A 288,358-nucleotide genomic window follows, 5' to 3' on the forward strand; every position below is an offset into this window, starting at 1 on the left:
CCCGTTTTCATCAACCAACGTACCCCCCCGTGATAATAAGGTTCCCACCCCTTCTTGCTTCATTTTTTTACTATTCACATAATTAAAAAATAATTTTGGATTCTTTTTACTCCTAGCTGCAATATCCCTTTCCATCTCTAGTTTAGCTTGCCTGATAGCTTTTTTGCATGCTTTATGATGAGGGTATAAGACTGCTCAACCAAGCTATACTCAGTTCTTGCTGGACTACAAATCCCAGAATAATGTAACATATAATGAAGGTAATGGCATGCTGGGAGCTGTAGTCCAGCAACATCAGGGTTGTATTCCTAAAGCAATATTGCGCAGTAAAACATTTCTTTAGCTCACCAGGGCTTGTGGATGCTTGCTTGGCTAAGGGGAGGCTGGCATTGTTTGGCGAGCAGATTTGTAGCTGCAAATGTCTGCTTCTAACTGGGGTTTGTGCCAATGGTATAATTTGGAAAGCAATAAAGCAGAATCAGACTCAAATGCCCTTTCTCTCACATTCCGTAATGTGACCAGAGTGCAGCTCAGGGATTCTGTGAGGAAAAGAAACAGAATAGGGTGTATCAGGCCGCTGCCGGCAAAGAGACCCTGCAATGTTACCAAGAGAGAGGCATGGAATCAGCAATGGCTGCAAACCTATTTATGTTTAAATGGGACCCATACTGTCAAGACTCTATTCTTTGTCAGTTATATGTTTGTGTGTCTTCAATATAATTATCCCCAAAATCTTGCTAATAACAGTTCAACTGCTATCTGGCTACTTGCAGTTTGCATTATAGGGAGTCAGCTAATACCATACTCATGGGTAGGCAGGTAGCAAGTAAGTGACCTTTCCTTGTGTCCAGGCAGATTGTGATTGGCTATCCACATCCTACTGTGCTCAGCCAAACACTGTGCTTTAATGGGAAAGAGAGATAGTCTGGGTGTCTCATCTGTAAGGGGGGAAGAAATGCTCTCGGTGGAAAGAGGTTCAAGATGCCCTTGGTGTCTCATCTCCAAAAGGGTATGTAGATGCCCTTAGTGTCTCGTCAGATGTGTCTGGCCAGATTGTTGACCTTGGGGTTTCATCTCTAAGGGACAGAAAGTTGCTCATGATGTCTCAACTCTAAGGGGGGAGAAAGATGCCCTTAGTGTTTTATCTGTAAGTGGAGCCACTGTGGCCAGGGTGGGTGAATTCAAGTGATTTGATGCTGCCCCTAAGCTGCTAAAAATTGCAGGCAACAAATCACCCTCGGTGCGTTACTTTAATTGAAAAAAGATGCCCTCTGTGTTTCAGACATTTGGGTAGAAGACTCAATTCTACAGTGGGAAGAGATGGGGTAGGAGAGATGGAGATAAAGTAGATGACATTCCACTGTATAATAAATAAACGTAAAGCAAATGAGTTTTTTGTAAAATTTTGAAATCATAAGTGAGTCATATCCAAACTCCTCACCATAATGTGAAGAAGCACATATACATTTTTTTCATTTCATCTTCTGTTATTATTTTTGCTTTAATTTCATATTATTTGCTTTTACAAAATCTCTTCTATAGGCAGTGGTAGGTTTAGTACGTAACTAGAGCTGCATAGCACATGAAGAGTTAACAATGACCTTGGCGCAGGGCACATTCCCAGTAGGGAGTGAGTGATTCATTTAAGGTAGGAGTGCATTTCACTAACAGTATTTGGACAAATTACTTGTCCTTCCCATACTGCCCAGTGATCTTTCTCCTGCTCCCAAGAATTGCAAATGCAATCACAAAGCAGCAACCTTGCATCTGCTGGGGCCTATTAGGGCCTGGACGTGTGCCAGCCATCAATACATAAATGAAAAGAGGCGGAGGGCTCTGCAGAGCGCGTGGAGCAGCAGAGTCATTGCAAACACTCAGATTCCCTTGGCAGAACTGGGAGAGAACTGAGGCCAGTGGATTCTCCCAGCATGGGAGTTACTTACATTTCTTTGGATATTCTCTCTTTCCTAATGGATCCTGCAGCCAGCAGCTATTTCATTTCTTAACGGTTGGCAATGTTTGATACATTTACCTGAGATCTGCTTATCTTCATCTTCTTTCCTTGCCAGCAGTGCCATAAACTAGCCACAGATTAGAGCAGTCAATAAGCCATAACTCACTGCCATTAGCATAATTGAATGGATCTGTGGGGAACTGCACAATCACTTTATATAATGACTCCTGGGAAATGCTGTCACTAGCTGCGCTTCTTTACTCAGAGAAAAAACAGTCGGCCTTGCACTGGGGCTGGTTGCAATGTCTCTGGAATGTCAGAGCAGTAACATCACCTTACAGGCAGATTCAGGTTTGGGGACGTGGGGTGCTGCTTAGTGTATAAAAGATAGGTTACACTCCTATTGGGCCCCCTACACTGCAAGGCTCCCTAGAAGTCACAGGGTCTGACAGTCAGGAAAGGGTTTAATTAAGATAAACGCAAGATGCCTGACAGTGCTGAGAATTTGTATTCTCATTGGTCAGTTATTTGGCATTTATAATGAAATTCTCATTGTTCAATTTTTTCTTGCATCTAGAATAACGTTTTTCTGCAACTTTTACAGTATACTGGGGGACAGCTGAGTTTACAACCCCTTTAGGGCTTGTTTGCACTTGGGATGTTTTGTCCCCTGCTGCCATTCAGCAGAAAACAGCAGCATCCATTGGCCAACAAAACTGGCTGTTGGTCTGCTGTTTGGTATTTTGCTGACCACAGAAACTTTAAGCTTTGCTGGCTTGCTCATTTGCAGCAGGCTGCGAGCGAACTAGAGGTGGGCCCCTTCCAAAGATTTTTGCAGGGGAGCCTAGATAAGTCAAGTTCTGCTACTGTCCAGCATATTGCTGATAATGTTCCTACGTGCCTGGCTAGATTTGCTTAATCTTGTATATATTTTGAATAAAACTGCATTGCAATGCACTAAACTGCAAGATGACATAATCTATACAGTGTAAAACACATTAATATCCTCTGGCAAAGTGTTTTCTTATTAATATATTGCAAATAGAATAGCCAGTGTAATGAAGCAGAGTGCACTCCCTAATCATAGAACAATCTGCCAATTACCATAATGTGATTAATAAATAACCCCACTTTATGCAGCGAGTCAGGACATTACAGAAAGTTATAGAATTGTTGGCAGCTTATGTTCCTGCTTGCTCAGCTGTTGTTCCAACTTTGGCTGCTGGTGGGTACAAGGCCTTTTGTGTTACTGATTCCATCTTGCCCTACCATTGCCATCTTGCCCCCCCCTCGCTGCCTCATTCATTTGTATGTGCTTTTTCGTTTGTGGTGCACAAACAAGTGCTGTCACAAGGGCCTTGGATAGAGGTAGGTGACAAAAGAGGTACGTGCCTAGCTCCCCCCACACACATTTACCACCGTTGTGCTCTAATTTGTTCAGTGAAAAAGATTTGCAAAAGGCAAAGTACCAGAATATTATATGTGTTTTCCCTGTGTTTTGTGGTGTATGAATGCTACATGGTGATGTCCAGGCAACACATCCAGGGAACCAAGTCACTGTGGGAAAGCAATTAAATAGACTGGGTGAGACTTCTATATACACTAAACTCTTTATAGCACTAGCCACTGAGCCACATTTTCAGTTTTTCTCCCTTAGGCATGATAACTATGTTTTGCTTGGATACTGGGCACTAAATTATTAGTATAATAATGACTGAGCTTGGACATGATGGTGGAGACATGGTGTGGCAGGATATTGAATATCCCACTATTCTATATATCCCAAGTCAACAGAAAATTCAAGGGTACATATATTCGATATATCCCAAGTCAAGGGTACATATATTCTGTTCTCAGGTTCTTCCTGCAGCCAATGCCGGATTTCTAATTATGGTGCCCAGAGGCAACCTTACTTCTCTCTCAAGCTCATATCACTGTAATGACTTTATTGACGGAAAGGAAAACTATACAAGTGAGGAAGCCTTTGGTGAACACCAAATATAAAAGTAAACACATTATGAGTTTTGTTTAGCACCTCCAGGCCCGGATTTGTGCCACCCAGGCTCACCTAAACTTTACTCACATACGGAGCACTGGGGACTGGATGTGCAGAAAATTTCAAAGTGTCCTGTGCCCGATGCTCTGTATGTGAGCTTAATGGAGGTGTGCGATCCTGGGGGAGGGGGCAGGGAATGGGGGCGACCTCTGGGTGCTGTCATTAGAAATCTGGCATTGAGTACCTCCTGGGGAAAATGGAATGTGTATGTAAGAATATGAAGTGTATAAAACTATGAATCATGCCTTACTCTGTATGCATCACTGCCTGCATTTGGTACAACTGGGTGGGCTAAAGGTGGGCAGCAAAGGGATCAGTCAAGCGAACTCTGTTTCAGAAATGATGTGACAGTGAGAAGTAGGCTAGAAGTGTTGTACATTATGTTTTAGGCTTCTGTACCAGCCCAAGGCAACCACAGCCCTTTAGCTGGGAAGATCTGTGCCCCCCAAAGATGCCCCAGTACCCCACCATCTACTTTTCTGCTGATTCCCTGCACATGCTCTGTGCTGCTGTCACTTACTGAGCTTAGGGACCCACTCACAATATATACTGTATATATACAATAAATGCCACAATATATGGCATCTTAGTAATTTATTCAGATTCACATTATATGGCAGCTCAGAAACCAGAGCAGAATTTAATAATAAGCCCTGTAGCATCAGCTTAAATTACAGGCCAACCTCATTGTCTGCTTGATAATTTGCCACGACCCCTAACTTAGCTTCTCAACAGCTGCTCAGAGCTCACTGAGTATGTGAGTGTTGCAGACACTTTCTAAGATGGGGAGCTACTGTGACAAGTTTAAAGACCTGGATCATTGCTGCTATAGAGATGCTGAAACTTTAGGCTGATGCAGTAAGTTCTGTATATCAAGTATGGCATTTTTAGCCTTATTCATTTTTAGGGTTTAGTTCTCCTTTAAGGAATAACATCTGGTTGCTTCGGGATAAAAAAAGGAATGTTATTTTTATTTCCTTGTAAACACAATAGTATTTAGAAGAACTCCAATAACAGTCTAAAAATACTATTTATTATGTTGTAATTTTCCTTCAGTATTTCTTGCCGGGAACTAAGGTTAAAAATAAACCCAAAACAACTGTGTAGGTGGCTGTGGGCTGTCCCTTCTAGTTAGCTGGTTTGCAGTTATAGTACTTTTGTGAAACCAAATAGCGCCTGACCTTCTTTGGTTGCTGAGCGCCATGCTGACTGCATAACCATGAATATGATCCGCCCTTTCTATACTCACCGCCAAGGCCAGGTGCCTCTACTCACAGCCTGACAATGCTGATCACTGCACCAAGGTTCTGAGCGTTTACCTGTTGCTTCCTAGCTAGGCAGCTCACACAGATTTTCTTCAGAAGCTAGACCCCCACATTCAGTGCAGGGGGCTGCTATTAAAAGTATTCTGCAGAAAACTTTATCATACCTGAGTAAACAGCCCTAGAAGCTCCCTCTGTTTGTTTTAGACAGCAGCTGCCATTTTAGCTTGGTCTCAGTAGCTTCTGTGATTTAGCTTGAGCTGGTATCTCAGATCACACATTCTAATGAGAGGGGGAAGGAGAGCAGGAAATGGGAGAGAAGAGGGAGTTGTGCAGACTCTTGCCTCAGGGAATAAAGGATTTTCTGAGAGAGGAAGTCTGATACTGAAGAACATGTTTACACAAAAGAAGACAAGAAATCCTGTGTTTCTTTTGACAGAGGACAGAGTGCAGTGTTTCTGGGAGTGCTTGGCTGTATTTACATAGACCTTTCTGATAAAGTTTACTTAGTTTTTACCTTTCCTTCTCCTTTAATTCACTTCCATTTTTTTCCCATAGACTTAAAAAGAGGTTTTACATGATAAACAGTGAGATAGGTTTCTCTGAATAGTTTGGAAATTTCTGTTAACTGTACTAAAATATCACAATGTGAAGCCATTCCTAAAGATCCCAGACCACTGAAAATATTATCCAATCTATATGCAGTTCAAAACGCGTGAGGGAAGCTGTAAATGAGCCAGTAAAAGCCAAGTGCAAATAAACTGTGTGGAAAACATATTGCCTTTTCAAGGTAACACAGATTGATTTATACATTACCTCTGGATGGTTGGAGCAAATAAATCACAACCTGACTTATTCAGGAGGCCGATGCTAAAAGGGAATATTGGTTTCGGTTGTAGGAATTACACATGCCCAGAGTCCTTGGCTTTTTGCATTAGGAATGAGGTTTCCTTAGTGGTTTGAACAGCGGTTGTATTTTACCCTAAAGACACACCCAAGGTTTGCATATTAGCAATTAGCCTTTTACGCTAATGAGGAATCCTAATGGAATGGAAGGCATCTATAAACCTCATTATCTTTGTTAATCTGCTAAAGGGATAGTGAAAGTTTCCCAAACAGAAGAAGCAGGCAGAGACTGTACCAACTCCTTTTTATTATCTTCTGTGAATTCCAGGGTCAAGACCATGCAGAAACAGAGAGTTTCATATTATAACATTCATACATACATACACATACATATACATCTAATCACTTTGACAGAAACGTGTTTGACTTGATGCACATACTCTTAAATTTTGCAAGCACCGTGGCACTGTCAACCAAATGGGAAATGCATGCATGTAACATGTGAATCAGGGATTATTAAGAAACAAGCCCCAAACTTATTTATTATGTTATAGCCTATGTTATAGCCTAGATCTCTGAATACTTATCAACACATACTGCATGGTATATCATCTACAAATCTGCTGCAAAAAATAAAGATATTCTTTTCCAACATGTAATATGCATAATAGTCTATACAGCCCAGGTGATTCTCGTCTTTAATAAATAAACCTAAGTACACCGAGTAAATAGCATAGATACCATAGTTACTATGTTAGAGGACAAGCAGATCTGCAGCACCGCTCAACACATGCAAGATCTGCTCCTTTTCTCAAAATGAAAAGTGGTATGTTCTCATAAAGGCTGTGCAGAATACAGATTTAACAACAACCTCATAGGGAGACATGGAAACAAGAATACACTCATCACAGGGGTCACCAGGCTAGAATTCAGCATTGGTTAAGAATGCATTAATAGAAATAGAAGGGAAACAAGAGCATCGGACAGTTGACCAATAATGAAAAAAGGTGTAATTATAAAATAATTATCATCAAAAGTATAGCAATAATGTGTTTGCCTGCTTGGTTATATATTGTAATCAGAAAATCTACAGCAGCAGTGCAAGCTACGTTTTCCTAACAATAATTATTTTTATTTATATTTTAGTTTAAGACTTGGGCTGATTTTAAAACATAGGCGATAATACGAATCAGCAATTCATTTTTAAAAGTCTACAATGAATAAGAAGTTGGAAAAATGAAAGACCTGATTGGCTGTTACAAGTAAATTCACTTTGGTAAGTTAGTACTTATGTTAGTAAATGAAGCTCTTTAGTCAGAAAGAAATGACAAGGCGAGACACCCTGTCTCTTAAAGAGAAAGTACATTTTCAATGTCTCCATACCCATGATTACACATTCTGCAAATGTTGCAAAGGCCATCTTACTTACTGGTATGCTGTATCTTGTTACTACACTTGTAGCACTGGACTTAATGGCTCCTGTCTCATCATAAGCACAAGCCAGACATATCTGATTTGGCACTGCAGATTTAAATCCAAAAGGAAACCTTCCTCAGGCAACTTGTCAGCTTGTATGTAGTGGCTCCTACATCATGATGCTGTATCTAGATATAACTTTTAAAAATAGCTCTTGTACTGCTGCTTATGTAGATTAAAGTCTATAAATACTTTACAATGGCATGCCATTAGATGTGTGATATAGTTAAGGAAACATTCACATAGGCACAAAATATGTACTTTCGTTCCATACTCCACAGTATCTTTGGTCTGCAACCCCATCCTTATCCACCTTGGCCGTCTGTATATTAGGGCTTCCTGCATTCCTTCATCCATACTGGAGCCTTCACAAGTCTTTGAACCTGGTTCCTTTGGTCAAACCGTCAGTCTGGTGCCCAGATTCAATAGAATTCATAAGAGGAGCTGCTTTGCCGAGTTACCTTAATCTTGTTGATACAATAATGAACGCAGGTACATGAACATTCAATATTCACATTGTATTAAGAGGTTTAATGTTCTTCACAAAACACCACGACTCATGTTATGCTTGGTGCTTAGTAAATAACAGTCCAGAGAAACAAAAAAATACAAAAGAAAACCTGAATAAGTGTAAATTACATCTATAACAGTGCTAAGTCGAGGTAATGTTGTTTTGTTAAATAGAATATTCCTGATGAGTGAGATTCGATTTTTCCCAGCAGCCTTTGTGTGTCTCTTAAGCTTACCTTGCATAAACATTAAAAAACCAGTTGCTGGAAAGTACTGTTTGGCATGTTGTGTTAAGACAGGATGCAGTGGTCCTAGTTCTTCCAGTCAGGCATAAGTAAAACAATTCTCAAAAAGCCATCAGCAGCAATACATTCCCAATGCTTTGAAGTATTTTGCCCAGTCTTGTTGATTTTTCTTTTACGATAGCACCTGATGTATCTGTGACATCGCCTTTTCACTCTTCAGTGTTCACTCCCTTTTCATGTGAAATATCGACACTGTGTGGAGTCAATGTAGCAGTAGGTAGTGCATCGTAAGTGGCCATATGACCTGTTGGAATGAGGGGTACAGGATTGTCTATTAAGGCCCATGGAAATAAAAAAGTGTAAGTGAAAGTGTAGTTACTATTATATAGTGAAAGAATTACCTCAGGCAATGGGGTGCTGCAATAAGCTAGTAACATATAATAAGGAAAAATAACTTTTTATACTATCAAACAGTTTTAAGGTTTGTACTTTGGCCCATTATTAAAGGAGAACTATATCCACAAACAATGTAGGTCTCTATAAAAATATATTTCCTAAAGCAGCTTATATGTAAAGCCCTGCTTCATGTAAATAAACCATTTTCATAAAAATATACTTTTTAGTAGAATGTACATTTACTAAGGGCCGCCCCCTTGGATCATACGATTCACAGTGCACACAAACAAACCAAGGGCAAATATACATGTTAGGTCACATCAGCCAATGAATGAACAGAGCTGTGTCTTTTACTCCTGTTACAGTTAGAGCTGCATTATTTCCTGTCATGTGATCTCTGAGGGAGCACACAGCCCATCACTAAATGGTGGCTCATAGGAAAAGATGTAAAAAGGCAATATTTACTGATATGTATATTCCAGCATGATGCCATCACCATACTTTACTGTAAGTATCGCTCAACCACAAAGTCTCTGGCACAAAGGAAGCCATTACTGAGAACTATGTTATATAGTATGTCTGCAATGCGGTTAAAGGTTTTCTAATAAAAACACAAGACACAGTTTTTTTGGACAAAGTTTAAAGCAGCATACATGGTGAAAACCTAATTCTGCCACAATGGAAGTTCAGCAGGACAATGATGCCACACACAGGGCCACAATAACAGTGGAGGGCCTCAAGAATAAAAAGCTGATACGATAGCCTAGTCCAAATAAGAATCTGTGGAATGATTTCATGAGAGATGTGTAACTTACCAGAATAACTAGAAGCAATGGAGTATAATTGGCCGTTATGACTTATTTTAACATAAAAGAATGTCACATTGAAAAAATAATTTTAAGTTTCAGTGTTGTAAAATACAAGTATAACAGAGCAAATAGAGAGCACTGGTTATGTGCTGGAGAATTTGTAAATACTTTTGCACCTTTGGCTCCATATGTGATATGTAAAAGGCAGAAGGGGCAGGAGCAAAGTTCCAATGGGGTAGACAAGTGCAAATTTTGGAAGACTTGTCAACAGAGGTTCTCCCTATGTAATAGTTAGTGGAGAGCTCATAGCTCAGTCACAATATTGTCTCGAGGCATTTGAAATGCTTAATAGTGCAAACAACCATGTGGGTGAATGTGCTAAATGTACTGGTATCATACATAGCTGTCAAACCGGATGTCCATGGGCTTCATGTAACCTTAAAAGGGTATTTTTATGGGTCCTGGAATACCAAAAACTATGCAGATGTCACTGACACCCTCATTTACCAAACATCAAACCAATAAACGTGTGATACACTCTGCCCACTACATTCTATAGGGAATGGAAGAGTTGCAGCAGAGCTCAATCAGGGCACTGAATTAGTTATATAAATGTGTTTTGATGTTATAGTTTGGTCCGGTTTCCAAGAGTAGGGTGGCCCCTATGCCCAACACTAAAGCAACCTGTACATACCCTGGTAGATAAGTTCCACATGAATGAAATCCAAAGTCTTGCCCATCACATTCTTCAACTCCTTCCTGCCGATAGCCATCTCCACAAAAGGCACGCTTACATCCTAAGGAGGAGTTTGAACAAAATCATGATATATGGACAGCAGTGCAAAGAGAGAATGTCATAATAAATTCTAACAATATTCCCAAAATTTACCATAATATCTGAATACAACCTGGGGGCATTGAACTAAATGGCAAAAAGTGTAAATATTTGCAAATGTATTTGCCTCCATTTCTGAATCTAGTTCTTGCCTTATACTGACACCATTTAGATAAGTATAAGGACATCTAAATGTGTGCAAATGGTTTGCTTTCCCTTTGTTCATAATTCACTCTTCATTTAAGTGCCTTGGTTCCTAACACAGGAACTAAGATACAGGGGCACCCACACCCCTGTTTTATTTACATTATTGTTATGTCCCTAAATCCATTCAGTCTCATTTTATTTTACTTTACTGTACAACCAGTATATAATTGTTAGAAAAGTTACACACCGTGCCCATGTATATTGATAACTAATGCCTTGCCAGCATATGCAAATAATCTATTTCTAATTGCAGCAGATTTATAACTAAATCTGCATTTAGTAAAGGCCCTTAGTATCTAATAATGTATTGCCAATCAGTCTTTACTCTTTGCTCTTTCGAGTCTTTACTTGAGAATTGCTCAGGGGCTAGGGGCAAAGTGAAAAAAGGTCAGGCTTTGCACTTCTGCAGTGTGCCCCACAATAATACACTGGGTCATATGTATGGTAAGTACGTATGGGTGCTGGGGAATTTGCAACATGTGCAAGAGAGAAAATCGATAAAACACTGAATTTCTGTGACACTTATGTGTAAACAACCTTGCTTTTAACATACACCACATAATACATAGCATTCGAATTGATTTGCAGTTTATCAGTTTTCGACAGTTCAATTACCTTCTTTTTTAACAGTGTATTTATTTTGATTAAAGTTAAAAGCCTGTCGTAAATTTTGCCGTGTTGTAAAGCAGGTTAGACATGCAGAAGGATAGTGGATGGCTATTTTTCAGAGAGTTGACATCTCATCAGTCAGTGTCTCAGAGAGCTCACTGCTTATCAGTCCCATCAGTAAATGCACAGAGGCCACTTAGGTACAGTTTGCAGCAGATACAGTTTTCACACATAATAATAAAAAAATGAACTTCTCCTGACACTCACATGCATTCTGCCCAATTTGCAGATGTCATCACTAGCCAATTGGAAAGATTACAAGCCAAACACTGAGTGCTGACCCATCGGTGATGACATTCAAAATGGGAACAGTATGTAAAGCAAGGAAAGCCATGTGTGGAATCCCTTTTTCCTTTACCAAGTGAAAAGGCCGACCTATACATACTTTGGGGACTGGTGAAAGAACATTTCATTGGACCATATATGTCAGAATTATTAAGTCAGGGAAGGTTGTATATCCTGCAATACCACCCCTTCTGAGCTTCCCAGCACCTATCCTATAACAGGAACTTAGAATGGAGCAAATGTTTTAAAAGGTTGAAGCAGGTCATATTTTAGGAAGGTATTTAAAAACGAGGTTTCAAAACCACCAAACATCTCCACTTTAACACAGTGTAAAAAAGCAAGCTCTGAATGAGTAGCTTAGTGTAAAACCCAAAAAATGACAGATTGGTGATCTGTACGCTAAATAAAGCAATTCTACATATCTAACTTCCCTACTGTTGCTCTGTGCTGCTACAAAGCTTGGTCAGCAAATCCAAAAGAATAGGAAGAAGAACCCCAGCAGGTTAACTGCAAACATTTATTCAGGGTAGTAAACTTGATAAAGGGTGAAGTAAGCACTCTACCTTGTATCTAGTTCTTCCTACTCTATAAGATGTGTAAGTGTAAAATCTAAACAGAGGGCTATGAGGAGGGAAAATTTCATGAATAAATGCAGGAGAATTGTAGACCCAGGTATAGTGAGGTTAAGCACAGCAAGTTGATAGTAACATGCCAGACTTACGTATACAGCTATCTGTGACAATTTTATTGCCATCATCGCATTCCTCTCCTGGCTGGCTGATTCCGTCCCCACAGGTATTGCCATAATCAATGCCACTTCGAAAAGGAGTGAGCTATGATAAACAAGAAGGTTTTCAGTTTATTTTGATTCATTGATGATGTGTGCAATGCATAGAAATGCAGTATATGTTTATATGTTCCCACAGACACTTGTCATATGCCTTAAAAAATTCATACATGTCATGGTACATTTTGGATTCTTTATTGCATTTAAATGGAGATAAATACATATATATATATATATATATATATATATATATATATATATATATATAAATAAAAGACTGCTTATTTAACAAGGTTGTAAACAAAATGTGATCCATATTTTTGGCCAAGTAGATGAGAGCCCCCAGTTTTTGTTAATGTAATGCCGGGAGTTGCAGCACAACCAAAGCTGGAGAGGCAAAGACCGTGCACCCATAATGTAAATACAGGTATGGGATCTATTATCTACAATGCTTGGGACTTAGTTTTTATGAGCTGTTTTAAAGAATCTGCATCATACTGGCATGTAAGAGGATCAACCTAGGGTCACTAACATAGAAAAACTGCCAACCTAGAAAAATCAATCTTCTGATTTCCACCATAGGCAAATACTATAAATATCTAAGAGCTAATTTGCAAATGTAGTGTATGGTGCTAAGAGCACCTTTTGGTCAAACATTACCATGTATTTTTACCCACAATGCAGCTTTTTCCACAGCATTCTTGCAACTACATTTCAACAATTACCACAGTTACCTGAATAGGAAGCCATCCATTTGTGTCCTTAAAATAGAGTGCCCTCATATCTTTCCGAAATGCGAAGGCATTGTCAGTATTCAGACGATCCAGTTCCTCCTGACTGTTAACCACAAATATCTTGGAAGCATAGAACAGTATTATTGTAAATACAGTATTTGCTGGAAGCATCTACATTTCTACTTTATCGAATACCACTTGATAAACATACAGCAGATATGATTACATTGAGCATTGTTTCAGATCCTCTCTAGATTCAATGACCTCAGAACAATAGTTTGTTTCTTTATGCCCAGAGTGCTGTAATAGCATGTTATATAACCAGCATTGCCATCTACATCATATATATAAAGCAGTAAAGACTACAGGAAATATGGTTTTCCATACTGAATACTTAATTTTTAGATTAAAACCTTTATTTTAAAGGAATAGGTAGTTCACAATTAAATGTAATTTTTATATGATGTAGACAGTAATATTCTGACACAATTTGCAATTGGTCATCATTTTTGTGGTTTTTAATTATTTAGCTTTTCTTTCAAAAGTTCTCCAGTTTGAAATTTCAGCAGACATCTGCCAATTCACCCTAGAAACTAGGCAGTGGTTTTAATGAAAGCTTGGAAAATAAAGACTAAGGGCTAAAAAGAAAGATTAGTAATAAACAGTAACAAAATGAATAGCACTGTAACCTCACATTTGAGGTTTGAAAACTGGAAAACAGGAAAGGCACAAAGGAAGAAGAATAAAGAAAGTTGCTAAGATTAAGAAATTTTATAACCTACAAAAAGTAAACTACTCCTTTAGGAATGTCTTTTAGTTTGTAGTAGCGGTAATCCATTCTAAATGGTTTCTGCACCGAAGCTGTGGGCTGAGACAGGTTGCTCTCTAGGAGTAAAAAAAATATTGTGACTGACAACAGTGAGACAAGGCGGGTGTATTTCTGGCATCATTGCCAGTCACGGTGCCCCAGTATGTGCAGACACTATAGGCCCCACACCTGCACCAGTGTTGTGGTTGTTATAATATGGCTGGAGAGCTAGGACGCTGGTGTGAAGACATTTGCTATGGTGAGTAATTGGTATCCAAAGGCAATGGGGTGGTTCAATTTACCTTTAACCCTATTCTTAGCAACTTTTCAATTGGTCTTTTTCATAGTTTTTTAATTATTTTAATTAGTCTTCTGACCCTTTCCAGCTTTGGGGATCACTGACCCCAGCAGCCAAAAACTATTGCTCTGTGTGGTTTTATTGACTTTCCACTTTCCTATTCATATTCCAGGCTCTCAGCTAAATAAACTAAATAATAAAAAAACTACAAATAAAAAATGAAGACCAATTGCAAATTATTTTAGAAGAGAAGTCTCTTCATCATGCATCAAGTTAACTTAAAGGTGAACTACCCCTATAAAGAGTATCCGCTAATGGCCAACTTGTGGCTTATCATTAGGAACAGTAGAATTCTATGTTGGTGTTAAAAGCAATAGCTTTTTAACAGAGGCACTTTTTAAAGTTTTCAACTTAGGTACTGTACAGTGCAATGTCTAAATGAACACTGGCCAGTTCAGTGTAAGCTCAGTAATTTCAAACATGTTGACATGCCCTGAAAATGAAGCTGTAAATGTGGCCCACAAATGAAGCAGAGTGAAACAGTATCTGTACAGAAGCACATATGTCAGAAGACAATGCAGTGCACATTGCATTCATTAACTTGCGCTCTGCTTGTTATCCAGCACTTCAAGAACATTTCTATCAGCACACAAATGGATCTCGGGCACATTAACAGTTCCATTCTGATTAAGCTGTTACCTTCGCAGAGTTGAAAGGTTCATAGTCTGAGTTAGTCACAGATTGTGGGTGTTTGCAGAGACATCTTCCTGGTGGCCCAGGAATTCCTCGGTCTCCTTTTGGTCCAACCATTAGATGCCCTGGCAAAAGAAACATGTCAGGTCAAATAAACCCCTTTATGTAATAAAAGGCACTAAGTTGCCTATGTGGAGTAACCTATAGAACCAACAGGTGACCAGTAAAAGCTGCCTGCTGATTGGATATTATGGGTTACTGCACTTGGCAACTTTATATTACAGGAAGTTTACCCACATTTAGCTCTGCAACTCAATGCTTTTCTCTGAACTGCATTAAACGGCAAGATGTTGATTTACTTACCTGGTCCTGGAGGTCCAGGAGGTCCAGAGGAACCTGGTCTACCAGGAGGGCCCATAATCCCTGTGGATCCAGTCGCACCTTTATCCCCCTAAAGGAAAGCAGCAATGTTATCAGTAGATTCCTCATGGTATGGTCAATAAAGTATAAGAAAGTAGTGTAGAAAAACCTACAGGAAAGTTGCAGTTACCATAAGGTGGTGCACAAGGTTTGCTCAAGTCTAGAAATCTATAGCAACAAACCACAAGGCAGCATTTACTGGTCCTCTATCTCCAATTAACATTTGATCAATTGCTATTGTTTTATAAGACCTGGTGCAAATTTTGCAGCTTTTATTATATTATCTAATAAGGCTTATTGGGTGGATGTGTTGTGCACTGGTATTTGGGGTGCATTTAAACAATAAGGGTATATAATCTTTCTGCTATTTTGTACTTATTGTCAGGATCTTTATGTTGATTAATAATGTATCTTAGTGGCTACACCACGATTTACCCCCTATGCAAAAGCAAACTAGACTCTACACTCTTTCCTTTACAGAAAATAAATGTTGTTCAGTAGAGTTCTCTGGGGTAAATTTATATTGCCCCTCATTCCTAAATAACTTGAACCCATGCCAAGGAAATGTGTAACATATCTGTCTGTGCCACTAAGCAGCTATAAGAAGGCTAAAAGTTCCTGAAGAAGGTTCTTAAAATGGAACTGGAAGTAGCACCTTCTTTTTTTAGATGCTGTTATTAATATGTGGCTATGTGCATGACTGTACACAGAAAACAGTAATGTGCCCAGCATGACATAATCCTCCCAGGTTATCCTGTCTATCAACTGCTTTATTCATTTTATATGCAAACATTGCTATATAGTCTCTGAAGGTGCATGCTTGCCGTTAAGAAAATAATTACAAAACATAGTGCAGGAGGGGGTTAACCAAGAGTAATGCAAAGTAACTGGAGAGGTGAATGCAGGAGACATTAAAGGGCATATAGGAGTTCTATTATTTATGCAGCGCTTTTCAGTGTATCATGCTCCAAGCCCCCCTCTAGTAGATATACACAAAGATAGAGGCTCTTTATACTTGTCTATATTGTTTTACAGGCACAAAAATTATCTTTTGTGGTCATGTCTTTTTAAAACTGCACTTTTAAAGATGCAATGTACAGAGTGCATAAAGCAAGCAATCCTAAAAGATCTGGTGCTCCAGGATTTCCTTAGGGTGTTGTGCCTACACGTGCCACTGCTCTTAGTGAATCACATGCTAATCCTGTTTTTCATGCCCGGTGCCAGAAGTAGCCCTTTAAAGGAGAAGGAACGCAGTTTATTACCAATATATTAGCCAGAATAGGGCCAGATTGCTATATTTATTCTGTAGTAAGCTTTATCATTCCTGAGTAAACAGCCCTAGAAGCTCTCTCTGTGTTATTTAAAATAGCAGCTGCCATTTTAACTTGGTCTGACTTCACTTTTCTGCCTGCATCTCTGTGGTCTGGGCTCAGTTTACAGCAGAGGGGAGGGGAGAGAAGCTAGCTGAGCATGCTTAAGCCTGTGCCCTGGAGGTTTTAGCTGAAAGAAGGAAGTCTGATACTGAAGAACATGTGTACAGTATAGAAGGAAGGAAATGTGTTTCCTTTGACAGAGGACTGAGAGCAGCATTACTGTGAGTGTTCATGGTTGTATTTACATAAACCTTTCTGATAAAGCTTACTTGGTTTTAACATTTTCTTCTGCTTTAAACAGGCACTTTAGTCATTAAAACTGACAGGACAACTTGCAAAGCTGTTGCTAGTTTGAGTCTGCACTGATAAACAGCATGCAAGTTGTGGCACTGGGTTTTTAGTGAGTGCCCGCAATAATGTGGTGGAAAACAAAGAATATGTTTTTAAATAATGCGCTCCAAGGTTTTTGTGCTCATGCGCATTCTGGAGATAGATACAGTTAGATGGCCAGAAAAAAATACTTTGCTGTTAAGTCAGTTGTAGAATATGCTTAATTCACTATTGCTAAGGAATATGGCTGATGAGACAAGCTTCCCAGATCATCTGCAGGGGGAGCTGCTATCTCTATAAATAGAAACTTCCCTTAAAGTGATATTGACTTCCTGTAATTCAGGGTATTGGGTCACAATCACTTGTAATGCAGGTAGTGGTTTTGAATTTGCCCCCAGCCTAGCTGTACTTACAACACAGGACACACTCAACTGTAAGCAGGAGGCTAATGGTCATGTTTACAGAATATAGTCACACACGCTGAGCCTTTACCTACATTCACTCTTCCATACAACTGTGCCAATTTCCTGGCTGTGCCAGCCCACAGTACTGATATTTATTACAGTCCATATAAGCAGCCTTTCATACTCAGCTCACAAACCGCAAGAAGAAATACTCATCTACAAATCACACATCTCAGAGCTGGCGTGCCTGGCATTATTCCCATGACGTGACGACAAGTGCAGCGTACCATAGCTCTTGTAATGGAATTTAAAGTTATATTATTTTATTACAAACAGCAACCAAAATTCTATCTGCTTTACATAAATACTTCAGTTCTAAAAACTAACCTTGAGGAATGCTTGTCTGAGCAGCTGCCTAGAGAGTTGCTTTAATATACTTTGTTTTGAAGGAGATCATTGGATGATGATATTTGCCATTATTATTTTACCTTCAGGAACACTCTGCTCAGCACAGCGTGTTATCCACCACCACTTCTCAATCCTGAGACAAAGCCTTGACCTTGACATCCCTTGCATTTCCACCATTTACTAAAACCATTCTTGGAACTAAAACACCATGCTTTAATTAACTTATGCAATTAGTTTATGACACTCATTGCCTTAAAACAACAGCCCCTACTAAACCCCTAAGAAAATGTCCTCACAAAGAAAAATAGCCTTAAACTATTTTCTAATGCCCTTGCCCTTAATTTAAAAAAGTGAATTACAGATTATCAAGGACCAACACTCAATTTCCATGATAAATTAAACATTTCATTTGACATCATGTATCAAGGTTAAGTTCTGGATTCAATACGCAAGAAAATTCCACAATATTAGCCAAAATACTTACTGCTAATTTAATAGTTTTATACCAACAGTGCCATCTGCTGGCCAGTTTTTAAAGACTTTTAAGTTTTGACTGTGATCCAGTCAGTGGAGTTTCTCAGAAAGAAAGAAAACTGTTGTTGCTCTGTTTAGGAAACGCCTTTTTAGCAACAGCAAGTAATTCCATTTCCTGTCAGCTGCTTTCTCAGGCTGTTCAGGGCAGCTGATGGCACTGCAGGGTACCAGGCAATACCCATCATTTAGAAGCATTTTTTTCTAGTTTTGAAGGAAGAGCTGTGATTGGCTAGCCACACCTTACTATGCTTCTGGGATAGGATAAACAGTAACAGACCAGGGTGATTTTATGGGAGTTTCAAATGCTGGTATAATTTTTAAAATGAACAATCCTTTTTTTAGCCCATATTTAAATCAGGCATCATATATTATTTAATCATTTCCTACATGATTTTCAAACGCTATATGGTCTCTTTTAGTGAAAAAGCCCAATCTTGGTAATTTCAGCAGTTTTGAAACTAGAATGAAACTTATCTGCCATTCTATTATCTGCTATTTATATGAGAAGTGCATTTTCCTATTCTCCACAGAGATTAATATCACATGTCAAGTGCTTGCCATGCCTAACCAATGAATTCAGTTAAAAAAAGGCACACATAGACTTTTCTGATATTTATTACTGGATCAACAAATGACAGAGTCCCAAATCCAATATTACATAGAGGAGAAAACAGAGATGCTAAATTGCTCCAATTAGTTTGTACCTGTTTTCCTCGTTTGCCCGGTCGTCCAGTTGGCCCTCTGTTTCCAGGAACACCAGGCTCTCCTTTTGGGCCCATCTCTCCCTAATGAAGAGAACAATATAAATTACTGTTCAATCATGTATTTTAATGACATTGCAGTCAGCAGCAGTAAATGGAAGCTATGTCTCTACTACAACCCCCTTTACAACTTGGGGAATGTTTTTAATGATCATCCATTTTTTTTTTATCTTGGTCTGTTCATTATTTAATTATTTATCTAGACAGTTTTAAAATTCAAATTTTTACTTCTGTGCTTTTACTTTTTACTTCTGTAATGATTATTTTATCTAAGCCAACAAGCATGCAATGTTATTTCTGGTTATAAACTCAATTAGATTTTGTTAGTGATGTTCTATTGTAGGGTTCAGCTACAAGAAATTCAAAATATAACTACTATCTTTATTCAGAAAGTACAACATTGCTCCTGATGAGCACTGCTATACTTAGAAGGATTATTAAGAATGACAGTATAACTAATAGAAATATACTGTAGCCTATTCTCAGGAGCCTGCCAAAAGCCTATAAACTGCAGGCTGGGAGTAACATGCTGTGAGAGTGTATAGCAATGGGATTCTGTGTAATATGATAATGGTAACCTTTCAAAACATCGCTGCCTATCAGCAGTGCCTGCACACACAAGGGTCATGGCACATGTGTTTATGGGGGGACCCAGATAATGAAATTGTATGTGACCCCAAAACTCCTCCTTTACCAAAGTGCCATTCTCTCCTTTTTCATCCTTTCCCTATATGCCATTCTAAACATTGCCTATATACTAATCATTACTTCTTTTCCATCTCTCATTTTTCGATTCTTTTATGTGCTATTCTTTTCTCTGCCCTGCTCACTATTTTCTATTCAGCATGTCTTCTCTTCAGTCTTCCATGTGTTAAACTATCTCTTCTCCCATGTTGTCCCAGTGTCTTCTTTTCTCCATCTCTTCAAGTGCTAATTAATTATCCTCTCCAAATCTACCACTGTCCAATCTCTTCTTCTTTACACCTAATTTCTGTTCTTGTGCCTCATTTTTTAACCTTCTCTCCCAAAATACACCCTGTCTCCTTCCCTCCACAGCTAGCCCATATCTGCCTGCTGGACAGGAACACTAAATCACTTGCCTGCATAGCGAGTTCCAGACAGCCAGCACTCACCACCAAAAGCACTCTTGCACTGAACTTCTATCTCTTTCCCCATGTGATGTGCAGCTAAGCACCCCATTAGCCAAGTGCACCATCAGCAGTGTCTTTAATATATTTAATGATGACTAGGTTACCAGGTTTGTGAATTGGCAGGAGCAATTCTATCTCCCCTTGCCCCCCCCTCTAGTGCTAACCTTGTCAGCGCCAGAGCACTTGCACTCTCTGCACTAGAAGAGCTGAAGAGCAGACTCCTAAGAGCAAAGCAGCCCATTTTAACTGAAAACAGAGCGGCCCCTGTTATTAGATCTATATGAGTGTTGTTAACTGAATTGGCGTGCTTGCATACTCAATGTAATATGTACTTTCATAAACATTTTGAACATTTAGCTACTATTATCAAGCAATAGTACTTACTTTTTGTCCCAGCATTCCCGGAAGGCCCATAATTCCCTGAAAAAAAAAGAGAATTACAAGACATAAGGAGACTATACAGCTAGTAAGTCATTTATTGGCAATTGAAATATGCTGCTGTAATGATGCATGTTATATTTGTCTTTTATTCCTCCATAACCTCTTCCCCAATCACTGAAAAATATTTTGGAGGTCATTTAACAATGTCCTGGAAGGCAACAAATAGTGTGAGAACTGCATCCAGGGCACAGGTAAGATCTACACTCCGTACTAAATTAAAAATCCGGGTTGAGGTGCAGAGCGAAAAGCTGGTGGGTGCAAGGGAGCCCTGTACTTACTGCCTGCAATAGGGTATCTCTGGGTAAGTGTCCCCACAGGCAAGTTTCCAAGCTTGTCTAGTGGTGGAGCCAGAATTACAATACAATGCCCAACGCTAAATAGTATCTGGCAAGTCCTCCTCGCTTAAGCAACTGCCACTGTACCTGCTGTCAAGGTAAATTTTGATCCCAGTTGCAACATCCATGCTAAATTAACTACACTGCCGCAAACTGTACCGTACTATTAATGCTTTGACATATTTTAACTACATGTTGCACTCGTCACTGGAGAATGCATTAAGTGTATGTTTGAAGGTCATACTTTTTATTTCTGTATGAGTATACACTGTATAACAGTTGCCATGGGTTACTGCTCAGGCGTATATTTGCCCAATGTTGATAAATGACCCCCACTATGCCAGTAAGTATAGTAAGGAGTCCCTGTGCTAGTATGAGGGTCACTGTGCTAATATGGTCGTAGGGGTCAGTGTTCCCAGTATGACCTTGCTCTATAAAGACTTAGTTTACCATAAAATTAACATTTATTATGATGTAGACAATGGTATTATAAAATGGTTTGCAAGTAGCTGAGACTTTAAAAATGTAATTATTATTTTATTTTTTTCGTTACAGTTTTTTCTGCAGCTCTTCTCTTTGAAATTACAGTGATTATTTGGTTGCTAAGGTCTTGCTTAACCTAGCAAAGAATCAGCAGTTTGGACATCTGAATGGCAAATTAATAAGAGAGGGCCACTATAAAGAGATAAGCAATAAAAAGTATCAATAGCAATACAACCATAGCTTCATAAAGACTCAGGGTAGGGTTACCAGATTGCTGGAAAATCCAGCTAGCAGGGCTGAACTGATTGCAATATAATTTAAGCCTTGCGACATGCATTTTTAAGAACTGTCCTTAATTTTCAAGTGATCTGGTAACCCTATCTCAGGGTCTCATTAACAAATTGTTGGTCAGGACACAATGCAAAAAAACAAGCAGATTTTTCTTTTTTGCACTTGGTGCAGGTCCTTTTTATGTGGAGCCTGTTTATGACAAGATTTTCTAAGCACCATACATGGATAATGATGATACTTCTTCTGTAAACCATCAAGCATAATATTAGTTTTAACAAAACTGAACTGCCTAACTGAACAAGATACTCCCTGTTATACAAATAAACACAGAATCCAGATACAAACACTTACCCGTTTTGCACTGATAATACTTTGGTTCTTATGCCCCACCCTAACCTGACATACACCCAGCACTAGACCATAGGGTATTTAGAAGGCAGACTCCAAAAATACAACCCAAAGATTTTCAGAGTTTTTTTGAAAAACATGGAAAATTTACTTTCTGAACTGATTAATCCTTAATATATATGCATAATCCATACACTGGGTATCTTAGTGGTGCAATCACAATATATCACAGGTAATAGTGTTAATATTGACTTCAGGAAATCAAGTTAAGATCTACAACAGAACCCTCTATTTATGTTACGTACTTATCCAACATTTGCTGTATAAACTAAGGCCTGTTGGTCTTGGGAATGGGTACATGAACACAGAATGAGCAGAAAGATTTAGTTGAAGTCAGTGTATTCTCTATAACTAGACTAAAGTTATCCAAGCTGTATCTCTTTATTAAAGGAAATATGAAGTGGCATAATTATACAGGGAGTCTTTAGTCTCCCCAAACAAAAAAGTCACCCTCCAGCTATGGGGGTGGTGAGCAACATGTTGCTCAAGAGCCGCTAGTTGGAGATAACTCAGTTGAGACATAGTACAACATATGAAAATTATAAATATATAACAAGATACTGGACGGTTACAAATGTCTTACATGTCAATATTACTTAATTCACAAACACCATTATGGAGTTTACATTTCATAAAGGAGTTTGCATTTCATAAAAATAATGCATGGATGAGATTTTACAGATAGATTTTTACTGCATCATTTGCTGCTATTATATAAATGACATTTTTACATTGCCTCTGCCTTCCTGGAAAGGCTAAGCACCGTAACAATATTTCCCAGAACATGTTCACATCACTGCTGTTTCCATGTGACAAGGTAGCAAACCTTTTGCTCTTTATTAAATTGATCTCCCAGCATCACCCACAAGAAAAATGTTTATTAGCCAGCTTTTAGAATTGAGCAGATTTCTCCTTTTGTTGACAGATACATTTTTGAAACAGAGCATTTTTAAATCAATACATCTCGCCTAGCCATGAAATACTATCTTTATATCATGTTTAAAATCCTGCAGCAATGGTAGCCTCCAGTGCAAATAAGGCAGGTGACTATCGGCACCACAGCCTGGTAAATGTTGGATACAACTCTGCAAAATCTTTCCATGAACTGTAGATAACAATGGCTAAGCACAAAACACTGCGACTGCGCACTATGGGGCACATTTACTAATCCACGAACGTCCGAAAAGCGTACGAAAAGCGTCCAAATGCGTTTTTTTCGTTATGATCGCGACTTTTTTGTTGCTGCCGCGACTTTTTCATGAATTGTCGCGAAATAATCGTACTGTCGCGCCGGGTACGAAAGTTTCGGATTCATTCAAGCTTCAGTATCGTGACTTTCCTTGGGCCAGGTTGGAGCTGCACAGTGCCATTGAGTCCTATGGGAGGCTTCCAAAATCATGCAAAGTCGCAAAGGTTTGCCCGCAGTTTACGAGCGCTCAATACGAAAAAGTCACAACAATTCGCGAAAAAGTCGTAACGGCGACAAAAAAGTCTCGACAATTCACGAAAAAGTCATAACGGCGACTAAAAAGTCGCAACAATTCGCGGAAAAGTCGCAACGGCGACGAAAAAATCACAAAATATTTGTTTCCAATCCGATTTTTTCCCATTCGGGATTTGGATTCGTGGATTAGTAAATATGCCCCTATGTGTTTCTACAGCAGCTGAGCTCTGGCACAGGAACATTTCCATTTAAAAAATACAAAGCTTAATAGGAATACGTAACTACTGTACAGTAAATGAGTGCTACATACCCGTTCACCTTTGGGGCCCATTTCACCGTTATCTCCTTTCATTCCCTAGGAAGAGCAAATAGTTATATAATTAGTTGAGCTGATACATATATAAGCATTGTCATGGGTATTAGGGACACAATGATGGTCTATTAAGGATTACATTGTGCTACAAGCACCAGCAGTTGAGGAGTTCTCAACTGGAATGAGGGACCCTGAGGTGGCAGCCCATTCCAACACTGAGAATAAGTACTTAAATATACTGACACATTTGGGGCAATTTATCAGTGGGTCTTTTAACACTTTTAACACTTCTATCACTACTAACTTGCCAAAAGCATATGGGCAAAAATTTTCCCCAGAATTCTAGCATAATATTGGCCACCTGATAGGTATCATCTACAGCTACTTACACATGAGCATCTTGTTTTGCGTATCATGTGCACAAAGTAGTGCCTGTTTTCCTAGCAGTGTCACTAATGGCATTAGCATCAGATTCCCTTGGTGCAAGCCATTTGCTTTCACGGGTGCAAACTGCTAGAAACTCTGGAATTATCACCAGGTCCAATGCTGATTATTCCAGGGTTCCATAGAATCCATGTGTGGAGTTCATTAACAAGTTCTGCATTTAACACCCTGTGTCCCTTTAAAAGAGAAACCCCTTCAAGTTCTATATGAAAAAGAACTGTACAGTTAGGATTTTTATTATTCACCTTCTTATGATACAGAATAGGGTATATAAATATATATAATGAAGGCTTCCCTTTTAATATGCCCAGTGCTAGTAATTTAGCTACTGACGCGTGGGTCACTCAGGAGGAAATTCAAAAGAGACTTGAACATGTAAAGGTAAACAAAGGTCCAGGGCCGGATGGGATTCATCCCAGGGTATTAAATGAGCTGAGCGCTGTGATTGCCAAGCCTCTTCACATAATTTTTCAGGATTCGTTGAGGTTTGGCATGGTGCCGAGAGACTGGCGGATTGCTAATGTGGTGCCGTTATTTAAAAAGGGATCTCGTTCTCAGCCTGAAAACTATAGGCCTGTTAGTCTGACATCAGTAGTAGGAAAGCTTCTGGAAGGGGTAATAAGGGATAGGATAGTTGAATACATTGCAGTTCACAATACTATTAGTTTGTGCCAGCATGGTTTTATGCGTAACAGATCTTGCCAGACTAATTTAGTCGCCTTTTATGAGGAGGTGAGCAGGAACCTTGATGCTGGAATGGCAGTTGATGTCATCTACTTAGATTTTGCTAAAGCGTTTGATACAGTACCTCACAGAAGGTTAATGATCAAATTGAGGAATATTGGCCTAGAACATAATATTTGTAATTGGATAGAAAACTGGCTGAAGGATAGAGTACAAAGAGTGGTGGTAAATGGAACATTTTCTAATTGGGCCAGTGTGGTTAGTGGAGTACCGCAGGGGTCAGTCCTTGGTCCTTTGCTTTTTAACTTGTTTATTAATGACCTGGAGGTGGGCATAGAGAGTACTGTTTCTATTTTTGCTGATGACACTAAATTGTGCAAAACTATAAGTTCCATGCAGGATGCTGCCGCTTTGCAGAGCGATTTGACAAAATTGGAAAACTGGGCAGCAAACTGGAAAATGAGGTTCAATGTTGACAAGTGCAAAGTTATGCACTTTGGTAGGAATAATATAAACGCAAACTATCTACTGAATGGTAGTGTGTTGGGGGCATCCTTAATGGAGAAGGATCTAGGGGTTTTTGTAGATCATAAGTTGTCTAATTCCAGGCAGTGTCATTCTGTAGCTACTACAGCAAATAAAGTGCTGTCTTGTATAAAAAAGGGCATTGACTCAAGGGATGAGGACATATTTTTGCCGCTTTATAGGTCCCTGGTAAGGCCTCACCTTGAGTATGCGGTGCAGTTTTGGGCTCCAGTCCTTAAGAAGGATATTAATGAGCTGGAGAGAGTGCAGAGACGTGCAACTAAACTGGTAAAGGGGATGGAAGATTTAAGCTATGAGGTTAGACTGTCGAGGTTGGGGTTGTTTTCTCTGGAAAAGAGGCGCTTGCGAGGGGACATGATTACTCTGTACAAGTACATTAGAGGGGATTATAGGCAGTTGGGGGATGTTCTTTTTTCCCATAAAAACAATCAGCGCACCAGAGGTCACCCCTATAGATTAGAGGAACAGAGCTTCCATTTGAAGCAGCGTAGGTGGTTTTTCACGGTGAGAGCAGTGAGGCTGTGGAATGCCCTTCCTAGTGATGTGGTAATGGCAGACTCTGTTAATGCCTTTAAGAGGGGCCTGGATGAGTTTTTGAACAAGCAGAATATCCAAGGCTATTGTGATACTAATATCTACAGTTAGTATTACTGGTTGTATATATATAGTTTATGTATGTGAGTGTATAGATTGGTTAGTATAGGTTGTGTGCTGGGTTTACTCGGATGGGTTGAACTTGATGGACAATGGTCTTTTTTCAACCCTATGTAACTATGTATGTAACTATGTAACTATGTAACTATGTATAAACCATTGTTTCCTTTTATTGATACCAGGTTTTAGAAATATATATGTCTAATGAAATGTCAGTATAAAAATATGATTAATGAAAAGGCATGATAAATGAATATGAGAGGAATAAGAGAGGAATATGGGCATGGAAACAGTCATTGATAGTTAAAACTAATGTTTCCAATAGTTAAAACTGAGGGGAAAAAAAAAAGACGAGTAATTCACATCAACTTGTGTTGTTACATAACAGAGACAGGTAGCTGATTAGTCTCCCACACCCAGTGCCAATATCTGCTTGTCAATGTACCACTACTCTATAAGGAACTGGTTTGTTAGAGTACTGCAGTGAAAAAAAACTGCATGTTCTGGTTACATGTTCACTTTTTTAGAATATTACTTTATTTTTCGTTGGCAAATAGATTATTTTTCAGACTTATTGTATAAAAGTGTCCAAATTACTTTTTGGCTTTATAACCTGGAATAGATTGCTTTGCTGAGAACTACACATCAATATTTGGAGAGTAGAAAATGAATTCAGTATTGTTATGTACAAGCAATATGTTTGATGCTTAGGGCAGATGAGCTTTGAATAGCTAAAAGCTCTATAGATTATGTCTGTTGAAGCAACAGTTATTCTGAAGCAGGGTTGGTTATACATACATACACCCTGGGGAGCTTTTCTACTTTAATGCAGCAGGTTATGATTAGCAATTAATAGGCTCAAGCACTAACCTCTTCTCCTTTAGCGCCAGGAAAACCCTTAAAGAAATGGCAGACATATTACCTAAATTTGCAACTTGGACAATATTTCAAGTAGTGTTTAATATCTTTGATGCCATGGCATGGGAAGAAGGCAATAAACCATCAAAAGCTATTGCTGTATGTACTAGATGCCATTCACATGCAAAATACATTGATATAAAGATTTTACCATAGTTGTCTTAACCGATCTTCTTGATGTTGCTAATAGGAGTTTAATTATCCTATTTTTTTTATCAACATAACTCAATGGACTTTCACCCCAATAATTAGGAGTGAATAAATAACTTTAAACTACTGAACTAGTATAGGTTGCAGATTTGAATTACTGTTTAAAATTCAATCTGTGCTATCAATTATATTAGGGTACTCATTTTAAAAGCTATTACGGCACCAACAAATGGGTGGGCTTCATTCATTGTGCCTGAAAAAGCTTCCCTAAATTAATCTGTTTGGATAGTCTTGTCCCTTTACAACAGTATAATTATGCACCAGGAGAAACTATAAATAACATGTAAGGTTCTGTATTTAAAAGACCATTTTTTAAAATACCATTAATATGTGTGTGTGTGTGTGTGTTTTTATTGCCATAAATCTTGAAATCTGTACTATTGGCCATGGATGATGCCAGAAGCTAAGGTGTCACATAAATGAGCAGAAGGTTAAGATATACAGTATGAGCTCATATGTGCTGTCTCTTAGGCAGGAGACAGTAATGTCTTAAGGAAGCAAATGCTCTTTTTATGGTTTTCACTCATTGCAGAACACAGGGCTGCTTCTCGACTATTTTTAAAGTATTTAGAGATCCCCCTGTATAGGTGGTAGTGGTTCAGTTATGCAAGGGCATAATAATTATATTAGAGCACATTATAGACAGATAGCAGGAGATCTTTTACCCATAGAAAAGACCAATGCACCATAGACCACCCCGTTAGATTAGAGGAACAGAACTTTCATTTGAAGCAGTGTAGGTGGTTTTTCATGGCGAAGGAAGTGAGGTTGAGAAGTGATCATGTGATGGCAGATTCTATTAATGTCTTTAAGGCATTGGTATATATAGTTTTATATGTGAATGTATTGATAGATCTTTATGTGTCTATATGTGCACTTGGGTTCATTTGCATTGGTTGAACTTTTTTCAACCCAACTTAACTATGTAAGATTAAAATTGATATTCACATAGGAGAAACAAGAAATTTTAGGTTTTTTAATTAAGGAAATGTTATTGATTATTACATAATTAGAGATTATATTTAATCAAGTAGAATTTTTTGTAAGACTTTCCTACCAGCACATTAGTTATAGGCACTATTCCATGTTTATTTAGGTAAAGCTAAAGATGTGGCTTTGCTTTGCCACTGTGCATCTGTGGGAGCTTTGTTATAACAATAATACCACATGTCAGCGGCAAAGATGAGAAACTAAAATGACATGACAATGGAATGGCATCTAACAATGGCAATGTAGCTATGAAATCAAAACCATGACTTTGTTATCTGTTAAAAGAAAATCCTAGCAAATGGTTAATTTAAAGGGACACTATCACAAAATGATGTTTAAAATTGTATATTCTGTCTTCTCTGTTAATGTCTTAGTGCTTCCAACCTACCATACACTCTGTATTTTGGTGGCTCACATGTGTAATAGGAAGCTAGATAATAAGTCACAGAATTTTCGGCCACATTTCTTTTATAAGATATTCCACATGTAGCACCATTATATGGTCTCAGAATGGTAGTGTATTCTGTTTGCAAACACCACTTCTAGTACAACAGCCCTTATGCAACACTTTGCATGTTTCTTAAAACCTTTTGATTTTGATGATATTGTCCCTTTAGATAAGCATTTAGTACTTATATAACGATATTAACATGCAGAAAAGGGCTATTAGACAATATTCAATATGCATATCATATAATATTATTAGATATAATGGCATTCCAACTAACACACACTTATATTTGCCTAGTGTATTGCTATGTTGCACCTAACAAACAGTTTATAGAAAAATAGCAACAGTGCGAGGAATGGGGAAAAATATGGAAGACAAAGGAGGAAAGGACATGGTGGATGATAAAATGGTGAGGATCATTTGGCATAAGGGAGAAGCTGGCATAAAATATTAGATGGTAGTAAGAAAAAAATATTTAAAAAAGAGAGTGGGTGTAATTGGAGAGTATGGTAATGGAGAGGACCTAAAATAAAATATGTGGCAAATTTTAAAATTGGAAAAATTGTGCAAGTAAAAAATGGGTAAAAATTAGGCTGCAAGAGTGACAGACAAAAACTGGGGACAAGGTAGTCATGGCATGATAAAATAAAAGAAGGAAAATCTTGTTAAGGAGAGAGAGTTAAAACAACAAAAGTATAGCAGTTGCTAGAACTCAGAAAGTTTATAACCACTTTTTGTGTTTGCAAGAGTATATGCAGTCAGCAGTATTCCTGTGATGGTCTATGGATTTATTGCCAGACTGCCTTTAACAAATAGCTATAAAAATGTCTGATGGCTGTGGGCTGGCCTGAAATACAGCAGGGGCTGCCAAGAAAAGATGCCATGTAAACGGAGAAACTGATTTAACAAACCTTAGGGCCCATTGGTCCTCTGGAGCCCGGCACTCCCAGTATTGCTGAATCACCCTTTTCTCCCTGCAGGCAAGTAACAAAAAATTTCACCAAATAAATTATGAAAAAAACTGAAGTATCATTACGTCCCAACAGTAACTCTAGAGCACTAGCAAGTCAGTGAGTACAATTCCATAATTTGTCTCCACGATGGAACCCTTAACAACCAGAAACTCATTGTTTTCCTACTCAGGCCTAACTGGGTGTGTTAAATGATGTCCATTACAGGAGCAAATTTTATAAAATGCAAATATTAAAATTTTAATTTCGTAAAAGAGACCTTTAATGCTTCAGATAAATGATTTAAGCTGAAAGCACTGCTTACCTTCTGACCCATTGGTCCTGCAGGGCCTATAGGCCCAGGCATTCCAGGAACACCAGGCGGGCCAGTCCTACCCTGAGCATAAAAACAATAAGTAGCATATTAAGCAATATATAAGACATAACATATAAGACACCCCTATGTGGTTAATCTAAAGTTACAGTAAGATTCTTTCCAATCAGGGTGTTGCTGCATGCATGGCTGATACATTAATCTCCTTATAACAAGCAGAAAAAAAGACCAGCAAGATATATAGTTTAAAAGGCCACTCAGTAGGCTGCAAGCCATTAGGTTATTTGGTATTCCAATGGGGCTTTACAAAGGGATTGATGTAGGGTCAGGGGTTATGGAAGCCACACATTCAGGAACATTCTCCTTTTGGGATAGCTAATAATAGTCTGTCAATATGAAGTGACCAGGTGATATTGCCCTGGAATATCATAATATAGAAAACATTAAAGAGTCAAATACTTCTGTGACCACATTTACAGAAACTGTCCTGCAGGCATATAAATAACATTATGTTTCCTATGTTCCACTTCCGAGAGGATGTGTATGACGTGTCAGTGTGCTCTCCCTTGGGATTAAATGCACAGCATGTGAAGGACCTGTTCTATTTGTAGATGGCTGGAATGGGGTTTACCATGTGAACGCCTAGACTTCAGACAAACTTGCAGAGCTTGCATAAAGTATTTTTATGAAAGCCTAAAGCACAACGTGTCTTGTTTAGTGGTGCCACACTGTCTTGTGTGCAGTATGAGCACAAATGCACGCGAGGAGGCAATAAACCCAATCAAAGCACAGACCAGGTCACACTTACAGTACCTTACATGATTATGATTTAGAAGCAAACGGTATATAACCACAAATGCAACCATGGCTTTGGGGCAGCATACTTAATTACCCCAAAACGCAAAATGAAAATTAATAAAATATCACCTCTACAACACTAAAGTGAATGAGAGCCACATGCTCTTATGGAGGGTTTCTACAAATTACAAGCCTTAAGGAGCAATACACGGGCAGATTAAAGATGCCAATTTGAGTCCTTTAGACCAATTTGACAGCTTGTCTGCCCATGTATGTGGCCGCCCAACTTGCTTCCCTGATCAGCAGCTGGCCGTAAATTGACCAGGTGTTTGATTTTCCAGTTGGATTGGGGACTGCAACTGCGTTCCTCAGTCCAATGGCCCCTATACCCTAGGGCCAAAGGATCAAAATAGCCTGATATTGCCCACCTTATGGTTGTTTTGGTGACCTTGCCAAATAAGCGGATTTTAATGTGTATGTGCCACCTTTAGTCAAAGCATTTTTAGAACTATTCAGTTGAAATCGACAACTTTAATGGACCAGATTGTTGCCCTCCAAGGAAAACAATCACTTACATGCCACAAAAGCATTTCTTACCACAGGCATTGAAACCACAGTGCATAATATGAGTGGGTAAAAGGAACATTTATTAACATTTAATTACTATGACTGTACCTTTCTTCCTGGCCTGCCAATTTCACCCTGTGGAAGAAGGTAAAACTTAGTACCATCGCAATGAAGACAGATTTAATGTGACTATTTAGTCTTAGATGAGTCTTTATATTGTGCGACAGGATGAGAGGCTGCTGTAGCTGGACAATTCAAAAATGATATCATCTTTGTGTTGATTAAATTCAAACCAGTGCAGCCAGATATATGCAGGAGTATAAATCAAGACTGTGGATGAGATCACCTGCCAAGAGGTTCATAAATAATGGAATATGTGTACTGCATTGCTTGGCTCTCCACTGGATACTCCTGAGCTGTAGCAAACCAAAGTACAAATCCTGTCGTACAAAGCAAAGCTTCACTAAAAACATGTGGCAATGTATTAGAAAATATAACAATTAACCATTTAAAATACTGTGTAAAGTACAAAGGGTTGACCTACTTTCTCTCCCTTTGGTCCAGATAACCCAGGAACGCCATGAGGGCCCTAGTAACAAAACAAGATATAAACAAAGTTAATGATGTTAAGAACACAATAACAAAGGCACAGGAAATCTTAAAGAAATGTTTGAAAGGTTTATGCTTGCCCCATATACTCAAGGATTTACAAAGTCCTAATATTGTTTTATGGGTCACTAATATTAGATTCCTACATCACCATAACACTGTGTAAAACAAACTGCAGGTATAGAATACCCTGTTCTGTTTCATAAAGCAGTCCTTGCAAACAAACCTATGAATACTATGTAGGTGGTTTAGCAAAATCTGAACCCTGTAGTCCAATATGGGCATACAGATTATGAGATTTACGCCCTTTGTTTAAATTATAATATTTGCATTTCATAATAAATAACCTTGAAATAGTGTGGGAGGAAACTTCTTGCAGATAGTGCCCAGGACAGAACTGAACAAACCAATAAGAAGTATTCACTACAGAATCGCTGTGCTGCCTAAATATTCTTATTATAAACTCAGGTAAAGCATTTGTTCCTAACAGTTAAAGATATACTCTATGATGAGTTTATCTTCCCACTTTGTGTTGATCTGATGCGAGAGTTCAAGAGGCCATTGTGTTTACTAAACTGGTGAGGGCAGGTAAAGAGCAGTACTTTATAATGAATGATAGTCCAATGCTCCTTACATAGTATTGCAAAACTAATTCTGTACTGTACCTTGGGAGCAGTTGACAGCATGTTTGATTTCCCTGAATCTGAAGAACATGGACTACTTTTACTCATATATTCAAATGAATGTTAACTGGTACATATGTGCTTTAATCTGCACTATGGTCTTAATATTTTGCTAGTCATGTATTACTTAAGAAGCACTATAGGCTTGAAGGACAAGTAGGGATACACTGAATTCAGCAAATGCACAATTTCTCTGGCAACCTACCTATACCCTTGTAGCAGACAGCCTGAGCATACATTTAATTTTAACATACTATAGTTAAGGCTATTTCTGACAGTTTTCTTGTTTTTTTCTACATTATACGTTAATAGATTTATTCTACGTTAATAGATTAGTTGCATGCAGAATAAAGGGATAAGAGTTAATGAAGGCAAAAGACAAGAAAGGGTGCCCTAAAGAAGGCTGACGGAAAGTAAGGTATATAAATAAAATTACCACAGTGAATTCCTGGGATGGTAAATGAAGAAGAAAGTTCTGAGTCTTGAGTAAAGGCGACTGATTTGGCAGCATATCTGCCATGTATATCTGGCCTAAAATTGGTTGGGCTGGCTTGATTTTACTGTCAGATCTGGGACTGTATTGGCTCATTGATGCGGAATTTACTCAGACACCTCCTATTCCCGTTCCGCCTAAATGATCATATTAGCCTTATATTAGCCACTTAAGCGGGCATATCGGGAGACAGACCCACTCATTTGGCGACCTCGCTAAATGAGTAAATCTTACCATGTATGCCCACCTTAACTCAGGTATGAATAGTTTAGAAAATGTACCCTGGCAACCAATTTAAAAATTAAATGCATTCTGGAGTACATCAGAGCAATAAACATGTTTTTACAATTAGTGCAACACTCATATTAGCAATAACATACAAACCTGTGGACCAGGAGGTCCCTCTGGTCCTTGTGGGCCTGACACACATAATGGAACTGTGGGATTAGTCACCACTGGAGGCCCCTCAAACTTAAAAAACAAGAAAATATAGTAAATTAATATACTCATTAGACACTGTTCTAATATTGTTATCTTATCAACAAGTTTAAAGAAGTTGTAGCAAGAGTTACTACTTAGAACCTGGGGCACAAAGCATCAGGGCAATGGCACGCATATTCTGCATTTGGCCGCTGTGACACAAAACATCAGAAAATTCTTAGCCACAGTGGGTGCTAAGAATAGAGGTAGTGATCCAAAACACCCACAGTAGCAAGAAATTTTCTTGGAAGACAAAACACCTTGTATGTCACTGCCCAACAAGGTCACAAACTTGTTTCTTAGTTAAAGCATCTTAGTGCAACAATAAAGATATTTTATTATTTTATTTCACAGCCCAGTGGCATGCAGTCTATCAAAAAATATATCACCTAATACAGAAATAAGTAAAACTTTGCAGCAAAAAAGCTGTGCTGATTTACACAACATGCGTCCATTTCTGTGGCACAAACTCCAACACGAAGAATGAGATATGCGCCTATGTAAGGCCCCTGTGACTGTGTCAAAGCAGATATATACCCCTTTTAATAGCAAATCTGAGTTAAAAACTAACTGTTACAGTATACTATGGACAACACATAAGAAATAAATTGAAAATTAAATATAAGTAACTTTTGCCATTCTTCTTAAAAAACTTAACTACTGGCTTTTCCCATAAAAATTCAGTTGCATTCAGCACAGTACCTCTCAATATCATGTAGCTTACAGTGCTAGAAATGAGCAGTCTATGCACATACATTTAATGGAATGCAGCAACATCTATTAGCTGGATTGGAGCTAACCTTCAGTGGCAAGCTCCCACTAAGTAATTGCTTTGAGGTACAGATTGTTTCCAGTGAAGAGTTACTGACTCCACAAGTGATGCTTAGAATGTCTATAGAGATAGATATATTATTGTACAATATTTTGAATATTTACATGTAATTATAAGTAAAATGTGTTATTAAGACTATGGCTCAATTAAACAAATCTAATAAACTAATAAATTCCGGAAAAAATCATTTGCCCCCCTTGCTACAGTACATCTTGTCATACTGACCTTCCAGATTACAGCCTCATATATGTGAATGCCTTGAGGAGAGCATTTGTCCTTTGCTCAACCTCAGTTGTGCTAGCAGACAGCGAGCAGATAAACAAATGTGCCCATTGTTTGTCACTTGAGCATACAGAGGGTGGCAGAGCACATTGCCAGATACTGAGTACAGAAATAAAGATGTGATGGCTTCCATTAAACAAAAACAAACAAAACAAAATTCTGTCACGTTCAGGTTACAAAATGATTGGGTTCTAAAAATGGCTATTACAATCTATAGAAAGCTCAAGCTATAGAAACCCTGCCATTCTATTCAAGTAGGCTCTGAAGGATGTTACAACATCTTGCATGCAGCCCATAACTTTCTTGCATGGACCGAGATCAGTTAATTACCTGAAACCACAATAGGACTTGGAGATTGCATTATTATTTCTACAACATATTGCTCCCCACCCCATTGATGCTGCTCAGTGGCCTCAAAGAAGGTGCCCAGGATTTAAGTTTTGGACCACAGAGACACCAAGTTTCTTCTTCTTTGCCTCTACAGATGGGTTTTGATAAAGAATGAAAACATTTCCCACACTAAAGTACAATGATTTTATTGTTGCTAATAGTAGAATGAGTTTATTCTTCTGGTTAGAAGGGCCTTACTTCCAAAATGAAAGCCTATCATATATCTTATGGTTCCTTCAGCGAGACCTCCCTTTTCAGCTTTTTTTTCTGTTGGTCAACATATCTGTTGGGAGGGTTGGTGAACTCCAAGCTTTCATATTCCTTTACTGGCAAGTTATTTCTGTCATGGATTCCAGAATTTTTTTCCTATAACTGTGTCAGCTAAATTTTATTCAGAGCAAGATGGGTGAATCTATGTGCAACTTGATGCTTGAAGACATATAAGAACTCATTTATGTTCATAGCTACAACTGAAGTTACACAAAAATGGATGCAAAGATTCAGTAAAGTTGCCTAGTTCTACACAGAAGTTGACAAAAATATTAGAAAAAAAAATTGAAAACAATTCACCATTCAATTCATTCAATTAGAGATTTAAGAGAATTCACCACTGAGGATGCTAGTTGCTAGCACTATATTAGGCATCTAAGTGATGTATACAGATCAGGTGGCATTCTCACTGGAGGTTTGGGGGGAGGAATGCTATATTGTATGCAAAAAACATCACAAACTGCACCCAAAATTGTGCTTTGCACACTGTAGTCTTAAATGAGCCCTTTTATTTGTCTTTGGGTTACTTATGGACATTACAGAAACACTTTGCCATTTGAAAGTACAGAAGAGTCTGCATCCACCCTGTTGGCCAAATCTAATGAGCAAGAGGCATATGAGGATCTTGGTTGGTCTTTAAAAGAAACCTGCAGACTGATTTCTTTTTATTCTAGAATGTTCTATGATGCCATGTGATATTAATGCAATATTCTCTTTTTCTGCAAGCCTAGAAGGTAGTGAAGTACATGAAAGAACATATCTTAGGTGCAGGGGGAAGCAGACTCTGTGGCTGCAGGGGGGCCCAGGAGGTACAGGGGGCCCCACGAGGTCCTACTTAATAAGCTATTAAATTATTATTAGTAAAACAGGTCAACCTCTGGACAGTTTTGGGGACTAATAATGAATTTGCTGCCGGGCCCAGTAATATCTACCAAAAGGTTATCACAATGAACACTTTTTCACTCATTAAACAATGCAAGTTAAAATGTGTCATGTAGGTTATTGACTTATAAACTCACCCAGTTCTGTTCTCTGAAGAAAGGAAGGGGAGGGAATAATGGTGGTGGAGGCGGAGACAGGATACAGCATAATTTGCTATTGCTTCGTTTCTTCTGCTCAAAGGAAGCCAATGCTGCCAAGACAAAAGCTCAGATGTGGTTTGGTGCAAAATGTGCACATTATGCAAAGACATAAATCAACATTAAAGGGGATGTTCACCTTCAGACAACAGTCTGAATTTGAACAGCCCCAGTGAAAAAAAACATTTTTGTAAAGCATCTTTATTATTTAAAGGGTGGAGACACATGGAGCTACTTAGTAGCAGGTACTTAATGCCAAAAATACCCTGCCATAGACAATACTGAGAACTGCCTCTGCTAAAAACGCATAGAGACAATTATCAGTAAATGATCAACATTGTCTATTTTTGTAGCTGTGGCAAGTAGCTGTTACTAGTATCTCTGTGTTTCTTCACCCTGAAATGTGCAGTTTTGAAGCTACAGACCAGTGTTAGTGCTGCTATAACAATCTCACTTTTAAGTAAGTAAGTAGACTTTTATTGTCATCCCAACAATATACTTACAAGTACACAGTGGGATGAAATATCGTCCTCCTGAATCGAAAAAAGGTGCAATACATAAGTATAAGCTTAACCCAAAGCTTAACCCAAAGAGCTATCTACAAATTGGCTTAATATTACCCTAAAAAGATACAAAGTAGTAGTATGAAACATTCTTGTAAGCGCTAATGTCCAACAAGAAGGCCTTTACATTTAGTTAAACTGTAGCTCTTAGTAACCTACCAATAGCTGGCCAGTGGGCTGGGAGATGTAGTGCAATTACACATGGAGGAGCACAGTGTGCCCTTTCCATTGCCAGAGATATCCAACCCTTGACAGCTCTGCTTGAAGCCACAGTAGTCTAATAAACCTCTAGATGTTTTTGCTATTCAACATTAGCATGTAACACCTGTTGTGTCTCACAGCAAGGATCGGACATGTGAAATAAGGAAAAAATGTAGAAACTCTGATAGCAAATACTAAGTCTGTAATACCAGAGAACGTCTGCTGATAAACTGAGACGTTTATAGTATGAAATATGAAAATAATATCTGTGCTGAAACCCTTGCCATAGAAATAGGGATAACATCCTACATGAACTACAAAAATGCATTCATGAAATGACAGAGTATCATCACTGTAGAATTCAAACCCTTAGCAGAAAATTCAGCAGAAAACAAAACTGAAATGACATAAAAATGAATGAATGGGGCTGTCACAGCCATTTTATATTAATCTTTCCTAATTATGGGGCTGTTCTCCTTGAAATTAATATTTAATATGAAGAAATGTTATTTTAGCACAAACTAAAATGTTTTTTTAATTCTCGGTGGTTATATATTTATTAAAATCCGCAGGCGACAGGGGAAGGGTTGCTGTTGCTGTGTGCGCCTGGCCCCTCTGTAGATTTTTTGATGGGGGTCCCAGGATAGGGCAGTTACGCCTCTGTCTGTTAATCGTCTGGCTTATGCTGCATTGTTTCAGCAGGCAGAAGCAGTAGTGCAAAGAAAATAAACAGCCAGAAAAATACTGATTTCAAGAGCAATTACATTTACAAATAACTTTGAAACCACTTTTGTTAACAAATGTATATTGGAAAGCTGTATTAATAATTATGCAAAAAATTGTGATAAGTGTAAAAAAAAACAATAAAATGTAGCCTTATTTTTAAAGGAGATGTAAATGTTAAAAAAACAAATCATATATTTAGCCTTAGATTACTATTCTCTACACTTTACACTACCTTCATTTTTAATATAAGACTACCTTAATCCACCATGTCCAGCACTTCCCCCTGGTGTTTTGCAGTCACTTGTGCTGAGCCCCCACCCTCCTGGGAAAAAAAAGCCTGCTCATGCACAGGCTGGCTCCTACTGCCTCCAGGCATGCGCAGAAGGGCTCTCCACTTCCACAAGACTTAGGGGGAGATTTACTAATCCACGAACGCTCCGAAGGCGTCCAAATGCGTTTTTTCGTAATGATCAGTATTTTTGAGACTTTTTCGTATGTCCCACGATTTCTTCATCGCCGTCGCAACTTTTTCATATATTTTCCGCGACTTTTTCGTCGCCGTCGCGAAAATATCGGATTGGTTTTTCCGCCATTTACTATCGCTCTGTCGCGACGGTGATGAAAAAGGCGCGACAAATACGAAAAATTGCAGCGGCGACGAAAAAGTCCCCAAATTTTCGTTTCCAATACGATTTTTGCCCTTTCGGGATTCGGATTCGTGGATTAGTAAATCTGCCCCTTAGTGTGAGAGACCTGAACAGGAAGTGAACAGGAAGTGACCTGAACAAGAGCTTCACGCTGAAGGAAGGAGAGGACTCCAGTAGCTTGTAACTCAGCAACCAGGTCAGAAAGTACAGAGGGACAAAGGTAGGCAATCTGGGAAGCTGTTTAGAGTAATTTTAATAATAGAAAAAAAAAGGTTTACTTATTCTTTAAGCTGGCCATACATTCACAGATTTAGGACTGTGTGTGGGCTCCAAACTATCCCAAACTACTATAATTTTTGTATCATGGCTATTGGTCGTTTAGTCGATCAGCCAGGTTAGGAAATTTTGGTCGCATAACAATAAAATCTGTGCATGTATTGTGTATCTGACTATATCCCTGGGGGACCTATAATGCATTTCCAGGAAGTCACTTTCGTACAATGTGTCTGCCAACTATTTCATGTTCAGAACATCCTCCGGTTTAGTCTACAATTTCTGAATTGAGTGTTAGTTAGTGATATCCGAAAGTTCGTCAGAAGACTAAAATCCAAGTGTGTATGGTCACCATTATCCGGAAACCCCTTATCCAGAAAGCTCCAAATAACAGGAAGGCCATCTCCCTTAGACTCCATTTTAATCAAATTATTTAAATTTTTAAAATTGATTTTCATAATAAAGCAGCACATTGTACTTCATATGAACTAAGCTGTATGGATCCATATTTTTGGCAAAACAATCCTATTGGGTTTATGTAATGTTTAAATGATTTTTAGTAAACTTAAGGTATGGAGATTCAAATTTTGAAAATACCCCTTATCTAGAAAACTCCATGTCCCAAGCATTCTGGATAACGGGTCCCATACCTGTTTATATTTATTACATTGTCAATGGTTTTAATGTTAGTTGTAAATGTAATTCCTATTAAAAGCAGTGTCTTTCTTTCCCTTGCTATTCACTGCCTACATCCTACTAATGGTTAATTGGAGAGTAGTATAGTTAAGGTTTCGGTAAAACCTGAATAAAAGTTGCCATATATTTCTGCATCCTGAAAGAAGCTGTACAGCAACAACCAAACATAAGAGTACAGCAGCGATTATTCATCATCTGTAAAATGTCTAAATGGTTGGCCAATTGACAATCACCTGAATAAAATGTGAAATGTGTAACATGATTATAAATTCAATATACAACTGCAACTTCAATTTATATTTCAGTATAAAATAACTCATAAATATAACATGAACTCTATAAGCCAGTTGGCTAAAAGTCAAGCTAGTGGCTCCACTGATAATGAATTGACATACATTATTAGACACTGCTCCAAAACAATATAAACATACTTGTACACCTGGAGCATTGCCCAGTAAGTGATATTATCTGTTATGTACAACTGCAGAGAAGCATTATATTTATTGCACTCACTGCACATAATTCACTTGTTATGCACACACTACATTAAAGCTGTATAGAGTATTCTTACAAACTTAAACTTAAAATAAATCTATTGTGCATAATGAAACAGAAAGCGAAGTCCCAGAGGCCAGAGCCAAGATATATTGTATTTTGCTATTTTATTTCCCAAATTTTCATCTTTCCATTTGGGAACTTAAATAGCATCAGTAGGGACCAAAATAGAAAGCCACACATTGTAAATGACACTTGCTCTGTGTCATTTAAGTTCAGAGAGACTGAAACCTTTATCAAGTACTTTGTAACTCCCACCCCCAGAGACATCCTGGCCATAAGTGCACACACACAATATCTATTATTCACACCAGTTGATATTCAGCTTCAAATAGCCACTTTGCTGTTCAAGTGGGATACAAATAGAGACTGCAGCCAAAGACTACAACTCAAAGTTATGTTCTTGACCTTTTCCTAAACACATTTAACTTAGTTTATACGTTTCATTTATTTACACAGTAATTGTAGAAGGGCAATAGTGCTAGGTCTCATGCCTAGTCTAGTTTTTTTCATTTATTTTCTGTTGTACAGTATACCCCTTTCTATATAGTATCTGTATCCTTTCTATCAGTGTCTTTCTATACAGTATACTCCTCAATATTAATTCAAGTAGGACTTGTGCTGAACATACTTTCTGAAGACTCTGAAACAAGAATTATTGGAACCTACACCAATTTCAAGCAAATCTAAGAAAAGATGAAAATAAATGTGCATGTACCATTCTGCATTCAGAATACTAGTATGCAGGTTGGTTCACAGAAGGTAGTTAAGGCACCAAAGCAAGGAAACTATCTACAAATGAGATGAAAAGGTGCATATTCACTAAACAAACAAAAGGAAAGGTTTTTAATATGTTGTTGCTTAAAAAGGCCATCGGTTCAGGGAAATGTATATACCAGCATACAAAGGTAGCCATACTGAATAATGTTCTTTGTACAGTATAAGCAACTTTAGTTTTTAAAAATCTACAGACTGGTGTGTTGCAAACACAAAGTATCATTAATGTCCAACCAATCCATCAATTATCAGTCCATCCAAATTTGTCAAGGCCTCTCACAGGTAATGTTTTACCTACCCCGGCCTTCAGAGTCATAACAGGCCAGGGAAGAAAATCCTAATATATTGCCTGTCAATTTCCTGAAGAGTGCCTTGCATTTCAATATCCATATTTTAAACAGTGTAAAAACCTTACACTGAGCTTAGAATGCTTTGTGCAGCTACAGGCATTTATAATATTATTTTTAATAATATATAATCAACAATTTGCAAACTATCATTCTCTACATTCTGCATTCTCTCAACATCATCCTCAAAGGCAATTCCCCTTTAAGGAAAACAATACTTAAAAAGACTTGTGTTATTAGCAAATCATCTTGATATAAAATGTATATAAATATTTTAAATAATGCCTGACTAGAGGAAGCAATAACATGTTTTCTCAAAACAGAACAGTATGACTAGATTTGTAAATTCTATAAAATATTCCACCAAAAGAGGTAAAAGAGGCACATACACATCATTGCTTCTGCAACTGGATGCAAGAATCCCATTTGTTTATCTGGAATTTTATTGACAGATATATATGCCTTTACCCAGGACTGCCTAGCTTTCTACTGCCATGTTCCTCCCACACATTCACTTATCTCAACTAAATCAATTTCCATTACAAGATGAAACATTTTCATTTGTTTGATTAGATCTTCCGGAACACAGGGAAAATTAGTTGTAGTTTATGCCTAGGGGACATAAACATTTGACATTACATTCTGCACTGCAAAAAGAAAACCGAACATATTCCTAATGCACTTTTTTATTTTTGGCTTTTAAAATTTATGGTAGTGCTGCATCTTAAACATAAATGGCTCATTACGCTGAATATTACATTTGAGCTCTGTAGTATAAAACAGAAAGTTACATATTGGGATTGATTTACTGACATTGTAATATAATCTAAGTATTTTTTCTACAAGCATGAAGTATATCATGCTGTGTAATTGTGGTCTCAACTGTGCTTTACAATATCATATGCCAAAGTGGTTTTCTTTAATTAGATCTTTTCTAGTTTTGATAGGTCTTCCTTTGTGTGTAATGTGCTAATGATAAAGGTCAAGTATACAGTTCTTAGCTTGGGCAGTGCATAGCCTTAGCACATTACAAAAGGTAGAAGGATTTGGCTAAATTAACTGGGTTACTCCTTTTAATTTGAGTTCTGTATAAAAGCCAACAGTAGGCAAAATACATTTTGCATATATTGATAGGTACTGCATCTGATATATTAACTATGTGAAATAATGCAAATATTTGTAATAACATGTTCTGTGAAGTGACAGTTGTTTATGCATAATAGAACTACATTACATATGGCAATACACACACAAGGACGATATGCAAAATGTGACAACTGACCCTATAAATGAATCTTCCCAGTACCATGTATTTAATCTGTAAACCTCATCCTGGTTTTTGCAACTATAAACTATAAGGTGGGACGTAAATTTGGGGTTCTACTGTATATCCAAAAAAAACTTTTGTATGTGTAGGGGAGCTGTGTACACTAGTCTCTCATCTGTGTTGTTACTGTGCAAGGAGGAGGAGCCCCCACCCTATGTGTGACAGGAAGGAAGTGAGAGAGGGGGAGTGCTGGAACAAGGAAGCAGAGAGACAAGCAAGGTGTTGGTAGCTTTCACAGGGTTCTGTATAAGAAAGTAGTTGGGAACCCCCCAGTGGCAGAAAGCGCGCTCTTTTTGGGGAGTGGAAGGAAAGGGCGCTCTTGTCAGGGCTCTAAAGAGCAAAGCGTGTTCTTCTCAAGGCACGGAAAGCCAAAGGGAGTCCATCTCAGGACTTTGAAGCACTTGCCACATAAGTGGGGATTCCCCTCAGCAGTTCAGAAAGTACCAGCTGTGTTATGTGAGTGAAGTTGCCCCTGGCTGGCAGGTTGTATCTATCTCTACAAATTTTAAGGTATAGTGTCCTGCCAATAAATCCATCAACCTTTCCTGTGTTTGTTGTTGATCCGAGAAGATTCCCAGGGAGGGGTACCGCAGTTCAACCTGTTCTGACCGTGGGTGGAGGCACGCCATTTAATAGAGTACCTGCTCTTTCATATAGCGCAGGCACAGGACTCTTGTAGGGCCACATGCAAGTAAATGCGTGCTAGCAGAAGAGGGCTATATATGAGATGCATAATCCAAACAGGACCAGAGCTAGAGGAATGACTTGAGATGCAACATAAAGGACCAGAGTCTACTGAACCCAAGAGTGTACTATACAAAACAGATACATATACCAGTATCACTAACAAATGACAGCTACATTTACTGTATGTTCTTTTAAAAATTTCCCACTAATCCAGTGTTATTTGAGACACTGACAGTCTGACACTATGAAGCAAGCCATGTAGAGCAAGATCTGACAGACAGGATGGAGGTAAATATACTATAGCCTAGAGGAGGATTGCACTGCCCAAAACACAGCATAACCGAAAGATCTGGTCCTTTGTGGCTTGCACAGTTTACTGTGTCAGAGTGGGAGAAAGTCCTGGTACTACTGGCTGGTGATCGGTTTGAGAGCAATTAAAAATGAAGCTGTAACTTAGAAGTGATTCTGACATTGTTATCATTGATAGCAATCTTGCCAGTATCGGTTTAAAAGAACAAACCAGGCAGGCAAAATTTGTATTTGTACAAGTACTTCATCGCAGCCAGTTGCATCTGCTATATTTTTTGAACAGTCAGAACCAGGAAACAGAAAAAGATAAACAAACATTAGCACACACATTAACAAATAACTTTAAAACCACTAAACAATTAGTGGCAGATTTAAGAATGCTCAAGCCTTCGGATACTAAAAACTTGAGTAGTTTCTTTTTAGGTGACAAACTCTTTATTTTTTGGTTGAGGAAAAGAAAAATACGATTTGCATAACCTGTGCTGTTCAGATGAACCACGCGAGAGTTTGGGAACTCTTGCTTGGTTTTAGTCTTTGAATGCTTTTCATAAATCTGCATTTTACATAAATCTACATTATCTTTCACTTTGCAAAAAAACTGTTTTTGCATTGACATTCCCTGTAACAAATTCATTTAGTATTTAATGTTAAAAATTGTCTTTAGATTTGTTTTTGAACACACAATTGGAATATCCCTAAATTTTACGATACACCCCAAATGATGACATAAAGGCTATTCTTTTGCAGTTATTACAGCTTATGAGCTTTGCTATGGTAACTGTATGCCATGCAGTTGATTTTTTGTTTTAACCATTGAATGGCATGCAGGAGAAGGCTTCCCCTACCAAATGCTACCATGCTCACAAGTATTGAGGGGACTATCAAGGTGACCCTTTTGCATAGTCCATAAAATCATGTATGGGTGATGGAAAGGAGACAGTGGTCACAACAGCCCAAGGGGGTGCAGGATTTCTCGAGAGCAGAAGAGACGTCTGAGTGGCACAAGCCAAGCCTCTCCTTAAAATCACAGTTTCTACACTAGATCTGCTTTATGCTGGCTGGAAGTTTAAAGATATTGCTTAACATATACTGCTGTACTGTATGCTTTATGTCAATTTACAGTAGATTAACCACTCCTGTACAATGTGCTAGTTGTTAGGCAAGAAAATTTTAATGCTTAGAATATAATCTCCTGATCTCTTGCCTGTATGCATTGTATTTTGTATGTGGTGTTTATGTGGTGTACAGTATATGAGAGTCATTATATGTCTCTGTATATTCATCTGTGAACACAGTAAATATAATTGTGTTTTTAAGGGATACTGACACTATTTGAAAAATTGGTATATCAACCCAAAGCCTCATTTACTAGGCATCAGTATAGTCCCAATATCCAAGGCCAATCAAGAAGGCAGGTTGCTGTATGCTTTCCATTTCAGAAATGGTGCCTCTTACCCAGCTGCTGGCATGTTTGTTTATACTGAACAGCTAATACTTTTAACAGACAATCACATAAAAGCCTCATTCATGCTGTTATACCATCTGCCCTAAAGTCTTGGCGTGTATTCTGTTCCCTCATTGGCTCAGCTGAATTTTTAATGACTTGCCAAAGCATGCAGAACTGGCCGCTGACATACCATCACAGGTGTCCTTCCTAGTTGGTAGAAGATCAAAACTAATAATAAACAAGCTGGGCAGTAAAGATATGCATTACGTATGTAACACTAGCCCTGTCGTCAGTGCCTCCATTCATTATTTCTCACACTCACTGGGCCTAAATCACACAGTCTGCACAGTACTTCAATAACATTTCTTATAGATATACATGTATAGCACCTGTTATCCAGAATGCTCAGGACCTGAAGTTTTCTGAATAAGGGTTCTTTCTGTAATTTGGATCTTCATACTTTAAGCCTGCTAAAAAATAATTTAAATCACTTAAACCCAATAAGATTATTTTGCCTCCAATAAGAATTAATTATATCCTAGGTGGGATCAAGTACAAGGTTATATTTTATTATTACAGAGAAAAAGGAAATCATTTTTAATTGTTTTATTAAAATGGAGTTTCTGAGAGACAGCCTTCCAATAATTCTGAGCTTTCTTGATAATGGGCTTCTGGATAGTGGATTACATACCTGTACTTCAATCTGCAGTAAGCACAAGCTATTGCCCTTTTGTCTCAGAAAGGGGGTGTGTCCATGACATGTGGGGGTGAGACATGATGTAGCGGCCTGTGATTGGCTGTATTTGTGTCAATCCATAGACAGTCCTGCCCCGTTTTCAGACATCTAAAAAACAGGCAGGCAGTTTTGAACCAGCAGCCCATTTAAAAACCTGGGCTCTCTGGTTTAAACCAGACAGGTGGCAACCCTACTTCCATGGCAGTCACAACTTGTAGCTTTCAGAGCAGTATTCATGGTCAGACACAAATTGAACCCTGTATTGGAGATGCAAATAGTTCTGCCTGATAGGCACAGGCACTGGGCATACATAAGGGTGATTAGGGTGCATATTGGACAAAACAAACAAGGGGCTTTGGGGCATCTTTCTGCTTTTTTTAGCACTTGCTTCTCCAGTCACAAAAGAGTCCTTGTGTTTTCAAGCTGGTCAAAAGCAAATATGACTACCGTATATACTCGAGTATAAGCCGATCCGAGTATAAGCCGAGGTACCTAATTTTACCTAAGAAAACTGGAAAAACGTATTGACTCGAGTATAAGCCTAGGGTGGGAAATGCAGCCGCTACTGCTAAGTTTCAATAATCAAATTATTTAATAAAAGGACACTCACAAAAATTTAATTTTACATACATATTGAAATTTTGATGTGTAAATTTGTTATTTAATTCTTATATAGTTCTGTATACTTTTTGGGGTGAGTGATGTAGAATCAGAAGTTTAAGTTTATCTAGAAACTCCGGCTCTATTGCTACAGCTTGAAAGGGAAACAAAATGTAGGGAAATATATATATATATATATACACATTCACATGTATAGTTGTTATTCTAAAATTGTATGTGCAGTATTCTGAATGTCTCTAATGTGGCAGTAAAAGACATAGCACATAAAAGGATTAAACTGAACCTGTACTGGGCTCTGAAATGGCAGTGAAAGGGAAGGTGATAGGTTAAGATTGTAAGCTCCTTCCAACATGCATCATAACAATATAGCAACTGGAGCCCACTGTGCCTCAGGAGTCTATGAAAGAGAATAATAGTATGACAGCTCCCTTAACCATAAATAAACACAAACCTACAGACAAACAGATTTCTACAATTTAATAAATATAAGAGGGACCAGTAACCCCACCCCTAAGCAGTGATATCCAAATGCGAGCCAAAACAGCAACCATAGCACAACAACGAGCTCCTTATAGTTATTATGCTACCAATGTGTAACTTACTGTTTTCCTCTCCTGTGTCTTCGCCCAAAAAGGCACTTCCAGCTCGCTGCTTGACAGCTCCTTCGCTTCCTGCTCCCTGACACGCTAGACCCCATGTGCGCCGTAAGTTAAAGCGTCGCGTTACTATGGTTACCGCTGGCTCTAGTGTGTTACGCTGCTGAAAGCGCTCCCTGCGCTTTAGATTAGACAAAATGCACACGGGGCGGCGGAGGGGGTTGGCGCGCGTCTTCCAGAGTGAACGTCCACACACGTCCAGGAGCGCAGAACGTAAACTACCGTATATACTCGAGTATAAGTCGAGGGGCCCTTTTTCAGCACATTATTGGTACTGAAAATCTCGGCTTATACTCGAGTATATACGGTATATCTTTCACATGATGAAATACAGAATAAAAAAAATGATGGCTGGAATGTAAAAGTCACAAAGTGTAAACCACGTATAGGAACCCATATAACCAATGGCTGGGGTGCTTACAGTGTTCTAGATCTGTGCTGTACACAAGGCTAACATTTAAATAATGCAAATTCCACCTGTTCACTATATTTACAGGGGGCTGTAATTAACTTTGCTATCTCCACTATAAATATTAATAACTAGAGTCCTTTATTTAACCCACTGTATAAATATGTTGTGCCAGTAGTTCCATAAACAAAAGCTAAACTGTGTAGGTGTCTAATGACAGTAACATGTTTATGATTATTCCATTCTAAAAATAGGATCCTATTTTTGCTCTCTTTAGAGCTGCAGTGCCTAAATATAATAAAACAGTACATATCATCTAATTATCACAGACCAGACGCCCTTCTCATACCGGCCTCTTGACACATCTTACTGTGCCATTTTTAGCATTTATTCCATTGCTCCACAGTATTCTCGCTCTCGCAAGCACAGCTCCCACAGTTCCGGTATTTGTATCTGTTTGACAACGTAAGGCTCATTAACAAAGCAAAAGCAAAGTGCACTAATCTGATGCAAAGTAGCATGTTTTTTACCCCCAATGCAGTGCTTTTCCTCACATTTCTATAATAGTTGCTGAAAGCACCATGTTGTATGCAATGCACAAATAATGGTGCATTTTTCTTTAAGAAATCCTTGTTTACAGCAGTACAGCTGTTCCAATATTAGGCCGCAGTATCATTTAGCAGTCATTGAAGCTGGACTGCTAGCAGTAAGTATTAGGAAAATGAGCCAGCGGCCAGACTTCTACAGCTTGCTGAGGCAGTACTGAAATTTGGAGACTGTACCACTGCAAACCTAATTAATTAAATAAAAAAGTGCCCTACCCAGGATGCTGGGGTCCTGTAGAGGACAATGGCATAGTGACCAGTTCCCCTTTAACACAGGAATTACTAATTTGGGGGTCTGGAACAGTGTCTGGGGGTGGGGTAGCCTGAAGGCCATTTAGGATTAGATTTAAGAAGAATGTCTATATTCTCTCCTAGATACTAATACAAAACTATCACAAAGTTAGATTAGGGTAACATTTGTGGAATCAATTCTAATAAAAGAAAAAATGGCATAATTTAAGTTTTGCTACTTTCCACAAGCAAACGCAATATTAATTACTTAAACATGCAAGTCATTTACAGATTATCCCTATAATGCTGACTTAAGTCAGTTTGGCCTTTCTCAAGATTTATTACCTATCCATTTATAATGAATGCAAGTCAGGTTTACTTCAGCTGCCAGCACAACTATAAACCATCATGAGTAAATACAAGTCTGTGTGCAATTTATTTACTTATTACTTACTGTATAGTGCAACACGGGGTGTCTGATTATCTTACCATAATAACTTGATCATGCTTTGGGGGGGGGCAGTTTGAGGTGGACATGGAGGAGGCCAATAGAGTGGTACCACTAATAAAAGACAGGTAAGGAGCATTACCACTGATTTTTTGCCAGACTGTTGGCCTCTGGTCTGGTATTATATCTGGCTCCTGCATGTCACACTGTTCTGTCTGCATCTTACAAGTCCTAGTCTCATAGGTTCCCTTGGAGTAACCCCACACATTTTTAGTCTCCTTTAGCATTTAAAACTTTGATGGAAAGTTTCTCAGTGGGATTAAAGCCATTATAACATTATAATACACAAAAACCATTAATATCCTGTAAGTTATATGCTTTATTTATAATTGGTGCTTAGTGATATATAATTTTTCACCTAAAGGGATTGTTCACCTTTGAGTTAACGTTTAGTATGATGTAGAGAGTAATATTCTGAGACAATTTGCAATTGGTCTTCTTTTTGTATTACTTGTAGTTTTTTAATTATTTCCATTTTCTCCCCTTTAGAGTTGCAGCGGCTGTTTGATTTCTGGGATCCAAATTACCTTAGCAACCAGGGTGTGGTTTGAATGAAAGACTGATATATGAAGAGGAGATGACTTAATTAGAAAAATAAGTACCAAAAAGTAGCAATAACAATTAAACTATAGTTTCACAAAGCAATCGTTTTCTGGCTGTCGGGGTCAGTGACCCCCCGTTTGAAAGCTGCAAAGAGTTAGTAGAAAAAGGCAAATAATTCAAAAACTGTAAAAATAAATAATGGAGACCAATTGAAAAGTTGTTTAGTATTGGCCATACTATAACATACTAACAGTTAACTTTAAGGTGAACAACTTTAAACTTAGAAAAGTTGTAGTAAAATATGAGAATATAAGAAGTCATCTTGGAGTTCCATGATTTTTATAAGAGCAAGTCATGGAACTTCTCAGTAAATTATAATATCCTTACATATATAAGGATACTTCCTATATCCTCATAGACTATCTAATAAACATTACGGGGCCTATTTATCAAAAGTACAATCGGCTCCAAATACAAAAATTTTGTATTTTTTTCTACGTTTTCGTACCTTGTGTATTTTCGCCATTTTTTCCGTTAATTTGCGCCACTTTTTCATACTGTGCATCAAAAATTACACAACATAATCGTATTGTTGCAACGAGTATGAAAGTTTCGGATTCATTCAGGCTTCAGTATCGTGACTTTCCTTGGGCCAGGTTGGAGCTGCAGAGTGCCATTGAGTCCTATGGAAACTTTCCTTGGGCCAGGTTGGAGCTGCAGAGTGCCATTGAGCCCTATGGGAGACTTTCCTTGGGCCGGGTTGGAGCTGCAGAGTGCCATTGAGCCCTATGGGAGACTTTCCTTGGGCCAGGTTGGAGCTGCAGAGTGCCATTGAGCCCTATGGGAGACTTTCCTTGGGTCAGGTTGGAGCTGCAGAGTGCCATTGAGCCCTATGGGAGACTTTCCTTGGGCCAGGTTGGAGCTGCAGAGTGCCATTGAGCCCTATGGGAGACTTTCCTTGGGCCAGGTTGGAGCTGCAGAGTGCCATTGAGCCCTATGGGAGACTTTCCTTGGGCCAGGTTGGAGCTGCAGAGTGCCATTGAGCCCTATGGGAGACTTTCCTTGGGCCAGGTTGGAGCTGCAGAGTGACATTGAGCCCTATGGGAGACTTTCCTTGGGCCAGGTTGGAGCTGCAGAGTGCCATTGAGCCCTATGGGAGACTTTCCTTGGGCCAGGTTGGAGCTGCAGAGTGACATTGAGCCCTATGGGAGACTTTCCTTGGGCCAGGTTGGAACTGAAGAGTGCCATTGAGTCCTATGGGAGGCTTCCAAAATCATGCACTGAAGGATCAAAGTCAGAAAGGTTTTCCCGCCGTTTACAATCGTTCGGATACGAAAATTTTGTGACTTTTGGATCGCCAATACAATATTATCGTGACTATTCCGTTGTTTTGTAAGTATTTTCGTGACATTTGCAATCATCAGAAATTATCATATCTATTCCAAATTTTACCCATTTCGGGATTCAAACTCGTACTTTGATGAATCAGCCCCTACCTGTTACACACAAAGTAGCTCAATCAGCATATGGTTTTAGCCACCAAAAGGCTAATCCCACTTAAAATACATTTTAATTTTGACTATAAATAGGTTCTTTATTAATGGGAATGTCATTTAAATACATTTATTGTAAATAAATTTGATTTGAATTCCAAGCAATATTCACACATCTCTACCTCGTCCAACTACATAATTGTACATTACATGAAAATATAACAATAACAATGAATATATTATATAAACAACCTCATGAGTAAGATTTAATAGAAAACTAAACATATTAAACTTTCTTCAATAACTGTTTTTTGAGGTAGAAGTGTTGGTATTACATTGCATTTGCATTGACTGCAGATATCAGTTTAGCTCCCTTCCTCATCTAATGCAGAATATGATGTACTGATCAGCATTTCTTGGGAGTGCTGGAAAAAAACACTATAGCTATTACCCCAACTTTCATTTTAAACATGGTCTGGAACATCACAATACTGTTTGTTTGTTTTAAATTGTATTGGTGCATTTGTACTTCTAGATAAGTGAAATAATTTATACTACCATATATTACTACTACAATATTTCTAAGCCCCAAATATTTTTACACTGATTTAAATAAAGTATCATTCAAGAAATAAATGGTCTATTGGAGGTCATTTCGGAGCTACAAGTTCTCTGTACAAACGAAGCCATTGCTTTCAAATTTAGTAACACAAAAAATCGCACAAGATTCTTATCTAAATGGAGATTCCTCATGAAAACCCTATCTCCCAATGATAGTTCTCATTTGGACTCATTTCTTTACTATCCATAGTTCCATTAATATTTACAAACTCTACTAGCCTGTTTAATTGTAACAATAAGAATTGTTTAATGTAGTATTAATCTTATTCAATTGTATTACAATAATCCATGTTTTTCCGTCATTACCTTTTCATTCATAGTCAATTGTAAAATTGTTTGAATTGCTCATTTTATTGATCTACTTATGTACCTTATTAATCCCGTTTGGGATTTAATTGTTTCTCAATGATTATTGTACTTGTCTAATCTAATAAAATTAAAAATTAAAAAAAAAAGAAATAAATGGTAACATATAGAGATCTTAGAAATATCACTTTCTCTTATAACCTTCGAGTATATAAACTGTTTAAAAAAAAAAAGCTTAATTTCAGCACCACTTTTCAGCAGTCACTTTTTTAAACCAGAAATTCAAAATGTTGAGTTTTTCGAAAATAACTCCAATAATTTGTGATTTATTATTTCAGTGATGTCACTGTAGGCTTCACACTGCTGTAGGCTGCCAGCACCATATCTCAGAGAAGCAAGCAGGGATCTGGGAATTTAGATATGCAGTAAGTACTTAAAAAGAATGCCTTTAGACTTACTTTTAATTTATATTAACCTTTCATTGTCCTTTAAGCTGGCCATACACGCAGCGATACTATCGTACGAAACCTCGTTTCGTACGATATTCGGTGCGTGTGTGGCATGTCGGCGAGTTGACCGATATCGCAGGAGGCTGCTGATATTGGTCGACTCGCCGATCGGCCAGGTTAGAAAACTTTGATCGGGCGCCATAGAAGGCGCCTGACCAAAATCTGCCGTCAGGGCTGAATCGGCAAAAGGAGGTAGAAATCCTATTGTTTCTACCTCCTTACCTGCTGTTTCAGAGCTGACGGTGTGTGGCGGATCTGACGATGTTTCGTGCGACCATCTGGCCAGTTTAAAACCCAACTAAGATATAATTAATCCTTATTGGAGGCAAAACAAGCCTATTGGGTTTATTCAATATTTAAATGATTTTTAGCAGACTTAAAGGACAATGAAAGGTTAATATAAATTAAAAGTAAGTCTAAAGGCATTCTTTTTAAGTACTTACTGCATATCTAAATTCCCAGATCCCTGCTTGCTTCTCTGAGATATGGTACAACAGTATGAAGCAAGGAGGGAAAGGAAGGGAGAATACCTTTTTAGAGATGGCTGCCTGTTCTAGAAAATGTGAAGTAAAGGTCCCCATACACGGGCCGACTATAGCTGCCGATATCGGTCCCTTGGACCGATTCGGCAGCTAATCGGCCCGTGTATGGGGAGAGCAGAGCGGCCTGGCCGACCGATATCTGGCCTGAAATTGGCCAGATCTCGATCGGCCAGGTTAGAAAATCCGGTCGGATCGGGGACCGCATCGGCTCGTTGATGCGGTCCCCGATCCGACTGCCCCATTGCCGCCAAGGGCCAAACGATCGGATTATGTTTTTACTAAACTATAGGGGCAGTATGCTTTTTAAATTTCGACTTGCATTCTCCTTTAAGTAATGGAGATCCAAATTACAGAAAGATCTCTTATCCAGAAAACCCCCAGGTCCCAAGCATTCTGGATAACAGGTCCCATACTTTTTTTTTATCTCCTCTTGCACCCTAACCTTGAATTGTATCATATAAATAATAAAAGCATGTTAAAGGGCAGTTGTAACTGAAAACTTAATGGGTATATCCACCCAAATATTATTTTGCAAAGAGAAAGAAAAAGTAATTCTAAACAATATTTTATTGATTTCCAAGTTATTTGTAAATGTCATTCCAATTAAAAGCATTATCTGTTTATTCATTTCTGTTCTGTACTCCCTTCTGGTTCTCACTCTTCAAACAAAGTAGATGTCAGTTCTCCTCAGGATCTGTTAATCAGCCGGGTCCTGCTGCATGGTTTCAGCAGTCAGAATAAGCAAGCGTAGGCATGTGCTAGGTAGAGACTGCTTATAGCAGCAAATACATTTCCCAATAACACTGAACATTTTTTGAATATATATTGGAAAGTTGCATATTTTATATGATGTTTTTGGATGAACATTCACTTTATATTATGTTTTTCTGAGCAGATGTCTTCTAATTATATTTTTATTTGTAACATGTTTATGCAGTTACAATATACACACATTTATAGTACCACCCATACTAGTTACCTTGGCACATACATATCAATAACATCAACCTAAAACACAGAACAGGAAAACACTGCAACTTACGTATTTATATAAATTGTTCATAAATCAATGTAATTTCACTCGGTCTTTATGTAATATTCATGCCACTGATCACACCATGCAAATGTAGTCCAATGTAACATCTTTTCTTATGTGGATTTGATGCAATATATACATGTTATATGTTTATGTACTTTAGGACAATGGACATGAACAAAGTGCTAGATGTGCCATTGCCTAATGGCACGCTGTTCTGATTTTTTACTTCCATTGCTGTGTATATACTAGTAGTAAAAAACGACCTGTGTGCACTTAGCCTTGGGAACTGGGGGGGAGGGTGGATTTCTTAACATTTGGATTTTTGTACAGGTATGGGATCCCTTGTCCGGAAACCCGTTATCCAGAAAGCTCCGAATTACGGGAAAGCCATCTCCCATAGACTCCATTATAAGCAAATATTTCTAATTTTTAAAAATAATTTCCTTTTCCTCTGTAATAATAAAACAGTACCTTGTATTTGATCCCAACTAAGATATAATTAATCTTTCTTGGAGGCAAAACAAGCCTATTGGGTTTTTTCAATATTTGAATGATTTTTAGCAGACTTAAGTTATGGAGATCCAAATTACGGAAAGATCCTTTATCTGGAAAACCCCAGGTCCCGAGCATTCTGGATAACAGGTCCCATACCTGTACTTTTATTTTATTTTTTTTAAAACTCTGCCTTTAACATGATCTCAACAAGTTTTAGCATGTGTATTTTTGCATTTGGAATTGTTGTGGTTTTGCTAAATAAATCACAACAAAATTTACATTTGAAGCAATAGTAAATGCCCCCTGAAGTTCTTTGACATAATAATTGTACACACTTTAATAATTAGCTTATTCTTTTCAACAATTCTATCTGTCTTTGTGTAATCCTAGAATGTTCAAGTCACAGTACCACTGTCTGTGATACAGCTGGTCTGCTTTTATCTTTAGTAGTTCTAGCCAAGTTAAATTATTTTGTGTAAACATTCATCTTGGACTATTCAGACTAAAGATCATCATTTGCTACTCTTGAATCTTTTACCCTATTTGAGCCTTGATGAACAAAACAATTTCACATGCTAGGGAAAGAATATGTGTTTAAAAACATGTTTCCACTTAATTCTCAAAACAGTAATACCATAGTAATTGTTTCCAACAATATTTGTTCCTTACAAAATTAAACATTTTATTTTACCCTTAAAAACAGAGAAAATACACATACATAAATGTTTATTTATGTGTGTGTATATATAAATATATACACATGTATGTAATAAGTTATATTAGTTATAGATTTGAAATATATATTACTATTGCTTCCTTACTTATGTTGTGTTCCTAGTAACAGTCCTGGGACCCGTAGCACCTATACAACTTTATATACATATGCTGACATGGAAAGACATGTGATGACATGAATAAAAGGTGCCTTAAGGTCACAGATTTTCAAGTGGCATTGGAAATAATCCAAAATGTATATTTATAACTCTTGGAAAAAATGCAGTCACCACTGAAGAAGGATCTCACTATTAAATCAGTTTAATGCTTTGCCTGATCAGTTCTTAGGATTTTCCTTTCACAAAAATGTTGCTTCGTTTGTAGATACTAAAACTAACAATACACTGCATGCTCATAGGGATTGTATGTTGATAAATTTACCACTTAAAACCTAATCAACTGACAGTGCCTCCCTTTCTTTATATGGTGTGGATATTAGATGTTTTCAGATCAAATTTCCTAATTAAAAATCTGAAATATCTGATTATATAATCTTGCTTAAAAATGTATTTTTAAATATATTAAATATATTTTAAGCTTACTTTTAAGCTTTGAGGGTGATTTCTCCCGCTGCACCCCCTGACCCCCCACAGGGGCCCCCACCCGACGTCCTCCCCTGAGCACATGTAAGTTTAAGACGTCAGGGGAGAAACACCAGCGGCTAGGGGAGTGCCAGCAAGGGTTGGGTCTGGCCTGCCAGGGCCCACGAGGTGTTTACCCGGTGGCCCAGTTTGACCCTGTGAATAAGGGCACAAAACCTAGGTTTATTTGGTAAATCTGGGCCAGTAGAAGCCCCTATAGGTGCAATACGTACAATACAATACGCAGCTACTGCCTGATCAAGCTCCTTTACTTCAGTGTGCACTACTTATTACACCGAATTGTGCACAATTTTCACTATTGTAGCTAGAAGAAGTGCAGGAACCTTATCAATAATATATGTTGTTTGCAAAATTATAGCATGAGAGACATAAGTGTCCCTTATAATAGCCCTTAGAGTGATACTGACACAAAAAACTACTTTTTAAATTATAAATCTACATAAAAAGTTACCTATAGGTCATGTTGATCTTTTTTTTTTGAAGTTCTTAAACCTGACTGTTTTGTCAACCTGACTGTCCCTTCTCAGCCTGTCAGTTATAGCTTCTAATGCTAACGGACTCCTGCTGCACAAATATGGCAGCCCCCTAATAGAGGAACATGGGGGATCAGATAGGGAATGTAAAAGAATCAGGAAATACTTTTATGGCAAAAGCTCATGCAAAGACAATGGTGCCTATTCATTAAAGTACGATTGAGTCCAAATGGAAAAAAAAAATATTTTTTCTAACTTTTAGAACTGTACGTATTTTCTGCGTTTTTTTCGTTAATTTCTCGTTTAAATTATTAATTTTCTCCTGCTTTGCGACAATTTGTGCGACAAAATCGTATTGTCGCAACGAGAGGTTGGAGCAGCAGAGTGCCTATGGGAGGCTTCCAAAAACATGCACCGAAGGTTCAAAGTCAGAAAGTTTTTCGCACCGTTTATGATCGTTAGGATACGAAAATTTCAGAACTTTCGGATCGTACCACAATATTTTCGGACGCCCACAATGCAATCCGAAATTTTCATATTTAATACAAATTTTTCCAACTTGTAGTTTTTAAAGTCCGAAATCTGGACTTTGATAAATCAATCCCTACGTTATGATAGATGTAAAAAAGTTTTCATTTCGGGTGTCAGTATCTCTTTAAAGTCAGAATCATAACAATAGATATAACGGAATCCATATCGCCTTGGGTAATTTATAAGTAGAAATGCTCTACATGGGGGTCTTGAATAATGCTAAATTCAACATAATCAGCATTAATCACAACAGAGGGCTTAAAGCTGGGAGTGTCATAGAAAGCACAAATTCGGTAGAGGTGAATAAAAAAAAGATGTTAGAAAGCCTTTTTTTGCATAGGTTATGGTATGCAACAGCAGGTATGGCATATAGTCCTATAAGCAAGTTGATTGGAAACCATGAACAGCTTGGTTCAGCAGATTTCTTTAGTACAACATAAGCAAGCAAATCTATCCCTACAGTGTTTAGAAGGAGAAAATCTTTAATATATTTCACAGCTATTTTATTCAGCCACTAGCAGTCTTCTATACCTTTAGTTTAATTACAAATTGATTGGCAAGGGCAGTTTATGGCAGCAATGCTCCCAATGAGGTACCAAGATATTTACAGCTACTATCATCCTTCCAGCATCCTTGATTACTTGCTTGAACCCCAGGCTGTTAATAACTAAATCCAGTGATACAAAGACCCATCATTTTTGGAAGGTTCTCAGTTCTTTAGATCTGCACAGTGGAGATAAAATGCTCACATGATCATTAGGCTAATAGTATAACATATACTGTAAATGTGCATGTACTCATCTATACTAGGGATGTGAGCCAATTTGCAATATGGCCCAGCACAGGTTCAGTCTCCCCAGTAATTAGTATCAGATCTGAAAACATTTGGTTAGCATGATAACAGATGATGGAGTGCTGACTGCTCTGTATTTACAAAGCCAACGTCTGGATAATAAGGAACACTTTCACAAACACTATCACACTAAACACACTAAACACTATCACAATTGCCTAGTGTAAAGTAATTAAATCGATACTGTAAATAAAAGCCCACTCTCGCCATCAATGTATTTAATTGAAATCTCTTACATTTTCTCTTAAAAGAATTGGCTTAAGGTCCCCATACACGGGCAGATCCGCTCGCTTGGCAATGTCGCCAAGCGAGCGGATCTTCTCCTGATATCCCCCACCTACAGGTGGGGGATATCAGGAGAACTCAGGATAATTTGATCGTTTGGCCCTGGGGAAAAGTCGGTTCGGGGAACGTATCAAAGAGCCGATGCGGCCCCCAATCCGACTAGATTTTCTAACCTGCCCGATCAAGATCTGCCCAATTTCAGGCCAGATATCGGTCGGGCAGGCCCGTCGGGAGTGCCCATACATGGGTCGATTAGCTGTCACATCGGTCCAAGGGACCAATATCGGCAGCTACTATTGGCCCGTGTAAGGGGACCTTTAGATTGTTTTGGTCTGTTTCCTGGCAAAAATCACTGAATCTGGGGAGATGTGGGGTATCTTTGCTTGAATTAATACAGTAATTACTGCTACTGAATATAATATATTATGTAATATACAGGTATAGGATCTGTTATCCAGAAATGTCCAGTATCCAAAAAGCACAGAATTATGGAAAGGCGATCTCCCATAGACTCCATTATAATTAAATAATTGGAAATTTTAAAAATTATTTCCCTTTTCTCTGTAATAATACATCAGTACGGGAACTGGACCAGTTATCCAGATTGCTCAGAACCTGGGGTTTTCCATAATTTGGATCTGCATACCTTAAGTCTGCTAAAAATAATTTAAACATTAAACATTAAAGAAAATGAATATGGTTAAAAAGAATATGGTTAAAATTCTATTTTTTATATACTGGACTCATTGTACCAGCCTAGAGTTTCAGCATTTCAATAGCAGCAATGATCCTGGACTTCAGACTGGTCACAGGAGCTCCCCATCATGGAAAGTGTCGGGGACACTCACATGCTCAGTGAGCTCTGGGCAGAAGCTAAGTTGAGACACTAAGTTTAGGGGTTGTCACAAATTATTGAGCCGATAATGAGGTTGGCCTGTCGTATAAACTTATGCTACAGGGCTGATTATTAAATTCTGATGCTAATTGCTCTGGTTTAAGAGCTGCCATGTACTAATAATGTGTATAAATTACTAACCAGCCTTATATTGTGACATTTATATTCTATATATACAGTATATTGTGAGTGGGCCCCTAAGCTCAGTAAGTGACAGCAGCACAGAGCATGTGCAGGGAATCAGCAGAAAAGAAGATGGGGGGCTACTGGGGCATCTTTGGAAATGTACAACATTTCTACCCTACTTCTTTAGTTCTCCTTTAAATACAAATTATATTGAAGTTGGGATTAAGTACAAGGTACTATTTTATTATTACAGAGAAAAAGAAAACATTTTTGTAAAAACTGAATTATTTGATTAAAATGGAGTCTATGGTAAATGGCCTTCCTGTAATTCAGAGCTTTCTGGATAAGGGATCCCATACCTGTACTTACTGGAGGCAGACCATTCCTATTGAGTTTATTTACTGTTAAAATAGTTTTTTAGTAGACAAAGTATGTTGATCTAAATAACGCACAGACCCCTTATCCGGAAAACCCTAGGTCCCAAGCATTCTTGATAATAGGTCTGTAGTTGCACTTAACTGACCTAAACATTCTCTATGGTTCGTAGCATTTAACATAAAATAATAATGTGCTAAATTATCTGAACAACCTTCAATGCCATTTGTATTTTTGTTTCCTAAAATTACAATTCATCTGTCCAGTCCAGTAAAATTTGTATTTATAAAAGAATCAACAAATAAAATCTGAATTTTAAAAAGGTCTGATAGAAATGACAAACAGAAATACACATTGTATATTAAACATGATTTATGGAGAATGTAACTTTTCATTAAAATGCTAATGTAAACGGATGGATAAGGCATGTAAACTTTTGCATTATATTTCCAGCAAATTAATTTTCATTTACATTTTCCAAATATCATCAAAATCCACAACATATATGATGTGACAGGATGATGCCATTGCAGAGAAAATGCCAGCTGTGATAATAGCTTAAGTACATTGTACTAGAAATGATAAAATTCAGCTGTAAAGCAATGAAAAATTACAGGGACATTTAAACAGATGTCACAAACAAAATACCACGTGTTTAGCAATGGGTGGGTAGGCCTGAATTCCACCCTAGCGTGGGGTGGGTTTGATTCACTGGTAGGTTGTGGGCAATATTCACCTCCAGCCCATCCCCTTCCCACCCTATGGGTATAATGCTTGTAAGCTCTGGGTGGCAGTTGTTGCAATTAGGAACATTAACCTTATAAGCCCCTCCTTCACTGCCAAGATTTTAAATGATAAAGGAAGAGGACTGTTTTGCAGATGCATTTTAGCCTATAAAAGGGCATTTATTCAAAACATTTGCAAGAACCAGTGCTATGGAAAGCTATATTAGGGGTTTTTGTACTGTGTAAGGTGGTCTAGCAGACTTTAGTACAAAGGGTAGACATCCCCTTTAAGGTATGCTGCAACAAATTACGTAAAGATCCCTTATCCAGAAACAAGTCCCAAGCATTCTTTACTATAGGTCCTTCTATGTGTCTGTTCATGATGCATCTCTTCCAAGAGTCAGTTTATAACATAGGAGAGGGTGCAGATATGAAATGTTCTAGACTTTCTCCCAAACACCCTAATATTGCTAGTAAAAAGAATGAACAGCTGGATCTGCTAATAGTTTTTTGAAGAGTGGGTTGCATGTTTGCACACTGCCACAAAATGACTTCCAGTCCCAATACTAGCTAATCCCAATATTTGGGAAAATATCAAATAACTAGCAGAATGCAGAATCACTATCAACTATCAGGGTCTGTGTCCATGACTCACATTGTTCAATTAAAAACTTTTAATGAGCAGAAATTGTAATTATTAAGGATTTTGCAAAACACACATTGTTACGCACATAAAGGATGTTGTATACAGCACCTGATAACTTGAATTGTAAGTTAACCTTTTATCTGCCTCTACAGTACACAGGCATTGCTTCCAACCCCCCAAGAGCCCCCTATAATACATTCCTTGCCTACAGTAAGTACATTACAGCTAAGCCACCCAGTGTCCCAGTACTTTACATAGGAAAGCTTTCCTGCAGTTCAGCTACAGGCATAGATAGGGCTACAGGCTGGAAACACTACTCATTCTGTAATTGTGTTTTTGTCTCTTTTATCTTTGTTACTCCCTGGATATCACTAGCCCAAAACAGACAAGCAACTCTGCTGTCATATATCCCAGAGAAAGGTGCCGGCTGTAGATGAATGAAAGATCATGGAACTGTCAGTTTGTAGCTGTCAGTGTCAGAACTAAGCTGAGGTGCCAGGGTAGCCATACACACACAGGGTAGGGAGCAGAAGAGTAAAAAGATTACCTGCAGGGATTGGGAAGACACTGTCCATGAAGGAAGTCTGAGAAAGGACAAAACAGAAGAAAAGCTGCAGATAAAATCCCATACCGATCAGGCTAAACACAATCATGCTGCTGCCTGCAAAGTGGGAAGCCCCAGGATGGAAGTTGAGCTCAGGCTACACTGGGGAATCCGTGTGTGTATGTGTGTGTGTGTGTATGTGTGTGCTACTGGGCGCTCTCCCACTGCCTCCACCCAGAATGTGGGTGTGTATCCGACTGCCGACTAATGTGTGCCACCTTGATTGTGCGGGCTTGTGTGTGTGTGCTCAGCCCTACTCCAACCCTGCTGCTTCCTACCAATGAAATGTTTCTGCCTGTGTGGAGATTTGTGTCTTTTATTTTGCACTTCAGAACATTAGTAATATTACACAGTTGTGTATATGACCCTTGCTGGACCCTGTCAGGGGGTGTCCTTAGGCAAGGAGGAATGGCAGCCGCTTTCATTAACTGGTATCCCTGCTGCAGCCCTAGGTTATATTTATCTAACTGCTCTCCTTGCTGCAGCCGTGGGTTATATTTAACTCTGTCTGTTGTCCTGCGGATACACAGTTATGGAATGGAGTTAGGGGCTTCTTTAGATATTAGCTATTAGCTATAAGGAGGTACCGGTGACACAGCCAAGAAAATAGAGAAAAAGAAGAAAAATCAATTGATTCTCCCTCTCAGAATCATCAGGTTACTGGTTACCTCACACTAGTGGCTGTGTGTACTGTAGATCTATATACTATATTTAACCCCTTCATCTTCAGTTCATTCCCTGCTGTCCCAAGGAGTAGTGAAAAGAGAATGTGGTCACTTGATAGAGTTGCCTATTAATTTATGAAAATCTGTGAGGAATTTAAAGGGTTTAAAGCTGTCAGTGTCAGAACTAAGTTGAGGGGCCATTGTTCTGTAGCACTTTACAGAGATTATCCATTATTCACATCAGTTTCTGGCCAGAGGAGCTTGCAATCTAAGGTCCCTCTCACATTTACACACACTGTGATCAGTTTAGTCAGGTGCCTGTATGTTTTTGGAGTGTGGGAGAAAATTGAAGAATCCAGAGGAAACCCACCCAGACAAAGGGAGATTCTGGCTGGTATTGAACTCATGACCCACTGAGCCAAAAAAAATATCCTTTCTGCTTTCCCCATGATAATTCCCTTCCTGGAAATTCCCCTGAAGCGCAGATCACTTAGAATCAACGATCAATTTAACTGCAAAGAGACTGCTAGCTTTTTCAGACTTTTCCTAATAACTGCAATATCCCTGAGACAGTTGGCCATTTAATTTCTTTACTTAACTTTGAGCTATTCTAATATTACATGTAGATGTACAAGTGTCTGCAAATACTACTATTATATACATTTTATTTTCCTTTTAAAACTATATAGCCCTGGACATCTTAAAGGAGAAGGAAAGGTAAATACTAAGTAAGCTTTATGGGAAAGGTCTATGTAAATACAGCTATAAGCACTCACAGAAACGCTGCACTGCACAAGTCAAAAGAAACATGATTTGGTGTCTCTTTGTTTTCCTGTGCCAGAGACATGCAGCTCTCTTCCCTCTCCTGCTCCCCCTCCCTCAAGAATGCTAAGAACTCACCCCCCCTTAGGAATGTGGATCTGAGCCAATCAGCAGGAAACTTCCTCATAGTCTTACTAACTGAGCATGTTCACTGGTCTTGGTGAAGGAGCATGGCATTATTTACAGAGCTCAGCATTTTTTTTTCCTATGAGGCTTCTGATCATCTGAATTGGAGAAATATGGGGAGACTTAAGGGCACTATTGAGAGAACTGAAGGTATGCCTGCAGCTTGAGATTAACTCTTTACTAGCCCTTTTTTTCTCCTTTAAATATATTGTGTAATCTTGCCATTGTAGTAAAAGTGTCAGAATTCAAAATATGAAAAATACTGTTTTAGGGTATAATATAATCTTTGGCCTAACCAGAACCAATGGTTTTAGAAAAAACACACCTCGATGCTTCTATAAAGATTTAAACACAAACATCAAATAAGATGTTCTTCTTGATTTATGTTTATTTGTTAAAAAATTATTAAAAAATGTATTTGTAAAAATGTTATGTAGGGACCCATAGAGTTAATAGGGCCCTATGGCTTTAAACCCTACCATTTCCTTCTTCCTGTTACTGGGCACAGGCCCATGTATCAGTGTGCCATAAGCATATGTGCCTTATTGGTTTATAGGTAGACCACTCCCTTTGCACTCTAATATAGTGTTGGAAAAAGGGGTGGGTCTTTCTCTTTGGCTGCATGTGTTGACCCAGGTGGAAGTTCCACTGAGCCTGGGATCAACAGGGCCCCAGTAAAGCCTTCTACCCTAGAGTCTACATCTAGCTCTAGTGAAGTAACAGGGACCCTGTGAATCAGGAGTAGTAAGTATCAGGATAATTTATAAGAACACTTTTTAGGAAAGTGAGATAGTGACATTAGTTAGAAAGAGCCAGGCCCGGATTTGTGGCGAGGCCACAAAGGCCCGGGCCTAGGGCGGCATAAACATAGGGGCGGCATGCCGCCCCGCCGCACGCAAATTTAAAAATTTTGCTCCCATACGGAGCAATGGGGACCTCTCCCCACTGCTCCGTATGGGAGTTTTAACTTTGGCGCATGCGCATGCACGTTGGCGCATGCGCATGCACGTTAGCGCGGCGGCAGGGGTGGAGGAGGTGGTTTGCGCATGCGCGCTCGCACGGCGGGTGGGGGCGGTAGGGGGCGCTGAATGGGGGCGGCCTCGGGGCGCATCATTTAGAAATCCGGCGCTGGAAAGAGCAGTTTCTAGCTCCAACCAGGAGAGATTAGCTAGAAGTACCCTTCCCTACAGGCACTGTTGCCTTAGAGCAGGTCACGATTAAGACGCAGGTATCAGGTCAGTTTCTATCCCTGATCCATAGTTGGCTGTGAGGGATCCTTGGCTGCTAAGAGACACCCTGAGGATAACAGGCTACACTCCGCAGGGAGGCCATGCTGGTTGATGGTCCTTACCTTCTCCACCCTCGGCTGAGGTGGGCTATATGGGAAGGACACCTTCTGTGCAATTATCTGATATCTCCTCTGTGCAAGTATTGCTGTAACCCTGTGGATCATTTGTCTTGGACAAGTTACGCTTTGGTTTACCAAAAAGAACCTTCTGGCGCCCATTCTTTCACTTGCTTTGCACACAGCCCACATGAATTGTAGTTGCACTACACCCCAAAGATATTTTCACATAGCGAAAGCCCATCTGGTGTGTAGAGTCCTATGTACCCCATGCTCTAAAGCCAATCTAGCTGGTGCTGCCTGGTTTCACTGCCAAATAGGGATTACAGTTATAATAACTAGCAATACTTCTTTTCAGAATTTGAACCCTTAAAGTCATATGACCTAACAGCTGCAGACAAGGAAATGCAAAATATTTTTTTCTCTTCCTTTTATATAGAAGACAACTTGTGCCCCATCCACCCAATCCCCTGCTTAGCCTGCCCGTTTCCCCACCCCAAATGATGTTACTGCCCACCGCCCTAACCAAAAGGCCAGTAGTAAAAGAAAAATAAAGGTGGCAACCCTATATTCAGTTTGGCTCTTATTAAGCTAAATATTTTGGTGGAGAATTTGGTATTTATTTGAATCCAAAACTGATGGATTTGGTTGTCAACATATATCTTGCTGAAATTGGGTTCCTCTGGTAACAGCATATCTGCACATGCATGCCTGCCAGGCCCGTCTGAAGAGTCAGTCATAGTTACGCCACTGTTAGTAAGGCCCTCCTTTGTAATGGAAAAGACACACAACATGAAGACATCTACAAAATGAGAAGGATTTACCACTAGTGGCAGTGGGATTAGGCTCATGGTTCAGAACCTAAAGCATAAGTGGATTAACATGCGTATAATGCAAATTAAATCAGTGACAGGTTACATCTGCACAGGCTTGTACTCTTCTCCTCTGTGAATGCCAGCTACATAGCACAGTGACACCAAGTGATCAAAAAGGATTAATGCATGGTAAGGAAAATGAATATGAAGTCTGCTGGAAATGGAAAATGATTATACATGAAATTTGAGTGGTTCAGTTAACATGCCATATGAATGCAGTTCCCATAAAAAGAGATGCAAAATAAAGGGTTTGTGGTGGTTAATATAGAGGAACTGGAATTAATAGAATGAACAAAAATAGATATTAGAGTGACACCTAGGGACCAAAAAAGTATAACTGCATAAAGAGAAGGAATGCAATGTCTCTAGAACAGGAAAGAGCATAAAAAAAGAAAAACAATGTTCTATTATTCTATCCAAGGCCGCATAAGGTTTCCATTCCATTCTTTAACACAACCTATGGGTTTATGGAATATCTCCCTTATAAACTAACTAGAGCTATAATATATCTGGACATCTGCCATTGCAAAATAAAGAGTATTGGCAAAAACTTGATCCCTGACACAGGGAACTACAATACAGCAAACTCAGTGGTCTGGGCCCTGCTATCCCCCAGACTCCCTTGGGGGTCTTCTGTATTGAAGTTATGCCACTGTTCAACGGCTCTGTCTTTGTTAAAAAATAATTTAGGATTCTTTTTACTCCTAGCTGCAATATCCCTTTCCATTTCTATTTTAGCTTGCCTGATAGCCTTTTTGCATGCTTTATTTGCTTCCTTGTACCTGATGAAAGTTTATGCTGTCCCAGGCAACTTGAATGCTTTAAAAGCACGTTTTTTCTTACCAACCTCGACATTAACACTTTTTATTCAGCCATAAAGGTTTTGCTTTTTGATGCCTCTCCTTGCTTACAAGGGGAATATAGTGTTGTGTATACCTGCAAAGCAATGTTTTAAAGATGTTCCATTTTCCTTCTGTGTCTAACCCCATGAAAAGCCTTTCCCAGTTGACACATTGCAGAGATGCCCTTATACTGGCAAAGTCTGCACGTCTAAAATTGAGTGTTTTAGTTACTCCCTTATAGAGCTGTCTCTGCAGCATTATCTCAAAGGAGACCATGTTGTGATCACTGGTCCCTAAATGCTCACCCACACAAATGTTAGAGATGAGTTCAGTATTATTTGATATTACCAGGTCCAAAATGGAGTCATTCCTAGTAGGTTCATGAACAGGCGGAGTCATTTTTCTTATTTACTTCTATTTGGAATTCTTATTTAAAGTTTATACTCAGCGTGGCTGTGTTTTTATGGTTGTTATATAGCTTACTTTGTATGCTATACTACCTGATTTATGTGAATTGGTTTGCACAGATCAAATTCACAACGTATTCTGTTTAAAAGTATTTTATACTCACATTTTAAATATTTAATGAAAATACTTGTTCTGAACACTAGTAATTTGTCCAGTGCTTTTGTCCACTGATCAATGATTCGATTTTGAGTTTGGGTCTTTTTCTGACAATTTTATGTTATATATTTCATAGTTAGTTATCTTTCGATTATGAAAGATGAGCGTATTAATTATGAAAAATGTTTATTTTAGGTGACCAGCTTCGTGACTTTATAAGAACAAGTAAAGAATGTAAGTAAAAGTTTATTTTTCATTAAAAGAAACAAATATTTAATTGTCTGTTTAGTTGTAAACTTTAACAACAGCACCATAAGTTTAAAATCATTATACACCAATAGCACAAGCTTATATTCTGACCCTAGAAAACTTAGGCACCCACCATCTATAACATAATTTAGTATATTTTGAGATTTATGGATGTGACAAGACAATTTGTACATTTGTTTCAAATTTTCTCCTCCATTTCTTTGATCCTAAATCTCACTGGAACAATTTTTGTAATACAGTAAAAATATAATATACAATTTTAAAAGTTCATTATACTAAAATATTCTAACTTAAATGTTGCCCCCATTACTCAGAGCCATGTGAAACGGACTTGGCACCTAGGGATCCAGGACTAATATAGTAATAAATGTCCTGGCTTAAATATATGGGCAACTTGTGTGATGATATCACAATAAAAACTGTGATATCACCATTTTCTAATTGTTTGATATAACAAGGAATATATCGGTACAGAGTGCAATGGTGCATATTGCTCATTATGAGTGTAAGTATAATGAACAACATAGGTGGTGAACATAGGAGAACATTATTAAAATTGTTAGGATATACATGTATATTTATATATTCATATCTTGTATATTCATTTTATAATCTGTAATTATTGTTTTAAACAGAAGACAAAAAGATTTCTGATTCAAAAGAAAGTGAAGGTAAGAGTCTAAATTCACACCATAAAGAAGGTTGTCTTTTATAGCAGTGGTGCTTTTATTTAACTTTCCCATTAATAAAATGAAAATACAAGTGATTATTTAGAAAAAAATATAACATCACTCTTTTGTACTTCAACTATTGTACAGAACAATGATGCATTTGTTTAAACTGTAAATTCTGTGGGGGTTTTTCAGCAGTAATGAATGAATTTGCCCACAATAGTAAGTTGAATTTAATTTCCTCATTTCACTAAAAAATATACTTAAGAGCTGCTCAGCCTTTTCATTCTTTTAACGACTAGGATCTAGCAAGGAGACAGACCCCACACTCATGTTTATACTAGATTTTAATGCTTGTTTAACTAGAATTTTTCTGGAAAAGGAAATAACTAGGAGGCAGGATATCACTACCCTATCAGCCTGTCTTAACTAAATGAACCATTTACCGTTATACCACAAAATACATAAAATCATAATCTGCCTTACTAGTTCCATTTAAAGTTTGTTGTGTAATATACAATATCATTTTTTATTGAGAGTAAACATGAGAATAAGAAGAATTTTTGCAGAGAAATCATATTTTCAACGTAAGTAGAAAAGGTGTCTCTGGCATTGTGCTAAAATAAATTGTTTATTCATTAGGAAAAATAAAGTTACAGTAACATTAAAGTACAGGTATGAGACCTGTTACCCAAAATGCTTGGGACCTGGGGGTTTTCAGAAGGTTTTTCCGTAACTTGGATCTCCAATAAATCTAATTTGAATTAATTCAAATGGAGCCTATGGTAGATGGCCTTCCCATAATTCAGAGCTTTCTGGAAAATGGGTTTCCAGATAATGGAAGCAACTCTAATGTATAGCCATTAGATGCAGAGCATTTATCCAATGACCCCCTCTATTGGCAATGTAGGTTCCTTCCTTCCTCCTCCTTCTTCTAATCAACTTATAATACAAGAATGTTTATTTTATTGCAGTTCTAGACAGAATACAAACTCCCCTGAAGGAAAAACTGACAGAAAAAGACTGTAAGTACCAGAAAAAGGGATTTCTTAACTTACCGTAAAATCCTTTTCTCTCTAGTCCTATGGGGGACACAGGAACCATGGGGTTAAATCCCCTCCCATCAGGAGGCAGGACACTTCACAAACTAAAACCTTCCCCCCTATATAACCGCCTTCCACCAACAGGCATTCCAGTTGTTTCAAAGAACCGAGCAAACTATTCCAACTGGTAACTTAACTAATAACATAACTGGCTGAGTAGAAGGAGATACCTCCCTTTGTTTTCCGGGAGGGAGGTCCTGTGTCCCCCATAGGACTAGAGAGAAAAGAATTTTACGGTAAGTTAAAAAATCCCTTTTTCTCATACATCCTGGGGGACACAGGAACCATGGGGACATACCAAAGCCGTCCCCTCATAGTGTGAGGAAGAAAACAGATTAACTAGTATCACCATATTAACTATTACAATACAACAGATTGTAAAACTTTGCAACCAAATGCCGCTTCTGCAGATGCAAAGGTATCAAACCGGTAATGCTTTGTGAAAGTGTGAACGGAAGCCCATGTTGCTGCTCTGCATAACTGTTCCGCAGAAGCCATGTTTCTGCAAGACTGAATCTTCAATCTTAAAGGAACTGTAACACATTTTTTTTACATTCAAAATATCCCTTCTATACACTTTCATTATCAAATATATCATACAAAAATTTCAACAGCAGTAGCGTTTTTTCTTAGAAATCTTACTTTAGCACTGATTTATGGTGAGCAGGCAGCAGTTCACTCCCAAGTCTCGCACCACGCTTCCGTTCCGCTCCCCCCTCCACCCCCCTTCCTCTTCATGCAGGCACACACATCGCTCCTTCAAACAGCTCCTTCAAACAGCGATGCAGACTTATCTGGAAAGAAGAAACGGTACGTCTCTAATCCCCTCTCCTCTCCCTCTCCTCGCCCCAACTGCTAATAGCCCATAAATCACACAAAACTGACTTTGAAGAATGCAGCATTTAACTTCCGGATTAAACCGGAAGTCGCCGTATCGCCTTTTCAAGCTCTGCACAGTGCATTGGTAATGTAATTTATTTTGAAACCATGTAGAATATTGAATTTTTTTAAATGCTACATATCTTAATAAAGTATTTAGAAGGGATATGTCAAAAGTTATTTTTTTGTGTTACTGTTCCTTTAAGTACCTCTAGTACTGCTGTAATTAATTCCTCCACCCTTCTAGAGTGATCAGATGGGCAAGAGGATTCTTCCCCTTCAGATCCAGATGGGGACAGTTCCCCTTCACTGAGAGGATCATCCTCTGAATCTGAAGGCGACGCGATTGGGATTGCAGGTTCTGTGGGTGTACTTGACCTGCGTTTCACTGATTTCCTAGTTTCAGGTGGGGAACCCAGTCTTTCTAGTATTTTGTCAAAAGATGAGGCCAGCATTGGTACTCCCTGAAGGGAATTTGACAGGGACACAGCCCATGCTGGTACTGCAGAGATTCCGGGAACCAGTGCTGGAGTGATGGGGTCTGTGGCAGTTGCTGCAGAGCATGTTAAACAAAGTGGTTCCTTTGATTTGCATTGTGTGCAAGAGAAAAAGGTAACCTTGGAGGTCTGTTCCCCCCCCCCCCCGGTAAAGAGTGAGTCGCTCGTTCCCTCAGCCATTTTATTATTGTCCCGGGTTATGTGCTGCTTCCCCTCCCTGTACCTGGTGGTGGAAGAAGTACTTAATAGAGAGAAAGGCTTAGCCAGTCAAGAGGAGTGGTATCCGTGTGGCGCGACAGTCACAGTATTGCGTTGCATCTGTGAGTCGCGAGAGAAGGAAGCGGAACAGGGGAGTTAGCACCAAGTCGCAGGAGTGGCATCACTGGCAGTTCACGGGCTCGGCGTACTGTTCGCGTCTTTGGCTGGCGGGCCGAGGTGCTGGCACCCCGCTTACTGTGTTAGTGTGTATGTGCTGTCACTCCCGGTTCCGGTATATCCGGAGGGGTGTTCCCGGTTAGGTCCTAGTCTGCCCTGGGTATACCATCTGGACCCATGTCCTGTGGGCTGGTGGCTGTGGATAGTGTTTGGAGGGAGGCTGGAGCATAGCTTACGCTCACCTCCACAGGTCTGTTTGACCGAGTGTTTGGTCTGGTATGGTGTTACTTCCCAAAGGGATGCCACCCCAGACCATATCACGATTTCCGCAATGGGGGTTGACTCATTGAGTCCAGCACGCTGGCTCAGGTACCACCCCGGTTGCTGGATCTATTCTCCAGCCGTTGAAGTATTGGTTAGCGTAGGGCCTTCCTGGAGGCCTTGATTGTCCACCTCCTGAGTTTGCGAGGACACATTAAAAACTGGAATGCCTGTTGGTGGAAGGGGGTTATATAGGGGGGAAGGTTTTAGTTTGTGAAGTGTCCTGCCTCCTGATGGGAGGGGATTTAACCCCATGGTTCCTGTGTCCCCTAGGACGTATGAGAAAATGATTTTCTTTGATAAAAAAATGTAAAACTGTTTCGGAAAAAAAGTCAGTGGATTTTTAGAAAAGTTTCATCAACTCTCTAAATCAGAAGATTTTACATTTCAGTGACCGAAAGACTGAAAGAGTTAAAGCTCTGTATATTCATTTCTTGTGAGATATGGCTGCAGGTAAGTCTTTTTTTATTATAATATTGAAAAGAATTTAAATGGTACAAAACCTGTATTTCTTTTTAATTATTCCAATGTTGTTAACATAGCCTAAAATAATTTACATTGTTTGGTTTGATAACATAATAAGTTATTTTATATATAAAAGGCCTAAACTTACAGTAAAATAATGAAGTCACTAAAAGACCTCTATGGGTCCCATGGGCATGGCAGGACTTCATCCAGCTCATAGGTACTTAGCTGGACAGCTTTGGTATGGGATAAAGAAAATGGGACAGTTTAAATATTGTTTTTATAATGCTAATGAACAGCAAGGCGCTAATGAACTGCTCCCTACATAAAATCAAGGATATAGGGGGTGAGATGCTTAAAGGAGACATATACCATTGTTTTTAACTTTATTCTAAAATGTAGCTAGTACTATAAAATTGAATAAAATAACATTTATTTCTCACCTACTATTCAAGAACACTGTGCAATTATTGTAAGACTGCTGAAGCCCCTCCCATTTGCAGGGCTTCCGGCTATCAGAAACAGACTGACTACAGCTGGGGCCGCTGGCCCTGGCTTCTTTCTATAGAGGAGCCGCATCCACTAGGAGAAAGCCTGGGCATGGAGACGTGGGCGCAGATTTTGATGCCCACCCAGCCCTCCCAACTAGCATTTTTGTGCATTCTGCCAGATTCACTGCGTCAGTGTTTCTGCCATCAGTATTATGTTCTACAATCACTATGAGCGATTACACGCAATTCCCTGTAACTTGTACTTTGACACCTAAGCTTGATTTTTTTGGTATTTTCTCCTGCAACAACTCCCTGCATCCAATCCTACAGTATCCCTGCCCACCAACTCCCTATAACTATGAGCGATTACACGCAATTCCCTGTAACTTGTACTTTTACACCTAAACTGCTTGGTTTTTTGGTATTTTCTCCTGCAACAACTCCCTGCATAGGGCAGGCAGAACATGGCACACACAGCATAGGGCAGGCAGAGTATGGCACACACAGGCAGCATAGGGCAGGCAGAGTATGGCACACAGAGGCAGCATAGGGCAGGCAGAGTAAGGCACACACAGGCAGCATAGGGCAGGCAGAGTATGGCACACACAGGCAGCATAGGACAGGCAGAGTTTGGCACACACAGGCAGCATAGGGTAGGCTGAGTTTGGCACGCACAGGCAGCATAGGGCAGGCACAGTATGGCACACACAGGCAGCGTAGTGTAGGGCAGGCAGAGTATGGCACACACAGGCAGGGTAAAGCAGGCAAAGTATGGCACACAAAGGCAGCATAGGGCTGGCAAAATATGGCACACACAGGCAGCATAGGGCAGGCAGAATATGGCACACAGAGGCAGCATAGGGAAGGCAAAGTATGGAACACAGGCAGGGTAGGGCAGGCAAAATATGACACACACATGCAGGGTAGAGCAGGGCAGGCAGAGTAGGGAAGGATACAGGGAAACCTATCAGGACTATGCAAGAAACTGACCATGATCAATCCAAAATTTACTCACGTACTGCGGTACATACAGTGACACAATACCAGCACTGCTCCTGCAGTCTGAGGTGTGAACAATGTTGGTCTTACAGTCTGACCCTGAGGTGTGAACAATGCAGGGATTTAAAGGTGTGAACAATGTATGGGATTACAGGTGTAAACAATGCAAGAGTTTACAGCCTGAATCTGAGGTGTGAACAATGCAAATTAATCTCGGTAGTGATACCGTTTAAAGGTACAGTATCAGTAGCCAGACAGGTGAGGTGGGCAGTCATAGCAGCCAGAAAGATCGGGGGCCATGGGCTGCCAGTTGGACAGCACTGTTTTAGCCCATATTGCATGTAGATACATAGAGAATTTCGGGTGTGGGAGAAATGCCAAAAGCTGAGAATCTTTGAAATATTAAGAAACATGTTGCTACGTTTCCAATTCCAGTATTCCAGTTTGGCTGACTCCTTTGGACAGGCTATTGCTCCTGTGCTCCTGCTGTAGCACTAATTGTACATAAACATCATTTAGAATAAAGGAGGAAACCTGACACTGCAGAACTTTGCTGCAATTAGTATTTATTGGTGCATTGTTACATGTTTCGGGCAAAGCCCTTTTTCAAGTTCAAGTTAACTGCCCTAGTGAAGGAATAATTATCTTATAAGAAAACAAATAAATGAGCACTAAATTTAGTGAAACATTATGTCTTTATTTTGCACCCAAACGCTGTATTAGGCTCGAAATTTATTAGGTGAAATCATTTAAAAAAATATTTTTGGTTTGTTAATTTATACTACTATTTACACAGAAGTGTTCTATTTTCTGTTTGGAAGCATTCTTTTCTATTATAAAAATACTTTTTAGTATTTTCATTTATCGGTAATTAATAGAATGTACTACCTTCAAATAAAACAAAAAGGCATGAATACTAAGTGCAATTTCATAAAAGGAAAGCAATCACAGGTTGGACCGGGTCAGCCAGTGGAACTCCTGCAAAGGAGATATAAGATTTATTTTACACAAAATATATTATAAAATTAAGCACACTGCAGGGTTTAATGGAAATATAATTAGAGGTACAAATGCCTTTCTTAAAACTACAAAACCTAAATAACACAGAAAAAAACTTGCTTTTCAGTAAAAAAAAAATTCTCTATAGTCACCAGCAAAGCATTGGGTATTTAGTGCAGAAACTCAAAGCAAGCAATCAGAATCTTTTTTTAATGGATCTTCTGAAGCATGGGGGCCCTTTGCCCTCATAACCCATGGGAGTGTGCTCGCCTCACAGAGTAACGCAGTAGATGTGTTTAATATGTCACATGATACAATAGCTGGTGTCTGAAGTTTAAAGTTATTGGTTAGAAGGGTTAGAAAAGGCCATATAGCTATTGGCTAGCAACAGCAATGACAAAAATCCTAACAGTATATAAAGGGTTGTCCTGGTAATTTAACCACTGAGACAGGAGCGTTACCATGGCTTCCCACCGTTATCTCCCACCACCCAAATCTTTAAAGTTTACAGAGCTTATATTGCATCAAATAAAGCAGCTCATGAACAACATGTTGCTCACCAACCCCTTGGATGTTGCTTTCCCCAAAGCAGTTCGTTATTTTTGAATTCCTGACTGGTTGAATAAAAACAAGATTTCCTACCAAATAAAGCCCCCTTGTAAGCTGATAGTGTGCATAGAGGCTGCCTAATAGCCAATCTCAGCCCTTATTTGGCATCTCCATTAACTTTTATGATGCTTGTGCTGCTCTCCAAGTCGTTTTACATTTGACTGTGGCTCACGTGTAAGAAAGGTTGGGGATCCCTGAAATAAAGTAACCTAAACCTACATCTGGTCTGTAAGGCTGCATTTGCACAGCCATGATATGGAAGAAAGCTGCACGTGTCCAGGGATCTGAGGCCAACTGTATACATGGTATATTGACATTCATCTTGTATAGCTGGTGGGGCCTAAAGGGTAGGATAATCAGTGTGCATGTGATGTCTTTGCTTGAACTGTGAAAAACATCACAGACTTATCAGTGCAAGTTTTACCTGTTTTTTCCTGTCTGAAACTGGATCTATCATAACATTGATCAATGAAGGAACAGCCTTTTCTGCAAAGCTGGATTTCAAAGCATTCTGCAACTCTTCAGGGGTACGAGCAAAGTATCCTTTGCCACCAAAGGCCTTCATAACCTGTTCATAGTGAGCATTTGGCATTAGTGCCACAGGAGGGGCCCTAGAAATAAACCAGTATATTACAAATTCAGTGATTATAAGGGAAAGGTTTCATAACAATGGCCCGAAGGTTGGTAATATCCTTCTTAAAGGAGAAGGAAAGGCTACGTCACTGGGGGTGCCAAAATGTTAGGCACCCCCCAGTGACTTTAATCGCTTACCTGAAACCACCGGCCGGGGTGTATGTGGGCAAGAGTTCCTTCTTGCTTCAGTAGAGTGAAAACGCCACTTCAACAAAAAAGCTGGCTTTTTCGCTCAACTGTGTATGCGTCGGCCCTGGGATTCTGAAGAAGGCAAGTAATTACAATCACTGGGGGGTGCCTAACATTTAGCTCCCCCCCCCAGTGATTTAGCCTTTTCTTCTCCTTTAAATCATACAATTATATAAAGATTTAACATACACAGAGTTATAAAAAGTTTATAGTTTAACTTTTAGTATGTTACAGAATGGCCAATCCTAAGCAGCTTTTCAATGATTTCATTATAGTTTTTGAATTATTTGCCGCCTTTTTTTCAAATTCTTTGTAGCTTTCAAATGGCCCAACTGACCCAAGCAGACAAAAACGATTGTTCTTTAAGGCTACAGTTTTATAACTTTCAATTCAGGTCCTCACCTATTCATATAGCAGTCTCTCATTCAAACCACTCTCTGGTTGCTAAGGTAATTTGGACCCTAGCAACCAGAAAGCTGTTGAAACTCCAGACCAGAGAAATGCTGAACTTAAACTGAAATAATTAAAAAACTGCAGATAATAAAAAAAATGAAGACCAATTGCAAATTGTCTAAAGATATTACTCTCTACATCATACTAAAAATTAACTCTAAGTTGTAAAACCCCTTTAAACAGCATACAGAATAAAACTCAATACAAAAAGAAAATAGTTATGCACTATAAGGGACCCTATTGTAAATAATTTGTAGAGCCCACACTCCCCTAGAAGAAAACAATAGTTAAAAAAAACACTAAGCCACCTGCACCAGAGTGCTCGGTGTATGCGGTCATTTTGGCGCACTGCACAGTGTCATAATTTTCGCTTGTTATGTGCATACTTGTGACGTCACACACATGTGTAATGAGCTCCCTCTCGGTGCAGGTGGCTAGAGCTGCAGAGTGCTGGCTCTATTAGCCAAAACATCCAGAGGGGGAAACAAATTATTGACGATAGGTGCCCTTTAAGGTATGGCAGTTTCACCCAAGGTGATAGTTACACACCAGCACAGATGTTTAGGGCTGTCGCCCACGACAATTCTCCCTTGTGGAAGTTGCCTTGAGAGGAAACTTCTGCGATCTCAGGGAACCACGTATGCCATCCCACCAGCGATTTACATACTCGCCGGTGGGATGGTCTTTCGGGGAGATTAGTCGCCCGCGACAATGGAGATTTGATGCGGGCGACTAGTCTCCCAGTCTGCCACAGCCCTTACCATGCAGAAAATAAAACAGTATGGAGATTATTATATTGTGACCCCTAATGATTAATAGTATTGGCATAATTAGCAGAACAATTGAATGGCTGTTTTTATTGCAATCATTGCATAAATGGCAGCAGGCTTGTTTTAGCCAACTCCTCTATCAATGTTGGACTGGCCCACCAGGATACCAGGAAAACTCCCGGTGGGCCCAGGTGTCAGTGGGCCGTCTTGCTGCTAAATATTTGCTGGAGTTGGGCTGGTCCATAAGGATACAAGGAAAACTCCAGGTGGCCTGCTTCATGGGCATTCCCTATTCCTGTATGAGAATGGGATAATAAAGAGATTAAATGAGCAAAGGAAGAATAATAGTTTAGAGAGTGGGCCCATGGTCCAAGGTTTTCTGGTGGGCCCCTGGCATTTCAGTCTGACACTGTCCTCCATACCCCACCAACTTGAAAGTTGGTTACACGACGACAAGAAGTGAAGCATAAAGCTATTTGTTTGAAGTATGTGGTCTTGGCCCAAGAAATGCAGTTAAACACAACTTAATCCAGCGAGTATCTGGTGTAACATCCATGACTGCCAATGTATACCTGTTGCATAAGTATAAGCAAACTCTTCACTAATAGCATGCTTAGTGCCATGCATAGACTGCACTTAGTCAGACAAATACAGGATGTTATGCATTATGCAGACATTATAATACATTACTAATTTTCTGATGTGTTGATACTCACATGGTTGCAGGGTCCCCAGACTCCATCATTTCATTCCATGTGCCCTCATCAAATCCATTGTAAATGCCATTGTTATTAACAACAATGATTATAATTGGTAGTTTATACCTGTAAAGATTTAACATTTCTCAGCAAGGGGATATATTTAGTTGTAAACTTGTTACAGATTAGATTTAGAAATGCCTGTTCTACTAAGATAAACAGACCTTATGGTCAAGGCATTATTTTACATAGTAACATAGTAAGTTGGGTTGAAAAAAGACATACGTTCATCACGTTCAACCATAATGCCTATATATAACCTGCCTAACTTCTAATTTTCTTTTACAAGACCAGTTTTTAATGCCCTGTTGTGCTGGGGGCCTTAAGTTGGATTCCAGAGAGGGCACTATCTGTAAGCAGATTTTATGTTCTAGCTGTGCTTGGGTGGATTTCCTCAAGGTACTCTGGTTTCCCACCTATCACTACAAAACCAATCAGGCAGGTTAATTGGATCCTGATACGACTGACCATAGTGTTTGTAAAGGTGATAGAATCTCTCAGTTGTAAATTCCAAAGGGGCTACAACTGATGTTAATGATATATGAGCTATGTAATATGCTACAGAATATGTCCGCGCTATATATAAAAAAAAAAAATGTAGAGTTTAAGCTTTTTGGGCAAGAAACCTCAACCCTGCTATGTTGGGACTGAAACACTTACGCACTTAAGAATAGATTTATTTATTCTCACTGTACTTCACATATGGTTATTAAACCATACCCCTGTTTGCACTTAGGTTATGTGAAGTACTGCGTATATCTGTGGGGCTATATTAATACATACATACAATATGGATGACAGAAACACAGCAAGGCAAATGATTATGATTTACCCTTATTTCGACTTCCTAGATATGGCAGTGTTAGTTTAAGGTAATTAAGAGCTCAATATAATATGCCTTTGCTGTTCCCAGATTGCTGCCTGTGTTTCAGTTTTACAGATAGGGAGGCGTTTAATATGCAGGGGCTTTAATTAGGAGAAAAATCTTCTCACAACTGAAGAACTATGGAGATGGGAATAAGTAAAAACTAAAAGTTTCACTTGTACTGTTTAGTACAAAGTGCATCACCCATTTAGTACAAGTGCACTCCACCCAAACACAACTTAAGCTTTTTAAAAAGTAAACATTGTTTCAAGCACCTTTGCTATATATAAATAAATTAATGTAATAATATGGTTTGGAACAGTTACCTAAGCCTAGCACCCTGTTTTCCTGCTGACCTGGCTAACTACTTTGAGATTTGAAAAAAAAAAAATGTAACAGTAGTCGACTGTCCTCAGCTTGCCTAACATCACAGTGCAATGCATTGTGGGTTATATAGTTCCTGCATGCTGTAAGCTGTGGAGAAGGTGTTACAATTTGCAGTATCAGTGTTTTAGTCCCTCATCCCCTGCCAAGATTTCAAATGATGCCGAAACTGGTTTGCAGCTGGATTTCAGCATATATGGAATTTATTCATACTTTTTGAAGGAAAAGATGATAGGTATATGAGGGGTTTCTGTGTGGCTCTTAATCATATTTTGGTTCGGAAGAAGATACATTGGAGTACTACCTGCACATTGTTTCAGCTTCCATGCCAGAGAAACCAAAAGCACTGTCTCCCTCAATACAAACCACACGCTGTTCAGGACATTCATCTTTGGTTATCATCGCTGCTGCTATGGCAAATCCTAGTCCAACTCCCATGGTTCCAAATGTGCCAGCATCTAACCTAAGAAGAAAGAAAAGTGATAAGAGAAAAGATAGGCAAACTGAATTTAAAGATATTACAATGTATCATGGGTAGTTGAGAACCAACAATGAAGAACAAGGTTACCAAATACACTCATTTAGATTCACTTTTTATAAAGAGCAGAAACTTTTTTTTTTATATACCCCAAAGGCCCATTTGCCTTCACCTCTGCCCTCTAGAATGTCACATCTGTTTGCAAAACCTGACCACAAATTATTTGTCTCCACCTTCCAAAACTGCTTTTTACTACTCAAATGTGGATAATCCAGACACTGCTTTAAGTCAATGCCCTAGCCTAAGATACTAAAAGAGCTCAGCTTTGTGATTGCCAAACCAACCACTTTACTTAATTTTCCAGAATCCTGTACTCCTGGATAGAGAACTGGCTGATGGATAGATTACAAACATTATTATTTTATTAATATATATAAATATATTATTACATTGGTGGTAAATAGAACATTTTCTAATTGGACAAGTGTTAGCAAAGTGCTACAAGGGTCTGTCTTTGGCCCTTTGCTTTTTCATGACCTTGAGGTGGGTATTGTAAAAGGCTCTATTTTTGATACAAAATTGTTCAAATATATAAATTCCATGCAGAATGTTGCCAATTTAAAGAGCCATTTAACTAAACTAGTGAGCCAAGCAGCAGAATTGCAACTGGGCTTTAATGCTAATACATGCAAGGTTATGTACTTGGTTAGAAATACAATGAGAGTTATACACTATATGGTATATGGTGTTCCTTAGGGATCCTTAACTGAGAAGTATTTGGGTATTTTTGTGGATAATTAACTGCAACTGTATACGATTTCAGTCAGTGGCTATTAAAGAATATAAAGTACTGTCTTACATAATAAAGAGAAAAGGGATTACAGGACAGTGGGGTGGACTTTACGTTCACACAAAAAAGATCAAAACACCAGGGGCCACCCCTTTAAATTAGAGGAAAGGAACTTTCCTTTTAAGCAGCGTAGCTTGTGTTTTTATGGTTAGGGCAGTGAGGTTATGGAATTCCCTGCCAGGTGATGGCAGATTAATGGCTTTAAGAGGGGCTTTGAAACATCTTCTATGATTACTTAACAAGTCCAGTTGCTTTAGATTTATTTATACTAGATATCCAAGGCTATAATGATCTTAAGATCTGCAGTTAGTTTAGTATAGGTCTGTATAGGTATGTGTATACATGTGCACTGGGAATCATTTGGAGTGGTTGAACTTGATGGACTTTTCTCAAACCAGATTAACTATATAACTATTTATAGCTTGTGCTGTTTAAAATGAATTTGCAAATGCAGTTGTAGAAATAAGGTTCTTACAAGACCGTTACCTGTGTCGTGGATGGTAGTTCGGCAGTACAGTGCGGCCAATGTCCATTGTATTGGCTCCTTCACTCACAATGATACAGTTACTAGGAAGTGCGTCCTTCACATACTTAAACACAGTGTAATAGTTCATAGGAAGTGATGTCTGTGATGCCAAAACCTTTAGAGATTCAAATAAAATCTAAATATATTCAAAGGCGCAACAAACAAATGTACACAATACAGTAGTGTTCTCCCCATAATTTTTTTTGCCAGGGGGAATAAAAATCTAAATAATTATGCACCTCAAAGAATGCCCCCCCCCCATCTCACTCACCATTATAAAACACTTTTAGCAGAAGCCAACAGACTGTGCACTTCTGCAAATACACTGCGAAGGCACACTGGCGTCTTTAAAAATTGTTCTATTATGGTGAGTGAGATGGGGGACAAATCTTTGAGGCAGGAGCAGAGCTAGAACGGCGAAAAAAAAAATGCCAAGTGATGCGCCCAGCTGGAACGGGCTTGGGAGAACACTGAGAACATATGTCAAGTAAAAAATAGTCTGCAAGTTTACTAATATGGTTCACAACTGTACCTGTGCTATAAAACCAGAGATTTTGAATGCATTGTTAACCATAGGGATAAATTAATCTCTATTGGTATGTGACAAGGCCTTAGTACTGTAGCAAATCTTTAAGATTTTCTGTTCATATAACAATAACGTTATGATAACATTCTTTTCTTTCACAGACTCAAGAATAAACTACTAATTTGCATTGTTTAAATAAGTCAGTAGTGTTGATATGGAGCCCTCCATTTATAGTGCCAGAGCTGATGGGATTCCTTTTCTGTAAGACTGCATACTAAACACTGCAGATGTAAAAAAAAAAAAGGAAATCACCTTAGAGTTTTCCTCATTGGATCTTATTTTTGCCCGAAGGATTTTCCACCACTCAGCACTGGCTGGATACTTCCAAGATGTTTCACTGAGGTTCTCTAAAAGCTAAAGAATAAAAAGTAATCTGCCTTATCCACATTACTAGAATGGAAACTGCGAAAGGTGATATTTATGTTATTAAAACAACAGAAATGGCCAAACCTTCACTCGAACCAGAAAAAGAAGTATATTAACATAATTCAACTGAAATGAATTAATGGTTGAGTAATAGAGCTATGCACAGCCATAGAAAAAGGTCAGACATATAATTAAACAAGGTATTATGTGTTCTTCTACCCATCTAGTTATACCAGAACAGAAGGTAAACACCTTCTGTTTTTTAAACAATGTAGCACATAAGAACTGGTAAAAGAGAAAATGAGCATAAGTAGGCCTGTATTTATGTTCGCTGCCACCCTAGGCACCGGACCTAATCATGCCCCCCAGGTTACATTGGAAGTGATGTGACATTCGTCCTCCATCACCCCTCTGCACTCTCACCAACCCAACTCTGCCGCCAGAATTGCATGGGTATAATCTGGTGGCTTGGGAGGTTTTTTATTTATTTATTGTATACATTATGTGGGCAACTGAGGACCAGCTACCCAACAGCTGCCTCCCTAGGCGCTGTCCTTCAGTAATTATATATACATAGGGTCCTGGGAAAAAGTGTGACACCCCAGAACATTTTTGGGTGGTATAATGAGTTAAGGTGGCCACACACATGGCGATTTTCGATCTTTCGTGCGACCATCTGCCACTAACATTCATGGCTGAAACGGCAGATAAGGAGGTAGAAACAATAGGATTTCTACCTCCTTCTGCCGATTCAGCGCTGAAGGCAGATTTTGCTCCTTCTATGGCGCCCGATCAAAATCTTTTAACCTGCCCGATCGGCGAGTCGACCGATATCAGCAGCCTCCTGCGATATCGGTTGACTCGCCGACGTGCCATACACGCACTGAATATCGTACGAAATGAGGTTTCGTACGATATTATCGGTGCGTATATAGCCAGCTTTAACCCTTTTGTGTTAATTTAATAATTCTCTCTTTTTTCAATCTAACACAGCCAATCTTTTGATATTATTGATTCCTTCTGCCTACTGGACTGGTTCATTATCTCATCTGATTATAAAATTCCTATTTACAATTCCAGTCACTAATGAAGTATTAACTCTGCATTACATGTGACACAGAATGAGTTATAACCACTGAAATGAAACTAACCTAAATAATAAATAAAACTGCTCTTGGATTCATCTCTATGTGTTTGGGAAAGAGCACAAATATTAACATTAATAACTATCCATTACATTTCTCCAGGAAAAGACTGTTATCTGTTTCTTCCTCAGAAAATAAGAGTAAAAACCCTTATTTTTCTCTTGCTTATTAATGCACAGTACAGAGGAATACTATGCTACATATCATTCCATGGTATGTCTCCGTATAACTGTGAGCAATTGCTTGGTCTTTGCAATGATTGCCAAACTAAAGCTGATCATGTGCCCCATATAAATCAGACTTTGTCCCCTGCTGGTTTTTAGTAAGGCACCATAGGGCTCATTTACAAGCAATCAAGCAATGTTTGCCACAGTTGTTGTGTAACAAAATGACATTCATTTGTACTTGTGTCTAAAGGCGATCCTTGCAATGCCGTATTGCTTTTTTTGTCCTACCTCTTCTTACGAATTATGCACTGTGCTGGGGGAACCCTGAAGCTGCCATCCTTGAAGGTGGCAGCAGTTCTAGGATTCTCATAGTGGTCTGCATGCCTAAAGAATCAGATGCACACATCTTTTTGATACCATGCACTACTATTTTTCAGCTCACTTGCATCTAATTCGTATATCTGTGCAGTTGAGTCGGCCACATCTTCACCTAACTAATGCAATTACACTGGAATTGTAAGAATGAAACGCTACATTGTGGTTAAAGAACATGGTGATTTGCTCCTGAAATAACCCATCCTATATATTTGAATGCAGTGTCAGAAAACTTGGAAATTTAAAAAAAAAAAAAAAAAAAAATAGCGTACATTTCTGATTTGTTTTTATTATCTAACAAAAAAAGAATAATTGGTTTTGTTGGAGCCCCATTAAGCCAGGATATCCACTTACCTGCTGTGTCACAGCATCAATATCTCCCAAAAGGCTTGCAGCTGGTTTCACATTATTGCCAAGCTCTTCTGCACATATATCAATCTTTTTCGACAAATACCAAAAAAATGATTAAACACAATCCTGGCAGGAAATTCATAACACGTGTTTTCTCATTTAACATGAATGATACCACATTCAGTTTAAAGAGGTGGTTCACCTTTAAGTTAACTTTTAGTATGTTATAGAAAGGCCAATTCTAAGCAACTTTTCAATTAATCTTCATTATTTGTTTTGCATAGTTTTTGAATTATTTGGCTTCTTCTTCTCTTAAAAAACTACAAATAATAAAAAAATCAAGAGTAATAGCAAATTGTCTCAGAATATTACACTCTACATGATACTAAAAGTTAACTCAAGTTAACCCCTTTAAGAATATACTAAATAATCCAACTTGCACATTGCATGCTTGGTGCCGCTGATCAACATAGTATAAGCAGATATCCTTGAGCACAGTATAAGAATCAGTCCTTGATTAACTATACATTTATTAGCTGCCTGTATCTATCCTGTCTCAAAGCTGTTTAATATGTTTATGGCCCTAATTAACAAAGTCAAGATCGTAACCATAGGTGTCTGTGTGTCTGAGTTATATAGTATATTAATGAACACAACTGAATATGCACCATTATCCTAGTGCAAAGGTTTAATATTCATGTATCTAAATTCATAAGGGACTAAACCAATGCTGCAAAGATCTTAAACTCAATGTAAAAGACACACAGTTATTTTTACAGACCTGAATTATCTTAACATCTGGTCGAAACCTTGGTGGAAGTCCAAAGTGCAAAATCCAGTTGAGTCTGGCTCCCAGCAGCAGTATAACATCAGCATTCTGTAGTGCACTTGTAATGCAAAGCACCAGAATTACTTAGGTGGCAAGGTTTATGGAGGCCATTATACAAGAAAAATAAAATGTCTTCTGTAGACATGTAATTGATCAGATATAACAAATTAGCATACCCCAACAATATGAACTATTTTCTGGCCCTAACTTTTGACCAAATGCAAAATATCATACCTTTCAAATTTCATCTTTGTGATCCTCTCCCTTTAGAGCAATGGCACACTGCACTACCCACATGCGACAAAATCTCAAGAAAATTCCTTTCCCCTTAGGAACATGTGGACCCCAGGTAATCTCGCAAAAATGCCTCCTTACACATTTACAGGATATAACCATCAAATGGTTTGATGGCTTTCTTTTAATCTACAGATCTTTTTGTCCATTGAATAAATGTGGCTCTACTGAACAGAAAAAGTTTGACAATGATTTAGTAAGGTGAAACAATGTTCATAAGGATTATGCCACATGTGATGGATTCTCGGCCTGTGTTAAATTCATCTCTTCGGCCAAGCAGTGTTGGTTGTTGCAGCAGATTATAAAGAGCATAGGCATGGCTGGTTTTAAGAATTGCAAGCAACATCTCATTTCTCTTACAGTTTTAGGACTGCAGTGTTGTACACTAAAATAAGGATCATAAAACCCCCTTACTCAACCTCCAATCTCAAGGTCCCTGCACCAGTTTTTAATAAATTAATAAATAAATCATAAATGTGATAATATTTAATTTCCAGCAGAAAACCCCATAATTTGGCATAGGGAATGGTTGGGGGTCTTCTAACAATGTACAAAAAGTGCATTTGAATGCTTGTTGCCTGACATACAAATAATATTGCTGAACAATTTAAAAAAAATTGAGCAGATCTAACTTTGAGAACAGAACATTCATTTATTTGTTTGTAGCCATTCTGACTCTAGCAAAGCTATCATGGAGCCCAACTTGACCTGATTTAATGCTTTTTTTGGTATCAGTCGAGTGCAGCAGCATCTGGTAGATAATTAATTAATCCTATTAATTTTGTCTTTGGCCTCTCTTCCTAGTACAAAGCACATCTGGTCTAAAAGTCTATTAGGTCTTGTAAGTAACAATGTATATATAAAGTAATTTTGGAACACAGTGTTGCAACTTTATTTATGAGAAACATCAACAGTCGCTTGGGGTCTTCCCTTTCTTATATTACTGATATATGAGCTGCTAAGAATAATTTTTTTTAATTGGTTCCCCATTTAGTAAGTAATTAAAGCATTAAAATGAGGCAAGAGTTGGTTCTTTAAAACATTTACAGTATATGGTAGAAAGCCCATCTGGGTATTTAGCCACTGAGGTATTTTTTTAGAGCATTTGTGCTATTCTTTAGTTATTTCTACTTCTGACAGGTCTTTCTCTACTCTATCCAGTTTCTTAAGTTTAGTTGTATTTAAATACTGCCTCATTGCCTCTAGACCAGCTACCTGAAGGTATTAACGGATTAGCGACAATGACAACAACGAAACATTTGTAAAGCGATTTTCTCCCGTGGGACCCAAAGTGCATAAGCTTGTCTCAGATCGGTACATATCTATGTGTGCAGAGGTAAAGTTATGTGGACATAAATGCCAGACTAAACAGGTGGCTTCTCAGTTTTGATTTAAACGTGTTGGAGCTGTCTTGATCCCGTTTGGCAAGGCGTTCCACAGGGTAGGGGCAGCATGACAGAAAGCTCTGGATCCAAAGGTTTTCAGTTGAACTCTGGGGGTGGTCAGATTATTGGATCCATTTGATCTAAGATTGTGGGAGGTGTGACGTAGTTGCAACAAGTCCTTCAGGTATCCAGGGCCTAGGCCATGTAGGGATTTGAATGTTAGCATGTCAATTTTGAAAAGGATTCTCCATTTTATGGGTAGCCAGTGCAGATAACAAAAGCCTTGAATAGTATGACCATGTCAGTGAAGGAAAGGAAAAATCACCAGGGGGTTCCAATTGTACCCTGGGCTGGTGCTCCTGTTAGTTGAAAACTGCAATGGCCCAAGGTGCTTCTGTAGAGCACCCTGTCTTTATCTTATTCTCTTCCTTTAGTTGGGTGCAGTAGAGTGAAAAGCTGAAAGTTAAGCTGGCATTTTCACTCTACTGATCATATGCTTTCTCAGGGCCATAGAAAAAGAAATAAGAAGATTGTTGCATGGTGCTCGTAGAAGAGTACCCAGTGCTGTTTTAAGAAAACAGGCATACCAAGTAAACTATTGTGTCAAATATTTAGCAGCCCCCAGTGATTTGAACTTTTTTGTCCTTTAAAAATACCTGGATCTGGCTGCTGCCACGCAGTTTGGGTGGTTATCTGGCACAACTCCCTTGCCCATTGGAGTAGGTAAGAATGGTAGCCCACAATCTTGCACCAATTTACTTATGCTTCTTTCTGCACGTGAAAAGGCAGCACCTTCAAACCAAAAACACAAATACCCATGTGAATTCAAATGTGCACTTCTGAGATATAAAATAAAGTGGATACCAAGGTTTTCAATCTACAAAGGGATAATCTACTAGGGTTTGGTTCGGTTAGTTTGGTTGGTTACATTATTGCCTATGTGAAAGCAATGAACTGCAGATAATTGTTAGGCAATTAGGTAATTTAGGTAAGCACCAGAAAATCTAAAGGAATGGAGTGATTTTTATTAACACAAAAATTCTCTTTTTGGCAACACAGGCTATTGTGAAACAAGTTCCCAAAAAGTTAAAATTCCCCTTTAACTACCTGTTCCTCTAAGACACATCATATACCTTTTCCTACTATGACAAGAGGCTGTTGCGCATTCTTTAGCTCCAGCACTGCTTTGTGTACAGCGGTGGGATCTGCTAGGCTGGTGGGGGGTGGCAAACAGCATTCAGTGTACCTAAAGGTAGAAAATCTATTATTCATGGATAAAATACATTTTCAGCTATAGAAATGTACACTTTATATATTTCAGTACTCAGAATAAGCTAAGCTGAATGTATTGGTTTTTTTTCATACAAAACATCTGTATAAAGGCATTAACACCTTGAAAAGGCCACCAGTAAGTTAACTTTAGTATAATATACAGTGGCCTATTCTCAGCGACCTTTCTCCTTTCAAATTCCAAACAAAAGAACTGCTGAACAAACAGCTAAATAATGCATAAACCGCCCCTCAAAAAATGACCAACTGCATGTAGAATATCACGGTCTACACTGTATAGGGATGGGCGATATACCGTTTAATACCGAATACCGGTGTTTTTTTTTTTTTAAAACTATATTCATTTTTCAGATACCGCAATACCGGGGTGTCAGGGTACTCACCCGTGCAGCCCAGTCTCGTGCGCGCGTCCCGTTGTCTGCGGGACATTGCGCACGCGCGTCCAGGTGGGCGTGCGTCAAAGCGCATATACATGTCAAAGCGTGCACATCCGTGATGCGCTGACGGCGCCGGTTCTGCGCATGCGTCCCCCACGCATGCACAGGAGGAGGCGTTTGATAGCTTTAAATATCCCCCGTATTTAAAGCTATCAAACGCCTCCTCCTGTGCTATGTTGTCTGCGGCCTTGCCTGGGAAACTAAGCCTGCCTGATTTACCTTACGACTTCTGTTGCCGATCCTTCGCTTGCCTGACTCTGATTTTCAATACTGCAGTAATTATTCTCTTAATTTATTAGGAAATGGGGTTAACACCTAATCATGCATGGAAAAAAAAAATACCGTCAAATACCGTGACACCGATATAATTTTGAAAAATACTGTGATATAAATTTTTGGTCATACCGCCCAGCTCTAACACTGTAGTAAAGGTTTATTTTAAAGGTAAACTGCCCATTTAACAATGAAATCCACACCATACCCAGTCTGCTGATCCATGCCATAGGCCAGCTGTATTTATTATTACTAACGTTTCCCTATCAATATTGCATATTGTTATATGAGCAAAGCTCAGTTTGGGTGATACTGCATATAAAACAGCTGCCAGCCAAACAACAATAAGCAAGATTTATCTATAACTGTCATGTTACATTTTATTAAATGCAAATCTTTATAATATTCCTATATTATATATGACACTGTGCACATATCAACACACCTCACATCACTCCTGTTAACCATTTTGTTTACAAAGTCTCCTGGAATATCCACGTAGCAGGAACCAGGTCGGCCATAGATGCTGCTTCTTACAGCCTAGATTATAAAACCAGCAATATATAACATTAACTAAACCTTATACTAAACCATATAATATGAGCAAATAAACTGTCCACAGCAACTTCCCATCTTTGAAAATGTTACACCATGTTGTGCCAGCCCGTTGAACTGCACATACTCAGTGTATTCTGAGCTGCTGTTGAGAAGCTAAGCTTAAGGTATGCCAGAAATTATCAAAACATTAACATAAGTGCAGCTAAATCTGACAAATGCTAAATTCAATACATTGTCATGTCATATCAAGTAAATCAGATTAAATTACTAGTGAGCAGCTTTATACTGTACACACTGTGAGCCAGTTCCTAAGGTCAAGTAAGTGACAGCAGCTCCATCTACGTGTTGTCAATCAGCAGAAAAGAAGATGGGGGGCTACTGGGAGCATCTGCAGACTAATGGGCTATGGTAATACAAAACATATGGTGTACTATGACTAAACTAAAAATTTCTCGAGTTTTAGTTCTCCTTTAAATATGCTATTGTTGCAAAAGAGGGAGTTACAAAATATTAAAGGCACTGAACACTTAAGCACCCAGCAGAAAGAATAATTTTTAGTTACATTTCTTTAAAATAAAAATATAATAAGATAATTTGACTATAGAATTGTTTTCTTGCCTTAGGGCTTGGTATTCCACATTACAAAAACACTTCCTATATGGAAAACCCCAAGTTCCCAGCATTCTGGATAAGAGATCCTATACACATAGATAAAAGATTCTTATATCTTATTTTTAAAAACAAAGGTTGTCAGTAGACTAGTTCAGTAAAATATTTGAAACTTTGTGTATTACCTTTTCAATGACAACTGGAATAGCCTCCAAACTACTGGGTCTTGCAGAAAACTTGCTGTATAGCCGGCTTGTTTCAACCTAAATATTTGAACAAAGGAAAAAAAAAATTAACTATAACGTTATACCCACTGAATTCTGCAGAAAGATAAAGTATTTATCTTGAGTAAACCTAGCTGACTTGATCCTCTTAAATCTATTCAATCATGCAAGGACTGCCAAGCACATCAGGACTAGAATGCTAATATGAAAGTAAAAAAATACAGTGTTGGTCATTGTTGCAGATCCACTGTAAATGAAAACAATGGCATTGCAACTTTAATATTAATGAATATTAAAATATTTTATATAAGCAAAATATGTACTTTAACACCTGGAGAGACTGCAGCCCAGAAAATATAACAATTTCTAAAAAGGTAGCATCATCAGGATTTTAGGTGCCAGCAATAGCACTGCAGAAATACCGAAATCCTTTTAAATCAATTAAAGCAAAACAAAACTAAAGGTGGCCATACACGGGCCGACTATAGCTGCCGATATCGGTCCCTTGGACCGATTCGGCAGCTAATCGGCCCGTGTATGGGGAGAGCAGATCGGCCTGGCCGACCGATATCTGGCCTGAAATTGGCCAGATCTCGATCGGCCAGGTTAGAAAATCTGGTCGGATCGGGGACCGCATCGGCTCGTTGATGCGGTCCCCGATCCGACTGCCCCATTGCCGCCCACATAATCCGATCGTCTGGCCCCAGGGCCAAACGATCGGATTATTATTTTTTTTACCTAAATGGTCCCCGATATCGCCCACCCGTAGGTGGGGATATCGGGGGAAGATCCGCTCGCTTGGCGACATCGCCAAGCGAGCGGATCTGCTGGTGTATGGCCAGCTTAATGTAGTGTACCTGTGGGAATTCCTGAAAAGCTCCCATTGTCTCCTGATTGGTATCGGATGATCCTGCCAACACAATGAGTGGCCTAAAAAAAAAGATAAGACTGTAATATCATTTTTGTGTGGCTATACCCCCATAAAAGCCACAACAGAATACAAAAATGTATACCTTCTCCTGCTAAAAATTGTTATAGTGACTTGGGAGGAATTTACCCAAATATTAAAGGTCAAAGTATTAGAGAACAATGCAGAACAAAAGACTGTAAGGAAATTAAAAAACTGTATCTATATATTAACAATGCTGTAGTAACTTAAAGGGATGAACTATGGCTTTACAATCCTAGCAATGTCTTTAAGATGGTACTTTCTAATAAGTCTATGAAGATTTTCATTCATCCAGGTCATGGTATATCTAGTATAAATAAATCTAAAGCAACTGGACTTGTTTGGTAATCATTGAAGACGTTTCACTACTCATCCATTCATGCAACTCTAACAAGTAACACCTGTTTGAAGAGTTGCATGATACTTGGGTAATCCTTTCAAAGTAACTTCACAGCATTCACACCTCTGTGAGTTTCAGATGTCACCTTTCTGAAGAGTTACATAGTGCCATTGTGATTGGATTAGTGGAAGAGTATATATGCTGAGGACTTCCCATACCAGTCAGTTGAACTGAAGAAGCTGCTCAGATGAGTAGTGAAACGTCTTCAATGATTACCAAACAAGTCCAGTTGCTTTAGATTTATTTATACTAGATACTTTCTAATAACCAATACCCAATCACCAGCTTCCAGGCTGTCTGCTTATAGCTTATAAATAGCAACAGTGCCAAGAAGGCCAGTACAAACAAAGGGATATCTTACTGGAATAAATACAGACCTAAAGTATTAGTTACCTTTTCCAGTGAACTATGGAACTTATAGTGGAAAAGGGCAATTATCCAGCAAAAAGCAATAATACGCAATTGTAGGCCTTTAGTGCATGCACAGACACTATACACTGGTATACAATTCCTGTCTTCCAAGGGTAAATGTAGCCATACATCAGAAGATTCGCTCGTTTGGTGAGGTTGCCAAGCGAGTGGATCTTCTCCCGATATGCCCACATAAAAGTGGGTGATATTGGGCTAATTCAATCATTTGGCCTTAAGGCCTTATGCAGTGCCTGGGTAGCACATAACTCATACTGGCAGACCATAGCTAAATAATATATAGATAAGAAACAAATTATAAAAAATACTTAAATACCAGCAGTTCATGTTAGAATTTGCCATTCCACTTAATGCATTGATGAGGCCTGGTCCAGAGACAACAAGACATACTCCTGGCCTGAAAAAAATATTTTCAGATGAATCAGATTCATAAAATAATTTATTAAGCAATTCCGGAAGTAACTTGTCAGGGTTTAGCAAACACAAGGTTTAACAGAGACAGGCATAATAAATAGTAAAGATCATTTATCTGGTAAAAATATGTACACGTGTTTAATTACATTCTGAAATTGCACAGAGAACCAGTTCCATGGCTAACATTCCATATAAATGTTATCCTTATAATTGGCTTCTTCTGAAATCTCAAGTAGAGAATTATAAGGTTAGAAATGACAGGAAAGTAGTTTATTATTTTTAATAATTACAAATGTGATTGATACATCAACTTACCTCCCAGTTAGATAGCCCACAGCAGAGGCTGCATAGCAAGCCTGCAACAGACATTTAGAAGGACAGAATTAAAAAAAGAGAACATAAGCAAAATGAATTAAAGGAACAATGGTCATACTGACCAGATAGACAGATAGATAGACAACAGCTTTCTTCCCGACCTTGCCTACCAGTGCAGTGCAGTTCCCCTAAACCCATGCTAAACCCGTGCCCGCAGAAAGGTATGATGCTCAGTGACAGACAGGATTGAGAGAGATCACAATAGCAAGTAATATTGCTAATAAATACAGCAGAAGCCATATAGTCTTCATGTTTTGCAGCCACAAACAGCGCTGTTATCTGTGAGAAAAATGTATTTGTCTGCTTTAACCCTTTTAGTGCCAGCAGAATTTGACATTTCGGTTCCCCTCATTGCCAGACGTTTTGTAAACATTCTGTGCTCTCTCAATTTATGGGCTTTTACTGGGGGAAGGGTTAGGTTTAGGTAGGCAAACTATATATTGTTTTTTTTCAGGAGAACCTGAGCTTTCCAAATCTGCCTGAGTTTTTGTGTATTTCCACTTCTGGAACAAGATTTAGAGCTTGAAATACAAAAAAAAAAAAAAAAAGAAAAAATGCTATTTTTCATGATATAGGGATTTTTACCAGAAACATATTTTATTTTATGGACAAAAATTCAACTGATTTGGAAAGCCTCATGTCTCCCGAACATGCCAATACCTGATATTTATAGTTTTATGGAGATTTCTGACTTCTATAGATCAAAAACTCCCAGCAGTAAATTACCAAATTTTCAAAGCATTACAGCAGAATACGGCATACTTTAGATTCCAAAGCCAAAAATTGGCTGTGAGTGCTGTAAGTGCTGTGAATGTGTGAAAACCCCCAACCCCCCCAAAAAATGTGTGTGTAAGTGTAAGTATAAGTGTGTACTAATGTAATAAGTGTGTGATTGTGTGTGTATTTGGCACCTACCTGGGCTGAAGATTGAAGACAGACCAGGAGAGACATCACACAGCAGCTGCAGACGATCGTGAGAGTAGGTGGTGCAGAGAGGGGGGGCAGAGAGCAGAGGGGAAGTGGAGGAAGGGGAGAGGGACTGCGGGGAAAGCCTGGCACGTAGAATGAACGTGCCAGGCTTTTGCTATGTGGCCCCTGGGCGATCGCGCCCCAGGGGCCACTCGTTCCCCCCCTCTGACTGTTGTCTAGAGGCTGGGGAATGAGCGGGGAGCGAAGGAGCGGCTTGTAAAGCTGCTCCTCCGCTCCCAAAACCGGAAGTGCAGCAGGACGTAGAATCTATGTCCTGTGGCAGTTAAAGGGTTAAAGAAGAAGGAGAAGGAAAGGTAAAAACTAAGTAAGCTTTATCAGAAAGGTCTATGTAAATACAGCCATAAGCACTTACAGAAACACTGCACTGAGGAAACAAAGGAAACACAATATTTCTTTTCTCTTTTTTTGTAAACATGATGTTCCAGTTCTCTCCTCTCTCCTACTCCCCACTCTCACAAGAATGCTAAGAACTCCCTCCCCCATCCCTTAGGAATGTGTGATCTCCGCTATAAGGGCTAGAAACTGCAGGAAGGAAGCTTCTTAAAATGGCAGCTGCTATCTTAAGCAAATGGAGAAAGCTTCTAAAGCTGTTTACTCAGGTATGGTAATGGTTTCTGCAGAATAAATATATTGTTCTAGGTGGCGCTAATGTGGCAAATCTATTGGCAGTAAAATGCCAAAATGACTTTCCTTCTCCTTCAAAGTAAACTGACCCTGCAATCATCACAAGGCTACATTTGCAGGCCACTGGTTCCCCCAGAGGTTTGCAAAATTATTAGGCCACCCCTGCAGCCACGCAAAATGCTTGTTTTTGTAAGACTCTTAGGGGTAACTTCACAGTCATAACTGGAAGGATGAGAGTAAAATAGTACAGTGAAGTGATGGAGTGGAAGAGGAAGCTTCCCTGTAGATAAATGTGTTACTGTCCTACTCACCGCTTGTTCATTTCTCATCCCCACATACTTAATACCAGCAGCCTGTGCAGCCACAGCTATTTCAATGACAGGGATTCCGACAATGCCAAACATATACTTTACATTCTGAAAGCAGAAATGAACACACTGCTATATACAAGTAATAGCTATATATCATCACATAATTATTCCTATGCCATTAGAAGAAGGCAACCCAGACTCTCTGCAACCACCCTGCTGTGTGTGCCAGCAGGATATTCCAGGGCTTTCTAGGGACAATTCAGTCTTTATGGCCATGGACTTCTAATATTCCCATATTGTACACTAAAGCCCCCGGGTACAGAATCCCTTGTATAAGAATTTATGTATATATCATACATACCTCCCAACATTTGAAAAATGAAAAGAGGGACAAAAAGATTTGGCGCGCGCAGGGGGGCAATTGTTTTGACCATGCCCACTTTTGTGGCCACGCCTCAATTACCACACCCCATTTTTTTTAAAAAATACTCCTTTTATATAGATGAAATGCCAGGATCAGACGCAAATGTGCTATACCCTCATACTGTACTACCTAAGGAAAACCAATATAGCAACTCCTACATATAAAATACAAATATAGAGAAAAGGCAGTCAGTTATAAGTGAGTTATAACTATGTATAAGCTTTGCCACCCATACACAGTGCCCCCATACACAGTAGCCCCCCCATACACAGGTGCCCCCCCATACACAGTAACCCCCCAATACACAGTAACGCCCCCATACACAGTAGCCCCCATGCACAGTATCCCCCCAATACACAGAGCCTCCATACATGCTGCTGCTTCTTCTTCTGCAGCGGCTCCTCTCTATATGCGGCTCCTTGTCGGTGGAGCCTGGCCCTTTTATAAGGTTGCGCCTGCGCATGCGTGCGTGTGACGTCAATACGCACGGGCGCAACCTTATAAAAGGGCCTGGCTTCGCCGACAAGGAGCCGCATATAGAGAGGAGCCACTGAAGAAGAGGAACGCCTGACTGCAGCCAGCGCATCCCGCTGTCAGGGATAGTTCCATTACGGAAATGCGAGACATTCATGGTACTATCCGGGACAGCGGGATGCGCTATCAAAACCGGGACTGTCCCGTGGAAAGCGGGCCAGTTGGGCGGTATGATTTCTAGCCATGTTAACAAGGCCTAAGGTTCCCAGACTTATAAGGGCCCTTTTTAAATGTCTGCTATATTTTATGAATGAGTGATACTTCCCCTGCATGCTGTGCTCTGCCAGAGATTCCCAGGAGTGAGAGATATATGTTAGGGGTGGGAAGGTGAAACTGCCCAGCACACAAATAAAAGCAGCAGCCTCTTCTGCCTGATAAAAGACAGAGCCCCCTCAGCCCCTGACCCACTGAGCAGGAGAGGAATGCAGCCAAAGACAAGAGTTAACCCTTGCCTGTCACAAATGCTCCTCCCAGGACAATGAAACATCAAGGTAAACCTGTGAGCTTGAGTGTAGCAGGGGAGATTGAAGAGTTAAGGGGGCGGGGCTTTGGAGCAGAGCAGGCACAGCAATCAATTAAATGGCAAACCTGAAAAGCGGGACATCTAACAGTGAATCCGGGACAGGGGGAAGTGCCATAAATATTGGGCGACCTTACTAGGAATGCTTGGAATGGGCAAAAGAAGCAGCCTTACTTGTGCGACTAGAGCCTCTGCAATGATTTGTGCCCCTGTTACAGGCTCCTGCTCCTCACTGCCTCCGTGAGCTGCCATCTCTCCCAGCTGAACTTTGCCCCTGACTCTGCCCCTATCCCTGCCCCTATCCCTGCCTCTCCGAGCTCACAGACAACCTGCCATTCGACTAAAGAAAAGTGTTGGTCAGGGCTTCGGATCAACCTAGCTGCTGGTGCCAGTGTCAAAAATGGCCGCTGGGCTGCTTCCTCAACCTCCCATCACATGGACGCAGGTGGCGTCTCCGATTGGCTGGCCCTGGGATCGCTGGTGTCAGAGTGCGCCTCAGTGGAATCTGGATGAGAAGAGAGTTGGGCAGTATCGTGCAAGGACGCGGGTAGAGACTACTTTACACTAATTAGAACTTTAGATCCACTGTAATATTTTCCAATTTATGCAATTTAACTTACAGATCAATATATTATGTGGCACTTCCTAAAATGTATGTATAACACCACCACTGTCATAACTACTTTCCTTTCTCTCAAACATATTCTGTCTGATTGTTGAAGGGTCTTATTATAAGTTTAGCACAATCAATACACTGAATGTGTTTGTCTTGGTCTCTTGTGTCCCTCTTTTACTTCAAAAACACTGGGATCCCTGAACTTCAGCCCTGCAAAGAAAACATTCAGCTGACTGTATCCTTGCCCAGAAGCCTTTCTATTTAAAAATCTGGCATGACTGTGGGTATCAGTGCTGTGTAACACCAGGAGATTTATAAATGTCCGAATTTCGGACTTGTGACTGATGTGTGTTAATTGTACAAAAATTTAGTGTCGCGGACGTATGAAAATATTGTGGTACGACCCTAAAAGTTACGAAATTTCTGAACGATCGTAAACGGTGTGAAAACCTTTCTGACTTTCAACCTTAGGTGTATGATTTTTGAAGCCTCCCATAGGACTCAATGGCACTCTGCAGCTCCAACCTGGCCCAAGGAAAGCCTCCCGTAGGGCTCAATGGCACTCTGCAGCTCCAACCTGGCCCAAGGAAAGTCTCCCATAGGGCTCAATGGCACTCTGCACCTCCAACCCGGCCCAAGGAAAGTCTCCCATAGGGCTCAATGGCACTCTGCAGCTCCAACCTGGCCCAAGGAAAGTCTCCCATAGGGCTCAATGGCACTCTGCAGCTCCAACCTGCCCCAAGGAAAGTCATGATAACGAAGCTTGAATGAATCCGAAACTTCCGTACTCATTGCGACAAATACAATTGTCGCACAAATTGTCACAAAGCACGAAAAAGTCGCATAAGTTAACAAAAATATTGTAGAAAATACGCAAAAGTTCTAATCTTTAGAAAAAATACAATTTTTTTGTAATTGGACCTGTCGTACTTTAATGAATAGGCCCCTAAGTGATAAACGCAGGCTGAAAAACTTCAAGGGCAGTGGCAAGCAGGAATCACTTGGGAACCCCAAGTTCTGTAGTTCTTAGCTGGATTCTGCTACTTAAAGTAAGGAGTAAACGCTTGCTTTGTATTGCACCACTGCATATGTATACATACAGAGAAATTCACCACTGTTAAAATAACCACTGCAACAATGCATTCAAACATTCTTGACTTCATTTTTTTATTTACTACTAGACTAATCAAAGTTATTTGTCACTTTGCCCTGGTGAGAATTAAACATTCAGTGTGCAAGTGAATGTCTTTATATCCATTCAAGCCATGTGTATAACATCAGCTCTAGTGGTTTAACCATTTTATGGCTGCAGATCTTAAAGGTGGCCATACACGGGAAGAATTCAGCTGCCGATTCGGGTCCTTCAGACCAGTTTGGCAGGTTATCTGCCCGTATATGGGCACCCCGATAGGTCTACCTGGTCGATATCTGGCCTAAAATTGGCCAGATCTCAATCGGGCAGGTTTATTTTTTCGTCGGATTGGGGACCGCTTTGGCTCTTTGATGAGGCCCTCAATCTGACGGCACCTATGCCTGCTGTTGTAAGTCAACATTATGGGCCTAGGACCAAACAATCGTATTAGCCCGATATCACCCACTGATTTCTTTATATTTCTGGATGGCTGATGCAATACACAGCATGCCAATTTAGAGATCTGCTGGGACTCCAAAGGTTAGAGAAAAGTTGTGTGAGCACCAGGAATTAAATAACGATTATAGTTAAAGGATTTATGGGGTCTATACCATTGGAGCAAATATGTTTTGGTAACCATTTTTAAAACTGCAGTGGGACACCATGTATATGTACAGTTTTTATTAGTAGGTCCAATCAAAAGTACTTGTATAGCATTGAATATCTGTTTCTACCCAAGACTGAACAAAACAGCAAAAATTGTCTTTCAGAAGTATGCATTTTTGGTGCTGATGCTGCTCCCTTACATTTACAGTTGTTAAAACATGAAGGATTGGCAGATCTCAGGGTTTAGGTATCGGCTATTTCATTGTTGTCCAGAATTCTCTGTAGGTTGCCATATTTTGAGTCTGCATTGCTCTGCAAGTCATTCACAGCTTTATCCTTTGCCCCTGGGTTCATCATGTGACTTCCCCTCCCAATAATATAGGATTTCAAGAACTTGAAGAACTAAACCAAAAGAAGAAAACAGAAGGACAATATTAGCAAAAGATAGAAACCACTCCTAGGCATCCTGCATCCCAGTGTTTTGTATATCTACAGCTTCCTGCCCCCCTCGGTTGGATCTGGTAGTTCTACATCATCTAGAGGGCCCAGGCTGCCCATACAAACTGGTTCATCAGAGAAGGCAGACACACATGCAGCTGCAAAGGACATGCAGAAAGGTTTGGCTGATGCAGGTGTCGTGTTGCACTGTGTGTCATCAGAACGAATCCTTACCTGCATCTCATCACAAACATCAACATCTAAGGTATGCAAGAAAGTATCTAGACAAACCAGGGGCATTTTGGAAGCCAATGCTGTGGGACTTATGAATTAAAAACTAAACTCTTAGTGCACAATCACCAGAGGTTTGTTTGGAGAAAAAAAAGAACAGCATTTAATAATAAAAACGCATTGCCAACTACTAAACATGGGTGTGGATCCATTTTGCTTTGGGGATGTGTGGCAGTCAGTAGCACAGGAAACGTGTAGAGAGAAGACTTGATTCCAGCAAATTCTGAGTGTCAATGTGAAACAGCCAAGAAGCTGAAGCTGAAAAGGGGAATTGGGTTCATACAACAAGACAATGATCCTAAACATACCTCAATAACAACCATTTGCTACAGTACTTGAAAGCAAGCTGAAGGTTTTGGATTGGCCCTCACAGTCCCCTGGCATAAACTTTATTGAAAATCTGTTCAAGATTTAAAACCTTGACGTACAACCCAAGAGGATCTTGGGAGTAGAAGTGATCTGCAAGGAAGTGTGGGCAAAAATCTCTACAACAAGAACCAAGTGAGTCATAGCTGGATACAAAAGGCACTTACAAACTGTGCAGAGGTGTCAACGCCAAAGAATATGGCCATTGTCTCGTGACGTCACTGCACATGCGCACGCGCTCTTTGAAAGTCTCTTATTGCTCATGCGCATCCTGAGGGAATGATTTATGGTCAAATGAGACTGGGGGTCCAAGGAATACAGTGGCTGTCAAAGGCTGTGTTACGAAATACTGACTTACTTGGATGTCCAAACTTTTACAAGTTTCACAATTACTAGTTTCTTTGTTCATGTGTTTTAAAATGTGTCAAATAAAAATGTAATAATGCATTAAAATTAGCAAATATTCTTGCAGTAGTTAATACTTAAGTGCAAGGTACTGTTTTATTAATACATAGAAAAAGGAAATGCGTTTTCAAATTCTGAATTGATTACTATGGAGTCTATGGGAGATGGTGTTTCCATAATTTGGAGTGTTCTAGATAACAGGTTTGCTGATAACGAATCCCATACCTGTATGTAATTTGGCAAAGGGGACCCAAAATTTCACTTTCAATATATCTTAAAACGTCAGTGGTATAGTTTGCATGTTTTCATTTGTTATGTGCATGTATCTATGCATTTAAATCAAAGGTGCAGCTCTGCAGTCATGGGTTTGATTTCAACCTGGGCACTGTATGAAAGGAGTTTCAATGGGTTTCTCCAGTACTACATTTGCCTGCCACACTCCCAATACATACATGCAGGTTATTTGGTTCCTGAAAAATTGGGCATAGTGTGAATGTTGTGAATGTTCAGATATGTAGGTGTTGTACGAATAATAATAATGCTGTTGTTCAGGCAGCAAACTCTGTTGGACTATGTACACTATCTGCCATGGAATTAATAGTTTGACCAGCATCAAAATGATATCATGAGAGACACAGAAAGGTACCAGAGCAGCTGAAATATAAAATAAAGAAATATAGCAGCCAGAAGGGGGGAAAGCACTGAGAATTGTAAGGAAAGGACAGTAATGAGTGAGGGATATCACAGTGATAGAAAGAGAATGCAGGAAGGGGAAAAGAAAAACAACTAAATATAACAAAAATGAGAACAGAAGGTGAATAAATAATGTGGACATAAAAGTGGAAGGGGAAGCAGAAGGCAGGGCACAGGGTGATGGCAGAAGAGCAGGGAGCAGTACATTAAAGACCAGAACCTAAAATTGAAAAGAGAAGTTAAACATACAAGGGGTAAAAGTTTTGGTATTTAAAAAAAAAAAAAAAAAGTTTGTAAATGCTAAAATAATCTCTGCTAAACAAATAGTTACATGATGACCTTCAGGTCCTAACATATCACAAAGCAGGAATAGTCAATACAGGGCTAACTGTGATACCCTCTTCCCCGCCTCTGTCGCAGCTGCAGTTGTGCAACAAGCAGACAGTTCCTGCTGTATAGGAAGTATATTGCAGTTCTACAGCTCTGTGCATATGGATGGGGTTAACCACCTTTACCTTTTAGTATGATGTAGACACTGATATTCTGAGAAGTTGCAATTTATGTTAATTTTGTATTTTTTCTGTTTTATTAATTATTTGACATTTTGTTCAGCAGCTCTGCAGTTTAAAATTTCGGCATCTTGCTGGTTGCTTTGGTCCAGTTTACCCTAGCAACCTTCAATGATTTGAATAAAAGACAAGAAGCTAAATATTAGAGAGCCTGAATAAAAATATGGGTAATAAAAAGTAACAATAACAGTGACCCCTATTTAAAAGCTGGAGAGTTTAAGAAACTAGTTAAATCAAAAACTAAAAAAAAAAAATGTATAATAACATTATAACATTATTACATAATGTTATAAATAACATTTATACATCTATAAAAAATGAAAAAGGTGAACAACTAAAAGGTAAAACTTGCATGTGAGCTACTTTGATCATCGCTAAATACCACAATAACTTGAAGAAACTTTTTAAGGCACTCCACCTAAAAAACTGTTGTATTGCATATTGAAAGAAAATGTAATTCTAAGGAACGTTCCATTATACACTAATTAAACATTTTGAATGACTTTAAAGTTATTTACAAATGTAATTGCTATTGGATACTGGCAGTTTATATGCCAGAGAAAAGAAATGGAGAAACAGTTACGGCTTTGATATGGAATTATATTTACAAATGAGTTTAAAACTAATGAAGACGTTTAATACATGTAAATAGGAATGTTGCTTTACAATAACATTTTCTTTCATTATCCAACAAAAAAAATGAAATAAAAAAACAGTTTTTGAGAGAAGTGCACTTTTAATTTCCCATTATTCCCATTACAGAATATCTGAATCCATTCCAGAAGGCATGTGTATGACACCTAATAAAGAACTGTGTGTGTGGAGTAACTGAGTAATAATGTACAGGCACATAGCAATAATTCCTAATGAATGTATTCAGAATGTTAGTGGGATGAATTGCCGACTGCCTATAAAAGATATGTGGGCTAGAGAATGTTATGACATAAACTCATTCTTCTGCCAGAATAATCAGTCAGTTTAGTAGTTTACATTTTACCATATAATAATTAGAAAAATAATTTGATGATTTTCAAAATAAATATTTAAGTAAAATTTTAGAAGTTCCAAAATGCTTATATTTTGCCTGCCTTGATCCTAAGCAGCAAACTTGATGCCTGAGCTGAGATTCCATCATTTCTAGCTGAAGTACGAATCACATAGCAAGCAATAAGAGAGGCATGTTACCAGGTCTCTGTTGTATGGGTTTTCCAGTGACTTCCATTCACCTTCCCTGGAAGACTGAGCCGTCACGCATGCAATAACTAAAGATATCATAGTGACAAATACCAAATGCGAGTCTTTCATCCTGGCAAAAAGCAAATGTGAATAAAGTCAACAGCCAATACTCACAGATAAAGCTCTGCGCTTCTAAGCATCTAGGGGAACTGTCTCCTTACCTTATGAATCAGAGTGTTCCCTTTGCAGCTCTGTCCCACTCCTGTCTTAGCATCCAGCACAATGCGTCGCTGCCAAATTCCCAGCTCCAATTTATACATCTTAATGACAATACTCTTCCCACACTGGGTTTGTGTGCAGATGAGCATTCTAAATTGACCTGTTTTGTTCCCCCCACAATTGGAGCGGCAATTAGTGCCCTTTGAGTGTATTTGTCATGAGTAAGAGGGTTGCGGCGTTCGCTCAGCAAAGGCTGCGCATGAAAAGGAGATTTATGAAATTTCTTGTTTGATGAAACTTCAAGAGACTCTTGTGTTTGGAGAGATGCTCTACTCCTACGTCAGAGACGCTCAGCTCCTGAGATCCTCGCTCCTTTTTTAGACTCTTGGTATTATCTGTAGTTATAATTTCAGCAATTTTCCTGTAAAGGCAATGTGTGTTTATGCACTTAACCCTTGTTGTGCAGTGAATGAGTTTTTGAGCTAGAGAATGTAAGAGCAAAATTCTTATGGAGGTCCTAGGTTAGGTTGGCATGCCCTTGAGTCTGTGCTGCAGCAAAAAGGAGCTAGCTGTTGTTATGTGCTATAGCTGGCTGGCACTGTTATTAGATTAGTTATTTTCTTTAGGTATGGCAGGCGTAAAAATGTCCCTAGCAGAGCAGTTTTTAAAGATGTCTGTAGTAAAGCCCACTGGTTTTCCTGTAAAATGTGCACCCACCCCACTGGGCCCACATCCTCCTTACTGGAAATGCTTATAACATTGGGTCCCACAGGGGTGCAGGGCCAGGTGCAGCTGCACCCTATTTTATTGTGATCATCATGAATCACCATATATAGTGAGGCTTTTATACATATCATTTAGGGTCTTGTCTGCAAAACGCAGTTGCCCATAAAATTGCCTTGATTTCTATTACAAAACTGTATTTACAGGAAAAGGCAATGCATATTATTATATAGACATTATACTGCCCTTGTCATTCCCTCCCAAATCAATTAGGTTCCACTGTATAGAAAGTCACTGATGACCTATGTGACAACTCTCTTTTATGACACCATCTTGGCAGTGTAATTTGTGTAAGTGAAGCTGTCAACATGGCAGTGCTGCCAGTCCCTGCATTCCATGCCTGTTGTGCAGGGTATAAATCAGTTTTTTATGCAACTCTGGCGACTAAGTTAGTCTGGCAAGATCTGTTACGCATAAACCCATGCTGGCACAAACTTATAGTATTGTGAACTGCAATGTATTCAAGTACCCTATCCCTTATTACCCCTTCCAAAAGTTTTCCTACTACTGATGTCAGACTAACAGGCCTATAGTTTTCAGGCTGAGAACGGGATCCCTTTTTAAATAACGGCACCACATTAGCAATCCGCCAGTCTCTCGGCACCATGCCAGACCTCAACAAATCCTGAAAAATTATGTGAAGAGGCTTGGCAATCACAGCGCTCAGCTCATTTAATACCCTGGGATGAATCCCATCCGGTCCTGGACCTTTGTTTACCTTTACATGTTCAAGTATCTTTTGAATTTCCTCCCGAGTGACCCATGCGTCAGTAGCTAAATTACTAGAACTGGGCATATTAAAAGGGAAGCCTTCATTAGCTGGCTCCTCAGATGTATAGACAGATGAAAAATAAGAGTTCAAAATTTCTGCGTTTTCCCCGTTCTCATCAACCAACTTACCCCCCCCGTGATAATAAGGTTCCCACCCCTTCTTGCTTCATTTTTTTACTATTCACATAATTAAAAAATAATTTTGGATTCTTTTTACTCCTAGCTGCAATATCCCTTTCCATCTCTATTTTAGCTTGCCTGATACCTTTTTTGCTGCTTTATTTGCTTCCTTGTACCTGATGAAAGTTTCTGCTGTCCCAGCTAACTTGAATGCTTTAAAAGCACATCTTTTCTTACCAACCTCGACACTAACACTTTTATTCAGCCATAAAGGTTTTGCTTTGCGATGCCTCTCCTTGCTTACAAGGGGAATATACTGTTGTGTATACCTGCAAAGCAATGTTTTAAAGATGTTCCATTTTCCTTTTGTGTCTAACCCTATGAGAAGCCTTTCCCAGTTGACACATTGCAGAGATGCCCTTATACTGGCAAAGTCTGCACGTCTAAAATTGAGTGTTTTAGTTACTCCCTTATAGAGCTGTCTCTGCAGCATTATCTCAAAGGAGACCATGTTGTGATCACTGTTCCCCAAATGCTCACCCACACAAATGTTAGAGATGAGTTCAGTATTATTAGATATCACCAGGTCCAAAATAGTCATTCCTAGTAGGTTCTTGAACCGCCTGAAATAAAAAGTTGTCATTTAGCATATTTACAAACCTACTAGCTTTTTCTGACTTTTAATATGTATTAAACGGCACTAGGTTTGCCCAGGAGCATTAACATTTAGCAACCAATAGATGTTTGCTTTTAAACAGGTGATCAGTAAATGCTACCTTCTGATTGGTTGTTATGGGTTAATGCTCCTGGGCAAACTTAGTGCCTTTTATTACATAACTTCCTTAGTATCTTAATTGCAGGATATTAAATTGCCCAAAGGGTAATTGTTCCACCTGTAACGCTTTCAATTTGCCTACTTTGACCATTAGTAAGTTAATTACTTCTTGCTCATATACATTATTATTACATAACGCAGTGATCTTTATATTGCAGTTCTAATTATGTTGGCCAGAAAGGATGCCGTTTACCTTCTGAAAATAAAAAGTCACTTGCAAGCAGAAACCCCTACATTGTATATAGAGCTACAGTGTGTCCTTTTCAGACCGTGGTGACCCAATATGAGGAATGTACTTTTGATTGTAACTAGATTACAGAAGATAAGGGGAAGTAATACAATAATGGGAAAAATGCTATTTCACCTTGTCCTGTTAGGAAAATCCATTTTTGAAGTTGCAGTCTTTGAGGACAGAGAGAGCTACTGGCATAACGCTCTGAACCAAAAGCTTGTGTGGATTGGGAAGAAGTTGCATTGCTTGATTTTAGCTCTTCCTTTTGTAAAATACAACCACCGTACCTAACAATGTAATAGTAATTATCTTACAGGCCAGGACCATCAAATAGGTTACCCATGGCGTCCAGTTGGCAATACTTCCCAATTATACAAGGAGATTTAAATAATAAAAATACAAAAATACAGAATAATTTTAGGGCATAGAGGTTGCCAACATGTAACACACCCTCCCAGTAAAATTAATTACACTCTTTTTAACTGGCTGGTGTTCCTCTTCAGAAAAGATTGCACTGGTTCAGGATTCCGATAATATATGGACTGCAGTTCCAACAAACCCTTTTCTTCCAGGGATCCAATTCACCTCTAGTTAGTTTCCTAGACTTACATATGCACAGTATAGTGAATCTCCTCACTTTACAGAAAAAGTTAAAGCTTAGCCCCTATATGTAAAAAAAAAAGGCATATGTTTGCCTAGTAGTAGTAACCCATAGCAACCAATAAGATATTAATTTTAAGAGGTGACCAGTAAATTCTTCCCACTGATTGGTTGCTATGGGTTACTGCCTCTGAGCAAACTTAGTGCTCTTTATTACATAACCCCCTATTTAATTCACTGAGTGAGTGCCTAACACCCTGGCACCACTACTGTAATAGACTGTCCTTGTCCTTTTAAGCTTAAGTAATGAAAACCTAACACTAATAGCGCAATCAGCAAAAGAGCACCAGTGCTGAAAATGGCATTACTGCCCGCTTCAACCCCGTTGGCTAAAACTGCAAAAATGTGCATTTTTGTATTCCACCCTGTGTGTTGAGTGACAGGTAGATGCTGTTTATGTCTCTGCCTACATAGAAAAATGACTCCATAAACCTTAGTATTACCTCTTTTTAATTATTTATGGCTTAAAAATATTGTATTTGTGTAACTGTAACTTTCTTAAAGGGATTCATTGTGCCATTAGCCAAAAGCGAGTCTGGGTTCCATCCCTAGGTTTTAGTAACAAATATAATTTTCAGTTGGCTAGCTCCTCAACTTGAGATTGAAAAAAAGAAATGGACCTACCATGGGCGTCCACAGAAGGGGGCAAGAGGGGGCACTTGCCCCCCCCTGGAAAAGTAGCAAAAAAAACAAAAACCTTACTCCGTTTCTGCACTGTGCCCTCAAGCCCGTTTTTGCTGTGCTCCGATTGGATCTTTCTTCTTGTGGATTCTCCAATCAGAGCACAGCTTCCTTGACAGACAGTAAAATTGACCAATCAGAGCAGAGATGCACACAGGGATCGGGAGATTTTGCAAACTGGAAACAGAAATAAAGACTGAAAAGAAGAATCTGCCCCTGTAACTTTACCTAAGAACCAACTCTCAACAGTTTTCATCCCACAGGTACTATACAGTTCTAAAGAATCACTAGCTGACATTAAATTGTTTTTTGCCTGACATCTATAATAATTTATAATCTATCCCCTACCCTAACACATGGAGGGTAAGTTAACTCTTTCCCTCTGAAAAAGCTCATTGTGTGTTTATATATGTGTAGCCCACTTTATGAACAGTTGTGGCACTACCTGCTGATCTTTCACTATACTTGGCGCTTTCAGAGATCCTGAGCCCCGCTTACTTTGGGGAACAGCTGTTACTTTATACTTTGGCGTGCCTCCACCCAGAATAGGGATAGAATGAACTATAACTCCCCTCCTGGGACCTAATACTGTACTGCAGTGTGAGGACTCCCAGCACTCCTGGTACCTTGCCCTCTCCCTGGGGTAGTTGCTTACCAGGCAGGTGGATCCTCCAGATATGCAGAGACAGGACACTGGATTGATGTTTAACCAGTGGAACTTATTTATTGTACAGATGTGTTAGACAGGCAGGTTACACACAGGAGCAATGAGACAGTCAGGGTATACTCCCTCTTCCTTAAGAGACCCTCTCTCCACGAGATATTAGCAGTACTACACGCCAGATGATTCCCTTTAGGGGTTCCCTCCGGTACTTCTCGCCAGAAGCCCCTCTCTAGGGCACTTCCCGGTACTCCCGCCAAGCGGACACCCCCTCAGCAGACCTCACCCCGGTACTTCCACTTAGATACCCCTGGATTAGGCTAATCTCCTATACTTAGCACTTTATACCCTGACTCCAGCTATGAGTGCTGGTGGATCTTAATCCATTACACCTCCTGTCGGGGCCACGCTGCCCAGCTAGCTTGCCTGTCTCCCACTCCTAGAGTGGTCTATAACAAATCTCTAACTGTCTAACTCTAACCTGTTGTTCACCTCTTATCCAAGAGGGGTCCCAGGCTGAAAGACCTGAAGGCACATGGCTGCACAGCCTTATATACTGTGTGCACCCTGTGGCCTAACTATTGAACTGCAGGGAAGCTAAATCCCTGTTAACCCTTATAGTGCCAAACCACCCAAGGTGTCCCACTACTAAAGTGTTACCCTCCCTTGGGGTCTGTCCTGGGGGCAACCAACCTAGGGGACCCAATTTTGGGGATCCCTACATTCTCCCCCTTGACGGAAAATGTCACCTCCCGGCTGACATACCTTTAACCAAAACATATACATTTTACCCACACATTGCTTATACCAAACACTTTTTCCACGGTCCCTCACGATGTCTGCGTAGAAACCTAAATTACCGGGGAAAGAAACAATAAACACACTTTTACCTCTCCCCCAACTCCCAAAGTCTTGGTATAAGTCCCAAAGTCCTTTTTCCTGAAAGAAATTGCACACATACTCAGAAATACACGGGACAATTATCTCTAAGGCAGACTTTAAAACTTTATTAAACAGATCCTTCCGGAATCCTCCTCCCCCCTCCTCCTTGAGGGAGTCCTACTCCCCAGGCGATCAGCACCTGCAGGGAGTCTTCCACCAACGGGTGGGTATATGCACACAACTGAGCAGCGCCAGCCGGCAGCTGCATTACCCTCATTTAGGGCCAGAACTTCGGGGCCTTTACCCCACAACAGCAGACTCTCCCCCTATTTGGGAGGGATGGCTGAGCAGTCCGTCACTCACCATCAACTTTTTAAACTTAAAGGGATTCACCCTTGGCTGTGGCCTCCTCACACGAGGTATGTGAAGCGTTGCTGTACGTCCTCATAGGAGGTGTAGTACCGTGGATGTGGCTTCTCCACCATCCGGCCATCTTCCAGATATGCCTCAGTGCTAAACAACCGGGGCCCTGGGTTCCGTTTACCACAACTGTGCACGGCGTGCTTCATGATAGTGCGACCCCACCACCATTCTTTCTCAGTCTTACGGATATACTGCCAAGCCTGCATCCGCCTGGCCCTCTCGGGGTGACTGAGGATATTGAGGGGCATCTTCTCCCTACGTTTTATGTCTTCCACCACCCACTCCTCCAGCATGCTTTCCACTCTTTCAAAGACCCAGAGGGGGGCGTAGGGCATATAGTATCCCCACATGCGGTACACCCGGAAATTTATGGTGCGCTGTACTCGAGACACCGACTTGAATACATCAGGGTTAGCTTCCCCGGGGAGTACCCAGAAAAACTTCTCCTCCTCCTTGCTTATCTTAGGAGGGGCTAGGAAACCTGTGGGGCCCCCCATCGGCGGGCTAAGAGCACGCTCTCCGTCTCCTTCCCCTTGATCGCTCCAACTTGGAGGGGTCTCACTAGAAGACTGGTTGGGACTGTCCCCGTAATGGCGACGGGTCTCTATGCTGGCCATTGCCCCTTTAAGAGTCTGTAGGTAGGACTTGGGGGGTAACACTTCTTCCCGTCCCGACTCATCAAAAGCAGGGGATGGGGGACCCATAAACTCCTCCCAATCTAGGTCGCGGGACCCCGAATAGCACCGGTGAAACTTTGCTTTACCCCCCCACTTTGGCCAGGGTTTACGGAGACTCACCCGGGCCTCTTTTACGATTAGTGGCCTTGGTTCCTCCTGACCTTCCATGTCCCCGGCCGCTGCCACCGCCAGCACTGGAATGGCGGGAGCGCCTATCTCCTCATCCGCCGCCGCTTCCACCACTGCAAGTGGTTCAGTGGGAGCGCAGGCGTCCTCTGGGGGATCTTGTGTGGGGCTCGGGTCCCCGGTCCCACGATCGCTGATACCCTCGGGGTCATCAGTCTCCTTGTCAGGCTCGTCCACTTCCAAGGACATTTCCTCTAATACTTCAGAGAGGGTCTCCCCCTCTTCGGTTCTCTCCACCGGGGGATCCATATCCGCCGGCCCATACCAGTAGGTTCGATCACACTGTGGGCACCTCGCCCCGGGTTGCATCATACCCCCGACCACCTCACCATCGCATCCCCCACACAGGGGTATCATCTGGGGAATGTTTCCGTTCACCCTCTTCTCGTAGAAGGTTCCGGACCACATGAACCGTCGGCCAGTGTCCCTCAGCATTAACCCCGGCTCCCCAGTTCCCACTGGGTCGGGAGATGGTGTGGGGCAAAGAGACCTTTCCTCACTGGTGGCCATTTTCTTTCCCTCTTGTGGATGCTTTGCTGGTCTCACAGTTGTTAGTCAGCAACTCCTCACGCTAGCTTAGCCAAACTCACTCTGGCCAAGTTCCAAAATGGCCGCGGTGACGTCACCGCCCAAGTCACGCCCAATCAGTTTGGCGCACTTATCCAGCCACACGGTTGGCTAGTCGCTCTAGGGGGTGGCTCCAACAATCAGGAATGTTCTGCCTCCTCCCCCTCACGGGGCCTCCCTGGGAATTTCCCGGATCTGTTTGGCGCCACAATCCTGCAATCTGGTTGGCCCAGAACAACTCCTCAGCTCTTTTGGCGCCAATTATCCCTCACTGGATACAGATACAGGGTGCCCAAACTTTAATCCAATCGGGGGTCAGGCTTCCCAATTCACACTAGGCCCAAATGCTGTACTGTACTTGCTGTTCTTTTGCTGCTGTTTCGAAATCTCAGCAGTGCCTCCAAATGTAGCCCACTTTATGAACAGTTGTGGCACTACCTGCTGATCTTTCACTATACTTGGCGCTTTCAGAGATCCTGAGCCCCGCTTACTTTGGGGAACAGCTGTTACTTTATACTTTGGCGTGCCTCCACCCAGAATAGGGATAGAATGAACTATAACTCCCCTCCTGGGACCTAATACTGTACTGCAGTGTGAGGACTCCCAGCACTCCTGGTACCTTGCCCTCTCCCTGGGGTAGTTGCTTACCAGGCAGGTGGATCCTCCAGATATGCAGAGACAGGACACTGGATTGATGTTTAACCAGTGGAACTTATTTATTGTACAGATGTGTTAGACAGGCAGGTTACACACAGGAGCAATGAGACAGTCAGGGTATACTCCCTCTTCCTTAAGAGACCCTCTCTCCACGAGATATTAGCAGTACTACACGCCAGATGATTCCCTTTAGGGGTTCCCTCCGGTACTTCTCGCCAGAAGCCCCTCTCTAGGGCACTTCCCGGTACTCCCGCCAAGCGGACACCCCCTCAGCAGACCTCACCCCGGTACTTCCACTTAGATACCCCTGGATTAGGCTAATCTCCTATACTTAGCACTTTATACCCTGACTCCAGCTATGAGTGCTGGTGGATCTTAATCCATTACACCTCCTGTCGGGGCCACGCTGCCCAGCTAGCTTGCCTGTCTCCCACTCCTAGAGTGGTCTATAACAAATCTCTAACTGTCTAACTCTAACCTGTTGTTCACCTCTTATCCAAGAGGGGTCCCAGGCTGAAAGACCTGAAGGCACATGGCTGCACAGCCTTATATACTGTGTGCACCCTGTGGCCTAACTATTGAACTGCAGGGAAGCTAAATCCCTGTTAACCCTTATAGTGCCAAACCACCCAAGGTGTCCCACTACTAAAGTGTTACCCTCCCTTGGGGTCTGTCCTGGGGGCAACCAACCTAGGGGACCCAATTTTGGGGATCCCTACATATGTGTTGTTGTTTTTTGCACTTACTATTTTTTTTTTTTTTTGTCATTGTTTTGTTCATTTATAGTAAGTTACAGTGGGGCCAATGTTGTGTATCAGTGCCAGTGTTATAGTGCCAGGGCCTGAATATCTGCCCTCAGTACCCACTGCTCCTCATGGCATATAATGTGCTGGGTTTGTAAATACGGACTGCATCTCACTGTATATAATGGGGAGTCAGTATCCACTGCCTTTCTTGCTATAAAACTAACATAAACACATCTAAAGGGGTGGTTCACTTTTAAGTTAACCTTTAGTATGTTATAAAATGGCCTATTCCTAGCAACTTTGCAATTGGTCTTCCTAATTAATTTTTTTGAATAATTTGCCTTTCTCTTCTGCCTCTATACAGATTTCAAATGGGGGCCAAAAAATATTGCTCTGTGAGGCTACAATTTTATTATTATTATAATTTTGTATTACTTATTTTTCCAAGTAGGCCCCTTAACTATTCATATTCCCATCTCTTGTTTAAATCACTACCTGGTTGCTAGGGTAAATAAGACCCTAGCAACCAGATAGCTGCTGAAATACCAAATGGAGAGCTGCTGAACAAAAAGCTAAATAACTGAAAAACCATTAAAAATAAAAGTGAATTCGAATGCGAACTACCCCTTTAAGCTAACTGATCACAAACACAAATGTTTGCAGATCCCCTAACAGAAGTGCGCGTATGAATACTTTTACTACTAATACTAAACATTTTAGGGTAAAAAAAAAAGCACCCCCACCCGCACTTTTGTACAGTATCCCTGGGAGTCAGTGGGAACGGCAAGAGGTAGTTGGGAGGTTAACTTTTTACGTCAGCAGCGAATCCACTAAGTGTCACATTAGCTGTAGGTCAGTCTGTGTATGGGCCATATTTAGCCTCCCCTAGTATCATCCTGCAAAAAAAAAAAAATATATATATTTATATATATATATATATATATATATATATTTATCTGTTGCAGGATGATGCTAGCTTACTTGCCCCCCCTTGGAAAATTTTCTGCGGACGCCCATGGGACCTACCCCCTTCACTTTCAGATTCTTTAAAGGACAAGTAGGCTTCCAAACTACATTTCTTAGAATAATCTACAATCGTTTCCACTTCCCAAATGCTATATTTATTACTCCAGACCTTAAAAAAGATTTACCGTATATACTCGAGTATAAGCCGAGTTTTCCAGCACTCAAAATGTGCTAAAAAAGGAATCCTCGGCTTATACTCGAGTGCAAACGAACTGCCTTACATCGCACCCCCTACCTACACCTCCGTCGGCCCTAGGATGAACCATCCATGGTTGCGCGGTGCCCGCCCCCCTTCCGTGTGTGTGCAACAGTTTACTTGTCCTACCTGCACCGTATCCATAAACATTCGCATGAGCTAAGGTCACGCTGCACCTAGCAAACTGCAGATCCATACGAGGAATCCTCGTCCCCCGTGCTGTGCCCGGGCGCTGTACTTGTCCTACCTGCACATCCATACACATTCGCATGAGCCCCTCCCCTGTGCGCGCAGGTAGGACAAGTACCGCGCCCGGGCACAGCACGGGGGACGAGGATTCCTCGTATGGATCTGCAGTTTGCTAGGCGCAGCGTGACCTTAGCTCATGCGAATGTTTATGGATACGGTGCAGGTAGGACAAGTAAACTGTTGCACACACACGGAAGGGGGGCGGGCACCGCGCAACCATGGATGGTTCATCCTAGGGCCGACGGAGGTGCAGGTAGGGGGTGCGATGTAAGGCAGTTCGTTTGCACTCGAGTTTGGCTGACTCATATGGAAATTATGTGCTGTCTTTTTCTAGGCTTTTCTCTGTCCTTGAACTGCATTAATATATCAATTAAAGTATTTTGACTGGAAGCAATGGGGATTGCAAATGTTTCATGCAGCTGGGACAACTGCAACAACAGAAGCCTAACTTTAGACACACATCACTGGGCACCTTGGGTAAACAAACACATTCAGACATTTTAAAAAGCATCATAATGCTTCATATAGAAAATACATGTGAAAATGATTGGAGAATGATGTCCATTAATATTAATCCCATATTATTATTTAAATGTATTCAGGCAGACTAAAATCCCCGGTAATATTTAATATGGTATATTATAAGGGGCCAATCATTTGCATGGGTGGCAAACAACCTATGTTTTTTTTTCAATATGTTTCTTTCCCATTTTGTACAAAGAAACGTAGTGCAGACTTATCCTGCAAAATATTGCAGTGGAGACCAAAACATTGGTTATGCGCTGTTATGCATTCTGCAGCATTATTAATCCAGCGGGTATGGCATAACATACAGTTACGGCAACATATCCTAACAGGGCAAAACTGTGCAGGACTATCATTACCTAGGACACTACAAAAATTAAATGAGATATTAACCTGTACAACCTTGCATGTGGTTATCTTATGTTGGATGCGCCTCATTTTCCAGCCCATACCTTGTGTTTATTAATATGGTAGTCATGTAAGTGTCCTTTTATTAAATAATTTGATTATTGTATAGGCTTATACTCGGGTCAATACGTTTTTCCAGTTTTCTTAGGTAAAATTAGGTAACTCGGCTTATACTCGGATCGGCTTATACTCGAGTATATACGGTACCAAGCATTCTTTCTGACTGATGCTTTTTTTAAAGGCATTTAGTGGACTAATTTGCACCTTGGCAGTTACCCATAGCAGCCTATCATTGAATAGGTTAGTTCAGCCAGTTGCAGCTTGAACAATTTAAGCAAAATATTGATTGGTTGCCTAGATTTACTGCCCAGGTTCAGATTTACCGAGTGTTATCAAATGGGCCTTTGAGTCATTGCCTAACAAGTATACTGGAGAGAATAAATATATCTTACAATTCTGATTCTGTTTGTCTGCTTTGTGTATTGAACAGAAAATATGTTTAGACAATGTTTATCTTAAATATTTCAAGTGTAAGAATATTAGAAATCACCCAGTGTGCATGCAGGGGCCATTGCATTCCCATTCGTTCATACTGTAGTTGCACTGAAGCATACCATATTTAATGAGTCTTGCATGGGATAAACCATTCACATATGGGGAAAACTGAAACTGGTTTCTATATAGCTGACAGGATCTAGTTGCTGCCCATTGCATGATGAAGCTACCAGTTACAATTATAACCATTCTGTATATGGTTCTTTAGCCTGGTTCCTACAGCGGCAGTGACTATGGTCATCGCATTATTTCCCCTTCTTGCATATTTTCCTTTTTTCCATGAGAAATTGGGGGCAAATAGGGTAGTGATGCAGTTTGTTTCAGCGTTTTGCTTTTTCTTGCCTAAAAAGGTGTTGGAAAACCCTCCATAAAACTCCAATAAGAATTCCGCTGAAAAAAAATGTAATTATACATACAAAAACATTCACCAGTGAGAATGCTGCTTGCAAGTTGTAGATCTTGCAGATTTCTAGGCAAAACTAAGTATTGTTTTAATTATCTAGTCCTGGTGAACTGGAGAAAAGTTACTTAGCTATGGATTTATATTAACCAGATCCAACTGATTGGCTAATTGACTGTTGAGAGATACGGTTTAATCTATATGATATGATACAATTATAATATTTATATGGGATTCAGTTTTGTACATGTATATTCTTTAATGTGGAATTGAGACCCCCTCCAGTATTGGCTGCTGTTTTTGGATTTATGGGTTAGGACTTTTTAATCATACTGGCAGAATTGGGCAATAAAACATATTTTTTTTTATTTCATGTCTTTCTATGTGTTGTTTTTGCTTAGAGGTGAACAAGTCCCTTATGTAATTGATATTGAGTATTTGTATGTTATAAAATAGACAATTCATAGCAGGTTTGCAACTGATCTTCATTATTTCTCCTCCTCTGCCTCTTTCTAACTGTCAAATTGGGGCCATTGACTCTGGCAGCCAAAAACTAGCTATTTTTATTGTTACCACTGCTACATTACTAGGGTAATATAAACCTAGGCAACCAGGTATCTGTTAAAATTCTAAACCAGAAAGCTGCTGAACAAAATGCAGAATAATTCAAAAGCAGATAATAAAAAATAAGGCCCAACTGCAATTTGTCTCAGAATATCACTGTCTACGTCATGCTAAGGGCTCTGGCACACGGGCAAATCACCGAAAAAGCCTCGCGAGTTATTTTCGCCGATTTCCCGAAATCGCACCGCCGCGTGTGCCATCCCGCCGGCGACTTACATGTTCGCCCGTGGGATGGCAGGGGAAGGCAACTCTGGGAGATTAGTCGCCCGCGAACAGGGAGTTTTGCCGCGGGCGACTAATCTCCTTGTGTGCCAGAGCCCTAAAAGTTATTTTTATAGATAAGCAGCCACTTTAAATGTTAGTAAATGATGTCCAGTGAAATGTAAGTAAGGTTTGGTTGAGCAGACATTGATTACAGACCCTTTAGGGTGAAGACACACAGAGATACATAGTAGCAGCTACTTGCCACAGCTACTAAAAGCCAGAAAATACCCTGCCATAGACATTGCTGAGAAATACCTCAAACACACAGCTAAAACACACTGAGACAATTATCAGTAAATGATCAGCATTGTCTATTTTAGTAGCCGTGACAAGTAGCTGCTTGTGTCTAGACACTTAAAACTCGATTGACTACTTTTCTGTGGTTGCTAGCTTATTTAAGAAAACTGTGATTTCTTTAAATCATTGAAAAAGTCACAAACAAAATCACATTGTTCATTAATTTTTAATGAGGTTCTAAAATATCTGCTGTCTTTAAACTTGAAAAAAATAGCTTTTTATACATTTTTAATAGACTTCACCCTATGTTACTGCTAGCACTATTCTTTATATCTGTATGTTAATTTACTGCCCATAGGCATGAAACACACATCATCAGCTTTAACCTTTTGCAAACAAAATTCTGTTTAAAGGGCAACTACCATAGCAAAATTTGTTTGGAAAACAATACAATTTTGGTCAGAAAATGTCCCTAGTAATTGATATGCCTCCTGGTGCAGGCAACCTCGATATATACTAATTTATTACCCCCCCCCCCATTTGTTTTATTTTCTTTCAGCTGAAATGTTACAGATATCTTGCACAATTTGTATCTACATCTTCTGCTGCCTTGTTCCGTTACTGAATGGTGACAGTGTGGCTTATTACACTGCTGCCGTGTATGAACACCATGCCATACTTAACCAGAATTCCTCCACTCTGACTGACCGCAAATCTGCACTGGAGTTTATGTTCCAAAATCTTGATATCTATGAAATACAAGTGGCCACCGCAGCAGAAAGGGTAAGGGGAAGATTATTGGCAGACACCATTCTTGATCGATTTAATAGTTTGTCTCTGTAAGGGGCTGAAATTTGGAACACATAAAACATAAAATGTTTTCATAATTTCTTATTTTGATGATGCAGTGTAGTTTCCTTATAGATGTGAACTGCACTGGGCTCTGAGCTTGGTCCTGCCCTACCATGTATGTGTGGGACTCCAAGTCATGGAGATCTCTTCCTATAAATACTACAGGATGATGGGATGAGCCACACTAAACTTTTCCTGCATCCGCTCAGCATAAAAATTTAGAACCAAGGTTAAAATCCTGGAGTTCTGCAGCCCTCCTGCTCCCCATCCCTTCAGTTCTAATGCCTTATTTATTCAGACACACCTGTTCTGTTAGATTCTCCATTTTTTGTATAAAGGAGATGATTAATACAGGGAAATGTTTTATTTAATTCAGTGGTCCAGCCCTGTGTATAGGCGCCATATAAGTAGCTTGTAGTACTGTAAGGCTGATGTCTCTTGGAGAGATTTAGTCAACCGCTACCATGGGCAACAATACGAACCGCTGGTTGAAAGACCTACACATCGCTTTGGTTTTCCAAAGTCACGCAAAGTTACCTGCAGGAGGAAACTTAGCATGACTATGGAGAACTGAAGCGATGCGTAGGTCTTTCCACCATCGTTTTGTATTGTTGTTGGTGGACAGGCATTTTGGAGAGATTTTAGTCACCCACAGTAGCACAAGCGACTAAATCAGCCTAAGACCTACAACACTAATCAGAGAGATACCCAGTAATGGGAGGGTGGGAAAGTGTTAAGAGAAAACTTTGGCTGCCAATGTTTGAGACACACATTAGCAATTTTGGATGTATTGCTGGCATCTCCCTTTGTTTTCAGTTATTTTTCTTGGATCTTGCCTGCATACATATTGCACCAGATGAACATAGTCCCAAAACTGAAATGTTAAGGATTCGTCATGGGCAGCATAATCTCAGCAATAGCCCAAGTCACAACATTTGAGGAAACTCTGCTAAAAAAAAAAAAACATATACAATCTGTTCACTAAAGGACAACTCCCTGTGTGTTATAACCGGTGAGGGTTGCTTGTTGCTCAATGCTATGCCATTGCTATTTTATTCCAAGTCACTGAGTTTAATTATAGTTTGTCCTAATGCTCACTACTCACTACAGATCAAATGAATAAAGCTGCCCTAAACCCTACAAACCCTTTTCCATTTTGTTATAGTAAGAAAATAACATCATTATTTATTATTAAGAGTTAATTGCAGACATACTAAAGGGTAAATAACACACTCATATAGGAAATACCTCTTTTTTTCCCTGTTATCTTATATTAGGGAGCCCAGATCATTGTGTTTCCTGAGGATGGAATTCATGGATTTAACTATACTAGGCAGTCCATTTACCCATATTTGGATTTTCTTCCCCCTTCTCACCTGCTTCCTTGGAATCCATGCCAAGAGCCTGACCGATTTAGTGATACAGAGGTAAGCATGTATAAAGTATTCTGTTATTCAAAAAATGTGGGTTTGCCTTAACTGTGCATTAGACTCAGGCAAAGAGGAACAAGTGCTCAACAATTGCTGCTTGTTGACCACCCAGACCATGGCCCCGCCATCTGTGACTGACGAGAAGGCTTGCCTGAAACTTTACATGGTTTGCACTAACTGAACATGCAGGGTTTATCCCGCTCGCAAGTGCCTTGTTGTGCCAGTGCTGTTTGTTCCCACTATCTCCCCCATCATTGCTGCCAGCCTCACTCCATGTTGTACAGCACTGCTTCTGGGTAAAATACCCGACAGGAATGACGAAGAGTGGATTTGTCTCTCCAAAATCCTGAATTCACTGTACAGATGAACAGATCAGTAGCATGGCCAAATTGTTCCAATATATCATCTTAAAATATTGGGAGTTATGAATATATTGCAAACCCACTTCTGGCAGAGTTTGGATCTGGAAAGTGCCATGGAGCACTTTGTATTTAATGGCCTAATGTATTATTAAGTAATGTGACCAGCAGGGAATAAGCTAGCGGTGATAAAGCCTAATTTAGTACAATGTATTTTATTCCCTCTGAACATGACCCTCACCCATAAGTGTTATTTGACCACCTCAAAGCTACAGATCAGTAGTCAAGACCACTACTTTCCATCTGGTTCCTTCATAAGAGAGACAAATCTGGTACAAGAAGGTACAAACATTAAAGTGTAAAAGTAAAGATACAAGGAAGAGAACCCAAGAGGGTAAATATTAAGATTCTTGTCAGCATGCTAACCCAGTATCATTGCCAACATCAAAGCAAAAGGGCACTTCTCATGCACAGTTGGTTATGTTCTTTCTCTGTTGATAGAAGTATAGATAAAAATAGCACAGACAAGCACTTGCATTGAAGTGAAATATGTACTTTGTGTGGTCGCCTGCTAATTGCTAAAAAAAACAGTGCAAGCTCCCCCCATTGTCCTTTTTATGGTTTATATCATTATTCCGTTATTTTTTCTAAAAAGTAGGTTTTCATTGCCTGCTACATGCAACCTAAATTACACTGTTTATAACTAGTGATTATCTTCCATTACCCTAAGATGGTAAAGTAGAAGTAATCGCTTATAGTCTGCACTGCACATATTCCTGTTTGCATTGATAAATATGAGTGGGAAGCTCTATAATATTGTTTCCAGAGAATGCATTAGAGTAGAGGTAATCACGTGGCTGTTCTCATTCATACTATCATTTATTTATATAGTGCCAATAAGTTGCTCAGTGCTTTCCAAACAGGGGTATTGGAATAATTTAACAGAGAGCTTACAGAATAAAAATAGGATCTGAGGGCCTATATATACAAATATGCAGATAAATGTTTGTTCACAGTAATCAATGCCTTTATACTGCTTTCTTTAGGGAAATATGGAAGATAACATAAAGATCACCTTTGAATAAGTGGTGATAAACATCACTGAAAGATGGTCCAACATCATTTATTCACTCATAGGCACTTACATTTAATGTCCCTAAGATGGCAAAATAATGGGACATAAAAAGGCAGTTGCATTGAGTGAATAAAATACATCACCCTTAAATTCCCATCCCAATTAAGTTTCTGGGCTGCTTGGTGCTCTGTAGGCTTAGGCAGGCCAAGATTATTGCCTCAGCCTGCAGCTTCAGACTTGTGTAAGTCTCCATTCTACACAGACTATTAGCGCTTGACAGTATCTATTGTTGTAATGCCCTTACAAGGGATAATTGTCTGTTAGACCCTGATAGGGTTGGGTTCCATGCATATTCATTTTCATATATTATTTTTCGCACTCTTTTGACAGGTGCTCCAGAGGCTTAGCTGCATGGCAGTGAAGGGCAGGATGTATTTGGTTGCAAATCTAGGAACTAAAGTACCTTGTGAGCATCATCATTTTCGGTGCCCAGATGGTAGATACCAGTTCAATACAAACGTTGTATTTAGTTCCAATGGTACACTTGTTGCCAGCTACTTTAAGCAAAACTTGTACTTTGAATATGGCTTTGATATACCTCCTAAGGCACAGCACGTGGTTTTCAACACACCCTTTGCCAGCAAATTTGGACTTATAACATGCTTTGATATACTATTTTACAAGCCTGCAGTTAGCCTTGTCGAAAGTCATATGGTGAAACATATCTTGTATCCAACAGCTTGGATGAACCAGCTTCCACTGTTGTCAGCCATTCAAATCCAGAGGGCCTTTGCTTCTGCTTTTGGCATTAATTTATTGGCAGCAAACATTCACCATACAAAACTGGGCATGACTGGCAGTGGCATATATAGTCCATCCCAGTCCTACTTTTACTTTGATATGACAAGTGACAATGGTAAGTTGCTTATAGGTAAAGTTCCGGTGGATCCATTGCCAGCAGGTCACAATGCGCAGGTTTCTTTTGGGAGCCAGAATATAAATAGATTACACTGGCTACATGGTGATGTCTGTGAATTAGACAGAGCAGAGCACTGTAGGGCATCACTACTCAGACACCAGCTGCCACCATCAGAGTTCCAGGCAGAAATGATGTATGATAATTTCACTTTTATCCCCCTGGCAGCAGTTGAAGGGGCAGTAAAAGTTTGTTCTTCCTTCTGCTGCTATCTGAATTACACGAAAACCTTGGAATCAGATGAATTCTATGCTCTGGGTATTTTTGATGGTCTCCACACAGTACATGGCACATATTACCTACAGATATGCGCATTGGTGAAGTGCGGTGGCCTGGAGCCTGAAACATGTGGACAGGAGGTCACTGAGGCCGGTACCATAATAAACTTTCAGCTGTGGGGAAATTTCACTACCAAACACATCTTTCCTATGTTGCTTACCTCCGGGGTGACTTTACACCTCCCTGACTCCTGGGGATGGAAGGACTCTCACTGCTACATGAAAAACGAAAATATGTCTTCTGGTTTAGTGACGGCTGCATTGTATGGAAGATTGTATAATCTAGATTAAAGTGTCATATACCTCATTGGCAACAAAGGGGGATATTAGCAAGTGGCATAGGAGCACTTTTATCAAAAAATGGGCCTCAAGTTCCTGCCTATTGTTGCTTGCACCACTAGTCAATGCTAGGACATGTGCTCATAAATGGTACAGAAATATGTATGAGTCAGCTCATACATATTTTTCAGGATTTACCCTCTCCCACCCTGGCACTCACAGCCACACACTGGCAGTATTTGTACCTAATTTTATTTCTATCCTCCATTGAAAAACACTGAAACAGCACTCAAACTCCTCAAAACAGATGCACCTGGAATTAAACCAGTCTAAGTTGGTCTCTTTGTTTCTAAATCTTTGTATTGAACAAGTAATATTCTATCACCATGGTTACACACCCTTTAATTGTGTGTGTGGTCTCAGGGGCAAATATAAAAAGAGTGCACAATTAACAAGGGAGTCCAAAAGCAGGTGTAAACTAGAGTGCTGCACCTTGCCTCAGTGGCATTTAGGGTGCCAGTGGGCCCAGGGCAAAGACCTCACTGCGCCCTCTATTGCCACCCCAATACATTTGTAATAGTGATACCCTCAAGCAGGGGGGCAAAAACAGATGGTCTGTGTTTACCAAAGCAGAATTGAGGTCCAGATGCACCTCCCTGAACTAAAAGCCAGTATTACAAAATGGGAGAAAAAGTGAAAACATTTAGAGGTTGTATAACTATTGTGCTCTCCCACTGGATCAAAACAAGTGGACTGCCATTTTAGATGGTCTCTTTAGTCAAAGTTAAAACAGATGAAAGGTTTGATAGTGTGCCCCTGTGCAATTGCCCCTTTTGCCCATTTAGTAAAACAGTCCTGTTGGCATTAATAGGTGTGGTTTAACATGCAAAAGGTCATGTGTTTTTGAACTAGCCCTGTGCCAACTGCTACAGAATTCAAATATCCTGTCTCTCAATCATGGATTAGGCATGGGATGGTACATAAAACTACAAAGTATTACATGTAATATCAGTCACCATGCCACATTCACAAGCACTATAGGCATGGTGATTTGTTTTAGATAAAATGCTTAATAAGCTAAGGTTTTGTACTGTTTCACAAGTAACCTGTGGTTGAAGAACGTCACTTAACTTTACTTCTGTATTGTAACTTCACTAACTAATGGAACCAGCACCAGAAGGGAACTAGACTTTGCCACAAATAGAGCAATTAGATACATTAGGACATAATGCTGTGCCTGATTTGAACACCTTAAAGATTTTGGAACTTCACTCTCAGGGCAGACAAATAATTCACCTCCTGTTCATAATGACCTTCTTTTGTACTTATCCATTGGCAATGTAATTATGCCTATTTTAGTGAAATTTGCCTCATTCTGTCCCACGCAATTTTTATCCCAATGGAACTACGCTGGAATACTTGGGCTGCTATACACTCAGAATAGCTGTTGTAAATAAGCCCTCTCCCCTTTCTCATCTTGTTGCACCCAGTCCTCAATAAAAGCCTAAGGATAATGGTATATTAAAACATGCACGTGCTTGAAAACATGGTGCTTGAAAATAATTACATATGTTTTTAATAAGTTAATGTGCTCATTATTTCAGAGATGATGGGTACAAGAATGTGTGCTTACTTTTTTCTTTTCTAACATAATGAGAATAGGAAATGTTCATGGCTAAAGTACCTCTAATGAAGAACTCTCCAAGGACAGCGCATATTGAATAGATGACAGGGTAAGAAGTCAGGAACTCACTGCTAGATTCTTTGAGCCAATTAGAATGTTTCTGCTAGTAAGACAGGCTTTGTATGACAAATAATGAAAATAATGAAATGGAAATGTATGGAAATAGCATTTAAAGAGACTTAGAGCTTATAGGTGAGCTAATAGTTATCAGCTCTTCTGATTTATTTTTCTACCCTTCATTATGAATTCCTTCCTCAGACATATAGGAGGGTTCTTTATAATGACATATCAAGGTTGGCCTGGGGTATGAGAACACTCAATGTATGCCACATACACACACTGCATAACCACCGAGATTTTAACAAGAGGCTTTCATCAGGGGAAAATACAAAAAAAGGCATAATATTATCAAATATATTGATTTATTCAAGAACAATAGTTAAACTTTATTTTTATTAAATGATTCATCAGGCTGAAAGATTTTTTCTTTCTCTGTTTCCTGTGAGTCCACATGGTATAATAATTAACAAATGGAACACTGAGCCCCATAACCTCTAACATTCTTTTTTGCTGTTGTTTTTCCATAGACAAAAAAATCACAACCACCTAGCAATGGATTGTGCCATAAATAGAATGTATTGGGAGATATTGGACTTGATGGTATATTGTCTGTGAATACTTCAGCCTTGTGCTTTGTTATACATTAATCATAAAAGTATTTATGACTGGATACAAATAGAAAGGCACAGAGCCAGATACTAATCTCAGTGCACAATTACAGCAGTTATACAGCAGTATAACTTGGGCTCTGTGGGCCCCATTAACCACACCCAGGAATCACAAAATGTGGGAAGGTCGGGGGGTTGTTCAGAATGGGAAATACAGGCCATAGAGGCTGGGGTGAAAGCCATAGGTCCTTACTGTTCCCCCTCTGTCTGAGGGACCATCCTTAGTTGAGAGGTATGCTCCTTGCTAATTACTCGCACGTCAGTCTAAATACCAATATGTGTGCCCTTTTGAATGCTTCCCTATTTCTACTTTTACCAAATAAAATGCACACAAACACCATTAATAGAGGGCAGTGTCATACATGAATTACCGGAGGAAAGTGGGTGTTGCTGGGGGGAAGTCTGCTTGCAAAGTTCTACAGCAATTTACTCTGAGGTACCTTTCTATAAAAAAAAGTTATTGTACTTTAGTAACAATGGTCCAGGCATAAATATACTTATATATAGTTCTTATATGTTAAAACATCATAAGAAAACACCGACACGTGTAATTGCTCAACAGATTATGCAATTTGGGGAAAAATACAAGTCCTAGTCCAGACAGAGGAAAGAGTTGGAGACCTCCCAACCAGAATGACCGATGTTTTGTTGTGTAAAATCTATATCTGAGGCCTGAGAAACAAATAACATTGCTTTTGTTTCCCATTCTAATATGGGATGAGCAACCTGAACATGAAAATGACTCTCTAACACTAAGCCAGCAAAAAATTGACCGGCACGAGTGTGATGCAAGCGGGGCTTATCCTCTGTGTGTTTAATCAAAGTATAGCAGCAACGTTACGCCTGGCATGCCTGACAAAGGGGTACGTCCCCAAAATGTTGCAAGAGTGCCGGCTCTCTAGGCTGTGCACCGAGTGTTGGTGGAGGTAAGGATGTGCTTGTGGAACTTTTTGTCTCTAACACTAGGCACACAGAACTGGATATTACCCGATAACACAAAGACACACAGGGTGAATGGCTGCAGATTTTATGACTACAATTTAGTAACACACTTAACATTAACTCAATGGTCACCTAGCCAGCCTTATGCGTAGGCTGCCTACTTAAAGGAGAACTAAACCTTATGAATGAATATGGCTAAAATACATTCAAATTTACTTTACTTTACTAACCACACCAGCTTAGGTTTCAGCATCTCTATAGGAGCAATGATACAGGTCTTCAAACTTGTCACAGGCACTCCCCATCTTGGAAAGTGTCCCACATGCTCAACACGCTCTGAGCAGCTGTTGAGAAGCTAAGCTTAGGGGTTGGCCTTTCATAAAAGCTGATGTTACAGGACTGATTATTAAATGTTGATGCTAATTGCACTGGTTTCAGAGCTGCATGTAGTAATGTTCTGTATTATTTACTAATTAGTCTTATATTCAGAGATTTATATTCTATATACAGTATATTGTGAGTGGGTCCCTAAGCTCAGTAAGTGACAGCAGCACAGAGCATGTGCAGAGAATCAGCAGAAAAGAAGATGGGGGCTACTGGGGCATCTTTGGGGGCACATATCTTCCCTGCTAAAGGGCTGTGGTTTCCTTGGGCTGGCACAGAAGCACAAAACATAATTTGCAACATGTATGCCCTACTTCTTCAGACTCCACCTTATAGCTTAGCCAGAAGCCTGTAGCTATTTACCTGTCTCCAATCTGCAACAATAACTTTTTTTTTAATAAATAAACCATTTTATTGCATAACTGGGTGACAGGGTCTCAAGACCAGATCACAGGTGAGTGACACCCCTTAGATTTCCTGCTTATTTATACCCTGTCTGCCCAGCCACCTGTCCCAAATTGAGTATTAGGCTGCCCCACTGCCACCTACTAAATTAATACACATGGCTCCCCAGCTCCATAACAACTGATTACTATTTAACCTTTTTAAATTCTCAGAGCAGCTGCCATCCCATAGACAGCTAAAGGCTGCAGCAGCCTCCAGCCTGCATTCTACTCAGTAATTTCTGTCTGTGTTGTTAACTGAGCTTCTTTACAACAAGGGAATTTGCCATTTCCAGTCATTCTTCTCTTATGGTCTGTATTTACTAATCTACTGTATTCCTGTAATGAGTGCTTAGAATATGCACTGGGGTCATTTAGAGGGGTTAAACTTAAAAGACTTTTTTGGTAGATGGGTGGCTGTCTGTATCCACTGCATTGCTCTGTGCTCTTACACAGCTTGTACAGAAATAATGCAACTTACAGAATATGCAGGGGAGCACAGCTGCCCACATAGAAATACTTCAGTGTCTTTTTGAAAGCAGTCATATGAATACAATATCCCCAGTAGACTTTAGTGAACTGTGGGTAAAAATCAATTCTAGGCCATATTAATTAGTTTTAGGGTTGCAACTGGTGGGCTCTCCCAGTCTGAACCACAATCAGTCCCATTACAAAGAACTCTTATAGGAGAATAGTCAGGTATCAGTTGGGCTGCACCATATTGGATGCATACATACACTGCCATGTTACTCATGATGTGGTACATACACAGCCATGTATTGCTCATTATGTGGTAGACATTTAGCCATGTGTTGCTGATGATGCATTACTTACCATGCCAAGTCTTACTAGCAATATTCTATGTGAGTTTCTCTATTGTGGTGATGTACAGTAGGACATCATTTCTGGCTTATCACTGCCAAACACTGCACTTGAAATGCCTTTAAAAGCTGGTTGCAATTGCCTGATTTTTCCCTAATGGCGTGCTTTATAAATAAATCTTTGGATAAAAAATCCTATTTTGCTGTTATAATAAAAACTGGCTCTGGTGCTGGTTTTCCTTTACAATCCCTTTTGACTATACTGACTATAAAGTGCAGTGGAATTTAATCGGTAGGGGGGAGTAAATATAATATTCTGTTTGATGTTGAGTTCAACTAATTATGTTTGTGGAGGAAAGAACTTGCTAAACAAAGCCCAGATAAAAATGCATTTCCCATCTATTTTTTCTACATTTTTTTCAATAGGGAATTGCTGGAGATTTTTGAAAGCTCTATTTTTGTTATGTGTGTTTTATCAGTGTGTATCATAATCAGTTCATTGGTATAGTTTCTATTTGACACAGCCTTACACTGGTGCTATAAACACAATATACTTACCTCTGCCCACATACAATAAATATGGCTGTGCTTTATTAAAAAAAAATATATATTTGTATGAACCGTATAAGCCAGACACATCTCACACTCACTTGTCCAATTAACTTCAAGCCTCTGAGAAATGATGTTGGCAGAACTACAGTGAGCCAATATAAATATCACTATTGGTACGGACTGGTGTGGTGCTGATTATGTAGTGCAGGGCTGTCCAACTGGATGTCTGTGGCCAGATGTGGCCCTCGAAAAGATTTTTTTATGGCTGCCAGTCTGCTCAGAAGCTCCATAGACTTCATTACATGACATATTGATTAATTTAACCCGGCCCTCCAACCGGACCTCTAAATGTAATCAGTTGGACAGCACTGATGTAGTGTCATTGCCTTCAGTACTTAGGTACTGTTAATATGTGTATATCAATATGTGATTGGATACTGTAATTTGGCTAGACCATTTTAAAGACCTAACTCATTCTAGGAAAGATTTGGTGTGACATAAGACAGTGGTTCCCAAAATGTGGCTAGCCAATCATTATGTGTCCCAGAGAAGCCACAGAGGGGCCAAGACTGATGGCCAGTTAGGTTGAGGTTTGGCAAAATGCTCCCTTATAAAGCTTGAGAAACCCAACTTGAATCCAGTTAGGGTGAGATTTATTAAGGTAATATATTTACTGAACTAGGAATGAGTGGAACTATGCCAAGATGACATGCCTTTTACACTGTAAACCTACTGACTGGGCTAAGAAGATGGCTGAGATTCAAGTCATATTTCTGTTCTTGTCAGGCGCAGCCACAGGTGGGTGGCTGGCAGGTAGGAGCTTATATGCCGTGTAATATGGGTACAGGGGGTACTGTGCTTGTGGATAGCCAGGAAACAAGTTATGTTGCTGAAACATGATTTATTAATGAAAATTGAGTAATAACAATATGGAAGTCCTTACAACAGGCCAGTGGTCAGAGGCAGGCAGAAGACGAAACAAATCCGTAAAACAGGCAGAGGGTCAGGACTGGCAGCAAACAAGGAGGGTCCGGAATAACGGGCAGTGGTCAAAGGCAGGCTGAAGGCAGGGAGAGTCCAATAATCAGGCCGAGGTCAAAACCGGGAGATCAACAGAGGTCGGGAACAGGAGTCGTAGAACAGGGAAAGGTAACGGAGTCAGGCAGGAACAGGGACTGGAACAAGTAGGTAAGGTCACTGGAACATAAAAGGCTCAATGATCAAGCAACCAGGGGTTGCTTGTGACAGGCTTATAAAGCCCGTTAATTGACTGATTGGAACCACCTGGGCTAATTAAGGGAGGAGGAGAACATAAACACAGAAGCAAAGAAGAGGGGTTAACAGAATGTACAGGGCTGGATGCCCAAGGTCTCCAGTGGCTCAGTGCGGTAATGCTGAACCTGCCTAACATAGAGTCCTGAGTTCTGGTACAGGCAGGCCCTGACATTACCCCCCCCTTGAGGATCGACCTCCGGGCGATCCCAGGATCGGGTGGACATCTTTCAAACATCTTCTTTACAAAAATGTTCTTAAGGCTTTCAGTCCAAAAAATGACAAAAACTTTCAAGTCCACAGAAACCAAAAACAGAAAACCTGCAAAAATAGAAAATACTGGCCCAAAACTACTTTGAAAAATTACATAAAAACACAGAGAAAAACATAAATTAAACCAAAGGAAAAAACTTCTTAGAAAAAGTCCCAAACAAGGTGGATGCCAGAATAGGTGGTTCATTGGAAACAGCGGCCAGAACAGGAGAGTAACCAAGTCCAGGAACCACAGCAAAGGAGACGCCAGGGACTGGAGCCAGAACATAGGAGTGCCTAGGGTTGGGAGCCAGAGCAACAAGTTGCCAGAGCTGGAAGCCAGAATAGAAGTGTCACTAGAGTCAGAAGCCACAGCGGAGTCGTCGCCAGGGTCAGGAGCCACAGCGGAGTCATTGCCAGGGTCAGGAACTACAGCGGAGTCATCGCCAGGGTCAGGAGCCACAGCGGAGTCATTGCCAGGGTCAGGAACTACAGCGGAGTCGTCGCCAGGGTCAGGAGCCACAGCGGAGTCATCGCCAGGGTCAGGAGCCACAGCGGAGTCGTCGCCAGGGTCAGGAGCCACAGCGGAGTCGTCGCCAGGGTCAGGAGCCACAGCGGAGTCGTCGCCAGGGTCAGGAGCCACAGCGGAGTCGTCGCCAGGCAAAACACCCACTACAGGTGGAAGAGAGATGCCCAGGGAAACAACAAGACCACCAAACACTGCAACAGAACTGGCAGAGTCTGGGACACCAGAACTACCAGATCCAGTAGCAGGGAAGGCAGGTCGTGAAGCAGTTTTGTCCTCAGAGGCTGGTGGCAGAAGTATTGGCACCGAGACAGGAGCAGGCACGACCGCTGGCACCGAGACAGGAGCAGGCACAACCGCTGGCACCGAGGCAGGAGCAGGCACAACCGCTGGCACCGAGGCAGGAGCAGGCACAACCGCTGGCACGCAGGCACAGGGGCTGAGGGTTGCAGTGCAGGCACAGGGGCTGAGGGTTGCAGTGCAGGCACAGGGGCTGAGGGTTGCAGTGCAGGCACAGGGGCTGAGGGTTGCAGTGCAGGCACAGGGGCTGAGGGTTGCAGTGCAGGCACAGGGGCTGAGGGTTGCAGTGCAGGCACAGGGGCTGAGGGTTGCAGTTCAGGCACAGGAGCTGAAGCAGGACAAGGCCGCTGTCTGGGTGCTGGAACTGGACAAAGCCGCTGTCTGGGTGCTGGAACTGGACAAAGCCGCTGTCTGGGTGCTGGCACAGAGGCTGGAGCAGGAGACTGAAGTACTGGCACAGAGGCTGGAGCAGGAGACTGAAGCGCTGGCACAGAGGCTGGAGCAGGAGACTGAAGTGCTGGCACAGAGGCTGGAGCAGGAGACTGAAGTGCTGGCACAGAGGCTGGAGCAGGAGACTGAAGTGCTGGCACAGAGGCTGGAGCAGGAGACTGAAGTGCTCTCACAGAGGCTGGAGCAGGAGACTGAAGCGCTGGCACAGAGGCTGGAGCCAGCAGAGGTGCCTTGGTTATATTAGAAAAACAAACAAATTGAGGTTCAGGCCTGAGATCTTGAGGGGCTGATACAGCAGGAAAAGAAACAGACAGAGGAATAGGAGAGTTCTTGGAGATAGACCGGCCTTTAAACCTAGTGGTAAATGCCGTAGGTATTTCTTCCTCATCTGAATCCAAATCTTCCCATTCTTTGTCGTCAAAAATATCTTGCCAATCTTCCTCATCAGGTGAATCTTCAGAAAACTCTTCTACCTCAGAAAACTCTTCTACCTCAGAAAACTCGCTGAAAGAATTTGAAGCAGGTGTGCAGTCTTTGGGCCTGGGTGAGTACCTTGGAACCGGAGGAGTGAGTTGGAAAGTTTTGGGTAGTACAGCAGCAGAAGGATTTGAGGTGGAGGAAAATACATTTGAAACTGGCCATAAATCTCCTGTAAATGTTGCTTTTAAAAATGAAAGAAAAGAACAGGGATCTTCTAAAAAATGTGCTTCTTCGTCAATGCAGGTTTCAGCCCACTCTGCGGCCTCACCGCCCAAAAGGAAAAGAATAATTAACTTGCTCTTCATATTGTCAGGAGCTTCTTTGAAAAATGGCACTGTAGAAAACCTTTTACATAAATCAAGCAAATAATTGAATGAGTCTTTCTCCCCCTCATACCTCTTAATCGAGGAAAGCCATTCTGCAGAGAGTTGTAGTTCAGCATTACTTTGAACCGCAGAGTTGTTACCAGCAGGCTCCTCTTTATGTGGCTTGATCATTCTGTCAGGCGCAGCCACAGGTGGGTGGCTGGCAGGTAGGAGCTTATATGCCGTGTAATATGGGTACAGGGGGTACTGTGCTTGTGGATAGCCAGGAAACAAGTTATGTTGCTGAAACATGATTTATTAATGAAAATTGAGTAATAACAATATGGAAGTCCTTACAACAGGCCAGTGGTCAGAGGCAGGCAGAAGACGAAACAAATCCGTAAAACAGGCAGAGGGTCAGGACTGGCAGCAAACAAGGAGGGTCCGGAATAACGGGCAGTGGTCAAAGGCAGGCTGAAGGCAGGGAGAGTCCAATAATCAGGCCGAGGTCAAAACCGGGAGATCAACAGAGGTCGGGAACAGGAGTCGTAGAACAGGGAAAGGTAACGGAGTCAGGCAGGAACAGGGACTGGAACAAGTAGGTAAGGTCACTGGAACATAAAAGGCTCAATGATCAAGCAACCAGGGGTTGCTTGTGACAGGCTTATAAAGCCCGTTAATTGACTGATTGGAACCACCTGGGCTAATTAAGGGAGGAGGAGAACATAAACACAGAAGCAAAGAAGAGGGGTTAACAGAATGTACAGGGCTGGATGCCCAAGGTCTCCAGTGGCTCAGTGCGGTAATGCTGAACCTGCCTAACATAGAGTCCTGAGTTCTGGTACAGGCAGGTCCTGACAGTTCTAGATGTTGTGTAGAAGCTCCTGTCTGTATAACTATATGTTAAAAACATTTTAAAATGTTCCCATATTATTATAAGTTTCTACATCTGTGTGCTTAGAAATGGTGCCATCCAGGGATTGGGAGTGAGTTTAAGTTGAAAATGTCTTCCCACAGTTTGAGGGTGGGGTTGCTCCACCACATGTGCAGTCTGCTGATTAGAACCACAGTTACCATGATACAAAACCACCCATCGTGTTACTAAAATGCAGAAGGATAACTATCAAGGAAACAGACCCTTCGCTTTCCTGGGGGGTGGGGGGTCAGTGGGAATGATAAGCAGCTGCAATATATGTTTATGGAAAATGTCTTGTTCTCAAAGTTTAGGGGCCCAATGACCTTCATGTGGGGTCATTCCACTGCTGGAGACATTCACATAATTCAGTAAATAGATCTCAATATAAATACAGATATTACTCTATAATAAGTGGTTCATATGTGGTTCCAAGGGTTTTTAAATTCAGTGATAGTGAGAGGTGTTTGCCTCTGCCTGCCCCGCTGTATTGCCATTATTTTGTAGGCAAGTCAGGACAGTTATTGTGGAAATGACGGAAATTGTGTAACTTTCACTTGTGGCCAGGCTCACTTCAGATGCAGATATCGCCAGGCCCGGCACAACAGTCCCTGATCACCCTCAAAAGTGGCCCTGACACATTTGTCACTCATTCTCTTTTATCCAAGTGTTACTGGAAGAGGTTTTTGCTATATTCATGAAGTAGTTTCCCTTAATTCATATCAATACATTTGTTTAACCCCTTGTGCAGAAAACCCCAGGAACCAGCCATTCTGTATAATACATCTCTTACCTGTACATTGAGACCATAGTGGAGTACAGTTATCTGTTTCACAATGTGATGGAAATTACCTGTGTGGTTGTATGTGAAATAAGTGTTATTCTTAATAAAGATTATAATAAATAGTTAATAAAGACACACAATGGTTAACCAATTTGTCAGCTAATTATGTTAATTAAATATGTACCTGAAATTAAGTCCTTTACCTTCTTCCCACACACAGAACAAACAAATGCCTCCCTTTAATGATGCTCTGCCAAATGCATGACTCAAAGCTCAGCACTCAGGGAAGGTCATTTTCCCTGGATTCATAAGCACTTAGCTGATTTATCATGAGATGCTGACAGTTTTTTTGGTTCTCAGAATGGCTGCAAATGATGTAGGGACAGAAACCAGTGCCAGATATATTCTGCTAAGCACATAACCAAGCAGTCACTGAACTAGGGAGCTGAATCAAGGATCTTAAAAGTTATTTTTCTACTCTATAGTATAAAGGGATATGTCCATTCTTTATATAGATGCTGGCATTATTCTTAATTTAACATAAATAAAAAATATATACAAAAATAATCCTTCCCATACTGATAAAAGCCTAGTTGTCTGGAAACACAGTCGCTTCACCCTGTGTTCTGCTACCCAGGGCTGGAACTAGGAGCAGGCACAAGTGGCACAAACCTAGATTGCAACGTCAGACCCTGTGTGAGTTACCACTGGCAACACTATCTGTCTATCTATCGGTCTGTCTGTCTATCTATCTATCATCTATCTATATCTATCTATCATCTATTCTTATATCTATCATCTATTCTTATATCTATCTGTCATGCCAGAACAGTATTTCTCTGGCATGTCCAGAGTTAAACCTGGCAACATTTGGCTTTGTGTCCACAGGCCCGGATTTGTGGAGAGGCCACAAAGGCACGGGCCTAGGGCGGCACAATTTTGGGGGAGGCATGCTGCCCCGCCGCAACGAAATTTTAACATTTAATGGCCATACAGAGCAATGGGGACTTCACCCCACTGCTCCGCATAGGAGTTTAAATGGGCACGCATGCGCACTTGCGTTGGTGCGGCAGGGAGGTTTGTTTGCGCATGCGCGCCGGGGAGAGGCGCAAATGGGGGGCGGCCTCGGGGTGGGTGGATTTGAAATCCGGCACTGTGTGTCCACAAGAGACTCTTAATTAATTAAATATGCAACAAGGCACTGTGGAAAGGCGACAAACTTATTTGGGTTAAGCAGACAATTCAAAGCCAGACCATTTGGAGCAGGAAAGCTGAGGCCATTGGTTTCTTTGATCTGTTGATCAAAGAAGGGCAATTGTGGACCTAAAAACAGCAGGAGGGAACAGCTAGGAGAAAATATGGATTATAAAAAGGGATCCATATCTCCTTTGCTTTAAGGTTCACATCCTCATAAATCATATATTGGTTATGAGGAGGTTAGATGCTTCCTAATGATACCAAACAGGGACTGCCTATACCCACCAGTTAGGAGGGATAGTTTCTTGGGGACTGGAACATGAGACACCCCTCAAGTTTGGTATCATTCTGATCGCCCACACATGGATTAAAGCAAGCCCATATTTTCATAATAATATTGGGAACTGTGGAGTGCCAAAATTATGAGAAGAAACTGGACTGAGAATTGCAGCCCTCTACAGGGGGTCACAAGGGACAAGTTCCTGGACACTCCCCCCTCATGCATATGGTAATGAGGGAGGGTCCTAGCAGGGGATAAAAGGGCAACAGACCCAGGTACTTATTAGCTCATACCTGAGGTTCCAATTCTGTTGGGGTGTGTGCTCAGGTTTTCAAACTCTTGCCTCAGGAGGACACAAAGGAAATTCCTAACTTGGTACATAGGGTTTCTCTGTGTTTAATTCCCTTTTATTTTATTTACTGTTTTGTATGTGTATGTCTCTTTTTGTAATATCTTTTTATATGCACTGGTTACTGGTTGTAATATTAAATATAAAATTTAATAAGTCTTGTCTTTTGGCTCTAATAACAAGAAGATCTCGCGTGCTTGTATGAACACTTGGGCCTAAAATGTTCTAACCTCCTGCCTGTGTGTGGCCAGGTGGCAACCCTAATTCTGCTAAAAATGTCAGTGACACGCACATACTCAGAATGCTCTGAGCAGCTGTTGGGAAGCTAAGCTTAGGGGTCATCACAAATTATCAAGCAAAAAATTAGGTTTGTCTGTCATAGTAGGTGATGCTACAGGGTATATTAGGGGTAGATTTATCAAAATGTGAGTTTAGAGCTTAATACATATGTGATTGTAGAAACATATTTATCAGTTGGTGAACTCTTCCTTCCACCCACTGATAAATACACTTCAAAAAATCCCATAGCAATGAACAGAATGTGGCTGAGTTTTTATTTATTAAGCTCTAAACTCACATTTTGATAAATCTGCCCCTTAAATTCAGATGCTAATTGCACTTGTATCAGAGCTGCCACATACTAATAATCTGTATTATATACTAATCTGCCTTCTATTGACATTTACATTCTATATATACAGGATATTGTGTGTCAGGTTAAGCTCTTTAGTTAAACTTCTCCTTTAAACCAAATAAGTGTATTGCACAAAGAAATTCCAATAGCAACTGAGCGTAGTATCTCTGGCTGTTTATACTGATTCCTAAAACAGTGTTGCAGAAACCAGCTGACCAATTTTTTTGTCTTGTATATTCCTGGAACAATGGCAGAATGGCCAACATCTGCCATTTTACCTATTACCTTGCTATGTACTAAGGGTGGCCCAAGCAATGACAGAAGGCTACGCCTAGAAGAGGGCCATGAACCAGCAAAGTCTGCTATGGGTTTGTAAAACACAAACAGGTCCCACTATGTGCATTTTTGCCATTCTTGATTTTTATTACATTTCCCCATATATGTATGGGGGGGGGGGGGTGGAATTAGCATAGCTATTTAAAAACAACGAAGAGACTTTTCTTTATGAGTGTAAGTTACCATTACAGACTAGGGAATGACTCAGAGTATAATCGCTGTTATTTTTAAGCATCACTTTCCCACCTATTAGCAGAACACATTACATATTTCTCACAACACTAACCCACTCGGGCTGACTGACCCTTACACATTGTGATTGTTCTAATTGTTGTTATTGTTTACCGTTTTATGCACAGTACAAATCCATTTACAATAAATGACATTCCACAAGTGACAGTAGGAAAGTTATAATAACGGTATGGTTAAATATAGTCCCTATCAGAGGGAAGGTGGGGGGGGGCTGTGTGCATGGAAAGGGGGAGAGCAGACTAACGAATGGAGAGGGAACTGTCATTAAATAGCACAAGGTCCTTTAGAAATGGTCATTTGGGCCTATTCTGTTAAATTGCAGAGTACGCGTGGCAAATAAAAGCCTTTAGCGCTGTGTCCTTCAGGCCTACCCATTGTGCGCTGAGCACTTCAGGCCAATGTACAATTTCTACTCTAAATGAGCCCACTAGGCTACACAATCACTGTTATTTATAGCTGAATCAGTCTGCTCTCGTGTGCCCATTCATTCTCCCATTCTCCTTAAAAAAGGAATATTGGAATACATAGGATGTTAATAAGATTTAATTAGTGACACATTATTTTCATCTTGAGGTTAGTCATATTACTTGGGGCAGCTCGGGGGGGGGGGGGGGGGATTTAATCTGTTCCCGGGGCACAGTGGTACATTAAAGCCCCTGCCCCTTAAGGCTTATATTGGCTGGCTCATTTCTGTCTCCTTCCTTGGCCACATTGCTGCTTTTACCTTGATCTCTCTGTCAGGAAGATAGAAGAGATTTAGCTGAAACCTGATGTACAAAGCTGCAATGAGTTTCTAGCATTAGTCTGGGTGGTAAAAGTAAAGTTGCAGTTTTATATCATAGTAAAATATCTGCCAGAATAAAAATGTAGGTGTTTATATGAGGGCTGGGCATGTTTGCTTTCCCAGCTCTATACAAGCTGTTAGTTGCCCTTGCCAATGTGATCGTTATATCTGCCCAAACATTTTGAGTCAGTGTTGTGAGATGCCTCAGATGTTAGTCTAATATCACAAGATACACAGATTTTTCTGTTTATTGTGTATCATTGGCAATTGATGGTCTGTGCATTTAAACCAATTCAGGCTTAAAGAAACTAGCTAACCAATGTTGCATTCTGAGACCTTTTAATCCATGCATGCCCCAGTAGGGATGTTGGGCAGGGCAAAGACCAGACACCATGAAGCACTATGGGTAATAATGTGAGTTTTTTAGTTTAACATGTCTGAATAGTGCCAGGGTGCATGAAGTGATACTTACATGTTCAGTAAGGGTGAAGACACAGTGAGCTATTAGTAGCAGGTATTTTTTTTATGGCTACTAAACGCCAGATACCCTGCCACAGACAATACTGAGAATTGCCTCTGCTAAAACACACATAGAGACAATTATCAGTAAATGATCAGCATTGTCTATCTTGGTAGCCAGGACAACAATTTTGTTGCCGCGGGGTAGCATGCCGCCCCAAGCCCGGGCCTTTGTGGCCTTGCCACAAATCCGGGCCTGGAAACAACACTGTACTAATACACACCAAGCCTGAATATTTTGTTTTCACTTGTAGGCAAGCAGTGACAACGGTTAGCTAACAGTTTTCCTTTAAATTCCATCATTTGTCTTAATCCCTGTTTCCCAAACCTGGAGGTCTGAATCACTTGTATATGTGGATATCCATGGGCTGATTATTGCCAGGAAAGCGCTGGAGCAACAGACACTGCTCTGCTATAGACACACACACTGCCCTTCTACTTAGCAAGACTCTGTTGCACTCACAGAGGTTAGGTAGAGGATCTTCTACTGTAGAACATTAGCCCTAGCAGCCAGCCAAACTCTAATACTGTAAAAAGGGGCGCTTCACCGTGTTATAGAACAGCGCTTCTCAACCTGTGGGTCGGGGCCCTTTGGGGGTTGAACAACCCTTTCACAGGTGTCGCCTAAGAGCATCGGGAAACACATATTTCCGATGGTCTTAGGAATAATTTTATGGTTGGGGGTCACCACAACATGAGGAACTGTATTAAAGGGTCATGGCATTAGGAAGGGTGAGAGCAACTGTTATAGAATGTCCTGTTCTCACGGGCGTATTTTTAATATGGCACCCGAGGGCTTTGGAGAAGTAATGTCAATTCTGTAACGTTGGTTACCTGGTTACCTAAATATGGTCCTGCCTATTACTAGCAACTTTGCAATTGGTCTTAATCATTTGTTACAGTTGTTAAATTATTTGTCTTCTTCTGACTCTAGCTTTCAAATGGGGAACACTGACCCTGGCAGTTTTTTGTTTTTTTTTCTCACTTTACTTCCCCCCCCCTTTTTTTTTTCCCTTTCCTGTAGAGAACAAATAATGTAACCTAAAGATAACACTAAGGTGGATAGAAAAAATGAGATTTGTGTAATTCAATGCTTTGTTCATCGGTTCTCATTGTTTTTATAATACAAAGAAACTTTATTAAAATGTAATAAGGAAAATAGGAAGTGACATCAGGAGTGATGTCATCTCCACATGCTTTTTAAACCTGTATCAGTTCACTACTGACTTTGTACCTATGATTACGTGTGGCAACACACGAAACGCGTCAGGTCTGGATCTTTGAATAAAGCCTTTTTGAAGTTTTACAACCGCTGTCCTGGAGTCCGTTGAGTGCATGCCGGTGATGTTTTCTACACCTGATTTGAGACACTGACCCTGGCGGCCAAAAACCATTGCCAACCCTGAGGCTACAATTTTATTGTTACCTTTTATTCCTTATCTCCCTATTCAGCACCTCACCTCTCCTATTCATATTCTAGACTCTCATTCAAACTGCTGCCTGGTTGCTTGGATCAATTGGTCCCTAGCAACCAGATAGCAGCTGAAATCTCAAAGAGCTGCAGAATAGAAAGGAAAATAACTGAAAAGTCACAAAATATAAAAAATGAAAACCAACTGCAAATTGTCTCAGTATATCAATGTCGACATCCTACTACAAGTTGATTTAAAGATGAACGCATTTAACAATGAAGACCGTTTTTCATCTGTCCCTAAAGCAAAACACAAATGATGTAGTTAACTGTTCCATCCAAACACAAAGTAGTTGTAATAAAGTGAACATGGGCCCATTCTGTACAATGATGCACACAATTGTAAATCTGAAACAAACAATAATTAGCTAATTATCTACCCTGCAAGGAGCAAACACAGAGTAGCTTTAGTTTCCCGTTTGGCTCAAGAAATAACAGGCAATAAGTATGTTTGGCACAAGCCCTATTCTTTGTCATATTGAACCTTTTATTTTGAGCACTAGACATTTCTATACCCAGCTCATCTGCATTTGTATATGTGAATAGGAGGCATTGTGTTTATTTCCTTGACTGAGACGTGTGCCAAAGAAAATACATCTATAGAAATATTTCTATATTTGTAGCAAAACGACATGTAAATGCAAATCACTGCTCCTACTTTGGTATGAAAGGAACCAAGTACAAATGTTCTGCTCTCACAATACTGAAACCGGACGTGTCCATTATAGCAAATGAAACCGAATTGCCCCGTGCTGTTCCCAGCAGTCTATAGTCTGTAGGCACTGAAGGAAAACTGGCCTTCTCAGAAAGGGGCTGATGCTGTTGGTTCCAAATAAGATAATGCCAGTTAGGAGTGAGCGTAAATGGGGGAGGCTTTCTTTAAACATTTCTGAATGGGTTAATCATGTTGAATGGCAGAAAAAATCACGGTACCTTTCGCAAGTCACTGCTTTCCATGCAATCAAGCCATTGGTGGATCCTTGTGTCAGATTTCTGACTATGACTATTCTATGGAATTTCAGTAGATCTGAGGTGAGATGAAGCGTCTGGTCATTTTGATTCCATTACAAATATGGGAGCTGTTATTCAGAATGCTTGGGGTTTGCTGGATATAAGGGGACTTTGGATCTCCATACCTTAAGTCTACTTTATATTATCATTTAAACATGAAATAAGCTCAACGGGGTTGTTTTGCCTCGAATAAGGATTATTTATATCTTAGTTGGGATCAAGTAAAAGGTTCTGTTTTATTACTACACAGAAAAGAGAATGAATTTAAAGGAGAACTCAAGCTACTGAATCAAAAAGCCCTACACAACACAGAAACCCCTAATATACCAATCACTGTAATCTGAACCTTCAAAAAGTATGAATAAATACCATTTTTATGTGCTGAAATCCAACTGCAAAACAGTTCTTTTTCTGCATCATTTAAAATCCTGGCAAGGGAGGAAACACTAAAACACTGATGTTACAGATTGTGACGTTTTCCCCACAAGCTGGCCATACACATTCAGATTTTAGTCTTCTTCAGACGAACGTTCAGATATCGATTATATGTTTAAAGGGGATATATACCATACATTTTTACAATGCACTAAACCATATAAAATAATTTAAAATAGAAGTGCTTTTATTTTAATACCCTTGGGTTAAAATATGTCCATAACTGCTTGAAAACTGTGCTCTACCCAGACCTTTTACCAGCTTCCAGTTTAGACTCTTCAGTATATGGCTCAGAGCCGCTGGCCCTGATAGACTTCAGCAGAGCTACTTAAAGTGCAGTGAATGTGTATAGGGTGGGTGGGGCTTAGTGATGTCACGAGCAGTCCCTTCCTGCTTTACAGCTCCTCTCCTACAGCTTCTCCACATGTAGCAGTGTTGCTTACCCTTTCAGTTCCACTGCAGCAAATGTACATTATTGCTATTACATTGTGACTTCTAGACTCCCTTCCTGCACTGTAGATCAGCTGTAAAATAAGGCATGATTAGTTACATAGTTACATAGGGTTGAAAAAAAGACCAGTGTCCATCAAGTTCAACCCATTCAAGAAAACCCAGCACACCTCTATACAATCACATACATAAACTATATATACAACCACTAATACTAACTGTAGATATTAGTATCACAATAGCCTTGGATACTATGCTTGTTCAAGAACTCATCCAGGCCCCTCTTAAAGGCATTAACAGAATCTGCCATTACCACATCACTAGGAAGGGCATTCCACAACCTCACTGCCCTCACCGTGAAAAACCACCTACGCTGCTTCAAGTGGAGGCTCCGTTCCTCTAATCTAAAGGGGTGGCCTCTGTGAGAGTCTGAACTCTATGGCTTCTTCTATTTCTTAAACATGGAGATTAGGGATGAGCTCATTTTTTCGCCTTGTTCAGGTCAGCAGCAAAATTTTTGTTTTCATGAGGAGAAAGTTTTTAGAATTCTGCAGTGGGAAAAAACACCCATTGACTTCAACGCACTTGACTTGGAAAAAATTGCCTACTCACTCCAATGGATTTGGCAAAAAAAACACCCACTAAATTCAGTGTTACAAAGTCCTATTTCACAGATAATATTCATAATAAAGTGATTCTCTGCTGTAAGAATAAAGCCCAGTGCGTAGCCGTTTCACTAGTGTGAAGTCCAGCTAAGCTTTCTTTGTCTTTTATTTAAACTTTAGGTTTAAGGAGTTTATAGTTTCTTTAATAAATAAAAAGTTCTCTTTTCGATTTTCTTCATTTCTTATCTTTTTGAAGGACAAACTGTCGAATGTGACTATTGTTGTACAACCTATATTTAAATAATTTGTTATTAATTATCCTACATGTTTATTGTAAAACTTCAATAAAATGTTTTAAAAGGAAATAAATAAAAAGCCACAATGGCATAGGCTTTGTTATAGATTTAGACCCAAACTCAAAACAGTATCCTCACTCATGTTGGCAGTGACAGGCTTGGATGGCCAATAGGGTAGTGCGTCAGCTTCCCAGCCAGTAGTTCTTTGGTTTGTTCCCAGCAGACACTTTCTTCATATAGCTTTAAAATTGCTGAGCTTTGATAAAATGCCTTGTATGTTGTGTTTTATTAGGGAAAATACATTGGTATATTAAAAAGAGAGAAGTCGGAGGTACCATAAACGGAGGAGCAGGAGTCGAAGGAGTTATGTACAAACTCGGCAGCCCTATAAAGAACACTAATATTGCAACAATTACTGCAACTGAAACAAACATGAAACATAACTCACATTTTTTTTTATTATACTCCATAAAATATACAGGAATTTCAATGTACTGAAAGAGTGCAGGTAAATACAGTATCCAAGCAGTTACTATTTCTATGTACATGCCCATATTGTCTTTAAAATGGAAAAACTCACAAAATTATCAAATAGATCAAAATACTGTCCTGTTTTCACTCTGGTCAGAAAACAGCAGATCATTTACAGTTTAAAAGCGTTCCAGTTTCACAATACAAAAGGAAAAAAAAATTAAAATCAGGTTTAGAACAAATGATTTGTATCTAAACCCGGACACAAAAACGTAACCAAATTCACTTGATAATGAACCAAACCTGGTTGTTAAAGCAGAGCCAAGCAAACACTCAGGAATCACATTCACCAGTCCCCATTCTTCCTGCATGGGCAGCCTACAATTACCTGCAGGCTTCGAAGCTGTTTGATTGGCTTCCTCTGATTGGGAAGAGAATTTGATTCGCTATTCTAGACGAATATGTTTCTGCTTAGCGGCTGCATTTTTTTTTTGGATTCTGCCAACTTATAAATAAAATAAGAAACAATTTTGTTATGAACTTTACACACATGGGACCTGCATGTTTCATATTTTAAACGCAATAGACATCTCTATTAAATATTTATGTGCCTGCCCATTTTCATGGGAATTGTATTTGTATCAGATAAAATTAACTATAGCATTAACAGAAAATGACTTCTAAACCTCCCGAGAGCAAATCTGCTCCGTTCAGTTTTCCCCATCGCATACGGTCATCTGTGCAAATGCAATGGGCGCTACATTTGGTGGAGGACCACTTGGAAATATAGCTAAGCAACTTATATTTAATCATAGCCAAGAAATGGAAGCAATAAGCTATTTCATATCTACCCTTTATCAGGGAAGCTTGGCGAGCGTTGCTACGTGTAGCTAAGGGAAAGAAGCTTGTGCACTAACAGAAAACCATGGGTATCTTTGCTTCAGATCAACAGAAAGAAAAAGAATTTGATTCCAGGGATAGGCCACCGCTGGCTACTGTGGAACTCTCTCTTCAGTTTTGGCAGTCCAAGGCAACACCTGTCTGGCTATGGCTTCCCTATCCCTGCTTTATACAATGCACAGATGACATATTAACAGTAAATGTGAAAGTGTACTAATGCTTCTATTTTGTAGCACTGCCCTTCCTGGGTCTCAGTCATGTGAAGTGACGTACCATGCATAGACATCTTTATTCTACAACAGCCACAGACCAATGTTTCCTCAGAAAATCCCTTACACCAAAGACTATAAAAGGGGTTATTAGAATGAATGCCACAGAAACACTAGAAAAAGAAAAAAAGGCTTAAAAAACAACTAAACAGTTATTGTTCCCATTTGAAGAACTCATCATCCCAGCAGCGCTGAACAAGGTTGAGTATTCTGCTGAGGTGCGCGCCATTGCCACCTCTCTTCTTTGCTTGTGAAGAAGGAAATACAAATTCCATCATTCAACTCCTTATATTGTTTCAAGAAACTAGGCTCAAAATTTGATGCAAAATTTTAGATGAACAAATTCCGGTTATTTTACATCAAAAACTTTGTAAAACAAAACAAAAAACACAAACTTTTTTTTGGTCCTTTGGCAAACTGATGTACACACAATGCCAGCTTACCAAATTCATTTATTGCCATCAAAATGGTTTCATTTTTATTTATACATCTGTCACTATATATTGTCTCCTGTACAATTGTATGAGTTGTCTGCTAAACCGGACCTCTGTGCCCTGTGATATAAAATGTACGCTTGACACAGACAATAAAATAGGAAATAAAAGTGTAATGATCATGTTCTCTGTGATCCCCCAGCCTTCCTTCTCAATTAGAAATGTCGCCATGGAGCTGAAATCTGCAGGAAACATTTAATGAGGGTTGGAAACGCCAGCTAATTGGAATTTTTTTTTATCCAACAAAAGTGAAAAAAGATTTAAAACTCTTCTAGAGTCATTTGATAAATCAGTGTATGCTTTAAAAAGAAAAAAAAATCACTTGTTGCTGCAAAGTTGCCAATTGTTCCCTGCATTACGGGCCAATCTGGCAACGCCGGCATTCTATTAACACTTCCAATCTGCACAAATTGAACAATTTAAAAGTTGAGCTCTTCAAGAATTTTAATAGGTCTCAGAGTCAGAATCATTGAGTTCATCCTCTTCTGTATATGGGTATCCATCTTCCCTGCCGATGTTGTTAAAACTGCAGTAGGAGCTGTGCTCGCTTCTCATTACAGGTAGAGTGTCGAAAGTGACAGTCTTTGAGGTGTTGTTGTAGTGGTTAATGGCATTTAAAGTCATAGAGGGCAAGGAGCTGCTGGAGGATACTGGCATCATTGTGGCCAGTATTAGAGCTAGGCAATCAGCAACATCCTTATTAGGAGCACAGGCCAATGCTGGTGTGTAGCCTGTCAAACAGGAAAGAAAGATGTCACAGAATCAATTCCAAAGAAAAACATGTGTATAACACTGCATACTGTATATTCTTACTGGGGGTAACAGCACACAGGGTAAAGTGTATTGATTGAAACAGGAATACATTACAATCTTTTCAGTCAAGCTTCAAGATAACATGGTTGTCAGCTTTGGGCACAAGGCTCCTATCTCCAAAATAGGCAGGGACAGGCACTGTAATTATTAAAAATCAGGCAGTTGCTATGCTTATCTATGTACAGCAATACCATGGGAAAAGAGCCACACTAACTTACAATGGAAGCACTTGACCAAGCCCCAGAGCAATTTCCACTTGACAGCAATAGTAACTGCTACTGTTATGGGCATTTACCTTCCTAAGGACAATAAAGTCTCTTAAAATCACCCAAACTAAATATACTTTTCTCATATTAAGAATACTACACCCTGTTTTACTATATGCAGCTTAGTATAAAAGGATACAAGCCCTGCCACAGGTCATACTGATCATACCCCTAGTCTGTTTGAAAGTAGGTGCTCTCTGTGCTTTCAGAAGTGCATTGAGGGGAGCAAGTTGTATTCTGGGAGATAATAGATTGTGATTCAGACCATAAATCCAGACTGAGGTCTGTGGATCTTAGAGGATATTTACCAGACGGAGAACTGCTATTTAATCTTTCTATGAAGCTTGAAATTGCTTCTATTGGTATGATGTGTAGAAGCACAAGCTTTGTTATATATTTTCATTAATAGCCACAATTAAAATCTTTGTTTGTTAATTTTCACAAAGGAGCACCTTGTAATTACCGTTATTACCCCATTCAACTATAAGTCACACTCAAAAGGTAATAGCATTTACCATTTTCATCCACTGCTAAGACACTTGCTCCCTTTCCCAGAAGCTCCTGTACAACAACCGTCAGTCCATTTCGAGCAGCTACATGGAGAGGTCTGCAAGATAAAATTCCCAACAGTAAATACTTGCCACTCAGTGTACCTGTGCAAAACTAAATACAAAAAGATTGCAGATATTATTTCTGACCAAAGGAGAAGGTGTGCATTCAGCATGGCCTGAATAACAATATAGGGCTGTGTAATCTGGAGCTCCACTAGTCTTTTGTAAAGTTTAATAATGATGCCAGCGGTAAGCACAAACCTCAGGGGGTTGCTGGGACACTCTAAGGCCAAAGAGGTGCAGGTGTTACAACTACATGGAAGTTTGGCCTTCCTAAAAAAATGACTGCTAAAATACAATAAAAATGGGGTCGTGGGAATAATACAAGACTAATTCAAGTAAAAATAAAAATTTTTAGCACCAAGACGACCAATGGGAACTCTCCACTATAAAAACCACAGCAGGTGAGGCTGTAGGGCTGGCTAAGAAAAGTATAATCCAAAAGTAAGTTGTTAGGACATCAGCAACATAAACATTGAACTAAAAAACCCTGATTTTGAAGTATAGACACTTACATAGAATACATTGCATGTAGGGTATATGCATTTATAATTTTTTCTTCCTTTTTCAAACTCAATTCAAACAAAATTGAAGTAAATTGGGACCACAAGGAAAGCAATGATAAACTGGATCAGCCACTAAACTGGAAAACCAGGTGCACAGTGTTGAGGGCCTTGGGCAGTACATTCACGTAACTTTTAGTTAGGCAGGTAACTGGGTATGGGAGGGCAGGAAGACAACATTCGTCTGGGGCTCCAGCTGTGTGCAAATCTGCTCTGGTCCCATCAGTGTACATAGGCATAATGCACAGTAAAGGTGGCCATACACGGGCCGACTATAGCTGCCGATATCGGTCCCTTGGACCGATTCGGCAGCTAATCGGCCCGTGTATGGGCAGGGCAGAGCGGCCTGGCCGACCGATATCTGGCCTGGAATTGGCCAGATCTCGATCGGCCAGGTTAGAAAATCCGGTCGGATCGGGGACCGCATCGGCTCGTTGATGCGGTCCCCGATCCGACTGCCCCATTGCTGGCCACATAATCCGATCGTCTGGCCCCAGGGCCAAACGATCGGATTATTTTTTTTTTACCTAAATGCTCCCCGATATCGCCCACCCGTAGGTGGGGATATCGGGGGAAGATCCGCTCGCTTGGCGACGTCGCCAAGCGAGCGGATCTGCTCGTGTATGGCCACCTTTAGTCACTGCGCCAGTGAGCTTGCAGTCCATGTTTTTGAACGTACAAGGATAAGGTACAGGATAATGCAAGTAGTTTAGTTGAGGTGTTTATTGTATCTACGTGAGTTTGCCTTTACGGATTCCATTATATCAGACATTTTTAGAAAACAGCAGCTTTTGGAATCACAGACCCCACAGGTAAATTCTGAGTCTGTCACACCAAATACATCTGCGAATGGGCACAAATATTTAACATGCAATCAAACACAGACTTCCATAACACAACCTGTCATATATGTTTGTGCCATGGTTTGTAGAACCTGTATGGCTGCATAGTCAATTTTACTTTGCTAAGGCTAGGTCTGAAATCCAATTACAGAGGTATAAAAACAGTATGGATAAGCTAGGAGATAGAAAAGATAAACTATGCTTACATAATTTGGGAGATCATTTATCTAGAGGTGGCCTTTCATGGGCAGATTAAAGCTGGTAATTCAGCTCCTTCAGATTGGATAGCTTATGTGCCCATGTATGGGACAGATTATTATTATATAAAAAAAAATAAATAAAAACAAAATAAAGGGGGGGGGGGTGCAAAAAGGACACAGCAAACTCTCTGTAGTTGGATAAGAGGATAGAAGAGATAAAGTCTATTGTTCTAAGAATTGGATAAGCTGTATGAAGGCTGTATAACACTTCCTGCTGCCTATCAGTAGGATAATCTATTTTGCTTGACTATGTCTTGGGTGGAGCATTATAAAATGATAGCCATTCGTTGTTGAACTGTTTTCCTAAAGCCATTACTAAATATAAAAATTCCCTATATTTTGGGTCAGGGTTTGCTTCCCTATGGAATCTTTTTTCCAGAATGCTCAGGACCTGGGGTTCTCCGTAATATGGATCACTATATCATAAGCCTAACAAAAAATAACTGTATCTTAGTTGAGATCAAGTACAAGACAGTGTTTTATTATTACAGAAAAAATAAAATACATTTTAAAAATGTTGCATTATTTGTGTATAATGGAATCTAAGGGAGATGGCCTTCCTGTAATTCAGAGCTTTTTGGATAAAGGGTTTTATTAGATAACGGATCCCATACCTGTATGTTTTGAGAAAAAATAATATTGTGCTTCTACTTGAAATACTGGTAATTAAGTAAAGCAACATTAAACCAAACTTACGTTTGCAAAGCTGAATTTGTTGCATTGATGAGGTTTCGGTCTGTGATTTGCTCTAATATTAACAAGGCACTAGTTTCATGACCCTAGAAAACAACACATGTAAATCAAAGGTCAAACATCATGCTAATGGGATATCGGCGTTACATCACATCCACTTGGGAAAAAGTCAACATGAAAAAATGTGTCAAAGGGTGAAAAACCAGCCTGACAAAGAACAACCGTATACAAGGGAAGAGAGTTATTCTCTGGTGAACACTCCTTTCTGACTTTCATAAATACACCCTGATGATTTTCATCTATGGCAGAAAACCTGGTACAAACAAAAGGAGAGATGATGATAGTCGCATACCTTACTGCATGCCAAGTGTAGTGCAGTATTCTTATTCTTGTCTTGCAACGTTAGATCAGCTTTAGCACTGCTAACCAATACCTCTGGAAAAAATGTTCACTTTTCATAAATTTTATGATAAAAATAAAAACACATAGAAATGCTAAATGTCAATACATGCTACAGTTGTTAATTCAATGAGTTACCTAGCATGGAAATAGGCAAAGAGACATTTAGAAGAAGTATAATTCAGTCTAATAAATGCTGCTGTTTTTTCAGCTTTGATGCATTCTGCATCATACAGTAAACAATACAACAGCTTAGTCTTTTAGTGACACCTGCTGGAATAGCAACCAACAAAAGCCAAGTGCTATTGCTTGTTAAGCTTTTTTTTGTAATGCTCTATAATATAGGCGGAATTTCATATTCTAAAAACAAGCAGTCCCACAAATAGAAAAAAGGGTCCACAGAAGGGTGTTCCTAGCATTATGGTGAAATACATTAATTTCGATGTAAAGGGTCAGACTGCTGGAGTGAGTCTGGATGGCAGCATTCTGAGAATGCAATCCACTGCCAACAGGCAGAAAACATTTTTTGTTCAAAGTTAAATTGTGTAGTTGGAAAAGACTGCAGCCAAAGTTAAACAATGCCATATGGTATAGCTGGAGAAACTTTAGGAATCATTCAGAGAAGGCTTACCGACTGCACTAGTCTGTCCATTCTCAGCTGCCATCATCAATGGTGTTTTACCAGTAGAATCCACAGCATTTACTTGAGCATTATGGCTGAGCAAAAGCTGTAAACATTCAATATGGTCTGTAAAGGCTGCAGCATGAAGAGGTGTCCTGTGTGATTAAAAAAAAGAAAAAAAGGTGTTATTTATTCTTTTTTTGCTTTAACAAAACTGTCACAGGCACCTTGTACTACAGGCCTCCTATAAACAAGTCAGCGCTGCCCAAAGCTAAGCTCCATTCAATATATGGAATTATTACTGTACAAGCTCATAAACCAAAATGTCCAATAAGCAGCTGGGGAATTATTTATTACAACATGCTCATATTCATTTGCACTCAGGGAATATATTATGTGCAGAAAACAAGATATTTGCCTAGAAAATAAACATACCTTCCTTTGGAGTCCACTGAGTTTACAATGCTGGTACCTAATGTATCAATTAGCATTTCAGCAGCACCTTCATTATCATTGATCCTACACAGATGAGAAAGCAAATATAAGTAATAAGTGATAATCATTTTCAACTGTGGCAACAAGATCAGAATTTATTTTGTTGTTGTGAAGGACATACACTGCGCAATGTAACGGGCTGAAAGAATTTCCTTCCATTTTCTGAAACACTTCTTGCTCCAACAAAAGCTCTACACACGCATCATGACCTAAGAGAGGAAAAGAACACCCATCAAGGTTTTTTCTGCTTTATCACAATTTTTTGCCTATTATCTTAGAAGATCTTCATTTTAGCCATGAAAACATTCATATAAAGAAAATGTTTTTTCTACTGGAACTGCCCACAAATAAGCAACAATATCAATAAACCATGAGGGAAAGTAACTACATTTAACATACCATTATAGCAAGCCCAATGAAGTGGTGTGTATCCATGATTGTCTGCTATTGCTGGAACAACATCCACAGAAATGGCAGTCTGCAAAAGAGCACTTAGGACACCTATATGCCCACAAGCTGCTGCTAAGTGAATAGGAGTCCGACCTCTGCAGTCTCGTAATAGGAAATTTGCGTTGTGCTGGAGCAATGCTTCCACACACTCCTCATGTCCTGTCACTGCCTAGGGAACACATACAAAAACGAAGAAGTTACTATTATGTTTAAACTAGAACAAGTGAGTGTTATATTTTTGTGTTACAAAAATCTATAAAATTACACAAAATACAGGTTGGCAACACAGGTATGGAATCTATTATCCAGAAAGCTTGGGTCCTAAGGTTTTTCAGATAAGGGATTTTTCCTATAATTTGGAACCCCATACCATAACTTTACTAGAAAAAATGTACACATTAAATTGAACCAAAAGCATTTTTACCACCAACATGGATGTATGCAGCTTAGTTACCATAAACCACAAGATACAGTCTATGAGTGCATCGGAAATGGCATTCCTGGAAGGATGAGTTTTCTGGATATGAGGTCCATACCAAGTAGCTAGCAGATTTCAGCCAACAGAGAAGTGCATAAAATGCCCCCAGCCAGCCTCTATTTACTTGAATAAATAATGCCTGACAGCACCAGTAGTGGCCTGTTCAGCCAAAACATACTCTAGGCAGGATTTGCAGGACTGGGGTTGTTAGGAGTCTCTCATTCAAGCAGGAGCAATTTTTGGTGCTGTTCTGCTAGCATATTTTAGCCATATGTCAAATCATGTGCCATCAGCCCAAAACAATTCTGAGCAGAAACTTAATAAAGAACATAAATTACAGGATCTAGAACAAGGAGCTATCTTATTGTTATGGAAAAAAGTAAGTAATTTTTAAAAATTAAAGGAGACATACTGGATAAATGGAAAAAAAACCCTAATCCTGTAGGCAATTATGAATAATATATGGTGCTGGTTTCAGTTTGGGCTAATCATTAATCCTATCTGTAAAAATGGCCCCTTTATTGGAGCTCCCTATCGATCCTTTCAGGTCCCTGTCTCTGTTTTAAATGAGGGGTGGGCATGTCCTAACAGTCCCTGCCAGAAGCACAGTAGGAGGGGGAGAGCCAATCACAGCCCTGCAGTCACACAAGCACAGACAGGCTTCAGTTCCCTATCAGGTCAGCCTAGCTTATAGTGCAGTGTATGGAGGGCCGCCGGCTCCCCTGCACATCCAGAGAATTCAGCCAGCAGGAAGTGGAACAGATGGGAGGGACTATTGGGGTTTTGGTGGAATTTCTCAATAAATCAGTCCAAAATTGAACTTTTTAAAGCACATTCCTTCTATATTTAGAGAGTATAATTCACTGGTACATTCTTAATGTTTATAGGATATGTCTCCTTTAAAATGATTTGATTAAAATAGAGTCTATGGGAAATGGCCTTCCCATAATTCGTAGCTTCTTGAATAACAGGTTTCTGGATAACGGGTCTCATACCTGTATTTACATACATACATACATACATACCTTGTATACACTATTTATGTACAGTAGTTTATTTAAGCATTTTTCAACAATAAAAGAAATAAGAAACTAAAAAACAACAAAAAAAGAAAAAATGACCAAGATGGAAAAAACACACAGTAGTTAGCAATTAGAGTAACACTGTTATGTGATTTAAATGAAATTGTTTGTATAACACCAGTCATTTTTAAATGCTGAATATATGATCCACTACGATGGTAGCTTGATATTGGTAGAAGTAGGTAAAAAATGTGAGAGGGCGCTTCATTAGATGTATTTTGGTTCAATCTGTAGGCACAGTATTGCCTTTTTATACATATTCCAATTTGTCCAAATATCATTATGGATATCTTGTGTATCTAAAGCAGCCGAGAGATATGATCCAGTTGTAAAAGGGAAAGAGCAGGGGTAAGCCAGTTGAGGGCAATCACCCATCTAGCAGCGTTACTTTGAAAGTATGAAAGATTGTTTTTGACATGCATGAAGCTCTAGATATACGGCACAGAATTTCCGATATGATAATGCAGGAAAGTTGCTTTTAAAATATGTATGCCAAGACAAATTTAGATTTGAAATTTTTAAAATAATTATTGACTAGTTGCCAACAACACTGACTTGCAGGCAGTGACTAGCAGAAGGAGGAATTAGAGAGCAGCAAGAAAAATGTAGGAAAGAACGATAACAAATACAGTCAAACATTGGTTTTACAATCCTGCATTTTAAGTTTCCCTGCAGTCCCACCAACTAAAATGCATTTCAGTGGACGCTTTTCCCACGGACATTGTTTAAACAAAGCATGCATACATAAAAGGCTCACAGTCCTAAAAATTGTCATTTTTAATAAACTTACCCCTCTATGCAGCGCTGTCCTTCCCCATTTATCTTTGGCATCTACATTGGCTCCTTTATTTAGCAGAGAATAGACACATTCTGTATGGCCATTTAGAACAGAAAGCATCAGAGGTGTCCTGCGTAATACAAGGCAGAAAGTAAAAAAAGAGACTTATATTTTACTGGAAAATGCATCAGTCAGCAAAGCAATTATCTTATGGCTATTATCCAGCCTTGCACTTAAAAGGCAAACGGAAGTACAGGGCAGAACTTCAGCCCAGAGACAGAAAATGCACAGCCAGTATGTATAGGTGTGAAGGCATACGAAGGACAATTTACACATTATACATTCTAATATTATCAAGGATATTAAAAAAAAAAAAAAAAAAAACATACAGGCATCTACACCAAGCACAACGTAAGCACACTTTCACCTTAAAGGCCTACAGGACATTAACAATCCAACAAAATGGATTCTGCTGTCTGTGGAAGGTGACCACCGTGCTACCTGCACCCAACTGAAAGAAAGCCAGGAAGTTGTCTACAGTCTTAACGCTGTAGTTTTACATATAAATAATCTTTGAAAAAGCAAAAATAAAATATAAATGGCCCAACAACTAAGAGCTTCCCCTGTGAGTAATACCAAGCTTGCTCTTTACTTACTGGCCATTCCCATCATGAATATCCACTGCTGCCTGCACATCAGCATTTCCTATGAGGAGCCTTAAGCATTCTGAATGTCCATTGATAGCTATAAAGGAACCAAAAAAGGAATTAATGGAAATACAGATATAGAAGTCGAATAGGTTTCTATTTTGGGTTATTTAATATAAAGGGGACAGAATTCAAACTTTCAACCCAAGCCATATTTACAAGACTGCTTGATCTGAAAGCTGAATTTTAGTGTAGTTTCTTCTTTTGTGCCACACACACATATAATATAATTATATATATATATATATATATATATATATATATATATATATATATATATATATATATATATATATATATATATATATATATATATATATATTGTATGTATATATGTACCTAACAAATTAGCAAAAGATTTTCCAGCATGGAGTTTAATCTGGTGCTAGTTATTAAAAGAGATACAATTTTATCTATTCAGTAGTAATGTGAATTAGTTTTTCCATTGGGACATATCCTGATAAAAATAAAACATATACACAAAAACAAACAACAAGCACATTAATGTAAAATTTTTAATGTACAGAGGAATTTGCTCACAGGAAAAAACAACTGAACAGATGGCGAGCAGAATTCTAACTGGCTTAGCGGATGTAACAAAAAAACAGAAGGAAAACAAACAATACCTTGCACTTAGTGGTTAAAACACTTTAAAGCAGAGTTATACAGCAGGTCGAGCTTTTAAGCATTAAAGCAAAAAGTATCACCAAAACCAAGTTTGGTTTTATTAACTTACCACTGGGCATGTCCTTTGCTCTTACTTTTTTCTGTGCAGAATTGCAAAGTTCAGTATTGTTTTTATTAACTGAATTTCTGGAATCAACCATTTGGATTTCTAAAATGGATTACAGATGTAAAGGGGAGTGGTGATCACTGGGATACTTATTTGAGTTATAAATCACTTTTATGATAAACGGGAGGAGATTATAATGAGCCCCAATGGATCGTAAACCTCTCCTCTTTCACCTGTATGTCACTGTTTATATTGCTTTTTGTGCTGTGCCAAAGTAAGGGAAATGCTTGCTGCTTTATAATCAATATAACATAGCTCATACAATAACTAAATATGCTGACGGCAGATAGTATAAATAAACCCAGTAACATCACATCCTATTATTACAAAGGGTTTATTTAGAAACCAGGGAATCAATAAGAGGGGTACAGATGTACAAAGCCCAGTGATTGTCAATAACTTAAAGTGATTCTGACACTAAAAAAACTACTCTTCAAAATATGAATTAAAAGTTAACTGTAGGTCAGGTTCAATAAATAAAGGGTTTCACCCTAAATGTTATAGACAGTTTCTTCATTCTACAGTAGTGCCCACCCCGTCCGTGACGTCAGCACGCCCCAAACACCATTCCTCATTAATCCAACAGCAGTCTGCAGTAGTTCATTTATACATGCATCTGCCTCGCCTCCTCTGGTGCCATTGGTGGCTCAGGCGCTGGCATATAAATAACAAAGGCACATCAGGTCCTGGTCGGTCACAGGCCAACTATTTGTAGACTGCATGCATGGCTGTTCTGCAGAATTCAGGTTTTGGCATTAACACGGCTGACTAGTCAATTTAGCTAATAGGCAGAGGGTTGAATTTATGATAATTGAATTGAAGTAATTCTAACGAATGAAATCGTAACAGCAAAATCTAGCCAATCTGGAGTTTGGTTCTGTATAAATGAAAACCATTTTAATTCCAACATAAAAAACCTCTAAAAAACACTCTTATAGCAGAACTATCTATATCACCCCTAAATGGAATTCTAAGACTAGCTTCCCCTTTAACTCATATCTCAAAGAGTCCCCGGGGTTGACCCGGAACACAAGCTTGCTCTGTAGTTTCCAAGTTTAAATTACATTGTACCTTATGCATACAAAAAAAAAAAAAAAAAAATCATTGCAGCCTGGCAAGGCATACTATATGCAGGATAAACAATATTTTATTTATGGTTTAATTAATTTGAAACCTTTTGTGCATGTTTGTATTTCTTTGGCATGTGATTTACTTTATGTTTTGTGCAGCTGTAGCAAAAGCACCATGATTTAAAAAGAACAAAGTGAAAGAATGCTGATATTCATGTTTTCTTGTGGCGCTCTATCTGGTGTGCTATAGGCCAGCTGCTCCAGCCACTGCCCTTAGGTAACGCATAATGCAAGGAAAAGGGTACAACACAAGACCTAGCAAACCAATTATGAAAGGTTTGGAATTAGCAAACGAATTTGGTGGGAACTGTTTCTTTGTACAACACACCCCACCTCTGGAGGAACCAACTCTTCTCCTAAGCACCAAAGTGCTGGAGTCGTTCAGGCAGCTGATACTCTTTGAAACTATTAGGGAAAGGTTCAACATATCACAAGGCCAATAGCTGAATTACCACAGGGTACAAGATGCATTTATGAAACAGAACTTACTATAAAAAATAAATAGTTGCCACCACCTCTGAATTAGTTCACTTGGGCATTCTATCTCACATCCAAAAATCCTTATTGAAGTCCCAATGCACAAATACTTCAGTTAACAGAAGGGATGCAAGGGAGGCAGACCTATGTAAGCCTAGCTGCTGGTTTGTTCCTACCCTGCAAAGCTTGGAGAAGCCACAGGCAGGAAGTGGAACTAGTAGGGTTTTTGTGTAAATTAAAAACATTTTTTTTTTTTTTTTTTTTTTAGAGATGTGTAAAAACAAAAAAACAAAAAAAAAAAACACAAATGTGCCAGTGAATTATACAATATAGTGATCCAAAATACACAAAACCCCTCATCCCCAAAACTCCAAGCTCCAGGCATTTTGGATAATAGATCTCAAGCCTGTATTTAACAAGTGGAGAAATGAAACCTGCACATTTATTATGTTTTATAGAGAAATGTTTTAGTGCCTCAGTTAACCCCAGAATAACTTGACTTATATATTAACACTTTGTGCTAATGTGTAAGAACAACTGCTGCATTCATTAATTTCTAAAAACATAATATTATGGATTTTTTTTACACATGGGGTGTGCAAACAAATAATAATTTCAACAAAACACGAAGGTTTAACTTATTTGTTGGTGAAACTTTCCCTTTAAGCAAATGATATTAAAGGGCATGAGTGGCACAATAGGAACGTATTTGCGCGTCATCATGCAGAAACGCAAGCTCAGGAGTAAGTGGAAAATGCAAATGATCTCTCAGGTATGTAATATACATAAACATTAGTATGATTATCAGTGCAACAATCCTCCCCGCAACAACATTTCATGCCTCTCCAACAATGATAACTATGACTGGGAAGGGAGTCTCACACAGGTTAAGCACAGCACAGAAACAACAAAAACAGTATGTGGGGAAAGAACTTCAACCTTTAATTTATTTAGGGTGGGGGAAAAGATACTATTAGATGACATATTAACTGCACTTCTTGTGTTACATTTAGGGACCAATAATATGCCGTTAGCCCATACCTGCAGAATGGATTGGTGTTCTCTTGACAACGTAGTCCTTTACCAATATTGATGCTCCTTGGTTAATCAAAACATCTACACATTCAACATGTCCTTTGAATGCAGCAAGATCCAGAGGAGTCCGGCCAGTGCTGTTCCTTACATCAAGGTCCAGTAAAGACTGTACTAGCACCTCCAGAGCTTGATGGTGACCATGGTAAGCCTTAAAGATACAGTTGTATTGGTGGTAAGAATAAAATAATGTTAGTTAAAAGTAAGCCTGCTTTTAATAACCTTTCATTTATTTAAATTAAAATAGTATCTTTAAAAAAAAAAAAAAAAAAAGTTTTTGAAAAACAAAAAGTACTTACAGCTAGGTGCAATGGACTTATAGGTGCCCTGGTTTCTGCATCATTCAGCATGTCAGTACCTGAAGTCTCCATGAGCTGAAAAAAATTGCAACCATTAACATGGGAAACCATTTATACTTCTAACTAGTGCTGTATAATGGGCTAAATGTGACCTCTTAAAGGGTTTTTAAGAAACCAGGCCTGCCTACAGGATCCACAGTTTAAGATCATTTCAATATGATTCAGAACATGAATTTAAAATGAGGAATAAGCACAGCACAAACACGGTGGGGAACAGTTAGAAAGCACTACTGTAACATGCAAATAATACCCATATGCCCAAATACAATCTAGTATTTATTACCAAAGAGCTTCTTCATTTTCTATTTATTTGCTAACAGTAGTGCACTGTCAAATGGAAAGTAATTACCTATGTTCAATTTGCTTAAAACTGACTGTGCAAGATAAATGCTGTGGAGGAATATAGCATGGAATGGATGTTATGTTGCTCTATGCTGTGGTGCCTCAAAGCAAATTATGTCGACTGATTATAAAATATAAATAAAATCACTTACAACATCTAGAGGAGTTTCTCTTGCGATCTGAAACAAACATATGATAAAACCATAAATACAGTAGAAGTAACTCAGAATCAAGGCAAATGGCACCCTGACTGTGCAATAGTATAATGCTGTTAAACCGCTACATTATATTATCTTAATTCAGAGTTAGGAACCATAAATAAATCTATGATACAATCCAACTAACTGTACAATAGGGTAGTTTCTTCCGACCCCAACCTTTTGGCATCCTCATTGTAAAAAATTTAATTGACAAGGGGTCTGGATACTTTTGCAAGCCATTATATATATAAGTGTCATAGGGAATAATGTATTTAAATGCATAAAGAAGTGATTTCTGCATTTTCCATTACTTTGCAACAAGGGTGTGAAACAAAAGTTACAGAAAGGGACAAGATTTAGTAAGTCTTCAATATTTCAAATTTCTAGTGTATTCTTTTTTCCCCTGGCTTTTCTAGTACAGGTTTCTGGTTTTTCCCATGCTACTACACATGCAGTAGAACAGAATTATACAAACCCTCTATATCTATCAGGCAGAACAGGCACCCCAAACACAAATAAGACATGGTCAAATTAAGTAGTTAAATGCAGAAATACTAAGGTATAAAACAGGCATTTTTTTCCCCACCTTCATTATGGACTACATAGTCATGTGAAATAGTAAGTATACCCGATGGCAACTGTTGATGTACAGATATCTGACCTCTATTTAAACAAGACTGATTGATAACGGTGATATCATACAAAAAATATCATGTACTATTTAGATTTTTGTAGTCCACACTTTAATCTGGACAAACTGGATAAGCAGAAATGAATTAAAAAACTAACATGCCACGTTAGGTTGTCCCAGCAAGTTCAGCCCAAGAGACCCATAATTTTGTCACGGGACCAGCAGGTAGCTCTGACCACTGCTGATGTAATGAGCCTACCATTAGAAAGAGGTTGTAAGAATTTGATACAAATGGGAGGTGTGCGAAGGGGAAACCTCTCCAGAAAAAAACGTCAATGCAAGACTTAAGTTTGCAAATTAATACCTAGGCAAACCTGGACTTCTAGGACAGACTTTCTGCGGTTGCAGCTCACACACACATACACAGTAGAAATTAGTAAAAACAATTTTGTATAAATTTGCTTTATTTAGTTACAGGATTTAATATCACAGCATGCATTAACCCTAAATGTCAACCTAACTGACTGGAACCAAACTCTCAAGCCACTGTTTTAGCGGGGAGACTCACAGGTAGGGAAGCCTATATAGCACAATGCTGCATCCTAATATTTCCCTCCTTAAAGTGTCACTCTTACTTATAATAGCAGCTTTTGGCTGATTTGCAAGAAACAGAAAAAAAATGAGTGTACACACGCACAAACACATTCTGCCTTATTCTCATATGCAAAGTAAAATAACAATACCTTACGATTAATTTTTTGGAAGAAAAGAAAACTAATGACATACATAATTACAGCATTTTTTGAACCCTGAAACAAACACTGGATAAGTCAATAAAACTGGTGCAAACACCACATTACCTTTAACACGTTATGGACGTAACTTTAGAGAACACCTTGATAAAATAGTCAGGAAGCTAGATATTATGAATACAAAGAATATGAAACTCTTATGTACAATGTTTTAGATTTAGCTTACCAGCTCAAGACATAAGCGATGTCCATAAGCAGCTGCATAATGTACTGCATTATACCCATGTTTGTCCCTGATTCCTGGGTTTGCATCATTTCTGAGTAAATATTCCAGGCACCTATGATTGAAAACAGGAATTTATAACATACATTATAAAGATACTAAAAGAAGAAATGTTCCACAAGATTAAGGTAAATTAAAAAGTAAACAACAAATGAAAGTAGGTTTAAATTACTCATATTGGCCTTATCTAATATAGCTAATATTAGTAAGGAACTTAGTACTATGTAAAGTTTAGTCATAGTCAAGTGTTGGCTAGCCCCAATTCTTTTTGGTATAATGATTTTGGTATAATTACAAAAACAATTGAGGATTTCTCCCCCCCCCCTTATTTTGTATTGCCACGCTATGTGAATAACGAAGAATTTTAAGTTATTGGTGCTACAACACTGATACCTGCTGGCCACAACAAGTAATTACATCCGGCTGAATTATTACAGCCTGAAGTAAATTATGTAAATTATTTCATATTGGCTGCAGAGTTCAATGCTATATTGCTCAAATTGTTTAGTACTAATTCCTTGTGAAACTGATCAACTGATTTTGCTCTGTGTCTCATGAGACAAGTTCTTGAATTATAAGGGGTGTATTTATTAACAAATATCACTATTAATATTGACCATGTCAACCAATCAGACTTTAGCTTTTGTTTTCTAACTTATAGGTGATTAGTTGCTATGGGCAAGATCACCCATGACATTTGTCTCTGTGTATTTATATGCCCTCCTGTTCTGTCGGTGCATGATCTATCCTCTGAAAAATCCCTACCATAGATCTAAAAAGCAGAGAAACACAGTATGCAAGGTGTCCACCTTGTATACTTTGTTTCTCTGCTTTTGCGTCACCTCTATAAAAACAAAGCTTTACTGGGTACTTTGGTAGGGAGTGAAGCACCACCTTTTTTTGTTCAGCTCCCAGATATTCCCAGCATGGGCTTAGGTTAGGCACATGTGCAGTAGAGCAATTCCTGTAAGTAAGAGGGCAACTGCCCAATTCAAGCACAGGAATGAGCACCATGGTGCTGAAGAGGAAATGTTGTGCCACAATCCTCTGCAAAGTACCCTGAGCTAGTTTTTTTAATGGAGAAACACTGGCCTGGGGCAAGAGGCTAGCAATTTTTTTCACCCATCACTGAGTTTAACTTTCCTTGTGCTTTAAGAAAGGATAAAGCAAAAAGTTTGAAATAGCTTTCAGAAAGCTCTCACATACAACACTACACAATTACTCATTTTTTAGCAATGCAGTTTGCTCTTTAACATGATTTGCCTTTACGTGGTTTGCTCTTTAACATTATGATGTAAGCAACTGAGAAAAAACTAAGGCACAAAATTCACTGAATGGAGCCCTTTATGAAGCTCACAAAATATGTATTATTCATCGGCTACCCAGTAATCTGCCAAAATCTGCAGATAATATAGTCTTTTGAGATGGATGTTTTGGGTAACCAGCAAATGGCAAACACAGAGCCTTATTTTGCAAAGGGCTGTCTTGTCCAACCTCAGAACAGAATTCCACAGATGTGGACAATGCCTTCCACTTACTTGCCATCTGTATCAGAAGTAGCTGCATAGTGCAGTGGTGAACAACCCCTCTCATCAAGGTCATTTACGCTAGCTCCAGAACCAACAAGTGCAAACAGGCACTGATAATTACAGTTGGCTGCAGCATAGTGAAGCGGAGTCCTTCAATGTCCATCGTAGCAAAGAAAAATGAAACAAACATTTAGTTAACAGTGAAAATAACATACAATTACCATTCTATATGGATTTCAGCAGCAACTCACTGCATCCTTACTACATACTAAAGGAAAAGCTTGGTTACAATAAATAGAGAATAATGCACCATCTATTCTAAAAAAAAATAAGGATTTGAGAATTACATAGGTTAAGTGCTTTTATAAAGGTATGGAACTCTATATAGGTATGGAACTGTAATAGGGGTAGATAAACATACAAAATTAAGCCAGCTGTATGACATAAGTAACATCAATAAGCACACTTTATAAGGATATATTTCACAAGCGATTTATAGCTTTTGTATGTATAATGGGAGAAAGACTAAAGTCCTTGTTGCCCTCTTCATCCTTTGTTGTCTTTTCTACTTAAACACTTTGTCATGTCTATTTTTTAAAAATAGGCGACACTTTACTCATCAAGTCTCTCAAACTACCACCCTCTGTCATGTACCTACCCCTGGCCTCTATACTCCTGGGATGTATTGTCTTCTCTCATATTATTATGAAATACCTTGAAACCTGCTGGAGCCTAAGCATTCTGTTTTTCAGACCTGTACATACTGCTGAGGCAGACTAATGGAAACATGCAGATAATTCCCAGTTTGAAAAGGCAAAATGACTTTTCTCGACTCTCAACTACATGGATTTATTCCTCTGCCTTTCATATTGTTGAACTTTCACTTCAAATACAATTAACCACTCAAAGTATCCACAAGCAAGCTGAATCCTGGTTCTTTCCTTAACACATTCTTTCCACCCATAGCAGCTCCTAATCCACTTTTTAAAATAACAAATGATGCCATGGCCCCCCCATTCCTCTCATACCACCCACAGTCATATAAGACTTCAAACTTATACCAGTGCTGAATCTAGTGCCGATATCCACAAATATGTGTTGTCATTGCACTGGTAAGCGGATTACTGGTAGAAGTCTTTCTGTCCATTTATTCTGTGGCTAATTGGGGGGATAGATAGCTAGCATGTGATATGCTAAGCAGATGGGAAAGTGGCTTGTGAATTTGTGGATATTCAAGATCATAAGGTTAGAACAGCTGAATAGTTGCATAACCTCATGCTTAAAATATATATTAAGAGCTTATTAATAAATAGGAAGAAAGTAACAAAATAAAACTATTATGTGAAAAAAATACAAATGCAAAATCCCTTTAACGTATTACAAACAATAAAATAGTTTTCTTAAAAATAAAAAAATCGAAGTTGTAAATCTGTAACTAACCTTCCAAACTTGTCTTTTTTGTTGAAGTCTGCACCTGTGCTTAGCAACAAATTTAGGCACTCCAGGTTTCTGAAAAGACAAAATATATAATTATAACTTAAAACACGCAAGACATGTATTCTTTATGTTTATATTTGCTGTGTTTAACTATTGAGAGCAAACTTAACAGAAGGACAGTATGGAAACAAGTACAAAAAAAAAAGACTTTTGCCTAAGGTCTGATTGATTTACATATAAATATATAGGTAGCTACTAAAAGAGAAGTACAATTGCGTAAACGAGAGGTACAAAGAACCAAACACCTAGTAACTACACTTATATGTTTATAGAAAAATACCTTAGCGAATGAGAGAAGTGTGACAGTTAATGTTATCTTGGTAGGTACTATAATGAAGACCGATTACTCTGGGAGAAACATGGCTAAGGGAAATGTCACACTGTGAAACACAGATTGTGATGTAGCCACACTGGTTAGCAGTTCTATGAAAGGATCATATGCCTATAGAGTTAAATGTATGGGATCAATTATCTGGAAACCCATTATCCTGAAAGTTTCAAATGACGGGAAGGCCATCTCCCATAAAGTTCATTATGAGCAAATAATTTGTAAAAATAATTTCCTGTAATAATAAAACAGTACTTTGTACTTAATCCCAACTAATAAAATTAATACTTTTGGGAGCCAAAACAATTCCATTGGGTTTAAATGATTTTTTAGTAGACTTAAGGTATGGAGATCCAAATAATGGAAACACACCTAATCTGAAAACCTCAGGTCCCATACCTGTACTAACTGCTGGGGAGATAAAAAGCTAGAAATCACCCACCCAATCTGCCCTAAGGTAATGCTGGCAAAAATACAAATGGAAAGGAAAATGTTGAAAAAAGAGAATATCCCTTAAGCATGATGTCTGAGCATTGCTTCAACAGATAAGAAACTTTTAGCTAAATAGGGTGTGAGAAAATATTGTCTTGCATGACAACCTATAATAAACTTCAAAGAAAATTTTGTGGCCAATTTCCAGTACACATTAGGGGTCATTTACTTGTGTTACAATTTATTTTTTAGATGTGCACGAGAGATAATGTTTCGCCACACAGCCAAAGAGAAATGAGAGAGCATTGGGCAAGTGGGCACTTTTGTGCTTTTTAAATTATTTAGCTTTTGGTTTAATTGCTCTCCAGTTTGGAATTATAGCAACTGGAGAGCTGCTGAACAAAAAGCTAAATTATTTTAACAAAAATAAATAAAAAAAATGAAGAGCAACTGCAAATTTCAAAACATACTAAAAGTTTTGTGAACAACCCCTTAAACGTTTACTGTGCTGACAACGATGTTGACTCAAACTACATGCAATAATTATGTTTTATATACTGCAATATATTCTATATACAATCTATATACAATAAGTACCAAAGCTTCTGCCAACTGACTGCTCTGATGTTATTTGAACATAACTACATTGCAATTTCCTTTAATGAGATATCTCTAATTTAACAGTCGTGAATAAGAAAAGAATTAGTCATAGAAAATGTGTTTGTTGCCATACATAGACAGGTTTCTGATGATATGCTCTTTTAGAACATTTAGCGGCAGATTTATCAGAATGTGAGATTAAAGCTGAAAACAGAAGAAATCATCATCCCTCTATTCATTCGTATGGGATTTTTAAACGCATTAAATATCAAACTCTAACTTTCAGTCATTGAAAAATATGTCATTAAAAATCCCATAGGAAGGAATAGAAAGTGGACACATTTTTCTGCGGTAAGCTCCAATCTCACATTTTGTTAAATCTGCTCCTTAGATTAAAAAACATAATGGTATGAGACCTGTTACCCAGATCGTATGGGACCTGGGGTTTTCTGGATATGGGATCTTTTCATTTTTTTGAACCCAATAGGATTGTTTTGATTCCAATAATGATTAATAATATCTTAGTTAGGATCAAGTACAAGGTACTGTTTTATTATTACAGAGAAAAAGTAAATTAATTTTGATTAATTTTTTAAATTCAATTTTAAAATTTTGAATCATTATTAAAATAATATTATTAAAACTATGAAGTCTATGGAAGATGGCCCTTCTGTAATTCGGAGCCTTTAGGATAACGGGTTTCCAGATAACTTCCATGCCTTCAGGAATGCTTTTTCTACAGTCTTTTGGGGGGAAAAAAAAACTCTTGTTTTCCCAGTCCAATCATAAATAAATCTGTGACTTAAATTTAAATATTAATAGCACAAATGGTGAAAGTGCTAGTTTGCCTTTAACAAAAAAAAATATTTAAGGAATGTTCCAGTGGCACACACCTAATTTATGCCTACAAAGTTTATGGATGCAACAGTGATTGTGCCCTGGAGCACAAATAGTTAGAACATTCAGGTATAAGCTGGTGGTCATTGGGGACAAAGTGTTTGTGGCTGGTAAGGGGAGTGTCCAACTCCAAACTTTGTACCAAGGACATCTAAGAACACTTACACCATCTATGTGCAAAGTTATTATTGCTCCTCCAACATGTTATTGAAATTCTGCCATGTAATGATCAAGGGTTCATTCAGATCAAGCCTTTAGTTACACTTTAATATTCTTTTCATTTCTGTTAGTATAATTGGAAACAAAGAAGCATGCAAGTTGTAACAGAACATACCCTCCAGCTGCGGCTGCATGAAGACAGGTCCTACCAAAGTCATCATGAGTATCTATGTCAAAACCTTCAAGAGAGAAAAATAGTTTAATAGAACTTCTTATACTCAATAACCATAGATTCAGGTTTTTTTTAAATATATAGCGATGTTAAATAAACTAATATTTCATTCTTATTTAAAGATATACCTGTTTCATTCATAGGCAAAAATAACTGTCGTGGATTGAAATGCAAACTCTAGCAAATTTTATACATTTTGCAAATTTTGCCATTTCCTCCATACTCCAGTGTCCCAGACTGCTTGACCCATTATTGGACTCCATGACATGTAAAACTTTGCCTTTATCAAGCTCTGCATATGATGCTTTTCTGGTTTCTCTGGTGCTCACTGCTGCATTTTTAAGCAAACATGCAACCCACAATTCCTTCTGCAACATAGCCTATGGAAAGGAATTTGTGTATTTTGTTTCCCATAGGTGAGCAAGAAATTGCATGGACGACGATGAACCCTATGTGCCATTACCCTAAACCTCAATAACAGCAATAAAATGTTTACACCAACCTGAAGAAAGGAGCTTTCTGCAGCAATCTGAAAAGCCACTTAAGGCGGCTAAATGGAGAGGAAACATTCCGTGGATGCCCCGCCTACAGGACAAAATTTTAAAAAGTTTTAAGTTAGACTAAATTGGAAGATCAATAATGCAACAACTTTCAGATCTATCCTAATGATCAGACATACAATTTTTAAGGTGGTGCAGCCCTTCATTAAGTCTCCCATTACAGTTACAATAGAATAACACATTTTGCAATTACATTTTAATTTTTAGGAAATGAAACTTTTTTTTTTTTATAATGTGAAATGTCAGGGGAAAATCCTCAGAAAAAAAGAAGTATGGCATTTTCTTGGTGCTTTGAAATAAAATATAGCATAGAACAAAATTTCAATGTAGCATTTATTAATTAGTAAAATGGGGGATTTTGGAACATCATTCAAAACCGGCCCCTAAATGGCCGTCAGCCATCAGTTTAATTAACACATATATGAAGTGCCTATGTGTACTTATCAATACAGACAGAAAAGGTTTTTTTATTCAGGGTCTTATGCCATTTATGTTGTCATATATTTTATTTCATTAAACCTACTTCAGAATGAGGACACCTAGTTTGACATACACTTCTTCTGACCCAGTACTTCAGCTGCACAGGGTGTAAGTAAATGGTAGCATAAACCTTTTATTCAGGTAAGAAAATGAACATTTAATTATAAAGTTTTACAGTACTAGAGAATGAAGAACGGTTTGATCAGCAAATGTGCAACAGCATTAAAAATGCTTATTCCAGTACCTTGGTGTCATGTTATAAAACACCAATTTTATGGAGAAATTGCTTTCTACACGTTTGGGAAACAGGGCATGACTTACTTTGATGTGTCCGCTCGACTGGTAATTAGAGTGTTAATGAGAAGCTCGTGGCCATATCTGGCAGCTATGTGCAATGGGGTGTTTCCATTCTTATCTTCACAGTCTATTTCTGCTCCTATGAAAAATACAATTCCAAGCCATAAAGAGAAAAACAAAATCACCAGTTTGTCAAGTTCTATTGTCTACAAGTACATTACATTAAAATCGTGCTGCATGCATGCTCTGTTCTTTCAGTGGAAAACTAAACAATTAGGCAGTTCCATCTCTGTACCACTTTAGGGCACAAATTTCCAGCGTTCTAATCAGAATTTTAACTCCTCTCAAAGTCAATACACTAGTAATTCCAGGCACCACTTGCACTGCATCATGCGTTCCAGGTAAAAGGGAGTGGGGGTCAGAAGCAGACTTTGAAACACTACTGACAATTTACATTACTAGGATAATTAAGATATGCATTATTTACACAAAAATTAGTTTTCTTTGAAATATTTTAAAATAAAAATGTTCTGAAACTGTATGCATATAGCAAAGTAAAAATCCACATTGATTTTTCTCTTTAATATTTGATTTTTCCATCACTGAATTGCAGAGGCCACTAGGGAAGGGGAGAAATGAATTATTCATACTACATCCGCATGAGAGCAAATGCAAACTAAAAATAGGAAAAAGGTAAAGTAGTAAACATAAAGGTTGTATATTTCTTGCTGAAACCTCCAGATTACCAAACCATCATTTCCTCCCCATCCCTCCTTTTTTCAGCAGAAATGATAGCAATATGATGGTTTGTTGACTTTTTTTTTCACTACAGTATATGTTGTTGTGCATTTTTTAAAGCACACTTTGCACAAGTGCAAAATGGCTTGCAACATGGTTATCTACAAAGGCTAAATTCACCTTCACTTAACCCATTTCATATAGTAAGCTACTAGTGTGCATCATGCGAGGCCTCTGGGCGCCAAAATTAGAAATTCGGCGTTGTGTGCATGCACTGTCTTTGTTTTTCATTTTTTCATTGCATTTTGAGGAAAAGATGGCCGTGCCTTAGTAAGACTTGCCTCTATAACTCCTGACTAACAGCATTAGCAACTTCCTTCAGTGGGAAACAGATGATCCTAATGTAAGTGCTTATTGAAATAAGTAAACATCCCCTTTAGTGTGTGTTCTTCTGACTTAAAGGGGACATATAGGATAAATGGGAAAACCCCTAACCCTGTAGGCAATTATGAATAATATCCGGTGCTGGTTTCCCTTTGGGCTAAACATTAACCCTATCTGTAACAATGGCCCCTTTATTGGAGCTCCCTATAGATCCTATCACTTCTCTGTCCAGTGTGAAATGAAGAGTGGGCGTGTCCTAACAGTCCCTGCCAGAAGCACAGTAAGAGGGGGAGAGCCAATCACAGCCCTGCACTCACACAGGCACAGACAGGCTTCAGTTCCCTATCAGGTCAGCCTAGCTGCTGATTGGTTCCTATCCTACAGTGCAGGGTACGGAGGGCCGCCGGCTCCCCAGCTCATCCAGAGAATTCAGCCAGCAGGAAGTGGAACAGATGGGCGGTACTAGTGGGGTTTTTGTAGAATTTCTCAATAAATCAGTCAGAAACACAACTTTTTAAGCCCAATCCTTCTATATCTAGAGGAGTATAATTCACTGGTACATTCATAATTTTTATAGGATATGTCTCCTTTAAACTGTATGAACTTTCCTTTCAAACTTGTTTTTGAAACTGCTGGAATGGTAAAGTGCCTTTTGTTGTATATTGTGAATAAATCAACACACTTTTAAGGTAGTTATCCCGTCTTAGTTACATGAGCAAGAAAGGCAATGTATCAGGAAAGTTGGGCATTGGACTAAGACACAAAACACTTAGGGGTTCTTCTCAGCTGACATGCCATCTGTGATTCTTGAGGTTTAGAGGCCCATTTCTCAACATTCTGATTTTAGTGGTTTAAGAGTTTTTTTAAAACATAAAAATTTCCATCAAAACCACATATGTCTAGTGATTTATTAAAGAAAAAATAGATCCCGAATAACATACCTTTCTCCCCGCATCCAGATTTATTTCATTTCTCTATTACAGCCAGTTCAACAAGAGCTCTTTTAATGAATTGTTTAGTGAGAATCTCTGCCCCCTTTTGCTTTCTGAGCACGTCTTCTCTCTCTCTGACTAATGACCTCAAAGATGTGCCTACTGTGCATGCCTGATTTTAATTGGAGCAGAGGCAGTGAGCAAGCCCAGTAGGCACCTCTTTGAGGGCTTTATAGTTGGAGTGAGAAGGAGTGCCAAGAAAGCAAAAGGGGGTTGAACTTTACACTTGACAACAATGTCAGTAAAAGAACTGCAGTTTAGTTGCTTGTAATGTTATTCTGGGGGCAGTACAGATTAATTTTAGGGGATTTTAAAATAAAAGGCTTACTTATCCTTTAAAAGATCTTAATATAAAAAGCACAAATAAATTAAAATGCAGAACAAAAATATTACATTTTTTTGTTTTTGTAAGAATTTTCATGCTCTTACAAGTGAAAAAAACAAAACAAATAAAAAAACAGAAAACCTAATACCACAAACGAAAAAACCCACAAATTACGGAAAAATATATATATGACCGCTGGTAAATCTGCCCCTTGGTATTTGACCCCTAGCATCCCAACATGCAATACAAACACACAAACAATTTACCATTCTGGATGATTATTTGGGATCTTGAAAAGCGTCCATGTATAGCTGTCATATGTAGCGGTGTCTTCCCATCTTTACTCTACAAAATAAACATAACAAATAAATAATACAAGGTAAATAACAGACAGTAAGTACATTCTATGCTGCTGTTTGCTAAAACGTAGAACCTGACTTGTGATTTTTCGGGACATAGATGCTCATAAAACAAACGATTTTGCTTGCAGAAGAGATGAACAATATAAATACTATTCGCTTTCTAATCTCAAACTGGAATTATTAGACACTGATAACAAACATTATAGTTAATAAAGAACCTGGTATTAAAACAAAATCTCCATGAGTCACCACACCGATAGACAGGCAAAGTAAATTAAGATGATTATCTTAATATGACTTAATATGCATTAAGTGCTATCCATAGATTCCTATATCAGCAGGTACACTTTTTAAAGCTATTCCTTAATTACACAGCTCCAGTTTCATTTTACTGCATATGTGGTAAGCAATTAAAAATTATACTTGCAGACTTGGCTTTTAATACATACATTTTTAACATATATTAGTTCATTTGTTAGGTAATAGGCAGAGCTTCTGAAGAGGAATCAAATACTTTAAGTAAACATTTCAAATTGCCCAAAAATTATTATTAAATCCCTATCAAATCTAAGCCTCTGTTAACCACCCACTAAGATGGTAAGAACTATGGAGCAGGAACTTCCTTGTTCCCTTGCGTCTTTACATGTAGCACAATCTTTTTAACAGTGTATATTTATATTAATGCAAAGTGTTTTCCCCCTCTTAATAGTATTGATGTATCGTAAAAAAAAAAAAGTACACTACACACACATAATATATATATATATATATACTGGTGTATATATATATATATCTCTATCATAATAGCATCATAAAATGCCCCATAAGCTGCCATCGAGCATGCATGGCAAAATCAGAAGTCAAGATGGCCCATGTATGTCAGGATTATCTTTACTTGGTACTTTTAGTTGGTTTAGGTTAATGTCCCACTGGGAGATTAATCACCCATGATAAATCTAGGCTACCATGGTCCACTAATTTTCACAAAAAGCCTTTCCATAAATTGCCAGCAGTAAGATCTACAGTACACATGTTGTGCAAAGTTGCCTGCAGGCTACACCACCAATTCCCTTTACTGACGGTGGAAGGCTTTTAAGGTAGATTAGTCGCCCGCGGTAGCAGAAATTCATCGTGGGTGACTAATGTCACAACCTTTGGGACATTACCTTAAAATAGTTCCAATGTTTCCTGCGTGTCACAAAATTACACAAAATAAAAAAAAAAACCCCACAATATTTATAACAAAATCATAAACTAGTATAAGGCAGGGGTTACATGGGTGACTGGGAGTCTTTTAACACAGGTGGTATATACATCCTCGCCAGTTTTGACAGTGGTCAAAATCACTTGCTATGAGAGCATGAAAAAAAAAGAAAAATATTGTGATGTTCACCACAAAGAAATGGGAAAAGCAGCGAATGTGAAGCTTACATTTAAAGGCAGTGGATAAACCAAATACCTCACATATAACAGACTGCTATCAGTTAAATCTTACCTTAATATTCACATCAGCTCCATTACAAACTAAAAGTTCTAGACATAGTGCACCATGGGTGGATGCTGCAGCAAAGTGCAAAGGAGTAAATCCCCGCTCATTTACTTGGTTCACATTAGCACCACAGTCTATAAGTTCATTCACCACGACATCTTGCCCATTGTAGCAAGCCACATGAAGGGGTGTGTTACCATATGCATTTGATTCATTCATCTTGATAAAAAAGGAGAAGAAAACATAAACTTACAAAGCACAATGACTAAAGAAAATAACTTCAAAATACAAACAACGAGATATCATTTTGGATTAATGTTATGACTAAAGCAATATTTATTACTGAGATCAGTTTGCACTTACCACAATTCTTTAAAGGGATTCTGTCATAATTTTATGGTGTACGTTTAAATATCTAAATTACACTGTTTAGATAGCAGATAATTTACTTACTGCCAATTATTTTTCAACCAACAAATGTATTTTTTTAAGCTGGAATATTGGTGCGTAGGCAGCCATCTGAGCTTTCAGAAAGAGCCAGCTCTTCACAATGGAACTGCTTTTAGATAAGCTATTGTTTCTCCTACTCCCATGTAACTGAAGGAGTCATGAATTTGGTGAGCTGGGCTTGGATTTTTAACATTGAGTGCTGTTATCATATATACCATTAGGTGGGGCACAGGAGCATTTTTTGCACTACAAGTGTCAAAGTCACATTGATGGGGCACCTGGGAAACAACATATCTAGCCCCATGTCAAATTTCTAAGTTAAATAAAAAAAAAAAAAAAAATCTGTTATTTTGGATTTCAGTTCTGCTAAAGCAACACTATTAACTGATGCATTCTGAAAAAATATGTTTTTCTATGACAGAATCCCTTTAATAAGATATACAAATGTAAGCAACATTTATAAACAAACCATATCAAATTATGTTTTGCAGAGTGTTCATTTCAAAGGCTATTAAATAGGCAGTTCACAATCACAAAATGTACAGTTTTCAAATAACACTCCATAAATAACTTATTTCAGTTGCCTTTTATCTTTTTTTTTTCCCTTAAGTGTAATTTTAAAATTAATTACTTTCCTTTCCACACCTCATGCGTGCCGATTTTCTAAACTGTTAAAATTGATACTTATGTCAGCAGCTTTAGAGAAATGCCAGCAATTAATGTATTTAATTACAACTGTTGCTCTGCGATGGCCGTTTGTAAAGTTAAGGGAATACATAATGCAGGTATCAGACCCCTTATCTGGAAACCCATTATCCAGAAAGTTCCTAATTACAGAAAGGATAATAGATCCTATACCTGATAATAGATTCTATACCTATATTAGTAGTGGAAACTGCTGCGAATCAGTTCAACTAATGCATCAATGTATAAAAGTTTAGTCTGTGACATGGTTTACCAAGCTGCTAATGAAAAACGTGATTGCAGGAAAGGGAAAAATTCAATTTTTAAAGATGTACATTTTTTGTAAAAACACAAGCTATAAAAAGCAACTGCAAAAAGTGTTTGAGTTTCACTTTAGGAAACAAATTTAAAAAAACATACATCTGGAGACTAATTAATTATTAGTGGGAGATCAATTCTTCTACTTCTAAAAAGTTGTCTGAACTTGCAACAAAGATTCACAATTCGGTGTGGTTTTAGCGCTCAGTGTCTAAAAACAGACCCAAAAGGACACTGTTTTTTTTTTCCTTTTTCCTGTTAGGACAGTGTAAACAAATGCGATCATATTTTCTTAAATCACAGTCTCTAAACAGGTGAATAATATAAAAAAAGTAACCACACAATATACTCTGCATTTACTTGCAAATGACAGTAAGGATAAGCTGCAACATACTGGTAGACAATCTAATGAAATGTTGATTCTCCTGCAAGGGGTAAAAAATTTAAGGGGTCCATCTAATTTTAATTACAAAAATATATTAAGTGATTGCACAAAGGCTAAAAAATCCTTTTGTACTGGGGCACTACAATGCACTGTTCTGCTACTGGCTGATACCCCATTAACTGTTAATTATTGTGCTGCAGCTGATGTAAAGCACTGGCCAACCAACATTACAATTAGGCTAATGCCACACGTAATGTATTCTCAGCAAGCCGATAAAACGCATTCAGAAAATATGCCCTTACGTTTAAAAAAAAACTTCTACTTGTGCCTGCAACGGAAAGCACTGAATACACTTGGTTGTAGGCACATCTAGCCTAGGGACGTATTCCTAGAAAGTGGTATTCGGCTTGCAGAGAAAATGCTGTGTGTGGCATTAGCCTTAGTATTTTCCCAACAATAATCAAGTATCAAGTGTCCCAGCCAGAAGGGCCTTTTTTTCTTTTTGAAATTACCTCCCTTCTATCACCTCAGTGACAATTCTGTACAATAAAAAAAACTCAGTTTAGTAGTAATTAGGGCTAACTTTGCTTTATTACAACTTACATCTACTCCAAGGTCTAAAAGATACTTTATTACACTAATCATTCCACTTGATGCAGCTGCATGTAGTGGTGTATAGGACTTCTTGTCTTTACACATTACTTCAGCTCCGTGAGTCACAAGTAGTTTTACAACTTCAATATGACCTAGAAAAATAAATACATGTAACAATAAGTGCTCAAATATCACAAGGGAGAAACTTACAGAAGTTAAATACTAATACACAAATATACACAAGATAAAAATACAAACAACATAATGGATATGCAAGCAACATAATGGATATGGCATGTAATATATCCTGGTATATCCTGCATTTCCTAGTAGGCTTTATATTATACCTTATAATATGTTGTACCTGCATAAATAATAAAGTTAGAATGTATTAGAGAGGGCTAAAGAGTATCAGAAAAGAATCAAAAATTGCATTAAAAATCAACATAAGTTGCTGCTTTGCAGGAAGCAAGGTATTTGTATTTTGTGCTAAGCCTTTTCTATTTCATTTGCAATAAATGTTTTAATTTCCAAAAAAAAAAAAAAAAAATTACCCATATATGCTGCCCAATGAATTGCCCGCCGATCCTTCTTGTCGAATGCGTTAATGTTGGCACCTCGAGACAGAAGTAAACTCACCATCTGTCAGGTAAAGTAAGTAAACTTTAATACTATAGTTTTATAGGCGGTGTTGTGGCATAACATGATTAGATTAAACATTTTCTAAGTGAACTGTTAGTGATTGCAGATTATTGAACACACATAAAATGGCTGAGGTAGCAAAGTGCATAGCGTTGTTCTTAGATGTCAGTATATGTTGGGTTTATTGGATGAGACAATGATTGTTCTGAACATGCACTAATGTGAATTAAACAGTCAAAGCTTCATCTTTTTTAAATAGATAAAAAAACCTTACTAAAGGTTTACAAAAACCTGCATAAAGAGCTTCACTGAGCAATTTTAAAATGTTATTTTTTAATATTGAGATGATACTGCAGCAATCAAAGACTAATCACCACTGCAGGGAATGCATCCCATGTTTCAATCCCCTATTCAGGAGGCTTCCCTTATTAGATTCCTTCCTGCTGCCTGTCCTACATTCTGCTGCTGTTATATAACTGCACTTGGCTGTGGAAGGCTGGCATTATAAGTTTTAGTGGAACCTTTGCTGTTTGAATCATGCCCTGTCACTGATCTGGCAGTGCACTTAAGAGCACTTTAATCACATTTATTTTAAAGGGATTCTATCATGATATAATTGTGTACTTTTTATTACTAAATTACACCGTTTACATAGCAAATAATTCACTCTACTATTTAAAAATTTTTCTTGAACCAACAAATGTATTTTTTTAGATGTCATATTGGTGTGTAGGCAGCCATCTTAGTGCATTATGCCTGAGTCTGAGCTTTCAGAAGGAGCCAACGTTACACATTAGAACTGCTTTCAGGTAACCTATTGTTTCGCCTACTCCCATGTAACTGGAGGAGTCCCAAGCTGGACTTGGATTTCTTACTATTGAGCTCTATTCTGATATCTACTGGGAGCTGCTATCTTGTACCTTCCCATTGTTCTGCTGATCGGCTGCTGGGAGTGGGGTGATATCACTCCAACTTGCAGCTCAGCAGTAAAGTGTAACTGAAGTTTATCAGGGCACAGGTCACATAGCTGTGGCACCCTGGGAAATTAAGAATATGGCTAGCCCCATGGTCTTGAAAAAAAACATGTTTTCTCATGACAGTATTCTTTGGTAAGAGAAGAATCCAGAAATAAAATAAGAAGAAAAAACCATAACATATTAATAAATTTATACATCTGTTTTCAAATAAACGGTAAACAGATTTATAGCTTTAGGTTATGTGATTAAACATATTAAAGCAGCACCTAATTAACATTCATAAAGAACACTGGGGAAAAAAGGGGTCCCTAAACTGATGTCTAACTCTACCAGAAAGTTGGCAGATTTACAAAGTCTATGTTCTGCAGGAAGTTGTGGTCTGAATTAAGAACACTGATGGAACTCTTGATTTAGAACAGCTGAATGCCTCTAATGAACTTTGCTAAGATGTACTCTTTATTTGACAAGAGAGAGAGAGAGAGAGAGCGAGAGAGAAAAAGAAAATGTAGAATGCTAAACCAAAAACTCCTTACAACCTACTGACAATTATCACTTCCTAGCAATCAACTCAAACTAAAACAGATGAGCAGTTCAATTTGCATTATGTATTTTAACAGTATACCTCAACATGACCACTGAAGGCTGCGTGGTGTAATGCCGTTCTCCCTGCTCTGTCAGATACATTTACATTGCTAAGAAGAGGCACCAGTGCTTCTGCGCACTTTACAGCTTTGTTTGCTGCTGCTATGTGCAAAGGGGTCTGCCAGTTCTTGTCACGGGCATTGACGTCGGCTGAATGCTTTAATAACACCTGAACAGCATCCTGAAAAGAAAAGGAAAGGAAAGATTATTGCAATAAATTATAAAAAGCCAATACATTTATGCCACAGAGTAGTATTTTTTACAATAATACAGTAGTTAGTTAAAGATAAACCAACATGTGCATTTGTCTAGTGTTCATTCTGTGACTGAATCTAAATACTGAAATATGTGCAGTGGTTTTTCTGTATTCTTTGCGTCCAAATAAACGTTGTAAATTATGTCCAGTATTTTATAAATATTTACACTATACATTTACTCAAACTATGTTTTACTGTTTCTATTAACATTTCTTACATGGTCTGCTGCCTAATCCCATGAAGACTTCCTCCAGCAGCATAAAACTTCATTGGGAATCTTTGACACCCCTGACCTGTCGCATTTTATCTAAGCATATTATGCACTACTGCTAAAGAACTTGGTTCATGGCCTCTTTACACAGGTGAAAATAGACAATGTTACCAGTGTACTAATGAAATATGTTGCCACACAAGAATTGAAGTAGACTATAACTTCAAGTTTTAAGTAAGTATTGTAAACAATCCTATTGTTAAAGGTTCCCATAAACATACCGTAATATTTTTAGACTGAAATGTGTCTATAACTACCCACCACTTTGACTGCACCTTTATTATTAAAGGAAGCATTATGCACTTTGGCTGTGAGTTCCTGATTTTTAAAGTTGGGTGTCCCCACTATGAGACCAATGTTTTCCATAGCAATTGCAATTTGTTGTAGCCTTCTTATTTATTATCAACTGTATTAACAGTTTTGTACTAGGCTTGTTTGGAAGGGCTGCATTTTTAGAAACTTTTTTTGGTCCAGCACTCTTTCATTCTATTACCTCTCCACTCCAGGTGTGTTGGTGTATCAAAGAACATAGCAGTGGATAGGTGGTAGGACTTGAGCAGAACCAAAAGAGGGTGTGGTTTGGAAGAAGAGGTTTGTGTTCCAAGAATAAAAGTTAAACAGAACTGTGGGTGGGAGGGTAGAAGGTGGTTTGATATAAACGAACAAACATGTACTTTCATGCAGGAAAATGCATACATGTGAAAGTCTGTCCGAGGTATAGTTCCATGAACTGCAGCCTTCTGCATAGTCAAGAAATCCTTTAGAACATTTGGTAGTCTTATATTTTATAACTTGGGCTTTATTATTAGATTTTTATTTAACAATATTTAACAGGTAGTTTATGTATAAACCTAACATCCGATTGAAAACTCTGCAAAACGGAATGTACAGTTTAGTTAAAGGGCTTGTTTTTAATACTAGCGATCGCTGCAACTTATTCACTTGGTGTTAAGGGAACCCAAGCACGAGTTCCTTTATAGGTCACTGCTGGGTGCATCATTTATTTAAAATCTCCAGTCAAAGATTTAGACATGCGACCATATATTTTTTTTACATTTTTCATATACCTCACTGCAGGATGCCACAGCTCTGTGCAGAGGAGTCAACCATTTGCTGTCTTTGGCATTTACTCTAGCTCCTGTAAAATAAACATGTGGAAGAAAGTTATTAAGTATTTTTAACCAGTAACAGGCACCAAAACAACCGTGGAAAAACATAAAATGTAACATGGTTGGCTAAAGTGATATTTGGCCATAAGTCATTGAAGGAATTGTTCGCCTTTACATTAACTTTTAGTATGGTTTAGAAAGTGATATTCTGAGACACTCTGCAATTGGTCTTCATTTTTAGTTGCGGTTTTTAAATTATTTGGCTTTTTTTTTGTTCAGCAACTCTCCAGTTTGGAATTTTAGCAGCTATCTGGTTGCTAGGGTTAAAGTTAACCTAGGAACCAGGCAGCAGTTAGAATGAGACTGGAATATGACTAGGAGAGAGTCAAGAAAGTGAAGTAAAAAATAAAAATAAATAGCAAAATTGTAGCCTCACAGCATCAATAGTTTATGGGCTGTTGGGGTCAGTGACTCCCATCTGAAAGCTTAAAAGAGACAGAAGAAGAGGGCAAAAAATGAAGACCAATTGAAAAGATGCTGATAATTGCTCATTCTCTAAGATATATATAAAAAAAATACAGGTTGATTACATTGCCCTACATACACCTGGCATGCATATGCTGTCTCACACTTTGAAACATTGGATGGTAGTAAGTCAGCTCAGCCAATATTCAGAAGTGAAAGCCTCAGTTTTATATTTATGTTATATAATTAAGTTTACCTTCTGTTGAAAGAAAAATAGTCTTTAGAAATAGCTACCTAATAGTGCACCTAATCCACTTAGATTCAGCCAAAAACTGAATCATCCATAAAAGATCTGTCTAAATTCAAAACTGAATTTAAACCCTAATGTGCACATGCAAATTGGTGAAACCCTGAAAAAAAAAAACATGTGTGGTAACTTGGTCTACGATTTAGGGGTTCTAGAAAAGTAAAGGGAAACTAAACAATTCCAACCAGCGATACTGACAATCAGTAAATATTAACAAAGGTAAATATTGGTGGAAGAATTTATGTCATATTTGTGGCTAGGTAAAAAAAAAAAAAACAGCTCCCGTTGTTGCCTGAGAAGTGTTATACAATATCTAGAACTGTCATGTTTAATAACATTGCTAAGGTAAAAGCATGAGAAAACATGTCAACTGAAGAACTACAAACAAATAATTATTTTATTTACACGAAACAAGTTACTTTTCTGTGATAGCAAATATTTATGGTTAGTCTGTTTCATAAAATAGGTCTGAGCCTTTCCCCACAGGCTGTTCAGGTGCTGTTTCTTGAGTATAAACTTTAATATGCATTTAGAAAGAGGGCAATAAATATGGGACAATTACTTCTCTATCAACTAAAAAAAACAAAGAAACCAACAAACCAAAAACCAAGCACATATATCATACATCCTTTAACTATGTCAGGGTCACTTAAAGAAATTCTGACAAGGGAAAACATATATTTTTCAAAATGCATTAGTTAACAGAACTCCACCAGAATCCTGCATTGAAATCTCTTTTTCAAAAGCATAGACATGTTTTATAATATTTATTTTTCAAATTTCACATGGGGCTAGCCTTGTTATTCATTTCCCAGGGTTCCAAAACTTGTGCTTTGATAAAATTCAGTCACACTTTACTGCTGCTCTGCAAGCTGCAACCCCCTCCCTGCTTCCCCAGCACCTGATCAGGAAAACAACGGGAAGTTAGCAAGATAGCAGCTCTCTGACACCTGTATTGCTAAAAGTGGTAAATATAAGAATAGCACTGAATAGTAAGACATCCAAGTCTGGCTTGGGACTCCTCCAGTTACATGGGAGTAGAAAAAACCATAGGTTATCTGAAAGCAGTTCCATTATGCAGTGCTGGCTCCTTCTGAAAGCTCAGACTCAGGCACAATGCACTGAGATGGTGCCAACACACCAATATTACAACTAAAAAAATTGTTGATTCAAGAATAAAATTTTAAATGGTAGGATACATTATTTGCAATATAAACAGTGTCATTTAGAAATAAAAAATATACCATAAAAATCATGACAAAATCCCTTAAATAAAAACAATAACTTAAACACATACAAACAAGATAATTTTATCAAATAAAACCCTGTGTATCACCACTGATACAGGACAAGTGTCCAAAACCATTTTTACATGCAGCCCATACTGTATATAGTTCTGCAACATGGAGCTCCTATATAATTTGTAGCAGAAAATAAAATTGCTTATAGGCAAACAAATTGGAAATTAACCTACCAGATAAAATTAGAAGCTCAATAATTTCAGCATCTCCGAGATATGCAGCAGCATGAAGTGGGGTTCTTTTTTCATTATCCTGCAAAATACAAATATAATGTCCTATTAAAATAGGCAATGTATTGCCATAGTAAATAAACTCATAAAAATTTTTAATGACATGCATTGTTATTGAACAACTGCAGATAAATTAGTCACTGTAAAAGGAAACACTGATTTTTTTTCACAAATAATTGCTAACATCTACAAATATAATATACTTGTAATATTATATATCTAAGAAACAAAAATGAAATATCAAATAGATTTTTTTCAACATCTAAGATCAACACTGATGTAAAAATGTTTAACATATAAAAACCTGTTACACTGTAAAAAGGGCATTACCTGTGTTTAACATCAATTTAAAGGATAACTAAAATATAATCCGTGGGAATCAGCACACTGGAGAGGCCTTCCACCTGCACAAGCATTAACACTGACACCTCCGTGGGGCTTGTGCTAAATATACTTTTTGACATAGTTTTATTCACTTAAAATTTATGGTTATGTTATTGGTTGAGCTAAACATGGAAACTGAAAAACGCATGGGCTCAGTAGGTTAGCCTCAGCAAGGGCACTTACATATGTAAATTGCTTTTTTACCCTTTAAAGCAGTACATTAATTTTATTATCTTCTGCAAAGGTTTAAAAATACATGTGCAGTGCTCTCATTAACACACTAGCATAAACATTTTAAAAAAATGGGATAGAACTGTAACAGGGAGAAGGTTCACTTATTTTAAACAATAATGCTTACTTTATTTCGGCTGACATGCTTAACTATGCTTTAGATTGTTTTGCGGCCTGGATTTCAAGCTAGCATGAAACAGGTTAGAGCTGTTAATTCTGTCCTATATCCTTAGGTTAAGGTCCCCATACACGGGTCGATAGTTGCTGCCGATATCGGTCCCTTGGACCAATTTGGCAGCTAATCGGTCCGTGTATGGGCACTCCCGACGACCCTGAAAATCAGCCAGATCTCGAACGGGCAGGTTAGAAAATCTAGTCGGTCGGGGACCGCATTGGTTTGTTGCCTATGCCTTTGCCTATGCCCGTCATTATAATTCCCTGGGGCCAAACGATCAAATTACCCTGGATTCTCCCGATATCGCCCACCCGTAGGTGGGGGATATCGGGAGAAGATCCGCTCGCTTGGCGACATCGCCAAGCGAGCGGATCTGCCCGTGTATGGGGACCTTTAGGCTTGGATGGGTAGCATACTTAAGTGTGTTGACCTAAAGCTTGTAGGGGTAAGGGTGCCTCCCTAATGAGCTGCAGGAAGCCTGCAAGTAACTGACACAAAACCATAGGGCAACAACCTAAAAGTGAATGGAAAATGGTGTCCAGAAGAGAGCTGGTACAGGAGTGCAGTCCCTTTCCAACATGAGTTCAACATGAATTCAGCTAACACTAAATACACTTTGTAAATTGTTTTAATTACAAAACAAAACCACTGTTTCGGTTATTTTTTTTTTAACTAGACATGGCAAACAAGGAAGTTGAAGCTACTCAACTGCCTGTAGAAAAATAGCTTACCAGAGCATAGATAAACAGAAGTCGATAAAGGGATTATCTTAAACAAGAACAAACATAGTGTAGCTTCAATTTCCCAGTATGCCCTGTTTAGCTATATGCATAGCAGTACCTGCAAATTTTTTTTGTAATGAGTACTCGCTTAAACAAATACTGACACTAATAATCACAATGAAATCCTAAAATACAGGTATAAAACCTGTTATCCAGAATGGTAAGAGGCATGCTGACCATTACTTCTAGGTCCTTCTTGACAACTATGAGCCACACAAAGCCATTTATCCATATATGTCTGGATACAGCCATATGTATCTGCAGATAGCCTGTTTCAGGTTTGTCTGTAATTAGTGCAAAATACTGAAACACTGACTGGTCTGTAGCCCAAACCATACTGTTAGAAAAAAAAAAAAAAGCAATATTGATATTGACAAAATAATGTACTTTTGTTGTTGATAGAAAATGTCAATTTCTGCTTTAATTTATAACAGAGGGTATATGTAGTCAAAGCAGTAGGAGACACAGTATGAGCACATTCTATAGCTAGACCACATAAGCTTCTATGCAATAGAGAACATTATAAGACCACCCTAAGACAGATGCAGTTAAACAGGTGCAGAGACCCACTACTTTCATGTGTGTTCATGTGATGACAGCTTAACATTCCATATTAACCAGCAATTTGGCCAGTAGAATTGCAAAGGAACTGGTGTGGACCTTTTCTGGCCTAAAACACCTCAGTAGGGCAAAAATCCAGGCACTACAGAAGCAGAAGTGTCAGAATCAATAAACAGAAAATTAATTTTAATAAAGATTTACAAAATTTGGGATCATGCTTAGTTTTATTAATTGACTATTTTATACTGCTCACCTATACATGGGGGGCAAGGTATGGCTGCACCACCATCCACTCTTTGTATATCTAGGTAACAGCCATTTGCCTGTGGTTGCATCTCTAAGAATGAGTAAAGCATACAATACTTATTCTGGTCTTAAAATAGTATGGAATGAATCCGACATGCTCCTTGTAGAGCCCACTCTAATTCTATGGCACCAACTACAACGAAGAAACAAACATCTGAACCTACATTCAATGTGCAGCACTTATAGCAACCTAACACTCCACTACAGGCTACAAATACATCAGTGGGAAAACTGCAATCAGCAAACACCTTCCAAGACTGAATAAACAATGAGTTGAAATAAGGCCACGCAATATTTTATGTACCCCTAAAACAGTTTAATCAGCACTACATTCCAATAACCAATGTGTTGAATGTAGCCGTTTATAAAGTATTCTCTTAAAAGTCAATACTGTGAAAGAATAGCAATTGCAACAATGTGGCCATCCATTGTATAATAATGAATATTTTCACATTTTAAACCATGTAGTTTGTAAAAAAAAATTGTCAGAGGTTAAAATGCTCAAGTGGAGCTTACAATCTAAGGTTCATATCAAAATCACACAAGACACAGTGAATTCATGAAAAGTCAAGTTACCTGTCTGTATGTTCAACATATAGGTAGTCTAACCAGTTCTTGATAAATCTAGGAACATTTAGGTCAATGGCAAAAAATGTTTTGATCATGCTTCTTTTAAGAAGAACTGTAGGGATAATGTCTTTCTCTGCTAGTGGTCACTTGACTAGAGAAATGGGCTGCTTATAGAAAGACACTTGTGCAAATACATTTGTTATCATAGGGACTTAATGATTTTATCACATTCCCTAGCAAAGCCCGTCTACTGACATAAATGCCTGCCCCGACAGTCTATTCTATTGAAATGAATGGGAAGCAGCTGCAGAGGTTCTCCATGGGAGGTTAGAGTGTATTTATAGCTGTGCAACCATAATCCTATATAGAACATAATGATCATTTGGCTTTGTGAAATATACCACACAAATATCTTTTAAGTCAGTTAAACAATTAGCAGAATATTGGAAGGACCACAACTCCCTATAGCTTTCCAATATTGCAACGAACACACAAACAGCAGCAGCCCAAGATAAAAAACTGCTAAAAACAGTGATATCTTCAAGCAATCATAGAACACTGCAGTAAAAGGGGAAAAAGGGGAAATAGTTTAACAAAAAAAATATATAAATATTACTGGTTCATAAACACAAAAAAAATTAGGAAATGTTAATTTACATGGTCTGTCTTTTTAATCTCCCCTTCTCCTTTCACAACCAGCAAACTTTATACTTTTGCTTGGAGACCAACTAATTTTCCTGTACTAAATAAAAGTGCTCAATCTTTAACAGCGGGTAGATTATTATTTGCTGCAAAATCTACTTTCTCATACACAAATACCTTTATGGTATACAATGTCTTTTTCCACTCCCTTTGCTAAAAATAAAAGTCTTTACAGCAGGTTCAAACAGCTTGCAGCTATTGCAGAGAGGCACATAGCAGAAACAAATTAACCAAAGTAACCCTTGCTTATGATTTGAAAGCAATCTCCCTTCCGAAGAGCTAAGCGGCCAGTGTATCACAAGGTAGAAACCACATGGCTATGTACCGGCACTGTATGGGTGAATCTCACTACAGCTCTAAAAACACTACAAACCTTGCAAAATAATATTCACTGGTGGGCACCTGAGTTCAATCCATGGAAAAGGGAGAGAGCATTTAGAAAGGAGTCAATGTGAATATCTGAAAGCTTTCAAATGATTATTATTCCCTTTCTTTTATAGTACAGCAAAACAAAAAAAAAGCCAGGGGCACAACACTTTACCCAAGCAACGACATATAATTAACATATTTACATAGCTCAGATGATAATGTATGTCAACGGATACACTTTATATAGAGATTTAGAGGGCACCTGCACAAGAGCACTCATCCAGGGTGATTATTTTTTTTTGCAAAAGCAGTATGGAATTCAGAATGCACCTCTAGTGGGGGATTTCTTTTCCTATGGTAAGTGCCCTTCAATGGACAAGAAAGGTCTTTAGTTTCTAAAGACTAACACTGTAATTGTAAAAGTGCCACGTACCATACTCTTTAATGAATATGCCCCATGTAATCTATGAAAGTATTGTCCACGGCACTGCCAATTCTACTATACCCATAATGTGATGGGTGTGCTTGCCTAGGCAGTAAACTAGATGGCTCTTCACATGGCTGCTAAGTCTCCCCTATGGGCATTTTCTTGTCAGAGACTCTCTAAGGTTATGGTGAACTTAAAGGGGAACTCCGGCTTCTGAACCAAAATTTGTTAAAGAGCCCACACTATACAGAAACTTCTAATATACCTATCACTGCAATCTGTTCCTTCAAAAAGTATCAATATATAATATTAATATGCTAAATATCCAGCTGCAAAACAGTTCTTCTCTTTCTGCATCATTTAGAAATCTTGTCAGGGGAGGAGGGACTAAAACCTTAAGGGTTACAAATTCTAACAACTTCTCCCCAGCTTACAGACAACATGCAGGAACTACATATCCCACAATGCATTGCACTGTGATGTTGCTTTCCTGCACATCCTATGTGCAGGGGAAATTGTGGGCTCAGAAGGATGCAGGCTGAAGGCAGGCTGGGGACAGTCGACCACTGTTCCATTTTTTTTTGTCAGTCAGATCAGCAGGAAAACAGGAGGTTAGGCTTAGATTACTGTTCCAAACTATATTATTATGTTAAAAATCATAAAAAGGCTGCATATTATTTAATATGTTGCAAAGCTGCTTGAAACTATGTTTAATTTTAAAAAAGCTCAAGTTTGGTTCCCCTTTAAAAAGAGAAATATCTCTATGAAGATTCTCATTCACCCGGGTTATGATATACAGTATCTAGTAGAATTAAGTCTGAAACAACTGGAGTTTTTCTTAAAAAAGGTTTCAACACTCATCCGAGTGGCTTCTTCAGTTCAAATGACTGGTAGGGAATTCCCCTATACCTCAAGTAAAAGGGATACTTTTTAGGACAGTAATGTGCTTATTTTGGACCAAGAAAACAGATGGTTTGAAAGAGGTATGAAAGAGGCCATTTATGCCAGACTGAAAAAACCATCCCTGAACCGAGGAGGGGGCCTGAGACACCGCTTGTGAAAACAACTTACAATGCTGCTTTGACATCCTTACCCCGGCAGTTTCACAACAGTTCACACTTCCAGCCATGTACTCTGAAAGATTAACACCTGCATCATTGAGAATCACGGTACCATTGTGACTGCATCATACTTACTTATACCTGTCAGTTTCAGCCAACACCTAAGTTCAATCTGTGACTGTACTACCCTCAAGGGTTTAAATGCCGGGGAATTCTCTACCCCTCATTTTAACTGAAGAAGCCACTCGGATAAGTGGTGAAAAGTTTTCAAGAGTTCTGCCTACTGTCCAAAAACACTCAAATCCACCTCATGGCACTCTGCCACTGGAATCATGTGGTATCAAACAGAGCTTTCAAGGCATTCTTACCTAAAATATAGCAGTGTATATTTTGAGTGCAGAATCGACTGACAAGCAAAAAAAAAAAAGATACCAGGGCTGATTTAAAAACGCAGCTAAACTGCGCCAGTTTAGTTGTCCATAGCAACCAATCAAGTCTTTTATATTGAAACTAGTAGCAGTGTTCAAAATTTACTGCTGATTAATCACTCTCTGTACTTGGGCATTAATAATAATGCAAATGCAAATTTTTAAACAGCAACACTTTTAGCTCCAGCTCCTAGACTAAACAAACAAGGTAGGTAAACAGTAAGCAGTGTTTTTTTTTTTTGTTTTTTTAAGCAAATCTGAGGTTTGACAGTTCTGAAGGGTATTGATGACAGATGAAGCAGGTTGCAGTTGACAGCCAACACCCCTATACTTTTATAATTCTCCTTGAGGAAGGTCAAAGGAGTGAAATCCAGTTGAGTGTTGTAGAATATACATACGTATGTACGTACATTGTTTTGGCTCATAAGAAATCTTATTTTCCTCTACCACTCTTTCCAGCTGGAATGTTATTAGTGTTATTTAAACATTTTCCCAGTTAGACATTTGCCAGGGAAGGTGACTATATCCTTCTGGATGCCATGTCATCATGTATTTTCCATATTTAATGCTTTTCCTCATAACTCCCTAGAGATCTAACAGCAAGCCTCAAAAGGTTATCCAAGGCTACCTTACCATAACTATTTTTTCTTTGTTTTCAGTTTGTTTACAGTTGATATATAAAGAAAGAAAAGAACATACTTCCAAAAGAAAACCTGTGTGTTGATATAACATTGTTTCCATTCAAAAACACTTCTCGGATGACATTTTCCAACAGGTTAAGCCTCTTAAATCAGCAGTATTGCTGGTGTGGTTAGTTTTCTTTGACAAAGTATGTGGTACAAAAGTTAAAATGTATTGGCAGCTGAAGAGAAGTAGTAGCAGGTGAAAAAAAAAACCTCTTAAAGTGAAATGCTGTTACAAGGAACACCAATGTAAAAAAATCAGGTGAAAAAATATAACCTTTTAGTTCTGCTTCCAGGCTTTGTAAACGATTTATTTAACTTTATTTGTATGAACAATAAAAAATATGATTTTTTTTTTTTTTTTTCCAGTTCATCATCGGACTGGCAGGTTAAGAGCTCACCTGCCAATAAACTGATATGTGGTAGAACAGTGGCATATGCACAATTTAAAGACCTACAGAGTTGCACCAGCCTTTGACACAGGGCTAGCAGTTTTGCTTATCAAAGGAAACCTTAAAAAAACTTTGGGTGTAATAAAACAAATGGGAAAAAAACAGAATAAATATGCATTTTGCAATGTAATATTTTTCATTAGACTATTATTGCATTGCAAATAATAGAAGTTATTGCATGCAATAAAAGAAGTTTTATTACTTATACTGGCACACAGGCGCAAGCTAACAACTTCGCAATCTCTAGCCTACTGTACCATGAAGTGCAAAAGGTATATTATATTTATGCAAAGGCAAAATTGCTCAAAATGTGAATATTGGCATTGCAACCTTTTTTCACATTAGCAACCTATATTACATCCCCCCATTTGTGCTTTAAACTGGAAAAGAAAAAACTGTGAATATAGATTATATTGAAAAGGAGTGTTTCACTCTATAGTAGCAAAACCAGCATGCAAATATGGGTAGACTAGTATAGTACCCCAAAACATAATGTACAACATTCCCACTCTACTTTGTTAAACTTTAATTATAACTGAGCATATTTGCAGCATGCATGAACCTGAGCTTTATCTAACTATTTACGGATGGCATCACCTCCATTCATCTCAATAAATCAACTTCCATGAAACACGAATATAAAATGAAACAGGATTGTTTTGCCACCAATATTCATGCAGCTTAAAGGGGAAGGAAAGGCTAAGTCACTTGGGGGTGCTAAAATGTTAAGCACCCCCAAGTGACTTGAATCGCTTACCTCGTACCCCGGGCTGGTGCCCCTGTTAGGAGAAAACCACACTAGCCCGATGCACCTGGGGCAATGCGCTTCCTCATTCCGCCTTCGCTAAGCCTTGACTGAGAGTCAGGCGCATGCGCAGTAGAGTGAAAAAGCCGACTTCTCTGTTAAAGTTCGGCTTTTCACTCTACTGCGCATGCGGCGAAGGAGGAAGCGCTTGCTGCTACCCCGGGCTGGTGCTGTTCTCTCCGTACAGGGGCACCAGCCCGGGGTAAAAGGTAAGCGATTCCTAACATTTTGGCACCCCCAAGTGACTTAGCTTTTCCTTCTCCTTTAATAAGGATCAATTACAAGCTGAGGAAAAGGAAATCACTTTTAAAAATGTAAAACTATTTGCTTAAAATGAAGTCTATGAGAGCTGGCCATCCAGTAATTCAGTCCTTTCTGAATAAAAGGTTTCCAGATAACAGATCTGTACATACATTTGCAGTGTGGTATAGGTTCATGAAACAGCAACAAGTGTTTATTATTACTAATGCTATTCAGGGCAATGACACATGAAGCTACATGTTGCCAGGTACTTGTAAAACAAAATAGACAAAACAGATAATTGTCTGTGTGTGTGTGTGTTTCAGCACAGACAAATCTCAGTATTGTCTGTGGCAGGGTATTTTATAGTTGTAAAAAGTAGTTTGCTACAAGTAGCTCCATGAGTCAAAGCCCTTAGAGTTACCTAAAGGGTAAGTTTATTAAAACAGAATGATATACATTATAGAAACCTCCCAGTATTTATTACCATTAGTCTAGATACCAGAAACAGTGGCTACTTGAAAGCCATCACAACTTGACCACAGGAGATTTAATCTTAATCAGGAATATTGAAAATCTTGCAGACTCAAGTAATAAACCGAGGCTAGTGGGGGTACAAAATAATCCTTAACAAAATGTCAGCTACATAGCAAGTATTTACTTGAATAAACCATAAGGAAACTTTCTTCGATTTCTTAGATTCTCTACTCTTAAAAGTGTTTGGCTGAAAAAATTAAATATACTTTCCTATTAACAACAGTTCCCTTTTGGTACAAGTAAACTGGGAGCAATTTAAAGAAGCACCAATTAACTTTTTAAAAATACTGTCTTAATATGTTAGAATCTGTGCCTGAACTGAATCAAGACACAAAACATTGCTGATCAACAATATATTATATTATCTTGAATAAAAACCAAGTTATAAGGATCTGCAAATCAAATAACATTCATTTTGAAAGTATATAAAAACTACAGAAAGACAAATTCCCTGGATGTAAAGTACACTACATATTACTTCTTACCTGAAAGTTAACATCTTCCTTCTTGAATATCAATGCCCGGACTTCATCAGGATCCCCGTTAAAAATTGCTTGAACCAGGGGTGGCTGAAGTGATAGGAAACAAGGATTTAAACAAAGGCACAATGTAGTTGAAAACATAAATGCATAAGTGCTTTTTGTAAATTCTATATGGCTCTGGTGGTCTGCATAAAGGTCCATACACAGGCCGATAAAAGCTGCTGACGGACCGAGTCAGCAGCATTTCGGGCCATGTATGGGGCCTACTAGAATAAAATCTGGCCAAAGTTGGCCCGCAAGGACGAGAAGCGCATCATTGATGCGGCCCTTATACTAATGGCTTGTATCCCATCTGTGTGACTCAATATTGTCCATCTCGAGGTGGGCGTATCGGGGAAAGTTCCACTTTGTTTGGCAACTTCGTCAACGGACCAAAGATTTTAACAAAACCAAAAACTGATGTTGTTGTACAGGTCCTTCAAATAGAACATAACCTACTTGGGATACAATTAAAAGTTAACTATTCCTTTTGTATTCAATATTTCAAGTAGCTTTTTCTTTATAAAGATAACGTTAATTTTTATTAAGAAATATCTAAATCAATGGAAATATATTGCTTTTATGGAAAATGTTCTTGATGAAACAGACAGACAGGCAATTTGTTTTCATGGTAAGACAACAGATCAGAGAGGAAAATGTGAAAACCCCATAGGAGTGCATTGTCAGGTGATGGTAAAACCAGTAGGCCATACGGGCATCAGCCTTATTGAAGTAACCGCCAGTGTTTATTAGGCCCAAAGAAAAGAAATAAAAGTGAAAATAATGGGCCCTCATAATTTCTCACCAGGCTGCCTATACACACACCATCTCCAATGTAAATGCATGTCAGTTTCTGATCAGAAGCAATAAGCATCTAGAAAGCTTCAGACTTCCCTCCACTTCTCTAGCTTTACTGTCTGATACAAACATTTTCTCTGCACAAATCATGCAAAGAAATGTACCAGAAGGCACTGAGTCATTTTCAATAACATGTTCCATGAAAGGAATCTTTGTATGCATCAAATCTGAATATGCCAAGCAAGCAAAGTCTACCAAACATAAGGTTATTTGCTGTTCTTTCATAACTGAAGGCCATCAGTCTTCAATCATTCAGAAATGTCAGAGGCAATATTTTTGGTGACAGTTTATATTTCTTTAAGATAAAGGAACTAGCAAGAGCATCCTTCATAATACTGGTATGGGATGTATTATCAGGAATGCTTGGGACCTGAGCTGTTCTGTTTAATGGGTCTTTCCATAATGTGGTAAAGCTGCTAAAATACATTCAATCATTAAGAAAACCAAATATCTAGCTTAGTTACTATCAAGTACAAGTTGTCTTATTATTACATAAAAAAATACAAATCTGTCATGAAAAACTGTATGTTTAACTTGGATACCATACAAAATGTCATTAATGTAATTTAGAGCTTTCTGGATAACTTGATTTCCCAGTAATACATCCCATACCTGTGGTTCTTTAAGAGAATGCAGTCCCCAGGCTGGCCACCCTGAAGTGGCCTGGTGAAGTCAAAGCAGAGGGTTGAGCCTGAAGGTTAGTTAACAGTACGCTTGGTCAACCATTAACAAAACCTTATAACATTAATACCGTGCTCATTGTGAAAATAGAGCAAATACACCAGTCACCTGTGCTCATTGTAAATTCTTTTTGCATTACATAAAAAACAGCTAAAATACCGTTAAACAGCACTTTTTCTTTAACCATATAAACAAAAATTTGCTTATGTTAGCATAGCAAAATAGGCCCCTATCTTACCGTTACAATTCCAGGTGGAGTTAAAATTTTTCTTTGAGGTAACTTGGAAGTAAAGTGAGGAGCATCATCTTCCCCCTCCTCCAAAACCACAATGCATACGCGGCTCATTCGATCTATTAATGAGGTTCTATTTCATTTACTAAAACAGTAAGGCAATAAGAAATTGTCCCGTTTATAGATGTTTCTTCTGTTATGCTGTACTAGTATGCTTTAGGGTTGTGTTGTAACACATGTACAGACTTTGAAAACGCTCATTATTCATCATTCATTCATAATACATGCCAATTACTAGTTCGCATCTATTTTAAAACACTGTAAAAAGACTTAAGAAAATATTTCATATTAAATAAAATGCCTCTTTAACCATAAACTATTTCTTCATTAAAACATTTAAAGTAAAACCATTAACTAGTAAGCAGTCACAGCACTAGCAATGGTTAAGAACCGTTTCTCCATCAAAGCACACATAGGAAAACTACTCAGCATCATTTAAGGTCAATTTCTAAATGTAACAGTCAGCTTTTTCTAGCAGCTATAAAATCAAGTTGAAAAAAAGCTGCATTTGTCCAGGGTTTGTCCATAGTATGTTAGAATAATTTGTAGCTTATGCAATAAATATATATCCAGAAACGTCCACAAAATTGACAACTGTAGAAGCTGGCGGTTAGTTCTGGATTGCAGTTTTTTCGTATACACGTGATGACTCAGGCCACAAGTGGCTAGGGCACTCCAGGAGACACGTATCCAGCTAATTCCCAAATGGCACAAAATGATGTGTTTACTTCATTTACAAAACAATAGGCTGCAATTACTGTCATTCCAGGTTAACACCATAGAATTGCTGGTCCAAAAAAAACACACAACGCCAAAAGTACTGCAACCGTACAAATCATTAGCAGCAACTTAATGAGTTGGAAATCTGGCTGTCAAAGTAGTTCATCGGTATGAGCAAGCAGCATCCTTTGGAATCCTCATTCAAAGCATGCATCGGTGTTTCTTCCAACATGTAAGCATCTTAATGCCATCACCTCCGAAGCCAAGCCCTCCGTCAGTGCCACGCTGAATAATATTCTATCTTATGCATTTCCAGAACGACCCCTTTGTTCAGCAGATAGCTTTGAAAGCTGCAGAGCCCCAGGCAGAGAGGCCGCTTGTAGAAGAGCACTGGCTAAAATGCCTCCCCCAGCAGTAGCAGCATTCCATCCCAGCTGTTACGGAAAGAAGCAAACACACTGCAGAGCTGCAGGATGAAATGCCTAGTAATGCTCACATGCTAACAGGAGATTTCGGTCTGTGTTCTACACCAACCAGTAACTTCCTGTGTAGGGGAGGGGCTGGAGGTCCCAGTCTGCAGTCGTCACTCACAATATTGGTGGTTTAGTGACTAATCTGCCCAAAATGGAAAAACGGTCTTTACTTGAAGTTTCAACCTTTCCTTCATGATCCGCATGGAAAATTTGTAAATTGGATGTTCTGGCTGAGTTTAGAAAATATTTCTAACTACTTTCATATGTGGAATTAAAGCTCAGACAAAAAAAAGGCTGTTTCATTTAGGCAAAAAAAATATTCTTTTTCATAATTCACTGCAGTGAGCAAGACATACATCTACTAAACATGAATCTGACAACATTTAATTAGCTACAAGATATTAGGATCTGGGGGGAAACAATGAATAGAGAGTTTTGTATATGAAGCAGACGGCTTTTTTGTACTGTACTGAAAGAGCAGCTCCCCTTATTCTCTGTCATTGTATTTCATCACATCAGCAATCAGACATGGAACTGATACTTTTATATTGGGAGCAGCACTTATACCCTTTCAATAGTAAATAACAATCAGAAGCAAGCACTTTTGTTATACATTGGCAAAGCCTTCCTGCTAAATCTCAGTGGGGCTCATTTATTAACAGTGGGCAAAATTGCACCTGGACAGAAACCCCCAGCAACTAATCAGCGGTTAGCTTTTTTTCAGCCATTACCAGGAAGAACGACAAAGGACAAATTTAATTGGTTGCCATGGGTTACTGTACATGTTAGGGATGCACCAAATCCACTATTTGCGATTTGGTCAAATACCGAACCAAATCCTAATTTGTATATGCAAATTAAGATATAAAAGGGGTAAAGAGAACCACGTGCGAAGTTAAAAATGTTCAACTTCCGTGTTTAAATGAGGAAAAAGTTATGTGATTTTAAGGATTTAGATTTGTTTCAGCCAGGCAACATTAATTCGAAACCTGCTAAAAGAGGCAAATCCAAAACCGAATTCTGAATTTGGCGCATCCTTAGTACAACTGCAAATTTGCACAGTGATAATTAATGAGCTGTAGTGTTTCTTAACCTTTTTCTCATGGGACTCAAATTAAGTTGGTAAAGTGGGTTGAGAATATACATCTCATCTTAAGTATTCTTTAATGCTGGAAGGGGAGCATTAGAACCCATTTTGGGTTGTGACACATAGATTTGGAATCCCTGCCCTAGGATACAGAACTGCTATTCTTTGCCTGAAAAAAATGAACTTTGAATCATGGTATATTTTAATGTAACATACAAAAATCCATGTTAAAAATCAGTTGGTACTCATTCCCAAATAAAAGTACATACACAGGAAAAGAGTATCCATGCACATACATTTGAGGGCACTGTGAACACAAACTAAATGCAGAGCTCATACATGAAGGTCAGGCATATTTTAGAAGCAGGCAAACTATATGGAGCCAGAGTTAGGCATCTGACACAGGTGTCTGACCTCAAACCCCTATTATCAGTACAGGCCTCGTGGGTGCGTTACATATACATTCGCATTGAACACATTTTAAAAAGCTAATTTTAAATGTCTATTTTTACATGCCTATTTTTGTATGCCCTTGTATTTTTAATTTAAAGAGAATGACATATCTGAAAGGATAAGTGTGACAATAATGACATATGGTTCCCATTAGAAAGCACAAAGTGCCCATTTTTTTCACGCATGTTGCCCCAAATGTCATGCCTTTGGGTGCAGCTCTCTGCACTACTGAAGTGAAAAGAGCCCAGTCTCCATCTGAACACTGCTGTCTTTATTTGGAAACCCTGTATTCATAGGGGGAGGTGGTGGGTGCCCCTGACAATGTCCCTTAGCTTGCACACTATTCTCACACAGACTAGGGTACATGCAGGAGAGTCCTGTTTTTTTTAATCTGACTCAAGGAGCAGCTATTGCCCCAGATGCAAGTGCTCCATTTTTGTGCCCCTAAATCCTTCTGACCTGCATACGAGGCAATAATAAATTCCCTCTATGATCTTTATCAGCCTTCAGGTTTCAGAATAAAATGAGCAATTACATCAATAGAATCTGCAAGAAAGTATTTGTGGGAAAGAAGTTCTCATAAAAAACTGCTTGCAAAGGAGTCCCCTGCCTTAGCAAATACTCAGGAAATCCTCCCTTGGCTAGTGCATGAATCACTATGCATTTTATCCTGAAGGAAGTGTATGTCTCATACCAATGTGCACACTGGCAAGATGCCAGGAACCATCTATACCAACTGCACCAAGCAATATTTTTGAAGTGCAACAAAACAAGACAACTCATTCCACCTATGTTGTCATGGGTACAAGTTAAGGTTTTAGAATTAACCCGTGTCTCAGTTTTATTATCTTAGTATGGTAAAAAAAGAGACATATAAAGGTTCATTTATGCATGCAAACACAAAGTCAACAGTACAGGTATGGGACCCGTTATCCAGAATGGTCGGGACCTGGGGTTTTCCAGATAAGGGATCTTTCCGTAATTTGGATTTCCATAACTTAAATCTTTTGCATGCAGCACCTACCCAAGCCAACGGACTTGCACCTAATGTTTGACACTAACTTTCTGCCACTGTTTTCACAATTGTTGCAGAACTGACACAATTCACGCTCACAAAGACACAAACCAAAACAACTTGTGTGTGTGATTTACAAACACGGACACCTGTTTTCAGCTATATTGGTGAAGCCTTTGCAAATTGCAGTATGTGCTATTCTGCAAGCGTATTTATGCTAGAATTTCATTAATGTGGCATTGTTGGTAAGCAAAACTGCAGACTGCTTGTGAATTTGGCTTCATAGAAGAATCCTACAATGTAATGTATTTGAGCATTATACACCGAAAATAGAAATAATCATTCCATTAAAAGTAACCTCTTGCACTGCTCTAATTGCTCAATTTCCCCAAAACAATTACTGGCAGCACCAAGCCATTCCATTTCTGCAGCCCAGTTTTCAAGGCTGTTTAGGCATAAGTGATGACAGCAGTACTATTGTGGGGGACCAAAAATGTAGAAATTAAACTTCAACATGGGGACATATATTATTTATGCTTTATTCCCCTTTAAAATATCCCCTATTTTATATGTATACGTGTGTGTGCATGCAAGCATTGGTAAACAAAACAAAAAAAAAAAGATTTGTATTTGTACAGGCTACAAGAAAACCAATGAGGATGCAGAACAGCAAATAACAATAATTATACCCCAATCCCCTACCCGTTACTTCTGGCTTCTCCTAATTCAGGCCCACTATTTGGAACCCCCGTTACCATATACAGGTCCTTCTCCAAAAATTAGCATATTGTGATAAAGTTCATTATTTTCTGTAATGTACTGATAAACATTAGACTTTCATATATTTTAGATTCATTACACACAACTGAAGTAGTTCAAGCCTTTTATTGTTTTAATATTGATGATTGTGGCATACAGCTCATGAAAACCCAAAATTCCTATCTCAAAAAATTAGCATATTTCATCTGACCAATAAAAGAAAAATGTTTTTAATACAAAAAAAATCAACCTTCAAATAATTATGTTCAGTTATGCACTCAATACTTGGTCGGGAATCCTTTTGAAGAAATGACTGCTTCAATGCGGCGTGGCATGGAGGCAATCAGCCTGTGGCACTGCTGAGGTGTTATGGAGGCCCAAGATGCTTCAATAGCGGCCTTAAGCTCATCCGGAGTGTTGGGTCTTGTGTCTCTCAACTTTCTCTTCACAATATCCCACAGATTCTCTATGGGGTTCAGGTCAGGAGAGTTGGCAGGCCAATTGAGCACAGTAATACCATGGTCAGTAAACCATTTACCAGTGGTTTTGGCACTGTGAGCAGGTGCCAGGTTGTGCTGAAAAATGAAATCTTCATCTCCATAAAGCTTTTCAGCAGATGGAAGCATGAAGTGCTCCAAAATCTCCTGATAGCTAGCTGCATTGACCCTGCCCTTGATAAAACACAGTGGACCAACACCAGCAGTTGACATGGCACCCCAGACCATCACTGACTGTGGGTACTTGACACTGGACTTCAGGCATTTTGGCATTTTCCTCTCCCCAGTCTTCCTCCAGACTCTGGCACCTTGATTTCCGATTGACATGCAAAATTTGCTTTCATCCGAAAAAAGTAATTTGGACCACTGAGCAATAGTCCAGTGCTGCTTCTCTGTAGCCCAGGTCAGGCGCTTCTGCCGCTGTTTCTGGTTAAAAAGTGGCTTGACCTGGGGAATGTGGCACCTGTAGCCCATTTCCTGCACACGCCTGTACACGCCGGCTCTGGATGTTTCTACTCCAGACTCAGTCCACTGCTTCCGCAGGTCCCCCAAGGTCTGGAATCGGTCCTTCTCCACAATCTTCCTCAGGGCCCGGTCACCTCTTCTCGTTGTGCAGCGTTTTCTGCCACACTTTTTCCTTCCCACAGACTTACCACTGAGGTGCCTTGATACAGCACTCTGGGAACAGCCTATTCGTTCAGAAATTTATTTCTGTGTCTTAGGGCTCTGGTACACGGGGAGATTAGTCGCCCGCGGCAAAACTCCCTGCTCGCGGGTGACTAATCTCCCCGAGTTGCCTTCCCCCTGCCATCCCACCGGCGAACATGTAAGTCGCCGGCAGGATGGCAGACGCGGCGGCGCGATTTCGCGCAAATCGCCGAAAAAGACTCGCGAGGCTTTTTCGGCGATTTTGTAGGCGTTTAGAGTTAATTAGTTGATTCAGATGATTAGGTTAATAGCTCGTTTAGAGAACCTTTTCATGATATGCTAATTTTTTGAGATAGGAATTTTGGGTTTTCATGAGCTGTATGCCACAATCATCAATATTAAAACAATAAAAGGCTTGAACTACTTCAGTTGTGTGTAATGAATCTAAAATATATAAAAGTCTAATGTTTATCAGTACATTACAGAAAATAATGAACTTTATCACAATATGCTAATTTTTGGAGAAGGACCTGTGTATGTGCCATGCACTCTGACTTTCTTGCATACATGTGCAGTCACTGTTTTAAATTGTAATCCTAAGAAAAACAGCCCAAGCAGCACTGGCACCAACATCTGCCACAATTCCAAGTTTTAACAGGAACATCCAAGTAACAAATTAACAGTACAGGTATAGGACCCGTCATCCAGAATGCTTGGGACCAAAGGTATTCCGGATAAGGGGTCTTTCCATAATTTGGATTTCCATACCTTAAGTCTACTAAACAAAAAATCAATAAAACATTAATTAACCTCAATAGGATTGTTTTACATCCAATAAGGATTATTTATATCTTAGTTGGGATCAATGACAAGGTACTGTTTTATTACTACAGAGAAAAAGGAAAATCAGTTATAAAATTCTGAATTATTTGATTAAAATGGAGTCTATGGGAGACAGGCTTTCCGTAATTCGGAGCTATCTGGATAATGGGTTTCTGGATAATGGGTTCCCGGATAAGGTATCCCATACCTGTACAGAGAAAAAGTGAAAAAACAGAAACACTGCATACCTGTCTTGTACTTGCCCAGTTACAAATATCAATTTGTGCTTTAACGGTCACATGTACACAAAGATAGCAAAGGAAACCGGTCAAAAACACATACACAAATACAAGTTAAGTGACAAGTAAAGTACCAGTTTGCATCCAAACAAAGCACACTAGAAATTTTGCTAGGTTTAACTGCCTGTAAATAATTTTAAACTACTGTCTATATTTTAGCTCCAGACAAAAAAAGTAACTTTTACGTTTATCTGCTGTTTCCTAGCAATTGGCCAAAATAAGACGCAGTCTAAAAAATAAATAAATTAAACAAAACCCATTTGCAATGTATGATAATTTATCATAATATTATAGGCAAGATCCTAGGGTGGTGTTAGCTATTTTGTGCACAGCTAAAAAAATGCACCAGCCCAAAATGCAAGCACCATTTAACACAACACAACTAGCAACTATGATCCCATGATATGGGTGGAATGGTAGCTAAGTGGTTGGCACCTTTTAAGTGCTGGCTCATGAGTGTGCTCTTCTTATGCATTTTCCTTTTTAAGCAGGAGCGCAAATAGCTACATTCTGGCCTGGACTAGGATTCAAAATAGTCCCTGGCATTTCAAGTACAGAAAGGCCCAAACAGCCCCCCACCAGTCCACTAAACAGTGACTGTCTATGGCAGGGATCCCCAACCTTTTATACCTGCAAGTCACATTCAAATGAAAAAAGTTTTGGAGAGCAACAAAAGCATGAAAAAAGTTCCTGGTGGGGGCAATTAGAGCTATAATTGGCCATTTGATAGCCCCTATGCTGAATAGAAGCCTACAGGAGGCTCTGTTTGGCATTTATACTGGGTTTATATGCAATCAAAGCTTGCCTCCTTACCAGAAATTCAAAAATAAGCACCTGCTTTGAGACCACTGGGAGCAATATCCAAAGGGTTGGCAAGAAACACGTTGCTCACAAGCCACTGATTGGGGATCACAGGTCTATGGCATCTTACAGCAAACCCTTTGGCATTTGCCAAAATCCACAGATTGCCAGTCTGGGCCTGGCTACATCAGTCATTGCCCTGAAACTCAGACAGCAGGTATGTCAACAGGTTGCAGGCTCCTGCCCATCTGCAACTTATTTGGGGGGGTTATCAGAATTTTAAATAAAAATATGTAACCTATATACTGTACACATATATTTAGCAATGTTACTACTAATGGGGCTTTAGGTAATTATTAAAAAAAAAAAAAAAAAAAAAAAAATCATAGATCCACATACTTTTCAACCATCATTATAAATCATGATTTATCAAGGCTAATTAGTTCTAGCAATTAAGTCCTATCGCGGGATGTCCTATGTCTACTTCCCAAAGCCTTCAGTAGCTGTTAATGTTACTTCTGGTAAGTTAAAGCAAGGATACAGAATGTCCTGGCTTCTGCTCTATAACCTTTGCATTCCTGATTTGATTACAGTTGCTGAAGGCCAATACAGGATCTCTGTATTCACACTTCAAAGCCTGCCCCAGATTTTAAAGCAAAAGATCAGCAAACTTCAGAGCCCTTTCGATGAGCATCTACATCCCATTTCACATAAAATAAAGCTAATAAAATAAGAACACAGATAAGTATGTGTCTGTTTTTATTTGTAGAGTGAACTGAATACACAGCTGTAACATACAAGTGTCTTAAATAAGTAAACACATCCTCAAAACTTAAGCTGGACACAAAATGAAGAAATGCGTAAATGGAAAGGCACAAATTCCTTGCGAGTTCCCTTGGGTGCATTAACAGTAGCCTAGAGAAGGATGTTCACATTTCAGAAGTGAAGGGGGGGAGGCAAGGGGAGTTACCATCTGGGAAACACAGAGAAGTTATGATTCACCACATTCTGGGCCCGCAGAAGGGTGGCGACAGACAGTGCATGTAGCTATTTAAAACGTATGGCAATGAGTCACAGGAATACTGGGCCTTCCCAACCACATCACACACACATTCACTGAAATAAAAGCACGTGACTAAAATGCATGGCTTTCCATGAATGTTTCAAAAGTTTTTTTTTTTGTTTTTTTTTAAATTTCAACAGGCAAGTCATTTTATTCAGTTTTAAACAAAATACAAATATATTGTTAGATTTTATGTATATACACATTGTTTGTATATGGTAACTGAAATACAATTGGGATACTTTCAGTGATCATACAAGGATTAGATTACCTTATTCCAACTTTAGTACTTTATAATATTTAAGGATTTAATGTTAAGATTAGGAATTAAACTTTTCCAAGTAAAAATGCCTAATCTAAACCACTAACTCCCTTAACTCTTCATAACACTTTTTTTTCTACCAGCTGGTATTATGCTTGGGGGGATCGTACATAAAGAAGATTGTAGGCATTTATGAGTGGAATCTGCCCCCACTACCATCCATATTGTTAAATATAAGCCACTGCATTGTTGTATTCTGGCTGAAATGCTGCTGCTTGACAACAAACAGCACTGATGCTTTCAGGTGGAAATGATGGAAAATTTGACACTATGCTAAAAAACGAAGGGGCCCATAAACTAAGGGTTTTTTTTTTTTTAAAAAAGTTGGAATTTTTTTTTTGTTTGTCTTCCCTGATTTACATATGTGTTTTTTTGGCATTATATGATTGTTCTCTGTTTGTTTCTCGAAAATTCAAGATAATTCTGGGTATTTTCTCAAAAAATGCGAGAATATTTTTAAACCCACAAATGTTCGCTATTTATAAAACTTTATGTGACTTTTTTAGACTTTCAAAAATTGTGCCAAGTTTAGGCTGCCTAGAACCATTGAGAGCCTGTCCTTGACACATTTTTAAAGGGAAGTTAAATGCATTATTGGCTTCTTTTTCACACAGTTTCAAGGGGAAGTGAATTCCAGCATTGTTTTCTATTTCACACACTTTCAATTATTTTCTATTTTAGACAGTTTCAAGTGAAACTTAAACACATTGTTTTCCATGAATGAGCACCAATGCTTCTAAAATGGCCACTGGACCACTTCCTGTTTTGGAAAAAAATTCAAGGAAATGAACGTCCATTTTAAATTTTCACTTTTTATTCAAGTATTTCCTACAATATTCTCAAAACTTTCAACAAATTTCTCGAATTTTTAGAGAAATAAACAAGTGAACAAACTCTCAATTTTGTATGATCAACTTACAGATTATCATGAATATTAATAAATACATCATTGATCAAATATTTTTAAATCATAACATTCTCTGGAGTTTATGCGAGTTTCTAAAAACAAAAAAAAATCCATTTTTTTTTTAGTAAATGTGCCCCTAAGCCGGTCCAACTCCAAACTCTGCTACACACCTAACATAAAAAGACCCTTACCCTTTTCTATCCATATAACTGAAATAATCAGAATATATAGAATGTTCATCCAACCTGTATGCACTAAAGAAAAGAACATCAACATTTGGGGTGAGCATTTTTTTCTGTCTTTAAACTGTACTTTCTAAACAAATTGCTAACAGACCGCTGAAAGTGATTTACTAGTCTATTTTTTAATCTAATTTAACATTGGAAAATACCAGTTATAAAAACTAAATAAACACTAATAAAGTATGTAGTTATACCAAGTTCAACCTAATTGGTTACCAAGAGTAACCAATTAGGTTGAACTTGGTATAACTACATACTTTATTAGCGTTTATTTACTCTTAGTAACCAATTACTTTTTTTTAATTTACAAATTATTTTTAAAATATTTTATTAGAATATAGAATAGTTCTAATAACATATTTTAAAAATAATTTTGCTAATAGACATTTAATCTATTACTTGTTATAAATAAGTATTCGTCAAGATTTGGAATAAAGGTATGCAATACAGTGAACAATCTAGTAATGCTCTTTTTGTACAACAGTTTAACTGTAAGAGAATTTATTTAGTGCTAGCTTTTATATCTACTTCATTTGTCAGGGTTAAGGAGACCCAAACATTAGTGAAATGTGAGCACTATGGCATACACAATGTTCTGGACACACAAAATGTACAAATAATATTGAGCATTAGTTTTTTCCTTTATGTTTGGCAACTGTAAAATCCCATTCTAGATGTATTTGTGTTATTTTTTGTTTGGATATTTGGGTTTATAACAAAAAAATAATTCCTACAGTTTGTCAACAGTTGCAGATAGTTGCTGGATATATCAAAAACCCAAAACAAAATAGATGCTTGTTCTCATAATAGAGACCATGTTTTACTAGATGAACAAAAAGCCTGTGACAGAATAGAAAAGTTGAAAAATGCTTCCGAACCCCCCTCCTCCAATGAATTCTTTGGAAGAGCCATCAGCCTGTCCCAATAATGTTCCTGCCCCTCGTACATATGTACATGTGTATGGTGTTTGTGCTTAGTTTACTGTTTAAACTATTACAGAAAAAGGGAGATGGTGTTATTCCCAGTTTTCTTTCTTTGTCTGTTATGCCATCCCTCTTCCACTAAGCCCAACTCAGGTGTAATAAAAATCCAATGAATCTCTATAAATCACTACCCAGAGAAGAATGATTTGGGAAACTGAGTAAGTGAACATGCTGAAGGTGAGTGTCAGGGACAATATAGGCATCTAGGTTCACAAAAAGTTGCAGATAAATTTGATTATGAAACACACAAATCAGACTTGTGTTATTATTACTGAGATTAGATTACTTTTTATAATAAAGAAGTTAAATGGATTTACATTTTTCAAACAGAAGGCAAGCAAATTAAAAAACACTTTAAACTTGCATCATTTTACACTCCATATAAAACTAAGCAGAGAATACAAATGACTGGCTGAAAAGAGGCATTCATTAAACAGTCCATTTTATATGCAAAGGATGAAGCGTTTCAGTGTCAAATCTGAACTAAAGCAAATGTTCAGAAACTTCAAATACTGTATAATATATTTGAATGTGATAAAATCAAAAGTAGCATTTAAAAAAAACAAAAAAACACACAGAAATAATAGAAGTAACTGAATTACAGTTTGGTATATATGAAAAAAAATATACATTAATATTGGCTCCAGCCAATTAGGTTTCTCTTCTCTCATCTGAATCCCTTATTATTTTGTTAAATTTTAAAATACAATTTTAATATATGATTAGCTTTTCAGCAGCACGACTGCTGCATCGTTTGCACCTGAAGACAAGTTTATGGTTGGGATCTTTAATATCTCCTTGGGCAGCAAGCTCATTCATGTATATCTGCATTATAGAGAAAGCCACTTGTTATCAATGACGTCCCAATTACCCTGTGTATTATGCCTATGCGCAGTGCTGCAAGGAACATGAGCAGTTGGGGCTGGACTTAAAGGGGTTGTTCACCTTTAAATTAACATTTATTATGTTATGGAATGGCTTATTCTCATCAACTTTTCAGCTGATCTTAATTTTTTTTTATCGTTTTTAAATTATATGGCTTCCTGTTTTGCCTCTTCCCAGCTTTCAGAAGTTGGTAACTGGCCTCGGCAGCAAAAAATATATAAGATATATACAAAGGTTTCTGTATTTCTTGCTGCCATCTAGTGGAAATATATTTTTGACAATGCTCCTTTCCATGAACCATAGTAAATGCTAGAATATCTTTACCAATCTTTCACAAAACTTTCCCAACAACACATTTCCATTACCACTGCGTTTGTAGTTAGGAGAGAATAAAGGAAGAACCTTGCCCACACAAAAAAAGCAAATGTCTACCAATCACTAAACATGACAGTGAGCCAACATCATTTCAAGGGATATTTTGTTTTCAGACCTCTGCTTGATACAAGAATTGCTTAAATTGGAATCATTACTATTATTAAAAAGAGAAAACTCACAACTGAAATGAATGCTTAAAAGATTCTTTTCTTATAGTTTTTGAGTTAAATTATTTTTTAGCCCTATTTGCTGTTTGTCGGAAGCACGTGCAGTGTCAGTTCCCCTGATCTTGCTGCAATCAGCCAGTCAGTTAGGCTGATGCCACACGTGGCGTTTTTACTCTGCCTATTTTCTCAGCCTAAAAACGCCGCACAAGCCACACAGCCAGACTATGGCGTTTTTCAGCCTAGTACTGGTGATGAAGCAAATCCCGTTTCCATGGTGCTAATAGTGCGAAATAGTAAAAAACGCTGCGCATTTCCGCTAGGTCTGGCATCTGCCTTTGTGTATACATAGGAATATGTTGCTGTGCAAATAACGGTGTATTTCGGCAAATGCTTGAAAAATTCGTGGTAAGGCGTTTTCTAGCGTATTTACGCATTGTGTGGTTTCCTTCGAGTCTTTTCAAGTTATTTCTATGGATAATTTTGTGCGTTTTTCAGCCGCCGAGAGAATTAGAAAATACTCAGCGTAAAAATGCCACGTGTGGCATCAGCCTTAGGGAACTCTCACAGTAACTAACAGCAGGTGCGTTTGTTGCATCAAGGCCAAAAAATGCTAAACTGATGCACAAATAGATCTTTAAATATATAGATAACATAAAAGAAATATGTAACTAAAACAATTTGTTGTAACAGCCTTTAAAAGAAGGCATGATCTGTCACACTTTATAACTATAGTGGCTATAAGAGGAGCAGAAAGGCTGGGTGCAAAGTGCAAAAATAGATACAATCGGCCATTTATTGCTTCACTTTGCACCCTGCCTTCCTGTATAAATAATCTGCCACAGAATTCTTTGCTCTGTTTCAGCCAGCCTCTGAACACCGAATTCGGCAAGAACGGAATTCATATATACAGTGGTGTGAAAAACTATTTGCCCCCTTCCTGATTTCTTATTCTTTTGCATGTTTGTCACACTTAAATGTTTCTGCTCATCAAAAACTGTTAACTATTAGTCAAAGATAACATAATTGAACACAAAATGCAGTTTTTAAATGAAGGTTTACGTTATTAAGGGAGAAAAAAAACTCCAAATCTACATGGCCCTGTGTGAAAAAGTGATTGCCCCCCTTGTTAAAAAATAACTTAACTGTGGTTTATCAATTTCAATTTTCAATTTCAATATCAATTTCTGTAGTCACCCCCAGGCCTGATTACTGCCACACCTGTTTCAATCAAGAAATCACTTAAATAGGAGCTACCTGACACAGAGAAGTAGACCAAAAGCACCTCAAAAGCTAGACATCATGCCAAGATCCAAAGAAATTCACGAACAAATGAGAACAAAAATAATTGAGATCTATCAGTTTGGTAAAGGTTATAAAGCCATTTCTAAAGCTTTGGGACTCCAGCGAACCACAGTGAGAGCCATTATCCACAAATGGCAAAAACATGGAACAGTGGTGAACCTTCCCAGGAGTGGCCGGCCGACCAAAATTACCCCAAGAGCGCAGAGACAACTCATCCGAGAGGCCACAAAAGACCCCAGGACAACATCAAAAGAACTGCAGGCCTCACTTGCCTCAATTAAGGTCAGTGTTCACGACTCCACCATAAGAAAGAGACTGGGCAAAAATGGCCTGCATGGCAGATTTCCAAGGCGCAAACCACTTTTAAGCAAAAAGAACATTATGGCTCATCTCAATTTTGCTAAAAAACATCTCAATGATTGCCAAGACTTTTGGGAAAATATCTTGTGGACCGACAAGACAAAAGTTGAACTTTTTGGAAGGTGCGTGTCCCGTTTCATCTGGCGTAAAAGTAACACAGCATTTCAGAAAAAGAACATCATACCAACAGTAAAATATGGTGGCGGTAGTGTGATGATCTGGGGTTGTTTTGCTGCTTCAGGACCTGGAAGGCTTGCTGTGATAGATGGAACCATGAATTCTACTGTCTACCAAAAAATCCTGAAGGAGAATGTCCGGCCATCTGTTCGTCAACTCAAGCTGAAGCGATCTTGGGTGCTACAGCAGGACAATGACCCAAAACAAACCAGCAAATCCACCTCTGAATGGCTGAAGAAAAACAAAATGAAGACTTTGGAGTGGCCTAGTCAAAGTCCTGACCTGAATCCTATTGAGATGTTGTGGCATGACCTTAAAAAGGCGGTTCATGCTAGAAAACCCTCAAATAAAGCTGAATTACAACAATTCTGCAAAGATGAGTGGGCCAAAATTCCTCCAGAGCACTGTAAAAGACTCATTGCAAGTTATCGCAAACGCTTGATTGCAGTTATTGCTGCTAAGGGTGGCCCAACCAGTTATTAGGTTCAGGGGGCAATTACTTTTTCACACAGGGCCATGTAGGTTTGGATTTTTTTTCTCCCTAAATAATAAAAACCCTCATTTAAAAACTGCATTTTGTGTTTACTTGTGTTATCTTTGACTAATAGTTAAATGTGTTTGATGATCAGAAACATTTTGTGTGACAAACATGCAAAAGAATAAGAAATCAGGAAGGGGGCAAATAGTTTTTCACACCACTGTAAGTGTGACGCATGCAGGTGCCAGATCTTTAATTCGGAATGAGGTGCAGAGCGCAGCCAGACTGGGGCAGTGATCTCTGTATAACTAATTCTTACACTTCTCTAGGAGTTCTCTAGTTTTATTATTTTTTCTCTCCACATTGTGTGGTCTCCTTTTTTTCCTGATTCGCAGCTTATCTACCTGCTTATGGGCATCCCCAACAGGCCTACCCTACCGATATCTGGCCTAAAATTGGGCAGATATCGTTTAGGCAGGTTTGATTTTTCCAACGGATTGGGTACCACATTGGAACGTTGATGCGGTCCTTGGTCTGACTGCTTCTATGCACGCTGTTGTAATTTGATCGTTTAGGTGGGAATATTGGGAGAAAATACTTACTGTGTAAGGCCACCTTTATGCCCTGGCTTTTTGATATAAATGCAACTTGTGCTTGACTACAGTAAATGCAGGCCACTGCACTTTTCAGCACCACCATATTACAGAATAGTACAGTCCAACTAGGGGCCTGCAAAGCTTTTTATTTGGTTCCAGCTATTCCATCACATTACATGAAAGCCTCTATATATGCCATAATCTGCCAAATACATAGAGCAGGGGTCGCCAACCTTTCTTACTCATGGGCCACAGTCAAATGTAAAAAGACGGAGAACACAAGCATCATAAAAGTCCATGGAGGTGCAAAATAAGGGCTAAGCTTGGCTATTAGGTAGCCTCTATGCACACTATCAGCTTACAAGAGGATTTATTTGGTAGTAAATTGTGTTTTTATTCAACCAAAATTTACCATCAAGTCAGGAATGGGGGCACTGAGAGCAACATCCAAGGAGCTGGTGAGCTACATGTTGCTCACAAGCCACTGGTTGGAGACCACTGACATAGAGCTAGATAGCATGGTTATATAGATACAGGATCCATTATCTGGAAACCCATTATCCAGAAAGTTCCAAATTGCAGGAGGGCAATCTCTCATAGTCCATTTTAAACAAATAATTTAAAACTGTACTTGATCCCAACTGATATATAATTAATCCTTGTAAGGCAAAACAATCCTATTATGCATCACTGAAGAAGTCTAAATTATTTTTTAGTATGAAGGTATGAAGATCCAAATTACACAAAGCCCCCTTATTCAAAAACCCCAGGTCCCAAGCATTGATCACATCTGAATTGTTTGATTTATAATTTTACACCGAGGAGCACAGGAGTAAATGAAAGAAAAATGTGTCTTTGTCCCAAACATTATGGAGGGCACTGCATGTATGTAACCATTTATTGTACAGTACTGCAGAATATGTTGGTGCATTATAAATACATGATAAAAGTAATTTGCTTGGGGCATAATCCCTAAATTACATGTAGAATGCAACTCAATTACAAATTCGATAAATCAAATATAATGATTAAAAAGTACTAAGGTGTGTTTTATCATTTAAGTACATTAAAGGAGCACTAAACCCTAAAAATGAAAATGGCTAGAAATGCCATATTTTATATTATAAACTGGCTGCACTGGCTTAAAGTTTCAACATCTCCATAGTACTAATGATATAGGTTGTTACAGTTGTCACAGGAGCTCCCCATCTTGGATTCTGTCCCCCCCCCCCCCCCCCAAGCAGAAAATGAGGGTTGTCTGTCATATAAGATGATGCTACAGGGCTGATTATTCAATTCTGATGTAATTGTCCTGGTTTTAGATCTGTCATGTAATGTGAATCTAAATGAATTACTAATCAGCTTTTTACTGTTACATTTATACTCTATCTATGCATTATATTTTGAGGGTACAGAAACCCAAAACATAATGCACAACATTTTCGCCCTACTTCTTTAGTTAGGCTTTAGTTCTCCTTAACAGTGTAGTACTGATTGTAATCTTTATAAAAAATTAAGGTTTAGGTCCCATGGAGAGATTAGTTGCCTGTGATAGATCTCTGCTACCATGGGTAATGTCTACTTATCGCCTTCAATTTTGTGCGACTTTGAAAATCTGAAGCGATACAGATTTCCCCAGCAGATTCCCTTTCGGAGACATTAGTAGCCCACTATAGCAGAGCTCTATCGCAGGAGACTAATATCTCCGTGGGACATCAGCCTAAAGTAAACCAAATGTTAAGTTATATACGCCTCTTGGACATTAGAAAAAAGTTTCAAGAATATCCTTCTAAGGGTTTCTTCCCTTTTTATTTCTGTGCAACCATGCCTTGACTTCCTTCTGCTTTCTGTCTCAAGTCAAATCTAAAACAGACATCTATAAAAGACACTATGTCAGAGCAGACTTATATAGGCGTGTGTTTTATATAAAACTTACAACTTAATGTCATCAATAAACTAACTTGTCCATCTAGTCTGTATATATAAATGAAATGTTTTAAGAACATAAACTGCTTTACAATGCATTTAATTTTACAGAGCTGCTGAAAGGCTATTAATCTAATTAACAGCAATGTTTTACTGTCTCACTCCCTACATGTGATTGCTCTCTCTAGTCATCCCTCTTAAAATATATCCTGCATTACTGCCCCCTGTTGTCAAAGTCACCTCAAAATAGAAAACAGTAACTGCATCAATCAACCAATAAAAAAGGGTCCAGTTTAAAAAAATGTCTATTTTCCCCAATTAAAGGGGAAATTAAATTATGATGCAAAGAGTAATATTCTGAGACAATTTGTAATTGGTCTTCATTTTTTTTTATTTGTTGTTTAGCTATTTTGTTTTCAGTTCAGCTCTCCAGTCTGGAGTTTCAGCTATTATTTGGTTGCTAGGGTCCATATCACCTTAGCAACCAGAGTGTGGTTTGGATAAGAGACTGGTATGAATAGGAGAGGGTCCAAATAGAAAAGAAAGTTACATAAAGTAACAATAAAACTGAAGCCTCACAGAGCAATAGTTTTTTGGCTGCTTGGGTCAGTGTCCCCCATTTAGTAACTGCAAAGAGTTGGAAGGCGGCGGCTGCAAATAATTAAAAAACTAAATAAATAATGAAGACCAACTGAAAACTTGCTTAGAATAGGTCATTCTATAACATACTAAAAGATAGCTTAAAGGTGAACCACCCCTTAAAGGGCTCTGGCACATGGGGGAGATTAGTCGCCCGCGACAAAACTCCCTGTTCGCGGGCGACTAATCTCCCCGAGTTGCCTACCCCTGACATCCCACCGGCGAACATGTAAGTCGCCGGCGGGATGGCAGACGCGGCGGCGCGATTTCGCGCATACCGTCGATTTCCTGAAATCGCCCCGCTGCGTGTGCCATCCCGCCGGCGACTTACATTTTCGCCGGCGGGATGGCGGGGGTAGGCAACTCGGGGAGATTAGTCGCCCGCGAACAGGGAGTTTTGTCGCGGGCGACTAATCTCCCCCGTGTGCCAGAGCCCTAAAAGAATTAACACATTTATCAAAGTCAACAGCAGTGTCAACTTGTCATACAGTGTTTAGCTGCTCAAAGCAGGCAAATGCCATTCTGTTCTATGGCAAGATAGCAGCAGCACTGGGCACTCTCTCCAGTCTGAATCCTGACTCCCTGGTGCATATCACATGCAGGGTAAAAGGATTAAGACGATTATTTCACTGCACTATTAGTGGTGAGACACAGGCCTATAATTGTAATAAATTGTACACCTGTCTACTAAGTACTGTGCTGCACTGTTTTCCTTAATAATTTAGCCCCGTGGCACCTTTAAAAATAAAAAAAAAACTCCCAAGGGCACAGGAAATGCAATTCTTAGCAACTTTCCGATATATAGTAATTACAAAATGTCAGTGGCTTTAAAGGGACACGGTCATGATTTTTATGGTATACGTTTTATTTCTAAAATGCATGAGCTTTCAGAAGGAACCAGCGTTACACATTAGAACTGCTTTCAGGTAACCTATTGTTTCTCCTATTCCCATGTAACTGGAGGAGTCCCAGTTGGACCTGGGTTTTTTACTAATGAGTGCTATTCTGATATCTACTGGGAGTTACTCCAACTTGCAGCTCAGCAGTAAAGTGTGACTGAAGTTCATCAGAGCACAAGTCACATGGATGTGGCACCCTGGGAAATGGCTAGGCCCATGTGAAATTTTAAAATGAAATATAAAAAGATCTGTAACGGACTTCAGTGAAGGACTATTCATGTTTTCCCAGGACTGTATTCCTTTAAAGTTATTTGTAAATAACTTTAAAGCACTTTTTTCCTGTCTGTTTACATTCTCTGCACTCCTGAAATTCTACTGCAAATCAGCAGATTAACAGACCTGGAGGAGACTTGATTTGTCAAGACTCAAAACCAGAGAACAGAGAGGTTCGGTAAATAAACACATCCATAATCCACTATATTTTCCTCACCTTTCTCTAAAAGCATCTGATCAAGATAAGCATTTCTTCAGCATTACTAAGGGCTTGAAATTTAAAGCACCACTATACCTCAGCTTTCTATCTTTCTTGAAAATATAAAATGAGGAACATATAAATATCACCCTTTCTTTGTTTTTATTATATTTTACAAAGGTTTTACTGACTTCGCTTTCTTTTAGACTTGCCTAAAGATGGCCATACACCTGCAGATTTAAGCGGAAATTCAGACCTTTCACAACGATTATCTGCCCAAGTACGGGGGCCCTCTGACAGGCCTGATCGATAACTGCCAAAAATCAGCCAGGCGTCAATCGGGCAGGTTTGATTTTTCCCATTGGACTGAGGACTGCATAGGCCTGTTGATGTGGTCCTCGCCCCGATGGCCTGTATCTTTGGTGTTATGATCCACTCGTTCGGTCCTACAGCCAAATGATCAGAATGTCCCAATATTGCCCATCTTAGATCTTGTCGGGCCAGCTTTTTACTCTATAGGTCACAAGCTGTTTGATACCAACTTTTTGTTGAAAAAAAAAAAAAAAAAAGCAATAAAGCAGGGAAGGTCACAAGAATTGTAAGCAGAGCACAGGCAAGGATCTAAACCAGAAACAACCAACATAACCATGCTGAAGCAGGGAATGAAAAACCAAAGACAATAAACTGGTGGCAAAAACAACTTAAATAAGGAAACTATGACAACAGCACCAGAACTTAGTGGCACCATGATGTAAATGTGCGTGCCATAGTGCACTAGAACAAGCGTGGGACAATGGTTGCGCTTTGGGAATAAGCACAACCAGTTCTTGAGACTGGAGTGGACAGAGGTGATAGAATGCGCTGGAGTCTGCAGCGGTTCAGGTACCTGCGGGTTTCCCACAAAATTCGAATTATATCACTTCTGGTCTGCAGAAACAGCACTTCCTGTTTAGTAGTGGTCAGTGGGTTGAGGAGTGGGTTGCTGATTAGGCAGTTGCGAGTCGGGTAGCGGGTCCAAGCAGGTTAAGATGTGCGTTACGGGTTGGGTCGTGAGTCACGGATTTTTAAAAATTGTTTCACGCAGGCCTCTAGCTGGAGGAACACTTACTGTATATACTCGAGTATAGGCCTAGATTTTCAGCACCCAAAATATGCTGAAAAAGTCACCCTCCACTTATACTCGAGTCTGGTGCCATAATGGCCCATGGCCACCTTCTTAACCAGGCAGCTTCTTTAATTTTATTTTTAAACCCTAACAGTCTGTTTGCCCCTTTAGTTTGCTGTCCCACTTTTTTTTTTAATCCTGAATTGTCCCCTTCTCTCTATGCTCTACCCACAGGCATCCTACTATAGCTGCAACTTTTTCACCTCCAGTTGCTTCATCTACCTTTCTCACCTGTCCCATTCTGCACTAGACATTACACTTTATATTCTATATAAACTATATATAGTTTTGAAGAATTTTAACTCTTTGTGTTTTAACTTGGTTGCAGATTGAGCTATGGGGGTAGTACCCTTAAGGTATTATTGTTGATACCATATTGTTTGTTGACCCTCTTCTCCACTTACAGAGCTAGTTTACATATTTTTTAGAAATATTTAAAAACATATACCCCACCGATGCCTCAATTAATGTAATTGTATTGGTATTTATTTTGATTATTGAAACTTAGCAGTAGCTGCTGCATTTCCCACCCTAGGCTTATACTCCAATCAATAAGTTTTTCCAGTTTTCTTAAGTAAAATTAGTTACCTCGGCTCATACTCGAGTATATACCGTATTACATCTATTATCGGAGATGAACTGCTTAAACTACTGAATACAGTGCTATTTTATTTATTTTATTAGAAATACACAAGGGTATGGGGGAAAAAGTATTCTATATCTATGCCAAAATTATCAGAGAGCATCTGTTCACTATCTAGTTCCAGAGGCCTTTACCTTTTTATGAGCAGAGTTTAAAAGTTCCATCTGCTAGGAAGCTAGGATATGATGATGATGACACTGTTACTTCCTATTATCCTGTACAAGGGAAAGTTGAATGTAAGCCATATAGGTTTCCAAAATGAACAAGAAACAACTGCAATGTAAAAAGTAATTTGACAAAGGAAATCGGTCCAGTGGCCCTTACAGATGGAAAAACAACTTATTATATTGGCTTTTTCTACCTGGAGTCTTTTGATTTTGATGAATTTCATTAATTTGAATACATTTCAATTTCTTTATCATCTTTATGCATCAATCCTTTAACCTGTAAGGTTACAAAAGAGGTTTCCCAAGGAAGCGCAACTCTTAGGGACACATTCATTCAAGTACGAATCACGAAATCTGCTAATTTCTGATGATGATTGCAAAAGTCACGAAAATTCTGTTCATGTGAATACGAAGATTTCGTACTTACGTACTGAAATGTTCGTATTGAAATGATTGTTTGCGAATGCCGATCTGATAGGCACAAAATTTTTGTGTCCGAATGATCGTAAACGGTGGGAAAACCTTTCTGACTTTAAACCTCCAGTGCATGATTTTGGAAGCCTCCCATAGAACTCAATGGCACTCTGCAGCTCCAACCTGGCACAAGGAAAGTCACGAAACCAAAGCTTGAATGAATCCAAAACTTTCGTACTCGTTGCGACAAATACGATGTTGTTGCGCAAATTGTTGCAGAATACAAAAAAGTTGCGCAAATTGATGAAAATATTGCAGAAAATACACAAAAGTTGTAAACTTTAGAAAAAATACTATTTTTTTGTAATTGGAACTGTCGTACTTTAATTAATGTGCCCCTTATTATTGCTATTTAACCACTTAAGATTTAGGGGCAGATTTATTTAAAAAAAAAAAAAATCTGAACTGGGAATCCTGAAGATAAGAGCCTAAGCACCTAATCCAGAGAGTTGTTCCAGTGGTCTTGTTGATCTTCTACTTAAAAGAGTTGATTGAGTTGTTAAATTAAGGATTATCAGAATCTTAAGTTTTGTTTCTTTTATAGGGTTAACAGTAACACCAAAACACCTGCTGGATCACTTCAATTCTAGAATACAGAAGAAGTTAGGCAGGTTTTTTACCCAACCAAGAGAAAAGCAAATATGATTAGACAAATTTCTGCTCTTTTCTATAACCTAGGCAAATTAAGTTCACTGCAAAAGAATTTTAAACATAACAAAAGTATAATTTGAAATATGTGTGTTTATACATTAAATTAACTTCTGATTTATAAAGAAATCTAAACTGGCATTTTTTCTACTTAAAATAGTGTACAATTTAGTTGTCCACAAGTCACATCAATAACATAGAATAAGAGTTTTGGAAGGCTATAAGGTGCATAAACACTCAATGTGTAAGACAGTGTAAGACTGTGGGAGCATCAGGAAAAAAAAAAAACTACAGTGTGAGTTGCTGATTGATACAATAAACTACTGATAACATTACCCTGCAAGGTAATTTTATGCTTTGTCTATGGACAATATCGGTATGAAATCCTATATTTACATTTTAATATCTGTGGTATGGAAGTAAAAAGACAGCACATTAGCAATTATATGCATATATTATTATTATGCATGTGCTTTATTGTGTTTATATTGATCGCTTACATCCTTTTTTAGGCCTTTATAAACGTGTTTTTATGTGAAGGAACAAGTTGTAAAAAGTGACTCGTGAGCATTCTCACCTGGTTTTGCACAAAACCAGGACATTGACGATTGTCCCTTTCACATGCCGCCGCCCCCCCCCCCCCCCCTTAACTACAATATTAAAAAAAAATAGTTTTTGTGGAAGCTATGAGCAACTATACAGTTCAGTACACTGTGTGAATCTCTAACAATTCTTAACATTAAGATAATGCATCATGCGGTGATAGCTTATTAAAAGTAAAAAGCAATGTCACACAGGCCATTTTAATTCATGCATTATTCACAGAGAAATGTGGTAATTAAAACTCTCTGAACTGTGGGCTGTAACCTTACTGTTTATGAGAAATTTGACTAGATATGAATACTATCAAGTAGCAATGAAGAGTCTATAGCTCTCTTGTGGCACGCTAAAAACCTAAAAGTAGGGATGCTTAATGTTTAGGGGCCATCTCCTTTATATAGCCATATAACACAAAATCTCAGCTACTGTAGGCAATTATTTCATTATTTTGATTCAGTACTACTTCCCTCTAAGGCAGGGGTAGGGAACCTATGGCTCGGGAGCCAGATGTGGCTCTTTTGATGGCTGCATCTGGCTCGCTGTCAAATCTTTAATAAAAAAATATGGGGGGGCGTGGCCTGCGCTCGGTGGATAGAAGATGTGTTCTAAGCCTTAGAACACGTCTTCTATCCGCCCAGCGCAGGCCACGCCCTCCTCTGCATCGCATCCGCATCAGGCATCCTTGGGACCCACCCTACCTTGCCCCGCAGCATCCGCATTTTAAAATATGTGGTGTTTATGGCTCTCTCAGCCAAAAAGGTTCCCGACCCCTGCTCTAAGGCAACTGTGATGCTGTCCCCCCTGGGGGTGGGGCTTTAGGCAGCAGACTAAGCCTAAGTTAGTGAGAGATTCGGGGAGATAATTATTTGCTGTCCTAGAAACACCTCATAACCCAGCTTGAAGGTCAGTTGGGCTAAGATCTGGAGCAAAAATCTGTTGACTAGATATTCTTGGAACTATGGCTGATACATAAATGTTCTCCCATATCTGCACATCTACCTTGTATTATGCAGTTAACTCCAGAAAGAACGGTTATTGGAGTTCACGGGTACAAATCAAATGTTTTCCCCAAGCAAACTTTTTAAATTTTAAAAACACAAAAATATTTCACCTAAAACTCTTATTTAACATTATTCACAGTTCACCAAACACAAAACATGATTTCAAATAATGAGGTGAGAAATCACAGCTTATTAGAATAAGAGTAGGAAGAGTGGGAAGAAACATCTAGAATTATTAGAGCGATGAAATAGAACAATAAAATCTATTTATATTCAGTTGCCATTTAACTTCTATAAAGCTGAGATATATTGTATACTCAAACCAATGAAATCTAAGCATAAAGCACAAAGCACTATACAGCCCTGAAAGAAATTTGGATAACCTGTCTAATATAAAACATTCCCAATGTCAGTACTTTAGGGTCATAAATTATAATTGTAATAAATGAACAATCACCTGTCCTGCCATTTTATCCCCACCAAATTATCTTAGTCAAAATGTCCCACTGCATTGGTTGTGTGTCCTAGGAGGTCGCTATGTTATAAAGCTGCTCCAGTAAGTGGCAAAGAAGAGAAGCTTGTTCAAGTGAAAGCTTGCAGTGTATTAGCCCTGTGCTGCTTGTCTCCTAGTCAGGTCGGCTGACTGCAAGCCGCTTTCCAATGCATAATGGACCAAGTGCTCAAAGGAACAGTAACATCAAAAAATTAAAAAGTGTTTGTAAAGTAATTAAAATATAATGTACTGTTGCCCTGTACTAGTAAAACTGGCATGCTGCTTCAGGAACACAACTATAGTGTATATAATGAAGCTGCTGTGTAGCAATGGGGGCAGCCATTCAAGCTGGAAAAAAGGCACAGTTTACATAGCAGATAACAGATAAAACACCATAAACAGAGTTTATCTGTTATATGCTATGTAACCTGTGCCTTTTAGGGCTCTGGCACATGGGGAGATTAGTCGCCCGCGACAAATACTTATGTACATGCATAAGTCGATGCGCCCGGTCAATGCAGCGCCCATCGCATCAGTCCTAAACTAGTTTAAAAGCAATGTATCCACACCTTGCTATTTAACTCTCTTAAATTATGGTACATAAGTATTTGTACAAAAACTGCAACAAATTGTGTCCTGTTTTCAACTGAGTGCAGGTATTTTCCCTCAATGTCTGTAGGGTTGTTAATCCACTTTTTTCATGCATGCGTTATTGTCATTTTGTATGTTAGGAGTGCTGAGGCAATCTAGATGTATATGTATTCACATACACATACCATAGATATTGCTGTAAAAATACTGCAGTGTGACCAATGTTAATAAAATAAGGGCTCAAACTTGTATGCCATACAACATAACCAAATGGTTATCCGCCACTGCTTGAGGAGCTTATCGTGCAATCATTCGTAACCATAAACTACTGCCCACAAACTGCAGTGTCATGATTTTTAATACTTTTATACTTTTATCCAAGTGTATTCTCAGTAACCCTTTTTAGGGGGGGGGTGAAAAAAAAGGAGAAGTGCTTAGTCGGATTATAACAGTTAACGGTTTCATTTCTGGACATAAAACTTACAGTAGACTGTTCAAAACTGCTTGCTGATTGGGTGCTACTGGCAACTGTGCTGTGACAGTTAGCAGCCATAAACTTTTTAAATTACAGCCCAATCTTTAACCCCAACCAGCCTTTCTGGGTTTCATTCTTCTACAAATACAGTGGTGTGAAAAACTATTTCCTGATTTCTTATTCTTTTGCATGTTTGTCACACTTAAATGTTTCTGCTCATCAAAAACTGTTAACTATTAGTCAAAGATAACATAATTGAACACAAAATGCAGTTTTTAAATGAAGGTTTACGTTATTAAGGGAGAAAAAAAACTCCAAATCTACATGGCCCTGTGTGAAAAAGTGATTGCCCCCCTTGTTAAAAAATAACTTAACTGTGGTTTATCACACCTGAGTTCAATTTCTGTAGTCACCCCCAGGCCTGATTACTGCCACACCTGTTTCAATCAAGAAATCACTTAAATAGTAGCTACCTGACACAGAGAAGTAGACCAAAACCACCTCAAAACTAGACATCATGCCAAGATCCAAAGAAATTGAGGACAAAAGTAATTGAGATCTATCAGTCTGGTAAAGGTTATAAAGCCTTTTTAAACACAGAGGCGGCGCTCAAATCAAATAAATGTGATAAATTAAATCAATGATTATTTATTAGTTAATTAAAATAAAAAACATTCATATATAAAGATACATCTTGGCATTAAAAATAAAATACATCAATACATAAATACATGAAAAATATAATCAGAGATATATTATACAATTTGAAACCCTAGAGTGAATATGGGTCTAAAAATTCCTAAAAGGAGAAATATAGATAATCGAGGGATATGGTCTTTAATAAAATTACAAATAGTAAGTTCAATATAATAGGGTAACTATACCTATATCCTAATCCATAATAAGAGAATAAAAATTAACTGCTATAATATCTAGTCACCGGATGCAGTAATTAAAAGATATAAATAACCCCCATAGGGAACTAGCTCCCAAGAATACCACCCAATAGGTAGGAGAAGCCAGAAAGGATAGTAGTAGTAACAGTACTGAGGATAAGTGTTCTAATTGATAACCAGACTCCTGGTGTATGGAGTAATAAATAGCGTTACCAATTGCTATATATTTTACATGCAGACACCACTTGCGAGCTGGTATATGATAGGTAAGGAGAAAATCCCCCACGCTTAGAAATAAACAAAGTGACACCCTCTGTCCCGGCCGGGAACTTACTCAGGTCACAGTGAGTTACAAGCCTTCCGGAGGATCGCGCTCCTACACGCGGCGCAACGCCGTTGCGCTCCTGATGATGACGTCACTACTGTGAGCCAAGAATCGTCACTACAGTGAGCCAGGAATCAAGCTACGGGTCCTCCTAGGTTACAAAATCCGACGCGTTTCGCGCACCTGCGCTTAATCATGGATTAGTCTATCACGGGGATCACCTTTCATTTATATACCCCTCAGTATTACATAGACCTACCCCCTTCCCCTGCTGCAAATGTTAACCCTTGGGTGGTGATCCTAAAATCTAATAACCATAAACCCTACAAGTTGACCTATAAACTTATAAATACTGGCTAAATAAAATGATACAGTCACACAAGGTTAAATGATCTACCTTCCAAGAAAATAATATCAACAACAATATCTACAATAAATATCAAATAAACCATAATAATTATATGATATCTGTATCTGGTAAATGTATTGCTATATCATATAGAAACATATACAATACTCTTTAGCAACGCCTAATATTAAAGTTTAAAAGCGGTTCCCATAGTTATCCCCAAGCCATTTCTAAAGCTTTGGGACTCCAGCGAACCACAGTGAGAGCCATTATCCACAAATGGCAAAAACATGGAACAGTGGTGAACCTTCCCAGGAGTGGCCGGCCAACCAAAATTACCCCAAGAGCGCAGAGACAACTCATCCGAGAGGCCACAAAAGACCCCAGGACAACATCTAAAGAACTGCAGGCCTCACTTGCCTCAATTAAGGTCACTGTTCACGACTCCACCATAAGAAAGAGACTGGGCAAAAATGGCCTGCATGGCAGATTTCCAAGGCGCAAACCACTTTTAAGCAAAAAGAACATTAAGGCTTGTCTCAATTTTGCTAAAAAACATCTCAATGATTGCCAAGACTTTTGGGAAAATACCTTGTGGACCGACGAAACAAAAGTTGAACTTTTTGAAAGATGCGTGTCCTGTTACATCTGGCGTAAAAGTAACACAGCATTTCAGAAAAAGAACATCATACCAACAGTAAAATATGGTGGTGGTAGTGTGATGGTCTGGGGTTGTTTTGCTGCTTCAGGACCTGGAAGGCTTGCTGTGATAGATGGAACCATGAATTCTACTGTCTACCAAAAAATCCTGAAGGAGAATGTCCGGCCATCTGTTCGTCAACTCAAGCTGAAGCGATCTTGGGTGCTGCAGCAGGACAATGACCCAAAACACACCAGCAAATCCACCTCTGAATGGCTGAAGAAAAACAAAATGAAGACTTTGGAGTGGCCTAGTCAAAGTCCTGACCTGAATCCTATTGAGATGTTGTGGCATGACCTTACAAAGGCGGTTCATGCTAGAAAACCCTCAAATAAAGCTGAATTACAACAATTCTGCAAAGATGAGTGGGCCAAAATTCCTCCAGAGCGCTGTAAAAGACTCGTTGCAAGTTATCGCAAACGCTTGATTGCAGTTATTGCTGCTAAGGGTGGCACAACCAGTTATTAGGTTCAGGGGGCAATTACTTTTTCACACAGGGCCATGTAGGTTTGGATTTTTTTCCTCCCTAAATAATAAAAACCCTCATTTAAAAACTGCATTTTGTGTTTACTTGTGTTATCTTTGACTAATAGTTAAATGTGTTTGATGATCAGAAACATTTTGTTTGACAAAGATGCAAAAGAATAAGAAATCAGGCAAATAGTTTTTCACACCACTGTACCCAAGTAAGCAAATGTGCTGCATGATGCAAAGTACTTGAAGCACGGGTACCCTACATACCAAAGATGCGCACTGCAAATTTGGAGGACCTTGAAATTAGAGATTTTTCACAGAATTCCTGGTTAATACCAACACTTTGCTCAGCAAGAATATTTTACATTACTACAGGTATGGGACCTGTTACCCAGAATGCTTGGGATCTGGTGTTTTCCGGATAAGTGATCTTACTGTAACCTGGATCTCCATACGGGAAGTCTATTAAACTTTCCGAATAAAGGGTTTTCTGGATAACAGATCCCATACCTTTACAAAAATAAGGTCATGCCTTGTTTTTATTGAAAACCTTTCCTGTTGCCATGGTCACTGTATTGTCTCTGTCTTTCTCTCCAGACCCCATTCACTTAGTCTGAAATTCAAACCACTTCTTTGTTACTAGGGTAAGTAAAGTAAATGAGACACATACTTAGATTGTAAGCTCTACGGGGCAGGGACCTCCTTCCTACTGTGTCTCATACCACATGGCACACACACACACACATATATATATCTTTATTGTATTTATTTATTATATCACTTGTCCTCCCTGTGTGTAATTTTGTATTCTGTAAGATTGTACAGCGATGCGTACCCTTGTGGCGCTTTATAAATAAAGTTATACATACATAAACCCAATCTGATAATAAATTTAATTTCAAACTAAGAGGACACGTTGCTATTAGAATAGTCCTTTACATTAGTAAAATAAAGATATAAACTATTTGTAAAATAGGTTTTTTTTTTTTTTTTTTTCAATATATGTGTAACTATTTCTCTTTAAATAACGCAGAAAAAAAATAAAACGAATGCCCCACTGGGGGGGGGGGGATCTCGGCCTCAGCGTGCAGGCTGAAAATCTGCCCTGTGTGACATTGGCCTTAGTTTTATTTCTGCATTATTTAAAGGGAAACAGTCACATGTATGTAAAAAAAAAACAAAAAAAAAACTGAAGATGTTTACAACATCAGCTGAAATACCAACCAAAATAAAATTGCCACAGGGGACACGAGGGAACAAAATCTACATGGTTTTAGCTGAAAATCACATTGCAGGGCTACTCACAGCACATTCCATTACAAAAGCCCATAGTAGTACAGTACAGTAGTAGTATTGATTACAAAGAATTCCTGGTTTGCCCCAACAATTTGCCAAATTCAGCTTAATTTAATAAATATGCTAAATTGTTTCAAATAGGATATGTGATTAACATGACAGGATGATATTTTATAAAGAAAACTAGGTCAGCAAGCAAACCTGCTGTATTTTGGAAGAAACTAAACAGATAAAGCATACCCTAAAACATACTAAAAAATCAAGAGCAAAGTGATTTCTAACTTTTGGTTAATCACTTTCTCACAAACATTATACATCGTCACAAGATAAAAATACAAACGCCATTTGTATTTACGTCCCTCTAAACATACAGGGCACACAAGATGCATTGTTATACCATCTTCCTTTGACCTATGATTTAAGATATAGCAAGAGTTGTTTATGACCTCCATGCACGAAAACTTTCCCTGCTTTACTTGACTCTTTGGTCAATTACCATCTCTTGATCAAAAATTAATTGTTACAATGGAAAATATGCTAAAAACTGCTTGCCAACGGCACTTAAAGTTCTGTCAACATACAATACACATATCTGAATATTGCAATGTTAAACATATTCCCATGTTAAACATGAGTTCACATCTTCTCCCACAAGCAGACATGAGCTGCTGCAGCTTTTTTAACATACACAGAACCCCAAGTAAAACAATTACTACACCACTGTGTAAAAATTCCATATTTCTTTGTAAAATTCTAATCAATTAATTCAACAGTGTCCCAAAAATAAACAATTTTTAGAAAAGATGCTAAAATGTAATAAAAATCAATTGTACCTGGGACTGACTGGGTTTTTTTTAATTTGCAAAATATATAGATATGGCACCCATTATCCAGAATGCTCAGGACCTGGTGTTTTGCAGAAAAGGGATCTTTCAAACTTGATCTTCATACTATAAGTCTTCTAAAATAAAACCAAATAAATAAACCCAATAGGATTGTTTTGTCTTTAACTGATTATATCTTAGTTAGGATCAAGTACAATTTACTATCATACATAATTACAAATAGAAAGAACATATGTTTTAAAATTCTGAATTATTTGCTTAAAATTGAGTCAATGGGAGCTAACCTTGCGTATTTTGGAACTTTCAGGTAACAGGCTTCCGGATAATGGATTCCATAACTGTTTATCTTTTTCATCAGTCTTCTTGTCTTTCTGTTTTGGTTCGCTGACCAGAAATTTAACTGAGCGATATCTGGTTGCTGGGCATTGCTAAAACCAGTAGATTAATTCTAGTCAAAATGTGCATTACTTTTTTTTACCTACATTTCTGTTCAGGCACCCTGCTATTCATTTGTCATTTAATCCACCCCAAATTGTCTTGAATACTTACTGTGTACATCATACTAAAAGATAATATTGTCAAACATCCTCTTTACCAGAACTCAAAAGTAAAATGCATGGTCCAATGCAGAAGAGACAAAAATATGCAAGTCACTTACATATTACCAATAACATGTCAATAACATTAAGAACTGGCTTAAAAGTCCAACTAAGTAACTCACTCCTGCTCTGTCTCAGTTTTCTTGAACTCAATAAGAATTGCAGCATTATGCATTTTATAGTGTCAAAGTTTTTTTTTACCTGCAACTTGTCCCACGTGATTGCCATGGAAGAGAACAGGGCCGCAATACCAAGAGTTTTGCTGCTCACCAATGCAATTACTAAAGCTTGGCAGAAAAATGTCTGAAATCACTCCAGGTTCCACTGCCCTAGAAGTTGTATCTAGCTTAAGAAACTAATCAGAACTCTAGGCAAGGCAGCTATATTTCAGAAAAATATGACATCACCCTTTTAGAGTATTCCATGACCCATCAAGCCATAAACACAACAGAATCTATAATCCACACAATAATGCTTTTGTATTAGCCTATACAAGCAATTTAAAATGTGTGAAGAAGCAGACAACAGCTTTGTCTAAAATCCAGAACACCTAACTAAATGGAAATAAGCTAAATATAACCCAATGAAATGTGTATGAACTTGGTCTGTACATAATGGAAGTGTAAGCTGCTTTGTAGTCTCAAGGGTGCAGTATGGTAATAGGAAGGAAATTTTCACAATGTTATAAGGTTTATCTGGAGTAGATACATACCTGTTAAGGTTACAATAAATTAATGCACTGACAAATGCAAATAGCAACACTTAGGGGCATATATATCATACATTAGCTTTATTCATTTATGAGCAGTAGTGATAGTTATCATTCGTAACTACAGACGGCTCTGTTCTGATTTCTAATTATTCTACAGCACCATCATGTAACTGAAATGACAACAAAAAAAAAGCCGCCCATAGACTTACATGGTGTTAATATTAACACTATGCTCACTCTCCTTCTAAGACTATAGCAGTAAGCAGAAAAAAATCTGTACTGCCCTGTAACTTGACAGTCCATAGAAAACACTGCAATACAACTTCTTTTGGCTAGTAAACACTTTGTGTATACAAATTAAAGTGGGGGGGGGGAAAGAAATTATAAATTAATCAATTCTTGAAACACTTTACTGATTGACACACTTCTTCCCATTATGCAGCCTTCTCAGGTGTTTTTCAATTATAGCTGCCAATGGCACAGGCTGGATATCTCTGCAATGGCCTATAATTACTTGCCAGAAGTTGATGGAGTTTATTGGTTATTGCACTGCAATAGGCAGTGTGTAAATATTTTACCAATAGTGTCACAGGGTGTCAGCCTCCAGGGACATTCCAGAGATGGATATAGATGTGCATTTGTACCTTACAAAGATTACAAGGGAATGAAAAGTCATGCTCAGGAACTCAACAAATGTCCTGCATCAGGGCAGGTAGGAAGTCTATGAACAAGTTAATAATGGTATTTGATGATGCATAATTTATTAAAAAATTCATTTGCCATTACACAGTAGCTAATCAGGTACAGGTTTAAGTGACATGTATAAAACACTTTTTCAGCACATCTGTGTTGCCTACGACAGGTCTCAAAATAAGACTGCTTGATTACATTTAAGGTTTTATAGGACTGGCTTAATAAAAACATAGCTACTATGGATTTTCCTTTACAGGAAATTTCCTTAACTGCCTTTGCTGATATTTTCAGATCATATGGGTCATGGAGAAGTTGGGAGATCCCTGCTCCGTGAACAAAAATGAATTCTTAACATATCACCGAGTCCCAGTTAGATTGGTATAGAGAGCACCCCCACCAAAAATATGGTGTAACGCCGTCAGGGAACCTGTAAAAAAAAGCCCACTGCGTGCAAAATGTAAATGATTCCAAATTTTCACAATACTGCTGCATCTATCCAAATCCTAAGTAATACAAGAATAAACCAGGGCAGGATCCAGGCAACAGAGATCCAAATCCTAAGTAATACAAGAATAAACCAGGGCAGGATCCAGGCAATAGAGATCCAAAACCTTAATTCAGCCATCCCTATAAAAGTAGGTGTCAACAAGTGACCCACACCCTTGTAAAGAGGTTTGTGAGAGCTAACATTTTATTTATTGGTCTGGCTTTTTTCCTGGTATATCCAGGATACTATAACTGCAACCAATTGTAGTTCAACACCACTCCGGGGGTCAGTAGCTTGACATGCCAATAACTGGAGATCTTGGAAGCTTTTACCCTAGCTAGACTTTCATGTATGCTTTTCAAGGTGCAAGTGATGATGAAGCCCGTTACAGACGAGCCTGCCCTATTTAGCAACTGTGCATGCAAGGTTTCACAGGAAGGAGCACATCCTCCCTGAGCAAGCAGCAAGCTGCAAAATAACGATGTGCACCATTAAGAGGAAGTGACAGGCCTGACAGTGACAGGCGACCAGAACAAGCCCTTGCCAGGCAACCACTTCAAATCGCAATGGCTGACGTCTTGGCACTGCAACTAAAGATATGCAACTTGCGGCCCTCCTGCCAGCCTCAACTACATATGCCGGCATTCTCATCCAGCCGTTGTAGGAGTATAGAAATAAAGGTGGGTCTAAAATGTAGGGGTATTATGGAAAAGAACACACAGAGTACAGCTGTCCTGCCTTTCTCACCTGTTCGCGGAGCTTGAGAAACACCATGGTGTTGGGGGGGTCAGGCAGCACTGGCAGCCTCTTCCACCTACCCCCGCATGCAGCTACTTCAGCCTTACGGTGGCTTCAGGCCGAGGCTCGGTGAGAAGCAGAAGGCAAGGAACAGCGGGCTCCTTTCGCACACCCCTCCCCCGTATCGTTCTGCCGCCCTCTTCCTTGAAACTCAACCAACCACACAGCGGAACTCCCCCTCTTGCTGCTTCCACAGCGTACCGCCAAACCCGATGAAAGCAATCTTCTGATTGGCTCAAAGGAAGGGGCGGAACCCCCGCCGTCAGTTCGTCATATTGATAAATTTGAAAGGAGAAAAGAGAATGGTAGCTAGCTAGCGCGCTGCCGCCACTGGGCTACGGCGTAGCACGGTGTGCTCACATCCTCCTCTAGGGGGCGTGCGTGCGTGCAACTAAAAAGGACTTTGTTTTATTGAACTGAACCGAATATCTTTTTTTTCCTCGGATGGAAAGGCGTAAATAAGGGGTAAAGTAAAACGTGAGGACAAACCAAATAACGCTTGGGTTTAAAGCAAAATGAGGTGGCCGTGTGTGGCACGGAATGGATGACGTAACGATTGCAGCGTTCACCTTTAGTAAGTTGTGGGCGGGGCGGTAGTTGTTGGTATAGAGGTGAGTTGGTGGGGCTGTTCCCTCGCTTGCTGTGGTAGGGTCAGGTCATGGGGATACGAGTAATGGACGCGGCTTCATGGGGTGCCAATATCAAGTGTCTCCGTCACAGAGAATTGTTAGTCTCCTGCATACAGATGTAATGTGCAGCTTCGTCTTATAGAAAAATGTGCTTTACTGACTGACTTGTTTTGTGACATTTCTTTTATCCAGAAAAGCAGCAGCCACAAAGCGCCCTTTACGGACATAGGAAGTTTCATCCTGTGTTATGCCACCATTGCAGAACTGGAGCCAAAAGGCATGCAAAGGGTATTCATTTCATTCTTCATTTTTCAGGAAAAAAGTAGCAAAAAAAAAAATTTACATGAATGGAGCAAATATTGGAAAATCCTATTATAATTATCCTTCTACCAATAAAGGTTTTGGAAGCCTTCCCCACTGCCATATTCAGGGACTGATTCCAATGTAGTCTGTCCTTCACTCTTCCTGTGACTGGGAGGCCTGAGATTCAACCATGTCAAAATCACCCACCCAATCCCCAGTGTAGGTCAAGTCGGTTTTTATTGTCATTCCAACCATATACAGTACAGTACAGTGAAACGAAACAGCGTTCCTCCAGGACCAGGATGCTACATACATGCAACACATGAATTAACAAACACAACATAAATGTAACAACATAAATTAAAAATATTGTGCAAAAAGTTGCAAGAGCAGTTCAGGTTGGTATGAACAATTGTGAGATAGTTTTAGATCAGGTGATTTTCATGTGTGTGTTTGTCAGTTCAGACCTGATGTTATTTAGTTCGTCTGAATGATTTGTGTGTGTGTCCAGTCGTGTCCAGATGCAGCCAGTGGGTGGCATTCTTCTGTAGGCCTGAACTTTTATAGCTATCCCATGAATTCAGGCTGGGCAGGTTCAGTCCAAGAAACAAAAACTATGTACCATATTATTGGATTTTCCAGTTTCCTGTCCCTTCTGCATATCAACGTTATCAGTACTACCATCAATTAGTAGGTCGGCAGGTTTCAAATTGTCTTCTTTAAGGGCTCTGGCACACGGGGATATTAGTCGCCCGCGACAAAACTCCCTGTTTGCGGGCGACTAATCTCCCCGAGTTGCCTTCACCTGCCATCCCACCGGCGACTGGCACGAAATTGCGCCGCCGCGTGTGCCATCCCACCGGCGACTTACATTTTCGCCGGTGGGATGGCAGGTGAAGGCAACTCGGAGAGATTAGTCGCCCGCGAACAGGGAGTTTAGTCGCGGGCGACTAATCTCCCCGTGTGCCAGATCCCTTAGGCTAATGTCCCATGGGGAGATTTAGTTGCTGCGATTTTTAACAAGTGAGTTCCAGCGACAAGTCGCTTTTATTTCCTAACGAGATTACTAGAGATTTCAACAATGGAGGTTTTCTATTTCCCACAAATCCAGGTGTCATAATTCCCACCCACAATTAGAAATTACATTCAGTGCAATGGGGAAATCGCAGTGCCTTCCCGCTCAGTGGGTTTTAATTTCAGTGATTCCAATAGTTTGGGTCTTAAAGCGATTCTGAGTCATAAGTGATTTGAAGTAGTATCATCAGTTTAGGTACTGGCTTTTTATATTCTCTATGTAGAGACAAAACGAGCGACTTGTTGCTGGGACCCGCTTTTTAAAAATCACAGCAGTTAATTTATCCATGGGACATTAGCCTTAAACCTCTTCTACAGGCCCAGAATGGCAATCTGTGGAAGTGCTACTGTAAGGGTAATGTCCCACAGAGAGACTAGTCACCCACGGATTATTTTTACTGCAGCAAAAAATAGATAATGTGTAAATATTGGAAACTTGTTTTTATTAATTTTAACAGAATTGCTTATCCCCTTTAAGTAGAAAACTAGCTGTTCTGAAGATGACTGTCATGATAAAAAAAAAAAGTCATTTACAATGCGTGAATCTTTTACACTTCTGGCAGATGTAATAGCCAGCAAAAAGGTCATTCTGTGTGACAAAAAAGGAGATTCCCTTAAAGGGGACCTGTCACCCCAAGAAATAATTCCAAATTCTATTGTGTTTCTCAAGCAAAATAAACTTCACTCACACTAAATAAATAATATAAATGTTGTTTTCTTCAGTCTTGGAATTACACAATCACTGCAAGTAGGCTGGTGCCAGTTTGTGGGCACTGTTATTAAGGCAAGCTTTGTATCACCCCAAAATCTTGTGTAGGTGCCAGAATGGGGGACCTGATGCCCAGGCCCATACACTGGCTACACAATTAGATGGTTAGGAGGGAGGGGTAAAGGGAGAGCTGATTGAAAGTTTAAGTACTTGTCTGCCCCGCCTCTATGCCTAAGGCATAGAGGCGGGGCAGGCAATATATGATTGACAGCTTGGATTTTTAAATGCCTTTATAATGGGTTTGGATGTGTTAATATAGAAATGAATGGGTTTGGGTTTCTTGTTTTATTTGAAAAGTACTTTTATTATACAGCTTTTTATGTCTGGGTGTAAGGTCCATTTTAAAGGAGAAGGAAAAGTTAAGTCACTTGGGGGTGCCAAAATGTTAGGCACCCCCAAGTGACTTGAATCGCTTACCTTCTACCTTCTGCTGGTGCCCCTGTATGGAGAGAACAGCACCAGCCCGGGGTAGCAGCGATTGCTTCCTCCTTCCTTCTTCGTTGCGTGCGCATGCGCAGTAGAGTGAAAAGCCGAACTTTGACAGAGAAGTCGGCTTTTTCACTCTACTGTGCATGCGCCAGACTCAAAGTCGCAGCGAAATGAAGGAGGAAGCGCATCGCCCCAGGTGCCCTGGACTGGTGCAGTTTTCTCCTAACAGGGGCACCAGCCCGGGGTACGAGGTAAGCGATTCAAGTCACTTGGGGGTGCTTAACATTTTAGCACCCCCAAGTGACTTAGCCTTTCCTTCCCCTTTAAAGGACATGTAAACCCCACACACAGAAATTTAATCAGTGAACAGCCTCTTTGAAATCTGTCAATACCTGCCACACTGGTTGATAGTAAGGCTGCAAAATCCCCTTAATCACTTAGATTTGCTTCTCCTCCTGTAACCCACTCGGCCGCCTCCCTCAGGAATTTGCTTTGGCTGTTGGCTTGTGGGCATGCTCAGTTGTTCTAATCTCAGATTACTAAACACGCCCCCCAGTCTAGCAGCCAGTGAGGAGATGGCATTGCTGGTTCCCAGAGAAACTCGGCTCTAGCTGTCTGTTTTCATTTTTGTCTCCTGAGCTCAGCTCAAACAAAGCAGAACTTTTATCAAAGACAGTTGTGCCTGTGTGAGCCTGTATTCTTGAAGAAATGTATGCTGAATAAGGGTCTCTGTGTGTGTGTGTATGCTGTTTGCAGATTTAAATGTATCCAATTATGTATCAGAGGAAAAATGGCCACCGGGTGAAAGCTGCTATTTGGTTTAGGAAAATGTGATGGTGCTGGCAAACGGAGGGGATATATTCAGTACAAATTATGCCATTTGGGTGGGGGAGATGTGCCCAACTGATATACATTGTAGGCAAATGTAGGCTTTACATGTCCTTTTAAGGCATTGATAAGGGGAAAGATCCCAAGGAGATACATTTGGGCAGAAAACAGATGTCTTTTAGGGCTCTGGCACACGTGGAGATTAGTCGCCGAAGTTGCCTCGCGATTTGCCGAAATCGCCTGCGCAGCGTGTGCCATCCCACCGGCAACTTGCATTTTCAGCGGTGGGATGGTAGTTCGGGGAGATTAGTTGCCCGTGACAAGGGAGATTTGTCGCGGGCGACTAATCTCCCTGTGTGCCAGAGCTCTTAAGGGCTTGAAAGAATCTTTTGACTAGTGGTGATAAGGTCCACTTTTTCCCAGTTTTTTTTCTAGTTGCAAGCATACATCATGCTAATAGACTTTTTTTTTAAATACAATCTTAGGACCTGCAACTTTCTTTCCTTAACTGTATTCCCTGTGTTTCTGCAGATGAGCTCCAAGCCCTTTCTGCTACTATTTGTGCTGATAATTTTCCAGCTTGCATAGTCCATTGAAGAGAGAAATTTTTTTTTTTACAGCCACATTTTCATTTTTAAGATGGTATTCTGAGAAATGCATATGATTTGTCTCAGTCTCTCAGGAACTTGTACTGTAGAGCTATGGGGTGAATCCTGGACCATTTTACTGAATCTACAGTTGTTTTGGGTTTCCCAAGAACTTGCTGACAAACTCATGCCATGGTAATTGGGGGGTGGGAAAGTAGTCTGACGTGACTTTGAAAATCTAAGATGTTTTGTTTTGGAAGACTGAAGGTTACAGTATTTATCATCACATACTATATGAGTGCCATATAATCTTTGTAATGATACTTTCTAATCAACAGAACAAGTACCGTAGTACAAGAAACAACTCTGCTGATAGCAGGTTTTTAGCAGATTTTTGGAGATGATTTCCAAAAATTTTTATACTCCTTTTTAAAAGGGTGCATCTTTTCATTAGGATTTTCCCATTTACACTTAATGACATTTTAAATAATTTAATCATTCTTTCTCATAGAAGTTTTAAACATTCCTGCCTCAACATATTAAAATGCGCAGCCAATTCTTTTGATTGAAGGCATGTTTGTGGGCCAGAATATATTAAAATAATGATGTTTCAACGTACATCGCTCATGGACCTTTAGTTAGATGGCTGTGATAGAACCTGTTGGTGTTAAAGGAAAAAGAAAGTCAAAGTCACTTGGGGGTGCCAAAATGTTAGGCACCAAGTGACTTTGACCACCTACCTTTTACCCCAGGCTGGTGCCCCTGTGAGGAGAGAACAGCACCAGCCCGGGGTAGCTGCCGGCGCTTACTTCTTCCTGACTCGCTGCGCGCGCATGCGCAGTAGAGTGATAAGCCGAACTTAAACATTAAAGTCGGCTTTTCACTCTACTGCGCATGTGCCCACCGCTGGCATTTCAGCAACGGAAGAAGGAAGCGATCCGCTCCAGGTACCCCGGGCTGGTGCTGTTTTCTCCTAACAGGGGCACCAGCCCGGGCTACGAGGTAAACGGTTAAAGTCACTTGGGGGTGCCTAACATTTTGGCACCCCCAAGTGATTTTGCCTTTCGTTTTCCTTTAAGAAATGAATAATCTTTGTAGGGATGCACTGAATCCACTATTTTAGGATCTGACCGAACTTCAGATCCTTTGCAAAAGATTGGGCCAAATACATGTACATGTAGCAGCGCACAAGTGAATCCTTCCAAAGTGAATCATTCACAAGTGAACTGAAAAAGGAGTTTAACAAGAGGAGCAACAGGAGGATCAACTAGGGAAGCAACAGCAGAAGACCGGCCAGCCTCTGTCCATTTGAATTGGGACCCAGTTTACTGGATATACCTGCATAATGTCATTGCTCTTATTAGTTTTATCTTTCATGTTTGTGCTTCCAAAGGTAACTTCTTCCTTTAGCCCTCCAGCTGACTATCCCTACTCCATAACAATATCTTCCTCTCTGCTCCATTCTACACACTGCTGCTCTGATAATCTTTTTACATTTTTGAAAAATCTAGCACCTCCAACCCAACCAATACCTCGCAAAAGCACAACAACGCCCCTTTCTTTCACAAGTAACAGCTAAAACACTAATACATGCCCTTATCCTTTCCCGCTTAGATTACTGCAATCTCCTACTTACCGGCCTCCCAGACTCCCACCTCTCTCCCCTGCAATCAATTTTAAACTCTGCTGCCAGGATCCTCCTGCTCTCTCTGAAGAGGGAACCTATTCAGCCTCAATTAAGCTCTCTTGCATGGTTGCCTGTTAAGCAAAGGGTAGCTTACAAAATCCCTCTGCTGACATTCAAAGCCCTTCACTCCTCTGCTCCTCACTACATTTCTTCACTGGTATCCCTGCATGTTCCTGGTCGTCTCCTCCGCTCCTCTCAGAGCCTCCGTCTTTTTACACCATCCACACCCACTGCGCTCTCTCGGCTTAAACCTTTCTATCTCGCTGCTCCTTACCTCTGGAACTCTATCCCTGAATCCCTCCGTAGGGAAAACTCACCCACTCTCTTTAAGAAAAAGATCAGCTGTTACCTTCTGGAGCACTAAAACATTATTTTGCCCAGTCCTGCGCTTAAGGGCAAATGCCCATACCTGGTGACTCTTACCTTCCAGTTTGTGCCTGTATGTTACCCAACCACTCAGATTGTAAGCTCTACGGGGCAGGGACCTCCTTCCTACTGTGTCTCATACCACATGGCACTTATATATATATTTATTGTATTTATTTATTATATCGCTTGTCCTCCCTGTGTGTAATTTTGTATTCTGTAAGATTGTACAGCGCTGCGTACCCTTGTGGCGCTTTATAAATAAAGTTATACATACATACATGTAAATTAGGAAAAGGAAGAGAAAAATGTGCAACTTCTGTGTGTATGTGACAAAAAATCACATCATTTTACATTCTGATTAGGTTCGACCAGAGGCATGGATTTGGCCCAATCCAAATCCTGCTGAAAAAGGCTGAATCCTGGATTTGGTGCATTCCTAAGTCTTTAGTAGTAGATATGCACTATTTGCATATAATATGCAGAGGAATACAGAAGCAGGATGTTTTTGCAAAAATATGCAAGGTTAAAATTAGCCTTTTTTACGAAACTAGTTACAACAAGAAAAATAATATACTTTAACAGCTGATGATGAGCTAGGAGAATTTATTATTTTAATAACACCCTGTTGTATTAATGTATTCTACTGTACAGCGCTGCATACATAAGTAGCGCTTTATAAATAAAGATATACATACTTATTGACCTAAAAAAGTTTTTCTTTTTCAGTTTGTCTGTTCATCCAGTACCTACAATTACAATATTTCTTGGCAAAAAAAGTCCTGTTTTATATGAATATGAATGTTTATCTTGCTGTGTTAGAACTTAAAGGGGACATGTGTGAAAAATGAATGAATTGTAGTCATGTAAATATAGAAAAAAAGTGCTTTAAAACGTAGTGTTTCAGGCTGATTCATTGGATTTCTCCAAAAACTACACTAGTTCCATTTTCTTCCTGCTGCCCTTTTTCCAGGCTTTGCAGGGGGGCCTGCAGCTCTAGGCACATCGCACTATAGGATAGGAACCAGTGAGCAGCCAGGCTGACCTGATAGGGAACTGAAGCCTGTCTTTGCTTGTGTGATTGCAGGGCTGTGATTGGCTAACCCCTCCTACTGTGCTTCTGGCAGGGACCTGAGGGGATCTATAGAGAGCTACAATAAAGGGGCCATTTTTACAGATAGTTGATGCACCGAACCCACTTTTTTGGGTTCGGCCGAACCCACCCTGACAGATTTGGCCAAATACCGAACTGAATCTGAGTATGCTAATTAGGATTGAGTTCGGTATTCGTCAGAATCCGTCAGGGTGGGTTCAGGTGAACCAGGTGGTTAAAAAATCACCACGCATGGCGAAAATGTTTCCCCCCCTAACATTTAACCCTCCCAAATGCTAATTAGCATATGCTAATTCGAATTTAGTTCGCCGCAAAGCAAGCATTTGGCCGAAACCAAAAACTTTGAAAAAAGGCTTGAATCCTGTACCAAATCCGGGATTCGATGCATCCCTAGTAAAGACATTTCCCAGCTAATACTGTATGTCTCCAATATTCTTCCAGTGAGTAGTAAGCATAAAATCCATTACAGTTAGGGGCATATTTATTAAGTTGCGTGAAAACGAGTAAAAGGCTATGTAAAATAAACGGAGAAGATCGCCATCCAAACATAATAAATATGCCCCTAATAGTGTATGTGCAGAAGGTTTGGGGCTTATGATTTGCCCCCTTTCTCTGAAACACACTGGGTTGTCCCGAACACAACCAGCAACATTTCTTCTGAAGCTTGGAAATTACTAATGTACATTAGAAGAGCTTCTGCATAGAATTCTGCATAGAAATTTGAAATTCAGCTCTTAAAGTTAGCAGCAGGGTATAACAATAGTTGCTGCCACATTTCTCCTGGAATGATAAGAGCAGGGGCAGGTAAAGATCCTAATGTGATTTAATTGTATTATGTTTATATAGCACCACAAATGTACACAGGGATCTTCAAAACACAGGTTTTCCATTTGGGTTGCATTAAAACATTTTAATTTTAAGTTCTTTGAAATAAAAATATAACAGGCAAAACATTTGGATTTGTTTGGATTCTGAATGCTGAAGTTATTTAGTTAAAAGGCAAAAAGAAAGTTCTGAAGCTTAGCTGTTTCCTTCATGATATGACCCACTAGTGAAATTTGTGTATCGAGGAGGATTCAGGTTTTTCCAGTGGTATTAGAACTGTACTCTGAAGATGTATTTCCCATGGTTTGTTTGTGCAGTTAGAGACATTTTTTAAAACCTCAAACTATTTAGACACAGACAGTTTAAAACCAGTTTTCTGCACAAAAGCCAGAGAACACTAACCTGCACTTGAGATTGTTAAGCAGCAATGTCCAAATAGAAGATTTATATCTTTGACCTGAAGAAATGGCTTTAAAAAATATATATATTTGCCATTAACTCACTCAGTTGGGCTTATGTACAAAAGAAACATGTGAAGTTCAAAAATAAATATGTGTTTGTGTTTTTCGCATGTCCGTAACGGCGTAAAATTGGCATCATTTTTTAAGTGTTTTTTCTTCACGTGAAATAATAGTGTAAAATCTGGTGTTTAGGCGGCAAACTTCATTTATTTTACACAGCTTTTTATACCGTTTCTTCAGCAAATTTCACCTTACACAGCATAATAAATAGGTACCTAAGGCTCAGAGTGCTTCTCCCTCTCCTTGTGCACCAACACTGATTGTCGCTCCCAGTGATTGCTGTGTGTTGGATAGGCACACTCCTTACAGTACATATATGAAAACACATAGCAACTGGGGGCAGGCAAACATCTTACAGTGACATGTTACAGTTGAATAACTCATTATTCTTAAACAGAGTCTCTTTTATTGAACAGTTGACAGGATAACCATTAACCCTACAGTGTCAGCTTCTTGTACCACAGAGAGACCTGTCTTTACCTCAGAAGGTAACAGTCCCTGTTCTAACCATTGCCAGAATGGTCAGAGCACCTCCTCTACCTTTTCCTGGGTACTTAAGAGCAAAAAGATCATTGTGTTTGGGGATTCCCAGTAGCAGCAGTGATCAGCCACTGTGACGTTTTCATGGGTATTAACAGTAGGGTTGTTTCCGGACAACCCTGTTTTTGCATGGGCTGTCTGGTTAAAAACTGCCTGTCTGGATTTCCAAGGTCAGAAATCAGGACAGGACTCTATTTTAAATGGCAGTTTTTCTTTTTATGAAAGTGGCAACCATTTATGATTTTCCTCCCCTCTGAGGCAAATATTCCTCTGTGCATTATCCATTTTTTACTGCATATCTTGCAAAGGATGAATATACAACATCTATGTTATACCTAACAAATACTGTCTATGATTTTTTATTGAGGTCCATGGGAACCTTGGCTTCTCACTCAGTGACTCATTCTGGAACCAATTTGATCATCAAGATATTTTTACAGCCCATCATTTTACAGAGCAATAGGCTTTAAGGATTTAGAGTTGAAATGTCTACACTCTAAATAGATCTGTTCTAGTACAACATCAAGTCCCTCATTGCATAAGGATACTTTTTTCTTCTAGACCTTGCCATCATTTTAAGATACCAAAAACATCCTAAAATATAGATGATATAATCCTTCTTTTTTGGCATCAGCTTTTTTACAATATTTTACATTTTTTTTTTATAGTTGCACACTATCAAATAGCAAATAGTTATAGCACTGGAGATGCATTTCTTTATAGTATGATGATGGGTTAGTTGCTACATGATTGATATGGCTAGTTCTGTGATGTGGTCAGTTTTAGCCTGCTCTCAGATTAAAAACAACCAACAGCATACTTATTTTGCAGTACATGGTAATTTTGTGTATGAGCAAATATGTTTAGCTTCAGTTCAAATATTATATGGTAAATGTGTATGCAAGCAGATATGTTTAGCCTTAGTTCAGGTTGCACAATAGTGCTTTATAACCTCTTCTGTTTAGTCTACTGTTATGTACTCAGCAAAAAGTTTATTTTACAACCTATTTTAAACTTCCAAGCAGAACAATACATGAAAATACTGAAAATCTTGGTTGTTTCTCTGTGTTATTTGTCTGTGACATCTGAATAGCTGGAAAGCAACAGGCAGAGAAGTTTAAAGTCTGAGAGAGACAGAGGCCTATCCTTTTTATAATCTAAAAATAAGTAAGTTAAAGGAAAATGCGTAAATTACTTGGTTCCAAATGTTAGGCACCCCAATTGATGGTGATCACCTGAAAACCCCTGAGGCCAGGGTTCTTCTTAGTGAGCATCACAAAGCGCACATGCGCACAAAAGTGCAGGAGGATCGCTCCGGCATGCTCACTGGAAGGACCCTGAGCTGGTGCAGTCTTCTGCTAACAGGAGCACCGGCTTGGGGTTTTAGGTAAGTGATTACAATCATTTGGGGTGTCTAGCCATTCACAATAGTGTATGATTCTTCAGTTTTGCGAGATTCAAAAATGAACAATGCCTTGTAACTGATGGTAAATAGCACAGACTTAATTCCTGCAGAGAGAAAACCAACTATGATGTTCATAAATTCTGAAATATTTTACTATACAGAAAACCCTTAGGTCAAAGCATTCTGTACAATACCTGTATTTAAAATATAACTGTTTTGTTTGGAAAATACGACGATGATGATTATTAACACATATTAATAAAGTGGCAACATATTGCCAGGGCTGTGGAGTCGGTAAGTAAATTCTCCGACTCCGACTCCTCAGTTTCTGATACTTCCAACTCCACGACTCCGACTCCTCTGTTTTTAATATGCTAATGTATTTTATACATTCATCCAGTCAATGAAAAGCATGCTTCATGGTCACTCAACGTGTTCGTTTATGCACTGCGTGCATTGGGCTTTATTCTTATAGCAGAGAAGTAATTAATTATGACTGTTTGTGAATTGGCTACATTTAAACTTGGTTTATTTTTTTTTTTATTCCCATTTAAATTTAGTAGGAGTCGGTTCATTTTTTGCCGACTCCGACTCCAGGTACCCAAAATTGCCTCCGACTCCACAGCCCTGCATATTGCCACTGTACAATATATACATTAAATATACAGGTAACAAAAAACCCAACCTATAACTGATGCAAGAGGTATAGCGGGCCCTGCTAAACAGAGGTTACAATCTAAAGGAAAATGGTGGTAAAAGACACCGTAGGGCTGATTCACTAAAGTGCGTTAATTTTTATCGCATGCTTTTTTGCGTTAAAATAGACACAAAAATTAACACGCAATTCACTACAGTATTACCGCGTGCGTTAAGTTGCACATTGCATGCGTTAATTTACGTGCAACCACATGCGTTAATTTTAACACATGCGTTAATTAGCGCACAGAAATAACACTAACGCATGATTCACAAACACTTGCGCTAAATATCGCATTAGTCCGTGCGAAAATTAACACCTACTTGAGGCAGGCGGTAATTATAGAAAAGTACAGTTAATGAGCTTTTGGCAACACAATATGGACTTTGCAGTGTGATTTATTCAAGTCTGTGTTGGCCCTAGAGTGATGCAGCCTCCAGTTTGCAGGGAAATGGTCATTTTCAGTACAGTAATTTTGGCAAGTATTGGCATGTATGGCTAATATGGCGTGTGTTTATTCGCACGACTATTTATATGTAATATATGTTTATATATATATATATATTTATATTAGATTACTGGTTTGCTAAGAGATGGGGATCGAAGGAGTAGAGAAAAATTTAACATTGGGAGCTATTAAAAAAGCACACAGGAAAGCCCCAGATTAGAGTACTGTCACAGAGTGGAGAATTTTAAAGAAAATCTTAGGAGCAGGGTCAGACTGGCCTGGCAGGGTATCCATGTAGGCCAAGCTCACCACATTATATTTTTCCAGTCATAGTGCTTTGCCCTGATTATTAGCCCCATAGGTGATTGTCCATAGGTTTGCCCATTGCCCATAGGTGATTGTCTTGGCATTACCTGCCAATCAGTACAATGTTTAAAAGTAACAATTGCACCAATATTTATTATGGGAGTGCCAAACGAGGTGGCTGAAAGTTAGTCATGGCTGTTTGCAGTAGCGACACTGCATTCTGCCTTAATCTGACACCTAGGAAGGAGCCAGCTCCTGGGGGAAATCTACTATGTAGTCAAATAAATAGTAGCCACATTCTTCCTTGATCAGGAAATGATCACTGATGGTTTTTCACATAGTATAATATGCGTGCATAAAACATGCAGCAAATGTTCGATTAAAACATACAGAAAATTATACTTAAAGATAGTTATTAGTGGGAAAAATGTACAGTAACTGAAGGCAAACTAGGGTTGGATTCTGTAATATGGTTGTTGACTTGTTGCAAGCATACATACATACATATACATAGTTACATAGGGTTGAAAAAAGACCATTGTCCATCAAGTTCAACCCATCCGAGTAAACCCAGCACACAACCTATACTAACCAATCTATACACTCACATACATAAACTATATATACAACCAGTAATACTGTAGATATTAGTATCACAATAGCCTTGGAAATTCTGCTTGTTCAAAAACTCATCCAGGCCCCTCTTAAAGGCATTAACAGAGTCTGCCATTACCACATCACTAGGAAGGGCATTCCACAGCCTCACTGCCCTCACCGTGAAAAACCACCTACGCTGCTTCAAATGGAAGCTCTGTTCCTCTAATCTATAGGGGTGACCTCTGGTGCGCTGATTGTTTTTATGGGAAAAAAGAACATCCCCCAACTGCCTATAATCCCCTCTAATGTACTTGTACAGAGTAATCATGTCCCCTCGCAAGCGCCTCTTTTCCAGAGAAAACAACCCCAACCTCGACAGTCTCACCTCATAGCTTAAATCTTCCATTCCCTTTACCAGTTTAGTTGCACGTCTCTGCACTCTCTCCAGCTCATTAATATCCTTCTTAAGGTCTGGAGCCCAAAACTGCACTGCATACTCAAGGTGAGGCCTTACCAGGGACCTATAAAGAGGCAAAAATATGTCCTCATCCCTTGAGTCAATGCCCTTTTTTATACAAGACAGCACTTTATTTGCTGTAGTAGCCACAGAATGACACTGCCTGGAATTAGACAACTTGTGATCTACAAAAACCCCTAGATCCTTCTCCATTAAGGATGCCCCCAACACACTACCATTCAGTAGATAGTTCGCATTTATATTATTTCTACCAAAGTGAATAACTTTGCACTTGTCAACATTGAACCTCATTTTCCAGTTTGCTGCCCAGTTTTCCAATTTTGTCAAATCGCTCTGCAAAGCGGCAGCATCCTGCATGGAACTTATAGTTTTGCACAATTTAGTGTCATCAGCAAAAATAGAAACAGTACTCTCTATGCCCACCTCCAGGTCATTAATAAACAAGTTAAAAAGCAAAGGACCAAGGACTGACCCCTGCGGTACTCCACTAACCACACTGGCCCAATTAGAAAATGTTCCATTTACCACCACTCTTTGTACTCTATCCTTCAGCCAGTTCTCTATCCAATTACAAATATTATGTTCTAGGCCAAGATTCCTCAATTTGATCATTAACCTTCTGTGAGCTACAGTATCAAACGCTTTAGCAAAATCTAAGTAGATGACATCAACTGCCATTCCAGCATCAAGGTTCCTGCTCACCTCCTCATAAAAGGCAACTAAATTAGTCTGGCAAGATCTGTTACGCATAAAACCATGCTGGCACAAACTAATAGTATTGTGAACTTCAATGTATTCAACTATCCTATCCCTTATTACCCCTTCCAGAAGCTTTCCTACTACTGATGTCAGACTAACAGGCCTATAGTTTTCAGGCTGAGAACGAGATCCCTTTTTAAATAATGGCACCACATTAGCAATTCGCCAGTCTCTCGGCACCATGCCAAACCTCAACGAATCCTGAAAAATTATGTGAAGAGGCTTGGCAATCACAGCGCTCAGCTCATTTAATACCCTGGGATGAATCCCATCCGGCCCTGGACCTTTGTTTACCTTTACATGTTCAAGTCTCTTTTGAATTTCTTCCTGAGTGACCCACGCGTCAGTAGCTAAATTACTAGCACTGGGTATATTAAAAGGGAAGCCTTCATTAGGTGGCTCCTCAGATGTATAGACAGATGAAAAATAAGAGTTCAAAATTTCTGCTTTTTCCCCGTTCTCATCAACCAATGTACCCCCCCGTGATAATAAAGTTCCCACCCCTTCTTGCTTAATTTTTTTACTATTCACATAATTAAAAAATAATTTTGGATTCTTTTTACTCCTAGCTGCAATATCCCTTTCCATTTCTATTTTAGCTTGCCTGATAGCTTTTTTGCATGCTTTATTTGCTTCCTTGTACCTGATGAAAGTTTCCGCTGTCCCAGCTAACTTGAATGCTTTAAAAGCACGTTTTTTATTACCAACCTCGACCCTAACTCTTTTATTCAGCCATAAAGTTTTTGCTTTGCGATGCCTCTCCTTGCTTACAAGGGGAATATAGTGTTGTGTATACCTGCAAAGCAATGTTTTAAAGATGTTCCATTTTCCTTCTGTGTCTAACCCTATGAGAAGCCTTTCCCAGTTGACACATTGCAGAGATGCCCTTATACTGGCAAAGTCTGCACGTCTAAAATTGAGCGTTTTAGTAAGTCCCTTATAGAGCTGTCTCTGTAGCATTATCTCAAAGGAGACCATGTTGTGATCACTGTTCCCCAAATGCTCACCCACACAAATGTTAGAGATAAGTTCAATATTATTAGATATTACCAGGTCCAAAATAGAATCATTCCTAGTAGGTTCTTGAACCACCTGAAATAAAAAGTTGTCATTTAGCATGTTTACAAACCTACTAGCTTTTTCTGACTTAGCCACCCCATTACTCCAGTCAATGTCCAGATAATTAAAGTCCCCCATAATAACAACTTGACCCAATTTTGAAGCCTCCTCCATTTGCAAAAGTAGCTGGGACTCATCCCCCTCATCTATACGGGGTGGTTTATAGCATACACCAATGATCATTTTCTTTGTGACCTTCAGCCCTACTGAAATTTCTACCCAAAGAGATTCAACGTTTTCATTGGTAATGTCTTTATTACATGGCTTTAAATCTGACTTTACATAAAGACAAACCCCTCCACCCTTTTTAATAACTCTGTCCCTCCTAAAAAGTGTATACCCATTTAAATTCACAGCCCAGTCGCATTTTTCATCCCACCAGGTCTCAGTGATACCAATTAAATCATAATTTTCAATACATGCAATAGCCTGCAGCTCCCCTAATTTACCCGACAAGCTACGCGCATTAGCCAGCATGCAGCGGAGATTACTACTTCTTCCTCTGATGCTTACATTAGCTTAAGGACAGTTAGAGCTAAGGTGAAAATTAGTCTGTTTCCCTTGTAACAATGGAAGCTCCTTATCTGATAAACTATAACAATAGAATATAACAAGTGCTCGAAGAGGGGCCGATTCACTAAAGGTCGATAAAACGAGCGCTATTTATAGCATGCGTTAAAAATGTTATTACTTCTTATTCTTTGCAACTTAACGATCGATTCACTAAAAGGACACTTGTCATAATTAAGAAGCGCTGTTCTTTGCATTATTTATCTGATGATGACCGATTTCAAGCATTATTTTCCGCCGTGTGCAATATTAGCGCACGATATTACACACAAAACCATTACTTTCTGTTCTGAAAATTACCATTTCCCTGAAAAATAGAGGATGCATCACTCTAGGACGATCACATATTTGAAAAAATCCAACTGCATGTTGTGTTGCCAAACGCTCATGAACCGCATTACCCAAGTAGGTGTTAATATTCTCACAGATTAAAGCGATATTTTGTGCGTTTAACGCTTCATATGTGTTTGTGAATCATGCTTTAGTACTATTTTTATTTGCTAATTAATGCAATGCCATAGAAATGTGATATGCATCTTAACCCATGCAAAATGACGGTACTTAATTATCACACACTTTTTAACGCAAAAAAAAGCATGCAATAAGCATTATCGATTTTTAGTGAATTGGCCCCCATATCTTTTAACTTGTATGCCTTTGTAAACCAGAAAACTATAAGAAGACTGAAGAGCATAGGTAATGCTGCTATAACTGTATTTAGCCACTAGAGGGTACTAGAACTTTATATACAATTGTTTTTAAAAGATCTTTTTTTTTCTATAGGAATATGTTTAGTTCACTTTCATTTAGTTAACTTTTTGTGTGCTTGTATCATAAAGCAAAGATTATCTGTGCCCATGTTAATACAACTTGGGTAACAGATCAAAAGCTTCAGAGGTAATAAAAATATTTTAAAAGAACTTTTCAGAGCTTGTTGTACAAATCAATAATATTTTATTAGAATTGACACATAACTGGGAAAACATTCAGACTCACAACAGTATTGCAGACCCTGTGGCTGTTGGAGAGCCCAGGGGTAGAGAGGACCCGGTGGTGCCTAATTGATGTAAAATGTCACACAACAAATGGGAGAAATAGCTCATAGAATGTACAAAAGCTATTTCTTAGTTAAACAAAAAAAAACATAATTTGGCCACCGAAAGTCTGTCATTGAAGTGTCCAGATGCGGTCCTGCTAAAAACAACGATGGTTGTCACTTAAGCACATACAAGGACAGTCTTACAAAACAAACTACAGTGCCCCTTTATCAAGTGTATTGAAGCACTTGTGCACTGGAAAGCAGTTGGATTAAAAAAAAATATACCGGTACATTTTATTGAAATTTGTGTGTTTCAAATGTTTATAGAAGGATGATATTCAGTATGGTTCCCTGCTTGACCTCACAGGTTTGGAGGTCTGAAGGTTGGGTACAACTACACAACTCCCCACACGCAGATATGCAGCACCCTTTTTACATGGCTTCCAAACAATCACCGTGTCACAGGGTTAAATCAGAAATTGCTGTTTCAATGTTGTATACTATTTAGTGTTGATCAGTGTTGCAGTGTTAGATATTGGTGACAGTCATAATGCAAGGTAAGACAAAACTACTATTTTGGAAGAGGACAGAACATAAATAGCAAATTGACAAAGTGTCCAAAAGGAAAGAGGAAAAAAAAAGAAAATAAGCATTATAATACCGAGTTGTCGACCAACACCAAGTCATGAAAGATATAATGATCCACTCCAGGCCTTTTTGAGACCTTGTTTTAAGTTATCATTTAGTGTAAAGAGGAATTCAGGCCTAAAAAGCAAGACTGGACCATTATCTTTCTTATGACAATGGGTTGGTTGACAGCTCTGATAATATACACTTCAGCTGGAATATAAACATGCTCATGTGCAAAGTCCCTTTAGAAGAAATCAATAGTTCAGAGCAGGGTTTATAAAGGTCACACTTCTAATGGAATATCAAATGTAAATGATTCACCAATAGTCAAGTGATTAACCATGATAAATAGATGTAAAATAAATCCTAATCACGTCAGCATACATGACGTCTCATGAAATACTCTAATTTGAATCATGTAGGGGTTGTGAGGGCCATGCCCCATAGTATAAAACAAATAGGGCTTACTTACCTTTGCTTATTGATTTTTGAAATGTTATTCTACAGCAAGCCAGAGCAATTGATTGCTGAAAAACTGAGTGAGATCAGGAACTTGGCCTGACCACAGATAGTCAAGGCAAGTAAATCTGCCTTTAAACGTGGCCATACACAGGCTGATTGTAGCTGCTAATATTGGTCCCTTGGACCGATTCGGCAGCTTATCGGCCCGTGTAGGGGCAGGAACGAGGGACATGCCCGACCGATATCTGGCCTCAAATTGGCCAGACATCGATCGGGCAGGTTAAAAGATTTAGTCGGATCGGGGACTGCATCAATGAGCCGATGCGGTCCCCAATCTGACTAAATCTTTTAACCCGACCGACTGCCCCATTGCCGCCATTATAATTTGATCGAATTAGACTACATGTTCCCCGATATCGCCCACCCATAGGCGGGATATTGGGTGAAGATCCACTCACTTGGCGACCTCGCCAAGCGAGCAAATCTTCACATGTATGGGCAGCTTACGTATATTTGTCCCCTTCTGTTTTTTTTATATCTACTTGTTTAGAGGCATAAATAAAGGTTTTTCCCACTAAACACAATTAGGATTGATAAAGCCAATTATAAGTTCTTTAGAGTTAAATTAATGTTTAGCAGACTTAAGGTATGGAGATCCAATTTATGGAACAATCCGTTATCATTTTGTATAACAGATCTGATACCTATTGTAAAGTGTTGCAGAATATGTTTGAACTTTACAAATACAGATATAAAATATATTACTGCACTTGGAATGCTTGGGGCTTTGTGATTGATTCAGTTGATCTGCTTTATTGTTTAACATTATTATATAAACAGCAATGGCAGCCATCCATCCTCAGCAGCACAGTTACTGTGAGATCCAGCCTTGTTTCAGGAGGAAGAAAACTAATGTGGTTACTTCCTTTAGCGATCCCCATCAGGGCTACTACCTTTCCAATGGTAGTTTATGATGTCTGTGTAATGTCCTGCTGAACTGTACTGCTACGCCCTAGGAGGACAGTGACAGCTTTCTGTTGGATGTAAAAACTACAGTGGCAGATTGATTTACTTTGAACATAGCTTTAACCCAAAAACCAGTTGACAGGCATTACAGAGCCTATGTGTATTTGATGATACTAGACACTTATCTTTAACATAGAAGCACGTATTTTGTTACAGGTCCCCCTTCTCATTTGCTATGTATTTGTTTTTAGATTTTTATTTAAATTAAAAGATTTCTTCACTTTCCATTTACTTTGTGGTCTTGAGCTTGCTAAAACCCATATTGCTTATGAAAGCCCAGATGGCATATCATGAAGGATGTTAGGAAAGTGCGAGAGCACTAACAGGAAATAGTGAGTATTACTGAGATTGCTGCTTTTCTTTCTTATTTGTCTTCTGTGGTCATAATTCCTGGAAGGAGCTGGATTTAGGATCTCTGCTCACAGAAGCCAGTTTGTGATTTAGGTTTGACTGCTAACTTATATTTGATACAAACATTTTTAAGAAAATGTGTCTCCTATTAGGAAACAATTCAGTATAGCCATAGTAACTACCATTTGTACTATGACAGGCCTTAGGGCAACTACCGTTGTAGATGGTTGCCTGCCCAAAGGCCCTATTGACTGCTTTCTATGACATTATCATTTTATTATAATGTGGCCCCCCTACATGGTATAATGGATGAGAATAAGTTGTATAGCATTGGTCTATAGAATAGGTTATCAGGGTCTTTAACACAACAGCAATGTAGTTATAAATATAAATCTCCAGATATGAGTTTAGGGTTTTCTATAAAGAGCAGAGGACAAATTGTGCACAGTGACCAATCAAAAGTTTTCTTTCATTTTCTAACTGATATACATGCAGCAAATCAAATTGCTGATTGATTCGACATGGACAACTGTACATTTAAAGATGACCACACACAGAGAGATCTGGCTTTTTAATGTATGTCTCTGAATAATTATAGGGACATGTATGTCAAGAGGATGGCTGGAACGTGTCTCTGTTACATGATAATTAGTCATGTAATCAGTCTGTCATTGACTCATTTTCATTTTTGTGAGTGATCACATGGTGTTTGTGCCCTGTCACTTGATAAAATAATAATCTTCTGAAAAACAGCTAACTACCAATTCTACCTGTGTATATTAATTTATGCATGGTTGGAGGAGCAGAGTTATGACTATCGTATTTTTTGAGAGTTTGGGCTGTTGATTGATAATTCAATCTTTTCATCATACAGTAATAAAGGTTTTCTTTAAAGGAGAAGGAAACTTAAAGGACAAGGAAAGGTTAATATAAATTAAAAGTAAGTCTAAAGGCATTCTTTTTAAGTACTTACTGCATATCTAAATTCCCAGATCCCTGCTTGCTTCTCTGATATATGGTGCTGGCAGCCTACAGCAGTGTGAAGACTACAGTGACATCACTGAAATCTCTCTCCCCTTCCTGTAGGCTGCCAGCGGCAGTAGCCTTCAGTAGTAATGCACATGTGTGTAACTTGATCTTGTCTCCTGTTCTGAGCTACACATGCCCACCAGCCAATCAGAAGCGCATCTGCCAGAGGGGGTGGGGGGAGGGAATGGAAACACATGTGCAGTATGAAGCAAGGAGGGAAAGGAAGGGAGAATACCTTTTTAAAGATGGCTGCCTGTTCAAGAAAACAGAAAATGTGAAGTGTGACTTAGTAAATATTTGATTAGTTGAGCCAAAAGTGTGGCGTTTTTACTAAACAAAAATGTGCTAAATCTTAGGCAAACCCAGTGATTAACATCACTTGCCTGATATCCCAGGCTGGTGCTCCTATTAGCAGAAAATCGCAACAGCCCAGGGGACATGCAGGCAGGTGATTTTCTTCCTTCCTTCTCCTTTCGCTGTAATCCTGGGCCTATGCATGTGCAGTAGAGTCAAAAAGGCAACTTTCTTGTTAAAGTGTGGCTTTTCAGGCTACTGCACAGCCGGATCAAAGAAAGAATATGTAAAAGGATTGCTTGCCTGCATGTACTTGTACCCTTTCTTGGCACACTCATTTAATTTGGGCTGTATATAGGCTTTAGTACAGGAGATTTTCGTTCTCTTTGAATTATAAAATACTGGGAACTGGGATTATAGTGCAGTGCCTCCACCTAGTGGACACTGAGGAACACACCTCAAGGGACTTTCCACTAGGAATAATCACACACAGTTTTGCAGCAATATCAAACTTTATATAAATGTTGAAATAGAATGTAAAACAGCTTAGGGATAACTGAATTTTCTGTCCTGAGGAACTTGTGCAGTCTATCCACTCCTGGCACAGTCTCTGTAGGTGCCCAGTCCCAACTTGGATCCAGCTAGACCCCAACCCTTAAATTAGTTCAGTCCCTTTCCCAAGAGCTCTTAAGTCCCCCAAGTTGGCGCTACCTGCCCCAGAGAACCTTCCCCTTAGAAAAGATGGTTGCTCCTATGTAGCAGGTAAACGAGCAATACCTGTTTACACCAGGGGACACTCACGGAGATTCCACAGAGGACTTTGTAAGCACTGGCAACCCAGCAGACTCTTATCCTTTCAGTCTGAACTCACAACACTTGGTACTGGCTGCTCACTGTATCTCTCTTCCAACAACTGGCAAAAACAACAGGGGCTCCCTTTATCAACTCTGGGCCCGCCCCTTGATTTTTGGCTCCAAACTTAAGCACACCTCTTCCCAGATGTGCACTGGGGCATCCAGCCAATCGGGTTCCTCCCCAGTCTGTAGCTAGGCTGGATGATGTCACAGACTGAGAAACAGGGGACAGAGTTCTCTGATCCCCTACATACTCTAGGCAGTTTTTTGCACCAGCCTGGGGTATTCAGTAAGTAAATACAATCAATGGGGGGGGGGGGGGGTGCCAAACTGATTTGACCTTTCCTTCTCCTGTAAGCCAGTCATAACTTAAGGTTAGCTTTAATTCTATATCTGCAACTGGATGAAGCAGAGCTTGATCTTGCTATCTTAGTGATTGGGGGATTTATATTTCTTATATTGTATATCAGCATTACTGATAACTTGCCAATGGCTAATAGCAAGACCTTAATAAAGAATATTTTTACTTTTATTTTGTGGCCCTGTGGATTTTCCGTGTGCCTGGAGGCCCCCATTCTCCTGTTCATTGACTGTTTTTCTGCTCCCCTGAGATAAGGGTCTGGGGCTTGTGCACCTGGATTACCTACTGAATTTGGTGAGTTGATTTACAAAGGGTACTAGTACAGGTATGGGATCCCTTATCTGGAAACCCGTTATCCAGAAAGCTCCGAATTACAGAAAGCCTGTCTTCCATAGACTCCATTTTAATCAAGTAATTCAGAATTTTAAAACTGATTTCCTTTTTCTCTGTAATAATAAAACAGTACGTTGCAATTGATCCCAACTAAGATGTAAATAATCCTTACTGGATGCAAAACCATCCTATTGGGTTTAATTAATGTTTTATTGATTTTTTACTAGACTTAAGGTATGGAGATCCAAATTACGGAAAGACCCCTTATCCGGAATACCCTTGGTCCCGAGCATTCTGGATAACGGGTCCTATACCTGTAGTACCATTTTTGTGGCTGTTTGTAACATTGCTTATTATCCAATTAAGAAATAGTATGACATACAATTTTATCAATGGATAAGCCACAGAAGAGGAATCTGGCAAATACCTTTTAACATAAACATACAGAGGCTAAAATCCATTTTACATCATTATAGTTAACCCTTTTAGTGCCACAGGACATAGAATCTACATAGTTACATAGGGTTGAAAAAAGACCAGTGTCCATCAAGTTCAACCCATCCAAGTAAACCCAGCACACCTAACCCACACCTACCAATCTATACACTCACATACATAAACTATAAATACAACCACTAATACTAACTGTAGATATTAGTATCACAATAGCCTTGGATACTATGCTTGTTCAAGAACTCTTCCAGGCCCCTCTTAAAGGCATTAACAGAATCTGCCATTACCACATCTCTAGGAAGGGCATTCCCCAACCTCACTGCCCTCACCGTGAAAAAACCCCTACCCTGCTTCAAATGGAAGCTCCGTTCCTCTAATCTAAAGGGGTGGCCTCTGGTGCGTTGATCGTTTTTATGGGAAAAAAGAACATCCCCCATCTGCCTATAATCCCTTCTAATGTACTTGTACAGAGTAATCATGTCCCCACGCAAGCGCCTCTTTTACAGAGAAAACAACCCCAACCTCGACAGTCTCACCTCATAGTTTAAATCTTCCATCCCCTTAACCAGTTTAGTTGCAGTCTCTGCACTCTCTCCAGCTCATTAATATCCCTCTTAAGGACTGGAGCCCAAAACTGCACTGCATACTCAAGGTGAGGCCTTACCAGGGACCTATAAAGGGGCAAAATTATGTTCTCATCCCTTGAGTCAATGCCCTTTTTTATACAAGACAGCACTTTATTTGCTGTAGTAGCCACAGAATGACACTGCCTGGAATTAGACAACTTGTTATCAACAAAAACCCCTAGATCCTTCTCCATTAAGGATACCCCCCAATTTACCACCACTCTTTGTACTCTATCCTTCAGCCAGTTCTCTATCCAATTACAAATATTATGTTCTAGGCCAATATTCCTTAATTTGATCATTAACCTTCTGTGAGGTACTGTATCAAACGCTTTAGCAAAGTCCAAGTAGATTACATCAACTGCCATTCCAGCATCGAGGTTCCTACTCACCTCCTCATAAAAGGCGACTAAATTAGTCTGGCAAGATCTGTTACGCATAAAACCATGCTGGCACAAACTAATAGTATTGTGAACTGCAATGTATTCAAGTACCCTATCCCTTATTACCCCTTCCAAAGGTTTTCCTACTACTGATGTCAGACTAACAGGCCTATAGTTTTCAGGCTGAGAGCGGGATCCCTTTTTAAATAACGGCACCACATTAGCAATCCGCCAGTCTCTCGGCACCATGCCAGACCTCAATGAATCCTGAAAAATTAAGTGAAGAGGTTTGGCAATCACAGCGCTCAGCTCATTTAATACCCTGGGATGAATCCCATCCAGCCCTGGACCTTTGTTTACCTTTACATGTTCAAGTCTCTTTTGAATTTCCTCCCGAGTGACCCATGTGTCAGTAGCTAAATTACTAGAACTGGGCATATTAAAAGGGAAGCCTTCATTATCTGGCTCCTCAGATGTATAGACAGATGAAAAATAAGAGTTCAAAATTTCAGCTTTTTCCCCGTTCTCATCAACCCCCCCGTGATAATAAGGTTCCCACCCCTTCTTGCTTCATTTTTTTACTATTCACATAATTAAAAAATAATTTTGGATTCTTTTTACTCCTAGCTGCAATATTCCTTTCCATCTCTATTTTAGCTTGCTTGATAGCTTTTTTGCATGCTTTATTTGCTTCCTTGTACCTGATGAGTTTCTGCTGTCCCAGCTAACTTGAATGCCCTAAAAGCACGTCTTTTCTTACCAAGCTCGACACTAACACCTTTATTTAGCCATAAAGGTTTTGCTTTGCGATGCCTCTCCTTGCTTACAAGGGGAATATACTGTTGTGTATACCTGCAAAGCAATGTTTTAAAGATGTTCCATTTTCCTTCTGTGTCTAACCCCATGAAAAGCCTTTCCCAGTTGACACATTGCAGAGATGCCCTTATACTGGCAAAGTCTGCACGTCTAAAATTGAGCGTTTTAGTTACTCCCTTATAGAGCTGTCTCTGCAGCATTATCTCAAAGGAGACCATGTTATGATTACTGTTCCCCAAATGCTCACCCACACAAATGTTAGAGATGAGTTCATTATTATTAGAAATCACCAGGTCCAAAATAGAGTCATTCCTAGTGGGTTCTTGAACCCCTAATATGATCCAATCACTGGGCCCAGGGTTGGCTAGACTGAATAAAGTTTCACTCATTTTGTGACAAGGGGAGCCTATGGCATCATCCTCTTAAAATCCCTTTATTCTATTAAAAAAATCAAAACAAAACCATAAAGCATATCTTTAATATACATTTTATAGCGTATCGCATTTTTTATATAATTAATGCAATTTAAAACTATTAAGCAATAAACTTTGTTAATTCAACAATCACCTTGTACATCCTGTGTATAGGTACCTAAGTGCCACAGGACGTAGATTCTACGTTCTGCTGCACTTCCGGGTTTGGGAGCGGAGGAGCGGCTTTTCAAGCCGCTCCTTCGCTCCCTGCTCGTTCCCCAGCCCCTAGGCAACGAGCAGAGGCGGGGAACGAGTGGCCCCTGGGGCACGATCGCCCAGGGGCCCCATAGGAAAAGCCAAACACGTTTGGCTTTTTCTTCTCTCCCTTCCTCCTCCCCCCCCCTTCCTGCACCGCCCACTCACTGAATCGGCTGCAGCTGCTGTGCCTGATGTCTCTCCTGTGATTTTTAGCTTCTTTTTGCCCAGGTAAGTGCCACACACACAAAAACACACAAACACACACTTATTACACTAATACACACTTATACTTACACTTACACACACACATACATTTTTGGGGGGGTTGGAGGGTTTCACACATTCGCAGCACTTACAGCACTCACACTTACTTGCACACACATGCACGCAAAACACATTTTACCTAGTGTACACACACACTTATGTAATTTTGTTTTATCGCATCGTTTTTATTCTTGCCTGAAAAAAATGTTTTATTGCCATTGCGGATAGCGTATTCGCTAACCGCACTGCACAATACCTTTTGTGTATTATTTAGGTGTTTCTACTACATTTTCTGTGATTTTGGTGCATTTTTGGGTATTTTATTGCATTTTTAGCCATTTTATTTTATTTTCAGTTATGCACAGTTGTTGTTCGCTTGATTTTGTCTGTAAACCTTATTTGCCCAAGCCAAAATACTAAAACTGTTATTCTGACCGCAGATATTATTAGGCAAAAAAAATATTTTACTAATTTTTTTTATTTTTATAAATTTTATTGCATTTCACATTGTTCTTTGTTACTTGTCTTTGCACATGGACATTTTGTCTGCTGTATTTCAATTTGGCATCCTCTGTACCCCACATAGTTTGGTAAATCTATGTATATTGGGCATCAAACTGTTTGGTAGACCCCTGGCATTCATACTTAGAGCGTTTTATGTTGGTGCATTACTAAATGTGGGGTAAATAATGGGGCAACATGCAAGCTTTGTGACAATTTGTTTTGTCAGAATGTGTACTTTTGGAAAATATATGGTTTTCTAGGGCAGCGTTTTTCAACCGCTGTTCCGCGGCACACTTGTTGCCTGGTGTGCCGTAGGCAGGGCCGCAATTTTTACTTTAAAAAAAAAAATCCGTGCCCTGTCATTGGTTGCGCCCCGTGTGTACGGGTGACGTCAATACGCACGGGGCGCAACGTTATAAAAGGGCCTGTGTGCGGTCGCGTGTAGGCAGAAGTGCAGAGGCGGCGCGCGTGAGGGGAAGATGCTGCTGAAGCCGCCGAAGAGTAAAATGCTGCTGGGCACCAATGTATTAGGGGGGGCCACGGGGCACACTGACTTATGGGGGCACTGCTGCTGGGCACCAATGTACTAGGGGGGCTGGCTCTTGGCACCAATGTACTGGGGGGCACTGCTGCTGGGCACCAATGTACTAGGGGGGCACTGCTCTTGGCACCAATGTACTAGGGGGGCACTGCTGCTGGGCACCAATGTACTAGGGGGGCACTGCTCTTGGCACCAGTGTACTAGGGGGGCACTGCTCTTGGCACCAATGTACTAGGGGGGCACTGCTGCTGGGCACCAATGTACTAGGGGGGCACTGCTCTTGGCACCAATGTACTAGGGGGGCACTGCTGCTGGGCACCAGTGTACTAGGGGGGCACTGCTGCTGGGCACAGAGTTAAATTTTTTAACATTTTCTAATGGTGGTGTGCCTCGTGATTTTTTTCATGAAACAAGTGTGCCTTTGCCCAAAAAAGGTTGAAAAACACTGCTCTAGGGTCTCCGTACTGTTAGGGGGTCTTATGGCACATAATACACATACCGGGTGCAAAAACTGCATGAGCCGGAGCGTCTAATGTGAAAATTCATATGCACTATTTTTGGGTGCCCCTGTACCCCACATAGTTTGGTAAATTTATGCATATAGGGCATCAAACTGTTCAATAGACCCCTGGCGTTCATATTTAGAATGTTTTATGTTGATAGGGTACAAAATGTGGGGGTACATAATGAGGTAAGCTTTGTGACGATTTTCAGAAATGTCATAAAAATCGTTCTGTTTAGCATAGCTTTGTAGTTTGGTAGTTTGCAGGAGAAAGATGTATTTACCCATTTTTTTAAATATATGCGTATAGGGTGTGACATAACAAACTGTATAAGTTGGATGAAACCATGAGATATTTCTGTTTATGTATATTCTGTTTGTTGTAGCAAATGCATTGTGTAGGTTAATCTCATCTAGGTGTGTATTGTGTGTAGCCAGCCAGCTCTGTCTGGCCCTCCCCATTTAATTGCCCCTATTGTGAGGGCACACAAAGCCAGACCCCATAGTGACACAATACACATAGCTACCCCTTGTGAGAGCAGTGCTCTGTCTAGTAAATGCAAAAGACTGAACTGGGCATGCTCACTAGGTGGCTTCCCATAGGCACAGTGGGATTAGCTATGATTGGCCCCTCTGGAAGCTGCCTTTGGGTTGGCAGAAGGAGTCAAATCCTGTTTTGGTTTCATCCAACTTATACAGTTTGTTATGTCACATAGGGCATCAAACTGTTTAGTAGAACCCTGACGTTCATATTTAGAAAGTTTTATGTTGATATGTTACAAAATGTGGGGGTACATTATGAGGTAAAATGCAAGCTTTGTGACGATTTTCAGAAATGTCATAAAAACCATTCTGTTTAGCATAGCTTTGTAGTTTGGTAGTTTGCAGTAGAAAGATGTATTTACCCATTTTTGTTTTGTCAGAATGTGTACTTTGGGAAAATGTATAGTTTTCTAGGGTCTCCTTACTGTTAGGGGGTCTTATGGCACATAATGCACATGCCGGTAGCTTATATTGCAGCGTATACACTAACTTAATTTTGTGGTCTCTAAATGCCAGATACATTGGTGAACCTATGCACAATGGGCATCCAACTGTTCAGCGGACCCTTAGCTTTCATATTTAGGATGTGTTTTCTTGGTACCTAATGTTATGTGGGAGATAAGGTGCTTGAAAGTGGAAGATTTGAGGTGATTTTCAGGTATTTCATCAAAACCGGCAATTTTGGGAAAGCATTGCGACTCTGTAGTTTGGAGTAGAAAGACATGGGTACCAATTTTGAATTCGCCTGAATGTGTACTTTCCAAAAATATATGGTTTTGGGGGTCAATATATTTTTTTGTGTTTTTACCCCACAGAAAATGCAGTAAACATGTTGCATTTTCAGTAGCTAAAGAGACCTCTGGGGCAATTTATATGCACTAACTTCCTTATGGGGTCTCTAAATGCCAGATACATTGGTGTTCCTATGCACAATGGGCATCAAACTGTTCAGCGGACCCTTGGCTTTCATATTTAGGGTGTGTTTTTTTGGTACCTAATGTTATGTAGGGGATAAGGTGCTTGAAAGTGGAAGATTTGAGGCGATTTTTTAGAATTTTCATAATTTTTTATAGAAACTGCTAAATTCAGTAAAGCATTGCCGTTTGGTACTTAGGAGTTGGAAGACATAGTTACCCATTTCGGATTCGTCAGAATGTGTACTTTTCAAAAATATATGGTTTCCTTGGGTAAACCTAATGTTCCAGGATTTTTGGCTTTGGAATCAAAAGTATGCCGTATTCTGCTGTAATGCTTTGAAAATTTAGTAATTTACTGCTGGGAGTTTTTGATCTATAGAAGTCGGAAATCTCCATAAAACTATACATATCAGGTATTGGCATGTTCGTGAGACATGAGGCTTTCCAAATCAGTTGAATTTTTGTCCATAAAATAAAATATGTTTCTGGTATAAATCCTTATATAATGAAAAATACCATTTTTTTCTTTTTTTTTTTTTTGTATTTCAAGCTCTAAATCTTGTTCCAGAAGTGGAAATACACAAAAACTTAGGCAGATTTGGAAAGCTCAGGTTCTCCTGAAAAAAAAACAATATATAGTTTGCCTACCTAAACTTAACCCTTCCCCCAGTAAAAGCCCCTAAATTGAGAGAGCACAGAAGGTTTACAAAACGTCTGGCACTGAGGGGAACCGAAATGCACTTAAAGGGTTAAATGAAACCATCGTCCATTTTGTTTTTGCAGATAACTATTTTCATAGTATCTCCCTGGGAATATAGATGTATTGTAGCCAATAGGATTTAGTAGATTGGTAGAATGGACCATAATCCTGTGCAACAAATTACCATTGCATTTTCTAGTGAATTTGTTTTCCCAAACAAAAAGCAAGTCACCATTTGTTTATGATTCTAATGTTTTGGAGAGAATAAATTCAAGTTGAATAAATAAAATAATATTATATGATGGATTTTGTGCCACAGATCTCGCGTGTGCACTGACACTTGGCTTGCTTTATGCAGCTACATATATGGCCACAGTGCCTTTATATGCTATTGTCTGTTACTATCCTATCCTATGGCATACTTTATTGAAAATTAGGATTTATTGCTAATGTGATGCTGACACATTACTATAATTGATAAGAACATGTCAGTGTAATTGCTACTGTTCTTAAAACTGCAATCTTTTTTTTTTTTTAAACTTCTCCTTATTCACCCATAGTCCAGTGAAACTTACAATTTATGGCATTTCCATTGATCACACTTTGCTGGGAGAGGTGAAACCCCATCCGTAGACTGCAATACAAATGCATCAACAAGTAATCCAGCACCTTGCCTGGCTAGAGCATTGGGAAGTGTAATTACGATTGGGTTGCTTGTGATGGCTTAAAAAATAAAAAGATGGGCGTCCTTTGTTCCTAGTAATGCATATTACATATTACAGGTATGGGACCTGTTATCCAGAATGCTTGGGACCTGGGGTTTTCCGGATAAGGGATCTTTCCGTAATTTGGATTTCTATAACTTAAGTCTGCTAAAAAAACATTTTAATATTAAATAAACCCAGTAGGATTATTTTGCCTCCAATAAGGATCAATTATATCTTAGTTGGGATCAAGTACAAGGTACTGTTTTATTATTACAGAGAAAAAGGAAATCATTTTTAAAAATTAGAATTATTTGCTTTTAATGGAGTCTATGGGAGATGGCCTTTCCGTAATTCAGAACTTTCTGGATAATGGATTTCCGGATAAGGGATCCCATACCTGTACTACGTAATTTTCTTTTTTTACGATTCAAGTTTCTTGTGCTAAAATTTGTCTGCTATTTATTAAGTGCAAAAACCCTGAAAACTCGAATGAGAAAATTCCAATGTAAAAGTTATTTTGTAATCTCGAAATTAGAGGTATTCAACTTTTTTTTATTCAAATAAGTTTACCATATTAATAAAAAGCAAGCATTAAAGTTTTTTTTAATTGCCAGTTTATTTGAATTTGAAAATAAAAAAAATTGAAAATTGATAAATAAGCCCATTAGTGTAGAAAAACTTTTCTGAATTTTATGTATATTTCATAAGGGGAAAGAAAATCTCCCTTGTCACGGGTGACTAATCTCCCCATGTGCCAGAGCCCTAAGACAGTTAAAAACAAGATTAGGAGAAAACCTGAGTTACTATGAGAGATATGTATATACATTTATGGAATATGGAAAATATGTATACATCATTTGCAGCTATTAATTGAAGCTTTTATTGGGCAATATAGGTGTGGATTTGATTAAATGAAAACATAAAACAATATTATATATTTTTAGTTTTGTCACTTGCCATTTACCCTTTAATCTTGATAATGGTCCACATTTGATGTAATTTGATGGAATATGTGTGTTTTATATTTTATATTTGTTATTATCTATGCTGGATGCAGTGTTTCATTGAGGGCCCTGTGGACTATGAATAGTTAATGGGCCTGCATGGAAAAATAAAACTGTAGCTTCACAGAGCAATACTTTTTGGTCAGTGACCCTCATTTGAAAGCTGGAAAGAGGCAGAAGCGAAAGGCAAATTATAAAAAAACTATAAAAAATTAACTAAGAAGACCAATTGCAAAGCTGCTAGGAATAGGCAATTCTATAACATACTACAAGTTAACTTAAAAGTGAACCTCCCCTTTAGATGTGTTTAATTTAGCTTTATAGAGAGAGAGGCAGCAGGTACTGACATCCAGGCACGTTATATACAGTGAGACACAGTCTTTATATACAAAACCAGCACATTATTTACAGTAAGAAGCAGTGGGTACTGATGGCAGATATTCAGGCCCTGGCACTATAACACTGGCATGGATACACAACATTGGCTCCACTGTAACTAACTAGAAATGAAAAAAACAATGACAAAAGTAAAAGAAAAATAGAAAGAGCAAAAAACCATAACAAATATATAAAAGCACAATGAGCTTTGTCAGGGGGAAAAGTTAACTTGCCCTCCATCTGTAAGGGTAGGGGATAGGGATACAGGTGACAAAAAACAATTTAATTTCAGCTAGTGGGTCAGTCATTAGAACATATACTGTATAGTACTTGTGTATAGTACCTGTGTATAGTACCTGTGGGATGAAAACTGCAGCAAAAGTTCAAAGTTGGTTCTTGGGTAAAGTTTACAGCCTGTAGATTCTTCTTTTTTTAGTCTTCAATTCTGCACTGCCTCCAGTTTGCAAAATCTCCCGATCCCTGTCTGCATCTGCACCTTGATTGGTCAATTTTACTGCCTGTCAAGAAAGCTGTGGTCTGATTGAAGAATCCACAAGAAGAAAGATCCAATCAGAGCACAGCTGATTTCTGCAGAACCCAGAGAAGATTTGCAGGGCAGTGCAGAAACGGAGCCAGGTTTTAAGGTGCTAAAGCAGGTTTGGGGAGGCTTAGTCTCCCCAAGCCTTATTGAAAATCCACCTATGACTGGGAAGCACCTGTTTGTCGTTTGTTATAGTATGTTTTGGTTATTCTGTTAAGTTTTATTAAATATCTGAGCCAATAAATGTTTGTTTATTTCACTGTGAAATTTGTAAAACAAAAGCTCTACATCATTTGTTTTTTCAATCAGCAGGGCCACTGCACAACACCCTCGCTCCCTCCACAACTGCCACTTCTGAAAACAACATACCTAACAGCCAGAATCAGAGCTTTGAAGTAGCTTTTTTGATCACTTTCATTGTGTTCTAATTGTAATCAATCTGCTAGAAAAACATTAATTTCATATACAGGTACATCGAATTAACAGGAGAAAACTTTTTTTTGTTATTGCCCATAGACTTCAATTGGATTCATCATCATAGACCAGTTTTGGATGGATAGTGAATCCTAAAGGCTCAGACAAAGATAAATATTGATTAATACTTATATTTATTGCATTGAACTGGCCAAATTTATCTTTTAGTTGGAATTTCAGTTCAATTGTCTGGAAAACCTGCAGGATGTTTGATTAATTAGCCCGTTATGTTTTTATAATAGTGCCTCTTTATAAGATGAAATGCACTTTTAACTGAATTAAAAATCCATTTCATTTACACATAAACAGAAATATGACATGCACTTAATTTTCTAAATTGCCATTTTTTCTTATGTAGCAGAGCTTAGATGTTTTATAATGAGTTTGTTTCCAACTCAGTATTAATATATAATGGACACATGCTGACATTCACTGATGAACAGAGGAAGCTGATACTTCCTTAGGAGAAATTGTGTTGTAGCAACAGAATTTCACCCACTCTTCCTTTCCCAGTGGATATTCTACTTACTGTCAAGAAAAAATATATATACTGATTTATTGCTCTGTTCATAAGGCAAATTTCTTTTGTGAAATGATATGTTTTCTTCTGGTATTCTGGGATCAGAATAAATGATGTCTTGTTGATATTGGCGGAAAGTTTTGGATGCCAATTTTCATTAATCTACAGAGCTTTTTATTGGGGGTAGCATTTTAGATTTCATTTTCTTACTTCTTACATGCAATTTTAAAGAGGAACTTAAAGGCCAAGAATGCCACAATGTCTTATCTTGAAACTCCTCACCTCAATAAAATATAGAACTTTATAACCCAAACAGCTAAACTTTGTTGTGTTCAATCATTCAGCTTGTGTTTATGTAAGTACTTGAAAGGTCGATGTTCTTTCATTCACATCACCCTGCTCCTCAGAGTGTCCAGCAAATTCTGCTCTTTGTGTATTATGGGATGGCAGTGTGAGGGAGCTAAAAGACTACTTGTGCACATAAGCAAGATTGTTGACCACAGGGAATGGACCACTTTTGATCAACGAGTGGGCTGGAAATAAAGGAGGGAGAGAGCATACTTACGTCACCTTGCTAATTTCTATTAGTGCAAGACTGAACTTATCACTTAGGGTACCATAACCCATTTCTAATGGTATAGTTCTATCTATCAGCTCCTTACCATAAATTGGCTTACCTTTCTTATAACAAAAAATCCACTAGTCTTTTGATGCAAGTAAAGAGGATTGTATATTGTTGAAAGTACATTCATAAATAGCACTTGGATATTGGATTGCCTATGTCACTTATTATTATTATTAAACTTATTAAATAAAATCGACATTAAGTCAGAACGAGTGCTTGTCGTTTCTATTTTAATTGCACATCACCTCCAGCTATGGGTTCAAGGGCAGTGCACCCAGGCTGGATAATAAAAGTGAGTGTGCTACTTTCTTTTACTGCTTCATGTAATTTCACATTGACTGGGCTGTAAGCGTGGGACCTGGGGTTTCTTACTCTTCAGCAGTTTTATCAGGTGAGCCTTTTTTAGTTTCTTGAATGACTGCCATTCGTGTGTCGAGCCTGGAGATTTACACACTCTGCTACTGAACATCTTTTGCTTTACTTTCAAACCGAGCCACATCCATTTTATAGTGAATTAATAGCACTTCGATAGACACAATTATTGCAGTCTGCAATTGTCCTTGTAAATGAGCGTTATGTGTTTGAACATATGTTGAGAAACATGTTCAAATGCATGTTTATATTATGAATGACCATCACTTTTATGTTTCCTAAGATCCCATTGAATTTCTGGCAGGCTGACCGTAAGCTTTCTTGTCTCCCGCAGGTTCCCCTCCTGTGAATCATTACAGGGCGGAAAAGAGATTAGTAAATCTAACATCTGTATTAAATGAATGGCAAGTATCGGTAAAAAATACAAATGTATAATAAATCCCTATGGGTTACAGTAGTGTTAGAATGTTAGTATATTAAGGAGTTAACTTGAAAACATCAGTTGGCTTTTGTTTTTCATAAAAAAAAAATTAAATGAAAGAAAAACGAATGAAGTGTGATTGCTTTTGGGCAGTCGTGCTCTTCTTTTGGTCCCTCTCTACAGAGCTTAAAGAAATAATTCCTTCTCTACCTCCCAAGGAATTTTGTTGCCCAACACTTGCTTTCTTATGTAATGGGAAGAAACGTTGCCAGGCCTATTGGAGATCCAACAGACAGAATTGCTTGAGAATTGTATCTCAGACTTAGTTTTATTGAAGAACATGTTCACAGTCATACCAATTTGCCAAGTATTTGTCTACACTCGGATATCTGCAGACAAATTAAGAAGTAACAGCGTAGACTGGAAAAATGGTAAATATCTCTGGGCTATGAAAGAACAGATGAATTAGTGCATGGCTGGAAGATGAATTTTGCCTTAAACAGAATCTGCTCTATTAACCCATTTTGTCAATGAACAGCTTATATATATCTTTGGTGTCCTAAATAGTGGAAGTGTAGGTGAATGCCCCAGACAGCAGTGTTTTCATAAACATGCATTTGAGCCACAGGGAGCTCTAACCAATTGTTGGGCCACAAAGAGGGACCCAAAAACTATTATATTACAGCACAGTACCGAGAAATAATGCGTTCCAGATAGATTCTTTAACAAGGCACTGCCACTACAGTCACATGAAAGTTTTCAAAATACAAAGAATGTAAAGGCTTACGAACTAAAGTCAGAGAGCCCTACTCCCAAGAGCCGACAAATGCACTGCAGCATCATTACTGAAAGTAGTACAGTGATATCAGAGTAGTCTGACGGGCATAGAATTGTGCCATGTCTACATACATCATCCTTATACTATTTATACATACTGTATTACATTATTTTGGAACCCATATGATTTTGCTGAGTCCCTGGGTGATATTTTATTTGCATTTCTGATCTTATCCTGCTGCTGACCTCATCTTGTATGGTACTGGTCAAACCAGTGTCAATTATTTGAACTTTCCTGCTAGCTGCCTATCCCGACCTGTTTTGATATTCCTGTTGCTGCAAAAACTTGATCTGCAACCTAAAACTGACTAGACGGCCCTCTCCAATACAATCTTTTGGTTGGCCTAATGATTTTATTGCTTTATCCTCATCCGTATCTGAGTCCCAGAAAGGCCTTGGTCACTACAGGCGTAGGATATGTTATTCAGAATTCTTGGGGGGTCTGGGATTTTCCGGTTAAGGGGTCTTGAGTGGTTTTTCCATCAATATGGATTCATGCAGGATATGCATGTTGTACCAAGTACAAGCTACTGTTATTACAGAAAAAAAGGAAAACATTTTTAAAAATTAGATTTGCTTAAAATGGACTCTATGGTATATGGCCTTCCCGTAATTCAGAATTTTCTGGATAATGTTGCGTCCTTCATCTAGATAAAGGATCTCTAGGAATTTCTGCAGTTCTGCAAGGTTTGCTGTTAAATGGTTGTGGCACTTCTGTTGACTGGAATTATGTGCAACACAATTTCTTGTAAACTAATATGCTATTAATTAAGAATATTTGTAAACGTATCTAGAACTCTAGATGATTTTGAGTAAATGACTTAAATTTCAAGTTAAGAAAAGTAAAGACAGTAAAAATAAATCCTCTATGGATAGGGTGTTTAAAGGACATCTATGTGATATAGACTCATTCTAGAACTTTGCAAAGCCAGGTATTGTTTTAAGGGCAACTAAATCAGCCAGGGTGTGGGTGCTATCAAATTTGTTATGCCTGGTACATTTTCACCACCACAGTGCCTTCAGGGAGTACTGCTTAGTTCAAAAGGCAGTGTGCAAAGTACAAACAAAATGGTGGACTGAACCTGTTTTTCGCATGTTGCATACTGTGTTCCACCTCATAAATGACACCTAGAATGTTTTTATTTTATTTAAATGGGAAGTGTGTGCAAGTTATGATGGGAGTTTTGACTGCTGTGTTTCTTCCTGAACTAATTCGATAGATTTAGATTTAGGGTAATAAAGATCTAAGGTAAAAAGCTAGAAAAAAAAATACATTCTACCATTAACTATTACCGTTATCCATCATCAGTAGCTGGAGACATATTTCTATAATTACTTACATTAAACCAACAAAAGTGAAAATCTATCTTCCTTATAAATGTGTCTTTTTTTTAATAAAAGGGCAATCTTCTCTTTGGCTATTTATATTGACATGGGAGAACTTATACTTCCATTAATAAGTCTGAATTATTCAATCCCCAGTGAATGCCTGGCAAGTTACATGAGTTAAACAGATAAAGATGTGCCATTTTGCTTAAAATGTTATTGTGTGCATGTAAGGATTTTTTACCATTATTGGATAGAAGATGTCGATCCCTCTCTCACCAAGCACCAGGCTTATCTTATTACAGGCAAGCAAGGGTGTGCAAGCACTTCCTGATTCAGGTTGCTTGTATAACTGCTGCATTGGTAGGTGGGACCAAAGGCCGGTTAGGGAATTATTTGGGGAGAATTGCTATTCTGTTAAATATACAGTACAATGTGCTTGTACTCAACTTGAAAGTCACTTTGGGTGAGATATGTGGTAAAAATATATTCGATGCTCAAGATATTGTTGGAACAAATGAATGACTTGATACATCATGTCTTTCTTTATATGTGTAACCTTGTTATGAGCTAAGATATCCCTGACCAAAAGTTGGACCTGCAAGCATATCTCCCAACATTTGGAAAACGGAAAGAGGGATAAAAAGGTTTTTGTCCCATGCCCATTTTCGTGACACCCCCTAAATAGCACTCCCTTTTACTGTACAACATTTGGCAGGTTATTTAAAGTTTGAACACATTTTTGGGGGTTTTTGGGTTTTTCTAATGCAGGTGAAATTGCCCTTTAAGCCCTTTATACGCCAAAAGCCCACTTATTTAATTAAGTCTGAGAAACAATGTATCTAAGTGCAGGTAAGCTTGTTAAGATTTCTCTCTTTCTGCCAAAAGCTACTTTTTAATTAAATTTGTATCTTTTTTAGCATTCAGTGCAGGAGATCAAAGTGAAATGAGGGACTTTTCAGTAAGAATCCGGGACTGCGGGCTGAGCTATCCGCGAAAATCGGAACAGTTTAGAGGTATGCTGCAAGGGAAGCCTGAACTGAAAAAGTCTGACACCCCCTGTTTTGAGTACAGACTCTTGTTTTATGACAAGTAGCCAGCAATTGGCAAGGGTTGGCACCAACAGGGTGCAGACATCATTAGTAATAAGGATGACTAAAAAGAGACGATCATGGAAACCATTATAGCAGCAGCAATGGTGCAATACCATAAAACACAAACATTGTACTTTACTGTACAAAGCACAGATTAGAACATTTTGCATAGTAGTGCTTTTATAAAATATTTCATTTGCAGAATGTTCTTAATTTGAGAAACAGACATTGCTTTGAAACGTCTAGCAATTTCCTTCCCAAACTAGCTGGTAGATTGACTTTACTCTTCTCCAAGCGCACTATCCCATCGTGCAAACATATGAGGACATTTTCCTGGACCAAGCTTTAGTATCTTCCCGTTACTGGATCAACTACAGAAAAACGAAATGAAAAATGCAGTCCTGGCAGTTGGCTTCCTATATCAGGAAATCATATTTTCAGTACAGATCAATTCAATTTTCTGCTTGGGTTTGAAGGATTATTTGAACTAAAGCAAAGCAAATTATGATATTATGCTTTGCTTCTAGTTGCAAAACAAATGATTTGCTACACTAATATTCTTCTGGCATACAGGTATTTTAGGGAGGGATGAGTCGCCAGAATTACCAGTTAAAGGAGAATGCAAGTCAAAATTTAAAAAGCATACAGCCCAATAGTCCTCCTATTGTTTAGTAAAAACGCCACACTTTTGGCTCACCTAATCAAATATTTACTCAGTCACACTTACTTCACATTTTCTAGAACAGGCAGCCATCTCTAGAAAGGTATTCTCCCTTCCTTTCCCTCCTTGCTTCATACTGCACATGTGTTTCATTCCCTCCCCCCCTCCCCTCTGCCAGATCCGCTTCTGATTGGCTGGTGGGCATGTGTAGCTCAGAACAGGAGACAGGATCAAGTTACACACATGCTCAGAGAATAGGAAGGCTGCCGCTGGCAGCCTACAGGAAGAGGGGAGAGATTTCAGTGATGTCACTGTAGTCTTCACACTGCTGTAGGCTGCCAGCACCATATCTCAGAGAAGCAAGCAGGGATCTGGGAATTTTGATATGCAGTAAGTACTTAAAAAGAATGCCTTTAGACTTACTTTTAATTTATATTAACCTTTCATTGTCCTTTAAGCCCTTGGCATATTTTGTTATTGTGAATTACAGGACATTCTACTAACTACAGTGGATGTAAAAAGTCTACACACCCTTGCAAAATGGCAGGCTTTTGTTTAATAAAAAAAATAGAAACTGAAATAAATTCTGTGAGAACTTATTCCACCTTTATTGCAAAATAACAAACTATAAAAAGAAGTTAAAAAACAAATCAGAAATAGTTTAGTGGAAAAAAAGAAATACAAAAACCTGCTTGCATGTCAGTTGGACACACCTGAACTTGACAAATTTGTTCCAGATATGCAAGGACATCTCCTGTGCACAGTTCTCTTCAGGTCACCCCGCAGATATTCATTCAAAATTTTAGTTGGGCAAGAATGTAATCTAAGGCTGGAGTGGGTAGCTGTCTAACATTATAGCCAGAACACTACTTCCTCCTTTACAGCTCTCCAAGCTGTTAGCAGTCAGTAACCAATCAGTGACTTGAGGGGGTGGGGCATATGGGACATGACTGTCCAGTTAGTTAAAGCACCAGTTCCAGCTGATGAAAAGCAGCCCCAAAGGATGATGTTGCCTCCATCATGTTTATCACAAGTACTCTATTCAACCCACAATGATACAGGTGTGCACACTCAAACATTGGTTTATTGAAGCACAGAGCAAACACCCACGTTTTACTAGGTCACAGGCATGCACGATCCACGTACATCTCAAGCACAGGCAGGCAATCTTGATAGCACATTCAACTTTCCCAACCTTACACAGACCAGCTACCCACAGGGAATACTGCTTCACTTTCTGGTCCTAGCAGTCCAGTACTCTCTCTCATTACCCCCCTGTCCTACTCTGGATTGGCTTTCCAAGAACCATTCCCTCCATTCCTATTCTTTCTCTCAATCCCTACCTGTGGCAGAGCCATAGCTAATAAGCCACTACCTCCTCGTTGGGGTGCTTACTACCTGTTCTATATAGCCTTACTTACCCTTACTTCTTTACTTGCTTGCCAATGCTGGCAAAATGATCCTGACCTGTGTGTTTAAGCTCCTTTTATACTATTGTCCTACTGGCTGAGGTTGGGAACCTTCCCAAAACTTCACTCTCTCTGCTGGCTGAAGGGTAAATTACACATTATCCTAAATTAGTAAACTAGTGCAACCTAGTTGCATACCTACAAAAGACATCACCTTTACTTAACCCTTTGCTGGGAAATAACAATAACTTGGGGCACCCTCATGGTCCATCCTTGACACATTTCCCTGTGGGTATGGTGTGCTATCTTACCCTACAGCCCAGACATATGAAGAATACAACTATTGTCACATGTAGGAAACAACCAGTACTTGTCAAGAAATCCTGTAGCTCCTTTAATGTTGCTGTAGGCCACTTTGCCAAAATTAACTGTGTGTGCATTTCATTTCAGTTCGGACAAAAATGTGCAGAAGTCCGTCTGTCGTTCATTTGGATGTCTGCACCTGATTACGTGCAAGTGTGCTGCCCCTTATTGATGTTGAGCGCAAAGGGATCCCTGGAGCTACCGCCTATTCATTAGGTGGTGGAAGCTCCAGTGTTCCCCCAGGTAAATAGGTGCAGCAGCACTTGATTTGAAAGGCAGAAAGGACTGAGCTGCCCAACTATACGGAAGTGCAAGGAGCACATTTTGATGGAGTACCTTTAATGAAAGTGGTGGTATGCGCAACTGACTGCGGGAAATTTACTGCACTTGAAGACATAAGTGATCCCTTATGTGTTTTGCTGAATTTTCCTTCTAAGTAAAATGAGAGTGATTGCATTCTCACAGGTCTAATACTAAGAATGTAGCTAATTACCTTGTACATTTCTGTGAGTAAGGTGCAACTTGTCAGTGTGGCAATGTGTGGCAATAGCATGTAATTTTCTTTTAACAAGTCAGTAACAGCTATTGATGCAACCCATTAGTGATGTTACCACCATGTCCAGTCTAGTGGTAATTCAATTTACTTGCATTAATGCCAGCACTTTTTATCTGGGGAGGTTGGGGGAGTGCAAATGGCTTTTTCTGCAAGTACTTAAGTTAAGGAACTTATATGACTAGTGCTGTACCTATTATGAGTCATTAATGCTCAATTTGACTTTATTTAAAACTTGCAATTGTATTCTTAAATGAACTCACTTTGTTTCCAAATTGCTGAACCTGCATTCTATCATTTTCATGTTCATATGGCCAACAGAGGGCACTTGAGATTTGTTTCCTCAGAAAAGTCATGGCTTCTCCCATATATAAATACAGATACGTGGATAATACCCCTAGGTAGAATAATAAACATTTATAGAAATATTAAATGAACACAAGGCCTGCTTATAAACAAGGGTAGGTTTTTTTTAAAGTCGTCTAATTTAACACTATATTATTATAATTTACCAATTTTTACTTTACATTGTAAATAATATGCAGACAGCGTATAAAGGAACTTTGCAAATGTTCAAATTTGCTAATTTAAACATATTTCAGCATTTATTTATGCAAGATCCAAACCAGACACTTTCTTCACATTAAGGCAGTTTATTTAAACTCAGTATACAAAACACAAATCATGGGAAGAAATTGTGCCCCCTGAGTACTACCTTTACACATTTGGTGAATTCCTTACTACACAAAGCCCCTAGTGGACTACCAACCATTTTGGGGGATTGCTCAAACTCCTGACTTTCCTCCCAGTTTCTCAGACATTCAGTTTCTCAGTACCTTGGTCAAATGTTCCTTCTGCTCCTTGCAGGCAGCCCCCCTAGGAGTTACTTCCCAACATTCCTAACTTTACACTGGGACACTTTTCTAACATTCACGTTACAATTAAATACCTTTCTGCAGGACAGCCTTCATGTGGAAAGTCTGCTCCAAATAAGGTTGCCACCTTTCTGTTCCTGGCACTCCAGGCAAGGGACGGGCAGTGATGTCATGGCGGAAGGGCTATGACATTGGGGTTGAGTCTGTGACGTCAGGGGGCGGGACAGTGGCACAGCCAACGGTCAGTCGAGGAGAGGTCCGAATTCCTTAATTTAGAAAACTGGGCAGGCAGTTTTGGTCCAGACAACCCTGCTGAAAACCAGGCTGTCCGGTAGTGATGTGCAGGCCAGCCCGAAAACCACAGGACCTGCGGGTTGAGCCAGTTGTGGCTGTCACACCCTGCCCATGACCTAAGTATGCCCAGCTCCACATCAGACGGCATCTATTTCTAGAACCCCCCCCCCGTTAAGTCATAGATGGGGCGAGTATATAAATATATACAGACCTGCGGGCTGGGTCGGGCATGGGTTTTGAACAGACGGTTTAGAGTCGACAAACTGTTGACATCACTACTATCAAAGAAGATTTTAAATAGCACCAATTGCTGTGTAAAATATTCTCATGGATCATGGGTATTAAAAAGCATTATGGCTGCTCACTTGATTGAAGCTGAGTAATGATATCATCTTAAGGCGGAGTTCTTATTCTTTTCTCATTAAGGTAACATTTGCAAAAAAAGGGGGCTAGGGACAAGTGTCAGATTGCTAAGGGCCCTTAAAAGTATCCCTCTATTATTGTGTCTATGCCCTCAAACATTACAACATTGTTTGACTGGGCTGTCTGGGGCCCACCAGGGCTGCCACCTTGGCGGCCCCCCACCCCAGTCATAAACTTACCAACCCACAGGCTCCCTACCCTTTGTTTCCCACATGCACGGCAAGTCATGCTGCATCACATTCTTAGGGGGTGAGGATGGAGGGCCAATTTGCTGGCAGGGTTTGGACTAGGTCTGCAGGGTTTATAAGGGCCAAGGCTCGCTGGGTTTTTTCACGGTGTCCCGCTGGCTCAGTCTGAACCTGACAGCAAATGGCAAATTGCAATACCCTTTACTTTGTCTGTAACAAAACAGTACAAACTGTAATTAAAGAGGTAATCATACCCTGTGTATTTTTGTGTTATTTTTGAGTTAAACCAGGCACCAAGGAATTCAGTGAATCAGAATGATGCTGTGGAAAAATCAGTCTTAACAAAAAAGAAAAGAAATGGCACCCCCCAGTGATTATAATCACTTAGCCCATACTAACGGGCAGTGCTCCTATGTGCTGAAATCTGCACCGACTTCTGAGAAAGCACCACAGAATTCTTCTTCCATTTCTTCATTTGGCTCTGGGCCACTGCATATGCGGTGGAAATGAGTGGAAAAGCCAGCTTTTTGCTTAAAGTTTAACTTTTCACTCTATTGCACATGTGCACCTGTCGAGATGCAGAAAGAAGATTGTGGCACTGTGCTCACTCAGGAATACTGCGGGCCAGTGAATTTTTCTGTAAGTGATAACATTTGGAACCCCCCCCCCAGTGGTCTCATGTCTCCTTCTCCTTTAAAATACACTCTCTTTCTTTTTTTAATCCAGAGCCACATATCTGGTTTTTTTTTTAAGATCTCTAAATAATCATTGATGGTACACTGGACTTTACTATTTCTCTGCCAACACAGGTACTACTCTGTCAGCAAGGGGGTTAGCAACTGCTGTTAATGTAGAATCTACACTGCTGGGTAAGTTTTTAATGGGAAATTGTGTGCAGCAGGGGTAGGATTAAAGGGGAATAACAACCAACTAATGGAGAATGTAAAAGAAAATGTATTAACATTTGGATTTTCATGTTTTTATCTCTTTTTGAAACTACGTCTAAACTCAATGAATGGCAGCCATTTGCTAAAAAATCCAAATTGAGAAAGCACAAACAAAAAAACATTGCTGGAAAACCATAACTTTTTAGACTTGTTGCATGTAAACCGCAACTTTTTTGGAATTGTCACACAGAAGCCAGTGTAAAAAAACGCCAAAACCTCAATGAAGGAAAGAAAGATCCTCCAGTTGTAAAAGGGACATCTGCCATTGACTTCTACATAATCTCAACAAGTTTTAGCAGGCGTATTTTTGCATTCGGAATTGTCACGGTTTTGTCACATAATAAATTGCAGGGGTTTTTTTTTCACTATAAAAATTGTGCTTTAGTAAATGTGATTAAATTAATTTATACACTTAACTGAAAGCAGCATCTGTCTGTCCTACACCCTGCACTACGCATTGCACCTACCAGCACAATGCAGCAAGTCAGGGTATGCAACGCTCTGCATGTTCCAACAGACCCAAGAAGAACAATCTACAATGTGTCAGTAAAATACATTTGTGCAGTTGGTCAGTTTTAAATAGAAGGGGCAAATATTTCTGGGGCAGACATTTCAAATTAGGATCTGACTCAAAATTAGGAACAGATGCAATGCAGACTGTAGTTCTTTTTATCTAAAACATTTCATGTGGTTAAAATGAAGATTGGTCTTAAAATAACCCAAATGTTACAAATACTTAAAGTGATGTGTTTGTCTGCTCCTCTTTGGGTTGCATTTAATCTGTTGCCCAGATGGCAGCATCACAAACTGAATAAACTCCCTCATCAGTAAATATTGTGCAGAGCATTCATAATACAGTATGTAATGTGGGGGGGGGGGGGGCATTTACAGGAATGAAACAAAGCCCAATTAGGGGCTATGGAAGTTCTTTTTAATTTTAAATGACCTACATGGCAAATAATGTGGCTAGTTCATGCCCTTATGTGAGACATTATAAATGAATAAAAGCAAAACAATACAATTTTAACCACTTAAGATGCTAAGGTGTAATATGTTTGGTGGGATGACAGGCCATTCTTTTTAGTGCACAGCAACATAGGAAAAAGTAAAGGGGAAAATATACTACACAGTGCAAATCTGGCACAGATATTTGTCTTCAAGCAGCAGAGTACTATCTACTGACTAAGGTGTTGCCTAGGGAGAGAATTGATTTCAATATCATCACATCTTTAGACCTTATAAGGGCTGCCAGGTTAAAATGGTCTGGTTTTTCCAAATTATGATCTGGACGGGACCCACCCCTTGATGTGACAAGGCCACTCACTGAATGTTATCACCCCACCCTCAGAAATTACCTGCCCCGCCCCCTAATAGCAACCCTAACTTAGCTGAACCTTTAAAGGACAAGTAAACCCCCTATTTTAAATCTTTAAAATACCTGCCACTTCTAATGTTAAAAGATTAATGTTAAGGCTGAAGTATTACATTAAAGGGGACCTGTCACCCTAACAAATAATTTCAAAATCTTTTCTATTGTGTTTGTCAATCAAAATAAACTTCACTTACACTATGTAAATGATATAAATCTTGTTTCCTTTAGTTTTTAGATTCACAATCACAGCAAGCAGGCAGGTGCCATTTTGTGGACACTGTTATTAAGGCAAGCTTTGTATCATTCCAATATCTTGTGTATGTGCCAGAATGGGGGACTTGATGCCCAGGACCATGCAGAGAATACACAATTAGATGGTGAGGAGGGAGGGGGGATGTGAGTTCTGAATGGAAAGTGAAAGTACTTGTCTGCTCCTCCTCTATGCCTAAGTCATTGAAGTGGGGCAGGCAATATATGAGTGACAGCTGGGATTTTAAATGCCTTTATAATGGGTTTGGATGTGGTAATAAAAAATGAATTTGGGTTTCGTGTTTAATTTGAAAAAGGCTTTCATTATACAACTTTGGATATCTGGGTGACAGGTCCCCTTTAATTAGGATTCCTTCTCCTCTTCTAACCCACTCAGCTCCCTCCAGCTCCCTCCAGTCTAGCAGCCAATAAGGAGATGGTATTGCTGGTTCCCATAGAAACTCAGCTCTAGCTGTTTGCTTGTATTTTTTTTTCTTCTAACTTCCTCTCCTAAACTCAGCTTAAAGGAGGATTGGTTTGTGCCAAATTATGCTTATTTATTTAATTATACCCAATTATGAAATCTTGGGTGAGCATGGTGATTGGGAATTGGGGCCAAACACAATTTAACCATTTTTTAGTGCCTTCTCCTCCACAAGTGTAACATTATTAGCCTTGTGAAGATATTTTTTAGTTTTCAATAATACATTATGCAGTATTCTTACTGGTAAGTCTGGGGTTAATGGAGTGCCTAGTGGCCATTTTTACTGGCAAGTCTGGGATTAATGGAGGCCTCATTGGCCATTTCTACTGGAAAGTCTGGGATTAATGGAGGCCTCATTGGCCATTTCTACTGGCAAGTTAGAGGTTAGTGTAGGACAGTTTTTTGCCAAGTAATGGTTTATTTTGCAGGTGTTAGATTAACAGATGCAAACTTAAAATGTACAAAAAAATCACCTTTTAATATAACTGGCTCTTTAAATCTGGGGGGCCCTGGCAAAGTTGCCCCAATTGGGTCCCACAGTTGGTAAGCCTGGTCCTAAATCAAGGGTTTACCGCACCAGACAACTGAAGAACAATATATTTATATATTATTTTTTAGATGATGATGTTTTGGGGGATTTTTACTTAGATTGCAATACAGAAATTTTGTTCGGTATACAGCAGGCTGGGGCAGAGGGTGAGATTGTTGCAGTTTCTGATTGGTTGCTCAGTTAAAAGATGTAATGTGGACCACATTTATGATGATGAGGTAGCGTGCATAAAACAAATGCAAAGCCTATCGCATTTTGTACCTTCCCCATATGATGTTTCTTGGCTGGGCCTATACAACTCTGGAGTTCAGAAACTTTGCCAGTTTGTGTATGCTGTGTGCTGCATACATATATGGGTGGGAGGTGGGCAAGCGTCTCTTTGCACACTCCTTACCATGCAGGTAATTAATACTGACAAGTTAGGTGCTTGCATCTAACAGCACTGCATGCTGAATATGTCTATGAAGATTTTCATTCATCCAGGTCATGGTATATCTAGTATAAATAAATTTAAAGCAACTGGACTTGTTAAGTAATCATTGAAGACGTTTCACTACTCATCCGAGCAGCTTCTTCAGTTCAACTGACTGGTATGGGAAGTCCTCAGCATATATACTCTTCAATGGAACTACACCAAGTCACTGGTTCAGGTATGTAGATGACACGTGGGTTAAAATCAGATCCAACGAAGTGGCGGCCTTTTCAGAACACATTAACTCAGTGGACAACAATATCAAGTTCACAAGGGAGGATGTCCATGAGAACAAACTTGCTTTTTTGGACTGTTTGATATCCATTCAAGAGGGGGGTATCTTGAAAACAGAAGTATACAGGAAACCCACTCACACGGATCAATATCTGTTGTTCGATTCCCACCATCCGCTGGAACACAAACTGGGTGTCATTAGAACTGTACACCACAGGGCGGAAAGTGTAACAACTGATACAGAGTCCAAGGACAAGGAATGTAAACATCTCAGAGCAGCACTGAAAGCTTGTGGCTACCCAGACTGGGCCTTTGTCAAAACAGGAGCAACTAAGCCCAACAGAAACACCAAAAGGTATAACCGTCCTGAGGCAGAGAGAAGGCGCAATATAGTCATCCCATATGTAGCAGGAGTGTCGGAGAAACTCAGGAGAATTTTCAACAAACACCACAACCCTGTGTTTTTCAAACCTAGCAACACACTGAGACAAAAACTTGTACACCCAAAGGATCCAACACCAAAGGAAAAACAAAGCAATGTTGTATACGCAGTCCAGTGTAGCGAGGAGTGCACAGACCTTTACATTGGTGAGACAAAGCAACTGCTCTCTAAGCGAATGGCTCAGCATAGGAGGGCAAACACTACAGGCCAGGACTCTGCTGTATTTCTACACCTAAAAGACAAGGAACACTCCTTTGAAAACAGCAACGTCCAAATTTTGGACAAAGAAGACCGCTGGTTTGAAAGAGGTGTAAAAGAGGCCATTCATGTCAAAGTGGAGAAACCATCCCTTAACAGAGGCGGGGGACTTCGACACCATCTGTCTGCTACATACAATGCTGTTCTAACATCTGTACCCCGGCAGTTTCAGAACTCTTCACACATCCATTCATGCAACTCCAAAAAAGTAACACCTGTTTGAAGAGTTGCATGATACTTGGGTAATCCTTTCAAAGTAACTCCACAGCATTCACACCTCTGTGAGTTTCAGATGTCACCTTTCTGAAGAGTTACAAAGTGCCATTGTGATTGGATTAGTGGAAGAGTATATATGCTGAGGACTTCCCATACCAATCAGTTGAACTGAAGAAGCTGCTCGGATGAGTAGTGAAACGTCTTCAATGATTACTTAACAAGTCCAGTTGCTTTAAATTTATTTATACTAGATACTGCATGCTGAACTTTCTGCTGGAACATGAAAAAGTGCAGCAGGCACAACCAATCCCATGGGTGCAATTACTGGCTGTATGGGCCCTAATATGAGAGCTGTCAACTCTTTCTTTGGGGGTTACACGATTTTGATCCTTTCCCCCAGCCTCCTGTCACTGAAAGGGATTCCCCCAGTTTTTTTTACATATCCCTGTCTGTGCATGCACACTCACATTGAGCATTCACTGACATCACCAGGATTCCCCATAAGCCACGCTCACAATTTTCAGTCCCGGGATTACATTTTTCAAGGTTGATGTCTCTGAACTTTTGCTTCTTATAGTTCTACCAGTTGAACCCATAACACTGGTTAATAAACCCTTGTGTGTTGTAATTGTGAATAAAATTACTATGTGTGACCACAGGGTGGAAAAAAGTGGATTTAATTGGCTGACAAATATCTTTGTATAGCAATCTTAGGCTGATGCCACATGTGGCGTTTTTAGGCTGCGTATTTTCTCAGCCTAAAAACGCTGCACAAGCCACACAGCCCCTGACTATGGCGTTTTTTAGCCTAGTACTGGTGACGTAGAAAATCCCGTTTCCATGGTGCTAATAGTGCGAAATAGTAAAAAACGCTGCGTATTTCGGCAAGCGCTTGAAAAATCCGTGGTAAGGCGTTTTCTAGCGTATTTACACATTGTGTGGTTTGCTTCAAGTCTTTTCAAGTTATTTCTATGGATGATGATATCGTGCGTTTTTCAGCCGCCGAGAGAATTAGAAAATACGCATCGTAAAAACGTGACGTGTGGCATCAGCCTTATGTACAAAAAATGCAGACAGGTGTTATTTGCTGCTACTGCTTTACATTGAAACTGATCAGTTATTTTAACAGGGGTGGCAAAACCGCTTTAAGACCTAAACCGTAAATTGTAAAATTACTAAACCCTAATGCATGTGTTTGGTACCAAAAGAGTTTTTACACATACCAAGGTTGTATCAGGTTGGAAGACCTTCTCTCTTGAACTGAACAAATATTTGGCAGCAATAGGGATAGAGAACAGCATAAGAACTCAGAACACTGCTATGATTTCCATAACTGGGGCCAAAGCAGTTTTTCATGGATAACTGGTCAAGGAGAACAGGTCATTGCAAAATAATACATGAAAATATAAACAGATCAACTGATACTTAAATCACATTGTTGCTGTTACAATTATTCTACTGCTGAATCTGCTTTTTAATAAATTAAGAATCCTTTGATCGTTCCCTCTCTGGAGAGGTTTCTAAGCAGCAGAAATGCTGGAATTATATACTTTGGAAATGGAGCTCGCCCTATGAATGATACTATGTGGGTGGCATTTCTTTGTGGGTGTTCTCAAACTATTCACATTATGTGTTAAGTGAATTAGTACCATTTTGCCGGCGATTTGCCACCAGCGTGAATATGCATTTCATGAATGTGTCCTGAATGTTAATGCTCAGCACGTTACTATGGTCCAGGAAAAAAGGAAACATTGGCTGTGAAATGGAAAGAATGACATGTTTATAAGAGAAGGATTGAGCTGGACCCAGATTTATCTGTGCCGGAAATATTTTAAACAGCATATTTTAAACAATTTCAGTTAAAACCTTTGGTTTCAGAAAATAGGAAAATGCATTGCTTTGCACAGTGTTCAAGGCTCCAGCTCTAGTTCTCGTGTGTATAAATCACAGTTGTGCAAAGAGGATCTGATGTTGGGCAGATTGGAATAGGCAGATTAGGGCACTGTATGCGGTATAGCATCAGAATATTATATATTATCCAAAATACATCCATACATACTGTACATATATAGGCGTGGGACCTATTAACCAGAATGCTCGGGGCCAGAAAGGCGTCTTTCCGTAATTTGGATCTCAATACCTCAAGTCTACTAAAAAATAATTTAAACATTAATTAAACCCAACTGGATTGTTATGCTGTCGGTAAGGATTATTTATATCTCAGATGGTGTCAAGTACAAGGTACTGTTTTATTATTACAGGAAAAAGTAAAATCATTTTTAAAATGTTGCATTATTTGATTGAAATGGAGTCTGCAGAAAAAGGTCTTAATTTTGATCTTTCTAGATAATGGGTTTCCGAATAACAGATCCCCTACCTATATATAGAGAGAGAAAATAAAATGCTGCACTTGTTTATTCAACATTCTGGTATTTCAGACACATGGGGGCTGATTTACTAATCCACGAATCCGAATGGGAAAAATTCGGATTGGAAACGAACATTCTGCGACTTCTGCGTATTTTTGCGATTTTTTCGTCGCCGTTACGACTTTTTCATAAATTGTCATGACTTTTTCATAGCCGTTACGACTTGCGCGAATTGTCGAGACTTTTTCGTAGCCGTTACGATTTGCTTGTATATTGTCGCGACTTTTTCGTATTGAGCGCTCGTAAACGGCGGCCAAAACTTTCAGACTTTGCATGATTTTGGAAGCCTCCCGTAGGACTCAATGGCACTTTGCAGCTCCAACCTGGCAAAATACCGATCATTACGAAAAAAATGCATTCGGGCGCTTTTCGGACGTTCGTGGATTAGTAAATGTGCCCCACTGTGTGACCTTTGTCAGGAAAGACAAACCATATAATGTACCCAAAATATACAAAAGCCAAATAAACCTGTATTTGCTGTTTTATATATGAAATGTGAGCACAGAATTCTGTTATTTACTCTACTCACTTCCGTTGCTAACAAGCACCCAGGCATTTGGCTTTAGGAATGCTCTCTTGCCAGCTGTGTCACATACAGTATATCATATATCAATATATACACGCGCATACCTATTTAAATGCAGAAAAAGATGCAGCACCAAATGCAAAATGGTGCACATTTCAGTGCTCTTCAGAAGGAACCAGAACATGATCCTGGGTATGTGTGCCTTCACTAGGGAGCAAAGCTGGATGCATGAATGCAAGGAAGCCTTGGAACATCTGCCATGAGGTGGTGGTACTTCCAGGCCTCTCAGGCACCTACACAGGCATTAAACTAGCATTGAATGTACCAGACCTACTGAATCTGTGCTGACACAAGCAAACCACAAATCATGCAGTAATAATGCTTTGTGGGTAAAAGATGTGACCAGACACGCTCTTTTTATGCTAAACGCTTGTGTTAGTAAATGAGCCCTATAAAATACATCCTTGGCATTGGAGTGTGGATGCTTCTTTCTCCCCTTGGAGAAACCTTTCTACTGAAGACACCTGAGCTAAACCTGAATTTCATGGATGCAGCAGCCAGTCAGTATGCATTATATATGTGCTCAGGGGGTCTCAAAAGAAGTCTAAACCATAAAAGTCTGGAAATCTGGGACTTGTTTAACTTACTAAGTGCTCATTTGCTTTAACATTTATATGACATTAGTGCCAAATGTAACCTCCATTTGCGTTTAGCTTCAATATTTCTGAAATGAGTCCCAACTGGAGGTCTGGTTAGACATATAATAAAGAAAAACTTGCCATGCTTCCTCTGAGAGTATCAAGGCGTGATAATATTATGTCAATGGAAAATGTGTGATTACAAAAGGTATTTGTCTTCCTGTAATGCCAGGAAAGCCTTGTTAAAGTCAAACACTGCCCTTAAATTCCAAGCTGTTGGCATGTCTCAGAATGAACTGACCTACAGATTTGCTCATGTCTATATCCTTCATTATAACGTCCCACCCCAATGGAATAAACAAAGCAGTAAACATGGTGGTACTACTAAATGTATTCTGGTTCAGCTACAAAATCTAAAAATCTTTGCAATTTGTTTCACTTTTTTTTTCGAGTAATTAAAACAAGAACCTATGAGTCATTTATTGGATTCAATAACTTAGTGCCATCAGAAAGCTTTTATTAGGTGTAGGAGTTTTATTCCCAGGATAATATCTGATACTTTATTTTACTGACTAATGTATTCCATATTTTGCAGTACTGAGAAAGTCGCTCAGCCCGAGACATGCACCTCGCCATCATCTGTTTTTCTACTTTCAACTCTGTAACAAACATTTTGGGGATGATCAAATGCTTAACTTATAGCACCAGACAATGGAGCATTTACAGTTTGATGTGCTTTTTCTTTGGATACTGTCATTCTGTCAAACAGAAATGTATAGATGTGCAGAAATCCTGCTCATAAGCATTGCCCAGATGTTATCTTGCCCCTTGGGATTATATTTACCGGTTTCTCTATAAAAGTCATGCCTGTATTTAAACATATAGCTGTGCTGAGAATTCAATAGAATATGGCAGTTAAAGTGATAGTAGCAGCAATTGGGGGGGCACCTATTATAGGAAAACAATTCACCCAGGTGCAGGCTAATAGGGGCCACACTCCTGTTGGGAGACATAATATTATTTTGGCCAAAAAATGAAGCAAGTGGTATGTGTCCTGCACCAGAATGGAACTCAGTGTTCGAGTGGCCATGTTTGGGGACACACATGCACATAATGAATGAGACATGGTGCTCACTAAAAGCATTTCTGGGCAAAATTGTCTTGTTTCCCCATACAGAGAATGGTTGTTGTGGTGGGTGCTTGTGTAATAAAGTTAAAAAAACTTTCATTTTTATATATATATATAAAGCATAAAAAAACGCACTCTTGGGGCTTGCTTAAAGTAACAAAGTGGTGTTTATTCAACATTTCAGCTCCAAGCTAGAGCCGTCTTCAGGACATACAAATTAACCTAGTGAAGTAGCAACATATATAACTGAAGAGAACCACCAAGATCTTTTGTGTTAGGCCCTCCCCCATTGTTATGTCATCCCCTAACCTTGACATCACCTGGTGAAAGAAATCTTACAGAGTAAATAAGATTTAACAGTTCAAAGCACCCTTGTGGTGTATAGTAGAATACTAATCCTCCAACCAACAGTGACTAGTATAAAGTGTGATATCTGGAGAAAAAAAATTAAAAATAAATCAATAGTCCATTACACATCATGATAGTGATTCTAGTCCATTCCCCCTTTGGAGGGAGGTGAGATGTGATACCGAACACAACGGAGACCTAATTATATCATGATGTGTACTGGACTATTGATTTACTTTTCATTTTTTTTCTCCAAATATGGCAATAAGTTTGCCCTGAAGCAGTAACCCAATCAGCAGATAGCATTTACTGGTCACTTGTTTTAAAGCAAACATCTTATTGGTTGCTATGGGTTACTGCTCATGGGCAAACTTAGTGACCTTTATTGCATATGGGGTTAGTGAATAATGTATCCCCTCTCGTAAAATATAAGGGTATTATAAGTCACAGAAGAGTTCCATGACCATATAAATGCACAAGGCTGAAGGTCAAGGTGACTTCTAATATCCTTATATATTACTAAAGTGGGTACTTTATTTATTATGAGTCATGTAACAGAAATTATTAATCTAAACCAAAAAGCTTTACCTTGCACCGCAATTTAGGGATGCGCCTTGAAAAAGTTTAAGTGAAATGTGTGTCGGCCCTTCGCCTTGTTACCTTATAGCTCTGTAGGAACCGTGCCAAGGTAATAGCTTATGGAAGAATCATTGGTACTGTGTAGGTATGGTGTTTGCAATTTAGTTACTGTGCCAAAGTAACTTTAGGAGAAAGTGGTAGACAAGGAGTAGGTATGAATCTATTTAGAATTGGTATGCATTCCAAGACCCCTTTAGTGGAACATGCCGAGGTATGAGTAGCTACATACCAGAAAGCTCCCCTGTATGATATGTGTTGATGCAGATAATGTGATCCACTTACATAAATGCTTTTGTATACAATTTAGTCAAAATAGTAGGAATTGCGTACCCTTCAATTTGATATATGATACTACGCATGATTGTGAAGTAGTTAATGCCATTAAAAATCACGCTGAGGTAATAAACTATGGTGTAACAGTAGGCACAGTGAATCTTATCTCTCTTAAACTATACCCTCACAATGAATACATAACCAACAGATAGTTTAAATTATGTCAAATGACCTATTAAAGAATCTCGCCAAACTGGAATATATATATATCAGTAAATATTGCCCTTTTACATATTTTCCCTTGATCCACCATTTAGTGATGGGCTGTGTGCTCCCTCAGAGATCACATGATCAGAAATAATAACTGTAACAGGAAGTAGTGTGGGAGCAAAAGGCAGAACTCTGCCCATTCATTGGCTGATGTGGCCTAGCATGTATGTGTGCCTTGGCTTGTTTGTGTGCACTGTGAATCCTATGATCCCAGGTGGCAGCCCTTCTTAATTCTTAAAATGGCAATTTACCCAGTAGCACATACACAGCACATTTATGAAAATTATTTATTTGGATGAAGCAGGGTTTTACATATGAGCTTGTGTATGCGATATATTTTTATAGAGACCTACATTGTATAGGGGTATAGTTTTCCTTTAAGTGTTGAATTGATTGCAAGAAAGACTTGTCTTCCAACTTTTCAAGTGTTTAAGTTGTTTTAAATCACAACTAGGTTTATTAATAAACATTTAGAGCCTACTTATTCTGCTGTGTAATGCTGGTGCTTAGCGATGTCATAAGTTATAAATGGTGCTCAGTGATGTAATTTGTGTGGCAAAATTACACCTGTAGAAATAGCTGGGGAAATGCACTACCATACAGCAGACCCCATGGTCCGGACCTCCACTTCATCTGGGCCCCCTACTGGGACCTATTTTATGCTAATATATGGTGCTCCTCTTTAATGTATAGGTTGTGCTAGGACCTTACAGTGTCACTGGAGACAGTCTGCCACAGGTTATTGCTACATATGTAAGTATATATTTTTTTATATAGTACTACCTCTGTACGCATTACCAGAGTCGGGCCACCTCGCCCCCACCACTACCCCCCCACCACATGCACGAACGCTCTAACACGTAGGGACGCCATAGAGGGGGGGGCGTGGACTCACCATGCATTGGTGATGTCATACCTGACATTGCGGACCCATGGGCTGGATACATTCGAAAAAATGCTAATAGATGTTTAAGGCCCAAGTGGAAATAAGAAAGGGCAGATGAGACTTACCCTTGGCTGGGGTCCACTTGATCTGCAGCCCACCAGGAGATTCTCTGGTATTCTAACAGTTATGTCCAAACTTTATTTAGAGGAATGGGTTGGGGTATAAATATATAACTATCTCATATTGGTGCCCCTTTAAACCTAATAACTAGTGGCTATTCCAGAGGTGATGATCGACTGTATTAAAGACTTTACAAAGGAATGAGTCCTAAACGAATCCATACTGGGCTGATGACAAGTAACAGAGCAGCTAAGAGAGAGGTCCCAGCAAGTTAAGCTTATATTGGGGGCTAAAGAGTCAGTGAAATCTGATGAAAGAAGTGCTGAAAAGTCTCCTGGTGTGAAACTATCAGAAAGTAGATTGTTCTTTGGCGCTAAGTAATACATACGGATTTTGTGTGTTTGAGCCAAAGTGTAAGGGAATGAAAGAAGCCTTTTTTTCATCACAAGATTATGAGCGTATGTCAGATGCTGATCCTGCCAGAATGTGGAAATCACATGGGCCTCATGATAATGACTATTGAAAGAGAACTTAAAGGAAAGAGCTAAATGAGTTTAGAGCTCAGTCGCTGTCTGAGCTATTTATGGATAAGTGAATACTGACCTGACCCTATACCTGTCCAAGCAGGGAAAGATACATTTGGTATTAGTGACTACTTAAGTACCAGTACCACTGATTGTGCGCATATGTCATGCATCAAGTGGAAGCTGGCAATAATCTTCTCAGGCTGTTTGATTATGGTAAAAAGAGCTTGAATTAATATATTTCCTAGTTTAAGCTATTTGTAAGAATGTGGAGCTTGATTGAATTTCCTTTGGGGCAAGTGTAGAAATGGGGGCATATATATGAAAGGATGAAAGGAGAGGTCATTACAGTTTCCAGAGGGGAACTCCAAAGTTCTCTATTCACTTGTATTCCTATGGGGGCAAATTTATCAAATGGGTGAACTGTTTTATAATCTGAACTCTAGTTACAAAATAAAACATAACTTTTATTATATCATCAATAAAATAAAGTGCTTAACTAACCAAAGTAAAACAAATGCATTAAAGCTACCGGTAAAGGCAGGACTACATCACTGGTACTGGCACCCAAAGGAGTAAATCTACATTTTGTGAAAAATTCACATTGGGGTATACACTCAATTGTACAACCTCCCCCATTGTAGCAATGTCACATGTCCTGCCTAACCGCATTTAAAATGCGCCTGACACGCGTTTGCCCTCTACATAACAGGGCTTTGTCAAATGCCCTTGAATAAGTAGTGTGCACAGGATTTCTATTGCTCATAGAGGACTAAGGCTTGTTGTCTCTCTCTGCATAGCTGCACACATGCAGTCTAAACACTAGAGACCTGCTACTGAACATAGGGGTTCATGGCAACAGGTTCACCCACCAATATCATGTGACAGCCCTTGTGCTGGGTAATACTGAGTTAGGGCTCCTCAGGCTTGGGATAGATAGGTCAGTATAGGTTGTGTGTGCTGGGTTTACTTGGAAGGGTTGAACTTGATGGACACTGGTCTTTTCTCAACCCAATGTAACTATGTAACATGGGAGAAGAATGGCCTGTGGTCACATGGTTGTAGCACCCTTGTGGAGACTTTGATTGAATTATCATTTCTTAAACATTGGCAATTGGCATTATCAAGGTGTCCTTTCACAGAAACAGACATGAATTGACCCTTTTAAATTTGGTAGAATATTTTTGCAGTATACTTGCCACTTTTCTTTGTCCTGCACCTAAACTTAACAGGAGATAAAAACTGGTAATAAATTAAGCCATTGATTTTAACCTCTGCTGGTTTAAGCTGGCCATACACGCACCGATACTATCGTACGAAACCTCGTTTCGTACGATATTCGGTGCGTGTATGGCATGTCGGCGAGTCGAAAGATATCGCAGGAAGCTGCTGATATCGGACGACTCGCCGATCGGCCAGGTTAGAAAATTTTGCTCGGGCGCCATAGAAGCCCCCTGACCAAAATCTGCCGTCAGGGTTGAATCGGCAGAAGGAGGTAGAAATCCTATTGTTTCTACCTCCTTATCTGCTGTTTCAGCCCTGACTGATGGTCGCACGAAACATCGTCAGATCGCCACATGTATGGCCAGCTTAAGGAGCCCAAATAGTTTTGTAGTTAGGAGTTATGTTAATCATGTAAATTACAGGGAAAAGAGTTAGAAGTCAGAAATGTCATTCTGCCAATGTTTAAGAAATGATAATTCAATCAAAGTCTCCACAAGGGTGCTACAACCATGTGACCACAGGCCATTCTTCTCCCATGTTACATAGTTACATTGGTTTGAGAAAAGACCAGTGTCCATCAAGTTCAACCCTTCCAAGTAAACCCAGCACACACAAACTATACTGACCTATCTATACACTCACATACATAAACCATATATACCAACATTAATACTAACTGTAGATTTTATTATCACAATAGCCTTGGATACAATGCTTGTTCAAAAACTTACCTAAATTCAGCCCTCCAGATATTGTAAGCATCTGGGTTTCATTTTTTTAAAATGCATTACACATGTGGAGCTTAGAAAAAAGAAGGATCTTCTGTAATCAGGGTTGGGCTGGGCCAGCTGGACACCAGGAACAAAACCCAGTGGACCCTGCCCATGTGGACCCCCCCCAACCAAGGTCTGCTCTCCACTGGCAGTTTGGAATTAGACAAGAGACATAAAGTGCAAAGGTGTGTACATTTGTCAAGGCAGAAATGTGCTAAAAAGAAAATGTGTCAGATATTTCCCTTTTTTACTGATAGCTGTCCTCTTCTCTCAGCCTGACTTACACAGCTGCATGCTGGGAAGTGAAGTCAGGGAGTTGGAATTTTTAGACAAAATATGAAGAAACAGTTCCCTGCTTGGAAAGACTACTGTCACCGATTAACATGCTTTCATCAAAAGAGATGTTCAAAAATGTTCTTAAACAAGTCGAATGAGCCCAGTAATATGCTGCGGATGACTGAAAACAGACATTCTGAAGGGACTGCTGACCTCATTCATATCAAGGCCAGTTTCTAAAGATGTTGTCAAAATGGTGCTGCACAAACAGAGAACATTGGGAAAAAAACTGTGTCCTGATTTTATAAATTACCAGATCTTTTGAAATAATGTACTTATGATGTATACAAATTCACTGGCAATAAAGTCATTTTGTGCAACATATTGATAACACACCTACTTGGACTCATAAAGGCAACAAAAAGTCCTAACTTCTTAGGCACAAAAATATCCTACGGTGTGAGTTTTTGAAAACATTTTCTATATGCTTGGTCTCTATTCAAATTGGTGTTGCTGTATACAAGAGATTTAATGACAATGAGTTTTCTGTTGCCCCTGGCTGGTATATTGTAAATCAGTGATCCCCAAATAAAGCCTCCTTTAAGATGATAGTGTGCATAGAGGCTCCCTAAGGGCTCTGGCGCATGAGGAGATTTGTCGCCGGCGATTTTTAGAAGAGAGATTTGGCGACAAGATGAGCGACAAGACGCCAATGCTAAATCAATGGAAATCGCCAGCGTCAAAACATACGAGGCTACTTCAAATCGCCTGCTGTTTCAAATCGCACACAGACTCTTTTCTGAGCGACTTGAGTAAACATGAGAGGGGGTTAACTGTTGAGTGTACCATGGGTAGCAGATCGCCTGGAGCTCAACTCGCATGAAATCTCTTCGTGGGTATTGTCGTGGTACTTGTCGCCAAAGCGCCAGGGGGAAAAAAAGCAGGCGACAAATCTCCTCGTGTGCCAGAGCACTAATAGCCAGTTTTAGCCCTTATTTGGCACCTCCATTAACTTTTATGATGCTTGTGTTGCTCCAAGTCTTTTACATTTGATTGTGGCTCACAAGCAAGAAAGATTGCGCAAACAAAATAGATAGACGATAGATAGATAGATAGATAGATAGATAGATAGATAGATACATTTGTTAGTGTTGTTGTTTACACTAAATATCTCACCCAAGGCAAGCAGAATAATAACATATAGAATCAGGCTGATTCTATTAATTAACCACTGCAGGCCTACTGAAGAATTCACTGCACTGCAATAAACTACCAAAGAGGTAGTTGACGTTTCATCATAATCCAGCCACCTTAGTGGTTAAGTAATTGATTTTAGGCTACGAAGGACTTTGTTGCAGACTGACTGCAAAAGAGAGGCAGCCCTAAAAGAAAATAACCAATAAAAACTTGGGTGGGATGCAGATCCTATTGACCAGATAAACTGAGGGGGAAGAATTAGGCTACTGCCCTAGGGGGAGAATATTTGCCTGTAATAAAACTCTGCTACTCTGGTGCCTAATCTCCTTGAAATGCAGGAAACTCTGGGCGATTTGGCGATGTGTATGCCTTTCCATCAGTGGGAGACTAGTAGTCTGTGGTAGCAGATATTTGTTGTGGGTGACTAATCTTCCATGGGACATTAGCCTTTAAAGGATAGGTCAGCACCCCAGGAGATATTTAGTATTTTACACTATAGGTTCCTTGTGTTATGCTTTCTGTTGAACTTGCTCTAGTCTCACAAAGTAAAAAACCCAAGATACAACCAGTGTAAAATCTATTGTGATACAGATGTGCTTATTAATAACTAGCAGAATTTTATTATGTAGTATTCATTTGACCATTGGCAGCTTAACTATTTTAAATTTACAAAAAGTCCTTTATTATAAAAATATATTGAAATAGTTAAAATAGACAAAGTATTTAGAAAACCTATAATACACTGCTCCAGCCAACAACAAAATCTAAAGGGTTTTTTGCTACAAATTATTTCAGCTGGTTCCTGCTCCAATAAAAGAATGATGAAAGCAGGTTTAGATGATTTAAAAGTCAAATGAGAATGCTTAAAGATCAAATGGGGTCTCATTTTAATAAATGAAGCTTAAACGGTGCGCTCGCAATTTGAAGGAATAACTTTGTAGCTAAAAGCAACATTACGTTTTGCAAGTTAAAAAGCCTTTGTTTACTTGGTTTCCATGACTCTGCTGATTCTGCTGCACCTAACCATAACAATGACATCACTAATAAGCCTTTGTAACAGAATACTGCATAGAAAAAGAAAGCAGGTGCTCCTAGTTAGTAGTAGTAAAATCTGGCATTTATTCACATAAATTAGAATTTACTCATAGCACACACACAAATGCACATTTTATGGATGCAGGCAATATAAAATACAAGGAAAGTTAACAATATAGAGCAGGGATCCCCAACCTTTTATACCTGTGAGCCACATTCTAATGGAAAAAGTGTTGGGGAGCAACACAAGCATAAAAATGGTTCCTGATGGTGCCAATAAGTGCAATAATTGCCTATTTAATTGCCCCTATGTGGACTGGCAGCCTACAGAAGGCTCTGTTTGGCATTATATTGGGTTTTTATTCAACCAAGTCAGGAATTCAAAAATAACTCCCTGGTTTGGGGGCACTGAGAGCAACATCCAAGGGGTTGGGGAGCAACATGTTGCCCCTGAGCCGCTGGTTGGGGATTACTGATATAGAGATACCTGGGAGTATACATGTAGCCAATCTTAAATTTCACAAGCTAAGTATGGCTACAAGTAAAGCTGGCTATACAGAGGCTGACATAGGCTCAATTAGCCCTTCAGACTGAGCTTATTGACCCATGTATTGTCAGTTGGCCAAAAATCAGCTACATGTCAAATGGGCAAGTTAGAAATTACTGTTGGGCAAGGGCCACATTGGTGGGCTGATAAAGACTTCTCAAATTGGGTCTGTATAGGCTTGCTTTATCTGATCATTGGCCTGGTTCCAAGCCATCAGATCAGCTCAGTTTGGCTCAGCACATGGGTGGCCAGATCTGGCAAAAATTCATTGGCAAAAAAATGGATGGATAGATGAATGCCCACCATGAACTGCTGGTAACATGATTAGAATTTTCCACAGACTTCTTTAACACAGCCCCATTCATTTAAGATAACTACAAGTCAATGATTTACGTGACATATTCTTTATGAAAAGGGAAAACTTGGTTTTTGGAATACAGATATGGCATCTGTTATCCAGAAACTCATTATCCAGAAACTTTTGAATTACAGTCCTTTTTTATCAAATAATTTTCATTTTTAAAACTGATTTTCTCTTTTCAATGTAATGTGAAACAGTAGCTTGTACTTGATCCCAATTATGATATAATTATTCCATACTGCAGGCAAAACTATTCTGTTGGGTTTAATTAATGTTAGAATGGTTTTTGATTAAATCTAAGGTATGGAGATACAGATCATGGAAATACCCCTTATCCAGAAAACCCCAGGTATCATGAGCATTCTGGATAACAAGTCCTATACCTGTATAAAGCTTTTATACCCATCTCTGTTCTACTCTATGTAGAGCTGTTATTTATACATGTATTATTAGGGTAGAGCCAATGTGGGTGCACATGATATCCCATCCCTATATATTGTCATTTATAGATGCAAACAAGAGCTTTGATGTACAAAGAGGTAGGTGGAGCCCAACTGGGCTAATGTACATGCATATTAAAATCCCTTGTATTTGTGTAATGGAAATAATAAGAAATGAATGTGTAATAATTTTCCTGTTGCAAGGTGTTTTGTAATGCCAGGTATAGCTATAGAAAGCCTGTGGTCCGCTAGCTTTCATAATCCCCCTAATCCTCTCTTGTTCCCTCTTCTGACCAAATATAGCAGAAAGCATACAAGATTGTCAGATCTATGTATATGTATCACAGTTCATATGTTTGACAGTAACTGTCTATTCCACTCATATCCACTATAAGTGCTAAATCATTAAATACACACATTTTCTCCTTTGTGATATGTGGTTTTGCCCACTGCTAGTGCTGCAGGTCTAAAGGAGTCTGTGTATAATGCATCTTCCCACCGCCCATAAATATATCCTTTGTTCACTTTTTAATCTGCTATTCTACAGTATATACTTACTTAATCCTTTCACAGGTCTCCTGTTAAGTGAAACTGCCTTTGGTTGCTAGAAAATGTCTCTGGCAACTAGAGGTGCTGTTCTATGAAGTTTATTCAAAATGGCATTGGCAGATACCCCAGGTGTTTGAGAAAGAGTTCGAGAGTTTATGGATAATGGCTTTCTCAACCACTTGGGGTTCTGTGCCAAAGCAAGCATAATAAAAGGATCAATTTATATTAAAGGGGTAGTTCACCTTTAAGTGCATTTTTAGTGCAGAGAGTGATATTCTGAGACAATATGCAATTATTTTTCAATTTAATTACAGGTATGGGATCCCTTATCCGGAAACCCGTTATCCAGAAAGCTCCGAATTACGGAAAGCCCATCTTCCATAGACTCCATTTTAATCAAATAATTCAGAATTTTGAAACTGATTTCCTTTTTCTCTGTAATAATAAAACAGTACCTTGTAACTGATCCCAGCTAAGATATAAATAATCCTTATTGGATGCAAAACAATCCTATTGGGTTTAATTCATGTTTTATTGATTTGTTAATAGACTTAACTTATGGAGATCCAAATTACGGAAAAACCCCTTATCCGGAATACCCTTGCATAATACCCGAGCATTCTGGATAATGGGTCCTATACCTGTATTAAGTTTTTTGTTCAGCAGCTCTCCAGGTTGGAATTTCAGTAGCTATCTGGTTGCTAGGGTCCAAATGACCCTAGGAACCAGGCAGTGGTGAAAATGAGAGGCTTGAATTTGAATAGAAGGGACCTGAATAGAAAGATAAGAAATTAAAGCTAACAATTACAATAAAATTGTAGCCTCATGAAGCAATAGGTTTTGGCTGCCGGGGTCAGTGACCTACATTGGAATGCTGGATAAAGCAGAAGAAGGCAAATAGTTTAAAAACCATAAAAGATAAAAAAATACAGATTGGTTGAAAAGTTGCTAGGAATTGTCCATTCTATAACATACTTAATGGTAATGTAAATTGAAGCACCCGTTTAATAACTGAAAATATACAGTAAAGCAATAGATGAAAGTAAGAGAAAATAATCCCAATAGTACTTTCAACTAGGCTATAACATAAATATAGCAGCACTTAATGGTTTTAAGGTAATCTCTTTTTCTTCACTAATATTCTTGTTGTTACGAAACATTTCTTCATTCAGACAATCCATTTATTATGTGAGATCCTCTGAGTATTTCCTCTATACTCTCCCGCCTACCATTTCTTTCCAATGTTTCTGTCTTGTTGTCTGCTCGACATTTCATAAATCAAGGAAATAGCGCTTTGCTTTGGCTTTCATTTAGCTTCAGTATGTGAGAAAGGATAAACCTTTTCCTGCTGACCCTGATACGATAAATTCTCGGCCAAACAGTAGTGTGGGACACACGGTAAAAACTGAGTCTTACAATAAGAGATATTTACTTATGATAACGAAATAAAAGGAGTAAGGCGGTTATAAGACATATAACAAGCACATCTATTATTGTTTCCAGCATATTACTCAAAAATATTTTTTTGAACTCTAACCACATTATGCAGCTGATTATGACATTATGTATTTTGCAATGCCATACTAGAAAATCATCCCTATGACTTTATAGGATGTTTCTGTCCACAGAGTTATTCCTGCCTCACCAGGGAAAACAAACTGCTTTCACAATATGACCCTGAAGTTAAGCCTCAGTTAAAGCAAGCTGTGTTAATAAACTGTCTGATCATTTAATGAATTGTCTACTGACGGTATAAGTTCACTAGGAGTCCATGAAATTTGTTTGATATATTCTGGGAAACAAGGGGGAAGGGTATTATGAAAGGAACCCAGTTTGGGACAAAGTGCTTGGCAGAGAAGATAAAAGCATCCGTTCTTTGGAGCTCATTTAGGCCAACTAAATAATCTGCTCTAAATCTTACAGATTTTCTTTTGGTGCCACAGCAAATGATCACACCAATGAAGAGTTTATATAAAATATAAATATACGAATGTATTTATTAAATGTACTTATAGTTGTGAAAGAGGGCCTGTCACCCTAAGAAATTATACCAAATCCTTCTCTTTCATGTTAGTCATGCAAAATAAACGTTACTTACACTACATAAATTATTTAAATTTTGTTCCATTCAGTCTTGGAATTTACAATCATGAGAAGCAGGCAGGCGCCATTTAATGGACATGGGCACTGTTATTAAGGCAAGTTTCGTATCCTCCCAAAATCTTGTGTATGTGGCAGAAGGAGGGACCTAATGCCCATGCACAGACTACACATACAGGTCCTTTTCAAAAAATTAGCATATTGTGATAAAGTTCATTATTTTCTGTAATGTACTGATAAACATTAGACTTTCATATATTTTAGATTCATTACACACAACTGAAGTAGTTCAAGCCTTTTCTTGTTTTAATATTGATGATTGTGGCATACAGCTCATGAAAACCCAAAATTCCTATCCCAAAAAATTAGCATATCATGAAAAGGTTCTCTAAACGAGCTATTAACCTAATCATCTGAATCAACCAATTAACTCTAAAAACCTGCAAAAGATTCCAGAGGCTTTTAAAAAACTCCCAGCCTGGTTCATTACTCAAAACCGCAATCATGGGTAAGACTGGCGACCTGACTGCTGCCCAGAAGGCCATCATTGACACCCTCAAGCAAGAGGGTAAGACACAGAAAGAAATTTCTGAACGAATAGGCTGTTCCCAGAGTGCTGTATTAAGGCACCTCAGTGGGAAGTCTGTGGGAAGGAAAAAGTGTGGCAGAAAATGCTGCACAACGAGAAGAGGTGACCGGGCCCTGAGGAAGATTGTGGAGAAGGCCCGATTCCAGACCTTGGGGGACCTGCGGAAACAGTGGACTGAGTCTGGAGTAGAAACATCCAGAGCCACCGTGTACAGGCATGTGCAGGAAATGGGCTACAGGTGCCGCATTCCCCAGGTCAAGCCACTTTTGAACCAGAAACAGCGGCAGAAGCGCCTGACCTGGGCTACAGAGAAGCAGCACTGGACTGTTGCTCAGTGGTCCAAAGTATGTCATTCGGAAATCAAGGTGCCAGAGTCTGGAGGAAGACTGGGGAGAGGGAAATGCCAAAATGCCTGAAGTCCAGTGTCAAGTACCCACAGTCAGTGATGGTCTGGGGTGCCATGTCAGCTGCTGGTGTTGGTCCACTGTGTTTTATCAAGGGCAGGGTCAATGCAGCTAGCTATCAGGAGATTTTGGAGCACTTCATGCTTCCATCTGCTGAAAAGCTTTATGGAGATGAAGATTTCATTTTTCAGCACGACCTGGCACCTGCTCACAGTGCCAAAACCACTGGTAAATGGTTTACTGACCATGGTATTACTGTGCTCAATTGGCCTGCCAACTCTCCTGACCTGAACCCCATAGAGAATCTGTGGGATATTGTGAAGAGAAAGTTGAGAGACACAAGACCCAACACTCTGGATGAGCTTAAGGTCGCTATTGAAGCATCCTGGGCCTCCATAACACCTGAGCAGTGCCACAGGAGGAAGCCGGAAGTGGCGAAACGCATCAGCGGTGAGAGAGGATGCAGAGGAGGAGCACTATACAGGGCAGGACTGCTGAACCCAGGAACGACACTGCAGGTCGGGAACAGGGAAAGAAAAAGGAGCAGCCACCTGATCCATACCAGTGACTCCTGACACGCGCATCCTATACTCTGTTTGTGAGTGTATTAGGAAGTTTTATTTATATTAAAGTATTTAAGTTTTTACACATATGGCGTATGCATTTATCCCACAGTAAGTGCACAGAAGGGGAAGGGAAACAGAAAGGTCGTGGAATTAACCTAAAGTTGCTAAAGTTGGAAATTTACCTATGTGAAGTGGTTCCTAATACTGCCTGAAATTAAGAGGTGGGAAAGAGAGTCGTGAGCTGCAAGCGAACCAATTGGATGCCATATAAACCCAAGGGGTCTGTAAGTAGATTGGCAATCGGAAAGGGATATCACAACTGGGAACAAAAGGGTGATATAAGTAAAAGTCATCACTGGTGTTCAAAAGCACATGAGAGTGCACATTGTGAAGTAATAACAGTATTACACTACACTATATACCGGTATATATATATATTTTTTTTTTCTTCTTTTCCTCATAAGACCTCATCGCTAAGTCTAAAGCAGAAGAGGGCACTTTGGAGTTATTTATTGAACAGTATAAGTAAAGAAATTACCTATGCTAAAACAAATTTTGTAATATGCGAGATGTGAAAACATAGGGGTTTTGGATAAACATGGAAACATCTGGAAACTTTGGGTATGGTAATCTCCGTACCTTTTTTATTTTTAATATGAATACATCACCATATAAAATTACTACTGTAAGCTACTGCTTGTCAAATCTTCTTCCTCCCTTGTAATTATATTTATACAAAATGTACTGTTCCTTTTTTGCTATTTTAGCAGGCACATTATTTAAAAAACAATTAAGCAAACTTGTTTCCACAGATATCTGACATTTATCAAAAAATCTGAACTGAAAGCACATTCAGCAAAAAGTTGTGGAAAAGTCACAAAAATATAGCATTTTTCGACTTGTCACACGATAACTGTGTCTTTTTCATATTGTAGCAACAAAAGTCAGCTTTAAATATCTGAAAACCTCTAAAGATATGAAGCAAAGAAAGATCTTCCAGGGAATTTTTAGAAGGACTATTTTCGGATTTGGATTTGTTGCAGTTTTGTTGCATAGTAAAAATGGATTACGTTTGGACTAGGATCTACTTAAGTGCTGGTGCCCAAATATATTTACTCTATATATTTGTGACATGTCTTTGGCTCATTGCAATACAAATTAATTCTGAACCCCAGCA

The 288,358-nt window shown here is 39.1% G+C and overlaps 4 protein-coding genes and 2 long non-coding RNA genes across 10 annotated transcripts; 2 read left to right on the forward strand and 4 right to left on the reverse strand.

The window, feature by feature from the left end:
- Positions 1-6,405: 6,405 nt before the first annotated feature.
- On the reverse strand, positions 6,406-61,669 carry colq (collagen-like tail subunit (single strand of homotrimer) of asymmetric acetylcholinesterase). 2 transcript variants are annotated; one of them, XM_004915390.4, is made up of 17 exons: positions 61,332-61,669; positions 36,571-36,683; positions 33,682-33,768; positions 32,057-32,101; positions 31,621-31,647; positions 30,139-30,210; positions 29,775-29,837; positions 27,165-27,191; positions 23,964-24,008; positions 20,636-20,671; positions 19,044-19,124; positions 15,234-15,321; positions 14,877-14,995; positions 13,072-13,191; positions 12,272-12,383; positions 10,249-10,351; positions 6,406-8,653 (listed from the first exon to the last, which is right to left on the reverse strand). In XM_004915390.4, the coding sequence occupies exons 1-17, from the start codon at positions 61,435-61,437 to the stop codon at positions 8,584-8,586; spliced, it is 1,314 nt and encodes a 437-aa protein (XP_004915447.1). In that variant the 5' UTR covers positions 61,438-61,669; the 3' UTR covers positions 6,406-8,583. The 2 variants fall into 2 exon arrangements, with proteins under 2 accessions (XP_004915447.1, XP_002932773.2); XM_002932727.5 differs by lacking the exon at positions 27,165-27,191.
- Positions 61,670-73,247: 11,578 nt separating this feature from the next.
- hacl1 (2-hydroxyacyl-CoA lyase 1) lies at positions 73,248-95,399 on the reverse strand. 2 transcript variants are annotated; one of them, NM_001017332.2, is given in 17 exon segments: positions 73,375-73,676; positions 74,731-74,917; positions 77,068-77,175; positions 78,663-78,821; positions 80,173-80,327; positions 81,051-81,152; positions 83,206-83,289; positions 83,984-84,089; positions 86,367-86,502; positions 86,844-86,956; positions 88,156-88,250; positions 89,063-89,140; positions 89,959-90,031; positions 91,196-91,276; positions 91,609-91,649; positions 93,594-93,698; positions 95,246-95,399. In NM_001017332.2, coding segments are annotated over 17 exon segments (1,734 nt in total). In that variant the 5' UTR covers positions 95,324-95,399; the 3' UTR covers positions 73,375-73,643.
- Positions 95,400-95,531: 132 nt separating this feature from the next.
- btd (biotinidase) lies at positions 95,532-122,952 on the forward strand. Its single transcript, XM_002932789.5, has 4 exons — positions 95,532-95,618; positions 115,507-115,730; positions 117,077-117,226; positions 119,054-122,952. Exons 2-4 carry the CDS (start codon positions 115,512-115,514, stop codon positions 120,206-120,208), a joined length of 1,524 nt encoding a protein of 507 aa, XP_002932835.2. The 5' UTR covers positions 95,532-95,618; positions 115,507-115,511; the 3' UTR covers positions 120,209-122,952.
- On the reverse strand, positions 97,486-101,912 carry LOC105947683. The gene is made up of 3 exons (XR_001171120.3): positions 101,585-101,912; positions 101,373-101,493; positions 97,486-97,827 (listed from the first exon to the last, which is right to left on the reverse strand). It is a non-coding gene; the product is annotated as an uncharacterized LOC105947683 (long non-coding RNA).
- A 17,134-nt stretch (positions 122,953-140,086) lies between the features above and the next one.
- Positions 140,087-221,934, reverse strand: ankrd28 (ankyrin repeat domain 28). Of its 3 annotated transcripts, none has more exons than XM_031904540.1 (29): positions 221,649-221,934; positions 186,035-186,118; positions 176,780-176,858; positions 174,492-174,562; positions 172,877-173,077; positions 171,190-171,277; positions 170,645-170,787; positions 168,211-168,423; positions 166,620-166,698; positions 163,939-164,053; positions 163,080-163,162; positions 162,521-162,584; positions 159,873-159,941; positions 158,442-158,582; positions 156,847-156,958; positions 155,190-155,216; positions 154,636-154,710; positions 154,286-154,487; positions 151,581-151,679; positions 150,794-150,881; positions 150,150-150,267; positions 147,749-147,968; positions 147,471-147,558; positions 147,290-147,373; positions 146,864-147,009; positions 146,186-146,268; positions 145,837-145,919; positions 143,380-143,471; positions 140,087-142,516 (listed from the first exon to the last, which is right to left on the reverse strand). In XM_031904540.1, exons 1-29 carry the CDS (start codon positions 221,673-221,675, stop codon positions 142,230-142,232), a joined length of 3,261 nt encoding a protein of 1,086 aa, XP_031760400.1. In that variant the 5' UTR covers positions 221,676-221,934; the 3' UTR covers positions 140,087-142,229. The 3 variants fall into 3 exon arrangements, with proteins under 3 accessions (XP_031760400.1, XP_031760399.1, XP_012821020.1); XM_031904539.1 differs by lacking the exon at positions 221,649-221,934 and adding an exon at positions 187,848-189,100; XM_012965566.3 differs by lacking the exons at positions 151,581-151,679; positions 221,649-221,934 and adding an exon at positions 187,848-189,098.
- Positions 221,935-259,179: 37,245 nt separating this feature from the next.
- LOC116411719 lies at positions 259,180-262,580 on the forward strand. Its single transcript, XR_004223312.1, has 2 exons — positions 259,180-259,270; positions 261,869-262,580. It is a non-coding gene; the product is annotated as an uncharacterized LOC116411719 (long non-coding RNA).
- Positions 262,581-288,358: the final 25,778 nt, after the last annotated feature.

This window comes from Xenopus tropicalis, chromosome 6, assembly GCF_000004195.4.
Source record: "Xenopus tropicalis strain Nigerian chromosome 6, UCB_Xtro_10.0, whole genome shotgun sequence".
Classification (NCBI taxonomy): domain Eukaryota; kingdom Metazoa; phylum Chordata; class Amphibia; order Anura; family Pipidae; genus Xenopus; species Xenopus tropicalis.

Bases quoted from the DNA above. Each gene is read 5' to 3' on its own strand.
- btd (XM_002932789.5), top strand. From the start codon at position 115,512: ATGTTACAGATATCTTGCACAATTTGTATCTACATCTTCTGCTGCCTT. The intron at 115,731-117,076 runs GTAAGGGGAAGA...ATCTTATATTAG, and splicing joins TGGCCACCGCAGCAGAAAGG to GGAGCCCAGATCATTGTGTT. The intron at 117,227-119,053 runs GTAAGCATGTAT...CTCTTTTGACAG, and splicing joins ACCGATTTAGTGATACAGAG to GTGCTCCAGAGGCTTAGCTG.
- colq (XM_004915390.4), bottom strand. From the start codon at position 61,437: ATGATTGTGTTTAGCCTGATCGGTATGGGATTTTATCTGCAGCTTTTC. The intron at 32,102-33,681 runs GTTTGTATGTTA...TTTTGTTACTAG, and splicing joins AGGGACCTCCTGGTCCACAG to GGCCCTCATGGCGTTCCTGG. The intron at 30,211-31,620 runs GTACAGTCATAG...TTTTATGCTCAG, and splicing joins TTGGCAGGCCAGGAAGAAAG to GGTAGGACTGGCCCGCCTGG.
- hacl1 (XM_012964800.3), bottom strand. From the start codon at position 92,619: ATGTCTCTCCTGGTCTGTCTTCAATCTTCAGCCCAG. The intron at 77,176-78,662 runs GTAGTACTCCAA...AAATCTTTACAG, and splicing joins GAAGCTGAAACAATGTGCAG to GTATAAACTACCAATTATAA. The intron at 73,677-74,730 runs GTAAAACTTGCA...TCTCCTTTGCAG, and splicing joins TTTCAGACAGGAAAAAACAG to GAGTTCCACTGGCTGACCCG.
- ankrd28 (XM_031904539.1), bottom strand. From the start codon at position 187,955: ATGAGCCGCGTATGCATTGTGGTTTTGGAGGAGGGGGAAGATGATGCT. The intron at 154,711-155,189 runs GTAAGTGATTTT...AATTTTTTTCAG, and splicing joins GAGAAACTCCTCTAGATGTT to CTCATGGAGACTTCAGGTAC. The intron at 150,882-151,580 runs GTAAGTTAATAA...GTTCCTTTATAG, and splicing joins AGCAAAGGACATGCCCAGTG to CTATCAATGGACATTCAGAA.